General features: G+C 40.7%; 4 protein-coding genes and 2 pseudogenes across 12 annotated transcripts; 3 read left to right on the top strand and 3 right to left on the bottom strand.

The window, feature by feature from the left end:
* Positions 1-73,993: 73,993 nt before the first annotated feature.
* On the top strand, positions 73,994-114,426 carry LOC309627851 (RE1-silencing transcription factor-like; the record flags this gene model as incomplete). 4 transcript variants are annotated; one of them, XM_082390120.1, is made up of 5 exons in its annotated part: positions 89,295-89,391; positions 90,227-90,427; positions 95,403-96,306; positions 101,300-101,383; positions 108,791-114,426. In XM_082390120.1, 3 exons carry the CDS (start codon positions 95,412-95,414, stop codon positions 110,776-110,778), a joined length of 2,967 nt encoding a protein of 988 aa, XP_082246246.1. In that variant the 3' UTR covers positions 110,779-114,426. The 4 variants fall into 4 exon arrangements, with proteins under 4 accessions (XP_082246245.1, XP_082246247.1, XP_082246246.1 ...); XM_082390119.1 differs by lacking the exons at positions 89,295-89,391; positions 90,227-90,427 and adding an exon at positions 73,994-74,127; XM_082390121.1 differs by lacking the exon at positions 90,227-90,427 and having other exon boundaries at positions 89,228-89,391.
* A 9,943-nt stretch (positions 114,427-124,369) lies between these two features.
* Positions 124,370-136,141, bottom strand: LOC309627862 (nitric oxide-associated protein 1). Of its 4 annotated transcripts, XM_082390169.1 has the most exons (8): positions 134,418-136,141; positions 133,105-133,269; positions 132,268-132,473; positions 129,408-129,539; positions 128,257-128,373; positions 127,732-127,890; positions 125,131-125,251; positions 124,370-124,685 (listed from the first exon to the last, which is right to left on the bottom strand). In XM_082390169.1, exons 1-8 carry the CDS (start codon positions 135,550-135,552, stop codon positions 124,486-124,488), a joined length of 2,235 nt encoding a protein of 744 aa, XP_082246295.1. In that variant the 5' UTR covers positions 135,553-136,141; the 3' UTR covers positions 124,370-124,485. The 4 variants fall into 4 exon arrangements, with proteins under 4 accessions (XP_082246295.1, XP_082246296.1, XP_082246297.1 ...); XM_082390170.1 differs by lacking the exon at positions 127,732-127,890 and having other exon boundaries at positions 134,418-135,598; XM_082390171.1 differs by lacking the exons at positions 127,732-127,890; positions 128,257-128,373 and having other exon boundaries at positions 134,418-136,137.
* A 54-nt stretch (positions 136,142-136,195) lies between these two features.
* On the top strand, positions 136,196-182,536 carry LOC309627840 (DNA-directed RNA polymerase II subunit RPB2). The gene is made up of 25 exons (XM_082390074.1): positions 136,196-136,547; positions 138,980-139,052; positions 142,320-142,470; positions 147,061-147,173; positions 147,295-147,514; positions 147,897-148,055; positions 151,462-151,626; positions 153,766-153,962; positions 154,126-154,245; positions 155,032-155,218; positions 158,402-158,545; positions 158,810-158,949; positions 159,048-159,159; positions 162,607-162,761; positions 163,648-163,846; positions 164,160-164,328; positions 174,206-174,302; positions 175,423-175,517; positions 176,545-176,795; positions 176,876-176,965; positions 177,552-177,659; positions 178,409-178,522; positions 178,927-179,087; positions 181,565-181,760; positions 182,278-182,536. Exons 1-25 carry the CDS (start codon positions 136,529-136,531, stop codon positions 182,365-182,367), a joined length of 3,525 nt encoding a protein of 1,174 aa, XP_082246200.1. The 5' UTR covers positions 136,196-136,528; the 3' UTR covers positions 182,368-182,536.
* LOC309627921 (coatomer subunit zeta-1 pseudogene) lies at positions 143,917-147,053 on the bottom strand (annotated as a pseudogene). Its single transcript has one exon. The product of its transcript is annotated as a coatomer subunit zeta-1 pseudogene (transcript).
* On the bottom strand, positions 182,449-256,867 carry IGFBP7 (insulin like growth factor binding protein 7). Its single transcript, XM_082390283.1, has 5 exons — positions 256,358-256,867; positions 193,475-193,584; positions 184,551-184,667; positions 183,766-183,892; positions 182,449-182,720 (listed from the first exon to the last, which is right to left on the bottom strand). The coding sequence occupies exons 1-5, from the start codon at positions 256,830-256,832 to the stop codon at positions 182,701-182,703; spliced, it is 849 nt and encodes a 282-aa protein (XP_082246409.1). The 5' UTR covers positions 256,833-256,867; the 3' UTR covers positions 182,449-182,700.
* LOC309627913 (protein FAM3C pseudogene) lies at positions 193,600-229,582 on the top strand (annotated as a pseudogene). The gene has a single exon. The product of its transcript is annotated as a protein FAM3C pseudogene (transcript).
* Positions 256,868-288,358: the final 31,491 nt, after the last annotated feature.

Genomic DNA, 288,358 nt, shown 5'->3' with positions numbered 1-288,358 from the left:
TCAGGGGTTGTTATGGGTTTAATTGTGTCCACCCAGAAAGATATGTTAAAGTCCTAACCCCCAGTACCTCAATGTGACCATATATGGAAATAGGGTCTTTATATAGGTAATCAACTTAAGGTTAGTAGAACTGGCCCTAATCCAATATGACTGGTGTCCTTATAAAAAGGGAAATATGGACAGAGTTACACACAGAGGGAAGATCATGTGAAGACACCAAGAGAATGCCATTAACTAGCCAAGGAATGCCTGAGGCTACCAGATACTAGGCGAGAGGAATAGAACTTCCTCTCTCGGAAGGAAGCAACCCTGTCAACACCTTGAGTTTGGACTTCTAGCCTTGAGAACTGTGAGACAGTGCATTTCCGTTGTGTAAGATATCCAGTTTGTGGCTTTATTACGGCAGCCCTAAGAAACCGATATGGGGTCATGGAACTCAACCCTCAGATTCAATGGAATCGAGGCCAGAGATGTAACATGTCTTATGCATAGCCACTAGTCTCTAGCAGGGCCAGGACTAGAGAAATGGTCACAATGGTCACACTCTGATGTGCAGAGTCCCACTTTAATAACAGGTTAAATATATGGCCTGCTGTATTTCTGTTTGTGTGTGTATGTTTTAGCAGAAACCGTTCCTCACTTCAGAGTAAGTCACCCTGTTTAGCATTCTTAATAAATGAACTACACATTTCTACTGATATCTGGATTTATAAAGAGTTAAGCAGGGCTGGCCATGGGCCAAACTCTAAAGTAAAGAACTTTTTTGACTCTTTCCATCCTCCATTCAGCCCTCTATCTCCATTTAGGAGCCTGATGTGTTCTTGCTGCCCCAGCTTCATTAAGATGTTGCCTTCCAGGGCTTCCACAGGAGAGTAGATGCCCTCTTATCCAATGAGATTGGGACAAGTGGTAATTGCTCACTTAATTGAAAAAGTCAATTAACAGGGAAACAATAACAAAAAATACATTTTCTCTTAAAACATAAAAGAAAACAGATGCCAATCTTTTGATGTAAGACAATGACAAGGCACATGGCCAGCTGTAATGCTGCCTACACTAAGATAACCTCGCTTGCAGCTAGTTATGACCATATGATCAAGGTCAGGCTGATGGGATACGAGTGCAATTATTGTGTAGTAGCTTCTGGGAACCTCCTTTAAAAGAAAGTTGGTACCTGTCCTCTGCTTCCCCCAATTCTTATTCTCCTTTGTCCATTCCTCCATCCTGCTCCTGGGTGCATGTAGTGCTACTTTTTATCTTACAGACCGGGAGGCCAAAGGCCACATCCTAAGATGGCAGCTCTGCGAGCTGTTATTTTGAGTCGTTGTTTCTTGCAGCTGAATCTAATCCTACCTGACATAAGACATAAGACTTTTCCTATGAATGTTTCAACTAATTAGAGTTCTGTGCACTATCACTGCAAAACTCATACACATAATAAATCACCTATGATTTCCTGTTTTGGTTTCTTTAAAAATGGGATTTCTCAACCCCATTCATATTTTGGACCAGATAATTCTTTGTTGTGTGAGGCTGCCCTGTGCATTGTAGGAAGTTTAGTAGCATCTCTGTTCTCTATCCACTAGATGCCATTAACAACTCCCCAGTTAGACAATCAAAATGACAGTCTAAATGTCTTCTGGCGGGTAAAACTACCCATTTTAAATATTGTGAGAATTTAAAGACACTGTTACAACAAGGTAATGTACAATTAAAAAATAATTCCCCAATTATTTACCATTGTTTTACCTACACCTAATTCAAGAGCAATTTTTTTGTTTTTAGCATTTTGTCTTTTAGCAAGTCTTTCAAAAGCATTTGACACAGTTCTCATATAAACGGCTTATCTCTTTACACTCATGTTTATGCTGTCTTTACATTTTTAATTAAAATAAGACTGGAGACTCACATAACAGGCTTGTGAACACACACACTTGAATCTTGGTGAGAATACAACTCCACTGATGGAAATATTCCCCTTTACAAGAGAGTAGTCATACAAGACAGTAGTCTATCTACAACCAGTGAGTGAGTGATCTACTGTGGAAACTGTTCAGAGAGAAAGGAGAGGGTCGTATGTGAGTTGCTTAAATGGAAGATGCCAGAGTGAGTTTTTGCTGTTATTATCCCCATTTTTCTGAAAGAAAATCAAACCCAAGAAAACTGAGTCATCTGAGCAAAAGTATTATTAGGCACCCATTAAGTGCTGAAGATTGGGCACCAAATAACAAGACATCATCCTTGACCACAAAATATACAGTTTACTGGAGGGAGACAGAAAATTACAATTCAGTGCTCTGATGGCTAGTGAAGAGCACTGGATCTGGAGTCAGAATGCCTGGGTTGGAACCACAGTTCCACCATTTCCATGTGACCTTGACCAGGGGGATAATAATGGTACCTACTTTTAGTGCTATAAAGGATTAAGTGAGTTATTCTATACAAAGAATTTAGAACACTGTCTGGTATCTAAGCATTCACTGTTGAAGGAAACCAGGCTATGTCACCCCCAAAATATGGCTCTTTGATATAAAAATTATTTTGAGCTAAAGGCAGTTAAGGTGCAACTCTCTCTCCCTTCCCCTTTTCTGCCTAAAGGCAGGATATAAATTCTCCTTTACTGGAGATGACTCCAGACTCTTATCAGCCCAGAAATGGGACCTGAGGAATCTGCAAACAAACCTTACCCCATTAGTTTCCTCCCATTATTTATCTTCCCACTGTTTGCCGCCCTTGGAAGCCTAAAACCATTTTCCTTTGTCCTGTCATTTATCTACAAACTTACTGCTCTCTGGTAAAGATGCTATATAAGGCAGATTTCTAAGCCATCTCTTTGAATTACTCATCTCTGAGTGCTCCCATGTGTATGCACAATGCACTTGTTAATAAATGTTTGTTTATTTTTCTCTTGTTAACCTGTCCTTTGTTATAGGGGCCCCAGCTGAGAACTTAGAAGGGTAGAGGAAAGATTTTTTTCCTCCCCTACACTAGCATGGTGGTGATGATAATGCAGTGTAGTTTGAATGGAAGCACAGAGAAAGTGCATTTATGTCCGCTTTGGAGGAAGAAAACAGGGTGGGAAAGTTTCCTGGACATCCAGGGAGCCAAACAGTAAGCTCTGTAACAATTGGCCCCAAATGGCCAGGACTTGATTAGGGAAACTGATAGTTTCCTAAATTTTGTCCCTGCTTCCAACTTAGGCCCAGTCAGAGAAAGCCAAATATGTTCTTCTAACAATTCACATAGGATGCCTGCTTCTAGTTACCCACCTACAGCTTCGCCATGCCAATAGCCTCAATCAGGGCATACCTGATGCTTTCCCTTTTTCCCACTTTAAAGCCTTCCCACTCTCTGCCTTTGAGTCTCAGCCAAAACGACGCAAGTGACATGGCTAACTCACTTGCTACATCAAGCTCTGAATAACTAGCTTTTTATTATTATTAACCTTTTTTAAAATTGAAGTATAGTTATTTACAATGTTGTGTTAGTTTCAGGTGTACAGCAAAGTGATTCAGATATATACATATATATATATATTCTTTTTCAGATTCTTTTCCATTATAGGTCACTACAAGACATTGAATATAGTTCCCCATGCTACACAGCAGGTCCTTGTTGTTTATCTATTTTATATATAGTATTGTTCATATATTAATCCCAAACTCCTAATTTTTCCTTCCCTCCCCTTCCCCCGTGGCAACCATAAGTCTGTTCTCTGTCTGAGTCTGTTTCTGTTTCATAGGTAGGTTCATTTGTGTCATATTTTAGATTCCACATTTAAGTGATATATGATATTTGTCTTTCTCTGTCTTACTTACTTCACTTAGTATGATAATCTCTAGGTCCGTCCATGTTGCTGCAAATGGCATTATTTCGTTCTTTTTTATAGCTGAGTAGTAGTATTCCATTGTATATATGTACCACATCTTCTTTATCCATTCGTCTGTCGATGGACACTTAGGTTGCTTCCATGTCTTGGCTACTGTAAATAGTGCTGCCATGAGTACTGGGGTGCATGCTGAATAACTAGCTTTTGCTAGTTATTTGGTTGGCCTTCCTTTACTTCCACAGAATTTAATTTGTTAATATACATAAAATGCCTAATATAAGGTGTAACTATTAGGCTTAGGATCTTCTAAATCATCAAAGGGAACATAGCCCTGAGGTATCCAAGGCCTGAGCTATTTTCAACCAACCTGTACATTGTGATCTGTATCAAAAAGCCTGCCTGAGAATCTGGTTTCTAAAGAAGCAATCCACTGTTTCAAAAGTGGCAGGGCAGACCTGAAAACCAGCCCCCAGCCCAAACTGTTGTCAGCTTCACGTATCAGTAGAAACGATACAAGTGGTTTCTTACTTACTGTTCTATATTCTGAATGTTGACCAAATTGAGCATTCAGAGAGGCTGCAAGAAGAAAACAGACATTTTAAAGGATGTGATTAAGGTCAGTTCTTCTTCATAAGGGGTTTTTTAAATCCAGCTTGTGATTTATACAGGCCACACCTTCTCCTTTTCTTTCCCACGTCCAGCTTTTGAAGAACTCCTAAGAAGTATGTTCAGTTGTGTTCTGGCACCTCTCCTAGCAGGCACACAGAAAACATTTGGTACCAGCTCCGTAACTGACCACCCTAATAAGTTTGCTTGAGAAAGGAATTTGGAGCTACATAACAAAAATGAGAGAAGAGGCCCTGATTCCATCCTCAGATATGTTTGCAGGGTTGGTGATACCCGCCCCGCCCCCGCCCCAGCCGATTCCTGAGGAGCCAGTGGAAGTTCAGGGATCAGAGAGAACTTCCCCGAGCCTCAGCTGGAGAATGCTTACCCAGCCCTTAGAACAACAGCAGAAGAGGCCGTGTCCCAAGGTCCACCTACTGCTCCTTGAGGGGGGCTCCTGAGACAAGCATGATGGAGCTTCAGCTGAGACAGAACTTTGGGCAGCTGCAGTCCCCCCAGAATGGGTCCCTATTATCCAGCAGGACATTCACAGCCAGCGGAAAGTGAACCCACAGCCCCCACTGAGCGACATCTACCTCAGTGATAGGCTTGCCAAGAGATGCAAGCTCCGGGCTGATATACAAAAGCCACTGCAGGAAGACCCTAAGTACGGCACCCCGCACTTCCCTAATGCCCACAGGACCTTTGCTGATGATCCCTACTCTTTGCTCCATGGCCCTCCATCATCGGGACCATTTTGCCCCTCTTCCTTAACAGTATTTAAGAAATAAAAAGTCAGATTTTCCTGGCTAAAAAACCCCAAAAGTCAGAGAAGTAATTCAGTAACTCACGGTATTCTTTTCCTCTGTGGCTCACGGTAATAAACACAAAACTTAACACTAGGGGTTACCATTTTAACTCCATTTTAAATGGGCATCAAGTCTGGCTGGACTAAGGCCCCTTTCTCATGAGCCCGAGTGCCCGGCGCACTTGGCATTCACAATTCCTGATTCCTGTACATCTCCTGCTAAGGTTCTGTAGGGCCCCTGGTTCATAAAAACCCAACTCCCGATCTTGGGCTCCAGGAAATCTGCTTTAAGGGAGAAAGAGCAGACAGCAGGGTCACTAAGAAGATGCTGGGAACGAAGCCCAAACAACAACTAAAGAGGGTTGGTTGCTGGCTTCACAACGCCAGCCCCGCACACCCCCAAGGTCGTGTCCCTAGACAACCGCTGGGCGGGCCTGGAACCGCCAGTAACGGGTGCGCGGAGGGGCGCCAAGGCCACCCGGACCCGGGCAGGGGCAGTCGCCAGCGAGACCCCCTCTCGGTAACTCCTCGGCCGGTCCTCCGCGGAGCAGGCCCACAGGTGAGCGTTACCTGCCGAGTCCCAGCAGACCAGGAGCAACAGCCCCAAGCGCAGTGCCTCGAGCGCCATCCTCCGCGGCCGGCCGTCGGGTCCCTGCGCTCCAGCGCCCGCGCGACACGGAGAGCGCCCTCGGGTCGGACACGCGACGGGGTGGGGTGAAGGAGGGGCGGGTAAGAGGAGGAAGAACGGAGCAGGTAGGAGGAGAGGGGAGGGGCAGGAAAGGGTGCGAGGAGTGGGTATGGAGGAAGTGGGGAGAAAAAGGTAGAGGAGGGTGGTTACTAGCCTCCAACCTCCCTACCCTTGCCCCAGTCCCACCCCTACTCCACTGAGAATGAGAGCATGCAATTAAGGGGACCATGTCCCCTGCAGCAAACAAAAACCTTGTAAGAGCCCTGGATAAGCTGGGGACTCAGTCAACCCCAGTTTATTCAGCATCTTCTCTATCCCAGGAACTGTTTTGGGGATGAACTTAACAAAGGCGTCCCTGATGTCTGGAAGCTTTCCAGTGTAGGTGTTAGGGGAGAGGTAACAGAGGGAACTCCAAAACAAGTGAATACAATAATTTCGAAAATTAGGTGCTAGAGAGTTGGGAGTGGGGAGGAGAAGACTTTGCATTGGGAGGTCAGGAAAGGCCTTTCAGAGGTGGCAGTTAAGCTGAAAGCTGAAGGATGAGAAAGAAGCCTGGTGAAGACCTTGAGGACAGATATTCCAGGCTCAAGGAAAAGCGAGTGCAGAGATCTGGACAAGGCCAAGAACGTGTATGGTAATGTAGGCCATGATAAGGGGTTTGGATTTGTTCCTGTTGCAGTGGGAAGCCAGTGGAGGATTTTAAGCAGGGGCATGCCCTGATATGACTTAGGTCTTAAGAGATTGGATGAAGAATGGAGGAGATAGGTAAGAGTGGAGGCAGGGGGACAAATTAGGTGGCTTTTACAGTAAGGGATGATGGCAGCTGGAATTAATGGATAATAGGGGACTGGTGAGAAATAGATTCAGGATGTCTTTTGGAGGTGGAACCAACTGGAGTGAGGAGAAGAACCAAGGATGCTTCCTGGGATTTTGTCCTGAGCCGGTGGATATGTGGTGATGCCATTTCTGTGATGAAGAACATTTGGAGAGGATGCCTATTAGACCTCCAAGTTGGAATCACAAATTTGGAGCTGGATATATACCTCAATAAAAAAATAAAATATAAAATTATATGCATGTATCATTAAAAATATTTTAATTGAGGTATAGTTGTACAATGTTATATAAGTTTCAGGTATACAGCATAGTGATTCACAATTTTTAAAGGTTATACTCCATTTATAGTTATTATAAAATATTGGCTATATTCCTTGTGTGGTATGATATATCCTTATAGCTTATTCATTTATTAAAAAAATTTTTTTTGGCTGTGTTACGTCTTCGTCGCTGCACGCGGGCTTTCTGTAGTGGTGAGCGGAGGCTACTCTTTGTTGCGGTGAGCGGGCTTCTCATTGCAGTGGCTCCTCTTGTTGCGGAGCACGGGTTCTAGGTGCACAGGCTTCAGTAGTTGTGGCACACAGGCTCAGTAATTGTGGCTCACAGGCTCTAGAGCACAGGCTCAGTAGTTGTGGCACATGGGCTTAGTTGCTCCACGACATATGGGATCTTCCTGGACCAGGGCTCGAACCCGTGTCCCCTGCATTGGCAGGTGGATTCTTAACCACTGCGCTACCAGGGAAGTCCTACTTATTCTTTTTATATGTAGTAGTTTGTACCTCTTAATCCCCTAACCCTATCTTGCCTCTTCCCTCCTCCTTCTCTCCACTGGTAACCACTAGTTTATTCTCCATATCTGTGAGTCTGTTTGTTTTTTGTTATATTTACTAGTTTGTTTTATCTTTTAGATTCCACATTTAAGTGATATCATACAGTATTCATCTTTCTCTGTCTGACTTATATCACTTAGCATAATATCCTATAAGTCCATTCATGTTTTGGCAAATGGCCAATTTTTATTCTTTTTTATGGCTGAGTAGTATTCCATTTTTTATATGTACCACTTCTTCTTTATCTATTCTTCTGTTGATGGACATTTAAGTTGCTTCCATATCTTGGCAATTGCAAATAATGCTGCTATGGGGCTTCCCTGGTGGCGCAGTGGCTAAGAATCCACCTGCCAATGCAGGGGACACAGGTTTGAGCCCTGGTCCGGGAATATCCCATATGCCGCGGAGCAACTAAGCCTGCGCGCCATAACTACTGAGCCTGCGCTCTAGAGCTGCGAGCCACAACTACTGAGCCCACGAGCCACAACTACTGAAGCCCACGCACCTAGAGCCCATGCTCTGCAGCAAGAGAAGCCACCGCAGTGAGAAGCCCGTGCACCGAAATGAAGAGTAGCCCCCGCTCACCGCAACTAGAGAAAGCCCTCGGGCAGCAACAAAGACCCAATGCAGCCAAAAATAAATAAATAAAATAAGTAAATTTAAAAAATAATAATAATGCTGCTATGAACATTGGGGTGCATGTACCTTTTTGAATTAGTGTTTTCATTTTTTTTGGATAAATACCCAGGAGTGGAATTGCTGGATCATATGGTAGTTCTGTTTTTAGTTTTTTGAGAAACCTCCATACTGTTTTCCACAGTGGTTGCACCAATATACATTCCCACCAACAGTGTATGAAGGTTTCCTTTTCTCCACAACCTCCCCAGCATTTGTTATTTGTGGTGTTTTTGATGATAGCCCTTCTGGCATGTATCATTTTTTATTAAAATAATTAAATTTTAAGAAATTTAACAGGGGACTTCCCTGGTGGCACAGTGGATAAGACTCTGCGCTCCCAATGCAGGGCGCCCAGGTTCAATCCCTGGTCAGGGAACTAGATCCCACATGCATGCCACAACTAAGAGTTCACATGCCTTTGGGCTTCCCTGGTGGCGCAGTGGTTGAGACTCTGCCTGCCAATGCAGGGGACACGGGTTCGAGCCCTGGTCTGGGAAGATCCTGCATGCCGCAGAGCAGCTGGGCCCGTGAGCCACAAATACTGAGCCTGCACGTCTGGAGCCTGTGCTCCGCAACAAGAGAGGCCACAATAGTGAGAGGCCCGCGCACCGCGATGAAGAGTGGCCCCTGCTTGCTGCAACTGGGGGAAGCCCTCGCACAGAAACGAAGACCCGACACAGCCAAATAAATAAATAATAATTAAAGGTGCTAATAATTAAAAAAAAAAAAAAGAGTTCACATGCCACAACTAAGGAGCCCGCATGCTGCAACTAAGGAGTCCGCAAGCCGCAGCTAAGGAGCCCACCTGCTGCAACTAAAGAGCCCACGTACTGCAACTAAGGAGCCTGTGAGCCACAACTAAGGAGCCCACGTGCCACAACTAAGACCCAGCACAACCTAATTAATTAATTAATTAAGTTTAAAAAAAAAGAAATTTAACAAATAACGAAAGGTTATTCTGAGACACATACATCAATGCCCTCCAACAGGACCTCATATAGTATTTCAGAATATTTATTTACTGATTTTTTCCCCTTGAGAGGCTCCCACTGACATATTTACTTATTCTGAATACAGATTTTGGTAGTTATTCAGCGAATATTAATAAGAAGTTTAGGGAAGAGAAATAATTTGGCCACAGAGGCACAACAAGTTAGTGCATAGATCTGTTTCTTTTCCAACTCTTATGCATATGTGTCAATGTTGATCTGTGACATACTTCCTGGTTCAGTCAGGGTCTAGTATGGAAAACACAAGCCTCACTAGGTATTTCACCAGAGAGAATTTAATATAAGAAATTGGCCAGGCTAGAATCGGAGAACTGAAAAAAGCAGAAAGGGAACCATGAGGTAACACACGGAGATAGTAACTTCAGAATATGGGCATCATCCCTAAGTCTGGGGGAACAAAAGGAAGAATTTGGGATTTGCAGAACCTAGCAATTTAGAGGGGAGGCCCTGGAAAGCTGGAACTCAGACCTCTGAGTGGGGGTGCTACCTGGCTGGTGCTGGTGGGTGTAAGGGCCATGATGAGACAGTTTGTTTTTTTTGTTTAATTTATTTATTTTTGGCTGCATTGGGCTTTTGTGGCGGCGAGCAGGGGCTACTCTTTGTTGTGGTGCACGGGCTTCTCATTGTGGTGGCTTCTCTTGTTGTAGAGCATGGGCTCTAGGGACGTGGGCTTCAGTAGTTGTGGTGCACGGGCTTAGTTGCTCCACAGCATGTGGGATCTTCCCGGACCAGGGCTTGAACCTGTGTCCCCTGCATTGGCAGGTGGATTCTTAACCACTGCTCCACCAGGGATGTCCGATGAGGCAGTTTTGAGAGTGTGTGACAAAGCTGGAGACTGGAACCAGCTGCTACTGCCAATGGCCATAGCTGGGGCACCACTGAAAGAAACAGTGAGTCCCTCCTCCGTCCCCTTGACTTGCGGTCACCCCCTGACACATCCCTATTGGTAGAAGAAGCCAGCTAGCAAAGCAGATGGGAGGTCTGCAGAATTCTATCATCACAGAGTCTGGAAGGCTGGTTTTAGAGCTGACATGCTACAACCTAATGACTGGCACTGTCACATGCCCTACCCCTTGACTTTAGCAACCTCAGGTACAGGGACAAGAAGACAATGTGCAGTTTTAAACTCTACCTGGAACTGTGCATGGCTAAAGTTCTGGCTAGTGTCCTATTTAGGCCAGAGGGTAAATTTGAAATGAATGTTAATACTTTTCTGAGATACGTAATGTAAGTTCTTTGAACAATGGTCATAAAATGGAGATGACTTATTTTGCTGACTTTCATACAAAAATATTTTCTTAAATTTGTGGGATTTCTATTACCAAATAACATAGACACTTGCTTATAAACACCTTCACATTAGATGTTCAGGAACACAAACTGAAATCTGAGCACAGACTCAGGAACAATGCTTAGAGTTGTGTTAGCAGGAATTTCAGCTTCAAAAAGAAAGCCATTTACCCCTCAAGGTAGATTTCTTATAAATTGATGTGGGTGAACGCTGCTGCCTTTATGTTATTTTGTTCCAAACAGTTGATATCACACCTTAGAAATATTTTATACCAGGGTGCTTTTCACATAGTTGTGTCAGCATTTGTCAGCCAAGAATAAGAGTTGACAAAAAGTTTTCTGTAAAGGGCCTGAGAGTAAGTACTTTAGACTTTCTGGATCATGCAGTCTGTCACAACTCATCACTTCTGCCATTCTAGTGCAAAAGCAGGCAGATTATGTATGAGTCAGCAAATGGACGTGGCTGCATTCCAGCAAAACTTTACAGAAACAGGCATCAGGCCATATTTAGACTGTGGACCATAGTTTACTGACCCCTGGACAAATATGCTGAACAAAAATGGCCAATGCAACCATTGTCATGTTAGTAACACCAAGAGCAAGCTAGGAGATTTGTTCTGCAGTTCTGTGGTTAATGCTTGTTGCTTTGTTTTAGTCCTTCTTTAGGTATTCACTACTGCTTAGGTCTCCACAGCTCCAAATGAATGAACATTTGATAAATTGGCTAGGCAATGTTGGCAAAATAAAAATTTTTTTTCAGCCCTATATATGGTCCCTTCATTCAAAATCATTTTTCTTTTATCCTGAATCATCTGGTCGATTGTGCCTCTAGGAAGTGTGACATTTAACTTTAGTGTCTGTCACTTGCTGCTGTTCTGCCTCTGATTACAGGTGCTGGTGAATCTTCTGAAATTATGCAATCTGAAGGTGCTTTTATTGTTTCTCATGCTACAACCAAACAAGAAATCTTACATACAAACCCCATCATAGGATATCATCCAGTCCATATTTAATTATTGATAGTAGGCTTTTAAAAGGCATCCATAAGCATAAAAAGGAAGTCTTGTTACACTAAAATTAACTCAAAATGGAATGTGGATTTAAATGTAAAGAGTGAAACTTTAAAATTTTAGAGAAGGGCTTCCCTGGTGGTGCAGTGGTTGAGAATCCACCTGCCAATGCAAGGGACATAGGTTCGAGCCCTGGTCCAGGAAGATTCCACATGCCGCGGAGCACCTAAGCCCGTGTGCCACAACTACTGAGCCTGCGTTCTACAGCCCTTGAGCCACAACTACTGAAGCCTGCACGCCTAGATCCCGTGCTCTGCAACAAGAGAAGCCACCGCAATGAGAAACCTGCACACCACAACAAAGAGTAGCCCCCACTCGCCGCAACTAGAGAAAGCCCGTGCGCAGCAACGAAGACCCAACACAGCCAAAAATAAATAAATAAATAAATAAATAAAATTTTAGAGAAAAACATAGGAGAAAAATTTCAGAACCTAGGCAAGGAGTTCTTAGACTTGACACAAAAGCATGGTTCATAAAAAGACAAATTGATAAATTGGACTTCATCAAAATTAAAAACTTTTGTTCTGCAAAAAATACCCTGTAAAGAGAATGAAAAGACAAATTACAGATTGGGAGAAAATATTTGCAAACCACATATCCAACAATGGACTCGTATCTAGAATATGTAAAGAGATCTCAAAACTCCAGAGCAAAAGAACAATCTGATTAGAAAATGGGCAAAAGATATGAACAGACATTTCACTGGAAAGGATATACAGATGGCAAATAAACGCATGAAAAGAGGTTCAACATCATTAATCATTAGGAGAATGCAACTTAAAATCACAATGAGTTATCATTATATATCTATCAGAATAGCTAAAATAAAAAATGTTAGTTACATCAAATGCTGTCAAGGATGTGGAGGAGCCAGATCACTCGCTGGTGGGAAAGTAAAATGGTACAGCTACTCTGAAATATAGTTTGGCAGTTCTTTAAAAAACGAAGCATGCAAGTACCATACAATCTAGCAATAGCGCTCTTTGGCATTTATCCCACAGAAATGAAAACTTATTTTTACACAAAAATCTGTACATGAATGTTTATAGCAGCTTTATTGCTAATAGCCAAAAACTGGAAACAACCTAAATATCCTTCATCAGGTGAATAGTTAAAGAAACTGTGGTACATTCATACCATGGAATACTACTCAACAAAAGGAATTGACAACTGATACAGGTAACAATTTGGATGGATCTCAAGGGCTGTATGCTGAATTTTTAAAATCCAGCTTCAAAAAGTTACTTACTGTAGAATATTATTTACATTTGACCCTTGAACAGCTCAGGGGTGCTGACATCCCATACAGTTGAAGTATAACTTTACCGACCTTTGTATCCATGGTTCTGCATCCATAGATTCAACCAACCACAGATTGTGTAGTACTGTAGTACTTGTTCGAAAAAAATTTGTGTATAAGCGGACCGATGCAGTTCAAACCCATGTTATTAAAGGGTCAGCTATACATAACATTCTTGAAATGGTGAAACTAAAGAGATGATAAACAGATTAGTGGTTGCCAAGAGCTGAGGTTGGGGGTAGGGATAGGAAAAATGGCTGTGGCTCTTTCAAAAGTAGCATGAGATATCCATGTGATGGAATTGTTCTGTAGATTCACTGGGTCACAGGAATCTAAAGATGTTATACAATTGCATAGAATCCAATGCTCACACATGCAAATGGGTATGGATAAAACTGGTGAAATCTGAGTAAAGTTGGTGGATTGTATTAGTGTCAGTTTCAGGTTTTGAAATTGTACCAAAATCATGCAAGATGTTACCACTGGGGCAACCTGCGCAAAAGGTATATGAGAGCTCTCTGTATTATTTTTTACAACTGCATACAAATCTATAATTATCTTAAGTTATAAAGTATAAAAAGAAGTGAAGCTCTAAAAATTGTCTGGAATCTGAATAGTAAAGGAACATCATCATTAGTTAAATTAACCTGAATAATTAATGTTAATCTAGCAAATTGTGGTGGCTTTAACTCTGTGTTGAGGATATGTAATTTTATTATTTTCCATAAGGAAGGGCAGTTTGTTAAGCATAAAGTAATATGATATAATGTTTAATGTGACTTAATAGTTAGACTTTTCTAAGACTTTCAACTAAACAGATTCATAAATGCATATGAAAACAATCTTTTGTCAAAGTGTATCCTGATTATTTTACAGAACACAATCACCACAAACAAAATGACTGTATGACTTAGAAATAAATAATGCTACAATACCTTAACTTTTCCCCCTGCTTTACACAGAGTATTGTGACATTATGTGTTCTGATGTTTTTGAGTTAGTTTCTGGTTAGCTATATACGCTTCTGGTTAGCTGGAAAACAGAGAAATATAGTGGTCAAAACTGAGAATTTATCAAAAACAATTTTGCTAGCTTATTACATACATGGTTCTCAGAATTTTTTAAAAACTAATCATCAGGGACTTCCCTGGTGGCACAGTGGTTAAGAATCTGCCTGCCAATGCAGGGGACACAGTTTCGAGCTCTGGTCCCAAAAGATCCCACATGCCGCAGAGCAACTAAGCCTGTGTGCCACAGCTACTGAGCCCACGTGCCACAACAACTGAAGCCTGTGCGCCTAGAGCCCGTGCTCCCCAACAAGAGACGCCACCGCAATGAGAAGCCCGTGCACCGCGACGAGGAGTAGCCCCTGATCGCCGCAGCTAGAGAAAGCCTGCGTGCGGCAACAAAGACCCAACGCAGCCAAAAAAGAAAAAAACAACAAAAAAACTAATCATCAGTAAAGTTAAATTGTACATCTTTGGAAAGAATTCTCAAATATTTTTGACTTTTACTACAAAGGTACTTTTAGAGTCCCTTCCCCCACTTTTTTAAAAAATAAATTTATTTTATTTTTGGCTGTGTTGGGTCTTCGTTTCTGCGTGCAAGCTTTCTCTAGTTGCGGTGAGCGGGGGCTACTCCTCGTTGTGGTGAGCAGGCTTCTCATTGCAGTGGCTTCTCTTGTTGCAGAGCACGGGCTCTAGGTGCACAGGCTTCAGTAGTTGTGGTGCGTGGGCTCAGTAGTTGTGGCCCGCAGGCTCTGGAGCGCAGGCTCAGTAGTTGTGGTGCAGGGCCTTAGTTGCTCTGCGGCATGTGGGTTCTTCCCGGACCAGGGATTGAACCCGTGTCCCCTGCATTGGCAGGCAGATTCTTAACTACTGCACCACCAGGGAAGCCCCCCCAACTTTTTTTTAAAGTGGGCACTCCGCATGATCACAATTTGCAAATTACAGAAAAAGAATTTTTTTAAGATAAGTAATTACTTTTGAATGAAACCATCCCTACTATCCAGAAGGATAAACGATCCTAGAAACATCACATTCATTTCATGCATTCATCCATTCCACAAATATTTACAAAATATTTATATATGCAGTCCTAAGAATCAGATTTAGCAGTGAATAAAACATACATCAGAATCAAAATCTCTGCCCTCTAGGAGCTTACATTCTAGTGATATTACTGTGATAAAAAACCCAGTTAAAACAACAACAAAAGACTCTTCAAATATAGTCACAATCAATGTATAACCTACTCCTAATTGATTATACAAGAACTATGGATCAGAGAATTTTTTAAAAAATTTAATCAGTGTAGTAAATCAGGCCGTATAAATACCAAAAAATGTATGTTGTCGCTCCTAAGCCCATCTTGGACCAGCATGTTATCAAATCTCATCTAAACAGAAGTTACAGAAGCACCAAATTCACTGTGGAAAACTTTAACTGGCTCCGCTGAATCAAATCCAAACCTTTGCGGGGTTTTGGAATATACAATTACTTTTCACAAAAATTTTGTTACTTATGTTAACAAGGAATGAATTGTTTATTATTATTTTAAATGACTTAATAAATATTTTCTAAATTTCTTAGTTTAAATTTCTAATAGTATTAAATATTGATAGACACAACAGGAAACACTCTTCAGGATCTTCAGTAATTTTTTAAAATATAAAAATTTGATTTTGGAGACCAAAATATTGGCGATCAATTGCCAAATGAAATAAATGCTATCCCCATTTTATAGTTAGAGTAAATAGGCCCAAAAAGATCAGGAAGATGTAAAAGACAAGGCTAATTCAATCTTGTTTTCCTTTCTATTCAGCTCTGTGATGGAGATATTCACTTCATCCTCTGAAACTAACATAAGTAGAATTCTACTATATTAAGTCAGCTTTGGCAACCTGACATGTGTACTTCTATTGCCTCTGTCATCAAATTTAAATTTTTAAGAGAAATTATCCAGCAAAATATTACTATGTGCTTTTGCAAAGTCATACTAGAGCATTGTCTAAGAAGCCTGCAAGGGGATCATGAGATTCTAGGAGCTATGATCTTATATGGCTTATTATTTACTACTGATAGGGTCCAGAGTCTATAAAGTTAGATCTTAATTTGTAGAAGATGTTATAAATGACTTTGTCAGGTAGAAAAGATTATGCCAAAGGTTACTGTTTTATTGATCTGTCAACAAAAAACAGTGTTCCATTTAATTTTCATTCTTATTCCAACATTCTTTTTTCCATAGACTGTATATTTACCAGTCTCCTCTCCTCCTTGAACTGGGTTTACCATCCTGCTGGTTCCCTCACTAATGAGTTAAATAAGAGGAGTAAATAAGAGGCCAGTTTGCCTAGCATATGGGGAAGGGAGTGTTTCCAATTTGGGAAGACCAGCATGTGCAAAAGCTTCATGACTCCTTTAGAGAATTCCAAGAAGTTCAATGTGGCTAAAACTGTGCTTCTCAGACTTTGATATGCGTGTGAATCACTTAGATTCAATAAGCCTGGGGTAAGGCCCAAGAGTCTGTATTTCTACAAGTTCCCAGGTGAAGTTGATGCCATGAACCACACTTTAAGTAACAAGGGGCTAGACCAGAGCATAGGTGTATGTGAGAATGTCCAGAGCTGAAGAGGGAAACTGAGGAAGATGAATGTGGATCTAGAATAGGCTGTCTAATAAAAATAATCATTTTTGACCATCTGCATCAAACAAAAGATTCCTAACTAAGCCCAAGCAGGTAATTCACTCATTTGAAATAATACATCCCTCCAGCCCCATTTCAGTATAATTACAGAAGCAGGACTAGGCCTAGTAAGTAACTGCATGAAAACTGTCCTGGTTTTTTTGTTTTTGTTTTTGCCCCACGGCTTATGGGATCTTAGTTCCCCAACCAGGGATCAAACCTGGGCCCACGGCAGTGAAAGCGTCCTAACCATTGGCCCGCCAAGGAATTCCCTTTAGTCCTGTATTTGTGTTCTCCCTCAGGCTCTTTGCTTAGTTGAGCTCAGCTGTATTTGGTGATGCCTACTGCCATCTAGTGGAAATGAATTGACATTTTAACTAGTGCTTGATTTCTATGGTACTTTAGTTTTCAAAGTGCTGATTTTATCTTAACGGTAACCTGTGAAGTAGACATTGTTTTCTAGTTTGTTTTAACTTTTTAGACCTACTTAATATTAATGAGCTTACTGTGACCCAGGCCCTGTACATGAATGATCTTACTTATGCCCTGTATCAATTTCGTGCGATCCGTGGATATTGCCTGTGTTGCTATTCCATTTACAGATGAGAAAGCTAAGGCAGAGAATTTAAGAAACATGCCCAACTCCAACAGCTAATCAGGATTCAAACCCAGGGGAGGCACACATCACTAACATAAACCTTCTCCTCCTTCTCTTCCTCCCCACCCCTCCTCCTCCCTCATCTTCATCATCTTCATTATCACAAACCATTGTGATTATGTGCCAGGCATTTTCCTAAGCCCTTTACAGGTATTATATAATTTAATTCTCACAACCACTCTTATGAGTTAAGTATAATTATTATTCCCACTTCATAGATGAGGAAATCAAGGCACAGAGGAGTTAAGCAAGTTATCCAAGGTCACCAGCTAGGAAAAGCATAGCCAGAATTGGAACCCAGAGAATCTTGGGTTTTGTTTTAATACTATAAAAAATTTAAATAAAATTAAAATTTGCTTCTCTGAAGTCTATGAAGTGAATCTTTTCTTCCTCATTTCTTGTTTTCCAGATTTATTGCGATATCACTGATGTATAACATTGTGCAAGTTTAAGTATACAATATGATGATTTGATACACATAATGTATGTGAAATGATTACCACAAAAAAGTTAATTAACATATCCATCACCTCACATAATCACAAATTTTATGTGTGCGTGATGAGAACATTTAAAAATCTACTCTCAGCAACTTTCAAATATATAATACAACATTATTAATTCTGTAGTCACCATGCTGTTCCCCAGAACTTGTTCATCTTATAACTGGAAGTTTGTACCCTTTTGCCAACATCTCCCCATTATCACTACCCATACAGCACCTGTAAATCACCATTCTATTCTGTTTCTTTGAGTTTGACTTCTTTTTAGATTCCACATGTAAGTGAGATCATACAGTACTTGTCTTCCTTTGACTGACTTATTTCACTTACCATAATGCCCTCAAGGGAACCCCAGGGAGTATTATTCCAGAGCCCCATACTCTCAACCAGTAATCAACTTAAGAAATAAAGTTAATTTGCTTCTCCTAATTACAAAATTAATACATATTTAGAAAAGCAGAAAGAAAAAAATCAAAGTTCTGTCTCCCAAACACAATCAAAATTAATGTTTGGTGTCTTACTCCTAGACATAATTCTAAGCTACTTTGATTTTAATATAGTTGTGATCATACTATAAAAACCATTTTGTGTTCTGCTTCTTTTATTTAACATCTTAACTTAGGCATTTCCAATATCCCCAAACTCTTCATAATTGTTACCGTGAATAGGTCCTTTATTAACATTATAACTTGTGTAATGCCTTCTATGGGTCAGGTACTGGTGCAAGGAATTTCTGTGTATTTATTCCTTTAATCTTTACAACAAACCCCATAGGATAGAGAGTATTTTTAGCCCTATTTTAGATAAGGAAACAGAGGCACAGCTGGTAAGTGACACAGCTCGGATATGAACCTCCACAGCGTGTATGCCATCATCTTAACTGTGGAAGCAAGGATTTAAATTGTTTATATATATTTTTTTAAATATTTTATTTATTTATTTATTTATTGGGTTGTGCCAGGTCTTAGTTGCAGCTTGCCAGCTCCTTAGTTGTGGCATGCGAACTCTTAGTTGCAGCATGCATGTGGGATCTAGTTCCCTGACCAGGGATCGAACCCAGGCCCCCTGCATTGGGAGCTCAGAGTCTTAACCACTGTGCCACCAGGGAAGTCCCTAAATTGTTTATATTTTTAATCAGTTACTGAAAACCACATGGAGAAGCACTAAGATGGTCTTTAACCATTAAATTATAAGAAAACTTTATGCAAAAAGTACTAATAATGATGGTAATTAATGTGTTGCTTATTAAACAGACAAATTTTGCATATAATTAGATAAAGCCCAGAAAATAGAGGAGAGTACTAATAGTCACCATTTAGCAAGTGAAAGCTGTGTACTTTTACATACTTTAATCTTCACTGCGACCCTGTGAAATAGTTAATATTGTTCCCTGTTCACGTGATGAGGAAAGGAAGCCAGAGAGGGGTAATTTGCTCAAGATCACAAATCTAATACATGCTGAATTGAGGTTCATACAGTGATTCTTTTTCACTTTAAAAAATTTCTTAAGTTCTCACCTGCATGCTAAACTCTAGAGCTGCATTGTCCAATACTGTAGCCACTAGCCATGTAGCTAATAAACACTTGAAATGTGGCTGGTGTGAAGTGAGATATGCTGTAAGGGTAAAATACACACTGAATTTCAAAAATTTACTACAAAAAAGGGAGTGTAAAACATTTCAGTAATTTTTATATGGGTTACACGTTGAAATTATAACACTTTGGCTATACTGAGTTAAATGAATGATATGATGACAATGAATTTCACTTGTTTCTTTTCACTTTTAAAATGTGGCTGCTAGAAATTTCAAATTACACATGTGGTACACATTATATTTCTATTGCTTAGTGCTGCTGTAGACCAGCACCTCTTAAACTTTAGTGTGCAGATGAGTCACTTGGGAATCTGAATTAAAATGCAGATTCTTTTTTAAAAATTTATTTTATTGAAGTATAGTTGATTTACAATGTTGTGTTAATTTCTACTGTACAGCAAAGTGAATCAGTTGTACATATACATACATTCTTTTTCGTATCCTTTTTCATTATGATTTATCACAGGATATTGAATATAGTTCCCTATGCTATACAGTAGGACCTTGTTGTTTATCCATTATATATAATAGTTTGCATCTGGTAATCCCAAACTCCCAATCCATCCCCCCTTGGCAACCACAAGTCTGTTCTCTATGTCTGTGAGTCTGTTTCTGTTTCATAGTTAAGTTCATTTTGTCATATTTTAGATTCCACATATAAGTGATATCATATGGTATTTGTATTTCTCTTTCTGACTTACTTCACTTAGTATGCTAATCTCTAGGTCCGTCCATGTTGCTGCAAATGGCATTATTTTGTTCTTTTTTATGGCTGAGTGGTAGTATTCCATTGTATATATGTACCGCATTTTCTTTATCCATTCATCTGTTGATGGACATTTAGGTTGTTTCCATGTCTTGGCTATTGTAAATAGTGCTGCAATGAAGAGGGTGCATGGATCTTTTCAAATTATGGTTTTCTCCGGATATATGCCCAGGAGTGGGTTTGCAGGATCATATGGCAACTCTGTTTCTAGTTTTTCGTGGAACCTCATACTGTTTTCCATAGTGGCTGAACCAATTTACATTCCCACCAACAGTGTAGGAGGGTTCCCTTTTCTCCACACCCTTTCCAGCATTTGATATCTGCAGACTTTTTAATGATGGCCATTCTGACTGGTATAAGGTGGTACCTCATTGCAGTTTTGATTTGCATTTCTCTAATAATTAGTGATGTTGAGCATCTTTTCATGTGCTTTTTGGCCATCTGTATGTCTTCTTTGGGGAAATGTGTATTTAGGTCTTCTGCCCAAAAAATACAGATTCTGATGCAGGAAGTCCAGGGTAGGACCTAAGATTCTGTGTTTCTAATGCGCTCTGAATGAAACCAACGCTGCTGGTCCAGGTGGAACACGTTGAGGAGCAAGGTTCTAGATGGGAGGGAGGCGGGGGAGATAAGCATTAGAACCCTTAGCAACACCTGTGTTTGGGGGAGTAAAGGGAGGCTCCGACGCGCCGAAGGGAGAGGTGGCCTGAGAAGGTCCTTGCAGAGCCTGGACAGTGTGTTGTTGGGGAGGCCAGGGTGGCAGCATGTCAAGGCGAAATAATCAACAGCAACGCCTGTGAAGAGACTAATCGGGGCCTTGCTGGTTTGTCGACGAAGAGGCTACTGACGAATGCAGCGAGGACAGTTTCCGTGAGTAATGAAAACGGAAAGCAGATGTCAGAATGTTGGGGAATAGGACAAGTGGACCTGGTCGCTCTCTTTTTTCCTAGAACGACAGGGAAAAAACAGTAGCTAAGACTGATGTCAGGGGCAAGTGAGAGAAAGTGGGATGAGGAGCGTAATGGATTATGGGGACACTTGTTTGGTTTGATTTTGCAGGGGGGAGACCTGAGTCTATGACTTATGCAGAAAGGGAAGGGTGTGAGGGAGAAGTTGGCCCAGAGAACATGGGCAACTTCTCTCCTAAGTAAAGGAATGGACTCCCTGAATGTCAGCTGTGAGGCCGTGCCAGGAATAAATATGACACAGCCTCTAGCTTCGAGGATCTCACAGTCTCGAGTACTAAGAGACCTGTGTGCCCCTTCCTTGAAGCCCTGAGAAGGCAGTAAAGCTGGCATGGATTAGTGATGAGCTATCTTTTCTAAATGAAGCCCAATTCAAAAATAATATATGGTCCCCAATTTTCCTTACACTTACATTTAAGCATTTCTTATTTCTCCATCACTGGAGGGTTTCATTTTCAGGCTAAAATTTCACAAACATCACTAGTAGCACCCACTGCAGTGACCTTGGTGACTTGTATTTGTATTGTATTTGGTGACAATATCAAGTCTTTGAAGAAATGTTGAGTGAGGTGACACCATATGGGGTTGGTGAAGAGATTAAGACACAGAGGCAGGGAAGAGATTTGGCAACAGAATACAGTCACAGACCAGGGACAACCACAAAAACTCTGGCCCCTTGGAAAATTGTACACTTGGTGGCAGCTAGAGGAGGCAGGCTGCCCTTTCAGTGGAAGCAGGTGGGTGTTGTGGACTAACGTGGCAATGTGCAGGGCCAGAGTGAGGGGAAGAGAGAGGCCGATGCTGTTGAACAATAATCAATATCAAGGCTTCATAAAGCAAAGAGCTTTATTTGGGGTTTTAGGAATTGCAATTAAGGAGACACAGATTTGGGTAAAACCAAAAGAGTGTTGCAAGGAAGAGAAAGAGTCAGGGGCTTATGAAGTGAAAAAGCACTACGTTTTTAAAGTTGTCTGGCAGAAATTATTATTGACTTTGATGCGTGAAGGAAATATTTGTTCTTAGGGATAGGCTGTCATGCGTTATTTTAGGGTAAGAGTACAATAAGTATCTTGAGTTTCTGGAATATTGGGCAGATGTTCTGGATGCCTGCATTAATATTCCATCTGAGCTGAAATGTGCATAAGTCTTACTTTCTGAATGGTTTCCTGGCTCCATTTTTAATTTTTATTTTTTAAATATTTATTTATTTCTTTATTTGGCTGTACCGGGTCTTTGTTGTGGCATGTGGGATCTTCCTTGCCACGTGCAAATCTTTGTTGCCACGTGTGGGATCTTCGTTGCGGCATGTGGGATCTTTAGTTGTGGCATGTGGGATCTAATTCCCTGACCAGGGATCAAACCTGGGTCCCCTGCATTGGGAGTGTGGAATCTTAGCCACTGGACTACCAGCAAAGTCCCTCCTGGCTCCGTTTTAGAGAACTCTCTTAGCAGTACCCACTCCATTTTTTTTTCCTTTCATATTTCCCCCTTTTGATGAAGATCTTTCTTTTGGAAAGCATCAGTATTCAAACATTTGGTTATTTGGCATCAGCGTCTATTCCTTCTCACTGGGAAGACTCATTCCCAGAGAGTCATGTCCCACAGAGGAGGGAAAGAGGTAGTTGTGTGAGAGGTGTGCTTTTAGAGAGTTTATGGCCACCTTTGAGCAACAGGGGGCCATCTGGGAAGTGAGTCTTAAGCAGTGATCAAAACAGGAGAAATTCACGGACCTTCATTAGGAGGAATCGCATAGGAGTGATTAAATATCTCCAGACATCAAGCTATCATTATTCTTTTTAGTATTACTCCAAGACTGGTGTTGGGTCATTCATAGCATTTGCTTTTTTCATGTAACTTATTAAGTGGGTGACATTAGATGATTTATCTGATATAAAACACAACATTCAGTTTGTATTATAGCACAGGTACTGCCTTGAGAGGCTATAGTAATGTCAAGAATCATCCAGTTTTGTAAGATTGCCTTTCCTATGAAAGATACTTCAGAATTTAAAAGATTGATATCTTGTTGGCTGTCATTTAGGGCTTGTTGGGTAAATTTGGTTAAAGCTTCTATATCAGTAATGACATCTTCAAGTCTCAGTGAGGGAACAAAACTAGCTGCCACATGATCATACCAGTGAAAGACTGACCTAGCCCATCTTGCTTTTAATAAGGAGTAGTTTGCAGGGGCCGTGTTGAGGGTTATGCAAATATGCCCTTGAGTCCAAGGAAACTCTAAAGTACAATGTCCACTTGGGAGGGAGCCAAGGCCAGGGTTTAGGTAGTTCCACAAAGCCATTGGGTTCCATTTGGGGCTACCCAATAAATACTGGACAGTCTATTCCAATCAGTTCCAATACCAATCACTAGCTTTTTAAGTGATAGTCGCGGTACAAGAATCATGTGGTGCCCATCATAGATGCTGGGTATTATTAGGTAAGTTCATCTTTGTATGGTTAAGCTATTCCCCACATAAAGGGGCTTTGGTACCTAGATGTTCATAATCCTGTGTTAACCATATAAATCTGTCCCATAATTGAGGAACAGTACCCTCTAAAAAATGAAAGGTGACATTCTTCAGTTCTGGTCTAGTTCTTTCCCATGTTTGGGCCTTGGTAGAATTAAGAGAAAACAAATTCCTACGCCTAGAGTCATTTAAGGTTTCGTTGATGGCCATTCATGTGTGTTCCAATTAGTGATATCTGTGGTTTCTAGAGTACTACTGGTGTTTCTGTCTTCTAAAATGAAACTTATTGAGGCCAACGAGTCAGAACCTTGTAGTCAATTAACTAATATTTGCCAATTAACCCGGAAGTGCTGGATGAGGGCAGTTGTCCACAAATCCAACAATTGGATTCACTTTTTTTTTTTAATAGATCTTTATTGGAGTATAATTGCTTCACAATACTGTGTTAGTTCCTGTTGTACACCAAAGTGAATCAGCCATATGCATACATCTGTCCCCATATCCCCTCCTTCTTGAGCCTCCCACCCACCCTCCCTATCCCACCCCTCTAGGTCATCACAAAGCACCGAGCTGATCTCCCTGTGCTATGCGGCTGCTTCCCACAAGCTATCTATTTTACATGCGGTAGTGTATATATGTCGATGCTTCTCTCACTTTGCCCCAGCTTCCCCCCCAACCCCGTGTTCTCAAGTCCATTCTCTATGTCTACATTTTTATTCCTGCCCTGCAACTAGGTTCATCAGTACCATTTTTTTTTTAGATTCCATTTATATGCATTAGAATACGGTATTTGTTTTTCTCTTTCTGACTTATTTCACTCTATATGACAGACTCTAGGTCCATCCATCTCACTACAAATAACTCAATTTCTTTTTATGGCTGAGTAATATTCCATTGTATATATGTGCCACATCTTCTTTATGCATTCATCTGTCGATGGACATTTAGGCTGGTTCCATGTCCTGGCTATTGTAAATAGTGCTGCAGTGAACATTGTGGTACATGACTCTTTTTGAATTATGGTTTTCTCAGGGTATATGCCCAGTAGTGGGATTGCTGGGTCATATGGTAGTTCTATTTTTAGTTTTTTAAGGAACCTCCATACTGTTTTCCATAGTGGTTGTATCAATTTACATTCCCACCAGCAGTGCAGGAGGGTTCCCTTTTCACCACACCCTTTCCAGCATTTATTGTTTCTAGATTTTTTGATAATAGCCATTCTGACTGGCATGAGGAGATAGCTCATTGTAGTTTTGATTTGCATTTTTCTAATAATTAGTGATGTTGAGCATCTTTTCTTGTGCCTCTTGGCCATCTGTATGTCTTCCTTGGTGAACTGTCTATTTAGGTCTTCCGCCCATTTTTTAATTGGATTGTTTGTTTTTTTGATATTGAGCTCCATGAGCTGTTTGTATATTTTGGAGATTAATCCTTTGTCTGTTGTTTCATTTGCAAATATTTTCTCCCATTCTGAGGGTTGTCTTTTTGTCTTGTTTATGGTTTCCTTTGCTGTGCAAAAGCTTTTAAGTTTAATTAAGTCCCATTTGTTTATTTTTGTTTTTATTTCCATTACTCTAGGAGGTGGTCAAAAAAGATCTTGCTGTAGTTTATGTCATAGAGTGTTTTTCCTATGTTTTCCTCTAACAGTTTTATAGTGTCTGGTCTTACATTTAGGTCTTTAATCCATTTGGAGCTCATTTTTGAGTATGGTGTTAGGTAGTGTTCTAATTTCATTCTTTTACATGTAGCTGTTCAGTTTCCCAGCACCACTTATTGAAGAGGCTGTCCTTTCTCCATTGTATGTTCTTGCCTCCCTTGTCATAAATTAGGTGACCACATGTGCATGGGTTTATCTCTGGGCTTTCTATCCTGTACCATTGACCTATATTTCTGTTTTTGAGCCAGTACCATAGTGTCTTGATTACTGTAGCTTTGTGGTATAGCTTGAAGTTGGGGATCCTGATTCCTCCAGCTCTGTTTTTCTTTCTCAAGATTGCTTTGGCTATTCGGGGTCTTTTGTGTTTCCATACGAATTGTAAAATTTTTTGTTTCAATTCTGTGAAAAATACCATTGGTAGTTTGATAGGGATTGCATTGAATCTGTAGATTGCTTTAGGTAGTATAGTCTTTTTCACAATATTGATTCTTCCAATCCAAGATTGTGGTATATTTCTCCACCTGTTTATGTCATCTTTGATTTCTTTCATCAGTGTTTTATAGTTTTCTGAGTACAAGTCTTTTACCTCCTTAGGCAGGTTTATTCCTAGGTATTTTATTCTTTCTGTTGCGATGGTAAATGGGATTGTTTCCTTAATTTCTCTTTCTGATTTTTCATTGTTGGTGTATAGGAATGCCAGAGATTTCTGTGCATTAATTTTGTATCCTGCAACCTTACCAAATTCATTGATTAGTTCTAATAGTTTTCTGGTGACATCTTTAGGATTTTCTGTATATAGTGTCATCTCATCTGCATACAGTGACAGTTTTACTTTTTCTTTTCCAATTTGTATTACTTTTATTTCTTTTTCTTCTCTGATTGCTGTGGCTAGGACTTCCAAAACTATGTTGAATAAGAGTGGCGAGAGTGAACATCCTTGTCTTGTTCCTGATCTTAGTGGAAATGCTTTCAGTTTTTCACCATTGAGTATGATGCTTGCTGTGGCTTTGTCATATATGGCCTTTATTATGTTGAGGTAGGTTCCCTCTATGCCCATTTTCTGGAGAGTTGTTGTCAAAAGCTTTTTTTGCATCGATTGAGATGATCACATGGTTTTTATTCCTTAATTTGTTAAGGTGGTGTATCACATTGATTGATTTGCTTATATTGAAGAATCCTTGCGTACTTGGGATAAATCCTACTTGATCATGGTATATGATCCTTTTAATGTGTTGTTGGATTTTGTTTGCTAGTATTTTGTTCAGGATTTTTGCATATGTGTTCATCAGTGATATTCGTCTATAATTTTGTGTGTGTGTGTGATATCTTTTTCTCGTTTTGGTATCAGGGTGATGGTGGCTTTGTAGAATGAATTTGGGAGTTTTTCTCCCTCTGCAATTTTTGGAAGAGTTTGAGAAAGATCAGTGTTAGCTCTTCTCTAAATGTTTGATAGAATTCACCTGTGAAGCCATCTGGTCCTGGACTTTTGTTTGTTGGAAGATTTTTAATTATGGTTTCAATTTCATTACTTGTGATAGGTCTGTTTATATTTTCTAATTCTTCCTGGTTCGGTCTTGGAAAATTGTACCTTTCCAAGAATTTGTCCATTTCTTCGTGGTTGTCCATTTTATTGGCATACAGTTGTTTGTAGCAGTCTCTTATAATCCTTTGTATTTCTGCAGTGTCAGTTGTGATTTCTCCTTTTTCATTTCTAATTTTATTGATTTGCATCCTCTCCCTTTTTTTCTTGATGAGTATGGCTCAGGGTTTATCAATTTTGTTTATCTTCTCAAAGAACCAGGTTTTAGTTTTATTGATCTTTGCTATTGTTTTCTTTGTTTCTATGTCATTTATTTCTGCTCTGATCTGTATGATTTCTTTCCTTCTACTGACTTTGGGTTTTCTTTGTTCTTCTTTCTCTAGTTGTTTTAAGTGTAGGGTTAGATTGTTTATTTGAGATTTTTCTTGTTTCTTGAGGTGAGATTGAATTGCTCTGAACTTCCCTTTTAGAACTGCTTTTGCTGCATCCCATAGATTTTGCATCATCATGTTTTTGTTGTTATTTGTTTCTATGTATTTTTTAAATTTCTTCTTTGATCTTCAGTGATATCTTGGTTATTTAGTAGTGCACTGTTTAGCCTCCATGTATTTCTGTTTTTTACAGTTTTTTTCCTGTAATTGATTTCCAGTCTCATAGCGTTGTGGTCAGAAAAGATGCTTGGTATGATTTCAATTTTCTTAAATTTTCTGAGGCTTGATTTGTGACCCAAGTTGTGATCTATCCTGGAGAATGTTCCGTGTGCTCTTGAGAAGAAAGTGCATTCTGCCGCTTTTGGGTGGAATGTTCTATAAATATCAATTAAATCTATCTGGTCTATTGTGTCATTTAAAGCTTGTGTTTCCTTATTAATTTTCTGTTTGGATGATCTGTCCATTGGTGTAAGTGGCATGTTAAAGTCACCTACTATTGTTGTGTTACTGTCGATTTCTCCTTTCATGGTTGTTAGCATTTGCCTTATGTATTGAGGTGCTCCTATGTTGGGTGCATAAACACTTATAATTGTTATATCTTCTTCCTGGGTTGATCCTTTGATCATTATGTAGTGTCCTTCTTTGTCTCTTGTAATAGTCTTTATTTTAAAGTCTATTTTATCTGATACGAGTATTGCTACTCCAGCTTTCTTTTGATTTTCATTTGCATGGAATATCTTTTTCCATCCCCTCACTTTCAGTCTGTATGTGTCCCTAGGTCTGAAGTGGGTCTCTGGTAGACAGAATATATATGGGTCTTATTTTTGTATCCATTCAGCCAGCCTGTGTGTTTTGGTTGGGGCATTTAATCCATTTACATTCAAGGTTATTATCGATATGTATGTTCCTATTACCATTTTCTTAATTGTTTTGGCTTTGTTTTTGTGGGTCTTTTTATTTTCTTGTGTTTCCCACCTAGAGAAGTTTCTTTAGCGTTTGTTGTAAAGCTGGTTTGGTGGTGCTGAATTCTCTTAGCTTTTGCGTGTCTGAAAAGCTTTTGATTTCTCTGTTGAATCTGAATGAGATCCTTGCTGGGTAGAGTAGTCTTGGTTGTAGGTTTTTCTCTTTCATCACTTTAAGTATATCCTGCCACTCCCTTCTGGCCTGCAGAGTTTCTGCTGAAAAATCAGCTGATAACCTTATGGGGATTCCTTTATATGTTATTTTTTGTTTTTCCCTTGCTGCTTTTAATATTTTTTCTTTGAATTTAATTTTTGTTAGTTTGATTAATATGTGTCTTGGTGTGTTTTTCCTAAGGTTTATCCTGTATGGGACTCTCTGTGCTTCCTGGACTTGGGTGACTATTTCCTTTCCCATGTTAGGGAAGTTTTCCACTATAATCTCTTCAAATATTTTCTCAGACCCTTTCTTTTTCTCTTCTTCTGGAACCCCTATAATTTGAATGTTGGTGCATTTAGTGTTATTCCAGAGGTCTGTCAGATTGTCTTCATTTCTTTTCATTCTTTTTTCTTTATTCTGCTCCTCAGCAGTTATTTCCACCATTTTGTCTTCCAGCTCACTTATTCGTTCTTCTGCCTCAGTTATTCTGTTATTGATTCCTTCTAGTGTACTTTTCATTTCAGTTATTGTGTTGTTCACCTCTGTTTGTTTGTCTTTAGTTCTTCTAGATCTTTGTTAAACATTTATTTTCTCAGTCCATGCCTCCATTCTATTTCTGAGATTCTGGATCATCTTTACTATCATTACTCTGAATTCTTTTTCAGTTAGGTTGCCTGTTTCCTCTTCATTTATTTGGTCTTGTAGGTTTTTACCTTGCTCCTTCATCTGTGACATATTTTTTTTGCCATCTCTCTTTTTTTTTTTTTTTTTTTATGAGTGGGATTGTGTTCCTGTCTTACTGGTTGTTTGGCCTGAGGCTTCCAACACTGGAGTTTGTAGACTGTTAGGTAGAGCTGGGTCTTGGTGCTGCCACGAGGACCTCCATGAGACCTCACTCTGATGAATATTCCCTGGAGTCTGAGTTTCTCTGTTAGTCCAGTGGTTCTGACACGGAGCTCCCACTGCAGGAGCTTCGGCCTGACACCCGGGTCATGAACCAAGATCCCGCAAGCTGCGTGGGGTGGCAAAAAAAAAAAGAGAGAAAGAGAGAGAACAATGACAAAGTAAAAAATAAAATTAGACTAGGAAGCTAACAGATATGTTAGAAAGAATATAAAAATAAAAATATAGATGAAACAACAACCAGAAGTTACAACAGTACCACCACAGTAAAAAAGAGGAGGAGGGAAAAGAGGGAAAAAAAAAAACAGGGAAAAGCCCTTGGCTGTGGAGGGCGGGGCCTAAGCAAGGGCGAGGTTTGGGAGGTGGGTGGGGCCTATGCTCAGGACACCCAGGGCTGGAAAAGGCCCTGGGGGCTGTGCCAGGTGGGGCTTAGGCTCAAGGAATAGAAGAGGCCCAGGTGTGACCCCCACCCCTGGTCTCAGAGGGCAGGGGACCTCAACCTGGGAGCCCAGCAGGCTTCCTGGGCTCAAGTGGGCAGGGCAAATGCCCTCCTCTCCTCTCCTGCTCCTCCTGTCCCGGAGGGCCCCTCCCATCTGCCTCTCCTGTTCTCCCCTTGGCCTCCTTCCTATGCCCCCAGGGCCATTGTGGCTGGTGGAGTGGGCCTTGGAGGGCAGAGGACTGGCCTGGGTGCTCAGCAGGCTCCCTGGCCTGAGTGGGTGAGCAAACGCCCTCCGCTTCTCCAGGAGGGCCCCTCCCGCCTGCCTCTCCTGATACCCCTGGCCTCCCTCCTATGCCCCCAGGACCCACATGGCCTGGAGGGGTCTTTGGAGGTGGGGTACTGACCTGGGAGCTCAGCAGGCTCCCCGGGCCGAGTAGACCGGGAGATCTCCCTCCGTTCCTCTCTTGCTCCTCCCGGAGGGCCCCTCCTGCCTACCTCTCCTGATCTCCCCGGACTCAGGGGTGCCGATCCTGTCTGGCCTCCACTTCTCCTCCCTCCTTTGTCCCCCCACGTCCCACTGGTTCACTTGGGGGTTCCTCCTGTCTCCTTGGGCATCAGCGTCCCCCACCAGCAGCCGGCAGGCTCCCTAGTTGTGGGGAGACGCTAACTCGGTGTCTTCCCACACTGCCATCTTGACTCCTGGATTCACTTTTTAAATTAGCATAGGATTGTACCCATAGGAGAAAAAATGTTTGAATCAAAAACATTGATATGTAGAAAAAGGCATATAAAAAGGAAGATTATAGAGGCCTGGTCCTGAATCGTGGGAAAGCTGTCCACAACAGATGTCATCTGTTTCATTATCCCTGTCTTTTTCTGGTTAATTTTAGTTTCAGTTCTCTAGCCAGTTAAGTCTAGGTGTCTTCTTTAAATGAGAAACATGAATCCATGAGTCAATGTCCTTAAGTTTAGTGGCACAAAGGTTAGTTAACAATGCCTGGCAAGGTCACTTCCAGTGAGGTTGGAGGGCATCTTTGTGAAGATATCATTTCCAGTAGATATAGTCACTAAGTTGAAGGTCATGATGTTGTAGGTCTTCATCTCCTGGGAATGCACGGTGAAAAGACTGCTCTATGAGCTTTGCATGTATTTCAAGGGCTTTAGTTAATTCTTGGCAGTAGGTGAGAAGGTCTTCTTTAATCAGAGTAGGTTCATATATTCCTTCATCTAGTTGCATGGGCCTGCCAGTAACAATTTCAAATGGTAAAAGTATATTTTTCCTGAGGAAGTGGATATGAGATTAAGCAAAAACAAAGCCAATGCTTTGAGCCAAGGAAGCTTAAATGATTCAACTAATTTTGCTGAGTTCTAATTATTCCAACAGCATGTTCTACCAGTGCAGAAGCCTGAGGATGCTAAGCACAGTGAAAATGTTGCATTACTGGCCAAATATTACAGACAGACTGTAAAATCTGTCCTGAAAGTAGGAGCCTCTGTCACTATGTATTTCAGAAGGAATTCCCCAAGTTGGGCTGCTGTGGCTATAGCTCTGTGACAAGGAAATGCTTCTACCCAGTGAGAAAACATGAAAATCATTACCAGAACATATTTTTACTCTTGAGAGGGAGACAATTGGATGAAGTCCATTTGCCATATCTCAAAGGGTCCCCAGGGGAGAGGAAAATGTCCCAAAGATGCATGAATAGGTTTTCCTGGGTTATGTTTAAGACAGATTTGCCATCTCTGAACTTGGGAGGCCATCAGTAATTCAATGAGTTAATTCTTGTATGTAATTCAAGACTATTCTTGTATTAAAATCTGATTCATTATAATGGAATTGACAAGAAAATTTGGTTATCTCTGTGACACACATCATTTTAAGATCACTAGAATTATGGTGATAACATTATACTAGGACATATATATCTAAATTTTAGGAATTTCATATATTTTCTAATATATTTATATTAATAACATTTACCCATACAATATAACTTTAAAAGGTTTATTATTGCTTATTTGACAGTGCTTCCCATGTAATTTAATTTACCAAATAAGCTTAATTACTTTAATATCTCTCTTTCATAAGGAGAAAAAATAAATCTTTTGAAGTGTTTGAGGGGCCCTCTGGGAACCCCAAAGTTATTTCCAGGGCAATAAGGCTTCATTTAGAATTTGATTTGGGGGAAGTTGGTCAAAAATATCAAAAGTTGTTAAAGCATTTGATCTAATTGGATCATAGGTCATTGTGAAACAGTACTTTAATCAAAGTGACAAAGACTACATAGATGAATACAGAAAGTTAAATAGTTGTAAAAACCCTTAGCTACAAAATATAGAATCTTTGTTTTTGTAGGTAGATTATATTAAAGGTAAAGAAATTTTAACCATTGTTTACAATAATCTAAGAAAATTTTGTCCGTTTAGCAGAGAGATAAACCAAATTTTAATTTTGCACCAGTTTATTTTTGATATTAAAACTCATTTACTTAATTCATTCCAATCTTAGACAGTCCTGACCACAAATAAACTTCCTTTCTAAAGATTCCTTTTTTCACAAACCTTTTACAACTTTCTATGTCCATTCTACTTGTCCCTTGTTTTCTTTCCCATTTAGAAATAACCAACTTTAGAACAAAATCACTTTCTTTTTCCTTAACAAAATGTATGTCCATTCCTTATGCCTTTTTAAAAATTTTCTTGCATACAAAGATGTTTTCCTTATTAATTTTAGTAGTTTTAATTGCATGTATTAATTTGAATTCTTAACCCTGAGAAACCTTAATTTCTAGTGAAAACTAAGAAGTAAGCAATTGTGAACTGTTCGTTATACCAGTATTTTTTTTTTTTTTGGATTGGCAAACTTATGAATACATTTCATAATTTTTAGAAACATACATTTCCTCATAGCATTCTTTTTCTTAATGTGGTACAGACATACTTCTAATAAACCCAAACATCTTTAGTTTTTCTGTAATAAGACAAAACTAGGTAAACTTAGACTTGTTTAGCAATTAATGTTTCAGTATTTTATCTTATTTGGAAATGATTTATACATTCAATGAATTCCCATCATTTAACTTAACTTAGCAAAGCTCTAAAGAATCATGTTAGCAGAAAGATTTAAGAAACTAATTTTAAGTAGACATACCGTAAAACATAATTATTCTTAAAGAGTTTATCTAAAAACTCTTATCTCATTTACATTTAATTTACTTATGAAAATTTCATCCTAATAAGTTATTTTTCTTGCTGAAAAATTTTGTAACAGAGATAAAATAAATTTATTTGGCTTTTAGTAAAGCTAGGTACAATAAAAGTATCATACTTAATGTTGACAACTCTAAAGATGTATCCATATTGATTAAAACAACAAACAAGCTAGCTTTGATACCAAATATTTTCCCAGATCACGTGAACCTGAAATTCTTTGGGTTAGTTTCTGTTATATTTCTGAGACTCTTACATAAGTAGTTGTTTGTTTAAGCCAATTAAATAGAGCTCTTTTACAAATTAATTTTGACAATATCATCCAAAGGTAGAAAAATAGCATTACTATAACATACTTAGATAGACACAGAGAGCTCATAATTTTCACTTTACTTTGGTCATAAATTCACTACAATACAAAACTCACTAGTTTATAAATAAAAGAATAAATTAAATCTACTCACTCAGTTGGCTAAAGTCTTTTATTATTTGTGAAAAAGATTTTTATGATCTGTACTTGCCCTTGACAAGAAATTTTAAGGAAGCTGTTTGGGCAAAATTGTGCTTTTAACAGTTTGTGTTTAAAAGGGCCTCTTTTCTCTTTTCTTTTCTCAGTCTTAGGAATTGGAGATGGTCTAGAGTTCCATTAAGAGTTCTCAGAGAGGTTACAAGCCTTTTGAGATAAATAGGGGAGGTTTGGGGGTTGATGATAAGGAATGGGTGGAATTTGAACTGCCTATAGGACTGCATTTCCAGTTTTGCCAATATTTGTAAGATTTAACTTAAATGATAGGTTGATCCACCCATCCAACTACATTATACCTGGTTTTAAAAGGAGCCGTCATTACAGAGTTGGGGGGGGGTGCAGTATGGCTAGCCATCTGTGGGGCATCAATCTTAATGTTATTAAAAAAAAGTTAAGAGATATAAAGGAAGAGAGCACTGCAGTAGACATTCAGAAGAATGGGAAGGAGCAGAGAGAGCCAGAGGGAGAGAGTTCTCAGAAGACTTGGAAGATATTTCCAACTTGGAAATCCTTTGAGATAATTGTGTTAGTTTCTCTGAGGAAAGCAATTATGGATTTAGTATTATATTTGGAGGCTGAAAACGCCAATCGAAACATGCTTCCTATTCCTATTGTCTTATTCTATAGCTTTTCTCCAATTGAGTGTGCAAATAAACTAATTTAGGACTCTCAAATAAGCCCCTTGTGGGCCAACAGAGTTTCAAGTAGTCGTGGTTGATTTTAGTCCAACACAACAGAAATTTTCAAGAGGAGGGCCCATCAGTTTTAAACACGAGCCGAGGTCCAATGGCAGCTGCCTGTCAGCACTGCCCTTAGAAACCAAACTCCCCATAACTGAATACTCACCAAGATGAAGGATTCCCTTCCTAGATGAAGACAGCAATAGAGGACACACAAATAAAGGCTCAGAACCTCTAGCAAACCGGTAGGTTTGGAACCAAGAGGAGTTACCCCCATGACCCAAGGCCACCAAGGAGAACATCGGAGTACAAGGGAGTCCCATAAACACCTTACTCACCTTCACAGCAGTGCTGGAGGTAGAGGTGAGTCACTTTGGATCCCACTTCTGACACCATGTAATGTCAAACAATAATCAATATCAAGGCTGCAAAGAACAGAGAACTTTATTTGGGGTCTTAGGAATTGTAATTAAGGAGTTACAGATTCGGGGAAAACTGAAAAAGTGATTCAGGGAAGAGAGAGTTGGGAACTTATAAGGCAAAATCCACAAGGTTGTTAAAATTGTCTGTCAAGAATTAGTATTGACTCTGATGCAGGAAAGGAAATATTTGTTCTTAAGGAATAGGCTGTCATGAGTTGTTTTAGGGTAAGGGTTTAATAAGTATCTTGAGATTCTAGAATATTGAGCAGATGTTTTGGATGCCTGCATTAAGATTCCATCCATGCTGAGACATGCATAGGTCACACTTCCTCACTGGCCTCCCAGCTCCATTTCAGAGAACTCCCTTAGAACTCCATTTTTATTTTCCTTTAGTAGTGCGAAAGAGAAACGTCATCCTCCCCTACCCCCTCTCAGCCTAAAAATAGTTAAAAGAGAATACTAATATTCAGGTCTCACCCAGTCTATCTTCTGAATAAGCTCTGTAGTCCATTAAATTGCTGTAGAGATTCCCAGAAGAGTTGAAGGTCAGTCCTCCTCCAATTTTGGTCCAGAATTTACACCAGCCCACCTGGGGTTCTGTGTAAATACTGTCCCATTGTATCTCATTTTTAAGCAAATATTCTGAAGCACAGCAATCAAAGAACCAGCCCCAGGGAGTAAACAAGCTTTAGGCACACAATGAAGATGCTCATCCCCCTTCAGAATTTAAGAGGGCCTACAAGAGCACAGAATCATGGAGCTCTTTGTATATTCACCTCCAGCATCTTGGCTTCCTGGGGGCTCAACTGCCTCCTAGCCCTAGGCCAACCCTTCTCTGCCAGCTCTCTGGGTCCTTCTTCCTCCCCTGGGCAGCCTGAGCCATTTTAAAGCAATCTGGTTCAAATAAAGGAAGAGCCATTGTATTTAGAAGTGTTCCTTTTAACATGTCTCTGGAGAATGATCTTCTACTTCTGAAATAACCTGTCCAGTACACCAAAGAAGCCCAGCCAGTTACGTACCTTCAACAGTTTTCTGACACCTTAATAATTAAGGCCCATGCACCTCACCAAGGTGGTTTTAAAAAACCTTTCTGTTTTCTTGAAACTCTCCTGCTTAAAGCCACTGTCTCACCCTGTTTAAGCTTCCTCCCCTCAGCCTCCTCCCCAGCCTCCTAAGTGCACCTTCATCTCCAAAAACCAGGCTCCAGTTTGCCAGCATGTAAAAGCCCTGCCAAGCCCTGGCCCGTCCATGAAGCGTGTCTGAAATTTCAACATTCTCCAAAAGGCACACCTAGCCCTCATGAATGACTTCTTTCTCTTCACTCCTATGGTTATTTTGTAAAACGTCCACACTCACAGTGGCTAATTCAGAAAATATTTATGAAGGCCTACTGCATGCCTGGAGATTTTTAAGGTGCACTAACAATTCCAAGATGTATAAAGTGGTCAGTCCTATTCCCACGGAGCTTGAAGATCAGTGAGGGAAAATGACATGTAAACATATTACTGTATGGTAGGTGCTGTGTTTGGGATATTCCCCAAGTATAATGAAAAACCATCCCAGGCATCTATGTAGATTTTTATTACCTTATATAAAAAACACGAATAAAAATATTTTGCCCACCTAAAAGCTTACAGGTGAAACAAGATGATTTTTTGATTATGATTGTTGATATATTGAACTCAAGTATCATTTTAGAGTACTTTATTCAAGTATTGGTCTGTTGGAATTCATTCTAGTGCACTCTACTTGTTGAATTTTTCAATCCACTCTTAAAATTTTTTTCCTCTCACCTATACGTAATGTAAGAATCTATATATTTTGAAAATAAGCCAGTGGTTTCCAAATTTATATTTTCAGAGTCTAAACATTTCTTCTGAGCTCAAGGATTACTTATCTATCTGCTTGAGCTCCATACTTAAATATCAAATAAACACCTAAATTAAAAAAAAAAAAAAAAAAACCATCCCAGACTTGGGGGCCCTAAAAAGGCTTTCTGGAAAGGGAATGGGGAAGGGCATCCCAGGCAGGAAGTAGACAGGCAAAGGCCTAGAGAGGGGTCTTAACCTAGCTAAGAACACCATTGGGTCAGCTAGGCTGGAGGGCAAAGTCAGGCAGGGCAAGGGGAGGATGGGATGAGGCTGGAGTGGAACGCAGTGTCCAAAGGGTGAAGGATCTTTTCAGCCACGTTCAGGAGTTTGGTCTTGATCCCTCAGGCATGTGGGCCATTTAAGAAAATTCCTCTGTGGTGGGCTGAATGCATTGGTTGGGGTGAGGGGACTGCAAGAATGAAGGTGCATCACATGGGATCTGACACAAATAGGAACCAGACGAGTATTTCTTCCACGAGGAGGCAGCTAGAAGCCTGTGAGGTTACCCAGATGAGAGATGACTGAGGCCTAAGCTCAACAGATGACTGTCTTCAGAGTATTTGTTTCTTCACTTGTGTATGCGTGTGTGTATGTTTCTCCTTCATTGGAATGGAAGCCCTGAGATGGCATTTCTGTCTTGTTTACTGCTTATTATAAGCCCAGGACTTACAATGGCGCCTCGACCCTAAGAGGCACTCAATAAATAGGTGAATGAAGGAATGAGAGCAGCTGACAGTTGATTTGACAGGTGACTGATTGGGGTGGGGGGAGGGGTGGAGGGAGGCAGGACCGCCTGCAGTCCCTGCCCCAATGCCACGACCCCTGAAATGAGGCCCCCTCAGAGTTGGCGACTATTAGTTTCCTATTGCTACTGTAACAAATGACCACATGCTTAATTAAAACAACACACATTTGTTCTCTTCCACTTCTGGAAGTCAAAGGTCCAAAATCAATTTGACTGAGCCAAACACAAGGTATTAGCAGGTCTGGCTCTTTCTAGGGATGTAGGGGAGAATCTAACTTTTCTAATTTCTGGAGGCTGCCTGCATTCCTTGACTCCTGGCTCCCTCCTCAAATCGATCCAACCCCTTGTTTCCATCCTCAGGTCTCCTACTTGCTATTTTGTACTCAAATCCCCTTCTGCCTGCCTCTTATAGGGACACCTGACTATGTTCAGACCCATCTGGATAATGCAGGATAGTGTCTGCCTTTCAAAGTCTTCTATTTAGTCACATCTGCAAAGTCCCTTTTGCCATATAAGGTGACATTTATAGGTTCTGGACATTAGGACGTGGATATCATTGGGGGCCATTATATCAGCCTATGACAGTGACCAGCACATGAGGTGGTTACTGGGTGCTTGAGTTGAGCCCCCATTGAGGTTGGTAGGACTGAACCTCTTCACCTGCGAGTGTTTAGGAGCACAGCCTGAAGCCAGACTGCCCAAATTCAAAGCTCTGCTACCTTGGGTAAATTACTTGACCTCTCTGTGCCTCCGTTTCCTTATCTGTACAATGGAGATAATAATAGCCACCCCAAAGGGTTTCTGGGATGAGGTAATGCATAAAAAATGTGTGGGTAGACAAGTGCCAGTGACATAATAAGCCCTCAGGAAGTGCTGGCTTCTTGGGATAGCCCACAGGGAAGACCTGGGGATGCCCTGATCCCACTTCTCACCGTGAGGTGTGTCAGCGGCTCAACCCTGAAGAAGCAAACTACTCTGGGCATCTGAAGCCTCTCCTATGCTGGGGAGATTGAATGACTTAGAGGTGGCAAAGCAGGATGTTGCTACTCAGAACCCCTCCATTGAATCTCTGTCTTCAATATCACCATCTCCCCATTTCAGATTATCTTTCTTCAAGTTCGCTAAGGGCAAAGGTGAAAATGAGTCCCCTTTTGCATATACCCCTTTCCCAGTTTTTAATAAGAGTTCCAATGCTGGCAAATTACTTCTCTGGGTCATCGTTTTCTCATGAATAAAATAATAAGTCAACACTAAAATAGCACTTGCTGGATTCTGGTAGAAAATGGCAATGGCAGCTGAGGCCTGGGTTTCTGGGTGGTGCCCATGACTGGGAGGGCTCTCTGAGGTGGGACTGAGCATGTTGACTGTCTTCCTGAAGTCACACCATGGAGATCATGGAAGACCCAAGTTTGTTGCCTACACCCAAGTCCGCATCAGGTCCAAGCCCTTTCCTGGGGGAAATGGAATCCATACTGTATTCCATTACTCTCATGTGAATCCACTTCTGACCCACTATGAAGATGAGTAAAGAGAAACTGGGCCACTTCCCAGTGGGGACCACAGCACTGGTTTGGACCATTATTCTGCATATGGACCAGAAAAGTTTAGAAGACCTTAAGCTCAGCTTAGGCCAGCATGCCTCATCACCCTGGTGGCAGCAGCAGCAGCAGCAGATGGGTTTCAGCCTCCAGATTCTTTTCCAGGCTCCCTGAAGCAGCCCCACTCTACCCCTCAGAGGCCTGAGTCTCAGCTCTGTGGAGCCCTTCCTAGAACACGGCAGATGCTACCTGCAGGCTTTACCTTGGAATTACCTCAGTGTCCCTTTGCTTTTTTCAGTCCTTTAACATCTCTTTAACCAATTTAATTTCCAAATTAAATTCTCTATGTTGAACCACGACTATGGTTTCCATTTTCCTAAGACTAACTACATAGAGGTTTCATTTAACTCTTTCTTTGAAATAACTTCAAACTTACAGAAAAGTTGCAAGAATAGTACAGAGAAATCTTAGATACACTTTTATATCCTTTACTCAATCCATCAGTTTTTTCATTGAGGTGAAATTCACAAAATACAAAATTAACCGTCTTGGGACTGCCCTGGTGGTCCAGTGGCTGAGAATCTGTGCTCCCAATGCAGGAGGCCTGGGTTCGATCCCTGGTCAGAGAGCTACATCCCACATGCCGCAACTAAGACCCGGTACATCCAAATAAATAAACAAAAAAAATATTTTTTAAAAAGTAACCATCTTAATGTGAACAAATCAGTGGCAATCAGTACATTCACAATGAATCCATCAACTTATAACATTTTGCCATATTTGCTTTATAATTCACTATCTATAGCTATACACACATGATTATGCATAATATTTTTATGAACCATTCATAAGTTGCACACACCACACTCTTTTACTATAATTACAGGTACTTCTTTAGAATATATTTCTATATAACCCTTGGTACATTACTTTTATCCAGTCTATAATCCATATACCAATTTTGTGAAATGTCCCAATAATATCCTTTACAATATTATTTTTTCCATTAGTGCAGGACCTGGTCTAGGATGACACATTGAATTTAGTTATGTCTGTTTAGTCTCTTTTAATGTGGAACAGTCCTTAGCTTTTCTTTGTCTTTCATAACATTGCCTTTTTTTTTTTTTTTGGCCGTGCCATGGGGCTTGTGGGATTTTGGTTCCCCAACCAAAGATTGAACCTGGGCCCCTGGCAGTGAAAGCATGGAGTCCTAACCACTGGACCACCAGGGAATTCCCACTTTGACATTTTTTCAAGAATACAGGTCAGTTATTAGCATGTTCTTCAGTTTGGGTTGCCTCATGGTTAGATTCTGGTTTTACATTCCCATAAGTGATCTGTGTATTTTTCATGGTGTCACAAGGTCTGTCTGCCTCTGATTGGTGGTATTAATTTTGACCACGCAGTCAAGGTGTTATCTAGTTTCTCCACTGAATAGTTACACTTTTGCTCTTTGGAATCAAACAAGAAATCTGGGGAGAGTCACTTTGACACCATGTAAATACCTAGAAATTTTATTATATTTATCTTATGTACATTTTGAAGTTTGGGCTTGGATTTTTCTTTGATTCTAAGTTATTGTAAAGAGAGCTTTAAAATGTCCAGGTGTTAAGGTGTGATGTATAACTCCACAATTCTTGTTATTTACTTTTTCTTTAAAGGAAAAAAAAACATACTATTAAAGAAACTATTGGTTATGCTTATTTTGTTATGTGTTTTTTAATTCTCAATCTTTTCTATTAAAAAATTATCCTGTTAAATTGCTAATATAGTTCAAAACTCAAAGGTAAAAGAGCATACAGTGAGAAGTCTCCTCACTAGCTACCAGTTCTCTGAAGTAACTTTTACAAATTTCTCTTTATCTTTCTAGAGATAGTTCCTGCATATAAAGCAAAAACATATATATCCCCCTATCCCCATACAAGTTGACTTTTGTCTATACTTACCACACTGTTCTGCATTTGGCTTTTTTTGTTTAATAATATATCCTGGATCTCATTAAATATCAGCACATTAAATGTTAGTTTCCTTATTCATTCCAGTGACTGCATACTATTCCATTGTATACATGTACTGTGATTTATTTAGTTAGTCCTCTACTGAAACTTAGGTTGTTTCCATTCTTTTGCCTTTATATAAACTATGGTGCAGAATAACCATGTTCATATATCAGTACCTATGCGAGTATTTCTACAATATAAATTCCTGGATGTGAAATTTCTGAGTCAAAAAGTTTGTAATTTTGTATTGTAATTTTGATAAATGTTGTCAATGTATCCTTCACCAAGATTCCACAGAGACTGTACCAATTTACAGGGAATACATTTTAGCACAGTTGTTCCTTTATCTCCTTTGTACTCTATGCAATGGCTGTGAGAAAGGTAATTTGAAAATAGTGTTAACCCAAGTAGATTCGAAAGGTGTGCTTTTGCAAAAATGATACATTCAATATTGCAAAATATAATTCTTAGGGTTCAAAAAACTTACCTTATAGTTGAAGTTGGAATTTTAGTTTAATTCATGTGTTTGTAAAGACTGCTGTTTCTCCCACTGTAAAATCTTGCTATTTGGCTTCATTTTTTACTTTGATGATGCACATATTGCCAGGTCTGCTATAAACAACTGAGTAAAAACCCAGGAAGGTAGCAAATAGTTCATCTGTTTTACAGACATGAGCCTTGGCAGAGGGGAAGAGAAAAAAGGGCTCTCAGCTGGCTTCTCCTGCAGGCTTTTACTGTCCTTGAGGCATTTTCCCTGCCCAAATAAAAAGGAAAATTGTTTTTCAGTCTTGAGTGCCAAAATTATTTTTGGAATTGCTCCCTTAATCTGTCAGTTTCATTTTTTCCCATGGAGGTGTGATCAGGGCAGCCAAACCTTCCCAGTCAGAATCTGGGTTAGAAGTTGATTGCTCCCGCAGACAACTGGTTTGGAAAAACTCCCTGCAAGGTGATTTCAGTGATTGACCAGAAATAGCAGAGAGCTGGTACTAGGATCTGAAGTTCTTACCTTGCATGTGCCTGCAGTCTTTCTACAGAGCTAGTGGCTAACAGAGATACAAAGGAATTAATCACCTCCAGGGATTTCTTAGGAAAGAAAAGACTGAGGAATCAAATTCCAAAGCTCCTTAGTGTTGGTCTCTAGCTCATTTCCCAAGTTCTTCATTTTCATTCTTTTTCCCAGTCTGCTCTAGTCAAGAGTGTGGGCTTTGGTGGCAGATACACCTCAGCTCACATCCAGGCTTTGTCCTTTGCTGGCTTGGGACCACAGGTGAGCTAGTTAGCCTCCCAGAGACAAAGGGTCCTCACCGATAAAACTGGGATCACACTACCTTCCTTGCAGTGTTGATGTGAGGATTAAAGGAAGTCAAGTGTATGGGCACAGTGCCTAGCTCAGTCCTGACAAATTAGCCTCAGTAAATGTTACTTTTTTCCTAGTATCATCTTTCTACCCCTCTCACCAATGGACTAAAACTCATTCTTCTGTAGCTTATAGTCTTAACCAGTATTAAATTAGAAAACAAACATTATGGTAAGACAATCTGAGTGGAAACACCAGGCTTCATCTAGGCCTATCTTAGAATTTGGAAATTTTGAAAAATTCATTCCTTTCTACGCGGTAAGATTTCAGACCCTCAGAAATGCATTTTGCAGTGTTGACAGCCACACTGTTTGGAAATCCACACCTTTGGGGGCAACTCTGGCAGGTTTTGTAATCAAGTCAAAACTACAGCTTTTATGCAGACATTTTATTAGTTGTGTGTCTAGGAGAAGAAGGAAGTGGGTTTGGTAAAATTGCAAAGCAGTTTAAATACAAATGGATTTTTATAAAAATCAAGTTTAAGTTTTTCCTTTCTTTCCTTGGAGAAATAAAAGGCAGCTCACAAGAATAGGGAATGGTTTTGTCATAGATGGAGACTTTGGAAATTCTCTGAAACAAATAGTTTCCAGATTTTATAAACACAAATATACAGGAGTGAATGATTTTACTCTGAACTCTTTATTTATAGATATCTAACAGGGACTGACTTACATAACTACAGTGGCAGAGATTGGCTAGTTGTTTACTAAACCCGCTTTCTTCTCCTCCGAGACACACACCTGAACTATATTTCCACACCTCCCTTACACTTAGGTATGCCAAGTGGCATGTGGTCAAAAGTGATATGTAGCACCTCCAGGCCTGGCCCATTAAAACTTCCTTGCGTTATCCTCTATGCCCTTGAACCCTCCCAGCTGACGGGAAGGGCGATGACTCCCAGGGCAACCTTGGGAGCCACATTTTTCATACAGAAGGAGCCTGGATCCCTGAATCACTACTTGGAAGAAAACTGCCCAAACAGGAGGATTCCTTGAATTTCAGTCATGGGAAGATTTACCATGACTTCTTTTTTAATTTAAAAAATTTTTAATTTTTACTATTTTGATGTTAATTATGTTTTATTGAACAGAATATTTTAAAAGATTTGAATTTTGAATACAATTTATAAACCTTACCCTTGTACTTAATTTTCAGTTGATTGAACTATCCTCATAATAAAAGCAAAAAGGTTAAACATAGCCAAATGATCATACATATATCATCTATTCTTCTCAAAACTTAACATAAATGTCAATAAAGACATGGATTTTATAAAAATTTTGTTATTATTTTTTATTGAAGTATAATTGACCTACAACACTGTAAGTTCCAGTGTACAACATAGTGATTTGATATTTCTGTACACTACAAAATGAATAACATGACAAGTCTGGTTAGCATCTGTCACCATACAAAGTTATTTTAATATTATTGACTATATTCCTCATGCTTTTCATTTCATCCCCATAACTCATTTATTTTGTAATTGGAAGTTTGTACTGCTTAATCTCTCTCACCCATTTCACTGAACCACCTACATACATGCCCCTGGAAACTACTGGTTTGTTCTCTGTATCTATGAATCTGTTTCTGTTTTGTTATTTTTATTCATTTGTTTTGTTTTATAGATTCCAGTATAAGTGATAACATAGAATATGTCTTTGCCTGATTTATTTCACTAAGCATAATACCCTCTAAGTCCATCCACGTTGTTACAAATGGCAGAATTTCATGCCTTTTTATTGTTGAGTAATTTACATTTTATTATATCACATCTTCTTTATCAGTTCATCTTTTTTTTTTTTTTTTTTTTAATTGGCCGCACCACGAGGCTTATGGGATTTTAGTTCCCCGACCAGGGATCGAACCCAGGCCCTTGGCAGTGAGAGCGAGGAGTCCTAACCACTAGATGGCCAGGGAATTCCCCAGTTCATCTATTGATGGAAGCTTAGGTTACTTCCATGTCTTGGCTATTGTAAGTAGTGCTGCAATGACCATAAGGGTGCATATGTCTTTTTGAATTAGTGTTTTTGTTTTACTTGGAAAAATACACAAAAGTAGAATTGCTGGGTCATAGGGTAGATCTATTTTTAATTTTTTTTTTAGGAATTCCCCATACCATTTTCCATAGTGGCTGTACCAATTTACTATCCTACCAGCAGTGGACCAGGGTTCCCTTTCCTCCTCATCCTAGTAAACACTTATGTGTTGTCTTTTTGATAATAGACATTCTGACAGGTATGAGGTGATATCTCATTGTGGTTTTGATGTGCATTTCCCTGACGATTAGTGATGTTGATCATGTTTTCATGTATCTGTTGGCAATCTGTATGTCTTCTTCGGAGAAATATCTATTCAGGTCCTCTGCCAATTTTTAATCAGGTTGTTTGCTATTTTGATGTTGAGTTTTATGGGTTCTTTGTATATTTTGCATATTAACCCCTTATCGGGTATATAGTTTGGAAATATCATCTCCCATTCAGTAGACAGCCTTTCTGTTTTGTTGATAGTTTCCTTTGCTCTGTAAAGCTTTTTAGATGAATGTAGTTCCATTTGTTTGTTTTTGCTTCCCTTGCCTGAGGAGACACAGCAAAAATTATTGCTGAGACCAATGTCAAAGATTGAACTGCCTTTGTTTTCTTCTAGGAGTTTTATGGTTTGGGGTCTTACATTTAAGTCTTTAATCCATTTTGAGTTTATTTTTGTATTTGGTATGAGAAAGTAGTCCACTTTAATTCTTTTGAATGTAGCTGTCTAGTTTTCACAGCACCATTTATTGAGGAGGCTGTCTTTTCCCCATGGTATATTCTTGGCCCCTTTGTCATAGGTTAATTGACCATATAAGTGTCGGTTCATTTCTGGGCTCTCTATTCTGTTCCATTTATCTATTTTTTTGTCTGTTTTCATGATAGTACCATACTTTTTGATTGCTAAGCTTTGTAGTATAGTTTGAATGCAGGGAGTGTATTACTTCCAGCTTTGTTCTTTTTTCTCATTTTCTCAAGATTGTTTTCACTATTTGGGGTCTTTGATATTTCCATACAAATTTTAGAATTAGTTCTATCTAGCTCTGAAAAAATGCCATTAGTATTTTCATAGGGATTGCATTGAATCTGTAGATTGCCTTGGGTAGTATGGTCATTTTAACAATATTAATTCTTCCAATCAATGAGGATGGTATATCTTTTCATTTGTTTGTGTCTTCAGTTTCCTTTTTTTTTTTTTTTTTTTTGAAGGAGAGAAAGGCTTATTGCAGGGCCAAGCAAGGAGAATGGGTGGCTCATGCTCAAAAACCCTGAACTCCCCAATGGTTTTCAGGGAGAAGTTTTTAATAGGTAAAATTTGGGATGAGAGCTGCAGAGTGTGTGACTTTCTTCTGATTGGTTGGTGGTGAGGTAAAAGGGCAGTGTTCCAGGAATCTTGTACTCAGCCTGAAGTTACCATCCTCCACCTGGGTGGGGGCCTTAGTTCGATTTTAGGTGCTATCCCTTCCAAGGTAGTCTCCCAGCCAGGTGTTAGTGCCCAAAAAGTTGTCACAAAGAAATGCTGCAGAAGGTGTCTCCCACAGTGTCAACAATGAGCAGGAGTTGGTCTAGCTTGTTGTTAGTATATAGAAATGCAACAAGTTTCTGTATATTAATTTTGTATCCTGCAACTTTACTGAATTCATTGATGAATTCTGATAGTTTTTTGACAATTAAAATGGTATGTTTACTTTTTTGTATTTAAAAAAAAAAGTGATAATCCTAAAATTTATATCAGACCATAAAAGACCCAGAATTGCCAAAGAAATCCTGAGGAAACAGAAAAAGATGGAGGCATAACCCTCCCAGACTTCAGACAATACTACAAAGCTACAGTAATCAAAACAGCGTGGTATGGGCCCCAAAACAGACATATGGATCAATGGAAGAGAATACAGAGCCCAGAAGTAAACCCACACACCTATGGTCAATTGCTCTTTGACAAAGGAGCAAGCATATACAATGGAGAAAAGATGGTCTTGTCAGCAAGTGGTGTTGGGAAAGCAGAACAGCAGCATGTAAATCAATGAAGTTAGAAGAAATCCTCAAACCATACAAAAAATAAACTCAAAATGGCTTAAACACTTAAATATAAGCCATGACATCATAAGACTCCTAGAAGAGAGTATAGGCAAAACATTCTCTGCAATAAATCGTACCAATGTACGAATGAGAGAGACAAATACCATATGATATCACTTATATGTGGAATCTAAAATATGACACAACTGAAATTATTTACAAAACAGAAACAGAGGGGCTTCCCTGCTGGCGCAGTGGTTGAGAGTCTGCCTGCCAATGCAGGGGACACGGGTTCGAGCCCTGGTCTGGGAAGATCCCACATGCCGCAGAGCAACTAGGCCCGTGAGCCACAATTACTGAGCCTGCGTGTCTGGAGCCTGTGCTCCGCAACAAGAGAAGCCGCGATAGTGAGAGGCCCGCGCACCGCGATGAAGAGTGGCCCCCACTTGCCACAACTAGAGAAAGCCCTTGCACATAAACGAAGACCCAACACAGCCATAAATAAATAAAAATAAATTAAAAACAAAACAAAACAAAACAAAAAAACAACAGAAACAGACTCACAGACATAGAAAACAAACTTATGGTAACCAAAAGGGAAAGGAGGTGGTGGAGGGATAAATGAGCAGTTTGGGATTAGCAGATACAAACTACTATATATAAAACAGATAAACAAGGTCCTACTCTATAGCACAGGGAACTATATTCAATACCCTGTAATAAACCATAATGGAAAAGAATATGAAAAAGAATGTGTATATATGTATGTGTATATATATATATATATATATATATATATATATATATATGTATATGTATATAACTGAATCGCTCTGCTGTACACCAGAAACTAACACAACATTGTAAATCAACTATACTTTAATTTAAAAAAAAATGTTCTGTGATCCTTTTCATGTATTGTTGAATTCAGTTTGCTAATATTTTGTTGAGGAGTTTTGCATTTATATTCATTGGTGATATTAGCCTGTAATTTTCTTTTTTTGTGTTCTCTAGATCCATCCACGTCTCTACAAATGACCCAATTTTGTTCCTTTTTATGGCTGAGTAATATTCCATTGTATATATGTACCACAACTTCTTTATCCATTCTTCTGTTGATGGGCATTTAGGTTGCTTCCATGACCTGGCTATTGTAAATAGTGCTGCAATGAACATTCGGGTGCATGTGTCTTTTTGAATTATGGTTTTCTCTGGGTATATGCCCAGTAGTGGGATTGCTGGGTCATATGGTAATTCTATTTTTAGTTCTTTAAGGAACCTCCATACTGTTCTCCATAGTGGCTGTATCAATTTACATACCCACCAACAGTGCAAGAGGGTTCCCTTTTCTCCACACCCTCTCCAGGATTTGTTGTTTGTAGATTTTCTGATGATGCCCATTCTAACTGGTGTAAGGTGATACCTCATTGTAGTTTTGATTTGCATTTCTCTAATAATTAATGACGTTGAGCAGCTTTTCATGTGCTTCTTGGCCATCTGTATGTCTTCTTTGGAGAAATGTCTATTTAGGTCTTCTGCCCATTTTTGGATTGGGTTGTTTGTTTTTTTAATATTGAGCTGCATGAGCTGTTTATATATTTTGGAGATCAATCCTTTGTCCTATGATTCATTGGAAATATTTTCTCCCATTCTGAGGGTTGTCTTTTCGTCTTGTTTATGGTTTCCGTTGCTGTGCAAAAGCTTTTAAGTTTCATTAGGTCCCATTTGTTTATTTCTGTTTTTATTTCCACTACTCTAGGAGGTGGATCAAAAAAGATCTTGCTGTGATTTATGTCAAAGAGTGTTCTTCCTATGTTTTCCTCTAAGAGTATTATAGTGCCCAGTCTTACATTTAGGTCTCGAATCCATTTTGAGTTTATGTTTGTGTATGGTGTTAGGGAATGTTCTAATTTCATTCTTTTACATATAGCTGTCCAGTTTTCCCAGCACCGCTTATTGAAGAGACTGTCTTTTCTCCATTGTATATCCTTGCCTCCTTTGTCATTGATTAGTTGACCAAAGGTGCATGGGTTTATCTCTGGGCTTTCTATCCTGTTCCATTGGTCTATATTTCTGTTTTTGTGCCAGTACCATATTGTCTTGATTACTGTAGCTTTGTAGTATAGTCTGAAGTCAGGGAGTCTGATTCCTCCAGCTCCATTTTTTTCCCTCAAGACTGCTTTGGCTATTCGGGGTCTTTTGTGTCTCCATACAAATTTTAAGATTTTTTGTTCTAGTTCCGTAAAAAATACCATTGGTAATTTGATGAGGGTTGCACTGAATCTGTAGATTACTTTGGGTAGTAGAGTCATTTTCACAATCTTGATTCTTCCAATCCAAGAACATGGTATATCTCTCCATCTGTTGGTATCATCTTTAATTTCTTTCATCAGTGTCTTATAGTTTTCTGCATACAGGCCTTTTGTCTCCCTAGGTAGCTTTATTCCTAGGTATTTTATTCTTTTTGTTGCAGTGGTAAATGGGAGTGTTTCCTTAATTTCTCGTTCAGATTTTCCATCATTAGTGTATAGGAATGCAAGAGATTTCTATACATTAATTTTGTATCCTGCAACTTTACCAAATTCATTGATTAGCTCTAGCAGTTTTCTGGCGGCATTTTAAGGATTCTCTATGTATAGTATCATGTCATCTGCAAACAGTGACAGTTTTACTTCTTCTTTTCCAATTTGTATTCCTTTTATTCCTTTTTCTTCTCTGATTGCCATGGCTAGGACTTCCAAAACTATGTTGAATAATAGTGGTGAGAGTGGACATCCTTGTCTTGTTCCTGATCTTAAATGGAATGCTTTCAGTTTTTTTGCCATTGAGAATGATGTTTGCTGTGGGTTTGTCGTATATGGCCTTTATTATGTTGAGGTAGGTTCCCTCTATGCCCACTTTCTGGAGAGTTTTTATGATAAATGGGTGTTGGATTTTGTCAAAAGCTTTTTCTGCATGTATTGAGATGATCACATGTTTTTTTTTTCTTCAATTTCTTAATATGGTGTATCACATTGATTGATTTGCGTATATTGAAGAATCCTTGCATATCTGGGATAAATCCCACTTGATCATGTGTATGATCCTTTTAATGTGTTGTTGGATTCTGTTTGCCAGTATTTTGTTGAGGATTTTTGCATCTATATTCATCAGTGATATTGGTCTGTAATTTTCTTTTTTTGTAGTATCTTTGTCTGGTTTTGGTATCAGGGTGATGGTGGCCTCATAGGATGAGTTTGGGAGTGTTCCTTCCTCTGCAATTTTTTGGAAGAGTTTGAGAAGGATGGGTGTTAGCTCTTCTCTAAATGTTTGATAGAATTCACCTGTGAAGTCATCTGGTCCTGGACTTTTGTTTGTTGGAAGATTTTTAATCACAGTTTCAATTTCATTACTTGTGAGTGGTCTGTTCATCTTTTCTATTTCTTCCTGGTTCAGTCTTGTAAGGTTATACCTTTCTAAGAATTTGTCCTTTTCTTCCAGGTTGTCCATTTTATTGGCATAGAGTTGCTTGTCGTAGTCTCTTAGGATGCTTTGTATTTCTGCAGTGTCTGTTGTAACTTCTCCTTTTTCATTTCTAATTTTATTGATTTGAGTCCTCTCCCTCTTTTTCTTGATGAGTCTGGCTAATGGTTTATCAATTTTGTTTATCTTCTCAAAGAACCAGCTTTTAGTTTTATTGATCTTTGCTATTGTTTTCTTTGTTTCTATTTCATTTATTTCTGTTCTGATCTTTATGATTTCTTTCCTTCTGCTAACTTTGGGTTTTGTTTGTTCTTCTTTCTCTAGTTCCTTTAGGTGTAAGGTTAGATTGTTTATTTGAGATGTTTCTTGTTTCTTGAGGTAGGCTTGTATAGCTATAAACTTCCCTCTTAGAACTGCTTTTGCTGCATCCCATAGTTTTGGATTGTCGTGTTTTCATTGTCATTTGTCTCTAGGTATTTTTTGATTTCCTCTTTGATTTCTTCAGTGATCTCTTGGTTATTTAGTAACGTATTGTTTAGCCTCCATGTGTTTGTGTATTTTACGTTTTTTTCCCTGTTATTGATTTCTAATCTCATAGCGTTGTGGTCAGAAATGATGCTTGATATGATTTCAATTTTCTTATATTTACTGAGGCTTGATTTGTGACCCAAGATGTGATCTATCCTGGAGAATGTTCCATGCTCACTTGAGAAGAAAGTGTAATCTGCTGTTTGGGGAATGGAATGTTCTATAAATACCAATTAAATCTATCTGGTCTACTGTGTCATTTGCAGCTTGTGTTTCCTTATTAATTTTCTTTTTGGATGATCTGTCCATTGGTGTAAGTGAGGTGTTAAAGTCCCCCACTATTATTGTGTTACTGTCAATTTCCTCTTTTATAGCCGTTAGCAGTTGCCTTATGTATTGAGGTGCTCCTATGTTGGGTGCATATATATTTATAATTGTTATATCTTCTTCTTGGATTGATCCCTTGATCATTATGTAGTGTCCTTCCTTGTCTCTTGTAACATTCTTTATTTTAAAGTCTATTTTATCTGGTATGAATATTGCTACTCCAGCTTTCTTTTGATTTCCATTTGCATGGAATATCTTTTTCCATCCCCTCACTTTCAGTCTGTATGTGTCCCTAGGTCTGAAATGGGTCTCTTGTAGACAGCATATATATGGGTCTTGTTTTTGTATCCATTCAGCAAGCCTGTGTCTTTTGGTTGGAGCATTTAATCCATTCACGTTTAAGGTAATTATCGATATGTATGTTCCTATGACCATTTTCTTAATCGTTTTGGGTTTGTTTTTGTAGGTCCTTTTCTTCTCTTGTGTTTCCCACTTAGAGAAGTTCCTTTAGCATTTGTTGTAGAGCTGGTTTGGTGATGCTGAATTCCCTTAGCTTTTGCTTGTCTGTAAAACTTTTGTTTTCTCCCTCGAATCTGAATAAGATCCTTGCCAGGTAGAGTAATCTTGGTTGTAGGTTCTTCCCTTTCATCACTTTAAGTATATCATGCCACTTGCTTCTGGCTTGTAGAGTTTCTGCTGAGAAATCAGCTGTTAACCTTATTGGAGTTCCCTTGTATGTTGTCATTTTTTCCTTGTTGCTTTCCATAATTTTTCTTTGTCTTTAATTTTTGCCAATTTGATTACTATGTGTCTCGGCATGTTTCTCCTTGGGTTTATCCTGTATGGGACTCTGCGCTTCCTGGACTTTGGTGGCTATTTCCTTTCACATGTTAGGGAAGTTTTCAACTATAATCTCTTCAAATATTTTCTCGGGTCCTTTCTCTCTCTCTTCTCCTTCTGGGACCCCTATAATGCGAATGATTGTTGCGTTTAATGTTGTCCCAGAGGTCTCTTAGGCTGTCTTCATTTCTTTTCATTCTTTTTTATTTATTCTGTTCTGCAGCAGTGAATTCCACCATTCTGTCTTCCAGGTCACTTATCCGTTCTTCTGCCTCAGTTATTCTGCTATTGAATCCTTCTAGCGTATTTTTTATTTCAGTTATTGTATCATTCATCTCTGTTTGTTCTTTAATTCTTCTAGATCTTTCTTAAACATTTCTTGCATCTTCTCGATCTTTGCCTCCATTCTTTTTCTGAGGTCCTGGATCATCTTCACTGTCATTATTCTGAGTTCTTTTTCTGGAAGGTTGCCTATCTCCATTTCATTTAGTTGTTTTTCTGGGGTTTTATCTTGTTCCTTCATCTGGTACATAGCCCTCTGCCTTTTCATCTTTTCTATCTTTCTGTGAATGTGGTTTTTGTTCCACAGGCTGGAGGATTGTAGTTATTCTTGCTTCTGCTGTCTGACCTCTGGTGGATGAGGCTATCTAAGAGGCCTGTGCCAGTTTCCTGATGGGAGGGACTGGTGGTGGGTAGAGCTGGCTGTTGCTCTGGTGGGCAGAGCTCAGTAAAACTTTAATGTGCTTGTCTGCTGATGGGTGGGGCTGAGTTCCCTCCCTGTTGGTTGTTTGGCCTGAGGCAACCCAACACTGGAGCCTACCCACGCTCTTTGGTGGGGCTAATGGCGGACTCTGGGAGGGCTCACGCCAAGGAGTACTTCCTAGAACTTTTGCTGCCAGTTTCCTTGTCCCTTGGTGAGCCACAGCTGCCCCCCGCCTCTGCAGGAGACCCTCCAACACTAGCAGGTAGGTCTGGTTCAGTCTCCCATGGGGTCACTGCTCCTTCCTCTAGGTCCCGATGTGCACACTACTTTGTGTGTGCCCTCCAAGAGTGGAGTCTCTGTTTCCCCCAGTGCTGCTGAAGTCCTGCAATCAAATCCTGCTAGCCTTCAAAGTCTGATTCTCTAGGAATTCCTCCTCCCATTGCCAGATCCCCAGGTTGGGAAGCCTGACGTGTAGCTCAGAAACTTCACTCCAGTGGGTGGACTTCTGTGGTATAAGTGTTCTCCAGTTTGTGAGTCACCCACCCAGCAGTTATGGGATTTGATTTTATTGTGATAGCGCCCCTCCTACTGTCTCACTGCGGCTTCTCCTTTGTCTTTGGATGTGGGGTATCTTTTTTGGTGAGTTCCAGTGTCTTCCTGTCGATGATTGTTCAGCAGTTAGTTGTGATTCCAGTGTTCTCGAAAGAGAGGGTGAGAACGTGTCCTTCTACTCTGCCATCTTGAACCAATCTTCATGTTTTTTTCTCTTCTTTTGCTCTCTTCTTATGTTTTGATGACTATCTTTAGTGTTATTTTGGATTCGTTTATCTTTTTGTATCTATTATAAATTTTTGGTTTGTGGTAATATTATATTTTAAATATACATATATTTAAAGTTGATGATCTCGGGAATTCCCTGGCAGTCCAGTGGTTAGGACTTGGTGCTCTCACTGCCAGGGCCCTGGGTTTGATCCCTGGTTGGGGACATAAGAAATAAGATCCCGCAAGCTGCATGGTGTGGCAAAAAAAAAAATAAATAAATAAAAATTGATGATCTCTTATGTTCAAATGTATTCTAACAACGCTGCATTTTTACTCCACCCCCCAACACACATTTGATATTTTTGACTTCATATTTTACCTCTTTTTGTTTTGTGTATCCCTTAACTAGTTATTGGGGATATGGATGACTTTACTATTTTTGTCTTTTAACCTTCCTACTATCTTTGTAGGTGGTTGATCTACTACCTTTACTGTGTATTTGCCTTTACCAATGAGATTTTCCCTTTCATAGTTTTAATTTTTATAGCTGTGGTCTTTTCTTTTCCACTTAGAAAAGTCCCTTTAACATTTCTTGTAGAGCCAGTTTAGTGGTGCTGAACTCTTTTAGCTTTTGCTTGTCTATAATTCTTTATTGCTTCTTCAGATCTGAATTATAGCCTTTGTGAGTTGAATCTTCTTGGTTATGGGTTTTTTTCCTTTCATCACTTTGAATATGTATGGCTAGCTGTGAGGTCTTCAAAGCCAGGTATTCTGGGGGCTCATCTTCTGGTATAGGACACTTAGACTGGAGTCCTGTAACACAGGACCTGGGTCTGATCCCCACATTGGGAGCCCAATGTGGGGATCAGACCCTTCACTACCTGCGAAAACTTCTGCAATTATGATTATTATCATGTTTGTGTATATCTTCTGTTTTAAAAAATTTATATATTTTATTTATTTATTTTTGGCTGTCTTGGGTTTTCGTTTCTGCACAGGGCCTTCCTCTAGTTGCAGTGAGCAGGGGCTACTCTTTCTTGTGGTGCACAGGCTTCTCATTGTGGTGTCTTCTCTTGTTGCAGAGCATGGGCTGTAGGCACACGGACTTCAGTAGTTGTTGCACGAGGGCTCTAGAGCTCAGGTTCAGTAGTTGTGGTGCTTGGGCTTAGTTGCTCCGCGGCACATGGGATCTTCCCAGACCAGGGCTCAAACCTGTGTCGCCTGCATTGGCAGGTAGATTCTTAACCACTGCACCACCAGGGAAGCCCCTGTGTATATCTACTTTGGAAAAAAATGTCTATTTAGGTCTTCTGCCCATTTTTGATCAGGATTTTTTTTTAATATTACGTTATATGAGCTGTTTATATATTTTGGATATTAATCTCTTATTGGTCATGTCATTTGCAAATATTTCTCTCATTCAGTAGATTGTCTTTTCATTTTTTCAATGGTTTCTCTTCTACAGTTATTATTTTTTTAAGGGGTTGTTTTGTTTGGTTTTTTTTTTGGCTTCGCAGGGTCTCTGTTGTGGTGCGTGGGCTTCTCTAGTTGCAGTATGTGGGCTCTAGAGCATGTGGGCTCAGTAGTTTCAGTGCGAGGGCTCTCTAGTTGTGGTGTGCAGGCTCAGCTGCAGTATGTGAGATATTAGTTCCCCAACCAGGAATTGAACCTGGGCCCCCTGAATTGGGAGTGTGGAGTCTTAACCACTGGACCACCAGGGACGTCCCTACAGTTATTTTAAAATTGAGTAAACCACAGGTTCAGAAAAGTAAAATAGTACTTATGTCTTTTTTTAAAACTTATTTATTTATTTATTTATTTATTTATTTATTTATTTTTGGCTGCTTTGGGTCTTTGTTTCTGTGCATGGGCTTTCTCTAGTTGCGGCAAGCGAGGGCTTCTCTTGTTGAAGAACATGGGCTCTAGGCATGCAGGATTCATTAGTTGTGGCACGCAGGCTCAGTAGTTGTGGCTCGCAGGCTGTAGAGCACAGGCTCAGTTGTGAGCCTTAGTTGTGGTGCACGGGCTTAGTTGTGCCGCAGCATGTGGGATCTTCCTGCACCAGGGCTTGAACCCGTGTCCCCTGCATTGGCAGGCAGATTCTTAGCCACTGCGCCACCAGGGAAGTCCCAAAATAGTAGTTATATCTTAACATTTAAAGTAAGATATTTTTGTTATTTATTCAATCATTCATTTAACAACAACTGTGAAGTTCCAACTATGTGCCAGGCATTGTTTCAGATATGGAGAACACAGAAAACAAATTCTCTGCATTCCAGAGCTTAAATTATGGTGGGAGAACATGACAATCAATAGAAATAAGGAGAGGATAGATAGGAATATAACAGTAAGTTTAATTTTAGCTAGTGACATGTGATATAAAGAAAAAATACAAATTTTATTGATATGAAAAGATGTTTAGAATATGTTGTTAAATAAAAAATGGGAGTTGCAAAATAATAAGGTGGGGATCTCAGTTTTTGGCATATGTAGGAGTACTACCAAAAAAAGGAAGTTGAGAAGTATATACACTAAAATATAAGCATATAAAATACTAAAAAAGAGACCATTTGAATTTGGGATCTATTTCCCAATATTAAGAGCAAGGAAAATAAGGGGAGCTGAATTATCTGGGGCCTTCAAAACATCAGATCTATCATATTTTATGTGTACCTGGAGAAGAATTTTTCCTAGTGGCCTGGAGCCATTACTGACAAAAATAATTGACAGGGTGATGATTTGTGTAAGATCTCTGGTTTGAATTAATGTGCTCCCCTGCCCACCTCTATCGAATTTTCAAATTACCTTGAAGCAAAGCTTTGCTCGTAGTAGGTACTGCACAACTATTTACTGCAAGCTGGCAGGAAGGAATGTATGAACTTACTGTGGAATGGAAAACAGATGTCAGTACTTTGGAAATATAACCAAACAGCTTTTTAGGTACCAGGAAGGAGTGTATTTGCAAATCAGGAAACACTCAACCCCAGGAAGCAGATGCTAGTATGCTTTTGGTCAAAACTCTGGGGTAACACTTTTACTTTGGTGACTATCAAAATTTTTAATCTATCCAAGGAATTTATTTCCAAAATGACATTCTTAGTGACTGCTTCCATTCACAACAAGCTGGGTTTTGCGATAATTGCCTTTGATGTTTGTTCTGTGGCCTCCCTCCTTCTCCTAACCCCTGCCACTGTCAATTACTCTGGGAGGCTGCCCACAACAATGGAGACTATTGCCTCAGTAAAGGCAGTATCCATGGTGCCAGAGGCTGCAGGCACTGCTGAAGGCTATACTGAGAGCAAAGGGAACTTCCAAGGGTTTGGTTATATAATGTTCCTTTCTAAAATGTATGACCATCGTCACATGGCTTGGGGCGGCATTTTCATCTCAGATCTCCACTGGATTCACAAGCTGCCTCTGCTGTGGGCAAAGTGATTCTTAACACTGCAAGACTGTAGCTGGGGAATTCCAAGGGCAGGTAGAGAAAAGAGGAGATCCTTGCTAGGGTGATAACAGTGCCTTAGGGGCTGTCTTCCATAAACCATTTCTGCCTTCTACACCCAGCAATATTTCTTGAAGGATTAAGACATTTTAGACAGTGCCAGAGAAAGGAACTAACATTTATTGGTTCATGATTATGGGGCACAAGTTGTACAAATCCATCTTAATCCTAGAACATTTAAGAGTCCCAATTTATAGATGAGAAAAAAATGAAGTTCTCTTGGGATCTAAACTCAGTTCTCTAGGCTCTAAAATCATGTTCTTTCTAGTACAAGGAGCTTTGAGAGAATGGGGAAATGGCATTCAAGATTACTGGCTTGTTTGGGGCAGTATGCTCAGTAAATGATACTAGGACAGTGGCATTCACAGGGATGGGCATAAAATAGTCTAATCCAATATATTACTTTAGTTACATTGGAACAAAACGCTCACTTTTAATACATCCTGATTTGGGGGAAATAACTGAAATTTTAAGACTATTGAAAGTACCTAATTATAAACTTTTTAACAGTTTAATAGGTGTCCTGATCCCCAGCCCATCACACCTCAACAATTGGTCAAGGACCAGGGACTTCTTTTTCAGATCCTAACTCTCCAGGTTTCCACTGTTGGCCATTTCCTGTAAGATAAAGAAAGATGCCAGCCATACTGGATAAAGCTGTACTTTGGGCTCCCACTGCCTTCCATAATTCATCACATTTCAAATAGGTCCAAGTAGTGTATGCTATGCTCATCATCATGAACTTATCAATATCTTTTTGCGCCCACTCCTAACTATTTAGAACTGACAAACTGTTTCCGATAAATGATATAAAATGTACATGCAAACCCGATGAATAGAGTTGTAGGTAGATGTGGTTACAAAAAATTCCTTGAGGGCTTCCCTGGTGGCGCAGTGGTTGAGAGTCCGCCTGCCAATGCAGGGGACACGGGTTTGAGCCCTGGTCTGGGAAGATCCCACATGCCGCGGAGCAACTAGGCCCGTGAGCCACAATTACTGAGCCTGCACGTCTGGAGCCTGTGCTCCGCAACAAGAGAGACCGCGATAGTGAGAGGCCCGCGCACCGCGATGAAGAGTGGCACCCGCTTGCCACAACTAGAGAAAGCCCTTGCACAGAAACGAAGACCCAACACAGCCAAAAATAAATAAATAAATAAATAATAAAAATAAAAGGAATTCCTTTAAAAAAAAAAATTCCTTGAAACCAAGAAGTTCACAGAAAGGACATTTAAAAATTATCAAATTCTTGTGTGGAACAATACAAGAACAAATTGGCATAGAGAATGCTAAGTTGTCTACAAGCAGTGAAAGATGAGTTCTTTAGAAATAGGAAAAGAAGATTTTAAAAAGTGGCTACTGGGCTTCCCTGGTGGTGCAGTGGTTGAGAATCTGCCTGCCAATGCAGGGGACACGGGTTCGAGCCCTGGTCTGGGAAGATCCCACATGCCGCGGAGCAACTAGGCCCGTGAGCCACAGCTACTGAGCCTGCGCGTCAGGAGCCTGTGCTCCGCAACAAGAGAGGCCGCGACAGTGAGAGGCCCGCGCGCCGCGATGAAGAGTGGCCCCCACTCGCCGCAACTAGAGAAAGCCCTCGCACAGAAACGAAGACCCAACACAGCCAAAAATAAATATAAAAATAAATTAATTAATTTTAAAAAAAAGTGGCTACCATTGATTCTGGAAGGAAAAAAAGAAAATACGTCAAAATAAACCATTTGACCTCCTCTATCTGACACCTGTTCTTGGAGATGACTTTGTCCCAGGGCTGAGTCTAAAATAAAGAATGTGTCCTTTCCATTGTCATTATTTAAGTCCTACTTATCAGTATGAAAGGTCAGCTCTCTGAAAAAAGTTGAATACTTAAAAAACAGTTTAAATATTCAGCTGTAGCAAGTCACTTTAATGAGTATACAAAATGTCACAAATTTTATTTTGAACTTGTACATCTGATTTTGGAAAACATTTCCATGGTAGATTTAGTTTTAATTTGTCCTACTTCAGTGCAAAAATTCTTGGATCTCTGAAGTCTTCCCAAGTTCCTTTTACCTCTTTTGTAACAGTGACTCTTAAATTTTAATATGCATGGACAGCTTGTCAAAATGCAATTTCTGATTAGTAGATTTGGGTCGGGCCTCAGATTCTGCATTTTTACTAAGCTCTCAGGTGATGACAGTGCTGCTGATTGATGGACTACACTCTGTGAAGCAAGACTTTAGATTACAGAATACTTTTTTTTTTTTCCTTTTGAAGCTACTTTTTAATTTCATCTTCATTCTTTTTTTTTTTTAAGTTTGCTGTTCTTTTTTTATTTATTTATTTATTTATTTATTTATTTATTTATTTATTTATTTATATTTATGGCTGTGTTGGGTCTTCGTTTCTGTGCGAGGGCTTTCTCTAATTGTGGCAAGTGGGGGCCACTCTTCATTGCGGTGTGCGGGCCTCTCACTATCGCGGCCTCTCTTGTTGCGGAGCACAGGCTCCAGACGCACAGGCTCAGTAGTTGTGGCTCACGGGCCTAGTTGCTCCGTGGCATGTGGGATCTTCCCAGACCAGGGCTCGAACCCGTGTCCCCTGCATTGGCAGGCAGATTCTCAACCACTGCGCCACCAGGGAAGCCCCTCATCTTCATTCTTAACTTCTGAAAATGGATTAATAATATATTTTACAAAAGGGATGAAGATCAGCATAAAGTATGCACAGCAGGTTGAGTTTATTACAAAAGGAAAAGAATATTCTTCTTGTATTTCTTCTTTTTTTTTTAAATTCCATAATATTCTTTAATATACAATCTAGATTAAAATTTTTCCAGTTGCTGAAAAATGTCTTCCATAGATATATTTTCTTATTTCTTCCAATTCAGGATCCAATCACTGGTCACATGTTGCATTTAGTTGTAATGGTTGTTTTAGTCTTTTAAATCTAGATAGTCTTCCTGCCATTTTTTTTTTTCCATGACATGGATTTATCTGAAGCGTCCAGACCAGTGGTCTTGTGGAATGCCCCATATTCTGGGTTTGTCTGACTGTGTGCTGAAACATTTTGGACAAGAACGTTTCACATGTGATATTGTGGGTTTCTTATAGAATCATATCAGGATGTAAATAGTTTCTGCGTGTTCTAGTATTCTTTTTTTTTTTTTTATACACATCACTTTATACATGTCAATCCCAATCGCCCAATTCAGCACACCACCATCCCCACCCCACCGCAGTTTTCCCCCCTTGGTGTCCATACGTTTGTTCTCTATATCTGTGTCTCAACTTCTGCCCTGCAACCCGGCTCATCTGTACCATTTTTCTAGGTTCCACATACATGCATTAATATACGATATTTGTTTTTCTCTTTCTGACTTACTTCACTCTGTATGACAGTCTCTAGATCCATCCACGTCTCAACAAATGACTCAATTTCGTTCCTTTTTATGGCTGAGTAATATTCCATTGTATATATGTACCACAACTTCTTTATCCATTCTTCTGTTGATGGGCATTTAGGTTGCTTCCATGACCTGGCTATTGTAAATAGTGCTGCAATGAACATTCAGGTGCATGTGTCTTTTTGAATTACGGTTTTCTCTGGGTATATGCCCAGTAGTGGGATTGCTGGGTCATATGGTAATTCTATTTTTAGTTTTTTAAGGAACCTCCTTATTGTTCTCCATAGTGGCTGTGTCAATTTACATTCCCACCAACAGTGCAAGAGGGTTCCCTTTTCTCCACACCCTCTCCAGCATTTGTTGTTTGTAGATTTTCTGATGATGACCATTCTAACTGGTGTGAGGTGATACCTCATTGTAGTTTTGATTTGCATTTCTCTAATAATTAGTGATGTTGAGCATCTTTTCATGTGCTTTGTGGCCGTCTGTATGTCTTCTTTGGAGAAATGTCTATTTAGGTCTTCTGCCCATTTTTGGATTGGGTGTTTGTTTCTTTAATATTGAGCTGAATGAGCTGTTTATATATTTTGGAGATTAATCCTTTGTCCGTTGATTCGTTTGCAAATATTTTCTCCCATTCTGAGGGTTGTCTTTTCGTCTTGTTTATGGTTTCCTTTGCTGTGCAAAAGCTTTTAAGTTTCATTAGGTCCCATTTGTTTATTTCTGTTTTTATTTCCACTACTCTAGGAGGTGGATCAAAAAAGATCTTGCTGTGATTTATGTCAAAGAGTGTTCTTCCTATGTTTTCCTCTAAGAGTTTTATAGTGTCCAGTCTTACATTTAGGTCTCTAATCCATTTTGAGTTTATTTTTGTGTATGGTGTTAGGGAGTATTCTAATTTCATTCTTTTACATGTAGCTGTCCAGTTTTCCCAGCACCACCTATTGAAGAGACTGTCTTTTCTCCATTGTATATCTTTGCCTCCTTTGTCATAGATTAGTTGACCATAGGTGCGTGGGTTTATCTCTGGGCTTTCTATCTTGTTCCATTGATCTATATTTCTGTTTTTGTGCCAGTACCATATTGTCTTGATTACTGTAGCTTTGTAGTATAGTCTGAAGTCAGGGAGTCTGATTCCTCCAGCTCCATTTTTTTCCTTCAAGACTGCTTTGGCTATTCGGGGTCTTTTGTGTCTCCATACAAATTTTAAGATTTTTTGTTCTAGTTCCGTAAAAAATACCATTGGTAATTTGATAGGGATTGCATTGAATCTGTAGATTGCTTTGGGTAGTAGAGTCATTTTCACAATCTTGATTCTTCCAATCCAAGAACATGGTATATCTCTCCATCTGTTGGTATCATCTTTAATTTCTTTCATCAGTGTCTTATAGTTTTCTACATACAGGTCTTTTGTCTCCCTAGGTAGCTTTATTCCTAGGTATTTTATTCTTTTTGTTGCAGTGGTAAATGGGAGTGTTTCCATAATTTCTCGTTCAGATTTTTCATCATTAGTGTATAGGAATGCAAGAGATTTCTGTGCATTAATTTTGTATCCTGCAACTTTACCAAATTCATTAATTAGCTCTAGCAGTTTTCTGATGGCAGTTTTAGGATTCTCTATGTATAGTATCATGTCATTTGCAAACAGTGACAGTTTTACTTCTTCTTTTCCAATTTGTATTCCTTTTATTTCTTTTTCTTCTGTGATTGCCGTGGCTAGAACTTCCAAAACTATGTTGAATAATAGTGGTGAGAGTGGACATCCTTGTCTTGTTCCTGATCTTAAAGGGAATGCTTTCAGTTTTTTGCCATTGAGAATGATGTTTGCTGTGGGACAGCTTGTCAAAATGCAATTTCTGATTAGTAGATTTGGGTCGGGCCTCAGATTCTGCATTTTTACTAAGCTCTCAGGTGATGACAATGCTGCTGATTGATGGACTACACTCTGTGAAGCAAGACTTTAGATTACAGAATTCTTAAAACTCAGTGGAATGAGATCTCAAAAGCAGGGACTAAATGGATTAATAGAGGAAAACTTTTTATAAGGGAACATTTAAGAATGAAAAGAATATAAATAAAAACTATCTTAAACCAGGACTTGAGGGCTTTACTGTGGAGAAACACTGATAGGTTTAAAACAAGGAGGAAGTTGGTCAGATTGGTTTACTATCACTCCTTTCTTGCTAAGAACAACACACAAGCCACCACTGGGGAAAGTGGCTAGATATCTGCAATAATACCCTAGCCAAGTCTTTTTTTCTTTTCTTTTGGCCATGAGGCATAGGGGATCTTAGTTCTCCAGCCGGCGCCCCCTGAAGTGGAAGCATGGAGTCTTAACCCCCGGACCACCAGGGCCCTAGCCAAGTCTCTATCTCTGTCTCGACCTCCCTCTCTCCCTCATGGCAGTTAAGTGCAAGCTGAGAAATTTCAAGCATAGATGACAGACACAGTCTTTTTTTTTTGGCTGTGTTAGGTCTTAGTTGCGGCACGTGGGATCTTTGTTGCTGCACGCAGGCTCTTCGCTGTAGCATGGGGGCTTCTCTCTAGTTGTGGTGCGGGCTTCTCTCTAGTTGTGACGTGTGGGTTTTCTCACTCTAGTTGTGGTGTGCGGGCTCCAGAGCGTGTGGGCTCTGTAGTTTGCGGCACGCGGGCTCTCTAGTTGTGGTGGGCAAGCTCAGTAGTTGTGGCGTGCGGGCTTAGTTGCCCCGTGGCATGTGGGCTCTTAGTTCCCTGACCAGGGATGAAACCCACATCCCCTGCACTGGAAGACAGATTTTTCTACCACTGGACCACCAGGGAAGTCCCACAGACAGTCTTTATTTGAGATATTATCTCTACAACAGACTTATGAAGCAGGTGCTACTAACTATCCCTATTTTACAGATGAAGAAACTGAGATTCAGAGTTGTAGTAATTGCCCAAGGTCATTGAGCTAGTTAATGAGACAGCTGGGATTTGAGCCCAGGCAGTCAGGGTCTAGAACCCACATTCCACTTCAGTAGAAGCTTCCTCAAGTATTGCTCTCAAGAATTCTATAACATAGCACAGTGTGGTGTGTACCAGGCATCTAATTTTGTTGGATTTCACTTTGGTGAGATCATCAGGATCCTGCTAGGAACGTAATTAATGTTTGTAGAGTCTAAATCTCTTCCAGAAGTCTCAGGTACATCTGTAGTGTAAGTTTTCTACTTGTACTGTCACCACATCTTTTTTTTTTAAATAAATTTATTTATTTTATTTATTTATTTTTGGCTGCATTGGGTCTTTGTTCTGCGCGCAGGCTTTCTCTAGTTGTGGTGAGCGGGGACTACTCTTCGTTGTGGTGCGTGGGCTTCTCATTGTGGTGGCTTCTCTTGTTGCGGAGCACGGGCTCTAGGTGCGTGGGCTTCAGTAGTTGTGGCACGCGGGCTCAGTAGTTGTGGCTCATGGGCTCTAGAGCGCAGGCTCAGTAGTTGTGGCGCACGGGTTTAGTTGCTCTGTGGCATATGGCATCTTCCTGGACCAGGGCTCGCACCTGTGTCCCCTGCATTGGCAGGTGGATTCTTAACCACTGTGCCACCAGGGAAGCCCTTTCTCCACACCTTCAGCTTCCATTTACCCTTCAACCCATTCACATCCAGCCGGGCATCTGTCCTCATCACTCCACACTAAGCGACCTTTTTAAAGTCCTGGCTGTATTCCTTGTTGCCATATCTAGTATATGCATTCTACTCCTTATCTGACACAGCCTCTCAGCAGCATTTGACCCAGCCCTCTGGTTTTTCTGACACTGTACTGTTGTATTCTCTGGTGTCTCTGTTCCCTCTCCAGTCTCCTTTGCTACCGCTTCATCCTCTGTGGGTCTCTAAATACTGTAGTTCCAATTTGGTATTGTATCATGTCAACAATTCTGTGTCAGTCTTTATTTCTTCTCTCATTCTTTTCCCCACTCCTTCATCCCTTTCTGTTTATCCTCATGACTGTAAATACCTTCTTGATGATGCAAATGACTCTCAAACTTACATTGTCGGACTTCCCTGGTGGCGCAGTGGTTAAAAATCCATCTGCCAATGCAGGGGACACGGGTTCGAGCCCTGGTCCAGGAAGATCCCACATGCCGCGGAACAACTAAGCCCGTGTGCCACAACTACTGAGCCTGCTCTCTAGAGGCCACGTGCTGCAACTACTGAGCCCACATGCTGCAACTACTGAGCCCGCGTGCCACAACTACTGAAGCCTGCACGCCTAGAGCCCATGCTCTGCAACAAGAGAAGCCACCGCAATGAGAAGCCGGCACGCAGCATCGAAGACCCAACACAGCCAAAAAAAAAACAAAAAAAAAAACTTACATTGTCAGCCCAGGCCTCTTCCCTGAACTCTAAGTTTAGGACTTCCTTGACGTCTCCGCTGGCATATTTTATGGGCATCTTAAACCTCTCATGTTCAAAACTAAATTTGCTTGTAAGGTATAAGCAGAAAAAATAAGCCCTATAACCTGTGGAGACTGGGCAGATCTTTTGCCAAAGAAAAGGTCTTTTCCCATACAGCACTGAACACAAAGAGGATATTTATTAGTTACTTGTCCAAAGTTAAAATATGGCTCTCAGAAAAATGTGTGTGTGTGTGTGTGTGTGTGTGTGTGTGTGTGTGTGTGTGTGTGTGAAAGATTTGTTTAACTTATCAGTAAGGGAACAGACAGATGGTAAAGCTCACCATTTGAAAAACAGAGACTTATAAAGTCTGCCAGGAAAGACATGCTAAAAACAATTTGCTAGATGAGAGACACAACTAGTTAATGTCCTACAGGGCAATAAAACTATAGCCTTTGGGGATATCTTTTCTGCTGGAGAGAAATCATTTTCCTCTCTATCAGACAAAAATCTACAAGTTAACATTAACTTCACAAAGTCTGTGCCTGATTAATAGTAAATAGCATAGCAAAAGTGGTCATTTCCCTAGAGATTTAAATCATCCTTGAGCAGACCTGTTAAGATAGAACTCAGACATGACATTGAAAAGATACACATGCTTCTTTTTGCCTTATTTCCATGTTTTGGATGATTTTTTTAAAGAAGTATCAGAATCTTTACACACTTTCTTTTCTTTTTTTTTTTTTTAAGTATTTATTTATTTATTTATTTATGGCTGTGTTGGGTCTTCGTTTCTGTGCGAGGGCTTTCTCTAGTTGTGGCAAGCGGGGGCCACTCTTCATCGCGGTGTGCGGGCCTCTCACTATCGCGGCCTCTCTTGTTGTGGAGCTCAGGCTCCAGACGCGCAGGCTCAGTAGTTGTGGCTCACAGGCCCAGCTGCTTCGCGGCATGTGGGATCTTCCCAGACCAGGGCTCGAACCCGTGTCCCCTGCATTGGCAGGCAGATTCTCAACCACTGCACCACCAGGGAAGCCCTACACACTGTTTCTTAAGTACACAGTTTATAATGGACAGAGCTGGAATTTTGATTCTAAAGCTTATATTCCTTCTACCATATTCCTTTGACACATACCTTTTATTTATATGCTATAAAGATTTTCAGATTCTAGGGCTGACAACTGAATATCCATTACCAGAACCAAGTGCTCTCAGAAAGCTGAGCATTGTTTATGGATTTTTTTCAAGCCTACTCTCTTGGGTCCCACTGAGTTTTCTGTTCCCAGAGACCTAGTAAGTATTTCAGGTTTATATCATTCATTTCCCAGGTTACCCAATGTTTCATTTTTTGATATTTATTTCTATGTAAATATCTAGTCTTCTCAAGGAGACTGTAAGCCTCTCAAAAGGAATTTTTCCTTCTAAATACATTGCTGTAGTTACAGCTCCTTGGATATGCTCTACAATGTTCAGTAAGGATTAGCTATAATGAACCCATATATATGTGAAAATGAACGCTAAAGAAGTTGAGTTAAAGGAGACATATTGTAAAGTAAAATAATATGAAAAACATAATGGACAGAAGGAATCTGAATTTCAACTAGAAGAGAGAATGGATTTGTACTGATATACTAAGAAAGATTTGTAATGATATACTAAGAAGGCCATACTTAGCCCTGAGGAGAATTCCTAAGAGTAGGAATTTCCAATGATACCTCCTGGAGGAATGTTGTTTCATGAGCAAATAATTTATTCATTTAGCAATTTATATTGAGTGTCTGCTATGTATTAGCCACTGGGATACAGCTGTGAGTAAGTCAGACATGGCCCAACTTCATGGAGATTATAGTGTACTGGGAAAAACTAATACTAATTTTTCAAAGAGAATTAAATTACCATTAAGAAATTATTCTTAAATAAAAAGTTTCCTTAAAAAAATAACATCCGACAATGTACCTGACCAGTACTCCTCAAACTGTGAAGGTCATCAAAAATAAAGAAAGTCTGGGACTTCCCTGGTGGTCCAGTGGTTAAGACTCCCTGCTTCCAATGCAGGGGGGCTGGGTTCGATCCCTGGTCAGGGAACTAGATCCCACATGCCGCAACTAAGAGCCCACATGCCACAACTAAGACCCGGTGCAGCCAAATAAATAAATAAATAAATATTAAACACACACACACACACACACACACACACACACACACACACAAATAAGGAAAGTCTGAGAAACTGTCATAGCCTATGGAGACATGACAATGAATAAACATAATATGGTATCCTGGATGGGATTCTGGAACAGAAAAAGGACATTAGGTAAAAACTAAGGAAATCTGAATAACTATGGACTTTAGTTAATACTAATAATGTGTTGAAAGAAATGAACACATACTGGTTCATTAACTATAACAAACGTGCCGTTTTAAAAATAAGATAATAGGGCAAACTATGTTGGGAATGAAAGTGTATGGGAATTCTGTACTATCTGCTGTATTCTTCTATAAATCTAAAACTATTCTAAAAAGATAAAGTCTAGAAATTTTCAAAATGCTTTTTCTATAAATAAAAAGAAAAATTATTTATGATAAACACTAAGAAGGCAAAAAACTGGGTGTTTGTTGTTAGAGTCTCTAAAGGTGGCAAGAAAAGGCTTCCTGAGAAATCACATAAAAGCTGAAACTTGAAGTTTGAAAAGGAGTTGGACAAGAAAAGAGGACATTAAGATCCTTCTAGGCAGGGAATTCTAAGACTGAGAAAGTTAAAGCAAGTGCAGTGTGACCACAGCAAGAGCCCTGGGCAAAGATGATAAGATGAGGCTGTGACTGCCCCAGATAGGCCTTGGATACCAGGTTAAGAATTTTTTAATTTATCCTAAAATGAAAGAAGCATTTACTCAATAACCAGTATTATCAGCGTGCCTATGTGAAGCTCTGCTAAGCACTGGCCCTATAGCAGTGAACAAAACAATAAAACCCCTGCCCTAGGAAGCTCCTTGCTTGGTCAGGCCATTCAAGATGGCTGTTCTCTTGCTCTCTGTACATACCCTGCTCGACCAGTGCCTGCTTCACCTGTACCCTACTCACATGACTGACCTTCCTACCTACTTGCCCCAGGCTCAAGCTAGTGATTGGGTGAGGGGCGGGCCCCTCTGCGAGTTTCCCTGGTAATCCATGAACCAACATGATGTCAATTCCCCCTATAACTGGCAATATTCCCCTCCCCCCAGGAGAAAAGACTGCTCCCACATCCCACCCGCTGTCTGCAGCAAACAACAGGGTGTCGCTTCAGGACATTGCTTCAGACATGTTAAATTCACCCCCGTCCATTAAACCATTGATGTCTCTGTTGCTGACTCCAGGCTCTTTCTTATGTCTTGAAGCTGGGCAAGTATAGGCTTTGTAGGCCTGCTGGGTGCAGCCCAACACCCCCAAAATTGGTGGCGGGTGCTGGAGAGATTGAGCACTGAAGGGCCTTTGGTTTTACTATGAGATGAAGGCTTTTGAGCCAAGGAATGACTTAAACTTTGTGCGTTATTTATAAAACCTCAGTCAGGCTGCTACTTTCCCCTATAATCCATTCCTCACATTAGCCAAAGTGACCTTTTGCAAACAGACCTGGTCATTCTCCTCCCCTGTTGTTTTCTCCTTGCAGAGAGACAAGAATCCAAACTCCTAAAATACTTAAAGAAACTAAACTCTAAAAAAATTTCAGCAAAATATGTCAATCTGAAAAGAAAATCTGATTATTTTCTAACAGGTTTTTACAGTATTCAATACTATTCTATAGTATTTAAAGCAGGGGTCGGTGGGTAGAGTTCCTCTCCAGACTAAACCAATTCCAGAGGAATGTTGGAGGTCACTCTGAAGTGATCTGCATATGCAAACCAATGTCCTTTACTTTATCTATTCTATCAAAACCTTGTCTTCAGTTAAAGACCTCACTCCTGTAAATGGGAAAATAATTTTCTTTGTATTCCTGAAACTGTATGTCACAAATGCACCAAATAAACATGTATGTGAAGCATCCTCTTTATTTCTTCTATACTGACTTTATCTATCCTCCTTCAACTCTACTTTGGGGAGATTCCTCCAAGAAATTCAATTTGATCTTTTTATATATAACTGGATTTGGTGGGTTTCAGGTCTGAGCACACTTTACTGCAATATTTCTAGGAGACACCCAGTAAAAACGATGAATAAATGAATTTCATTTGTGTAACATAAAGAAAATTTCAGTTTACAAATATTTAATTTTGGTTTTGGAATGCTTTAAAATTTTAATAAATGGGATTCTGGGAATTTATTAAAAAGAACTAGACAAATCTGCGTATAATGACAGGTTCAAGGTATATTATTAAAGGAAAAAAGTTCAGGACAGTATGTAATAATTTTAGTTTGAAAATGTATTTTATATATGTATGTCATATATGGTTAGAAAAAAGCCTTAACCATGTAACTATTGACACTACTTATTCTTGAGTACGAGTGATATATAAAATTTTAGTTTTCAAATCGTACACTTCTGGAATGTTTGATATTTTTTACAAGTTTGTTTCCAATTAGTTGTGAATCACAAAAAATTCCAGAATCTAATACTTATAAAGTATATAATACTTTAGTGTTTAAATTCATATTTATAGAAACTAATAAAATAGAACTAAATTATGACTATTGTAAAATAATGATAGTCAATGATTGGACTAAAACTTCTCTCTAGGTGTAAATGACCCATTTTATTTGGACTTCCAGATTAAGATGATCTATACTTGCTGGCAAATTATCACTGATTATTCTAAAAAAAAAAAAAAAAGTTATGCTTCAATTTTTCATCTTAAATTAAGGAAAAGTCTACCTCCTTATTATAATTCCCACTTCCATCTTTAAAAAAAAAAGGGGGGGGCTTACCCATTTCCTGCTGATTTACTAACCCAGCCCATCTTGGTACTGACCAATAGTTGCTCTGCTCACTGTGAATGGGAAAAGATGGATGGTACCTGACCACAGGCTAAGTTAGTTTGGCAGAATATCAAGCAGGAATGTCAGTAACTGAATATTCCTAAAAGATCACTGAAAGAGTTCCCCTTCCTCAGTGAACCACTTACCACATATAAGACTATTGGAGCCTTGTTGGATGGATTTCCTCCACAAAGTTGTTACCCGAAAACTGGGTTTGCTTCTTGGTGGGTGTCAGGGCAAAAGATAAAACCAAGCCAAAGATTGGAAGAAGTAATGATTTGTGAAATAAAAGTCATATTTTTATGGCAAGACAAGAGAAGTTTAAACAAAAAATCTTCTCAGCCCTTTGGACTCCTCTCTCCCCACACTGTGCATTGTATATCTGCATTATGCATCACCAACCTTCCCCTGGGAGGGGGAGGAATACCTGCTCAACCTTAAAGAGGGACTTCTAGCATCAACAAGACAACTCCTTAAAAGATAGCATTACTTCTTGATCTTGTAAGAGGTCACATGACCTACCACAATGACTCATTTGATGTCCAGCCCTCTGTCTCAAAAAAGCTTATATAACTGTGCCTTGACTTCTAAAGGGTGGAACAGTTCTCAGAGCTTTCTGACATGCTCTTCCTGGGTTATAATCCTCAAATTTGGTTCGAATAAAATTTTCCATTTCTTTCTTAGATCGACTGATTAATTTTTCATCAACAGATTTATTACTTGCAGCAAGTAAGGAGAACACCAGAGATCTTTCCCGAAGCAGTGTCTCTCCAAACAGCAAAATGTGGAAGTTTTAACCTAAGGATACATGCATATTCATGAAGGGGCTTGGGTGGTATATGCATATTCATGAAGGGGCTTGAGCAAGGGAGAATTCAGGCTAGAATTGGTGCAAAAGTCGACAGAGTCCAAGCTTTAGTTGATGGAAGTCAGAAAAGGTCAACATCATCATTCAATCCTCCACCGGGGGTGGGTGGGGGGCCCTCAGTTCCTGCAGAACTCAGAATATGTATCAGATTGTGATGTATACCCCTTGAGGGGGAACTAGGACTCTTTTTTATTGCTGAACTATTGTTTCCTGACTGCCTTTCTTTTGTTCCTCCATTCCCTCACTTCCCTTAAGATCATTAATTACTGAGACCCATTCAAGGGCAATCATTGTGGCCAGGCTTAGATCACAAAATGGCTTAGGCCAAAAATGGCTTCTCTTAATGTCAAGAAAGCCATGCCTGGTTCTCTTTCTCTGGGAACCCCCTACCCTACCTGCTTACAAAGTCAGTGTCTCCTCCAGTAAGCCTGTCCTGGCCCAGACTGGGTTAGGTGCATCGATTGGCTGCCATGCATAACTAAATAAATAGTGTTTAGGGCCACGACATCCAAGTACCAGGTACTAACAGAGCACATAGAGGCTTAGCAGGACTTGATGTAGTTCAGGTGGAGGCTTCCTGGAAGATGTGACATCTAAGCAGATTCCTGAAATGAGAACAAGCTGCCCAAACAGAGTGGGTCTGTGTTGCAATGGGGTAAGTGCTGAGGCCCAGAAGAACCATTTAGGTGGTTGGAACAGCACGTGGAGATAGTCTGAGACTGGAAATGGCCAATGTGGTGGAGCTGGTGAAAGGAGAGGTAGCAGCCCAGGTCAGGCAGCTTCTTATTGGACTTGTTAAGCAGCTCAAACGTTGCCCTAAAAGAAATGTGAAGGCACTGAGGGGATTTTATCCCTGGAATGATGTGATCAGATGATCTGATTTGCATTTTTAAAAGTTGACTTTTTAAGGCCTCTAGATGAAGAATGGAATGTAGAGGAGCAGGAATGAGCAAAGGGACATTAATTAAGGCAAGAGATAATGGTGGCTTAATGCTTGTAGATAGAGTGAATGACAGAACTTTTGAATAAAAGTATAGGATATAAGGTCTGGAAAGTCCCCACAAATCCCTTCCAGGTTCCAGGTTTTATGTCTCAGTTAACAAGGCACCATGAATTATTCAATGCTACATAGCTTATTCATAGTAGAGATAGGACTACAAACCAACTGTGCATTTTTCTCTCGCTACCTTTTTTTATGGACCTCCTCATATGACTCAGCAAGTTTTTGAATTTTAAGAAAAACGGTGCTTTACTAAATGATGGATATATGAACTTCATTACACTAGTCTCTCTACTTTGATATGTTTGAAAATGTTATAATAAACAGTTCTATATAAAGCAGTGCTTTAAACTGTTGGGGCATAGGTACAAATTCAAGGCCTTTGAGTCAGTTTAGCAATGGAAACAATTCCAGAGTTTCCTGGGGCTCCCATACTCACATGGTACCCTCTGGGCCCCAGACTGCTAGACTCAGCTGGGTAGTATTTGGACTGATTGCCATAGTCATAGATAATGCCAGATTGCTGGACTCCATGGCACTTCCCTGGGGCAAGACATGGAACCTCTCTTTGAATCTTCTGTAAAATGGGAGTCCATACTATCAAATGACAAAGATAATACAATTCAGTAACACGTTCCATGAACTGTATTGAATGGAAAACCATCCATGAATTGGGGGTGCTGCTCACAGAGAATGGAGCCCTCTTCCTGAGGGATTTTAGGCCAGATTGAGTTTTATAGCACTTAGAAGAGGCAACAGGAAACAGAACAAGATTGCCTAGGAGGTCAGCAATTTCTTTATAAGCCTAGAGGGTCCTATTTTCCAGGGTAAGGTGAGCTAGCTAAAGCTCAGCTAGAGGACTGGGATCTGTGTGTGTTAGGTTTCCTTGAGAGTGCGGCGTTTCCTGGAAGTGAAGGCTGACTTAGGTTTAGATTTGTGACCTGGGCCGGGCTGCTGGGGCGGCCTCCATTTTCTGGGTCCCCATACATGAATTATCTTTATCAATACTTTTTATACAGGGGATATTGTGAGAACAAAGTGAGTCTGTGTTGGTCCCATATTCCCTGATCACTGAACGTTATTTTTTCTTAACTGTTCCTTGACATTGAGTAATCAATGTCACCACAGCTGTCTGCATAAACCACCAAGAGTGACCACATAGTTGTCTATTTATGAGTTATATTACATGTTAAAAATAAACTTGAAGAAGTTCCGGGTTTGTTTTATTTAAGCTGGGGACTGTTACTCATTTAATAGCTTCCGAATATAGAAAGCAAAGATAACAGTTTATATTCACTAAAACAATTATATGGAAGGTGAGTGAGTGGTGAGGTAATTCTATTGACTTTCAGTCTGAAATCTCTGGATCTTGGAGGGTGGTGGTTGACAGTTAAAGGAATTAGCTTTAGCTATTAATTTCTTTTCCAAAGTGGCTGGTGTGGCAGGTGTTCCTTAGGATTGTGATCAAGGAACTCTTCAAATAGCACCCTCTATTTTTTTTTTTAATTTAAAAAAAATTTATTTATTTGTTTGTTTTTGGCTGCATTGGGTCTTCGTTGCTGCTCATAGGTTTTCTCTAGTTGCGGCGAGCAGGGGCCACCCCTCGTTGCGGTGCGTGGGCTTCTCACCGCGGTGGCCTCTCTTGTTGCGGAGCATGGGCTGTAGGCACGCGGGCTCCAGAGCACAGGCTCAGCAGTTGTGGCACAAGGGCCCAGTTGCTCCACGGCATGTGAGATCCTCCCAGACCAGGGCCTGAACCCATGTCCCCTGCATTGGCAGGTGGATTCCTAACCACTGCATCACCAGGGAAGCCCCAGCACCCTCTATTTTATCTTCTACCCAGTCTTTCTGCACCATGTAGATTCCTTGGTACCCAGAAAACATTCAATTAGTCATCTCCTTATTTGCATTGGTGAGGGAAGATTCAAAAGAGTAAACCTGACACATTCTAAGTACTGAATGATTGTTGAATGAATGAAGCAATTTATAAGCAAATTTGAGGCCTATAATTTAAATATAACATTATAAGCTGCATAATATAGAAATGCATATTGTAGAAAGTGAAAGTACCCTCCCATAAGCCCATTCCACAAAATAAACCTGGTTAATATTTTAACCACTAGTTTTATTGAAAACACTGGACTGAGTATACTTGTATATCTATATACACTAGGAGATTTTGTTGGGTCAAAAGCCTTGTGTGTTTATGTGTGTGTGTGTGTGTGTGTGTGTGTGTGTGTGTGTGTGTGTGTGTGTATGTGTTTATTTTGGCAGTGCCAACTTATTCTCCAAAAAAGTTGTAACATTTTTCACTCCCCCAAACATACTCTTATAAGATGTTCCAAGATTATTTTATTTTACTTTAAAAATTATTATTTTCTATGTTATAAAAGTACACATCCTTTTGAGAAGAGTTAGAACAATTTGGGAGCATACAAATTAGAAAATTATAGTATTTCCTACCCTCTATCCAATTCTGGGGGTTATTTTAGAATGAGACGATGATATGGTCAATATATTAACCTCTCAAAATCAATTTTAGTTTATTATTTTTTTCTTTTTCCCCCCAGCATATGTAAACAACCTATGTCACTCCTAAGAAATTCTGGGAGAGATCTGCTTAGGCCTCCGAGACCTCAGGCACTCTTGCTTTTCAAGGCCCTACCTTACATCCTACCAATCAACTTCAAATGCAGCCACATCAAATACTATATATATATATATATATATATATATATATACCCATACAAAATGGTAATAATTTAATATTTTTCTCTTAAAAATACTTGGGTGTAAGTAACTTATTTAATTTATCAGTTATGATTTCTCAATAACTGTTCTGCATACTCAGGATTTCTTGAGAAGTGAGAAAATGTAGTCTGTAAGTTTTTTAAAATATATGACATTTAGTAAATGCTAAATTTATGAATTAAGTTGACATAATGTATTTGTAATCTTTCATTAAACCTTTGTCAACTTGTCTTACAATTCCTTTTTCAAAGCTTAGAGCATAAACCTTGTAGAGGTAGCTGATCTAGCTTAGAAAGAATCATACCAGAGCAGAAGGACAGGATTTATACTTTCTACACAAAACTATCTGGCCCAGCAATTCTTCAGAAAAATACTGTGGAGCTTGGTCTGAATGAGGGAATTTTCTGGAGGATACTATTGATTGTTTGGTGGCAGACAGTGCAAGAGATGTAACAGGAAAATGACTTGGCTTTTTGCAGGCTTCCAATCAGCCTACAGCCCATGGCTGTATCATGGTGCAGAGAGGGACAAAGAAGCGGAGTTTTCTGTACCAAGATTGCTCTTGAGAAAAGTCAAGGCAACAAAGCAGTGTAACACCTAAGGCCAGTGGGTCTCAACCAGAACAACTAGTGCCCCAGGTAGGTTGCCAGATTTATCAAATAAAATTATAGGATGCAACATAGAAATATTACATGTGACAACCTTATAAAAATTATTTGCTATTTATATGAAATTCAAATTTAACTGGGTTGCTATGTAAGGCAACCATGTCACTAGGAGACATTTCCAGTGTCTGGAGTCACAACTGGGCAGGAAGGTGTGCTACTAGCACCCAGAATGTAGAGGCCAGAATGCTGGTAACATCCTAGACTGCAAAGACAGTGACCCTAAATGAAGAATTATCCAGCCCAAGATGTCAGTGCTGAAGTTGAGAAACTCTGACCTAGGCTAACTGATACATAAGGCAATTGCTGGATTGACCATATATTTACATTTCAGTTTTTGAAAGAATAATTCTTGTTATAATAAAAAATTCAAATAGCAAGAAAATGATTATTTGAAAGCAGAAATCTCCTGTTATCCTACTTCCCAAATCACCACAAATAGTTTGAAACATTATTCCAGATATTTTTTCAAACCAATATATACCCTTTTTATTTTTATTTATTTTTATTTTTTATTTTTTGGCCACGCCGTGCAGCTTGCAGGATCCTAGTTCCCTGACTAGGGATTGAACCCAGGCCCATGGCAGTGAAAGTGCAGAGTCCTAACCACTGGACTGCCAGGGAATTCCCATATACTCTTTTTAAAAAATTAAAAACTGGTTCATACTATATGATCTGTTCTGAAATCTGCTTCTTAAAAATTGTACAATGTGACTTACATATCTTTTTATACCAATATACAGTACCATTTTCCCCTTTTTTCCCTCTATTTAAGCCGTATTTATCTATATGAAACATTTATTTAAAAAAAAATTTTTATTGGAGTATAGTTGATTTACAGTGTTGTGTTACTTTCTGCTGTACAGTGCAGTGAATCAGTTATACATATACATATATCCATTCTTTTTAAAATTCATTTACCATATAGGTTATTACAGAGTATTGAGTAGAGTTCTCTGTGCTATACAGTAGGTTCTTATTAGTTATCTATTTTATATATAGTGGTGTGTATATGTCAATCCCAATCTCCCAATTTATCCCTCCCCCCATTTTTTCCCTTTTAGAAACTATATGTGTATGATTACATCCAAAACCAATTCCTATTGATGAACATTTGGACTGTTTCCAGTTTTTTGTGATTGCAAATAGTGCTGCAATAACCATCTCTCTCTCTCTCTCTCTCTCTCTGTATGTGTGTGTGTGTGTGTGTGTGTGTGTGTGTGTATATATATATATATATATATACACATACACACATATATATGTAGATATATGCATATATTTTTTTTTTCCCCCAAATATTTCTGTAGAGTAAATTCTTAGAAATGGAGTTGCTAGGACAAAGTGTATGCACAATGAAGTCTTCAAGAGTCTACCCTCCCAAGCCGAATTACCCTCCCAAGAGGTGATACCAATTTACATGGCAACTTAACCATGTATGAGACTGCTTAGAGATTTCTTTATGAGGATTACTAATTTATTTACTTTACATTTTTACCCCACTGGAACTGAAAAAGCAAGGTAAACACCAGCAAATAAATATGTTATTTATTTTAAAATTATTCATTTATTTATTTATTTTTGGCTGCACTGGGTCTTCATTGCTGTGCGTGGGCTTTCTCTAGTTGTAGCAAGCAGGGGCTACTCTTCGTTAACGTGCATGGGCTTCTCCTTGCAGTGGCTTCTTTTGTCGCGGACCACGGGCTCTAGGCGTGTGGGCTTCAGTAGTTGTGGCATGCGGGCTCAGTAGTTGTGGCTTGCAGGCTCCAGAGCGCGGGCTCAGTGGCTGTGGTGCACGGGCTTAGTTGCTCCACAGCATGTGGGATCCTTCCGGACCAGGGATCGAAACTCTGTCTCCTGTATCGGCAGGCGGATTCTTAACCACTGGAACACCAGGGAAGTGGACTTATCAAAATTAACAACTTGCTCATTAATACTTGTTTCAAGACCCTCACCTTGCTATGCTCACCAATGCTAAACTATTGTATTATAAACTCTGCCCATTCCCGACCAGTTCCCTGCCTTACCAGACCAGCTTGAAGTCATCTGACCTGGGCCTGAAACCCTATAAATATCCTCCTCTTATTATTAAGAGTCTGTCAAGGTGCTGTTCCTTCTTTCTGCAGTATTAAAATAAACTTAGCTTTGCTTAGTCAACAAGTTTTTTGGTGGTTTTATGGGAGGTTAATGATTGACAGCAATAATCTACATCACAGGATTGTCATGAGCAGTGAATGAAATCAAGTCCTGAAAGCATCTCTAAACAGTAATGTACTTTCCAATGCACAGCAGACAGTGCCTAAGATGGTGCCCAATTATCACTTCCCTCCTCTTCCTCTTTCCTGAACTGCCCAGGCCTAATGTGGCCTGAGAAACTTAGAAGAGAATGGCAAAGAACTGACATTTACTGAGCACTTGAGACAACACTATGCCAGGCACTCTGCTGGGAGTTCTCCATTTATGACCTCAATTTGTTCTCACATTAGACTTGGCAAGATGGCATTATTATTCTGATTTTCCAGACTAAGAGATGGAGACTGAGAGAGGTTAAAGGATTTGCCTGAGGTCTAAGTAGCAAAGCCAGGATTCCATCCAGGTCTCTCTGACTCAGCTTGTACTTTCCCTCCTATTACTACTTTACTTCCCAGGCTTGTAGAGTTTTCATTGCAATTGTGGAAGGTCAGGCTGAGATTTCAGGGCAGGAGGCCACTCAGCTCCTTACATAAGAACCCCAAAGGAGAAACTCACATTCTAGGGCAGCACTGATCAAATTGAAATATAATGCAAGCCACATATGTAATTGAAAATTATGACTAGCAGTCATAACTGAAAATAATGAAAAGAAACAAGTGAAATTAATTCTTTAAATTTTTCAATTTAGAGTAATTACAGAGTCACAGAAATTGCAAAAATAGTACAGAGGGATTCGATGTCCTCCTTTGTCCACTTTCCTCCAGTTATAACATCTTATATGATTATGGTATAATATCAAAACAGGAAAATTGATATAGGTACAATCCACAGACCCTATTCGGATTTATCACATTTACATGCATATAGAGCTATTCCATCACCACAACAGTCTCCTTTGTGGTGTCCCTGTATAATCAATCACAAGCCACCACCCCATCCCCCCAACCCCACAAACACACCCCCCTCTCCATTCTTAATATCTGGTCACATCTAATCTATTCTCCATATCTATAATTTTGTCAGTTTTAGAACACTACATAGATGGTATCATGCACTGTATTAGTTTCCTAGGGCTGCTGTAACAAATTGCCACAAACTGGGGGTTTAAAAAGAGAAATTTATTCTCTCACAGTTCTGGAGGCTGGAAGTCCAAAATCAAGGTCAGCAGAGCCATGCTGCCTCTGAATGGCCTCTAGGGGAGGATCCATTCCATGCCTCTTCTAAATTCTGGTGGTTGCCAGCTTCCTTGGCTTGTGGCCACATCACTCCAATCTCTGCTTCAGCCTTCACACTGCCTTCTCTGTTTTCTCCTCTGTGTATCTCTTATAAGGACACCTGTCTTTGGATTTAGGACACACCCAGATAATCCGGGATGATCTCCTTATTTCAAGATCCTTCATTTAAGTACATGTGCAAAGGTTTTATGACAGCACTATGCTAGGCATGTGTGGCTGGAGCCCAGTGAGTGAGAGTGAAAAAAAGGAAAGAAATATAGTAGGAGATGTTAGGTGGAGAATAGAAGGAGGAGATGCAAAAATTAGAATACTAGTTGTTAAATGACGTAATTGTTGCTTGAAATCAAAGTATGGATGGTATATGTTATTAGCTATTAAGTGACTTTGTGAGCATGGACTTAATGTCAGGAGAGATAATCTTCACATCTGTTCTGAGCCAAAAAATCCAAGTGAACTATGCTTGTCCTAAACCTAGATTATGCATCTCTGTCAGATTCAGTGTCTCAGTGCTCTGCGGACAGTGTTAGGTAAACAGTGCCAATATTTCCCCCTTCATTTTCCTCTTTTCTAGATTACATGCAGACTAGCTTCTTATGGAAACATTCTATCTTCTGAGCACAACATCAGAATTTAGATTTCATTTTCATCCAAATCAATACACTTGATTCAGTTAAGGTTTCACTGTGTTGATGCCGAAAGCTTGGCCTCTGTGCACTGGTGCTGAATTGAATCTTGGAGACAGAGTTTTGGGTGAAGTAGAAAAGAAGAGCTTTATTGCTTTGCCAGGCAAAGGGGGACACAGCAGGATTCTGCCCTTGAAAACTATGTGTCCCCTGGGCTTCCCTGGTGGCACAGTGTTTAAGAATCCGCCTGCCAATGCAGGGGACATGGGTTTGAGCCCTGCTCTGGGAAGATCCCACATGCCGTGGAGCAACTAAGCCTGTGGGCCACAACTACTGAAGCCCGCATGCCTAGAGCTCATGCTCTGCAACAAGAGAAACCATCGCAATGAGAAGCCCACGCACTGCAATGAAGAGTAGCCCCCACTCACTGCAACTAGAGAAAGCCCATGCACAGCAACGAAGACCCAATGCAGTCAAAATAAATAAATAATAAATATATTTTTTAAAAAAAGAAAACTGTGTCCCAACCCAGGAGGATTTAGTGAGAAGTTTTATAGCAGTAGTTCAAGGGTGGAGTTGCTGACAAAATTAGGGTGTGTGCGGGGCCTGCACTCCTCTAATCGGGTCTCAGGTAATCTTTTTTAAAAAAATTAATTAATTAATTAATTAAAAAAAATTATTTATTTTTATTTATTTATTATTTTTGGCTGTGTTGGGTCTTCGTTGCTGCACGCCGGCTTTCTCTTAGTTGTGGCGTGCGGGCTTCTCATTGCAGTGGCTTTTCCTGTTGCAGAGCATGGGCTCTAGGCACGTGGGCTTCAATAGTTGTGGCACGCGGGCTCAGCAGTTATGGCTCGCGGGCTCTAGAGTGCAGGTTCAGTAGTTGTGGTGCACGGGCTTAGTTGCTCCACGGCATGTGGGATCTTCCCAAACCAGGGCTCGAACCTGTGTCCCCTGCATTGGCAGGTGGATTCTTAACCACTGCACCACCAGGGAAGCCCTAATTTATTTATTTAATTTATTTATTTTTGGCTGCATTGGGTCTTTGTTGCTGTGCGCAGGCTTTCTCTAGTTGGGGCAAGCAGGGGCTACTCTTTGTTTTGGTGCGCTGGCTTCTCACCGTGGTGCCTTCTCTTGTTGCGGAGCACGGGCTCTAGGAGCGTGGGCTTCAGTAGTTGTGGCTCACGGGCTGTAGAGCGCAGGCTCAGTTGTTGTGGCACATGGGCTTAGTTGCTCCACAGCATGTGGGATCTTCCCGGACCAGGGCTTGAACTCATGTCCCCTAGCATTGGCAGGTAGATTCTTTACCACTGTGCCACCAGGGAAGCCCCTCAGGTAATCCTGATGAGCCTCTTTGCTTCCTTTAATCTGGCCTCAGGTAATCTTCTCTGATATGAGGAATGCTGACATAATCCATTTTGGGGGTTTTAATTCTATAAAGAGCTTAAAGACATTGTTAAGCGTATTCCTTGAGGGGGAACCAGGACCCTGCTCCAAGGCTGCACTACTGTTTCTTGGTGGCTCCTCCTTTGTCTCTGCATCCCCTCCCTTCCCTGATTAGCAACTGTTTGAACCTGCCCTTTGGAACTCAGCGAAAGTCATGGAGGCTGAAACCTATTCCCTACAAACAAGAATCGAGGGATACGGAAAGGCTTCCGTGCCCAGAAGCCCCACAGGGTCCTGCTTGGTTTCACTATTGAAAGGGTCAGTAATACCCACTCACTGTGGCATAAAAATTATTTTTATCAGAAGGCATTTGAGTTTGTGAACTCTCTTATCTTCCTAAAAACAGAACTAACATGAACTCAAATCCCCTACCCTAGAGGCCATCCCTGGGATCCACCAGGGATGATTGACTCATATCAAGAGCCATGAGAAGTCTCCACACCACATGTAAACAGACATTGTCACAAAACTATCCTATCTCCCATCTGTTCTCCTGAGGCCCATTTATCTTTCCAGAACGTCATTTGTTTCCCCATGAATGCCCTTTCTCCCTCCCTTTCCCTTATTGAGAACTCATTTGTTTCCCCATAAGTGTTTCTCTCCCTCCCCTTCCCCATTAAGATGGTATATAATAAGCCCTAAATTCTAACTGCCCCTTGAGTCACATTTTTCTGCGCACCCTCTACATACCTTAACGAAAATATGGTGATTGAATGTTATCTTTTGTTAATCTGTCTTTTGTCAGTTGAATTCAAAAGACCTGAATCAAGGGCTTCCCTGGTGGCGCAGTGGTTAAGAATCTGCCTGCCAATGCAGGGGACACGGGTTCGAGCCCTGGTCTGGGAAGATCCCACATGCCACGGAGCAACTAAGCCCGTGAGCCACAACTACTGAGCCTGCGCATCTGGAGCCTCTGCTCCGCAACAAGAGAGGCCACGATAGTGAGAGGCCCGCGCACCGCGATGAAGAGTGGCCCCCGCTCACCACAACTGGAGAAAGCCCTCTCACAGAAACGAAGACCCAACACAGCCATAAATAAATAAATAAATAAAAACAAAAACAGAGGCTGTTTAAAAAAAAAAGACCTGAATCAAGAAAGAATGAGTACAGGAAAAGTTTTTGTTGTTGGTGTTCTTTTTTTTTTTTTAATTAAAGTATAGTTGATATACAATGTTGTGTTAATTTTTGTTGTACAGCAAAATGATTCACTTATACATATATATACATTCTTTTTTTAATATTCTTTTCCATTATGGTTTATCTTAGGATATTGAATAAAGTTCCCTGTGCTATACAGTAGAAATTTGTTGTCTATCAATTCTATATATAATAACTTATATCTGCTAACTCCAACCTCCCACTCCCATCCCTCCCCCAACCCCCGCCCACCCTTGGCAACCACAAGTCTGTTCTCTACATCCATGAGTCTGTTACTGTTTCTTAAATAGGTTCATTTGTGTCATATTTTATTTTATTTTTTTTAAGAAATTTATTTATTTATTTATTTTGGGCTGTGTTGGGTCTTCATTGCTGCGTGCGGGCTTTCTCTGGTTGCAGCGAGTGGGGGCTACTCTTCATTTTGGTGTGCGGGCTTCTCATTGTGGAGCACGGGCTCTAGGTGCGTGGACTTCAGTAGTTGTGGCTCGCGGGCTCTAGAGCGCAGGCTCAGTAGTTGTGGCGCATGGGCTTAGTTGCTCTGTGGCATGTGGGATCTTCCTGGACCAGGGATCAAACCCATGTCCCCTGCATTGGCAGGCAGATTCTTAACCACTGCACCACCAGGAAAGTCCCTGTGTCATATTTTAGATTCCACATATAAGTGATATAATATGGTATTTTTCTTTCTGATTTACTTCATTTACTATGATAATCTCTATCTCCATCCAAATTGCTGCAATGGCATTATTTCATTCTTTTTTAGGGCTGAGTGGTATTCCATTGTATATATGTACCATATCTTCTTTATCCATTCATCTGTCGATGGACATTTAGGTTGCTTCCCTGTCTTGGCTATTGTGAATAATGCTGCTATGAACATAGGGGTGCATGTATCTTTTTGAGTTATAGTTTTGTTGGTATATATGCCCAGGAGTGGGATTGCTGGATCATATGATAATTTTATTCTTAGTTTTCTGAGGAACCTCTATACTGTTTTCCATAGTGGCTGCACCAACTAACATTCTCACCAATAGCGTAGGAGAGTTCTATGGGAAAAGTTTTAACTCCTAGACACTTTTGTATGAGTGTATTAAAATTTGTTTATTAATTCACCAGCTGGGCTTTAGGATTGTTTCAGTTCTTGGACACTAATCTATAGGGTTTTTTGCATGGCATAAGTTTTCAATTCTCCTCAGTTGATACCTGGAATGGCATATCTAGATTGTATTCTACGTGTCTCTATAAGAAACTTTAAGACTATTTTCCAGAATGGTTGTTTTGGGGGATGTTGAGCCAAAAGACAGAAGCAAGCCAAAGATTGGGAGAAGTGAGGATTTATTACTTGCAGCAAATAAGGAGAACACTTGGGATGTCTCCCAAAGCAGTGTCTCCCAAACAGCAGAATTGGGGAACTTTTTAGCTAAAGGTACATACATATTCTTGAAGGAGCTAGAGCAGAGAATTCAACACAGAACTGGGACATAGGTTGACAGAGTCCAAGCTTTAGGTGATAGAAGTCAGAAAAGGTCAATATCATCATTGCATCCTCCACCTGGGTAGGGGCCTTGGTTCCTGCAGAACTCAAAGATATGTAACAGATTGTTATTTATATCCCTTGAGGAGGAACTAAACTCGTCTTATCTCTGAACTATTGTTTCCTGACTGTTTTTCCTTTGTTCCTTTCTTTCCTAATTTCCCTTAAGATCATTAATTACTGAGGCAAGTGTTGTGCCAGGCTTAGATGCAGAAAGCTTAGGCCAAATTAGTTTCTCTTATGTCGGGAAAGCCATGCCTGGTTCTCTTTCTCTGGGGACCCCCTACCCTATCAGTTGTACCAGTTTTCATTTCCATTATCAATAGATGAGAGCTCTAGTTGCTCAGCTTCCTCATCAGCACCTTACATGGTTAGCTATGTTACTTTTAGCCATTCTGGTAGGTTAAGTGATTATTTGAAGACAAATAAGGAAATGTCCATTGAAGAAACATTTATTTATAAAACCAGCACCTGGTTTTAGCTTTGGCTGGGTTGATATAAATACTTTGTTTGATTTTATTGACTGTGTCAGAAATAAGATCATGTGGAGAACACACAACACAATTCTTTATCTCTTCAGGTCCTCATGGTCAGGTCAGAAAGGATAGAAAAAGTATGTACAATAGTATACCTCTCATGGTACTCTGGAAGATTTTGCCTCTTTTTGGGAGGAAGGGAAAGACTGCCAGAAGTCATCTTTTGAATCAAGTCCCATTTCCCCTAAATTGACAATGAGCTTTGTAGGTTACAATGTCAATGCTGGGGCATGAGTATTTTAAAAGCAATGGAGGACAATAGGGGTTTCCCTTGCCAGAAGGTAATCTTAACCTTAAAATAGGCTTAAGAGTTAAGGAAATGTGGATCTGAAGAGATTTCTTACCTTAGATATACACTATCTGTATAGCCATTGAACAAAGTAATTCATCAGGCCCAAAAGAGTAAAAGACGTTTTAGGTAAGGGCAGACTGCTGCCAGTGAAGAGAATTTAAGGCACGTGGGAAGGGCACTGGACCGGTTGGGAATCTGTGTCCCTGGATCCAAGTTCCGGCCGTGGCCTGACTAGTGCAAATCTGGACAAGCCAAATGCTTGCAGGCCTGTCTCTTTTCATCTATAAAACAAGAGCTTGGACCTCTAAGATCTCTTCCAGTTGCGACATTTTGTGGTCAGCATATGACATGGAGGGAGGATTCTGGGAAGAAGGACAATAGGGAAGGCCAGAACAAAGAGATGGAATGCAGGGGAGGGGCAGGGCTGTGCAGGGACAGGGGTGTGGCTTGTATTTAAACAGGGGCAGGGAATTCCCTGGCAGTCCAGTGGTTGAGACTTCTTGCTTTCATGGCCGAGGGCCTGGGTTCAATCCCTGGTCTGGGAACTGAGGTCCCAAAAGCCGCGTAGTAGTGGTGGCGTGGCCAAAAAACAAAAGACAAGGGGCTTCCCTGGCGGTCCAGTGAGTAGGACTCTGCCCTTTCCCTGTAGGGGTCACGGGTTCGATCCCTGGTCAGGGAAAGTCCCACATGCCATGTGGTATGGCCAAAAAAAATAGAGGCAAAAAACAAAAAAACAGGGGCAAATGGAGGCCCAAACGGACTCTTAAATTCTACCAAGGAAAATCCAAGGAAAGACTGGTGTGTGGAACTAGGAGTGTGTTAGGAATACAATATGCAGAAGAGCAGGAAGGGAGATTTTCGACAGGAAGGCAGCGCACAGGGACCGGTGATCTGAGAGCGTTTATTTGTCCATTCAACAAATAGCTATTGAAAAGGAGATATTTTAGGGGCCATTCAAAGAGGCAGGCCAGCATTTAGCATGCGAAAAGTCTGTGATGGATATTGAACTGGGGGTACCAATGGGGGTATGAGGGGCCCCATTTTGAGACTGTGACACCAAGCTAGGATCCTGTAAAGTTAACAAACACATGTTGAGCAACTACCATGTTATAGGCACTGGAGATAAAGACTAATTTCTCTGCTCTTCTGCACCTTGGTTCTAGTAAGGAAAGATAAACAATAAAATGGTAAATAAAATGAATAAATAAAATACATGGCATGTTTGTTAGTGATAAATGCTAATAAGAAAAACAAAGCAGGGAAGGACAGTAGGATTGGGTGTAAAGGGAATAGGGCTGTAATTCTAAAGAGTGTGGCCACTGAGAAGATAACATCGGACCCAGGAGGGGAGGGAGTGAGCGGGATGGACAGAGAGGTCCTGGATAGTCTTTCAGAAAAAGAACAGCAAGTTGGGAGAGTAGCCAGGGTTCAAGGAGGCCAGTGAAGGGAAGAGGAGCGAGGGGAGAGTAGTTCCAAATGTGGTCTGGGCTCCATGAGGAGGCAAGAAGGATCCCGTCTCATTGTAGAGCTCCCTTGCTCACCTCCTTCCCGTCCCTCAGCATTTAGGGAACACCTCTGTGGCTCAAGCTGCAGATACTGTCATGGATAAGACACTGTGTTCCAGTTGCCAGAACCAGAACAAAAGGTCGGGGCCCAGCTGGCAGCGAGGGTAGATGAAGCTGCCATCAACAGCACTAGACCAGGCCTTAAATCCCTGTCTTCAGACACCGTCAGTCTTGAAGCCAGTATGGCTCAAGGCCTACTGGTGGGTCTCCCCACAGAGGTCAGAAGAAGCTACAAAGAAGAAACTAGGGCTGCCAGGTATATTGAACTAATATATATAATATATATTATATATAATATGTATAGTATATATATATTATGTATATGTTCTAGGAAATACCTGCACAAGATTCATTTTTTTTTTTAAATAAATTCATTTATTTATTTATGGCTGCGTTGGGTCTTTGTTGCTGCGTGCGGGCTTTCTCTAGCTGTGGCGAGCGGGGCTACTTTTCCTTGCGGTGCGCTGGCTTCTCATTGCGGTGGCTTCTGTTGTTGCGGAGCACGGGCTCTAGGCGAGCAGGCTTCAGTAGTTGTGGCTCGCAGGCTCTAGAGCACAGGCGCAGTAGTTGTGGTGCACGGGCTTAGTTGCTCCACGGCATGTGGGATCTTCCTGGACCAGGGCTCGAACCCGTGTCCCCTGCATTGGCAGGCGGATTCTTAACCACTGCGCCACGAGGGAAGCCCAAGATTCAAATTTTAACAGAATAAAAAGCACCTTATTGCTGTACAGCAGAAACTAACACAACATTGTAAATCAACTATATTCCAATAAAAACTAATTGAAAAAAAAATCACCTTAGACTTCTAAGCTGCTGAGAATTTTAGCCATCAATAGTGCAACCTCTTCATTTTACAGAAGAAAGTCAAGAGCAGTGATTTCTCAAAGCAACATAGGGAAGGAGAAACCGTTCTCTAGCCTATCTGGCCAGTGCACTGTCTAATCTGTTGCCGGAAAAATGGGGCAGGAGAGGATGGTCATGTCCCAGGTCCCCGGTGAGTTCCTGGGACGGGTGCCAAGTGAGGGTCCTTGGCTTCTCGAAGGAAAGAATTCAAGAGCGAGTAAAGTGAAAGCAAATTTGTTTAGAGAGATACACATTCCATAGATGGAGTGGGGGCTGTCTCAGAAGGCTAGAGGCCCTGGGGTGTGCAGGTGTTTACTTTTTATGGACTGGGTAATTTCAAAGGCTAACAAGTGGGAGGAATATTCTATCTATCTTGGAAAAGGGGCAGGGATTTCCAGGAATCGGGACACCACCCACTTTTTGGCCTTTATGGTCAGCCTTGGAACTGTGATGGCACCTGTGTGTGTTTCATTTAGCATGCTAATGTATTACAATGAACATATAATGAGGCTCAAAGTCTACTGGAAATCTAATCTTCTGCCATCTTTGGCCTAGTAGGTTCTAACCCGTTTCTGCCATATCCTGATCTTCTTAATGGTTATATCATTCTTTTAATTGTTGTGCCCTGCCCCCTTCCTTTTCTGTCTCAAATCCATCACAACTTTTGTTACCGTCACCAAAAGTTTCAGAATAAGATTGTAGAGAGCACAAAGCAATATTTTAAGTTACTGTAAGTTATTGTTAAGTTATTGTAAGTTATTGTTAAGTTATTGTAAGTCACTGTGAACTAAATGAGAAATGGAAATTGTGCTGACTCAGAGAACACAAATTTCAGAGCCAGATTTTAATCCCTACAGGATCAGTTATATCTGGAGGAGACTCCTGGAGGTGCAAGCTGGAAATGTAGGGAAGAATGGGAGAAAGGTCCCAGGTATTCGTCCAATGTTACCTCTTTGGCTGGTGATAGTGATAGTGGAACCATAACGTTTCAACATCAGGATGGAGATGTTGTACCCTAATTTTTAATCAACACAAACCTTGAGTAAGATGTAACATTTAAAGTGGATTATTGAACTTCTGTGTAACATTAAAAAGAGCTCAGTCAAATTGAGCTCTTCCTAAAGAAAAAGCAAATCATGGTCAGGAATAAAAAGCATAGAAGCTCAAAACAATATTTAACCAAACTTATGAAGTGACTCTCTAGAGAAAAATATTACTAAGAACATATGATAATTAAAAAATTTTAAATGATGAATTAAATTTCTGGGAAAGAATCCATGGGCTCAGATTTTAAAAACCAGAAATCAGTGACAGTTTAAAGTCTTTATTTTGCAGAAGATCTTAAATTTTGGATGCAGCAAAGTAATAGAGAGCTTCTTGAAAACAATTAATAATTAGTTTATAGAACCAGCTTCTCCATGGAAAGTTTCTATTGATTTGTAACTTGGCTTTGAATTTGACCTGTGGCCTTCATGTCATGATAATTTGGGTCACTCTGAATATGCCATCTCTTGAACAAGGGCCTCCGCTAATTTTAAATGAATGCAGCCGCTGATGTGCCATTCATCTATTTGCATCACAATATGTGGGAATAAATTCCCAATTAATAAAACATTTCCAGTAAGCAGTCAGACTGAGGAATGAAGGACATTTATCTAGTAAGTTTAAAAAGAGATGTTGCCTTTTTGGACATGAAAAAGGGAAAGAATGTTAACATTTTTGAGGGCTTTGATAGAGGACAGAATTGTTCCCTGGGCTACAGCATCTAAAAAACCCATGCATCCTCAAATTAGATTTTAGTTTAAAAAATTTTTTTTAAAGTGAATAAATGTAGAAACGTTTGAGGAATTCCGTGGTGGTGCAGTGTTTAGGACCTGGTGTTTTCACTGCCAGGGGCCCGGGTTCCATCCCTGGTCAGGGAACTCTGATTCCTGCAAGCCATGTGGTGTGGCCAAAAAAAAAAAAAGTTTATTACCAGGCCTACAAATGTTTTCTTCCTTCTTTCCTTTCTTCCTTCCTTTCATTCTTTCTACACTCCCCCCACTCCCCATTCTCTGTCTTTTTTTTTACCGGTCCCTTCTGCATTTTTCTTTTTCTTTTGGGATCAATGAAGGTGAATACTTCTTGATTCATGGGGAGAGTTTGCATTTGATATTAAGTATCAAAACCTTTGGTGGTTAAGCACCATAGGACCTTCATTCCATTTTGCATCTGACATTGCATTAATTAATAACATTGTCAACAGTTATGAAAAGAGGTCTACTGAGGAGTAGACCAGAGAGTCTGGAAGCTCTCTCCTAAGAGAAGAAAGTGAAGGAACTTTAAAGAGAAGGAACTGGGGGAGCCTGAGAAGGAGGTAGGGAAGTCTCAGGTAGGTTTTTGAGCTTGCTGTTTTCACTGTGTATAATGTTCCTTCCCTTATTTTCTACCTGTTGAAATTCTCCCAGTTCTCAAGGCCAGATCAGATAATCATCTACTGTGACGTTTCTAGATCCTCTTAGTTAGAAACTATCTCCCTCCTCTAAACCCCCAAAGCACTTGCTGCTACCTACCTCTTTTATAAAACTGCTGATAGTCCAACTTATCTAGATCTGGGTAGTCAGGACCTCGAATGCCACACTAAGGGGTTTAAGGGAGCCATTCAGTTTCTGAGGACAGCTGCTATTTAAGACATCTAAGGCATTTCTGGTACAAAAAGAAGGGAAGGGGGCATGAAACTACTCTCTCTCTCTCTCTCTCTAGCATATTACTATGTACCAGGTAGCATGCATGGGTTACCCCACTTTATAAACGTGGAAGCAGGTTACTCTCCAAAACTTGCTCAGGAAGCAGCCTCCACGTCCTCACCACCCTCTATACCCTCTGTAATCTGAGGGTAATTGCTAGCTACACTGAAATAGTGCTTTGAAGGCTCAGCAATGACCTTCCACGTCTAGGGACTTGTCCCCTCTGTCCTCATTCTCACAATTTTGAATCCACGACCTTCCTGAAATATTTTCTTTTCACAACTCACTAACTGCGTTTTTTTGGCTTACAGTTTAAAATTTGGAAGGCATTTTTTACGTAGAAGCTTAAAACGAAGCTTAATTAGTTAAGGGTGGCGACTTGAAGAGATTCTGAAAGGTATTTTCAAGCACTTTAGACTTGAAAGGGAGGATGACAAAGCTTATACATTTTTCTTTTAACAGTGCTGTTCTCATGCATGCACGCCAGGGCTGGGAGTTAACTTTTCTGATGTTTATGATGGAAATCAAGAAAGGGAGGCGGGCTCGCTTCTCTTTAGACCTAAGGGTCAGAGTTGGGGGTCTGGGGAGGTTAGGGTCTGCTATCCGTGGGCGCGGCCCCAGCACTGCCGGGGCCCAGAGCAACCTCCTTCATCCAGGGGCGGGGCGCGCCAGGCGGCCACGCGCGGGGGCGGTGGAGGGGGCGTGTCCCGCGGGCGCGCGCGGGCGGTGGAGGGGGCGTGTCCCGGGAGTGGCGGCGGCGGCGGCGGCGGCGGCGCGGGCCGGGTGCGCGGCGCAGCCTCCTGTGTTGGAATGTGCGGCTCCCGAGAGCTCACGGCGCAGGAGCAGAGCAAGCGCCGCCGAGGCCCGGGGCCCCAGGCGGCGGCGGCGGCCGGGACGGCAGGGCGAGAGCCGGAGGCCTGAACACTCTCTGCAGCCCCTCTCCTGGGTCTTCGTGGGCCTCGACTGCCCCAGCGTCCAACTTTTCCGCCCTCTCCCTCCCCTCCCCCGAAACTCCAGCAACAAAGAAAAGTAGTCCGAGAAGGAGCGGCGACGCGGGTCGTCGCCCCTCCTCGCCCAGGAAGGCCGGTAAGCGTGGCGCGGCCTGGGAGACGGTCGGGTGGGGGCGGCGGGCCGGCCGGGCGGTCGTGGCGGCGGTGGCCGCGGGAGGGGGAGGGCGCGGAAGGACGCGGAGCGAGGCGCTGTCCAGGGCTGATTTGCAGATACTGTGGCTCCAGCGGTGGCGGCCGCGTCGGGCGGGGACTGGCGTCTGAGCGGGATCGGGTTACACCGTCGCGGTCCGGGGGCTGGGCCGGGGTCGTTGGTGGGGAGCGGCGCGGCGCCGGGACCCCCTCCCCAGTTGAGGCCGGGCCGCCGCCTCCGCGCGGGCCCGGGCGTCCCTGGGAGTCTTGTCGGGAGGCCAGGAGCGGAGCTGCTTGGGGCCCTAGTTCTGAAACTTCCTCTCGTGCTCCTCCTGCTCCAGGTCTCGCCGCAGCTCCTGGCCTGCCGGCGGTCCTCCCGCCCCCTCCCTCTGCGGCCTCTCCCTTTCGCCGGAAGGCGCCGTTGAGTGCGGCCGGGAGGGTTGAGTCAGCTTGGGGCTCGGGCGGTTCTGCCAATGGGGCTGGACAGCGATTTCTGCGCTCGGGCCGCCCCGCCGCCGGGGCCCTCTGCGCGGGGCCACCTAGCCGCCGCCGTCGGCGGGGCCGGGGCGCGCGTCCCGCGGGGCGCCGTGGGGGAGTGAACCCGCAAACTTCCGGGGCGCGGGGGGGGCCCCCTCCGGCGCTCGGGGCCCGGCGCCTCGGGAGGGCGCTCGCGGCGGCTCCTCGGCCCCCTGCGGAGGGCGAGCCTGGGGCCGGCGAGCAGCCGGGACGGCGGCGACGCGGTAACTTTCCTCCCTCTTCCCGGACTCGGGCGCGCGGGCCAGGAGGCGGCAGCCTGGACTGGGGAAGACTTGGTTTGGCCCAGCGGCACCCCGAGTTTGCCCGTCTTGCAGTCTTTAGTTGGGGAGCCCAGGGAAAGGTTCAGGACGAGTGTGGCGGCAACTGGTGTGTCAGTGGTGCAGTGAGCGGGCCGAGCCGAGAGGAAGCGAGAGCTCCCGAGTTTGCAAAGAGCTGCTTTGTGTTTGGTACGTATTTTGAGAAAATGGCCGAATGCCTATTTCAGTTAGGAATGCCGCCGCCGAGGCAGGCGCTGGTGGCAGCAGCACGTAGGAATTCGCGCAGCACGTTGGGCTTTCGGACTGTGCTTGGACAGTCTTCCCGACCAACGTTAAAATCCCTTTGGGGATGGTAGTTAGGGTTTGGGAAGAATTAGAAATTAGCGAGTAGTCTGGGCTGTTACGTTAAACCCTTGGACAGCGTTTGCTTTGTGTGATGGCATTTGATTCCAACTTTTGTTGGTACCTATGACTCAACCGGTTTGTGTTTATGCACTTGGGTGAGACGGATTACTTTTTGCATTTTGGGTTTAACATTTTTTTTTTTAGCCTTTGCCACCTATTTTGCTTTTTCTAATTTGCAGGAGAACACCTAATTTGAGAATTACACCTTTTAGATTGGAAAGTAGCGTGGTTAAGACAGTTTATAAAAAAACCCCAACACGTTTTGAAGGTGATCTTGTTATGGCTCCGCCAGACAAGTGGGCCAAGTCAAGCGCAATGCAAGAAAGTTACTGATTTGGAGATGAGTTGTCCAATTATTTTATTAGGGGATTTGAAAGTTTCTGTATTTTCATTTGTGTATTTTTGAATACACCAAATTTCCCTTTTCACAGGAAGAAAGGTCCATAACTTTTGTTTACTTTGAAATAGGTCATCATCAAAAAAAGAAACTAAGTGGTACTTTAATGGTACTAAGTACGTTTTCAGAGTACATTGGACCCTTGAACAACAGGAATTTGAACTGTGTGGGTCCACTTATATGTGGATTTTTTTTTCAAGAAATATACTGGAGGGCTTCCCTGGTGGCGCAGTGGTTGAGAGTCTGCCTGCCAATGCAGGGGACACGGGTTCGAGCCCTGGTCTGGGAAGATCCCACATGCCGCGGAGCAACTAGGCCCGTGAGCCACAACTACTGAGCCTGCGCGTCTGGAGCCTGTGCTCCGCAACAAGAGAGGCCGCGACAGTGAGAGGCCCGCGCACCACGACGAAGAGTGGACCCCGCTCGCCGCAACTAGAGGAAGCCCTCGCATAAAAAACAAAGACCCAACACAGCCATAAATAAATAAATAAATAAATAAATAAATAAATAAATAAACTGGAAAGTTTCTTAGAGATTTGCAACATTTTGAAAAAATTTACAGATGATACACATAACCTAGAAATATCGAAAAAATTTAGAAAAAGTTACCTCATGAGTGCATAAAGTATATGTAGATAATAGTGTATTTTATCATTTGCTACCATAAAATATATATAAATCTAATAAAAAGTTAAAATTTATCAAAAATTACACGAACACAGACCACACATGGCACCATTCTGGTCCAGAGAAATGTATACAAATGTAAAGATGCAGCAGTAACTCATAACTGCATAATATTAACTGTAGTCCATACTGTAGTACTGTAATAATTTCATAGCTGCCTCTTTTTGCTATTTTGGTGAGTGCAAGTGTTGCAGGTATTCCACTCAAAACGTCTTGTGAGTCTAATCATTTCTGGGTGAGCAGTTGGTCTCTCCAGTAAATTGTGTTTGCAGTAAAAAAAAAAAAAAAAAAGGTCACCTCTCGCAGTTCCTGAGTGTTTTTCATCGTGTTTAGTGTGATACCAGAAACCTTTAATAACACCGTGGGACCCATATGAAGTGCTCTAGTGATGCTGGAAATGCTCCCAAGAAGTAAAGTCATGACATTAGAAGAAAAAGTTGAATTGCTTGATATGTACCATAAACTGAGTTCTGTAGTTTCTGTTACCCGCCATTTCAAGATCAATGAGTCCAGTGTAAGGATTGTTGTAAAAAAAGAAAAGGAAATTTGGAAACTGTCTCTGCATTTTTGCCAGCAGACATGAAAGACTTGCACTTTTTCGAAATGCCTTTCTATCTCATATTGAAAATGCATCTTTTACGTGGGTATAGTATTACTATAAGAAAGGCATACCTATAGAGTCTAATATGATTAGAGAAAAAGAGAAGTTATATGACAACTTAAAGCAAAAGGAATGTGAAGTTTCTAAATCTGGAGAATTTAATGCCAGCAGAGGATAGTTTGGTAATTTTAGAAAAAAATATCAAGATACCAGAACCGGCTTTGAGTTCCCAGATGCCATGAACACAATTATTAAAGAGAAAGGCTGTATGCCTAAACCAGGTTTTGAACACAGAGAAATGTGCCCTACTCTGGAAAAAATTGCCAAAAAGGTCATCCATTAGTAAGAAAGAGAAGCGAGCATCAGGATTTAAGGCTGATTGAAGACTAACATGTTTTGTGCAAATTGATTTTTTGATCAGGACTTCTCTTATCTATAAAGCTGCTAAGCCCACTATCCTTTTTTTTTTTTTTTGGCCACGCCATACGGTTTGCGTGATCTCAGTTCCCCGACTAGGGATTGAACCTGCTCCTCGGCAAAAGCCTGGAATCCTAACCACTAGGCCTCCAGGGAACTCCTGAAGCCCACTATCCTTAAAGGGAAAAAAGATAAACACCAGTTGCCATTATTTTGATTGTACAACAAGAAGGCCTGGGCAATGAGAACACTTTTCTGGATTGGTTCCATCAGTGCTTTGTCCCTGATCATGAAGTACCTTGCAGTAAGGGACTGCATTTTAAAGTTCTTTGGTATTGGACAATGCCCCTGGCCACCTAGAACCATGAGTTCAACATTGAAGGTGTCAAAGTGGTATACTTGTCCCCCAACACAACGTCTTTGAATGAAGCCTGTGTCGAGGTGTTGTAAGGACCTTGAAGGCTCATTACATGTGGTACTCTATGAAAGGATTGTCAATGCTATGAAAGACAACCCTGATAGAACATCATGAAAGTCTGGAAGGATCACATCATTGTGATAGAAAAAGCTGTGAAAGCCATCAAGCCTAAAACAATAAATTCTTGCTGGAGAAAACTGTCCAGATGTTGTGCATGACTTCACAGGATTTACGACAGCCAATCAAGGAAGTCATGAAAGAGATTGTGGGTATGGCAAAAAGATGGGGGGGGGGGGCGGTGAAGGGCTTCAAGATACAGATCTTGGGAATATTCAAGAGCTAATAGACACCATACCAGAGGAATTAATGGAAGTCAATTTGGAGATAAGTGCTTCTGAGCCGGTGCCAGCTGATGAGGAAAAAGACATGGAAGAAGCAGTGCCAGAAAACAAATTGACATTAGACAGTCTGACAGCAGGGTTCCTTTTGTTGAAGACTACTTTTGACTTCTTTTATGACTTGGACCCTTGTGTGATACAGACACTAAAACTAAAGCCAGTGGTTGAAGAAGGATTGGTACCCTATAGAAACATTTTTAGAGAAGTGGAAAAGCAAAAAAGTCAGACAGAAATTAAGATGTATTTCCCTCAGGTTACACAGAGTGCCGGCCTCTTTCCACTTCCTCCACCTCTTCTGCCTCTGCACCTCTTTCTGCCTTCCCTTCCACTTCCTCTACCTCTTTCCACTCTGCCACTCCTGACTCAGCAAGACCAACCCCTCCTCTTCCCCGCCCTCCTCACCCTACTCAACTGAAGACAGAAGGATGAAGACCTTTATGATGATCCACTTCCACTTAATGAATAGTAAATAATCATGCCATTCAGTTAATAAACTTATCTGTTGGGTATGTGTGTGAGTGTCTTGTGAAAATCTAGTACTCGTATAGCAAGAGCTGGGAGACATTGTGTCATCATCGTCATTACCTAAGTATTCATTGTGTGCAAAACTTGTACAAAGGTATAAGGTCATATTTAATATGAAGTTAATAATGTATTAGTTTTTCTACTGCTGTATAACTTTGCTTTTAAATACTTACATTAAAATACAGTATGCCTCTTATAATTTGAGAGCGTATCAGCCTATCATCACATGTATGCAGTTTTTTAAAACAAAACAGTATTTCCAATACTATATTATGAATATGCCTTATACTGTATGCTTAAAAATTTTGTGATTCATTCATTTGCATATAGGCTAGGCTACTGTGAAGCAGTCCTATTGATTACAATAGACTACCATAAAGCAATCATATTGCTGCTGCTTCTTTATCAGTGCATTAATCGTTATACCTGTAAATAAGTATGAATTTCTTTTTCACATTATCTTTTCTCTTTTGATACCTAGTGTTAGTAATACGTATAACATCTACAGTATTTTGCATCATATAATACAATATTGATAAAGATACTGATAAGCGCAATTCATCTTGTACACTATTATATAATGCACATAACATACAAAATATATGTTAACTGATTGTTAATGTTATCCATAAGGCCTCTGGTCAACAGTAGGCTATTGGTAGTCTAGTTTTTATGGAGCCCAAAGTTACATGCAGATTTTTAAATGCACTGGGGGTTGGTGCCCCTAACCCTCTTGTTCAAAGGTCAACTGTAGTTTATTCTTTTGGAGTTAGTTGAGTTCATATGAATTTCAATTCACTAACTATAGGCTTCTGCTTTTCAGGCTGTTTGTACTTAATAAATGCACAGGTAGCTTTTGGATTTTTTCCCCTTTCTGATTCAGACCAGTAAACTTTTGAAGGGGGATTTGAGAGGACAGCAGTTTACTGTTCATATACGGAATTTAAAATAAAATTTTAATTAGCACTAAAAATGAAGGTTACTTATATTTTTCCACTAGAAAAAGTAAAAGTGCTTGAGCGAAGGCAAGCCAGTGGTAGACCTAGTAGATGGATGAGTTGTGTCAAACACTTGATAGAATTTTTTGTAGGGGGTCATAGAAATTTTTTTGATGACTGCAGTAAAGAGAATTTGGAATTACAAAATATTGTAAAGGCTTATTTTCAGTAGTTAATGAGGCTGATTGAGTTTAAAGATTATATGGGAAAATGTATTTTTTTAAGTTACGAAGAATTACAGTGATATTGTGGTTTTAGAACAGTAAAAGTTGTGTTTAAACTGGTGCTTTCATGTTATTTGTTTTGTTTTGAATGCAGAACACCGTTATGGCCACCCAGGTAATGGGGCAGTCTTCCGGAGGAGGAGGTCTGTTCACCGGCAGTGGCACCATGGGCATGGCCTTGCCTAACGACATGTATGACTTGCCTGATCTGTCCAGAGCTGAACTGGCTGCGCCTCAGCTCATCATGTTGGCAAATGTGGCCTTAACTGGGGAAGTAAACGGCGGCTGCTGTGATTACCTGGTTGGCGAAGAAAGACAGATGGCAGAATTGATGCCTGTTGGGGATAACAACTTTTCAGATAGTGATGGAGAAGGACTCGAGGAGTCTCCTGAGGTAAAAGGCGAGCCCAGTGGGCTGGAAAACATGGAACTGGAGAGTTTGGAACTCAGTGTTGTCCAACCACGGCCTGTGTTTGAGGTGTCAGCTGCCTCAGAACCGTACAGCGCAAATAAAGATCTTCCTCGGGAAACACCTGTAGCAGAGGACAAATGCAAGAACTTGAAGACCAAGCCCTTTCGCTGTAAACCATGCCAGTATGAAGCAGAATCTGAAGAACAGTTTGTGCATCACATCCGAGTTCATAGTGCCAAGAAATTTTTTGTGGAAGAAAGTGCAGAGAAGCAAGCCAAAGCCAGGGAATGTGGCTCTTCCACTGGGGAAGAGGGAGATTTCTCCAAGGGCCCCATTCGCTGTGACCGCTGTGGCTACAATACCAATCGCTATGATCACTATACTGCTCACCTGAAACACCACACCCGAGCCGGGGACAATGAGCGAGTCTACAAGTGCATCATTTGCACGTACACCACAGTAAGCGAATATCACTGGAGGAAACACTTGAGAAACCATTTTCCAAGGAAAGTATACACATGTGGAAAATGCAACTATTTTTCAGACAGAAAAAACAATTATGTTCAGCATGTTCGAACTCATACAGGTAAGAGGACCTATCTCGTTTATAAGTGTACTCTACCCCCCAAATGAAACACTTTAAAAATGTGAAAAATTTCAAACATTTCAGAAGTAAAGAGAATGCCCTGCTGCACCCATGGGTCCCCATCCCCTATACTCAACAGTTATTAATATTTTGTCATATTTGGCAATTCATTTTTTTCAATAACAGCTTTATTGAGATGTACTCCACTCCCACACAATTCATCCATTGAAAGTTAGAATGCATTGGTTTTAGTGTGTTCACAGACTTGTGCAGCCAACACCACAGTCAATTTTAGGACATCTTCACCCCAAAAGGAAACCCCTCTCAGTGGTTGCTCCCCATTTCTCCCCAACACCCCTTAATTATTCACTTTTAAATTGACTTTCATTAAGGGGTCTCATTTTTTTTTTTTTAATTAATTAATTTATTTATTTATGGCTGTGTTGGGTCTTCGTTTCTGTGCGAGGGCTTTCTTCTAGTTGTGGCAAGCCAGGGCCACTCTTCATCACAGTGCACAGGCCTCTCACTATCACGGCCTCTCTTGTTGCGGAGCACAGGCTCCAGACGCGCAGGCTCAGTAGTTGTGGCTCACGGGCTTATTTGCTCCGTGGCATGTGGGATCTTCCCAGACCAGGGCTTGAACCCATGTCCCCTGCATTGGCAGGCAGATTCTGAACCACTGCACCACCAGGGAAGCCCTAAGGAATTTTTAGAATTTAAAAAAAAAAGGAAAATGGAGAGAACTGGGAAAATTTCAGTTTTGTTGTATATTTCCAATTTTTTATGTATACTTTTTTTTTTAAATAGGATCTCTACTTTTTGCCATTTCTTAATTTTTTTTCTTATAGTGGTTTCGTTTCACTTAATTACAGTCTAGGTGACTAATTTTAATGGCTGTATTTTATATACTTCATCATTCATTACTGAACTTTTTCTCCACATTAAAGTTGCTATTTCCACAATAAGGTTATGACTTACATAGCTAACATTGGTTGTACATATCTCATTTCATTTTAGTGTTAAACTTATTTGGTCTTAATACATTTTTTATTTAAAAAATTTTTTTATTTATGTGTTTTTTAAATTAATTAAAAAATTTTTTGGCTGCATTGGGTGTTGGTTGCTGCACATGGGCTTTCTTTAGTCGTGGTAAGCGGGGGCTACTCTTCACTGTGGTGCGCGGGCTTCTCATTGCGGTGGCTTCTCGTGTTGCAGAGCAGATGCTCTAGGTGCGCGGACTTCAGTAGTTGCAGCACGCAGGCATAGTAGTTGTGGCTCGCGGGCTCTAGAGTGCAGACTCAGTATTTGTGGTGCACAGGCTTAGTTGCTCCATGGCACGTGGGATCTTCCTGGACCAGGGATCGAACCTGTATCCCCTGCATTGGCAGCCGGATTCTTAACCACTGCACCACCAGGGAAGTCCTGGCCTTAATACATTAAAAAAAAAAAAATTTTTATTTATTTGTTTATTTTATTTTTGGCTGTGTTGGGTGTTAGTTGTGGCATGTGGGATCTTTCATTGCAGTGTGTGGGCTTCTCTCTAGTTGTGGTGCAGGGGCTCCAGAGCGCGTGGGCTCTGCAGTTGTGGTACACGGGCTCATTAGTTGGTGGAGCTCAGGCTCAGTTGCCCTGTGGTATGTGGGATCTTAGTTCCCGGACCAGGGATTGAACCCACGTCCCTGCATTGGAAGGTGGATTCTTAACCACTGCACCAGGAGGGAAGTCCCTGTCTTAATACTTTTAAAAAGCTTTTTCCCCCAGTATTACCTAATTTGTGGTTTTTTAAAAGAAAAAAATTTCAAAACAATTTGTTGGTGTATAAATAGAAGGATAGTATTTTGATTATGTAAATTCTGAGAGTATCAGTGGTATTAAACGCATGGTTCTGAAAATTGTATTTATGGAAAAATTAATACATCTAGTGCTGAAGAGCAGAGGAGATAAGAAGTGATCATCAGCAGGAATCGCTTGTTTCTTATTTCTCACTTAGGTAGCCTACTTTTCAGGTTCACTTAGTGGGTGTCTTATGTTCCTGTATTGAGTGCTCAGTGTTAGGTGCTTTCTTCTACTCTCTGCTAATCTTCAGAACAATTTACTGAGGAAAACTGGGTGTTTACTGAGGGAGAACTTCAGGCTTGATAGCCTAAAGTGATGTGCCCATGGTCACATACAACCAAGATTCAAACTTCTGAGTCGCTTTTTATAGGTAATCATCACGGTAGGGGGCTGAGGATTTCCATTTGAGTCTTCAATCAAAAGAGTTTTCATTTTGTGGTTTTGATATCTAACCAGTTCACAAATTTTACTTTAGTGCATTCATTTTTTGTTTTTTAAACGTATTTATTTATTTATATTTTGGCTGCATTGGGTCTTCGTTGCTGCGTGTGGGCTTTCTCTAGTTGCAACGAGCGGGGGCTACCCTTTGTTGTGGTGTGTGGGCTTCTCATTGTGGTGGCTTCTCTTGTTGTGGAGCACGGGCTCTAGGCACACGGGCTTCAGTAGTTGTGGCGTGCAGGCTCAGTAGTTGTGGCTCTCGGGCTCCAGAGCGCAGGCTCAGCAGTTGTGGTGCATGGGCTTAGTTGCTCTGCTGCATGTGGGATTTTCCTGGACCAGGGCTCAAACCCGTGTCCCCTGCATTGGCAGGTGGATTCTTAACCACTGCGCCACCAGGGAAGTCCTCACAAATTCTACTTTAAAAGATGACGTTTTTGCCCATATGTGTGACTGATAAATTACTAGCGCTTCTAGAGTATTTATGCCTATTTTGGTGAGTTGCACAGGCAGAAGCAATTTGTTTCATTACGAAGAATTTAAAGGTAAATTATCCTTAGTTGATCCTTCATGTTAATCTGTAAGGGTATCAAATTTTTTTTCCGTTAACTTCTTTTGGTAACAGCTTGACTGATACACAATTGATGTACCATACAATTCACTGTAGATTGGCCTGTTCTGAACATTTCATATCAATGGAATCATCTAATATGTGGCCCTCAGTGGCTACCTACTTCCACTTAGTATAATGTCTTCAAGGTTCATCCATGTCCTATGTACAGTACTTGTTTTCCTTTTACTGCCAAGTAATACTCTCTTGTATGGGTAAGCAACATTTTGTTTATCTATTCATCAGTTAATGGATTTTTGGATTATTTCCACTTTTTGGATATTATGAGTAATGCTGCTGTGACCATTCATATACAAGTTTTTGTGTAGACATATGTTTTTATTTCTCTTGGGTAAATATACACCTAGAAGTGGAATTGCTAGGCCATATGGTAATTATGTTTAATCATTTGAGGGACTGGCAAACTGTTTTCCAGAGTGGCTGCACTGTTGTACAGTCCCACAAGCACTGTATCAGGGTTCCAAATTCTCCACAACCTAACAAATAAATGTTAACATCTGTTATTTTGATTATAGCCATCTTGGTGGGTGTGAAATCTTCATCTCACTGTGGTTTTGATTTAGTTTCTCTCGTGGCTAATGATACTGTGCATCTTTTCATGTGCTTATTGGCCAATTATGTATCTTTTTTTACAAAAATACATTCAACATTTTTTAAGCTATCTTAGAATTCATCCAGGCTAAAGTAGGCATTCTGTTACCATGAGCTATTTATGTCTAATCTATAGTACCAACTAATAACAGCTGAACAGTTATTAGGAACACATTTCACACTTATCACCACATTCTTTTTTTTTTTTCACTCTGTCTATTCCTTTCCTTGTCCCATGTTATTAAATACATCTATTACTGTAATGTATAATATAGAGAAAATAATAACTGGTGTTTATTGAGGGCTTTACGTGCCAGGCACGGGTTGAATGCTCTACATGTATTATCTTAAATTCTCACAATTCTAGAAAATGAAGGTAGTGTTACTGTTATAGATGAGGAGGCTTGCCTGAAGTCATACTTATTATCTTGTGGCCAAAAAATAGACAAAAACAGATTGTCAAGGTGTTTTTTTCAGTATATTTTGTGGTCGACAACCCATGTCCAAAAAACCCACATTTTCTGCCTTTGAGTCTTAAATTCTTTAGTAGTAAATCACTGGTCTCTTATTGTCAGCTGGTCGCCGTCCCTGTGGCTTTATGAGTATAATTTAAAACTGATCTGAGTCTGGGACTTCCCTGGTGGCACAGTGGTTAAGAATCCACCTGTCAATATAGGGGACATGGGTATGAGCCCTGGTCCGGGAAGATCCCACATGCCGCAGAGCAACTAAGCCCGTGAGCCACAACTACTGAGCCTGTGTGCTAGAGCCCGTGAGCCACAACTACTGAAGCCTGCATGCCTAGAGCCAGTGCTCCGCAACAAGAGAAGCCACCGTAATGAGAAGCCTGTGCACCACAACAAAGAGTAGCTCCTGCTCGCCGCAACTAGAGAAAGCCCGCACGCAGCAACGAAGACCCAACGCAGCCAAAAAATACATAAATTTAAAAAAGAAAAAAAAAAAATTGACCTGAGTCTTCTATAAAACTTCTATTTACCACTTGAAATTTTTAGCTTAAAACAATAGCCTCCCCACTCAAAAATGTTATTGCTTTAAGCTAACAATTTAAAATGGTAGATTTATCATTTACAAGGATCCAAAAAATTACCCAAGCCATAGCATCAGAAAATTTGGGTACATGTTTTTTTTTAAGGATAATTCTGATTTTAAAAAGTTGCTTGATACCTGATCAAGATAATTTTTCAGTTCTTAATATTTGCTATTACACATGTAGCATTACTGTGAAAATTAAAAGGGCTGTGAGAATTCAGAAAGCCAATGATACTTTTTCTTCAGCAAAGCAGAAATAATGTAGTTATGTGTATTCTGAATTAAATCATTTACTGTTCCAATAAATGATAGAAATTGGCCATTTTGCCAGGAATAGGGAGAAAAAATTCTTGTTAAAAAATGCTTAGTATTGAATAATGTATGTATTGTTAGTGAGAATTGTATTTGCCTTATTTTATTATTTGAACATTAATCATTATATTTTTGTAGGAGAACGTCCGTATAAATGTGAGCTTTGTCCTTATTCAAGTTCTCAGAAAACTCATCTAACCAGACATATGCGTACTCATTCAGGTTGGTAAGAAATCGGAATTTTTCTATCATTTTTAGTAAACTACCATTATAAAGAAGTTCTTCTAGACCTGGAACTGGGTCATTATTTATGATTTATTTTTAATATAATTTGGATATTTATATACTTTTAATAATTTCAGTGTGTGGTTGCTGGGTTCCAGGGATTCCTACTTAGCTGCTTCCCTGAAATTTGGGTTTGTTCTCTTGAGAGTTGATAAGGTTTCTGAGGATTGATTAACAAAAGCCAAACTTTAAGGAATGATTGATAATCCAGGATCCCAATTTATTAACCTATAATAAATAAAATACAGGACTATAACAAGTGAGAGATTTATCCACTCTAGAACTGAAATAATCATGGTCACCATCCAGAATTGGTCCCCATTATGAAGGTATATAGATGACAAAGTTAAAAAGTCAATATTAGCATACGTGCTCTTGAATGGATAATTATTTCATTTTGGCCACACTGACCCTTGGGTGGTCCTAGAGATATTGACCTGATCCACAACTCTTCCTTCCCTTTTCTCAGTAGATATGTTACCATTTCATCTTGGATGAAATATTTCATACTGGAGGAAATACATCCAGTTTGTATTTGCCTTGTAATATTTTTGTAGGTATCACACTGGATAGTTCCCGCATCCTGCTAACGTAGGAATTCATTTCCCATTGTGAGCACAGTGAATGTTTGTTAAAGGGAATTGACATCTTACTAAGTTTTTTCACAGACTGCTCTTTTTTTTTAACATCTTTATTGGAGTATAATTGCTCTACAACAGTGTGTTAGTTTCTGCTTTATAACAAAGTGAGTCAGCCGTACATATACATATATCCCCATATCTCCTCTGTCTTGTGTCTCCCTCCCACCCTCCCTATCCTACCCCTCTAGGTGGTCACAAAGCACCGAGCTGATTTCCCTATGCTATGTGGCTGCCTCCCACTAGCTATTGATTTTACATTTGGTAGTCTATATATGTCCATGCCACTCTCTCACTTCGTCCCAATTTACCCTTCCCCTTCCCTGTGTCCTCAAGTCCATTCTCTACGTCTGCGTCTTTATTCCTGTCCTGCCGCTAGGTTCTTCAGAACCTTTTTTTTTTTTTTTTTTAGATTCTATATATATATGTTAGCATATGGTATTTGTTATTCTCTTTCTGACATTTCACTCTGTATGACAGACTCTAGGTCCATCCACCTTACTACAAATAACTCAATTTCATTTCTTTCTATGGCTGAATAATATTCCATTGTATGTATGTGCCACATCTTCTCTATCCATTCATCTGTCGATAGACACTTAGGTTGCTTCCATGTCCTGTCTGTTGTAAATAGAGCTGCAATGAACATTGTGGTACATGACTCTTTTTGAATTATGGTTTTCTCAGGGTATATTCCCAGTAGTGGGATTGCTGGGTCGTATGGTAGTTCTATTTTTAGTTTTTTTTCCTTTAACTTTTTATTTATTTATTTTATTTATTTCTTTTTGGCTGCATTGGGTCTTTGTTGCTGCACGCGAGCTTTCTCTAGTTGCGGTGAGCGGGGGTTACTCTTCGTTGCGGTGAGCAGGCTTCTCATTGCGGTGGCTTCTCTTGTTGCGGAGCATGGGCTCTAGGCACACGGGCTTCAGTAGTTGTGGCTTGCGGGCTTTAGAGCGCAGGCTCAGTAGTTCTGGAGCACAGACTTAGTTCCTCTGCGGCATGTGAGATCTTCCTGGACCAGGACTCAAACCCATGTCCCCTGCATTGGCAGGCGGATTCTTAACCACTGCACCACCAGGGAAGCCCTATTTTTAGTTTTTTAAGGAATCTCCATACTGTTCTCCATAGTGGCTGTATCAATTTACATTCCCAGCAGCAGTGCAAGAGGGTTCCCTTTTCTCCACACCCTCTCCAGCATTTATTGTTTGTAGATTTTTTGATGATGGCCATTCTGTGAGGTGATACTTCATTGTAGTTTTGATTTGCATTTGTCTAATGATTAGTGATGTTGAGCATCCTTTCATGTGTTTGTTGGTGATCTGTATATCTTCTTTGGAGAAATGTCTATTTAGGTCTTCTGTCCATTTTTGGTTTGGGGTGTTTGTTTTTTTGATGTTGAGCTGCATGAGCTGCTTGTAAATTTTGGAGAATAATCCTTTGTCAGTTGCTTTGTTTGCAAATATTTTCTCCCATTCTGAGGGTTGTCTTTTTGTCTTGTTTATGGTTTCCTTTGCTGTGTAAAAGCTTTTAAGTTTCATTAGGTCCCATTTGTTTATTTTTGTTTTTATTTCCATTTCTCTAGGAGGTGGGTCAAAAAGGATCTTGCTGTGATTTATGTCATAGGGCGTTCTGCCTATGTTTTCCTCTAAGAGTTTTATAGTGTCTGGTCTTACATTTAGGTCTTTAATCCATTTTGAGTTTATTTTTGTGTATGGTATTAGGGAGTGTTCTAATTTCATTCTTTTACATGTAGCTGTCAGTTTTCCCAGCACCTCTTATTGAAGAGGCTGTCTTTTCTCCATTGTATATTCTTGCCTCCTTTATCAAAAATAAGGTGACCATATGTGCTTGGGTTTATCTCTGGGCTTTCTATCCTGTTCCATTGATCTATATTTCTGTTTTTGTGCCAGTACCATACTGTCTTGATTACTGTAGCTTTGTAGTATAGTCTGAAGTCAGAAAGCCTGATTCCTCCAGCTCCGTTTTTCTTTCTCAAGATTGCTTTGGCTATTCAGGGTCTTTTGTGTTTCCATACAAATTGTGAAATTTTTGTTCTAGTTCTGTGAAAAATGCCATTGGTAGTTTGATAGGGATTGCATTGAATCTGTAGATTGCTTTGGGTAGTAGAGTCATTTTCACAATGCTGATTCTTCCAATCCAAGAACATTGTATATCTCTCCATCTGTTTGTATCCTCTTTAATTTCTTTCATCAGTGTCTTATAGTTTTCTGCATACAGGTCTTTTGTCGCCTTAGGTAGGTTTATTCCTAGGTATTATATTTTTTTTGTTGCAGTGGTAAATGGGAGTGTTTCCTTAATTTCTCTTTCAGATTTTTCATCATTAGTGTATAGGAATGCAAGAGATTTCTGTGCATTAATTTTGTATCCTGCTACTTTACCAAATTCATTGATTAGCTCTAGTAGTTTTCTGGTAGCATCTTTAGGATTCTCTATGTATAGTATCATGTCATCTGCAAACAGTGACAGCTTTACTTCTTATTTTCCAATTTGGATTCCTTTTATTTCTTTTTCTTCTCTGATTGCTGTGGCTAAAACTTCCAAAACTGTTGAATAATACTGGTGAGAGTGGAGAACCTTGTCTTGTTCCTGATGTTAGAGGAAATGGTTTTATTTTTTCACCATTGAGAATGATGTTGGCTGGGGGTTTGTCATATATAGCCTTTATTATGTTGAGGTAAGTTCCCTCTGTGCCTACTTTCTGGAGGGTTTTTATCATAAATTGGTGTTGAATTTTGTTGAAAGCTTTTTCTGCATCTATTGAGATGATCATATGGTTTTTCTCCTTCAGTTTGTTAATATGGTGTATCACATTGATTGATTTGGGTATATTGAAGAATCCTTGCATTCCTGGGATAAACCCCACTTGATCATGGTGTATGATCCTTTTAACATGCTGTTGGATTCTGTTTGCTAGTATTTTGTTGAGGATTTTTGTAACTCTGTTCATCAGTGATATTGGCCTGTAGTTTTCTTTCTTTGTGACATCTTTGGTTTTGGTATCAGGGTGATGGTGGCCTCGTAGAATGAGTTTGGTGGTGTTCCTCCCTCTGCTGTATTTTAGAAGGGTTTGAGAAGGATAGGTGTTAGCTCTTCTCTAAATGTTTGACAGAATTTGCCTGTGAAGCCATCTGGTCCTGGGCTTTTGTTTGTTGGAAGATTTTTAATCCCAGTCTCAATTTCAGTGCTTGTGATTGGTCTGTTTATATTTTTTATTTCTTCCTGGTTCAGTCTCGGAAGGTTGTGCTTTTCTAAGAATTTGTCCATTTCTTCCAGGTGGTCCATTTTATTGGCATATAGTTGCTTGTAGTCATCTCTCATGATCCTTTGTATTTCTGCAGTGTCAGTTGTTACTTCTCCTTTTTCATTTCTAATTCTATTGATTTGATTCTTTTCCCTTTTTAAAAACAATTATTTATTTATTTATTTATTTATTTATTTTTGGCTGTGTTGGGTCTTTGTTTTTTATGCAAGGGCTTCCTCTAGTTGCGGCGAGCGGGGGCCACTCTTCATCGTGGTGCGCGGGCCTCTCACTGTCGCGGCCTCTCTTGTGGCGGAGCACAAGCTCCAGATGCACAGGCTCAGTAGCTGTGGCTCATGGGCCTAGTTGCTCCACGGCATGTGGGATCCTCCCAGACCAGGGCTCGAACCCGTGTACCCTACACCGGCAGGCAGACTCTCAACCACTGCGCCACCAGGGAAGCCTGATTCTTTTCCCTTTTTTTCTTGATGAGTCTGGCTAATGGTTTATCAGTTTTGTTTATCTTCTCAGGATAACTCTTTTTAAGATGAAAAAAATACTTTCTTCAGCAAAAATTATTTTCCTCTCACCGAATACTTGATGGTTACTATGGAGGCACTTTTTTTTTTTGGCTGCGCAGCTTTCAGGATCTTAGTTCCCCAACCAGGGATTGAACATGTACCCCCTGCAGTGGAAGTGCAGAGTCCTAACTGCTGGACCAGCAGGGAATTCCGTGGAGGCACTATTTAATAGCTGTGTCATTTGACACATTTTATGGTTTGAGAGTCTTTTTATGAATTTTAGATTTTTTTTTTTTTGGCCACGCCAGGCAGCATGTAAGATCTTAGTTCCCCCGACCAGTGATCGAACCCGTGCCCCTTGCATTGGGAGCTCAGAGTCTTAACCACTGGACTGCCAGGGAAGTCCCTAGAATAATTTTTTAATAATTTTTATTAAGGTTTAATTTACACATACAAAAATGCACGCATCTTAGGTATATGGGGCAGTGACTTTATGTATGTTTTCTCTTGTTTGACTACCATCTAGGTGGAGACATGAAATGTTTTACCACCTTCAGAAAAGTTCCCTCCTTACCCTTTCTAGTCAGTACTCCCATAGTCCCCCCTCAACTAATACTCTGACTTATGTTAAAAAATGTAACATCTTTCTGTAAAATATTTTTGAGATTGATTTCATGCTGCATTTTCAGAACTCCATATTTATTGCTGAGTAGTATGCCCCTGTTACTCACTAATTAAAATTTCCCTTGTTACTCTTTCTGGGCTCTTCTTGATAAGAATGTGTAAAGCTTATAAAACTCCCTTTTTGAATTTGCCTTACATCTATAAATTAATTTGGGAAGAATTAAACAGACATCTGACATTTATAAAGATGAAAAGCAGGTAAATTTTACTAGAACTGGAAAAGGGAATTAAGTTAAAACTGTTGGTACAGGGCAAAAGAATTTTCATTCAGCTAGGTATTAATAAGCTAAACTTGATGAATTGATTTTCCAATACAAGAAAGATTTGATGGCAATAAAGCAAAAATGGGGGTGGGGTGAATGAATCAAATAAATCATGTCACAGTTTTATTCAGAGTCCTAGGAACTCCCATTCTCTGACCGTTTCACAGGTGGAGGCTTGCATCTTGTTTGATGCTGGCTGTGAAAATACTCTCATTCATTAGGGCTTATAAAATGATGACATTTTCTTTATAATTCTTTTAAGAGCACAAATATTTTCCTGAGGAGATCAACTCCATTTATCAGCTGTTTGTTTACTCAAAAGTAGGGTTTATGTACTAAGGCAGGATAAGCACATGAAATCTTCCCTTTTGTTTACCTATTCTAAAACTTACCAGTTCATTCCAAAAGTGATGACTTACAGGTAATGTGTATTGACTGCTTGGCTATCTGTGCTTTGCTAAGAGCTCTATGTGGATTAGATTATTTGTAGCTCACAACACTTAAGAATACTTTACAGATGAGGAAATTGAGCCTTAGAGAGTTTTCAGTACCTTGCTCAAGACTTCACAGTAAGTTGCAGAGCCCATATTTGATCTCCCCACGTATTTTTACTGTAGAACAAGTTCTTAACCGTTATGTCACATATCTTTTCCTCATTCTGTATCTATATATGTTAAATAAACGTTTGTCTCCATTAAAGTCATTCAATGGAGAGGACAAGATAGGGCGAAGTATAGAGTAATTTAGCATGTTGTTAGAAGCCTCTATTTATGAATCTGTTAGTGGACTAATGTGGGGAAGAGTTGTCCAGTTAGCTGCGTTTACAATCTGACATACGTGGATAAGTTTTTGTTTTTGTGATCGAGTATTCTATCATCGGACATTTTTTAATCATGTAAAGCTTACCATCTACATGGTTTTACTTCATGTCTGAGTAGTTTTGCTTTATGAAAAAATTAAATAAGATTTGATGTAAATTTGAGAATGTTTGAGAGATGAATTTTCATAAATGTCAATTTCCATTTTTCTGCTATGCATTCCATTGGACCAGTGGGGTATGGATACCATTTGGTAATATTTGCTAGAGTGTGATCTAGATGGGTATGTATTCAGGAAGAATGAGTTAATCTTAATGCCTTTAATTTGGGGGTTGGGGGTGGGCTTCTGGTCTTGTATGTACCTGTGATTATTACTTTCTTTGCTAGTTTTATATACCATATATATTTGTATGCCCCTTTTCATTTACCTAGTTTCTTTGCCCATTCTTTAGAAGAAGGTGGGAGAAAATGAAGAAAAGATTTCTGACTTGTTATATTTTTGCTGTAGACTAGAAACTCCAGCAGTGAAAAAGTTTGCTAAGAGAAACTTGACTCGGCTGTTGCCACGATGCACAAAAGGGTTAAATTTAAAGAAAAATCCTTTTGCTCCCTGAAGCCAAAGCATTCTTTTAAGACTTTCACACGGAAGGTCTGGGAGTGTAGCCTAGAGTGTATAATATTTCTTTTGAAGCCTCAAGGTTTATCTGAAATGTATGGGATTTTTATGTTCTACTCCATTATACATTTGTTTTAACTAAACATAAAAACTTTAAAATTATCTTATCTCTTTGAGTGCCCTTGCCCCAAAATTAACATCAAGAGCCCAAGTCACTTTTCCAGTAATTGTGTATTTCTTGATGAATCTGTGTCCTTTATTAGTGCTTGAGAGCCCTAGCTTGATGAACTTTTTAGAAGATGGTGATTAACTGAGATAATTATTCTCCCATTTGCTATGAGAATCAGTGTCAAGGGATAGAGGAAGGATATACAAATAAATATGGTAAATGTAATTTGCATGATAAAGTCTTCAAGAAATAGTTTTGGTGGTTTTTTGTTTGTTTGTTTTTTTACATGTATCCAGTTCCTTAGAAGTATGCTTGAGTAAATCTTGAATTCATTTCTTAATGTATGCCTTCTGCAACATCTCTTGTTTACCTTCAGGTGAGAAGCCATTTAAGTGTGACCAGTGCAGTTATGTGGCCTCTAATCAACATGAAGTAACCCGTCACGCAAGACAGGTTCACAATGGGCCTAAACCTCTTAACTGCCCACACTGTGACTACAAAACAGCAGATAGAAGTAACTTCAAAAAACACGTGGAGCTACATGTTAATCCACGGCAGTTCAACTGCCCTGTATGCGACTACGCAGCTTCCAAGAAGTGTAATCTGCAGTATCATTTCAAATCTAAGCATCCTACTTGTCCTAATAAGACCATGGATGTCTCAAAAGTGAAACTAAAGAAAACCAAAAAGCGAGAGGCTGACTTGCCTGATAACAAAATCACCAATGAGAAAACAGAAACAGAGCAGACAAAAATGAAGGGGGATGTGACTGGGAAGAAAAACGAGAGGTCTGTCAAAGTGGAGAAAAAAGATAATGTTTCAAAAGAGAAAAAGCCTTGTAGTAATGCCTCAAGCCAAGTGACTACCAGAACTCGCAAATCGGCAATGGAAGCTAAAGAAATGGATGTGCACCCAGGAAATAATTCAGAAAAAAGCTGTAAAAGCAAGAAAAGCAAAAGGAAGACAGAAGCTGAAGCCCGTTCCTTACAAGAACCTGTTAATGATGAGGAACCTGTGACAAAAAAGAAAAAGAAGGCAGAAAGCAAATCCAGAAATAGTCAGGAAGTGCCAAAGGGTGACAGCAAAGTAGAGGAGAATAAAAAGCAAAGTATTTGCATGAAAAACAGTGCAAAGAAGAAAACTCTGAGAAGTAAACCATGTAAAAAAAGCAGCAAGCCTGCTCAGAGGAGGCCCGCTCAGATAGAGCCTCCTCCTCCCGTGGAGTCCGCTGAGGTGGGACCTGTTCAGGCGGAGCCGCCTCCCGCTGCCCCCCCATCTCCTCCTCCTCCTCCTCCTCCTCCTCCTCCTCTTCCTCTCCCCCCCGTGGGGCATGCTGAGGTCGAGGTTGCTCAGACGGAGCTGCTGCCGCCCCCTCCTCCTCCTCCTCCTCCCCCATCCCCTCCTCCTCCTCCTCCTCTCCCCGCTGTGGGGCATGCTGAGGTCGAGGTTGTTCAGAAGGGGCCTGTTCATGCGGAGCCTCCTCCCCCCGTGGAGCCGATGCCCAAAAGGTCTCCTCAGAAAGATAATGGGAAGGAAGAGCCCAACATGCAGAGTGAAATGGCGCAGAAGGAGCAAGTCCTTATTGAAGTTGGCTTAGTGCCTGTTAAAGACAGGCAGCTTCTAAAGGAAAGTGCCGGTGCACAGGATCTCTTACCACCATCACCACCTCTGCCAAAGGAAAACCTAAAAGAGGAAGAGTCAGAAGACCAAAAATTAGTCCCTGCAGGCGAAGGACATAAAGAAGCTCCTCTTCAAAAAGTGGAAGCAGAAGAGGCAGATCAGAGTCTAGCTGGTCTTGCTGCTGTTACCAAGGCATCTGCCAATATTTCATCCTCTGAACAAAACTTGAATATGCCAGAGGGTGAAACTTTAGATGGTAAACATCAGGCTGACACTATGCTTTGTGAAATGAAGAGGGACACTGATGAGAAGAAAACAGAGAATCCCCCCGGCAGAGACTCGGCAGTTGAAGAGCCAACTTCACCACCACTTCTTCCTCTACCGCTAGAAAAATGTGAAGCAGTGTCCACAGCTACTGTGGTATCACCTCCTGTCACCGTGGCAGTAAATGAGTCTCAGGAAATGGATGAAGATGAAGGCATCCACAGTCATGATGGAAGTGACCTAAGTGACAACATGTCAGAGGATAGTGATGATTCTGGATTGAATGGGGCTCGGCCAGTTCCACAAGAGACTAGTAGAAAAAATGGAAAGGAAGCCTTGGCAGTCAAAGTGGCCGAGGGAGATTTTGTTTGTATCTTCTGTGATCGTTCTTTTAGAAAGGAAAAAGATTACAGCAAACACCTCAATCGCCATTTGGTTAATGTATACTTCCTTGAAGAGGCAGCTCAAGGGCAGGAGTAATTAAACTTTGGGCAAGGCTTCAGTTCTTAGTTTGTAAGGTCTCTGACATTTTGTATTCGTTTGTAGTAGTAGACAAACTTTTGTTTTTAAAATTGCTTTAATTAGTATCCAATCTTGATTTTTAAGTGGCATTCTTTTCCTTAGGAATCCGTGTACCTATTGATGTACACATTTTAGCAAATCCAAGGGAGTTAGTGTAATAAACCAGCAGACATCTAAATCTATTAGCTTTTGCTTTTAATTGAACCCAGAATGCCAAGATGGTATTAGAGCATTCTATCGATTTGTTCAGCTATAATTTATGAGTTTTTTCCTCATGTCTATCTTCCTGTTTCACTTTAGTTTATTCTTAGTTCCTTGTTTAGCTCTGTAAAAATTAGCATACTTAAATAGCAAATTACTTGAAGAATTTGCCTGCTTTATATAAAGTTAGCACTTTAAAATTGTTTTAGAGATGAGAAGAGACATTTAAATTGAAGAGAAATTCTCCCAACAATGGACGTTATATCAGTCCAAGTATTTACTTCCTGAGTTTTGATCAGTATATGTGTTTTGTGTATGTCAATCGTCATAAAAAGTGATTTTGGTGGGTTGTTTTTTTTTTCGGTGCTTTAATGCCTTAAGATGTTGCACATTGTTGTTTTTAACCTATGCAGTTAAATTTTTTCTAGAAATAGCATTTGTGTTGTAACACTTTATATCTATATATGCATGTTTATTTTGACCTCTTTGGAGGGATGCTTAAGTCTTGTTTGCAAAAGAGCAGTTTTCTTTTCCCCTGCTGCAATTGTCTTTTTTGCAGAATATTAGTCTGTTCAAATTTGTGAGCAAATGAAAGATGCAGGTTCAGTCCATTGATTTTGATTTTAACATCTTATATCTATGCCAGAATCTGTATTTCATATAAGTTATTTATTTTAAATTGATGTGGTGAATCACAGCTCTCAGTTTGAACTTTACAATAAATAAACCACTAGGCTCTATACTGAATGGATTTTTATCTCAAGTACCAACCGTAAGTAAACTTTTGGTCTGTTTTAGTAGATTTACTTCCTAAATGTACGGTGTTAAATCGTATCTTAGAGGAAAACCTCTTCTCATAGATGGTTGGTGTTTATATGGCTACTCCGCTGAATAAAGAACTGTAATTTTTATTTGGAAGCTGCCAATCTGGAATTAGGAGGCATAATTACTCCTTCAAGTTATACAGGATATCAGTTTGTGAGATTCCAAAGCCATAGCGATTATACAGAAAACCTAGGATGAGAAAGGTAGTATGAGTGCTGGTAGACCAGCTGCTACTTCCTGTGAATTCAATGAAAAAGGCCTGGTGAAAGTTAAGTTCAGTCCAGATTAAAAAATCATACTTTCTCAGGGATGTCCTGGCTTTCCCGGGACAGCCTTTTTCTACAGGTGAGGCCTCAAATGAATAGAAGCTATTCTGGTGTTCCTACAGGACCGCTTTGTATGGAAAAGGGTATGTACCCCATATTTGTTAGTAGGTTCTTTGGCCAGTCACCAAAGAATATGAAAGACTCTAACATAGGTTTTTTTCCTTGCTGATAAGTTATTCATTACAGTAAAATAAAATATGATCCCAGTAGGGAACTTTGATTCTGATCCTCGCATGTTCTATTCTGAAGTAACCACTTTATATTTCATTTATTTTCTTTTGTCTGGTGATCTCTGAGGCAGGTTTCAGAGTTTGGCAATGCAACATGTGAAAGATTAGGAAAAGTATTAAAGTGTGGGTAGAAAACTTATTAACCTGAGAGTGAAATTTAAGGTAAAAGACATTTGAACCTTGGAATTGGCTGGGAGGCCAAAGATTTAAAGAAGCAGAAGATTTTCTCAAGACATGAGTAAGTTGTTTGTTACTGGTGTGTGTTTTGTGTGCATGATGAGGATTTGTAAATGATGTTGAATTCTAGGTGAATTCTCAGCTCTGACAATCATTGTCAAACAGATCAATCTGCAAATATTTATGTTTTAAAACTTAAATTATAAAGCTAGTTAAACCTTTCTAACAACTAGATTTAATATTCATGTATACATTTTATGTTAAAAAGTTACCTTTTACAGTACATATGAAAATATTCGTGTTAAGTTCAAATTGGAGATTGGGAATCAGTTTGGGCAAGAGGTTTTGTGGATTCTTTGACACTTCAAAAGAAAAAAATATGACTTCTGGGGAATTGGACTAATTTTCTTATTTAGATTTAAAACTAGAATTCCAAAAACAAAAATGTGAATGAAATTAAAACCTCTTATTATTAAAGTGATCTGTGAAAACATTGTTACTGGAAATTGAATGAACTTGAGGCCTTTCCTCCAGAAAACAAGGACTTGATTGTCAGGCCTATATTAGGTTCTGAACCTTAATGCCATGTATTTGTTCTTATTAAAAATTGTTTCATTGAAAAGTATATTAGTAATATGAACTTCTGGTCTAGTTGGGAGTTCTTCCATTTGAAAAATGTGCTATTTGCATGAGACTGAATCTTTTTGTTTTCTCAGTTTCCCCTCCACTGGATAGGATTGAAGCTAGACTTTTCCCTTTTTATAACAGAATAAAAAGTGAACATCTTGTTTATAAATTGATGTTTAGTATTAGAGTGAAAGTTGAAATACTTAGAATACATTATAAGCCTAATCCTAGGTAGCCTTGTAAAAATAGATCTCTTTTAACTATCTTCTGCACCTATATTCACATTGCTTTTCAAGATATTTTAAGTTATATTTTTTTCCTCTTTTCAGAGCTGCTTCTTTGGGGCTCTTTTTTTTTCGATTGAGGTGTAATTCACAAAGGGCTACATTTTTTTGATAAGACTTCTTATAACTATTGCTAGATGTTTTGCTCTAGTCTTCCAGGAAGGACCATTTTATTTTTTAGAGTCACTTCTAAAGTCGTGTGGTCCTTAACTTTGGGGACTCTTGCATCTGAGTGCTAATTCAGATTTAAGCCTAAGTAACCTCATTGCCTCTCACCCCATGAATGTTGACAATGGATGAAATACTTTGCTGTAGTTCTGGACTAAAATGCTGGGGAAGAAACTTAATTTTCTTTTTTGCACAAATCAGGAAAACAGCTACTGTGCAGAGTTTCCTTTTGACCTCAGCAGATGAACTGGACTGATAGTGTTAATTCAGATTTAAGAAATTATCTGAATCTTGGTTTGAGTTGATTCGGGATCTACATGCAATATTAACTAGATGGGATACCTTTTATATTTTCACATGTATACATAGGCTCTCCTCACCCTCATCAACATCCATTAGTTATTGAACTTTGTGAACTGGCATTGAAACATTACAACAATGTTTTGTTGCACCAGTTTTGTAAAGTTTTACAGTGCAATACCTGTTACTTTTCAGAGACAAACCAAAGGTTAATTTCTCAAGGATCTTGCTGTTTGCTTTAGCAGCATTTGATGGAGTATCTTTTTTATATATATATACATTTGTAATAGATGAAAAATAAACCAGATTGCAAATCCTTGTTTTTTTTTTTTTTTTTTTTTTTGGAAGCAAACCATGTACCAGGTTTTTGGTCCAAATTGTGTAGGATAAGTTAAATTGCATTCTATTAACCCATATGAGTGTATTTCTGTATGCATAGTTAATGTTGAAATAAAGTTTTAAAAAGCATTTTATGCCTTTGTTTATTTTTGGTACATCAAATGTCAAGGAAGCCAAATTTATTTGGCCGGAACTGCAAGTGTATTAATAATTCTCAAAATATTTTCCCCCTGATAACCTAGGTAAGGAGAAAGGTTGTGGAAGTCTTTATTTGGGGTAAACAATCCAGTGGGTAGTAGTCCAAATCCTCTCTTCCTATAATCTGCATTCTGGGAATGTGGATGTGGAGGTAGGGGAGAAACAACCTGAAGACAATTTTATAGGAAGTTTTATGTGGTAATTTTTTCCAAACCACAGGTCCTCTTAACAGTTATAATATACATGTCCATTCTCAGTAGCAGGCCTGGTATCAGTAAATTTTCACGCATAATTGGAAAAAGATGCATTGAAGGGAAAGTAAGATTAAGTTACATTGAATGGTCACTGAATGCTAGGGCAGTATTTTAAGGATTTTACTCTACTAATGGAAGTCTGAGATGAAAATGAAATCCAAGGGAAAGTGATAAGCCATATTGTAGTAAGGTTTTGCTTCCTTTGTTAATGGAAATAAACAGTTGTGCTAAGGCTTAGATATTTGTGGACTTGAGAGAAAAGGGAGAGTGAGTTGGAGAAACATCAGAACAACTGGATTGCATTCTGTCCTGATGCAGCAAGTGACCTAGAAGATCGTGAGTCAGGAAAGAATGCATATTTCTTGTTTAACTGATGAGTGATTCACCCTCTTTCCCCTCCTGCAAGACTCTTTTATCAGCGAAAAGCAAAATGAATTTCCAAGCATTTATTTTATCGGCATGGTGGAATCGATAACAAGAAGTATGAAAATTTCTGCCTGACTAAGGATATATGGGGAATTTATCACGAATATATGTTATTGATGTGTGACTTGGTTTGTTACCTTCAAGTTACAAGTGTGTTTGGTTACAAGTGTGTTTCTCCAGTCCTTTGCTACTCCTTTCTCAGTCATCCATTTTACGTTTACCCTTTGGCCATGCTTGTAGTCTGCTCATAGTCTCACTAAGGGCTTGACCCTAGTTTGTAGGCAGAGTTAACGGTACGGTAGTATGAGCTCCCCTCCAAGAGTACTTCAGAGGTCTCATCCTCAGCTCCATAAGGGCAGGTTGGTGAAGATGCTAAGGATAATGTACTGATCTCTGGTAATCGGGAAGTTTCAGTGTCACAAAATGCCTTTTTAAATGATTTTGATGCTTGCTGTACTAAGCGCTTGGTTGGCCTTGCAATTAGAGCTGGTTCACGATGGGCCTCTTACTACTGTAATTGGGCAAATCATTTTTAACTTTACTGAACCTGTTTCTTCATCCAGAAAATGGGGGCATATGGTATTTCTATCCATAGAGTGGCTTTTGAGTGTTAAATGCTTTTGTTGGTTTTTTAAATATTTTTTTTGGCTGTGCTGCATGGCTTATGGGATCTTAGTTCCCCGATCAGGGATTGAACCTGGGCAATGGCATTGGAAGCACCGAGTGCGAACCACTGGACCGCCAGGGAATTCCCGAGTGTTAAGTGCTTATTAAGCACTTAGCCTAGTGCTTGGCATGTAGTTTTAGTATTAAGACCTTTTCCACTAGATAACAAAGCAAGTAAGTATCCTTAAATATATAAAGTGCTTCCTCTATTTGGCATTGATTAAGTTGTATAAGCCACCTGCTTCTCTTCCATGTCTTGCAAAATAGCTTTTAATGTTAAAGTAGTATGTGGGCTTTTGTGTCAGATGATATTGTAATCTCCACTAGAGTCAGAATGCTTTTGTATTCACTGCTTTACTCAAGTATCTAAAACAATATCTGGCCCTTAGAAGGGCAAATAGTTGACTGCCCAGGCCAAGGATTGTGTGTGTGGTGTTTTTCTGTGTGTGTGCTTCTCCTTGATTTCAACTAATTAATATACAATGGTCATTTTACTGTAATTTAAAAATTCTGGTAATACTGAAATCTCGGTTCTTCGTTATTGTCTGGATGCATTAACAAGGCAAGGAGGAGAGTTCACTCAAGTAGCAGGAAATAGCAAGTCTTGAGAAAGCGACTTTAAGAAACAGAAATGTTTAAACTTACAAAGAAGTTGGAGGAATGGTACCCTGCAATCTTGTGTACCCCTTACTTGGATCTACCACTCACATTTGCCTTCTGTATATTATGTGTGTCTTATGTGGTGGACCCCCAGAAATTAAGTTGTAGGCATACCCCTTCATCTCTGAATACTTCAATTTGTATCTCCTAAGGATAAGGGCATTCTCTTGTACAATCATACTGTAAAAATCAAATTCAGGACTTTAAAGATTGGTGTAGTTCAGATTGTGCCAAATCGCTTAATACTAATCTTTAACAATCTCCCTGTTCCTAATCCCTCATTGTATTTAGTTGTCACATCTCTTCAGTTTCCTTTAATTTGGAATAACTCCTTAGCGTTCGTCCTTCACAACATGAAGAGTTGGAAGCTGTTTAAAGAATGCTCCTTAATTTAGATTATTCTAATTGCTTCTTCATGCCTCAATTCAGGTTATGCATCTTGGCAGGAATAGTAAGTACTGGTGCATTACATCAGAAGGCAGATGATGCCATTATTGGTTGTGTTAATTTTTAGTGTTTGGTTAATGTGTTGTCTACCAGATTTCTCCACTAAGTTATTATTTATTTCCCTTTGTAATATTCTGTGGGATGATATAGCGAAATTATCTTATCCTTCAACAAACCCAGTGATTTTAGCGTATATTGATTTTTTGCTTGAGTCAATTATATCTTTTATGGTAACTGATATTCTCTATCAAAAAGAGCTTTCTTTCCCCTTTCCCCATAGACCCAGGTTCTTGTTTCTGTGTTATCTCACAGTCATTTGTTTACCCCCATTCATCCTGTGGGGTTGGGGGAGGGTGCCCTTTCAGGCTCCCTAAATGAGACTCTCGTGAGACTATTACACTGAACGACTGAAACTCAGATTTATCACATTTCTCTCTGCTTATCTCGTAACAGTGCTATAAAATTTATGAAAGCTTGATGGAATGCCTTAAGGATTAAGTTGTGGAAATTTACCAGTGGTCAAGATTATACCACCAGAAGGGGCAATTTTAGAGAACAGAATCCTAATTCTTATATTGCTTTTGAAATACCACACCTTTCATTTCTTTTTTTTTGTGCTCTAATTACTTTTTAAAGATCACATAATGCACGTACAACTGCATACTTATAAAACTCAAACACGTTAAAATCTATCTTGACCAGCTCTCTTCCTACTAGTCTTCTTACTCTCATTTGTTTCTTCAGAATTAACTACTATTAATGGTTAACATTAACACTTTACCTCCATATGTGTATGCATGTTAAATGCTTGATTTCTATGCATTTTACATAACTGAGATTACTGATACTCTGCAATGAGTAGAATTTTGAGATCTTTAGTCAGTATTTAGGACTGTTGTCATTCTTTACAACTATCGTATCATGTTTTATTGTATGGATATATCTGGTTTTATCACTTTAATTATTGCCAAAATTGGTTGACCCTCTGGAAGTACTTTGAGAGTGGACGCCATGTGAAGTGAGTTGATTCAGGGAACCCATAATATCTTACAGCCTTACAAGTTATGCTTGTGTTCTTAAGATAGAACTTCTTTCAGGGCTTCCCTGGTGGCGCAGTGGTTAAGAATCCGCCTGCCAATGAAGGGGACACGGGTTCAAGCCCTGGTCCGGGAAGATCCCACATGCCGCGGAACAACTAAGCCCGTGCGCCACAACTACTGAGCCTGCGTTCTAGAGCCCGTGAGCCACAACTACTGAAGCCCACACGCCTAGAGCCCATGCTCCGCAACAAGAGAAGCCACTGCAATGAGAGGCCTGCGCACTACAACGAAGAATAACGCCCACTCGCTGCAACTAAAAAGCCTGCATGCAGCAACGAAGAACCAACGCAGACAAAAATAAATTTAAAAAAAAAGGTAGAACTTCTTTCAGATTTGCTAATAGTAATCATGTCTTGCACTCTTTATGTTCAAGTATTTTTTTGTTTGTTTTAACACAAGATGTATATATTCGGGATGTTTAATTTAGTGTTGCTTATAATAACAAAATGATGGATAACGTGTTCATTTAACATTCAGCATTGATGTGGTAAGGGAGTGGAGATAGCCTAGATTTGCATCTGAATGGAATTTTTGGTCATCTTAAATTTAGGAAAGTAATACACCCACAGTTAAAAAAAAAAAACTATTCCTAAAAGATTTATGATGAAGTCAAAATCCTACAGCCTTGTGTTCCCTCCTTCTCTCAGTCACGTAGCTGCTCTATGTATCTGACTCCTGAGGTAAATTTAAGTTAGCATCAAATTTCTTATTTGATAAGTTTACAGTGGATTCTCTTCACATAGGTCAGAATATATAGCATGTTATACTGCATTTTCCTCAAGGTGATGAACATGCTGAAACCTTGTGGTAGATGAAAGTGGCCACAGATTCTTTGCAGCCCTTCCAATCAGCTTGAGTCTGTGCTGCCATTGTGACTTGCTTTGACCAATAGAATGCAGCAGAGTGACATTGCGTGATTTCTGAGCTTCAGCCTCCAGAGGCCTTGCAGCTTCTACTCTCATGCTTTTTCTGAACACGATGACCTTGTGAACAAGCCTGAACTGGCCTACTTTAGGATGATATTCTAGGTAGAGAGAGGGACCCATGGAAAAAGGTCCAGGTTTCTCACCTATTACAGCCATCCCAGCTGAAGCTTCTGACATGGAGTGAGGTCTGCAAATGCATATCCCCACAGAGTGGGAGAACCACTGAGCTGAGCCCAGATTAAACTGCCCAACTAAAGAGCAAATAGAAGCTTGTTTCAAGTCACTAAGTTTTGGGGTGGTTAGCTGCTCAGCAACAGATGTGGATACAAACCTAATTATGCCCTCAATCTAGTTAAAAAAGAAGCATTTCCAATTGACAAATGAGTAATTGTACCTAGAAGTTACTGAAGCCACGCTGAATGGTAGAGTTTGTGGGTTAGTGGGACTGCTAAGCATTGTTTTCTTTTATTGAACAGTCTTAGTCAAGTCCCTGTGTTGCAAATCTTCAACACATTCCTCAGAATTACTTTATGTAATAGCCTTAGTTGTCCAGTGAAAAACACATTTTCTTTAGCTAGTGTTTCAATAAAATACATCTTTTATCTGATATTTTAGGGCACAGTAGTCCCCATTTTTCTCATTTTCCTTCCTGTTGAATATTTAACCATAGTTTAAAGTCAAAGACAGGAAATAAATCTTTTTAAGCCAGATGTTAAATGCTTAGGAAAACTGGAGATTAATAAAAAGCCTTTAAGTGGGCAACCAGGATCCCCTTTTAGTGAAAGTAAGATGTGAAAAGGAACAGGAAACAGGATGAGTGCTACACAAGTACAAAAGACAAGGCCACTTAAACAAGTTCAGGGCCAAATTTTGTTTTTGAAGCTATTGGTTTTGTGAATAAATAGGGACCACCAGTTCTCCTATGTCACTAATAGGATCAGGATTTTAAATAGGTTTCTATTTTAGGATAGTTTAGTGATCTAATTCTTTGGATGTTTGCATTCCAAATTTCCTGTGTATGTAATTTCCTATTTTCTTAATCAGGATTATGGGTTGGGATCTCCACTCATGCTGTGATCTGTCCGTGGTACTTGGCAAAGCTCACTAGCAATGTGAAAAGATTCCCAGCCAGCTATGAAAGCACTTTCGTTTTAAAGCTGCCTGAGATGGTAAGACAGCATGGAAATCACAGTGGGACACTTGTTTAGGTTTAGGCAGCGTTGCTGAAGTAAGACAGCAAGGGTGCAGCACACACACACACACACACACACACACATACACACCAGCTCTGAGGCATTTTTTTTTTTTTTTAGAAATATTCTTCTCAGGCTGGAATTGTATATGGGAGGATTCAAAGGAAATTAGGAAGTGTCAGTAACAGAGTTTACAAGAAAATTGTGTCATTACCTTCTTTGGAGGTTTGCTTTTCTTTTCTAAGATAACACATTTCCCTCCTAAGGTTGAAAAGTTCTCGCCTTTAGATTTGTAATGGATTCTAGTAAATACAGGAAGTATTGTTGGGTGGTTAAAAACCTGGGTGCTGTTGGAACTTTTCTGTCCTGATTATGATGGTTGTTAAATGAACCTATACGTATATTAAAAATCCATAGAACTGTACATTGAAAGGGGAAAAAAAAAGTCATTTTTACTATATAATTAAACAAACCCACAGGGTACTGGAGCTTGTGTTTGTTTGAATCACAGCTCTGTCACTCATCAGTTGTGTGACCCTGGGCAATTACTTTTACCTCAGCTTCATCTCTAAATACAGGTAATAATAGTATATACTTCCTACATGGGGTTGTTCTAAGGATACAGTTAACATATATAAAATGCTTAAAACAGTGCTTGGCTCATTGTATGTGCTAAATAAGGGCTAGCCACTAGTATTATTATAAGAATGTAAGGAATTAAAAGAAGCTATGTGGGCTATCATGTGATCATAGCAGCTAGGAATAGTCTTAAATACAACTATCTTAAGGTACTGCATTTAGGCAGGACGGGAAGAAACCCTAGAAAAGTGTCAGTGCTACTAAGCAAATTTAAGTCTGCTCTATTGCTATTTTTCAGGGAAGGCAAAAAATAACACCCCAAATAGAAAAGTCCTCTCGTTCTCCTAATTCATTCATTCCTGCACTGAATGCTGGCTATTTTCCAGGGACTTACGGAAAAGTTAGAAAGGATCTTGGCAGTCTCTCATGTCCAAAATTACCTGATGATGTGTTCTCTAGCACATGTGTCTGTGTGTGTGGCCTCAGTTTTCTCAGATTTACCAATGCTCCTGGCCAGAGGTACTGACTGTCTGTGATTAAGCATCATACCTGTTGCACCCACCAGTGAGAATATTATGACCAAATTCTTCCACTAGGTTGATTAGCCAGAAGGTAAATTCTGAGAATTGTTTGAGAAGCAAAAGGAAACTTCTGCAAAAAAGGAACCTGGGGCTCCAAGCCATGGGTATATTAAGTATGCTCTTAGGTATATTCAGATCATGAAACTCCTGTACTAAATGAGAGGATATCGATGGTCTTTGACATGAAGTGGAAAAGTGAGGCATCATTCCTATAGGATGTTAAAATGTTAATCTTTAGCCATTCCCACCCACTACAGGGCATCAGTGGGGCAGACAACATGACAGAGACATTAAGAGCAGGCAGAGGTGCTATCTATTGGATTCACATGAGTCTGAAGTTTTGTTTTTATTGTTTAAGCACTACTCTTTGACAGTTGAGAGAAAACAATCCTCCGGGGAGGAGGAGAGCAGCCAAGAGAAAATGGAACATTCTGAGAAAGAATGGAAATGATTCTACTGCTCCATAAGACAGAGCCAAGTGGGAGGGAAGCCAGGGTAAATGATCAGAGGCCATCTACAAAACAGCTCGCCTCAGCTTCATTGCTGGGTGCCTACTCGGTGAATAACAGCTCTGCCATGTCTGGCACAGCTGGAGCTCCAAGTTAGTCATCTGCAGGAAACTAGCCTTGATTTCCATTTTGCAAAAAGCGTCTGAGTGATCAAGAAACACAAGCACACAGGATTGCATCTGTGCTCCACTTCTCCTTGGTTGTCATGGGAAGTGTCCCAAGTATCATAAACACGTTTAGACTCTGGGGAACTACACAGTAAAGCCCTGATGATTGGTAGGGCTTGCTGTTTATGGTAATTAAAAATACAAAATGTGTTAAGCTTCACTTTGTAACTTTGAAGAAAATGCTGCTGTTTTAAAGGTGATGGCAGGGGTGGTGGGGAGAGAGATGGGGGTACTTCAACCTCTGTCCTGTGGACAGGAGGGGGCTGTCCTGACACCTTGCCATTAATTTCTACTCTTTACTAGTTCCTGCATGCTGCCACAGTGTAAATGATTAGTGATGGGAGGGCAGTCTTCACACTTAGATCAATGGATTAAGAAGTATCAGTAAGCTGACTTAGAAACCAACACAGTAAGAGAACTTTCTTATAGCAAATCCACTGTGGATCAGTTGGATAGACCGGCAGTGATCCTGGGCTGCATTAGGTTGGCAGAATGTAAATTAATAGCAGATTCTAGCAGCAGTTCTCCACTGTCTTATGCTCGGAGGGCCTTTTTTTTTTTTGTCTGAGCTATTATAACCACCCTTTCCTGGCTTTCCTGCCTGTTTTTGCTGAGAATCATAAAAGGTTAGGACTGAAAAATATATAGTGTAATTCCCTCATTTTATAGATGAGAAAATGATGACCCAAAGAGACTAATATAACCAGGGAAACTGAAACTTACTTAGTAAATTGCACTGTTTGAAACTGCTAGCAAGGTACATTGGAACATTTTTAGATATGCCTCGGTCAAAACATAACCATTGAATTTTAGAGGTAAGAGAAACCTGAGAATATAAGTTATGAACATTTAAAAATGGAATGTTTGCTAGTAGGTGTAAAAGCCTAGAGAGAAGATAAGGAGGGAGAAATGTTCTGCTCTCTAAAATACATTAGAAGTTTTCAGGGTAAATACAGCATCAGTTTTGGGGTTCTGTATTTTTCCACAAATGCCAAGTTTACCATATTTTCTTCATTTAATCTAAAGATTCAGGCCTAAGCTCCAAACTATGAACAGTACATAGAAATATAATGGTCACAACTTTAACCTGTAAAATTAACAGTATTTCATTCTCTCCAAAATCAACTAGAAATCGACTACCAATCATTTTCTCAACTTGGGAAGCTACCGCCCTCTAGAGGTTGGGTCTGGAAACGTCAGGGGTACTTCTCAACTATCACGATGAGGGATGGGGCTGGGAAGTTGTTCCTGGCCCTTCATATCTGGGGATGAAGGATGCACATAAAGAACTACCTTCCCCAGGATGTCAATAGTATTCACTTGGAAACCCAAAGAAAGTGAGATCTACAGAGTTTTGACAAGTTGCATTTTAAAACACTGACCGTTTATCCTACAATGACTTACTTAGTGAGAAGGGAGCTAGAGTGTACACATTGACAGAGAACATGGGACTATTGAGAAGTTCATGCTAAACCTGAGTCTATAGGAAACTCATGGATCTGCGTTTCAGGCCAGCTTACTCCACGAGCTTTTATCTCAACATTGGGATCTGGGACTTGACTGGCCAGTTCATTGTCCACAGCTGTAGTGCCACTTACTCAATTAGGAATACATAAAGGTAAAGACTTCTGACTGATGTAATGTTATACAGTGTTTACAGGCAAATGTTGATAAAATGGTTAAAGTGCTCTGATCCTTGCAGAAGAAACTGAATGCCAGAAAGACATAACATGAATTCTTTTCTAAGATTTTCAGGCCCTTTTAGGTTATGTAAGGGAAACTTCTTGTTTTCCAGCTTCTATTCTCCCCTTCTTCCCTTAAGTAATACAAGTCTGAAATCCCCATTTCCCTCTGCATCCTCCAGCTTCCCCATGGGGGGTGTGGCCGTGTAACTGTTGAGCAATGGACGCTGTGAGTGGGCAACTTCCAGCACTTCCCCCTTCTTTTCAGTAGGGGAGCCGCATGCTCTTCACTCTCTTCTCTTTTTCCCATTGCGAAAGGATGACGACTTGAGCAACCACCTTAGACCCAGAGATGGAAGCTGCGGCACGTTCCCCCAGTCGGGTCCTTGGATGACTACGTGGAGCAAAGCCACATACTCACTTCTATCTCATTTAAGCCAATGTATTTTGGAGAAATTGATTTTCTGCCATTTTTTCACATGGCAACTGCTAAGCTGCTCTCTCAACTAGACTCCAAATTAGAAATGCCATCTGGTTTCAAAAAAATAGTAGTGGGAGAAACCTGAATGTAGCAGAACCCCATTTTAGGTATATTTGAACCATAGATACACACATATACATACCCTACCAAAAAATAACTTGTGTTTACAAACTCAATTCATTAAAAAGAGGCACGGTCCTTGGTAGCTTAAAAAGGGTGGCGGAAGGCTTTATTATAGCAATATTTAATGCAATGCAATGTACACAGTATGTTCTATATCATTAATGTTCAATGTGAACAGGTCAGCTTCATATATTTATTATTTTTTCTTTTTCCGCAGATTGTACACAAGGGCAGGAGGCTTTTTGGTTTTATAGGCCACGCTTCTCCGGATGCGCTCTCCTTTGATGTTAACTACATGTGGCAAGAGTGGGCGCCGGACCGTCAGAACTGTTCCTTGAGGTGTGTAGCCTCGGAGGTGCAGTTTGTCCTTGAACTGCGGCGTTACTGCTACCCAGCCTATGCAAGAACACGGCAGAACACAAATGGTGTTAGCAACTTCTTATTAAAAACACCAAACACAGCTCAAAATGGAAACCCAAGGGAGGCTACTGCTGTCTTTCACTCTATTTTTTAAAAGCATACAATGCATTTGTGAAAAGGTACAGATTTATTTTCAGAGTAGTTTACATCTTATGAATAATCTAGTATGTATTTCTTAAAATATTCAGCTTATGTCAGTTAAGGCACATCTGTATAAAAATATACTAAAAGTCAGTAAGGCTACTTTATTCACCTTTTAAAAAGTGCTTGGTGTAGGGACCTCCCTGGCGGTCCAGTTGATAAGACTCCGTGCTTCTATTACAGGGGGTGCGGGTTTGATCCCTGGTCAGGGGGTTAAGATCCCACGTGCCGTGCGGTGTGGCCAAATTAAAAAATAAAGAAGTGCTTGGTGTACAATTACCTGCAGAGGAGAACTTGATGTCAGCCACTGCTTCAGATTCCCCAAGTCCTTCATCTAATGTGATGTCTTCAGCAACAAGAGGAGGAAATCCTGCCATTCTTTCTTCTCCACCCATTGGAACCTTCCATTGGGAGGAGATGAAGATATGTGGAAGTTCAAATTAAACCCCTGATAACTCTAATATTAAGTAAGGCACTGATAAGATATTACTGTACAGGTATCAAGAATAAAATCCTTTTAAACATTCAACTGTTAAAAAAACCCAAATCACACTTCTAGGTCAAATGAAAAGCCCAGGAGCTTTGTGATGGATGAAGCCTAAGATCCCAGTGACAAGGGCCCCATGCAGGCATCCATCTGGTGGTAACCTCCAGACAGCAGAATCTTGCTTTATTAGCTTACAGTTTTTACAGTCCTCCATAAAGCTTTAGACACAATAATTTTGGGCAATTAAAGCAACATCCTTCCAAATACCTTAGTTCTTACAGGCCTGGCTGGACACAGAGATTAATCCCTGCCTCATTACCTCTCAAGGGTACATGGATAATGGGTAAGATTCAGCTTCTATGTTTACAGGTGTTTCCATGAATTGGAATTAACTGGATAATAATTTACCTGTTTATTAACAGATCTCTCTGTGTTTAGCACTAAGGACACAAAGATAGCTATTACAATATGTTCTATATGGTCCCTACCCCCGAGGAGATCAGAAGGTGGAAACAGCAAGTAAATAAATTACAAGGTAAGAAACGTGATGAGAGGCATCTACTAAGTACTGTGATTGTGAAGGAAGTAATGAACGTGGTTTGGTCAAGGAAAACATTAATGAAGAGCAGAATTTGAAAAATAGATTAAAGTTACTCAGTGGAAAGGTATCCTGGGTTAGTATCATGTACAGACACAGAAATTGGAAAAAGGATAATGAGTTCAGAGAACTGTGCAGAGTATGTTATGTGTGTGTGTGCATTAGTGATGAGGCTATCAGTTTAGAGTTCTCTCAGTAATGTGGAACTACCAAGGAATTATAAGCAGGAAAGAGAAAAGAATCAAAAAGGAATACTGCGGCCTGCTTTGTATTTTGGAAAAATCTGCGTAGTGCAGGGTTTCTCAACCTCAGCACTATTGACCTTTTGGGCCAAATAATTCTTTGTCCCGGGAGGCTGTCCTGTGCATTGCACAAGTTTTAGCAGCCTCTACTCAGCATCCACCAAGTTGTGAAAACCAAAAACGCCTCCAGTCTTTGTCAAATGTTCCCTTGAGGTAAGAGTCAACCCTGGTTGAGAACTACAGCTGTGGTGGAATGAGGGTGGGCAGAAGGCAGTGAAACTGGGAGCTGGGAAAATACCTAAGGATCTCAAAACAGCCTAAAGAAAGTAGATTACAGTTTGGACTATGAGGCTGGTCTCAGTGATCATCAGGAGGCAGGATTGACTTTGACTTGGGAGGTGAGTAAGAAAACCAGAAGGCAAGGATGAGCCACAGAGCAGCCCAAGAAACCATTTGTATTACACCGGGAGAGAAGCCTCAGTGTTGCTTTGAGAAGTATCAGTGAGTCCACTCTGAAGACTACACAGACGCATGGGGGTGGAGCCCTACCCTGCAAATCCTACATGTCTCTGGAGTATTAACTTTAGGGCAGTTATTTCGATGGAGTTTTAATTTCACTCTGGCTTTCTTAGGAAATCCAGAGAGAAAGAAGCATTTACTTCCCAAGTCAGGTTGGTTTTATCCTTGTTGAAGGGCAGGTGTGTATTTTGTGTTTTGACTTATTTTCAGTTGTGTGAGCATTAATTAATGTTAAATCACCTCTTCATTGGATGTACCCACTATTTTTCCAGTAGGTATGCCCCATAATCTTCATCACCACAAATACTTACATAGCAGTGACAACAGTCCCCTTGCACTTGATCTTCTCCACAACCTCGTGGTGTAGGTGCAACAGAGAGAGGTAAAGGAAACTTACCTAAAGTCACACAGCTTCGTTAAGTGGTGGAGCAGAGCAGGATTTGGACCCAGCCTGGCTCCAGAGATCTTAACTATCATACACTACACACTAGCCAACAGTGTGTACCCATGTCTGGTTAAAGATCTGTAAACAGGCCCCATTCAGTCTCTGGTGAACTTGGAACAATTTCAGTGGCATAGAAAGGGCACAACGGGGACTGCAGAGGATGGGACGTGAGAAGCAGGAGTAAACTTGATTGTAAAGAGGAGGAATGAGTGGGACACTGAGTTTTGTTTTGTTTTTTAAAGATTAGAGAGGGACTTCCCTGGTGGTCCAATGGTTAAGACTCTGTGCTCCCAATGCAGGGGGCCCAAGTTTGATCCCCGGTCAGGGAACTAGATCCCACACACATGCCGCAATGAAGATCCCAAGTGCCACAACTAAGACCTGGCGCAGCCAAATTAATTAATTAATAAATAAATATTTTTAAAAAAATAAAGATCAGAGAAATTTTAACACACTGCTTAACAGGTCAAAGGAAGGAGCAAGTAAAGCAGGAGAGAGGAGGTACGATAACCTGTATGTGCCTGGGATTAAGAACCTGGGAAGAGAGCTTTTCCACTCATACAAGGGCTTCTCAACTCAGCACTACGCACCTTTTGGACCTGATAATTCTGTGTTGTGAGGTGCTGTCTTGTGTATCGCATTATGTTTAGCGTCATCTCTGGCTTCCACCCACTAGATGCCAGTAGCGTCACCCAGTTGTGAGAAAACTTCTGTAACTTCTCTTCACTCACAGTATACAGCACAACTTTCTGCAATGATGTGACCGCTGGGCAGTTGAAAAGTGGCTAGTGCAAGTGAAGAACTAAATTTTAAAGTTTATTTCATTTTAATTAACTTATTTAAATAGGCACATGGGCCTACCGTATTGGACAGTATGACCTAGAGAAAACCCAGCTCTGTTACTATTCTAGGATCAGTCCAATCCAACATCCCTTTTCTATAGGAGCCCACCTCACGTTATAGTCAAAATCCTCAAGGTGAACAGGGTCAGGGGAGAGCTAGCTGAGAGTGTAACAAAGATGGTTCTGTCCAACAAAGGCTTTTTTAGCAGGGCCGTGGGACTATCACAGGGTGTGTTAACCTAACTATGCCACCATCAAAGCGTGTTGCCTCACCTTGAGTAACGTATGACCCCTGTGCCTCTGATATATAGTGTCCGCCTTGTCCAACGAAGTAATGTGAACGGGAAGGAAGTTGGAAGCCACAACTGTAAACCAAGCTGACTGATTTCCCTTAAGAAAGGAAGAAGGAACTTATTTTATATAACGAAAAACTTGCAAAACCAGCACATTACAAGGTATGATTAAAAAAAAAAAAGTTGGGGGAGTTCCCTGGTGGTCCAGTGGTTAGGGCTCTGCACTTCTACTGCAGGGGGCGTGGGTTCGATCCCTGGTTGGGGAACTAAGATCCTGCAGGCCGTGCAGTGCAGCCAAAAAAAAAACAAGGTGGGGGGGGGGTGCAAAACATGGCAGAAGCACTGCATTTCACCCATTTATATAAAACTATGATTTCTTCCATAGGTTTGTTGATACTTAAAAAAACCAAACAAACGTCTATTATAAAAAACAAAAGAAAATACTGTCTGCTTTAAGTGTCCCTGTGTAAAGTTTGGTTTAAAATGTTAACATTCTATGGTCTCTATGGAAATACATGAGGTTTTAAGTGTGTATGCCTAAATTTCCAACAAATTATGAACAAACACAAAACCAAGAAGTGTGCTAAGGCAATGGCTTGCAGGTTGCATTCAGTGTTGTTGGACATATCCATGTTTCATTTTCCATTTTTCTCCTCACTTTGGTAAAAACAGGGATCAATTCTATAGATGCTCTAAAATCTCTGAGTGATGCTATGTAAATGAATACCAAACCCAAAAACACATCTATAAAAGTATACACATCATGGAATATAAAGAGCGTGGAATTTATTTAATGCATATTAACCCTGCACTTAAAGGTATGACCTCTGATTTCCACATAAGACAATACCACAGGAGAGGGAAAGTATCTTTGCTTAATGCCAAGCTGTATGGGGCACTCGACTGCCTACTGAAGATATAGTTTTTTAAGACTTATTACTTTTCTTCCCCCCATTTCATTATCCCAGGTTTTTATTATAGACATTTTCAAACACACACAAAAGAATAGTATACCAACCCCCACAGTCATGACCTAGTTATCAACATTTTGCTAGTCTTGATCGTATATCTGCTTCCTTAAAGTAAATCCCAATACTAAAGTCACTTTTCAATGGTACGGACTTTCCTTACCTTCAGAAAATCTATGCGGCCTATGGCACCCAAAAATAGAACCATTCCTGGTTTAAGCACGAAAGTTCTTGGAACAATGGAATGTGTTGGCAAAACAGTATTTACTTCTTTTTCTGTTAGAAGACTTAAAATCTGTAAAGCAGAGGGCAGATTTTTTAGAGAATTACTTTCAATGAATGTCTGATATATTGTGCTTTACCTGTAAGATAAAAAGTTATTATATATTCCAGGCTTCACAATAAATCAAAGTATGTATTTTAGAATTTGCTGCACATAAAATTCACATATTCTTTCTAAATGAATCAATTTATAAATGGCTTTACTCTTGTTTCACAGCTTAATCTTGAGTAATGGCAAAATAACCTTACAGGAATACGAAACAGCAGCATCCTCCGAATTCTGTCAGATTTGCTGTGAACTGAAGACACTGATGATTCAATCCCAGGAGAGAAAATATGTTCTCTCGTCAAGCCTTCTAGGGAGCAGTAGTTTTCAGATAAAGGTAAGGTAACGTGCTATATTCTGTCCTAGTGGCAGCTATGCATGCATTAAATGAAAATGATCACCCCATTCTTAGAGCAGGTAAAGAGCTAGAAGAAGCTTTTCTAAATTCCAGTCTTTGGTTTCCTTATTTCCTCCAAATACTCAGCAAAAAAAATGAGAGAAAGTTATGAATCCTGTGGCTTCTAAGGATGAAGAGTTCCTAAATAGACTAGAGAAAATGGAAAAGAAAAGCCAGGCGGTACAAGATTCTGGTAAGACTTAGGGAATCAAAATCTGATTTAAAAAATTTTGAGAAAGTAAAAAAATGGCTAAAAATCTTTTGTGAACTTGCTTCTTAAGAAAAATAACAAGAAGATAACAAAATATGTGATATCTAGGGAGACTCACAAGAGAATACCTAAGGGGGCTGTGAGTAGTTTTCTTCAGTATTTGTGCTTGAAAAGCACATTAAAAGCCACGTGCAGTAAAGAAATATTTTAACCCTTTTAGCAGAGACGTTAATACTTCACAATAGAGTTCCTTGGTTCAGTTTGGGAAACACTGGTTCAAGGCGTTAAATAAATATATCAATAAACTGACAGAAAATCAAACTGCCTGAGAGAACTCTTATATCTAAAAACTTGAAGGTCTCACTGCAAATTAACAAATCTGAATTTGCGAGTTAGCAAAGTCTTGCCTTTCTGACTAACTGACAAGAGGATATACATGACTGAAGTAACTGCTATCCCTGACCTAACTGAGCCTAAAACTGAAGAATGAGTTGGTGAAGTTAAGGTCATAGAACATTACTAGGAAGCAGTACAGTTACTCTGAAGTTCTGGATTGCTAAGGAAGTAAAGACTGGACACAATTATTCTAGGAGAGAAAAAAAAAAAGTTAAAAGATCTATATAGGTACATCAAATTCTGAGAATGAAACTATAAGTGATTCTGATGAGGCAAAGGAAGGAAAAGTATCTAAGAATCTAATGTTGTTTCACAGGGATATACAGAGATAACTAGGTGAATTAGAACCTGGTCACTAACCAGATTCAAAGGAAGCTGATTAGTGGATCTGTTGAAAGGCAGTATCCTGGATACACACTTGATTCAGTCAATGACTTGGATAATGATCAAAACTGCAAATGAGGGCTTCCCTGGTGGCACAGTGGTTAAGAATCCGCCTGCCAACGCAGGGGACACGGGTTCAAGCCCTGGTCCGGGAAGATCCCACATGCTGCGGAGCAACTAAGCCCATGTGCCACAACTACTGAGCCCGTGTGCCACAACTACTGAAGCCCGCATGCCTAGAGCCTATGCTCCGCAGCAAGAGAAGCCACCGCAACGAGAAGCCCACACGCCGCAACGAAGAGTAGCCCCCACTCGCCGCAACTAGAGAAAGCCCACACGCAGCAATGAAGACCCAACCCAGCCAAAAATAAATAAATTAAATAAATAAATTAAAAAAAAACTGCAAATGAATAAAAGGTTCTGAGATATAACAAATATGTAGGATAGAGGCTGAATTTAAGATAAAATCAAAGTTGCCCGGGAGATCCTGCAACTGGACTGAAAAGATATACAAGGGCAAGATAGGTAGAGTTGATCCTATTCTAAATTAGGTTCATCTGAGGGCACTTACATAAGAAAGTTAGTTCTTTGTGTCATACTTTCAGGAACAAAAACAAATTAGAATTCATTCTGGAAAGGGTCCTTTGTTCATAGCCTATTCTCAGAATGGCTATAGGAAATGAAGACAAACCGTCTAGATTATGTCAGCACAGTAAGTGCTCCATGTCTGTTGGATGAACTAATGAAAGAGAAGAAAAGGGTAGAGTGAGGAAGAGAGAGGATATTATACTCTAAAACATTTCAATGTCTGGCAAAGGGAACTAGACATTATATTTGTTCCATACACCTTTGGGGAACAATAGGTACAAATTACAGGGACACTGCTCGGCTCAATATAAAGAGCAGGGTGACCTTGGGAGGTGAGGTGACACTGCTTCAGCTGATGGTGAGTCACTCCTTACTTCAAGGTGGATGCACCTCCTGGTGAATATGTTATAGAGGGAACTCAAGCATGGAACAGGTGGCTGGACTGCAGTGATATTTATGACTTCTTCCAACCTCAAAATCTAGGATTCTGTAAATGTCTCCCTAACTAAGGTAACAACCACAAGGATAGAAGTAGGTTGTTAGCAGTGACGTCTACCAAATGGCATACAGTACTTGATGGCATATAGATTCATCCCTGAAACGCTTCTATGCATGAATCAGAACTGAGTCTAAAATGAAAGGATACCTCTTTTTCTGCCAATTAAGACAGTACTCTTGCAATTGAAAGTTAATGTTTCTAAAATACATTAAATACCTACACAATTTTCTTTTGTAATTCCAGGGGTGTCATAAAACCAGTGGGCATCTTTCACATCTTGTGGGGTCAATTCTACTCGTTTGGTGGATTTATCTGCAACCATAACAGGTTCATTTCCCATGTCAAAGGCAAGTGAATCGGCATCAAACTCAAAGGCAGCTTTATCCTTCTGTTCTTCTGAATACAAGAATGTTCTTCCAACTCTTCCTAGAACAAGTTATACTGAAGTTAGTAGTCACTCCTTTAAAGCTTTTGACTCGAGACAGGTAGTTCTTATGTTTGCCTCGAAGAAGTTACTAGGACTAACAGTGGTGTTTGGAAGGAAGTGAGACCACAATGATACTTTTGCTTTATTTCTAAATGCAGTGGGAGTCAGACTCTTGCAATGATCAAGTATGTGTGGCTGGCTGTGCACACTGGGCGAAGGGGGAGAGTGCTGGGACTCAAACTGTTTTTAGTAAAGACAGGTTATAAAGAGATACCAAGGAAAGGGGGAGAATCCAATTTAAACCTGCTACAGGTCAACAACTTGTACTGGTGTGTAAGGAGGGGGCTGGTATCTTAGTGAAAATGCTTCTGTTGCTGACAGTGGCCAGATAGGCAGTTATTTGCATTTCCTTTCCTGGATTTCTCCAAGTATCTACTGTCTCAATTTTCCCAACACAATGAATTCTGGGTTTCCAAACAGTAGCCTTGCCTCTAAAAGGCCTCTATGTTCCAGAAAGAGGAAGTGTCTCCCCACAAAAACTGGCTAGCCCCAGAGAGCTCTATTTCAGGTTGTTCTACAGAAAATTTTAGCATAGACCTAAGGAAGAGTTTTCCTATAGAAGATGCTTACCTACTACATAACCATGCTTTTTCAAGAGATTAAGTTTATTTTGTTCTTGCTGACTGAGATCTTCTTCTGCTTCAGTTGCACCTCTTTTAAGCCTTTTTTGCCTTTGAAACATTCTGTAAGGAGTTGGGTTACAAATAGGAAACTTCAGAAGGTTTAATGTAGTACCTGAAATACCAAAGAATACATACGTTGTTATAAACGTTGTACAAGAAAATGGAATAAAACATTTATGAGGATCTACAGTGTCTTGGATACTGTGATTATTTCTCTTAACTTTCATGACAACCCTCCACAAAATTATTCTTACTTTACAGATGAGGCAATAGGTTCAGAGATCGGCCCACAAGCTCAACCAGAATTTGAATGCCAAATCTATAGGCCTGATCTTTTTCCATCTTCTGCATACTCCTAGCCGGTATAAAAGCACTTCTGTGTATAAGTCAACCAATGTCCCTGACAGAGAAGTACAGCTTATCAAGCAAAGTTCAATGCTGGTTTCAAAGGATCAAATGAAGTAGTTCGTTTTGCCAACTGTTAGATACAAACAGGTCACAGAAGGACCCATTTTGCAATTACTACAGACGTTTCTTGAAGTCACAAAGTTGAAATTTCTTTGCAACAAAGCCACATATCATATTGCATTAGTGAATTATTCAAATGTTAAATCTGTATAGTACTCTCCTGACTAAACTCAAGATATGAAGAGTGAGACTGAAGGGTGGAGGGAGGTTTAGAAAGTAAAAGGACTTTCTGGAGAAACATACAAAGAACTAAAGTTACGAGGGAAACCTCCAAGAGAGCAGACACTGCTTTGTCCCCTGGTTCATCTACAGTGCCTAGAACAGTGACTGGTACCTAGAAGTACTCTAATTATTTCTATTGGAAAGTTACTAAAACATATATTGAATTTCCAAGCATTAAACTGACACAAAAGAGAAATGTGACCGAAGTAGGTAGAGAATTTTTAAAGGAAGCCCCCAGCCAGCCCCTGGTGTACATTAAGGAAGGATATAGGACTAGGTGCCTGAACTACGATCAGACTTCCAGCTTCTCAGAAAACGAAGGAGGGTACTTCCCTGGTGGTGCAGTGGGTAAGACTCCACGCTCCCAATGCAGGAGGCCTGGGTTTGATCCCTGGTCAGGGAACTAGATCCCACATGCCTGCCACAATTAAGAAGCCAGCCTGCCGCAACTAAGGACCCCAAGTGCTGCAACTAAGGAGCCTGCCTGCCTCAATTAAGACCAGGCACAACCAAATAACTAAATAAATATGAAAAAAAAAATACAAAGGTGACGGGCGTCCTAAGGCTCACCAGGCCAAGAGGAGATGGTGGCTCTGTCGATAGCCTCAGCGCCCTTGGCGATGCAGTAATCGGACTCCAGGAGCGTGTTGAAGAGAGTGGACTTGCCAGCGTTGGTGGCGCCAACCAGGTAGACGTCGCCGCGGTAGCGCCAGGAACGCTGGAGCGCGGAGATCAACTCTTCGACTCCATAGCCAGTCTTGGCGCTGATGAGCCGCACGTCTCTGAGCACCGTGCGGGACCTGGGCGAAAGATTCGCATTCTCCTCCCCGTCCCGTGGCCGGTCCCCGCTGGGGTGTTGTGGCCTTCGGTAGCCAGGGGGCGGCAGGAGCCCGGCGCGGGCACAGTCGTCCCACAGTCGCTCCCGGAGCCGCTGTCGGTAGCCGGGAGTATCCTGGGGCAGCAGGTCCACCTTGTTTCCCAGCACGATCAGCTGCTTGGGGCCCACCAGCGCGGGCAGGTGGGGCAGCAGGGCGTCGGGCAGATCAAGCAGGTCCACCATGTAGAGCACCAGGGCAGGCTCGGGCCGCCGCAGCGCGGCGGTCACCAGCTCCAGGTACTGCTCGCGACTCACCTGCAGGTGCAGGGCGCGGCGGTGATGCACCAGCAGCCAGCAGCGCTGGCACACGGTCTGCGCCAGCCCGCCGTCCTCCTGCGCCGCCGCGCTTAGGAACTTCTCGCTGGGCAAGTAACCGGGCACTCCCGGGTCCTGGCAGTGTAGCTCCGCCCCGCAACCCGAACAGTTCAGGCCGCTGGGCGGCACCGTCGGGTCCGGGTGCCCCCGCCAGCCGGTGCGTAGTTTCTGCTGCCGCCGCTCCTCCCGTCGCTGCAGCACCCGTCGCTCCTCCTCCTCCTGCCGCTGCTGCAGCTCCCGCAGCTGGTCCTGGAGGGTCACTGCGGGCTCCGGATCCGGGACGTACTCGGGGAACAGAAAACTCTCCTCCATGTCAGCCCTTCCTTGGTTATCCCCAGTCGCTGTCGCGCCACGGGGAAGCCCACATCCCAGGCCGGATGGGTGCTGGGAGGTGGCGTTGGCCGCACCTCTCCTCTCGAGGAGCTTCTCCCGGAGGCCATGGCGCCCTATCGTGGGAGTGGATCCCCGCAGAAGGCTGCACAGCAGCCTACAAGTGAGGCGCGCGGGCAGCATGAGAAACGCGGGCGTGGGCAAAGGGGCTGAGTCACCTTTTCACGCGTGCTCTGTGGCCCCAGACGTGCGTAAAACAGTAGCGACAGCCCGGGACTACCTGAGAGCTGTCATTTTTCAGCGTCGCACTTCAGCTCCTCCTCCCGCGTCTAATCTCGTGAGTTCTCGCGATGAAGGCTCTGTGGTCAGAGAGCCCATTTAAAGCGGAGATAAAGGCTCCGGGCACCTAAACTGGGGTGGGTTGGCCGAATAGGCTAGTGAGTGAGGGTTTATCCACTTTCAGACTTCTTAAACGCGCCGCTGGCACTACCTGCCGTTAAGAAATCACATTTTTTAAAGCTTCGTGTTGTTTTGTCTTTCGGACTGGAAAATAGAAAATCTAATGCCTCAGACTTATGGCCACAATTAAAACCTTTTATTAATACATCTTCTTGGCTTTATTTTTTTTTTTGGGTGTCATTATTTGTGCAACATTAAAAGTAATATTTCTTAAACATTTTTTTAAAAATTTGACTATGGTTTATGTACACAGAAATCATTTTTTAAAGCTTCGTGTTTTTAAGTCTTTGGAACCGAAAAAAATAAAGCATGGCTACAACGAAACTCTTTATTATTAAATCTTCTTGACTTTTTTTTTTTAGGTGCCATTATTTATTTGTGCAACAACACTGAAAAACAAAGTTTCATTGGCTGGATCCGACTCAAACTGCAAGGAACGGTCCTCATTGTCAGGCACGGGAAACTTCAGCCCACAAATCGCGCATGCACAATACTAAACCTTAACGCAGCTTAACCTACCCTTCGCGCAGGCGCAGACCTTAATTGGCGTCTTTGTGGGCGGAGCTTCGTGTGGGACGCAGAGTATTCTGGGAACGCCGGAGACGGAAATTACTTCGCCTCACGCTGCGGACGTCGGAGCAGCTGCGCGCCTTTCCGTGTGTGATTTCCTGAGTTAGGCGTTCGGGAACCGTTTGCCAATATGTATGACGCGGACGAGGGTAGGTGACCACTCAGTACACTCCGTGGCCACCCATCTAAGGGGGGAAACGTGGGTAGCTGGATGAATTGAGGATTTGCGGCCTCCTACCCGGCCCGCCGCACCATGGCCCCAGTCGTTTCCCCACACTCCCGAGGCCGCGAACGAATCCGGGATTTTGAGAGGTGGAGGGTGCAGGGAACGTAGCCTTTATCATCTTGGTCAGGGTGACTGTTGTTCTCTCCTCTGCCTGCTCCTGTGTGAATCTGACACTCCCTTCCCGGGTTGAAAATAGCGCGCAGAACCATGCGACAGGTTCCGTTGTTCCGACTTTGAAGCAAAGGAATCCTTTCTTGATTTCCCTTAAGGCCAGATTTAATGAATTTATGAATAGTTGGATTTTTGAGCGTCAGCCTGTGCCAGGCATTGTGTTAGGCTCTGGAAGAACTCCGGGGACAAGGAATATAGTTTGTGTGTGTGTGTGCGGCGCGGGGGCAGGGTTTGGTTTAGTTTGGCGTTCCTTCATGCTGTCATATGCCTAAGTAAATTATCTTAAAAGATGACCTTTACATTTTCCGCGAGATGACACAGTTCTAGATGGTATGTATTTTAACGAACAGGGACAGTATGTCTTTGTTTTCTTTTTACATGTAGAGTTCGTAGTCATGTGTAGTGTATTTTCATTGTATATTTTTAATGCTCCCTCTTCCGTTCTCTAAAGCTGCTATTTCAAATTTCGTTTTCTTCTAGCTCCCAATCTCCTGGCCACCGCTTACATTTCTCTTTATTCCCTCAGCTACTTCATGGAGAAAATAGAAGCAAAAACTTAAACTCTACTGTTTAAACTTCTGTCTCATTTTTATTTTGCGTCTAGAAATTTATTAGCATCATTGTATTCTTTTTCCTAACTCCTGAGGAAAAAATTCAAAAAAATTTTTTTCAGTTTAATTTTTTGAGTAGGTAATATAGTCTCATTTCTCAGAGGCTAGAAAACATAAAAATGTTAAAAAGGATAAATGATCTACAAGTATAACTAAAACTGGCTTCATTATTACCTCTCTTTTTCCAACCTTCCTACTTCTCCTGGGTGGCTGTGATAATAACATCTAGTGTGCCATCAAAGCTAGAAATCTCCAAGCCATTTTAGATACCTTTGTCTATTTTACCTTTCCCCCCATGTGTAGGAGTCAGTAATTCCAGACCATTCAAGAAGCACTTATTAATAATTTATTTTGGATATGTATCAAATTTTGAATCAAGGTTAAGTTTTACAGACTATGTATATTGGTCAGTATATAGAAAAACAAAAATACAGCACATTTATTCTTTTGCATAAGAAGATGAGACTAATATTAGCACCAGTGCACACTGATTTTTCAAATGCCCCATTTTATAAATTACTGTTGCTGCACAAACTCCCCAAAGTTTTGCTGCTTAAAAATTATTTAATATGTTCATGGATTAAATAAATGAGTCAGGAATTTGGACAGGCATAGTAGGAATGGCTTGTCTGTTGCCTGATGTCTGGAAGACACAAAGGCTGAGTGTTGACTGCTGGGGGCTGGGTGATCTGGAGTGTTTACTCATGTGTCTGGCATCTAGCCTAGGAAAACTCAAGGACTAGGATTGCTGATTGCAGCATCTCGTAAGTGGGCCCTCTGTTTAGATTTTCTCACCTAAGTAGTAGGAGTTCTTAATGGCAGCTCAGGGCTCCAGAAGTAAGTGTTTCAGCAAACAAGGTGGAATTGCATTGTTTTTCCTGACCTAGCTTCTAAAATCGTGTAGCATTGCTTTAGCTGTATTCTCTTAGTTATGGGAGAGTCAAAAACCCACCCAGATTCAAGGGGAGGAAGCATAGACCCCCTATATCTTGATGGTAGGAGTGTCAAGATCACTTTATAAAAGAGCATGTGAAATGGAAGATAGTTGTGGCCATCTTTGGAAAATACAGCCTGTCATCCCTGTCCATGTGTGAAATGTTGCTGTAATAGACAGCCCACCTTAAGGTATTGCCCAGCTATTGGAGTCCTTTGCTGACTCCTCCCTCTTAACCTGATCTCTGACTCCAGTCTCTGAGGAGCCTATTGATCAGAGGATTATGAGCTTGCTCCTAGTTATCATTATAGTTAGTTAGTAATGAGAATTATGTGGGCTTCTTGGAGATGATGGAACAGTTACAAATTCACACGACTTGCACTGAACCTTTCTCATGAGCCCTCTTTGTGTATTGGGAGAATACCTATGTGACGTAGACCTATGTATGTGTACATATATACCTATGTATGTTGTTTCATTACAGTTCAAGTAATGTGATGACTGAAATTCTAAAGAAGTGGGATAAAGTGATTGTTTTTTATTTAGTAAAGAGTAAATGTGTTTTTGCTACTTCACATCATAGTAAGATGTGAGCTAGTAGTATTTATTGCAAGTGAGAATGATTTTTTTTTTTTGCAGATATGCAATATGATGAGGATGATGATGAAATCACACCAGATTTGTGGCAAGAGGCATGCTGGATTGTAATTAGGTAACTTTTTAGACCAAACTGAAGAAGTTTTAAAAGGCACTGTAAATTGTACAGGGATTTCCTGCTTATTCTGTGTTTGAAAATTAGATGTTCTATGTGAATATGCTGCATGAGAGCTGGTTTGTCATTTTATTTATTTAACTTTTAAAGTATTTTGATATACAGAAAAGTTACACAAAGAATTCATGTACACTTCACCCAGATTCCCTAAATGTTAACCTTATGCTGTGTTTTCTTTGCCTTATTCTTTCTCTATCTACGTATTTTTTTTTCTGAAATATTTGAGAGTCAGTTGTTTACCTAGGAATATTCTTTTACATAATCATAATCTTATTAAAATAAGGAAATTAATTGATACAGTAATCTTATTTAATCTAGAGACCTTACGCAGATTTTACCAGTGTCCTAGTAATGTTCATAGCATAATAAAAATTTTCTTATCCTGGATCCAACATAAGATTATATATTACATCTTGTTTTCATGACTTATTCTTTTGTCTCCTATAATCTAGAACAGTTCCTCAATCTTCCTCTTTCCTATTTTTGTTTTGGTTCTCAAACTCACCATCTCTCCACAGCTTCCCATGGCCTCACTTTTTTTTTTTTTGACCTTGACATTTTTGAAGAATATAGGCAAATTATGTTTTAGACTGACCCTCAGTTTGGGTTTGTCTGATGTTTCCTCATGATTAGGTTCAGATGATTACTTTTAGCAACAGTGATGTTCTGCTCTCAGTGCTTTGTATCAGGAGGCACATGATGCCTATTTGTTACATTACTGGTGCTGTTAATTTGATTCCTCTTGGTTTTCTCCTTGTTTTAAATGGATAAAGTTATAACAGGTGGTATTTCGACCCACATTCCCATCCAATTCTAAGTGTAATTAAACTCTAATAAAACTCAGCAGGAAGCCTTACATATAGGTAAGAGAAGTAACTTTTAAGTAATAAAGTAACATCCTGCTATGTTAGGATATAAAATGCTACAAGTCTCCTCACTTACCAAACTGACAGGTGCTTTGTATATAGTAACATTTTGATGCCTGTTTGAGCCCCACCGTCTCCAAGATGCACATCCTCTCAGTTGACACTCTCCCTTTTCAAAGAGCACAAGCTTCTGAGCTTCTGACATTTTACCAGTTGTATATGGAATAAAACTGAACCTTTGCTGAATGTTGTTTTGTTAAAACTATGAGTTTTGGGGATGTAAGTATGTATTTATTTTTCCTATTAAACATGGGCTATAAACACTTTGTATTGAGACATTTGTATCTTCTATGATTTTGAGTATTAAACACGAAGAGACATTTTACTAGGAAACAATAACTAGCCAGATATTTGGAGTATGCCTATATTCTGTGGTTGCCAGGGAGAAAGAATATTTTGATCTTAGCCAAAAAAAAAATTGTTTTCAACTTATGTGACAAATTGCTCAAGGATTATATATGCTATTTGACAAGTCCTTGCATTTAACATTTGTTACAGAATAAAATGCCGTTTGATTTTTATATTTTAATTGATTATAGGTGCTTTAGTTATTTGTGATATGACATTTTGTTTTTTCACTATTTAATATCAAGTGATCTTTCCCAAGCACTGTAAATGTGATATTACTTAATATATAGTGACTTCAGTAAGATGTCTCTTGGACAATCGTCATGGTAGTAGATACCATAAATAAGAACTATTCAAATAGTTTAGGTGTTTAAGGGATGGCATTCTAATGAAGTACTGTCCTAATGATTTTGGGGAGAGTAACTATGGTTCAGCTTCCTGGGAGGATGAAACTTGTCCATAGTTTTTTAAAGATTTTTCATTGTAAATTGTCCATAAAAACCATTGCTGTTTACCTTACAGATTGTGCTTTCCATGTGCTTATGTACCAGTGGCTGACCCAAATGGTTGTGAGAAATTTCTTTCCTGTCAGCTCACAGTCTCTACTGAAGGAAGTTGCCTCCACTCTTCTTGAGTCTGTGCCTTATACAGGGATGAATGTGTACTGTGTTCTCTGCCATAGAGAGCTTCTAATATTGGTGGCCATGGTTGATTGAATCAGGGCAGAACCTTGACCCAAAGCCAGCCAATCTGTAGGCTGGCCAGTGACGTGTGAGGTGATCTGATGATGCCAAAATGGGAGACTGATGATTAGTTGGGCTACACATGTTGTCTCAGAAAATTGATGTGAGGATGGGGGGAGTTAGTTACTAGGCAGAGAGGGCAAGGAGCTAAGTCCAGCTATGCAGCTCTTCCTGTGTGGTGGTGAGGGGAGAGATTCCTCTTGCAAACAGTGTGTCTACTCTTTTAGAGTCTCTGTCCTTCTTTAGGGCTTCAGTATTTGATTTCTGTGTCTATACTAATAGCTTTGATCTCTTACCCTTGCTCCATTTTTAATCAGTCATTTGCTGAGTATTTTCACTTGAATGACTTAGTCTCATCTTACCTTTAACATATTCAAAGTAGAATAATCTTTAACCTAAAACCGAAGTTCTTACACATGCTATATTTTAGTCATTGATATCATTTTCTTCCCTCTTATTCAAATTAAAGTTCTTATTTTTATCTTTTTTTCCATGCTTTTTTTTGTTTTATAAGTTTTAGGTGGACAGCGTTATAGTTCAACATCTGAATACACTACAGAGGGATCACCACCACAGTCTAGTTACCATCCGTCACCATACATTTGACCCCCTTCACCCATTTCACCCACACACTAACCCCCTCCTCTCTGGTAACCACTAATCTGTTCTCTGTGTTTGTGAGCTTTTGTTTTCTTTTGTTTGTCGGTTGGTTTTGGTTTGGGTTTTTTTTTTTTTAAGATTCCACGTATGAGTGAAATCGCGTGGTATTTGTTTTTCTCTGACTTTTTTCACTTAGCATAATATTCTCTTGGTCTGTCCATGTTGTCATTTATTTTTCTCTTTGACTATGCATTTCATTAGTTTTGAGAAATGTTTCAAGAGGTTGGATGAAATTTATCTATAAAGGACATTTATAAATTAGGGCTTCCTTATAGTTCTTATGTTGTGCTTTAATAATTTTACCCACAAGTATGTCTCATTTCCCCAAACTTAACAATAAGTTCTACAAAGAAAGTGTTCCTAGTCTCACCTCTTTTTTGTATACCTCATAGTATTTTATGTAGTGATGGGTGCAGAGTGTTGGTATTTAATGATTAGTATTTGTCAAATTTGATGATAATGAAAATGGGGAAATATGCTAGAAAACATCACTGAGTTGTAACTGATTATGAACTCAAATATTTTCCCAGTTCCTATTTTGATGAGAAAGGCTTGGTGAGACAACAGCTGGATTCTTTTGATGAGTTTATTCAGATGTCTGTTCAAAGAATTGTGGAAGATGCTCCACCTATAGACCTACAAGCCGAAGCTCAGCATGCTAGTGGAGAAGTTGAAGAACCGGTAAGATGGTTCAATAAAATAACATAAATAAGGGTATTGATTTGAAATTTCGGTCCTTCTCTCACCTGGCTTAAAGGTTACAAAAAAAAAAGTTAGGAGGTGTTTTTATTAGTGTACTTAGAATGTTTCAGTCAGCTCCTGATTTATTCTTACTAATGGAGAGATGCATTTTTGCAAGTAATGTAAAATCCTAATTCTTATTCAGATAGTATGTGTTTAATAGCCAGGAAGAGGAAACTCAGAGGTATGATGAACTACAAAGAGAAGCAAACCAGAAATAGTCATATTGCCTCAGAAAATCCCACTTTTTTCTTTCACAGAGTAAGGAATCAGAAGAAAAATAGGTGAAGGACCTTTTTCCCTTGATTATTTGTTGCATGAAATACATTATTATATCAATATAAGAGATAATAAGGGAAAATCACCCAAATATATTAGCTCTTTTAATTTTTCTAAGTTCATTGTAGTCTTTTTTTTTTTACACATATGCGTGTTTTCAGCATTGTTAAATCATAGCAAGGCTATCATTTTAGAATCTAGTTTTACATGAGTGATTGTAAATAAGTGTGTAGTCCAAAAAATGACTGTCCCTAGTTTTTTTTTTTTTTTTTTAACATTATTTATTTATTTATTGGCCGCGCCGCCTGGCTTGCAGGACCTCAGTTCCCTGATCAGGGATTGAACCTGGACCACGGCAGTGAAAGCCCAGAATCCTAACCACTAGGCCACCAGGGAACTCCCATGTTCTTAGTTTTTGAGTAGAGAGGCAGCATGATGGGCCTTGAGGGACAGAGAAAGCTAAAAAAAAAATGAGGTAGAGAAGAAGTAGAATTAGACAGAGGGAGAGATTATTATTTCCTGCCAGTTCAGTCCCTCTTTTCTGTAGCTTATCTTGTAAGGGCTGATGTATTATTCTCATTCTGGTTGGAGGTGCTGCACAGACTTTTGCTGTTAAGAACAAAAATAATTGGCTCTTCTGGCACTGTGTTGGAAAAATGGGTGTAAAATGCCTTTCCTATACTTAACGGCGTTTTCTCTTCATGGTCTTTTCAGAACAAGAGAGATAACAATATAACATAGCAGCTTCATAGTGCCGGAATAAGTACTACCAAAGGAAAAGATCTCTCAAGCTTGGCTATCAGAGCTTAGTGGAAAAGATGGGAGGGACTTAAGCTGACTGTGAAGGGTGTTTGTCTTAGTAGGGAAAAGATATTTAATCATTTCAGCGAAAATACTTTGTGTTTTTGGCTTGTGGCTGGAATAGAGGGACCACAGTAGTCAGTATATTGTTTTTGGTTTGATCTGTTTTTGTTAGGTGTTCGTGGAAGATAAGATGGAACCAGATTGTCACATGCTTTGGATGTCATTGGATGTCATGGGGCATTGTGGAAGAATTGTCAAAGAATGTACATGAAGCGTTATTTTTAAAAGGTTACTTTGGAAAAAAAAAGGTTACTTTGGAAATGGTGTTTACTTGGAGTGGGAAGAGGCCAGAGTCAGATTAAAATCTTGGAATAGCTGAAGTTTCAGATAATAATGTCCTAGATTAGGGTAATAGTGGAAATGAGTAGTTGGATGGCTGAATTCCTTTTGGTTCATTATCACCACTAGTTCTCTTTGCTCGTTACCTACTCCAGTTTGGGAAACTTGGGTATTAATAATTTTCCTTTAGTGGTCTGCTTAGTCCCATCTTTTCCTTTTCTGATATATTTGATTTAGAGAGAAATCCACTATCCATTTAGCTCTGGAAAGTTCGCATGGATCTTGTTTTATTGGGTAGCAGATAGATATTTAATTGAAAACTTTTCTTTCTCCTTTCTTCCTTTCTTTCTTTCTTAACTATGGACTGAGCTAAAGTCAGCCAGGGTTGGAAATTCTCATTCCTTTATGTAGAATAGTAATTAGGATTTTCTGTGTGTTTTTTAATTCCTCTTTGCACAGAGCAGTATATGAAGGTGGCTGTCATCCTGACTCTATACATCTCTTACACAAAAATGCCCCCCCCCAAGGATGCCCAGTTATCCACCCCACTTCAGTTTTGGAGAATTGGCAGGTGGGGCAAAACGCTAAGTCTCAGGAAGGTTTCTTGAGACATTTTTTTTTTTTTTTTTTTTCTGGCTGTGTCGGGTCTTCGTTTCTGTGCGAGGGCTTTCTCTAGTTGCGGCAAGCGGGGGCCACTCTTCATTGCAGTGCGCGGGCCTCTCACTGTCGCGGCCTCTCTTGTTGCAGAGCACAGGCTCCAGACGCGCAGGCTCAGTAGTTGTGGCTCACGGGCCCAGTTGCTCCGCGGCATGTGGGATCTTCCCAGACCAGGGCTCGAACCCGTGTCCCCTGCATTGGCAGGCGGATTCTCAACCACTGCACCACCAGGGAAGCCCTCTTGAGACATTTTTGTGGGAAGTTTTGGGTCAAGGGGAGAGATGAGACCCAACAGTGGGTGTTCCATCCTCGCCTCCCTGGGGAAATCCAAATCCCAAAAGTTTTCTGAAGAGAGGCACCTCTCTCAGTGAACTAGGGAGGGGAGGTGACCAGATGACCAGACCTACTGCCTGGATGTAAGGCTGAGGCAGAGAGAGGACAGGGTTAAGCAGATATCTCAGACCCAAGACAGAAGAATGAAATGCATGAGGTGGGGAGAAGGGGACTGAGAGATCCCAGAGGCCCAAGTCATAAATTCCACCCTGTCTCCAGTTCTGAGCAGAAACTCTTCTTCCCAAGACTAGAATGGGGTTTTAGTTCAGGGACTGGCTTTGCTCCAGGGCACAGAGAGGACAAGCTAGGCAGAGATCCCACAGGTAGTGAAAGTGGAGAGTTAAGGTATCGGACAAAAAGATGGACACTCCCACAATGAGTACGCACAGACCACAGCAGTTTTGAAACTATAAGCCAGGATCAGGGTAAAACGTGCAGCTGTGGCTGAAATACAGAATGTTATAGGCCCTCTCCAATAAAATTTAAATCACTGCTTATTCCACTCTGTCCCCTGCCTATGAGTGTTCCCAAGCTTTTTTCCAAGTCTGGAGTCCTGGACAGTAAGAAGGAATGGGGGAAAATACTGAGGCCAGCATGCAGGGCTGCGACTGAGACATGATATGCCTCTCCCCACCCCCACTCATTCTGTAGAAAAGAATTCACTCTCCCTCCCCTTCATGGGCTGTTGGGATGAAGGCAGGGTAAAGACAAAGGGAGGAAAACACTCAGCACATTCTTTCTCCTGCTTTGATCTGAAGTGTAGCTGCAGCCAAAGAGCACAGAAGTGGGGGAGAAAATATGGGGGATAGGAGAGCATGGGAGCATCATCCAGTTGAGAAAGGAAGAGGGTTCTTCCACTGCCCTGTGTCCAAAAGTCTGCTGAGAGCTTTAGTCCCAGAACTGCAAAAAAGAGTGCGAAGGAATGGGAAGTGTATACAGGTTTGTGGGGGAGGCAGCCACAGACAGGATGGAGATCTAAGGATCCCTGTGATCCCCGAGATGACCCTGAGAGCATTAGTTGCGGGACTGGATGAGAAGTCATAGCAGACATGTGGATTTTTTGAGGGGGTAAGGAGCCAGGAACAGTGAGGTCTTCACCGAAGGAGTGACCACTTGATCTGTTCTTTGGCTGACTGCAGCACCTGAGACTTGGTCTGCTCTGTAAGGGGGACATCTCCCCTTAGTGCCACCCACTGTACCCATTGCTGGGGATTGCTCTCTAGGATCACCCCCCAATCTACGATTTCATCCACAACCAAGAAGAACCCCTCCATGTTCTCCAGCAGAGCTCGCTTTTCTACATTTTTCCTCAACATCTGGCTCAGTGAGTCGAAGAAGAGGCAGTTCAGAATAGCCATGAGCATCATCTCATTTTCGTATGAGCTGCCAATCGTATAGAAATAGAGATCGATACTGCTTTTGCATACCACTGTCAGGCCTCCCAAGAGGGCAGTTTCAGTGTCAGTCTGACAGGTCTTGTTGAAAGTGTTCTTCTCAAAGGCCTTTTGCTCCTTGACACCGGGGTAGCAGTTGTCACAGTACTTGGCAAAAAATCTATCTCCACCATTGTCCAGAGTCAGAATGGCTTTGACAGTGTACAAGGAGGGGTCCAAAATCAGCTCATCCATCTTGCCCCATAGCTAGTACCGATGTCTTCTGTACGTTTAATTGAAGAGTTAGGTTTACTTTTTTTCTATCTTCTGTTGATTAGTTTAGAACACGCTTCTAATTATATGAATTTATCTTTTCTTTGTTTTCTGATAACTTTGTTAACCTGACCTAAACTAAGGAGAGGGCACATGAAACAGCTATACAGATCATTAATGCAAATCCATTTCAGTTGTTTGATATGAACTCAGAGCTTAGTCTTTATTTACTTGTGATATATTAAATCTCCTTTTGTCTTCCACCTTAAGAAAGTGATGAAGTATATAACTTGACATCTGTGGAATATGGATGTTGCCTTGGGAGAGTCACCATTTTAGTAAAGTGGATTAATTTTGGCATTTTCTAGAGCTGTTTCTACTCAAAATGTTAATGTTGATTAAAATGGAATCATTAAATTGTTTATGGAAAAAAATTATTTACCCTTTTCCATTGTTTTTGTTTTCATTTTAGCCAAGATACTTGCTGAAGTTCGAACAGATTTACCTCTCCAAGCCTACCCATTGGGAAAGAGATGGTGCTCCTTCACCGATGATGCCAAACGAGGCCAGATTAAGAAATCTCACGTAAGAAAGATATTTTCCAACAGCTGATACTGAAATAAGATTCAGAAAATAAAATTTTAGCTAGTTGAGAGTTTTAGTAATCACCTTACTGTTCACTTGTGATCTACTTTTATTTTCAAAGGTACTCTGCTCCACTTTATGTTGATATAACAAAAACAGTCATTAAAGAAGGCGAAGAACAACTTCAGACACAGCATCAGAAAACTTTTATAGGAAAAATTCCAATTATGTTGCGTTCAACTTACTGCCTATTGAATGGCTTAACAGATCGTGACCTTTGTGAGTTAAATGAATGCCCCTTGGATCCTGGTGGCTACTTCATTATTAATGGATCCGAAAAGGTATAGTAGCATTATTTTTTTTTAATTACCAAATGATGATTAAGATTTAAATCATGAAAGTTGAAATCAAAAAGTAAGCTTTTGTATAATCTGGAAGTAGCAGTTGAATTATTAAGGAGGTGACAGCCGAATTTATATTAAACCAAAACTTTGTGTAGCTGTATATATTGGGTTGGTCAACCCAATAATATACACTAGAAATTTGGTCAGTTTGAGCTTATATGTTTTGGTGAAGCATTTATGCAAAATGGAGTTTGTAACGTTCAAGAATTGATGTTTCAGTGAGCCTATACAGTCAGACTAATAAAGATGCAGCTTTCACTGTTCTTTCTAATTCAAAGACCTTGTCGGTTTTATGGCTGTAATTTTATTGTCCCTATAGGTTCTGATTGCTCAAGAGAAAATGGCAACAAACACAGTCTATGTGTTTGCCAAAAAGGATTCTAAATATGCCTACACAGGAGAGTGTAGATCATGTCTGGAGAATTCTTCTCGACCCACCAGTACTATCTGGGTTAGCATGCTGGCAAGAGGAGGACAGGTATGGACTATTATATGCTATTTGGGTTTATTCCTTTTGGTCTAGTTTTGTAAGTTACCAGGCTGCATGTTTAGTCAAAAAGTTTTTCTGGAGCATATTATCAGTGTTGTATGGTAGGCATTTTATTATTTACTTACTACTGTGTAAGTAGTAGTAAGTAAATCCTATCATTTTTGCCATGTTCTTTTTGTTAGATACAAATCAGTACATCTAGTCTATACTCAAGGGGGGACTACACAAGGCAGTAGTAGTAGGCAGGGATCATTAGGCACCATCTTAGAAGCCACCTACCATAGGCATGTTACTTACAATAATGTAATCTAATAGCATTTCTTGACTGTTTGCTATGTGCCAATTATGTTACTCAGATTGCTTGATATAATTTTGCAACTATACTGGAAATTTGTTGTAATTAACCATTTAATTTCATGTACATTTTTACTTGTAAAAATTTTTAAAATAAGTCATATATACACATTAAATAGTTCAAAAAAGTACAAAAAAGCGTACACTATAAAAATTAGTCTTCCTTTGACCCCCCAGATCTCTTCTCTAAGAAGCAGCTTGTTTTGATAATTTCTCATGAATCCATCCAGAAATAGTCTTAATTAAAAAATGCAAATGGGGGCTTCCCTGGTGGCGCAGTGGTTAAGAATCCGCCTGCCAGTGCAGGGGACACGGGTTCGATCCCTGGTCTGGGAAGATCCCACATGCTGCAGAGCAACTAAGCCCATGCGCCACAACTACTGAGCCCACACGCCGCAACTACTGAACCTGCGTGCTGCAACTGCTGAACCCTGCATGCCTAGAGCCCGTGCTCTGCAACAAGAGAAGCCACCGCAATGAGAAGCCCGTGCACCACAATGAAGAGTAGCCCCCGCTCGCCACAACTAGAGAAAGCCCACTCGAAGCAATAAAGACCCAATGCAGCCAAAAATAAATTTAAAAATTAAAAAAAAAAAACCAAATGGGAGCATACTATACACACTGTTTGAACATTGATGATATCTTTTAAAAACAGGTTTAGATCAGCAGTTGATCATTGTTTCTAAGCTGTGATATTCCATGCATAGATATAGCATAATTTATTGAGCCATTTCCCTTGTGATGGATGTTTAGGTTTCCAGTTTTGTGCTCTTATAAACAGTTCTGCAGAGTCTAATGTCACTTTAATAAGTTTTATAAAGAAGAAGAACTTGAACATTAGAGAGGTTTAAGTGCCTGAAGTTAAAATCCTGTGTGCAATAGGTGTTCTAAAGAATTAAAATGGTTTTTACTTGTGAATGGGGGTAGAATGGGGCCCAAGTACAAGTGTTTGGAAAAGATCCCCAGGTGATTGTGATGTGCATTCTTTGTTGATAAGCATTGGCCTGGATTATGGAGGGCAAAAGAAAGGAAAATCATCTGGATTTAGTGATAAGTTTGACAGGATGAATCAGTTAAGATTCTTTGGTTCTTTCCAGAATTTTCATTTAATCAATTTAGGAATCGGGCCTGGGTGCCCATGTTGCTGTTGTTTTTAATTCCCCAGAGTACTCTAATGCAAAGCCAGAGTTGAAAATCACTGAGCAAAAACACAAGGTCTTTGTCTTACAATCATGGGAAATAAAATTAAAAGGATAACATTTTAAAGGAAATGAAGTGAACAGTCAAGGTGTATGGTCTTTATTTTGTTGAAATTCAGTATACATGTATATTTCTGTGTAGGTTTTTTGTTTGTTTTTTTGTTTTGACCTTGCCACTCGGCTTGCGGGAACTCAGTTCCACGACCAGGGATTGAACCCAGGCCTCAGCAGTGAAAGTGTTGAGTCCTAACCACTGTACCACCAGGGAACTCCCTCTGTGTAGTCTTTTTAATTTTTTTTAATTCACAGACAATTGTTCATAGTGATTCTGTCGACTTGGACATTGTGGCTAAAAGATGTAGCCAACAGCCCATTCCCATACTCTGTGTGCTTTCGGGGTGCTTTGTAGTCAACCCTGGCTAAGTATGGGACAGTTGGTATCTCACAACTCCTTATATCCACCAGGCTTTGTGTAATCTTTGCCAAGGGCTTCATTATCATGCCCATTAGTGCCCACAGTAGCTATTTTAAAACAATCTGAAACCTTCCCTCACCTTTCCAACTTTACAAATTACTTGCCTTGGGCCTTGAGGCTTGCTGGCAACGGAGTGAAATTAGGATTCTCGGCCACTGAATTTCCTGTATTTTATTAGGCTCCTAAAGTGTGTGCACCCAAAAAGATGACTAGTCTGCCTGAGCTGCCAACACTGTGATTATAAGTATCAGCAGCACGTGGGCAGCCGTGAAAAAAAAAAAATTCTATCATTCTATCCTGAGGTTCTAGATAAAATAGAGAACGTCCAAGAATTGATTTTTAGGAAGAACCTAGTGAGTTCATTTTTAGACAAAAGGTTTGGAGGGGGCGTGGTGTATGGTGTAGGCATTCTTTTTTAATGTTTTGTGTATTCTGAAAAAGTTCTATGATGAAACAAATGGAATAATTGAAAATTAAGTTGAAACAACCAAATGGCAGTTGGGATGGGAGGGTTGAGAGTACAGGAAAAAGGTCAAGATGAAGATTCGCCTGTCCTTTATGTAAAGTTGTTACTGAACATCCGTGAGATGGGTTAAGGTTTCTAAGGAAGGAGGCCTGAAGTAGGAGGAGGAAGACAACAGAAACTGTTATTAGATGGACCATGATAATGTAGGGTTATGAGGCCAAGAGAAAATAGAATTTGATATTGAAGGAAAGAAATTTGATTAAAATTGAGAAACCAGGTGTTTGTATGGCAGTGTAGTAACTTTTATTTCACTTCTGTCTGTGTTGCAATTAAAGAGGGAGAAATTGGAAAAGAGAATCTTATGTGAGAGAGCTATTTGTTAATTTTGAAATATTATTCATATTTGGAGATATGTCACAGACCAACTCTGAGTTAGTATTTATTTTTCATTCTGTGCTTAGCTTTTTTCCACATTTGTCTAGCTATATTCTCTCTTACTTTCCCCTCATCTATTTCTTTCTTCCAAAATATTTAATTGTTTTGTTTGGGGGAATTGTTTTGTTTATTTGTTTTAATTGTTTTGAGGGGGGGTGGTCTGTGTTCATACCTGCAGCCAAAGATCATTTCCAAATACAGTTGGGGGCAGTTCTAGAGGATCTTGGCAGACAGAGAGTAGAGAATGTAAGTTCTCTCAGGTTCAGATGACCAGTCTATCCATCAAATAAGTAAACCTCTTGCAGTGGTTTTTGAAAAGCAGCCATAGGACGTTCCTTAGAATATGAGAGGCATGCCTCTTTTGAAATACCTACAATGAACATGTATATAAAATGGTTCTTGTGATGTTTATATATGGCTATAACCTCTGTATTCTCATATTCTAATGATTTTTTATTTTTCTAGGGTGCAAAAAAGAGTGCTATTGGTCAGCGCATTGTGGCAACCCTACCATATATCAAGCAAGAAGTTCCCATCATTATTGTGTTCAGAGCATTAGGTTTTGTGTCTGACAGAGATATTTTAGAGCATATTATTTATGATTTTGAAGATCCAGAGATGATGGAAATGGTAATGTGCAAGCAAAATGTATTCATAGTATTTTTCAAGAGGTTTAAAGTTACTGACTGTTGCTAATCCTAGAACATAGTAGAAAGCTGCTCTGAAGATCAGTTTAGCTGTTGCAAACCCCATGCTGTTTACTGTGTAGTGAAAGCCTTCAGCCCTACCTTGGCTTCTTTCTTTTTTTTTTTTTTTAAAGGCATATAAATACCAGAATTTAATGAATTAATTTTCTGTTTTACCTTTTTGTTTTTTTTCTTTTTTTTTAACATCTTTATTTGAGTATAATTGCTTTACAATGGTGTGTTAGTTTCTGCTTTATAACAAAGTGAATCAGTTATACATATACATACATCCCCGTATCTCTTCCCTCTTGCGTCTCCCTCCCTCCGACTCTCCCTATCCCACCCCTCTAGGTGGTCACGAAGCACCGAGCTGATCTCCCTGTGCTATGCGGCTGCTTCCCACTAGCTCTCTATTTTACATGTGGTAGTGTATATATGTCCATTTGGCTTCTTTCTTGACAATTCTCTGTAAAATCTACATGAAAACTAGAGGCAGTCAGAGTTCATTGACAGCAGCAAGAAGAAACAGTAGTAAGGAAAATCGTAAAAGCATACTAGTCTGATGCAGTTTAGTAAAAAGGGAAAATGTAGTTGATATCTTCTTTTTTTAAAAAAACTTTTTATTTTGAAATCATTTCAAACTTATAGAAAAGTTGCAAATAACTCCTGTATACTCTACACCTATTTTCAGCAGTTGTTACCTTTGCTGCATTTGCTTTAGGATTCTCTTTATCTATATATACACATTGTTTATTTCTGGATCATTTGAGAGTAAGTTTTAGGCATCATGCCCTTTTACTCCTAAATACTTCAGTGTATATTTCCTAAGAATCAGAATATCTACTCACATAATCATAGTACTACAATTTTTAAAATTGGTACTTCAGTGCAGTACATACTGTTAACTTGGAGATCTTATTTAGGTTTATGTCAGTGGTTCTGATCATGTCCTAATGGCATTTCTTTTTTTTCCTGGTTCAAAATCCAATCCAGGATAATGTATTGCATGTTGTTTTTATGTCTCTTTAGTCTCTTTTAATCTTCCCTTGTCTTTTTCCTTAGTGTTTCATAACACTGAAGTTTTTGGAGAGGATAGGCCATTTATTTTGTAGAATATCCTTCAATTTGGGTTTTTCTGATATTTCCTCATGATTAGATTCAATTTATGCATTTTCTGGCAGGAGAAATACAGAGGTCATATTGTGTGCTTTCCAGGGCATCACATCAGGAGTCACATGATTTTATTTTGTCCCATTATTGGTAATGTTAATTTCACAGTGCCGTCTGTTAGGTTCCGCCACTGTAAAGTTATTATTTTTGTGGGAAGGATTGTTGAGTCTAGATAAATATGCATTTCCTTATCAATCTTTTCCATTGATGATCCTTGGCTAAGGAGTAGTTGATATTCTTAAAATTGTCCTGAATCATCCAGAGTCTTTAAGACTACAGAGAAATAAGGTAAAATACAGGCTAAACATCGGTCACAAAGAAAGTGGAGTATATTTTAGTTATTAGAGTATTTATTGATATGGTTACATGACAAAAATGGATTCTGGTTAGATTTTTACTTTAAGTTTTTGGCAATAGTCATATGCTTTTAAAAAAAAAAAACTTAAAGGTAATAAGTATTTAGATACTTAAAAGAAAAGATAACCTTTTAAACCAAGGCTGAAAACAGTATGACACATTTATTCATTTGAGACTTAGTAAATTTTAATTTGAGTGTTAAACTTCTCTAAATTGATTTTAGATATTTGAAAGGAACTTTTTAAAGCTACTGTTCATGAAAATATAAAAAACAAACAAAACATCCCCAAGACTCACTGTGCTCTGTTATAATGGAATTATTTGTATTTTTCTGGAAAGTATAATTGTCTGTGCTGATGAGTGGATTTTTTTCAGAGGTCCCTAGATCTCCAAGGTGTCTTCAAGTTCTAAGATTTTGTGATTCCTTGAATTTCTAAAAATATTTGCATATTCAGTTAGGTTCATAGGGATATTTAACATAAATTAAGTGACAGTTACCTTATTTTAAAGTAAAGATATGAATTTGAAAATAATTTTTATTTAAATTAACTGTTAGGTTAAACCTTCTCTCGATGAAGCGTTTGTCATCCAAGAACAGAATGTCGCACTAAATTTCATTGGTTCAAGAGGGGCAAAGCCTGGTGTCACCAAAGAGAAAAGAATTAAATATGCAAAGGAAGTATTACAGAAAGAAATGCTCCCTCATGTTGGCGTCAGTGATTTTTGTGAGACCAAGAAAGCTTATTTCTTGGGGTATGTCAGATTTCATTGTTTTAAGTTCTTTGCCAAGCTGTGGTGGAGATAAAATTTTTCTTAAAGCTAAAAATGTCAAAATTGATGTTTTTAATGTATAAGTTTTAAAAAAATGCCAAACCATGTGCTTTCTTTTTTACTTCTTTCTTTTCTTTTTTTAAAGGTACATGGTTCATAGGTTGCTGCTAGCAGCTTTGGGTAGAAGAGAATTAGATGACAGAGATCACTATGGAAACAAAAGATTGGACCTTGCTGGACCACTACTTGCATTCTTATTTAGAGGGTAAGGAATTACAGAGTGATATTGTTAAAAGTAGAGAGGTTTCACTTTAAATTGGTTATTGCACTTGAGATGCTGAACTATCTTGGCATCCATGTTGGGTGCACATGAAGTTAGCTACATTCTTTGCCACTTGCCCAGTTTAGTTCTATTGATACTTCATATTTGACAATTTCAATTGTGAGGAAGTTTATAACTTGTTTACGTTTTCTCTACCTTTACAAAGCATTTGAGAAAGCTGAATTATTGCCTTGATTTTCTAAGTGCTGATACTGGAATTTTTATTAGTTCTGCTTTGCAGTTTATAAAAACACAAAAGCTGGAAGGAAGTCTATCAAGATATTAGCAGTGGTTGTGTCAGTATTGGGGTTATCTGTGATTTTTGTCTTATTCTTGATATGTTTTTATATTTTCCATATTTTCTATAATGAACATATAATACTTCTATAATTAGAAAAACTTATTTGTAAAAATAATGTAGGCAATTTAATACAGAAATAATATTAGCAATGTTTTGTACGTGTTCTGTTATTTATTATGTTGTATATTAGTGTTTTTCAACCTCGTTTTGTTATCGCCCCACTAAGGGGCCTCTTTTGACTATTTTTCTCTAATTGCTTTGCTTGTATATGTTTATGTACCATATGTACGTCTGTGCTTTTTATATAAAAAGTAATAACACTTCCCTCCCTCTACCTCAACCACTTTTCGCCCCCTTGTGGGCAATATTGTCCTTGTTAAGGATGCATATTGTAGACCTTTACATGTTTAAAACATTTTATTGGGCAGAATGTTTAAGAATTTGCTTAAAGAAGTACGGATCTATGCCCAGAAGTTCATTGATCGAGGAAAGGATTTTAACTTGGAGTTGGCAATTAAAACAAGGATTATATCTGATGGCCTAAAATATTCTTTAGCCACTGGGAACTGGGGTGACCAAAAGAAAGCTCATCAAGCCAGAGCTGGAGTATCTCAGGTAAGGATGTTAACTGTGACTACAGATTTGATAAGAAAATGTTATGGGACTAATAGATTCTTTCATTCACTGAATGTAAATTGTTTTGCCTTTTTTGTTTTCTTGGTCAGATATAAAAGTATTTGGGGGCTTTTGAATTATGAAAGTGAATTTTTTCTTAAATTAGCTGTTAGCATTACTAAGAGAGATTTAAAAGTTTTGACATGCATCAAGATATTTAATGAATTCAAGTAGCTTCTTGGGAGGTGAGACAGTCCATGTTTGTGAAATTTTTCTTTTTTTTTTAATACCTTAAATATTCTTTTTTAATTAATTGATTAATTTATTTTTGGCTATGTTGGGTCTTCGTTGCTGTGCACGGGCTTTTCTCTTTAGTTGCTGTGAGCGGGGGCTACTCTTCGTGGGGTGTGTGGGCTTCTCGTTGCAGTGGCTTCTCTTGTTGCGGAGCACAGACTCTTGGTGCGTGGGCTTCAGTAGTTGTGGCACGCAGGCTCAGTAGTTGTGGCTCACAAGCTCTAGAGCGCAGGCTCAGTAGTTGTGGTGCACGGGCTTAGTTGCTCCGTGGCACGTGGGATCCTCCTGGACTAGAGATTGAACCCGTGTCCCCTGCATTGGCAGGTGGACTCCCAACCACTGCGCCACCAGGGAAGTCCCAGTTTTTCTGTCTTAAAAGCTCTGTATTAGAAGCTGATACCCAGAGAATAAATGGGCATCTGCTTCCTTTTTTGCAAAATGTAATACTTCTAACAGTGATTTCTCTATGTTGGCCTGTTGTTATGTACAGTGATTGCAATAGCTACTCTCAGGAGGAGTAATGGGGGAAACCTTTTACAAAAATGTCTCACTAGGTATTTTTATTTATTTTTTGTATTTTCATATAAGATTGAAAACTTACAGTGTATATGTCTAGCTTTATGGAGGGGATCTCCCCCTCTTTTTTTTTTTAAACTAGCTTATACCAGCATCACCTGATTAATTTGGCATTCAGACACCAACTTTAAGCTCCTGATTCCTAGAAACCTAGATGCCTTAAGAAATTCTGGAAGGATGCTTATAGCCCAGTTAAATTTCTAGTTCCTTTTAGTTTAGTAAGGATATGTTGAGTCTACTTGGTGTTTGTGATGCTGGGTTCACAGGGTTGAATGAGATGCTCTTCCAGCCCTCGAGCTTACCATCTATTAGAGGAAACATTCGTCCATGTACAGCTCATTCTGCCTTGAGCTGAATTATGATAAATGCCATCCTGCCAATTCAGTTCAGTGTGTGTACTGGGACTTAAGATGTGCCAGGCACTCTGTCACACGTTGGAGATACAAAAATGAATAAAACATGATCCTTGATCTTCAGTAGTTCACAGTCTATACTCATAGATGTAAACAGATATTACAACATGATACAGTGAGTATTAAATGAGAGCTGTGCACACCTGCTCTGTGGGAATGCTGGAGAAAGGCATTTAGCACTGGCTGAAAGGGTGAAAAGAAGTGTTTTCTTTAGGAGGTGACACTTGAGCTGAATCTTGAAGGGTAGTTGGGAAATAGCCCAAGTCTTGGAGGAGGGTAGAACCAGTTGCTCACAGGAAAACTGGAGAAAACTTAATATCCTGAACAAAGGGACAGGGAGGAAAGAGCATGTGTATGTAGAAGGAGCTAGAGCATTCTTGGGTTTTCAAATCAAAGCGGGAGAGTTAGGAAGATGGGATTGGAGTGGAGAGCTGGAACACCTCATAGAGGGGAGTGACGTTCATTTTTGCTTTTCCGGTAGCTTCACAGTAATTGGCAGTGTGCAGAAAGATTTGAGAAGGTCAGAGTTGGTGGCAGAAAGATTGTTGCAACAGCCTTAGTGAGAAATAATTAGGGCCTGCACTAGAGCAGTTTCGTAGAGGTGGAGAGTGGAGTCAAATTTGAGAAATATTTAGGAAGTGAGTTTTGTAAGACTTTGTGATTGATTAGTTGAATGATGGAAAACTCCACAGAGTAGAGAGAAGAGAACAGTTCTTCCTGGAGGTGGGTCGTATGTCATCTATGGAAGTGGTAACATTTCACCAGGCAGAGCAGAATGGGGAAGTGCATTCCATTCTGTGGCGGTAGCGTGGTCAGAGTTGTGGAGGTGAGAGGGTGTTTGGCAGTGTGGATGGAGTACAGGAGTTCTGGAGACTACTGTTAGGGGAAGGTCATCTGGGGCTTCATTGAGAAGAGCTTCAGTGTCATGCTGCTCTAGTTGGCAGGGAACTGTTTAATATTTTTTAATTCAGTGAGTGATGTGAACTTATCTATATCTGTGTTTTAATAATTCTGGTAACTGAGGAGAGTAGATTGGAGAGGACATTACAGGAACTTATGAGCTGATGGCAGTAGTATAGGTAAGAGGTAGGGGGCTGGTTTATTGCTGTGACATTGGAAATGGTTTTTTGAGAAAGTTTGAAAATAGAGTTGACAGGATATGTCTATTGTTTATTATATGTGAAAGGAGGAAGTCAGAGACAAAAATGTCTTGAGATTTCTAGATTGGGAGATAAAGGGAAGGGTGATGCCATTAACAATGATAGGAGACTTAGGAAGAAGAAGGAGGATGGGTTGTTGTAGGGCTGGGGAATGTGGTGATTTTGTTATTAGGTACATTGAGCTTGTGTTGCTTGCTTTATAACCCTCTAAATATTACCTTACTTACAAGTATTACCTTGCTTAGTGTTCTGTAAGTATTAAATCTCTGTGTTGGATTCAGAGGCCTCAGCCTGGGAAAAGTTCTGGGATGGATTAGTGATGTCTGCTGTGGTCAAAGGAATGTGAGTTGGTAGCGTATAAGACTTACTGAGTGCTTAATGTATGCCAAGTACTGTTCTAGGTACAGGGATACAACAGAGAACGAAACAAACAAATAAAAATCCCCCCCCCCTTGTGGAACTAACATCCTAGTGGTTGGAGATAGACCGTAAACAAAACATTTATGTGGTATGTTAGAACTGTATGTCATATTTGCCATCCCTGCTGTAAGGGTCAGTTAAGTTACAGCGGTGAATAAGATTATCCAGGGCAGGATGGAGAAAGGAGGGATGGGGGCAGTTGGACACTGAGTGGATTATATGTAAAAATATGACTTTGCCTCATTCTAGTATTTGCCAAAAATGTGATAGTGTGAGTAACAGAAATGCCCAAACTTTAAAGATTTGCTATTGTTTTCTAGGTATTAAACCGCCTGACTTTTGCATCTACTCTTTCTCACCTGCGTCGTTTAAATTCTCCCATTGGTAGAGATGGCAAGCTAGCAAAACCAAGACAGTTGCATAATACGTTGTGGGGAATGGTGTGTCCTGCTGAGACTCCAGAGGTAATGCATTAGAATTTATGTTCAAGACAGAAAGTCCAACAGTAATCATGTAGGGTATAATACTTTTATAAGTAATTTTTTGTTACTTATAATTACTTATAATTTTATTTAATTATGTAGTATAGTTTAGAACTAAGATATTATAATTTTGTTCTTAGGAAGTAAGTACATTCTGAAATCAAATTGGAGGAAAATGTTTGTGGAAAAGAATTTGGATAGGCATGTTAAATCATAATGAGTAATATGTACTTTATTTATTCCAAGGGCCATGCTGTAGGACTTGTGAAGAATTTAGCTCTGATGGCTTATATTTCAGTTGGATCTCAACCTTCTCCAATTCTGGAATTTTTAGAAGAATGGAGTATGGAAAATTTAGAAGAAATTTCTCCTGCAGCTATTGCTGAGTGTGTATAAATACAATTTTAAAAAAAACTTGCTAATCTTTGGTTATAGCTTATTAGAGGGTTACTAAGTGCAGAATGCTTTTGGTTTTGCATTTTAGTGCAACCAAGATTTTTGTTAATGGCTGCTGGGTTGGAATACATAAAGATCCTGAACAACTTATGAACACTCTACGGAAATTGAGGCGTCAGATGGACATCATTGTGTCTGAAGTAAGAGTCTTTAATTAATTAAGAGGACATGATCTCTGGGATTTCCAAACGAGGCATAAAGACTAGTGAAAGTTATCTTTGCGTTGGTATCTTTCTTGAACTGGTTTCCTTTGAATTGTAAAGTACATTTTCAAAAGTCTAGATGATGTTTTGAGCTAGATTTAATTATAAGGTATTGTTTGCTTTAATGCCTTAGATATATGCATCTAAAATTTTGACATGTAATTTGTTATTAAATTATATTTTGGAATTCAAATTACATTTTGAAATAAAAAATTCTTTTGAGAATCTTTTTGTAAAGCTGACTACAGTGCTTTTAAAAAGCGAGTGAATATCTCTGATTTCTCCTTTGTCGGAATCCAGAGATTCATTCATGAAATGTGATACACCTCTATTAGATTCCTTTATGTTTAGGTGGACGTTGAAGTGCTCTGGGATTAGGATGGAGTTTTTAATTTTTTTTTTAGTCATCAAAATACTGTATGAGTTTTATTCCTCCCCAAAATAGGGCTTTTGCTTTTAGTGTACTGTATTGAGGGCTGGGCTCAGGCTTTTGATTTCCCCAAATCTACACCTTTGGGTCTGTCTCGGTGAAAGTGCGTTTGGAGAGAAACTGTAACACACTTAAGCTGACCTCCTGTCTATGTAGCAAAGCAGAGAATCGAGATTTGGCTGCTCCAGGCCTTCCTCTAGCAGGCAAACCCTGGATTTTGACCCAGGCATATTCATGGCTTGAAGAAGTCAGGAACAGCCTGCTTCACTTGAGTGTGGTGGGCGAGGCTAAGAGAAAGCTTAAGAACCAAAATTGGTTGTGTTTTTTGTGATTGAGAACTTTGTTAATGCCATGTGTTTCTGCTGAGAGCTACCTTTAGGTTTTCTGTCTTCTCTAGGATAAAATTAAATTCTTCCTGCTGTTTTAGGCCTCTTTACCTTTCCATGGGCCCATTCCCTCAACCTGGAATGCTTGTGCTCTTTGTCACCCATGCCTCCTCAAAAATGGGTAATAGGGAGAAGGGTGCTTGTTAACTTTTTTTTAGGTAAATCTCACCAATTCTGCAAAACTCTGGTGTTAACTTTCGTCTCCTTCAGGATATTTCACCTGACCCCCCCGTTTGATTTAGTTCAGAGGTTGGCAAACATTTTCTTTAAAGGACCAGATATTAAATATTTTAGTCTTCGTTTACCTTACAGTGTCTGTTGTGTATTCAGCGCTGCTGTTGTAGTAAAAAGTAGCCATAGACAATACATAAATCAGTAAAACTTTATTTAAAAAAAATAGATGGCAGGTGAGGGCAGATTTGGCCTGCAGGCTCTTCACTGAGCCCCTGATTTAGATCTATCTCTGTGACTATATGTGGCATATTTTCCTTAAATAACTTCTGACAGAATGCTTATGCCAGATAGTAACTGTTGATTTATTTGCCTACCTCACTTACTAAACTATTAACTTCTCAGAGGCAGGGAACATGTCTTAATATGACTTTGTAATTTTAGTTCTGAGCATGGTGCCTGACATGTAGTGTCTGACACTGAGTGAGTGTTTGTTGAAACTATAAACGGACCCTGTGTCCTTGGACTAGGCTCTTTAATCTCCTATTGGAGAGTGTTGTTGGGAGCTTCTTAGTGGGACAATTGTGTATATTTTTCAGGAGTCTAGTACTTTTTCTTTTCCTTCATATTTTCTGATAATCAGAGGTCCTCATTTTACCCATTTCTAATTTTACCCTTGTGTTGGACCTGTTAGGCTTTCCTGTCAATAGTCCTCTCAAGAACACCTATTTCCTTTGGAACACAAGATACTGTTTGGCCTTTGAGGAGACGCAGCTCTGTTTATGTCTTCCTGTTAAGATAAAAGCTATATTCTATTAACTGTATTGTAATATTCTATATTCTATTAGGAGTTCTCTTAAGGATTCAAGGTAAGCATTTGAGAATGCCACTCATGGTGTTTTTGCTCATAAACACAGTGTTTCATCTCAGATTGTTTTCTAAGGACAGGAAGTGGGCTAGGAATGTGGGACTTATCTTTTTCTTGGCTTTTGACTCTTTACTTTGGGAGAACTTGGTGTTTTTGATCAAGCTTTTATGATTTACTATCATTTTAAAACTGAGTAATCCAAACCTTTCCGTTCTTAAATAAACCCAATCTTTTCTTTCTTTCTTTTTTTTGGCTGCATCGAGTTGCTTGCGTGGTTTTTGTTCCCCCACCATGGATTGAACCTGGGCCCCGGCAGTGAAAGCGCGGAGTCCTAACCACTGGACCACCAAGGAATTCCCCACCCATTCTTTTCTTTAATAAAAGTATCCAGATGTGATTTCACTTTTTAAAAGTACTTTTGTGTAGAAATACCAATCTGTTTTTCCATTTCCCAACTCATTGGCAATTCATTTCTTAGTTGACTTTTAAGATTATATATTAGATCTAGATAATTTACTGAAGATTCTTATTTGTTTACTTCTTGACTTATTTCTTTTTATATTGGCACTTCAGATTCTGTAGTGCTTTTAATATTATGTTCTTTATTGTAAGTTTTCCCAAAATATTTTTGATGTTTTCCAGGAATATATTTTCTAGCACTATCCAGTAGAAATATAATGCAAGTTACATATGCAATTTATGTTTTTCTAGTAGTCATGTTAAAAAAGTAAAAAAAAGGGAATTCCCTGGCGGTCCAGTGGTTAGGACTCTGCGCTTTCACTGCCGAGGATGCAGGTTCAATTCCTCGTCGGGGAACTAAGGTTCCGTGAGCCATGCGGTATGGCCCCCGCAAAAAAAGAAATAGATGAAAATAATTTAAATATATTTTATTTGACCTGCTACATCAAAAATATTACAATTTCAACATATAATCAATGGAAAATTATTAATGATAAATTTTATTTTATTTTTTTGTACTATCTTTGAAATCCAGTGAGTAGTTTATACTTACAGCATATCTCCTTTCAGAATGGCCACATTTCAAGTGCTCAGTGGTGACATGTGGCTAGTGACTGCTGTATTAGAGAGCTAGACTGTAAACCATTTGTCTTATAGGTGATTGTGAGAAGTCAGGCTTATTACTGGGAAAGCCTTGATCAAGGCAGAGTGATATAGGGCTGGATATTGAAAGGTCACACACGTGAAGTACATGTAAATACCAAAGAGGGAAAACAAGAAAATAAGAAATATACTAGTATTTGTGATACCAAACATATATTTTCTTCATTTTAATTTATTTTGCATGACATTATTACCAGATGTTGTTCAGCTTTATAATTACCAAGGTTAGATATTTATCCTATATAAAATTTTAAATTATACCTAGGTTTTTAGTATATTGAACAATGATAAACTAAGATCTATTAATTTTATTTGATAATTTATTAATCCTATTGTATTTTTAGCTAAGCCTTAATGATACAGAGAAAATAAAAGTTCATGAGACTGTTATGTCTTTTTATGTATAGGTTTCTATGATCAGAGATATTCGAGAGAGGGAGATTCGGATCTATACAGATGCAGGCCGTATTTGTAGACCACTTCTGATTGTGGAAAAACAAAAGCTACTTTTGAAGAAGAGACACATTGATCAATTGAAAGAGAGAGAATATAACAATTACAGGTAAGAACATGCAGTTAGAAAAAAAGTTAGATATAATTCACATGCCCTAAAATTAAGCATTTTAAACTATGTAGTTCAGTGGTTTTTAGTATAGTCACAAGATTGTGCAACCATTACCACTGTCTAATTCCAGAATATTTTCATTGACCCGGAAAGAAACTCTGTACTCATTAGCAGTCACATTTGCTTTTTCTTAATTTCTGTTATCAAGTAAGAGACTTTTAGAGTTTTATTTAAGCGTAAAAGTCTTTGTGACATGGTAAAGACTACCTCTACTACTAATAAGAAATAACCTCTGTGCTTTCACTGCATGGGGCATGGGTTCCATCCCTGGTTGGGGAGTTAGGATCCTGCATGCTGCGTGGTGCGGCCAAAAGAAAGAAAAAGAAATAACCGATGTGATATAAATAATGTATAACATAATATGAACACTATAATAATAAATTTAATAAAAAGAATCTTTTACAATTTATTATTAGTGATATATGAATGTATATATTTTTTATTGTTAAAAATTCAAAAAATAGGTGTAATAAAAATATATAAGAGCCCCCAGTTCACACTCTCCTTTTCAAAAGTAAATACTGTTACCAGTTGGGGTATTTGTTCTTCCAGACCTTATTTTTTGTTTTTATATACTCACCCTAGCCCCACAAGTAGGTTCTTTAGATCAGAGCAGAGCAAAACAAACTAACAGTAGTTACAGAGCCATACTTTATGTGTATTGTTCAGTAACTTGTTTCTTTCACTGTTAACAATAATATACTTATTTTGGGACTCTTTCTATGTGAATGCATACAGATATAGGAATACTCCTTATTAAGTAGGAAGCCTAGTTAATTAAAATAGTTCAGGAAGTAAGGAAATTAAATGAATTCTTTTTTAGTTGGCAGGATCTTGTGGCCAGTGGGGTAGTAGAATATATTGATACTCTAGAAGAAGAAACAGTGATGCTCGCAATGACCCCAGATGATTTACAGGAGAAAGAAGTAGCTTATTGTTCCACATATACGCACTGTGAGATTCATCCATCAATGATTCTTGGTGTCTGTGCATCTATTATTCCTTTTCCTGATCATAACCAGGTTGGTAGCAGTTTTTGACTATGCTTTGTGAGGAATTGGGGGAAGCAGAATAAAAATTAGAGATTAGTCTGTAGTTTTTTCTGAAATAAAAGCCTTTTAGTGTAAAGATGATGAACTACAGCACTTAATATGCTTATTCTTGTGTTTGACTCTTAAGAGCCATAATTGATTATTCCAAATGGTTGTCACTTATCTTTCAGAAAGAATAGGAACTTTACCAACCATATTTCTGATTTATGAAGTACCCTGTAAAGTCTGTTTATTTAGAAGTAATTAAATTTTCACCGATTCTGCTTTTCATTTCTACCTTTAGTCCCCTAGAAACACATACCAGTCTGCTATGGGTAAGCAGGCTATGGGGGTTTATATTACCAACTTTCATGTTCGTATGGATACATTGGCCCATGTTCTCTACTATCCTCAAAAACCACTTGTGACTACACGGTCAATGGAATACCTACGATTTAGAGAGCTGCCAGCAGGTATGTTCAGTTTTGTTCTACATTTTTTAAGATCCTGCCATGCTTAAGACACTTTTGTGGGTTCTTTGGAGGGTTAATAAAATGCATATGACACAGTCTCTATTCTCTTAGAATTTATAATGTGGTGGGAAAACATGAGCACAATTCAATAAAAAGGTAGATATGTGTAAAGTGTTATGATGGAGGTATAGATTCCTTTGGAAGCACAGAGTGAAAGAAATGATTGATTCCTGTTGGAGTCTAGAGCCAATTTCATGGGGGAGGTAGCATTTTGGACTAGAGTAAAGTTGATGAAAGGGTATTTGAATTTGAGAGATGGTTTGAACAAGGTCCTGGGTGCATGAAGGCAACTGTCAGTATTTATGTCAGTTTAGTATGGCCTGAGTGGAAATGCATGGGAGTGTTACTTGGTCTCATAGTGTGGAGACAGCAGGTTGAATTTTATTTGGAGAATGAAGAACTATCCAGCCTTTTTGAACAAGGAAGTAATACAGTTACAAATTTATTTTACAGTATAATTCTGGCAGTCACGTAAAGGATAGATTAGAGTCAGATACGGTATTAAGTAGGGAGGTAACTTAGAGGTTCTTGCAGTGGTCCAAGTGAGAAACAGTAAGGTCCTTATTAAGAAATGAAAAAGCGTAAGGGCGTGAGACACCTGTTGGAATACACTTATTAAGATTAACACTTGATTACTTATTGGATGTAGAATGATGAAGAGAGGGGAGAAAGGGATTGGAAATATCGTTGGTGTTCCTGGCTTGGGTGATCAAGAGAGAGATAACTATTAATATTGGGAGCATGTTAGAAGAAAGAAGAGGTTTTATTTATTTATTTTTTTAAATCAATTTTTATTGGAGTACAGTTGGTTTATAATGTTGTGTTAGTTTCTGCTGTACAGCAAAGTGAGTCAGTTATACATATATCCACTCTTTTTTAGATTGAAAGAAGAGGTTTTAGACGTAAGATAATAAGTTCAGTTTTCAACATGCTGATTTTGAGTTGCTGCCAAAACATCTCAGGAATGATCCTCCAACAGTGAGTTGCAAATGTGGTTAGAAAGAAGGTCAAATCAAGAGCTGTGAAGTTTTTGATATATTAATGATAATTATAGATTACTGTGAAATTGCTGAGGGAAAATTCAGAGTGAGAATAAAGCCAGAGACCGTCAGAACTTCAGGCACCAGGCAAAGAAATCCAGAGAGGAGATTTGAGATGTAGCTGATAAGGAGAAGAATCAGGAAGTTGCAGGAAGAGATTCTCAATGAGACTGGACAACGGGTAAAATGGTGCAGAGAAGTCTGAAGGGTATTAGTGTTGAATATAAAGGAGACAGCATAGTTCTTTGGCAGAGTTGTTGTCTTACCGTATTATTAGCGGAATTTTGGCTTTGACCGTGGATAACATTATTTAGTAAAGTTTGCCTTGTAAATAGTGGCTTTAAATTATTTACTATAATAGGGGATCTAACATTTTGATAGCAAATTCTCGCAGGTTAGAATGATTTATTTTCAAAGTCTTCCACAAGGGGTTACTATTGTCTAGAAAAACAAAATCTGTTACGTTGTCTACAATGTGCTGGTATCTTTGGGCTATACTTGCAGTGCTGTGTTTTCTTCAACATTTAGATAATAATTTCTTTATGGCTAGAGAAGAAAAGAAACAGGTGAAGGATTGATTTGAAATAGAATGTTCCTTTGGCACTGATACGAAGTGGTGAGGGCATGGCTGGTAGGGACTACAAGCTTTTCAGTTCTGTTATTGCTTCATGCCTTAATCTTGTTATCTATCTATATTTTAAAAAACTTTATTTTGAGATAATCTCAAGCTTACAGAAAAGTTGTAAGACTGTTACAAAGAACTCCTATATACTATTCATCCAGATTTCCTAGTTCACATTTTACCACATTTGCCTTATTCTTTCCCTTTCTCTTTCTTCTTGAAGCATTTAAAAGTTAAGTTACAGATCTGAAGCCACATCACTCTTTAATTTATTTATTTATTTATTTATTTTTGGCTGCGTTGGGTCTTTGTTACTGTGCGTGGGCTTTCTCTAGTTTTGGTGCACGGGCTTCTCATTGCAGTGGCTTCCCTTGTTGTGGAGCACGGGCCCTTCGCCATGCAGGCTTCAGTAGTTGTGGCACGTGGGCTCAGTAGTTGTGGCACGCGGGCTCTAGAGCGCAGGCTCAGTAATTGTGGCGCACGGGATTAGCTGCTCCGTGGCATGTGGTATCTTCCCGGACCAGGGCTTGAACCCATGTCCCCTGCATTGGCAGGTGGATTCTTAACCACTGCACCACCAGGGAAATCCCACATCACTCTTTAATTCTTCAGTGTATGTTTCCTAAAAAAGACATTCTCCACAGTACAACCATCAACATCAGGGGGTTAACATTGATACCCATCTAGTCAGCAGTCCCCAATTCAGATTTTGCCAGTTGTCCTCATAATGTCCGTTATGGGTCTAGGATCTAATCCAGGATAGTGCATGTGTCTTTAGTCTCTTTAATCTGGAACAGTTCTTTAGTTTTTCCTTGTCTCTATGACCTCCACATTTTTGCAGAGTCCAGTCAAGTTACTTTATACATTGTCTCTCAGTTTGGGTTTGACTATTGTTTCCCCAAGATTTATATTCAGGTTATGAATTTTTTGGCAGTACTAGCATAGAAGCAGTGCTGTATTCTTAGGGCATGATATCAGGGAGCACATGCTGTCTCTGTCCCATTATTAGTGATTTTAACTTTTATCATGTAATTAAGATGGTGTTTGTCAGGTTTCTCCACTTTTTATTAATTATAATTATTTTGTACTTATTAGGTAAGTAATAAGTCTTTGTGAGAAGATACTTTGAGATGATGTGAATAGCTATTCCTTGTCACACTTTCAGTCATTAGTTTAGCAGGTGATTATTGCCAAATGGTGATTTTCTAATTTTATCATTCCTCCCTGTTTGATGCTGAAGTTGTCCCAGATTTTCCAGTGGGAGTATCTTCAAGATGACTCCTGATAGGTCCTCATTGTTCTTCAAGCACTTTCTTACATTTTGCCTCATCTTGTGCTTTTCTTCCCCTAAACTTGGACTTGGCCATTTCTCCTTTTAGGATAAAAGAATAGTGTGTAGAAACCAAAATCTGGGTGCTAGGTGTGCTCCTTGCTATTATAATGTCATCATTTCTAGGTCCTCTCGGCTGTTGGAACTAGGAAAATACATGTATGCATATACCCGTCCCCACCTTTATCTATTTTTATATCTCTATATACTAAAGAACCATGAGTTCATATCAATACCATATCTCCCATCCCAGTACAACACCATAGTGTTTATTTTAGAATTCCATTCTCTGACAGTGAGAAACCTGGCTCCCATTGTCCTCAGTATATTTAGTTATTTGCTCAATCTATTGATGTAACCAATCTCCTGACCATCGTGGCTGAATTATTAGCTCTGGCCCTGCCTAACCTGCCAGCTGCATTGGCCAAATTCTGAGCCCTAAGGGGAAGGGGCTAATAAGGTTATCTTAAGGAATGTCTTTGGATTAGTATCATTCCTATTTCTATAGAGTACTGTTTCTTTGGTTGACATCTTCTGGGAGCAAAGATCCTTGTGACAAAAGTTCACCTTGACTTAAAGTGGGTCAAGATACTTAGGGGCTTCCCTGGTGGCGCAGTGGTTGAGAATCTGCCTGCCAATGCAGGGGACACGGGTTTGAGCCCTGGTCTGGGAAGATCCCACATGCCACGGAGCAACTGGGCCCATGAGCCACAACTACTGAGCCTGCGCGTCTGGAGCCTGTGCTCCGCAACAAGAGAGGCCGCGATAGTGAGAGGCCCGCGCACTGCGATGAAGAGTGGCCCCCACTCGCCGCAACTGGAGAAAGCCCTTGCACAGAAACGAAGACCCAACTCAGCCATAGATAAATAAATAAATAAAATAAATTAAAAAAAAAAAAGTTACTTAGAGCCTCCTTACTGCTGAGCTGAGGTTTGAAGTAGGTGGGGACAGAATGGCTGAAAGGGTTTGAGCCTGGCTGACAGGTGGGTTGTAATCCTAGATTTCACATGTTTATAGTCTTTGAGATAACAGATACTTTTTTGAAGTTACTAATATTTATTGAGCAGTTTGTGTGAACCACCACCCAAGGCACCTTACACATTATTTCTAAGCATGATAAAAGCTTTGTGATGTTTTTTCACCTACAAAATGAGAATAATAATAGTACCTGCCTCATAAAGCTTTTGTGATGATTAAATGGTTAAATCCACTTAAAACTCATGGCTTAGTGCCTAGCAGTTAATAAGGGAGAAATAAATGTTAGCTGATTAGTGATAGTGGTGGTTGTATCATCTCTGTTTTACAGATGTGGAGACAGGATCAGAAAGGTTATTTGCCCAAAGTTATACAACTTAATTTGCAAATCCAGAATGTAAACTCTGGTCCTTTTTTTTCCCTTTTAGACCAGATGTACGCCTTCCCCCCATTTCACTTTCTTGTGCTGTTTCCTCTTCACTACATTGTTTCTTGATTTGGGGCTTTTAAGCTAAGAAGAAAATATTAGACATATAATTCAGAAGTTTACTGTTTTTAGCTAAATTTAGCTGATCTTTCAGACTTGCCCAGATACCTTGGATAAAGGTTGTAGGATGGAGGGGGTTGCCTCCTGGGCTGTAGTTGATATAGCAAGTGTGGGCGATCCAGGGATTGTCACATGAGAGGAGGAAAGCCCCACAAGGGCCAAGACAGTTGAGCACCTATAGGCTGTCACCTGGAGAAGAGGGAGGGCATAGGTAGCACTGCACAGAAACATGAGGACATGCTAGGGAAGTCTTGCCCATTCCATGTATCACAGATGTCACATATGTCCTGCTCCTGGCTCCCTAGTAGTAGGATCATATCAAATCTCCCAAGACCCTGGATTTCTGCAAATTCCCGACTCTTTTCAGATCCCTCCCTGCCGTCAGGATCCTGCATCTTTATGCACTTTTTCTGCGCTATGCAGCTTGACTGTGTGAAAATTAAAATTCTTCTAGTTTTCTCAGACAATCCACACAAAAGAGTGGTGACTAGTGTGGATATTACTAAAGATTTCTTAGAGGAAATCATTTAGATTTCAGGAGTTTTCATTGCACACCTGAGGAGAGACTATTTGACTTTTCTGATCTCTGAAAACTCTTCTTGGCTCCCTGCTATTGGGTGCTTTATCTCTGGTCCTTTCCAGGAAGGACTCAGCTTCCTTGACACTGCCTTTCCCTTGGAGGATTTCTTACTCCCCTTCCTCTCCCAGCAGAGCATTTTAGTTTTTCCTGCTCCAAATACAGATACACAAACCCATCAGGGTGCCCAGAACAACAGGTGCCCTCTTGTTACTATGATCCTTCTTTAGAGAGCATTCAAGGTTATATTTAGCACAAAGTGTTTCGTGTTATCTGTTCAACAGAGCTTGCAGTCTCAGATTCCTACAGGCTTAGGCAAGATTGGTGAGTAGGTGGAGTTGAAGAGAGGTTTGCCTTTTTGCTGGGGTTAGCCCTATTCAGCATCAGCTGTGGTTGTGATGTGTACGTGCAGACTCAGTGATGCCAGATCTGATTTTTCAAGAAAAGCTTGAAATCTAAGCTTTAGTGTGAATTTATTTTTTAAAATGTTATGGTCAGTGCATTTAAAATAGCTAGTGGAAAGCTTTCTATGGCACAGCGGGCCATAGAAATGTACTTGTTAAGGAGGAGCAAATGTGGTAGTTAGGGAGGAGGGCCTGCTTTTTGTGTGTATCTCTTTCTACAAATCCATTCCTACCTTGGGTTGGGAATTACTGAGAATCAGAGACTTGGAGGAGTGTGTCTTTAGTGACCCAGACCCAGACCAGCAGTGCTGCCACCCCTTACCTGCACTCCACTTATGAAAACTTTTGCATCCCTGCTGTACACATAAAAGTGTAAATGAATGGTGTGTCTCCTCTTGAAGGGTGGGTTGTGTTTTGAAAGTTGAATTTAGCTTTAAGGAAGCAAATATAAACAGTTTATTCAGAACTTAGATAACCAAAACATTCAGTCATCCAGATTTTGGTTCCTTTGTATTCTGTAGTCATAGTTTTTACTCCACATTTGAAATACTTAGATCAAGATATTATGTTACTGTAGCTTTAGAGTTGAGTGTTTCAATTTTTGGAAAATCTGATGAGTCACGTATATATGAATCGTTCATTGAAACCCCACTCGGACTTCCCTGGTGGTCCAGTGGTAAAGAAACCGCCCTACAGTGCAGGGGACTCAGGGTCGATCCCTGGTCAGGGAACTAAGATCCCACATGCCGCGGGGCAACTAAGCCTGCGTGCCATGTCTACTGAGCTCGCACGCCTCAACTAGAGCCCATGTGCTGCAAAACTACAGAGCCCACGCGTTCTGGAGCCCGTGCGCCACAACTACAGAGCCCGTGCGCCCCAACTACAGAGCCCGTGCGCCCTGGAGCCTGTGCACCACAACTAGAGAAGAGAAAACCTGCACACCACAACTAGAGAAGCCCGCGTGCCTTAACGGAAGATCCCGCATGTTGCAACTAAGACCTGATGCAGCCAAAAATAAAATAAAATAAAAAAATAATAAATAAATCTTAAAAAAAAAGAAACCCCACTCACATTCAATGATCATTTCTTATATTGCAATCCACTAGTTTATAGAGTTTTCAACTTTTTTCTTCTTTAATACTTGTTACTTTATTTAAATATAATTTTAATTTTATATTGTAGTTGATTTACAATATTGTGTTTCAGGGGTACAGCAAAGTGATTCAGTTATACGTATATACATATCTGTTCTTTTTTAGATTCTTTTCCCATATAGGTTATTACAGAATATTGAGTAGAGTTCCCTGTGCTATACAGTAGATCCTTGTTGATCCCAAACTCCTAATTTATCCCTCCCCCCCAACCCTTCCCCTTTGGTAACCATAAGTTTGTTTTTGAAGTCTGTGAATCTGTTTCTGATTTGTAAAAAAGTTCATTTGTATCATTTTTTTAGATTCCACATATATTCCAAATATCATATGATACGTGTCTTCCTCTTTCTTACTTCACTTAGTATGATAATCTCTAGGTCCATCCATGTTGCTGCAAATGGCATTATTTCATTCTTTTTTATGGCCGAGTAATATTACATTGTATATATGTACCACATCTTCTTTATCCATTCCTCTGTCAATGGACATTTAGGTTGCATCCATGCCTGGCTATTGTAAATAGTGCTGCAATGAACGTTGGGGTGCATGTGTCTTTTCGAATTATGGTTTTCTCTGGGTATATGCCCAGTAGTGGGGTTGCTGGGTCATATGGTAGTTCTGTTTTTCATTTTTTAAGGAATCTCCATACTGTTCTCCACAGTGGCTGTATCAATTTACATTCCCACCAACAATGCATGAGGGTTCCCTTTCCTCCATGCCCTCTTCAGCATTTGTTGTTTGTAGATTTTTTGATGATGGCCATTCTGATCAGTGTGAGGTGATACCTCATTGTAGTTTTAATTTGCATTTCTCTGATAATAAGTGATGTTGAGCATCTTTTCATGTGTTTTTTGGCCATCTGTATGTCCTCTTTGGAGAAATGTCTGTTTAGATCTTCTGCCCATTTTTTGATTGGGTTGTTTTTTTTTTTGATGTTGAGCTGCATGAGTTGTTTGTATATTTTGGAAATTTATCCCTTGTCAGTCACTTGGTTTGCAAACATTTTCTCTCATTCTGTGGATTGTCTTTTCATTTTGCTTATGGTTTCCTTTTCTGTGCAAAAGCTTTAAAGTTTAATTAGATCCCATTTATTTATTTTTATTTCCATTACTCTAGGAGGTGGATCCAAAAAGATATTGCTTCAATTTATGTCAGAGTGTTCTGCCTATGTTTTCCTCTAAGAGTTTTGTAGTGTCTGGCCTTACATTTAGGTCTTTAATCCATTCTGAGTTTATTTTTGTGTATGGTGTTAGAGAATGTTCTAATTTCATTGTTTTACATATAGCTGTCCAGTTTTCCCAGCACCACTTATTGAAGAGACTGTCTTTTCTCCACTGTATATTCTTGCCTCCTTCGTAGATTAATTGACCATAGGTGCATGGGTTTATTTCTGGGCTTTCTATCCTGTTCCATTAATCTATATTTCTGTTTTTGTGCCAGTACCATATTGTCTTGATTACTGTAGCTTTGTAGTGTAGTCTGAAGCCAGGGAGCCTGATTCCTCCAGCTCTGTTTTTCTTTCTCAGGATTGCTTTGGGGTCTTTTGAATTTCCATTACAAATTTAAAAATTTTTCGTTCTAGTTCTGTGAAAAATGCCATTGGTAATTTGATAGGGATTGCATTGAATCTGTAGATTGCCTTGGGTGGTATAGTCATTTTGACAATATTGATTCTTCCAGTCCAAGAACATGGTATATCTTTCCATCTGTTTGTGTCACTTTTGATTTCTTTCATCAGTGTCATATAGTTTTCAGACTACAGGTCTTTTGCCTCCTTAGGTAGGTTTATTCCTAGGTATCATATTCTTTTTGATGTGATGGTTATTGGGGTTGTTTCCTTAATTTCTCTTTCTGATCTTTTGTTGTTAGTGTATAGAAAAGAGATTTCTGTGTATTGATTTTGTATCCTGCAACTAACTATACTGAATTCATTCATGAGCTGTAGTAGTTTTCTGGTAGCATCTTCAGGATTTTCTGTGTACAGTATCATGTCATCTGCAAACAGTGACAGCTTTACTTCTTTTCCGATTTGGATTCCTTTTCTTTCTTTTTCTTTTCTGATTGCCAATGGCTAGGACTTCCAGAACTATGTTGAATAAAAGTGGTGAGAGTGGACATCCTTGTCTTGTTCCTGATCTTAGAGGAAATGCTTTCAGCTTTTTACTGTTGAGTACGATGTGAGCTGTGGTTTTGTCATATATGACCTTTATTATGTTGAGGTAGGTTCTCTCTATGCCCACTTTCTGGAGATTTTTTGTCATAAATGGGTGTTGAATTTTGTCAGAAGCTTTTTCTGCATCTATCGAGTTGACCATATGGTTTTTATTCTTCAGTTTGTTAATGTGGTGTATCACACTGATTGATTTGCGGATATTGAAAAATCCTTGCATCCCTGGGATAAATACCATTTGATCATGGTGTGTGATCCTTTTTTTGTGGTATCTTTGTCTGGTTTTGGTATCAGGGTGATAGTGGCCTCATAGAATGAGTTTAGGAATGTTCTTTCCTCTGCAATTTTTTGAATAGTTTCAGAAGGATAGGTGTTAATTCTCTCAATGTTTGATAGAATTTGCCCGTGAAGCCATCTGGTCCTGGACTTTTGTTCGAAGTTTTTAAATCACAGTTTCAATTTCAGTACTTGTGATTGGTCTGTTCATATTTTCTGTTCCTTCCTGGTTCAGTCTTGGGAGATTGTACTTTTCCAAGAATTTGTCCATTTCTTCTAGGTTGTCCATTTTATTGGCATATAGTTGTTTGTAGTAGTCTCTTATGATCCTTTGTATTTCTGTGGTGTCAGTTGTAACTTCTGTTTCATTTCTGATTTTGTTGATTTGAGCCCTCTCCCTTTTTTTCTTGATGAGTGTAGCTAAAGGTTTATCAGTTTTGTTTATCAGTACTTGATACTCTAAATCTTTATGGTTTCATCAAAAATAGTTTTGGCAGCAGCAACTAAATAAGATTGTTTACATTAAAAACTTGCTTATATCAAACATTTAGCCATCAGAGTAGTTGTCTCACAGATTGCTATTCCAGGAGGAGTAGACTTTGACAGTTACCATGGTGAAAACATTTGAGGCAGATATGATTAAATAAAATTGATTTAAAAGAAAGGGGTAATTTTTCTTTGTTTCTCATATGGTGCTTTAATGTTTTCTCTTAAATGCACTGCAGGTATCAACTCAATTGTGGCTATTGCATCATACACTGGATATAATCAAGAAGACTCTGTCATCATGAATCGTTCAGCTGTAGACCGAGGCTTTTTCAGGTCAGCTGTTTATAAAAGTTGTCAAAATACACATATGGTGGAAATATTAATATTTTATTTTTTAAAAGTTCTTTAAAAATAGGTGCGAATTGTGTGTTTCCAAACTTTTGGGGGTTTTGAATGTCAGTCCGGAAGAAATTTTGATCTGACAGCAGAGAAATTTTTCTGTTAGGTTATTTAATCTTCTGCCTCCATTCATGAAACTTTGTGGATATCTGCCAGGCACATGTTGTTGTATGGTTTCCTATATAGGGGTTAGTGTGGTAAAATCAGTGCCCTACTCCAGAAAGCAGAAGGCCTGCGTGATGGTCACAAACAACTGAAGACACTGCTTCTTGTATCTGAGGATTTTCAGTTGCTAATATTTTGAGCCCCCCTTTATTTGTAAGCAAATAAATGTTTGTGTTTAGATAATATAGAAATGTCTAAAGTAAAAATAAACCTAGAGTTTTAGGACCCATGAATATTGGGTTGGCTAAAAAGTTCGTTTGGGTTTTTCTGTAAGATGTTATGGAAAAACCCGAATGAACTTTTTGGCCAACCCAATAACTGCTGTTAAAATTATAGTATATTTTCTTTTTCAATCTTATTTTCTATTATTCTTCAGTTTGATTATTTTATTGTCAAACATTAATCTCAAATCCATGTTATGTGAAAGTTGGTTAAAAACCTGGGAGTTAAGAAGAGAGGATGGATTTTTTTTTCTGTATAGTTTTCAGAGGATAGGCACTAAGACCAGAGGTGTACGTTATAGCTTAGTATCATAAACTTCTCACTAGAAATATTGGGACAGATCCTGGGTGACCATCTCTGAGGGTTATTATGGGAGGGATTCTTATTTTGGGTAGGAGGTTGGACTCAGTGACATTAGTCCTTCCTGGTCTCACATATAATTCCAGCTGTGTTAAGGTTATGGGTCAAATGCTACATGTGTGGCCTGTGTAATAGCTCTTTAAGACTTAACTTTGACCCTTAATACAGTTAACTCTTGTCCCAGATTCATGGTTTAAATTACCATGGTTTAAATTACCACATGTCAATTAAGTAAAATTTATTGGTATGTTCTAAGCCCTATTATTAAAGGAAAATAGAAGTTAACTTTAGAACCATGTGTTTTTAGGTCTGTTTTCTATCGATCATACAAAGAACAGGAGTCTAAAAAAGGGTTTGATCAAGAAGAAGTTTTTGAGAAGCCTACACGTGAAACTTGCCAGGGTAAGCAATACTGACATTGAAATTATGGAATTCAAAGTTAGCTTACCATGGTTTTCCTGATTAATTTTTTGGGGTTTGCCCGCCCCCCTTTCTTTTTGCCATGTGGGAGTATGTTTTCTTATTATTCTTAGAGCTTCTATTAAGGAAATAGGTATATTTGCCAGAAGTCTTTGCACCTAGGAGTGGGCTTGCTGTAGTCCTTCCATTCTGCTAGGTCTTGCATTGAGGAGGGGATTTAGAAAATCAGAGAGGTCATGTAATTTCATGGGACACACCTCAGCCCCGTTCTCACTTGTACTGTGTCCTGTCCCTCAGTTTATCTATTTGCATGGGAACTTCCTCTCCTTTTCACATTGTGGTGTGACCATAGTGTTTGTCTAGCCACAATATTTGTATGTATTTAACAAATAACTAATGAGAGGATACCTAGAACTTTCTGTTTCTTCTGGAAAACTCAAAATTTATTTTCTAGTTCTTATTTTTACAGACACTTAAAAGCTGTATAAAGTGGGATGGATGGGATATCTCAGGGAAAAGGGTTCTCTCTCCTACAGTTTTGGCTTTTAATAGTATTGCATGAAGTAAAATTTTTTTTTTCCTTAGGTATCTTCCTATTACTCCATTTCCTGTGGGTGGTTCTCTGTGGTAGTTAATTGATGTTCAGTGGAGTTAAGATTATAGAAGATTAAATTCAAACTTTCTGTTGGAGATTGTACATAGAGGACATAGATACTCTTCCTTATGCAATATAGAGATCAGAAGATGGCAACACACTTATCCAAAGTCACTTAGCAAATGGAGAATCTGAATCAGTCCAATGCTTTTTTACCGAGTTCAGAATAGTTTGTAGTATTTGGAATAAGGGCACATTACTACACGTGTTAGAGATTCCTGTGAACTTCTCTCTGACTTGAAACTGATTTATATATTTGGTTTTTAATCTTTTTGGGAGGGGGATTATGGGACATTTTAAATACTTTTCTTTATGGTATTACCATTTCAGAAAATTCTGTCTCTTTCTTCTCAGGTATGAGGCATGCTATTTATGACAAGCTGGATGATGATGGTTTGATAGCTCCTGGGGTTCGTGTATCAGGAGATGATGTTATTATAGGCAAAACAGTCACGTTGCCTGAAAATGAAGATGAATTGGAGGGCACTAATAGACGCTATACTAAGAGAGACTGTAGCACTTTTCTCAGGACTAGTGAGACAGGCATTGTGGATCAGGTTATGGTAACTCTCAACCAAGAAGGATATAAATTTTGTAAAATAAGGGTGAGTATAGCTTTGTCATATTGCTATTTATAGAAAGTAAACCAGAATGACTTAACTAACCTATTTTTGTGTGAATTCAGGTACGCTCTGTTAGAATTCCACAGATTGGAGACAAATTTGCTAGTCGACATGGTCAAAAGGGTACTTGTGGTATTCAGTATAGACAAGAGGTAGGTATCTTTTATCACCTCTAACCCAAAGTTTTGTTGAACATTTTATTAAATCAAAATGTTCTTTCACTTAAGAGCCCAGAGGCAGTAAAGGCTTGACTTTTAATTTTAGTGGGTTTTTTTAAGATTTTATTTATTTATTTATTTATTTATTTATGGCTGCATTGGGTCTTCGTTGCTGTGTGCGGGCTTTCTCTAGTTGTGGTGAGCAGGGGCTGCTCTTCGTTGTGGTGCATGGGCTCTAGGCACGCAGGCTTCAGTAGTTGTGGCCCGTGGGCTCAGTAGTTGTGGCTCATGGGCTCTAGAGTGCAGGCTCAGTAGTTGTGGTGCATGGGCTTAGTTGCTCCACGGCATGTGGGATCTTCCCAGACCAGGGCTCGAACCCTTGTCCCCTGCGTTGGCAGGCGGATTCTTAACCACTGCGCCATCAGGGAAGCCCTAATTTTAGTGTTGAATAAGTAGGTGAACACACTACGTTGAACAGAATTTAGGACATAGAAAAGTTTAGATGAGTGGGAGTTAGTTCTAGTTCTCTAGCTAAGAGATTTTAGTTTTTTTAAGTGTCTTTAAAAAAATTCCTTTATAGGATATGCCTTTCACCTGCGAAGGTATCACCCCCGATATCATCATAAATCCCCATGCCATTCCCTCTCGTATGACTATTGGTCACTTGATTGAATGTCTTCAAGGGAAGGTAAGAGATTTTCTTTAAAAATATAGGTTCCAAGTTGATGTTTCTTCCAAAACGTTAGGTCATTTCTTTCATTTGAGCCAGGGTACTTTGGAAAAAGCCAATATGACACTTAACTTTCCTGCTTTTAAATTGGTTTGATTATGTCTTTTTTTGCCAAACTTTGCAAAGTTATGACTGAGAAGTTTTGCAAAATTTATTACTACATCCAGTCTTTACTTGTATATATGGTTATTCTTTTGACTGGTTCTTTTCTATAAATGGTGGTTAGTTCAGTGTGAACCTAATGGTTTTATAGCTATACTATTAGCTATGCATGCATCTTTCAGTGGAGGTTTTTCTATTTTTAAGTATCTTATTAAGGTAGAGTAGCTACAGCTTAACACATGGGATGGCTTGGTTTTAGGGCATTAAAATGTCATTTTCCTTGAGTCGTAGGAAGTACTTGGGAGTCTCATTCTTTTTGTATCTGGTCTCACAGAGAGTTTCCTACTTGAAGGCTTATAATTGAGTTGTTTTTATTTTTTAGGTAAATTAGTTTGTTATATTTTATGTAAGATGCTAATAAAATGAACCTTACTATATTACAGCTTTCCATTACATAGATATGTGTTAATCCTTAATCTTAAGTTCGAAATCTTCCTTTCCAGAAAGGATTTTTATTTTTTTTATTGAATATATTTGTATTGATATAGACTTCTAAAGGGAGAGAGAAGGAAGCAGCCTTTTAGAGATGACTTTTCTTTTTAAAGGTATCAGCTAACAAGGGTGAAATTGGTGATGCCACTCCATTCAATGATGCTGTTAATGTACAGAAGATTTCTAATCTTTTATCTGATTATGGCTACCATCTCAGAGGAAATGAGGTATGTTTGCTCTTACATTGGTAATTTGTTATGAGTATTCTTTTTTGTTATGTAATTTCATTTTTTAAAAAATTAAATTTTTCATTAAAGTATACCACATACTTCAAATTACATGCAAAACCGTAAATGTACATACAGGTTGATGAATTTTCACAAAGTGAACACAGCTGTGTGACTGGCACCCAGGTCTTGAAAATTACCAGAACCCTTTTATGCCTAGATGCCCCCCTTGTGTCCCCTTCCAGTCACTACCATCATACCCCCACCCCAAGGTGACTACTCTCTTTACACTATAGTTTTCTCTGTTTTGATTTTTATAGAAATGGAATTATATAGTATATGCACATATATTCTTTGAACTTGTTTAATACTTTTAAGTCTGTGCTTCAAAATCTCTGTTTCAGGTCCTATACAATGGATTCACTGGTCGAAAAATCACATCACAAATTTTTATTGGCCCCACTTACTACCAGCGTTTGAAGCACATGGTGGATGATAAGATTCATTCTCGTGCTCGGGGACCTATTCAGATCCTTAATAGACAGCCCATGGAGGGTAGATCTCGGTAAGAGAGCTGCATCATCGTCACTGTTATATAAAGCAGTGGTTCTCAAATTTCTTGATTCCAGGACCCCAAAGGCTTTTGTCTGGGAGTTGTATCTTTTTTTTGTTGTTGCACTGGGTCTTAGTTGCAGTAGGCAGGCTCCTTAGTTGTGGCACGTGGGCTCCTTAGTTGTGGGATCTAGTTCTCTGGCCAGGGATTGGACCTGGGCCCCCTGCATTGGGAGCACAGAGTCTTAACCACTGCGCCACCAGGGAAGTCCCTGTATCTTTTGATATTTATCCCGTTAGAAATTAAAACAGAGAAAGAAAAAAAAAAAAAAAAAAGAGAAAGGTTTGAAATATTTATTACTTTATTTAAAAAATAACAGTAACAAATCCATTACACATTAACATAAGTAACCTTTTAAGTGAAAAATATTTTCCAAATAAATTTAGTGATGAGTGACATTGGTTTACCTTTTTGCAAATCTTTTTTAATGAACTGGTTTGTGAGAAGACAGCTGGATTATTGTGTCTGCTTCTGCATTCATCCCATTGCAGGATTTTATTTTTTATAATTAAGTATTGCTATATGAGGAAAATCTGACCTCACACATATTTGTGGTTGGAAAGGGAAGAATATTTTAATAATTTTCAGGTGATTGTGAATTTTTTTTCTTTTGATGCTACACCAAAACAAGTTGTCTTTTTTCTTTTTAAATAAATTTATTTATTTTTGGCTGCGTTGGGTCTTCGTTGCTGCGTGTGGGCTTTCTCTAGTTGCTCCGAGCGGGGGCTACTCTTTGTTGTGGTGTGCGGGCTTCTCATTGTGGTGGCTTATTGCATAGCACGGGCTCTAGGCAAGTGGGCTCAGTAGTTGTGGTGCACAGGTTTAGTTGGTCCGCGGCATGTGGGATCTTCTCAGACCAGGGCTCGAACTCGTGTCCCCTGCATTGGTGGATTCTTAACTACTGTGCCACCAGGGAAGTCCAAGTTGTCCTTTCCTTTTTTTAAAAAAAATTTTTATTTATTTATTTATGGCTGTGTTGGGTCTTCGTTTCTGTGCGAGAGCTTTCTCTAGTTGCGGCAAGTGGGGGACACTCTTCATCGCGGTGCGTGGGCCTCTCACTATCGTGGCCTCTCTTGTTGCGGAGCACAGGCTCCAGACGTGCAGGCTCAGTAATTGTGGCTCACGGGCCTAGTTTGCTCCGCGGCATGTGGGATCTTCCCAGACCAGGGCTCGAACCCGTGTCTCCTGCATTGGCAGGCAGATTCTCAACCACTGTGCCACCAGGGAAGCTCCAAGTTGTCCTTTCTTAAAGGTTACTTGTGATGTAGAATTTGAAACCACTTAAGTGAATCTTTTATTATATTAAAATCCATTGGCCTTACACTTTGAATGTATCTTTTATACTTATGTAATTTTATAGTATCATATTTGGTCATTTGGAAAATATTTTCACTTAGCAGTGAAAGCGCTGAGTCCTAACCACTGGACTGCCAAGGAATTCTCTCAGTCTGGATTTTTGTTGATTGCATTCCTGGGCTCTGTGTTTCTATTTTTCTTGTAAATGGCTAATCAGATCTAGAGCCTTGATGAGGTGAAGGGTTTGTGTTCTTTCATAGTAATACTTCAAAGGCAGTGCTGTATACTTTCAATATCTGGTTGTCTCTTTTATGACTTTAGCAGCTATTAATGATCATTATGTAAAACCTTTAATTATTTAAAGGTTTGCAAACTCATGAGATTCTAATTTATCATTCCTTCATTTATTAGCTGGAATACTTTCATAGAGAGAAACTTTGTTTCCTCAGCTGCTAACCTGCTGACATGGTTCATATACTAAAAGGCAAAATAAATGCTTAATTCTTTCCTTTTATTTACCAATTTTCAAAGTGACATGTTGGTTGCCTAGAATCCTCCAAAGCTGACCAAATGTTTTGTTTTTGGTAACATCATTAGAAGCTCATTGATCTTATGTATTTAAGAACGTTAAGGAAGCCATCACCATCCACTTGCCTGGCCATCAAAACAATGCATTTCACTTACATGCTGGGGAAACCTGTGACTAGTCACCTGTTCTTTGCATCACTTTTGCCAACATGCATTTATCATTTCAGGTTTGATTGCCTGGGAGTCTCATTCATGGAGAAGCTGCTTTATTTAGATTGACTTTTTTATTATTTTTTAGTATAGAGGTGAATTCTAGTAAGTTAAATGATAGTCTGATGAGATTTTATTTTGTACTTCATTGTATTTTATTTGGAAAAGTATATGCTATACTTGAGAATCTTATGTGTTTACTCTGGGGACCTTCTAATGCACACCAAATAGTTGGTAGACTTCTCAACCTCCCCACCATGTAGAGAGAATGCAAGAGTAGAAAAATTGGAGTCTAGTTCTCTTTCTTTCTAATATTCTTTATTCTTGCCATTAGTCAAAGTGGTGTTGATAACAGAAAATCAGTACAAAATAGTCTGTTGTTTTTTCCATGACAGTGATGGTGGCCTGCGTTTTGGAGAAATGGAACGAGATTGTCAGATTGCCCACGGAGCAGCGCAGTTTTTAAGGGAAAGATTGTTTGAGGCATCAGATCCATATCAGGTTCATGTTTGCAATCTTTGTGGAATAATGGCGATTGCTAACACCAGGACCCATACATATGAATGCAGGGGCTGCCGAAATAAAACCCAGGTATGTACAGACCTTACTGACAGTTGATATCTGTTCAGGATATAACCATGTTGGCCTAATCATCCAGGCAGATTTAGTGTGGTGGAACAGATTGGCATTTTCACAATTTTGATAGCATGCTTCTTTAAGATTCCTAGTTTTAAATGAGGAAAAAGGTAACAATTCTGTTTTTCTAAAAACTAGTTTAATTAAGTTTTAGTGTGGTAATTTCTCTAAGCTAAGCTGTTAATCTTTTGGAAATAATAATAAGGCCTTGTACAAAGAATTTTAAACAATGAGTTTTGTTAAACCTTTTAATTGAGAAGGGTGAATATAAATTATATCTGGCAGAAAGGGCAGAATACCAAAGCCTTTTAGAAGAGCCACCAAAGGCCAAGGTAGGATGAGTGTTATCAGCCTCATTTGTTCATCACCTCCAGTACCAAGTCTTTAGCTTTTTCTGGGGTAGGGAAGTGGGGTCGCTTTGATACAGCTTTGCTAATTACCTTTTTTTTTCTCTCTCTCCTCTCTCCCCCAGATCTCTTTGGTGCGAATGCCGTATGCCTGCAAACTGTTGTTTCAGGAACTCATGTCTATGAGTATTGCACCTCGAATGATGAGTGTTTAGCTCTTTTAAAAATCTTTCTTTGTGTCTTGTTTCTAGTTTCTATGATATAGCTTTTAAAAAAATTTTAAAACAACAAAAATGTACTTGCACTATGAGAAAAAGCATTTTATTTGTTTTGTTTGATATGCATGCTTTTCTTCTGTAAATAGACAAATTTTTGTAGACAGTCTTGATGTGTTATCTTTATTTTGTATTTCATGGTGTAAAACCAGTGAATATAACTAAAGTGTTTGTTAGTGGACTGGATGAAAAGAAACTGGTTATTAGGCAAGAACAGGGGTTGTAGTTACCCATGACTACTTTTAGCTATGTAGATTAATATATTCTGCAGGTTTACAGCTCAGCACCTTCACCTGTTTAAAAAGAAAAGATAAAAATTAGTTACATATATGGACATGGTTGACTTTCTAATTTTGAGGTAGTTTAGTGTTTCCAAATAAATGAAGATGTTAAATTAAAATGTGGGGATAAAGGATGTGTGAGTAACTATAAATGATATGGTGGGAGTGCTTTTTGGAATTTGAGCCATATGATTTTAGATGTGGAAGGTGATCTTGTTGTACTTGTCTATCTGTAAGTGACAGACCTTACTATAGAACTGGGAGAAGCATGTTTCAGGTGAGATCCAGAGAGGCCAAGGAACTTTCCTTTGTCATCCAGTTCTCATTCAGAATTTAAAGTGGAATAATTAGTGGCAGAGCTGAGACTCAAACACATGACTCTTAGCTACTGCTGTTTGTTTCATCACTTGACTTTACACATCTTGGCTGAAGAGAATCTGACCAAACACATCTTTACTTGATATTTCTTCCTTTCGTACCACAGCTGAGTGATCCACACAGTGGAATGGTTTTGACAAATGCTGACAGTAAATTTCGTTATTTTTGGCTTAAGGAAAAACCAATTCAGACGTCAGTCTAATAGAACTATATAAATGTAAAGTAGCATTACTCTCATACCGCCAGGGTGGATGCTTAAGAGGAAGCTTTTGACAGTGAAGTGGATAGAGGCAGAACAGAATTGAGTACTTGACAATATACTCTTTCTGGTTTTTTCTTATATTTACTATAATAGTCACAACACCAAGGAAAATGCTGTGAAGATAGAAAGTTATGGGAAATATAAACCATTCCAATCAGGTTTGACTCTTACGTGTAAGATAAAGTGAAAGCATCTGAGTCATAATAATAGCATCATAATAATAGCATTCCATCAACCACTGAATGCTCTTTTGGAGCCAGGCACTCTGCATTTTGATTACATACTTAATGCCCTTCCCTTGTGGATTCCTAACATCACAGAATTTCATTAAGAGTTATGTCTGATACTTTCATACTTGGTTCTGTCCTTTATTAAACAAAAGCACTAGTCATTTTAAATGGTTATGAGATTACCTACCTTTTTTCACTGGTATTTCATGTAAGGCATCAACCACTGTAATTTTTGCTGATGCCGAAGCCTGTCCTTGGGAATTGGATGCGTGGCACTCATATTCTCCGGCATCTTCCTTACTAAGAGGAGACACCTGTGAAAGAAAAAGGATCTTTAGTTTCTCTATGGCAGTGAACTTTTTTCCTGTGGCTTCAATTAGGTCATTATTTCTTAAGTTTCCTAACATGACCAGGGGTTTCATAGCAAAGTATTTCTACTGCTAGAAACAGTGCAAGTCTTGTGTTAGGAGTAATTATATAGCTATCATATTTGGTCTGCCAGGAGGATTCCTACTATGAGGTAAAGTTGTCATGGACAACTTTAGGTCACAGTGCATAGGTTAAAAACAGGATAGGTGCACATATCCTTGTTTGAGGGAGACCTTGGTGTAGGGTATGTGATCTAAGTACTATCCATGCGTGTCCATGGCTATCAGAGGTCAAGTAAAATAATCAATAATTGATTAAAATAATGCTTGGGTCATTAGTTCCCTTTGAGGATTTTGCTTTGAACTCTTAGGGGAAAAAAAGTTGGTTCTCACTTACTTTTTGGTGGTTTCCAAAACATCCTAATAAACCCCAGCTGTTTGTTTTTTTTTAGTTTCCTTTGAAAGAGAAACAGCTCGTGGTAAGGCTGTTCTAAAGAGATGTGGAATGGCAGGCGAATACTTTGAGCCTGGCAGTACATCAGGCACCTTTGGTTTGCTGTGTCTGTTCCTAAGAGTGAAATCCTTACTAGCTCTTGGTACTCACCAGCACCCAGCCAGTTACTTCATGCTTTTCTGGGCCACCCCGGGTCTGAATGGCCAGGTTGTCTCGGTCACCAGGCAAGAGTTCTGTTCTTTGAACTCCATAGTGACCCCTTTTAACCTGCAAAAAAAAAGGCGGGTGGGGGGGATATAGTCTGAGTTCTCTGCACTGAATCATCAACTTGGAAGTGGTCAACATTCCTAGAATTGCACAGGGTATATACATCAGACTTTCTAACTGGATTAAACCCAGCAATTTCCATATTACCCTTTCCTGAATACTTACGTAAAATATACATTCTTTTTTTTTACTTCTTCCTGTCAGTTTCCCTCTAAGCATGTATATTTTGAATTAATGTATTTTTCTGCATTTTTGGGGAATACAGACTGTCACACTTTCCTGCCACTGGCTACCATCATTAACGCATGCCCTTGTAAATTCTGCTTCTCAGTGTTGGTTGGGTCTTGTTTGCCATATGCCATTTTGATAAACTGTCACCGAGTCCTAGGTTTGATACTTGGGACCTTGTGTAAGCGCTCAACTCTTGGGACTCTTCCTGCAACAGCCTCATCAATGGAAAATAACAGGTTGAGTCCAAAGCCAATAATACCATTACTTTGTTCTGAGGGCTAAGGGTTCATCAAATGATTTACTAAAGACCTGAGAGCAAAAACGCCTGTCAAGTACAAGCTGCTGTCGTTGTTCTCTTATGACAAAACTTGCTATCCCTGTGCATGTCATGATGAGATTCAGAAAGATGAAGTAAGAAGAAACTCGGTTTCTTTGGCTTGAGGCCACTAGAGAATACTGTCCTACTTCCCCCCTCATTTAAAAAGGTAAACTGTGTTCATTATATAAACTTTGGAAAATGTATAAAAATTCACAGAACAAAATTTACCTGTAACCCCTCCATACATATACATTTAGCATAAATTTCTAGAAGTGGAACTGCTGAGTCACAGTATAAATATTTTAAGGCTTGTGATAATGATGGGTTTAAAAATATATATCAAAGAATACATGAAGCAATGTTTGTTTATTCCATCCCAGCCTTCAAGAGTTAGGTTGATGTTTATTGATATTACCTTTGTAATTAGAAAAAAGGATTTACAGTCTCAAATAGGTAGTTTTCATTTTCTTTTATAATTAAGCAAATCTTGAGTTAGATCATAGTATCTAATTTTTTTTTTTTTTTTGACACTTTACATCAGAGTTGCTTCTCCTACTTGTGAGCCCACTGCCACCACATGCTGTTACTAAGCTGTTGTCTCAGCATCAAACCCACCCTTTATTTTTCTGCTTCATGACACCAGGATTGGCACTCTGCAAACCATGTGGAATCTAGGCCAAACTCCTACTCTGTAAAAAATACCTAGCATTACTGATTTGGAATGCCTGGCTTTCGCCTGTTTGCTTTTCTTTTTTTCCCTGAGATTTCCCCATATTGCCACTATTAGTGAGAGAAAACCAGGTATCTCAGTGTTTTTCTCATATGAATGTTATAAAGACAAAACAGATAAACTCAATAGGCATCTTTTTCCTTCAGTTCCCAAGTTCCAAGCTGGAAGAAATGGTTTATACTAGTGCAGATCTTGAAACAGTTATTTAAAAATGATTTTAAATAATGGTTTTGGTATTCCTCTTTTTTTTAAATAATGGTTTTAAGTATTAATTTGATTCATTGGCTAAAGTAATATGTCTCTGGTCTTTATATATTGAATTTCAGAATTCTTTAAAGGTTTTGTATGTGACCAAAGCAGAAAAACACTACCACGTTGAAATAGTGAATCTTAGCAACTGAGCTGTTGTTCCTCAGCTCATGTAGCTCTCAGTAAAGAGCATTCTGTGCCAATTAACCTGACCCGCTGTGTGCCAAGAAACTGTTGTTAAGTATTTGATTGGAAAATGAATGTTTATATTCAACAGAACTCATATTTTAATTAACATATTGTAAAAAGTTTTATATCATGTAGGAAACATACAGAAGTGCAAAGAATTTTTACGTGGCAAATTTTTATACAAGCAAACTACTGCCTCACTTATGTAAGGGGAGTTTGTTGATAAATACATTTTTGGTTTGAGAAAAAAAGATGCAGGCAGAGCTGAGGAAAGTGATTTCTAATACAATTCTACAGATCTGCAATGGGCTAGAAGTTTGTAGGGTGGAAAAAACTGCCTAGAAGTCACTGCTCACCATAGAGCCTCAACTAGGTGAAGAATCAGAGGGAGACCCAGGAATTCATCTCAGCCCTCTCTGGTTGTGTTTTAGCTGCAACAAGCAATAACTAAGAAAAAGGTGCCAATGACTACAGAAACAGGATGCATTAGTCTGATTGCTACAGGTTGATAAACCTCAAGCATTCACTGAATTGCAGGGATCATTTATGCAGCTTAGAACATATTTGCTGTGCCTTTTTGGTGAAGTTTCAGAATTTTATGATGAAATAGAATACACAACTGTTAAAATTTTAAGCTCCTCAGCCACTGTAAACAAATAAAAGAATTGGTTGGATAGGAAAAAATATTTGTAATACATGATAAAGGGTCAGTATCTCTAATGTACAAAAAGCCACAAACTGATAATAAGAATCAACCCAATAGAAAAATGACTAAGGCTACGAACAGATAATTCATATAAAAGAAAATTCAAATATAAAAATATTCTCAATGTAGTCAAGGAAACAAAGCAATAATGAGATGATACTTCTACCCATCATTAACAAAAACTAAAAAGAGTGGTAATATTCGGTGCTGGTGAGGATGCAGGGAAATGACATCCAAACATTCATTGCTGGGGAGAGTGTGAACTGCTACAATCTCTTTAGAAAAAGATCTGACACCACAGCAATCAGACAAGAAAAAGAAATAAAAGGTATCCAAATTGAAAGGGAAGAGATAAAATTGTCATTATACTCAGATGACATGATTCTGTATATAGAAAACCCTAACTGTCCACACAAAAACTACTAGAACTGATAAAAGAATTCAGCAAGATAGCAGGGTACAAGAATACCATACAGAAGTCGGTTGCATTTCTTTATACTAACAATGAAGTATCAGAAAGCGAATGTAAAAAAAAATACCTTTCAAAATTGCACCCCCAAAAATAAGATATTTAGACATAAACCTGACCAGGAAGGTGGAAGACATATGCTGAGAACTATAAACCATTAATAAAGGAAACTGAAGATGATTCAAAGAAATGGAAAGATATCCCATGCTCTTGGATTGGAAGAATATTGTTAAAATGGCCATATGACCCAAAGCAATCTACAGATTTAATGTGATCCCTATCAAATTACCCATGACATTTTTCACAGAACTAGAAAAAATAATCCTCAAGTCTATATGGAACCATAAAAGACCCAGAATTGCCAAAGCAATCCTGAAGAAAAAGAACAAAGCAGGAGGCATAACCCTCCCAGACTTCAGACAATACTGCAAAGCTATAGTAATCAAAACAGCATGGTACTGGCATGAAAAGAGACATATGGATCAGTGGAACAGAATAGAGAGCCCAGAAATAGACCCAAACACCTATGGTCAATTAATCTTCGACAAAGGCAAGAATATACAATGGGGAAAAGACAGTCTCTTCAGCAAGTGGTGTTCGGAAAATTGGACAGCCGCATGTAAATCAATGAAGTTAGAACACACCCTCTCACCATACACGAAAATAAACTCAAAATGGCTTAAAGACTTAAGCATAAAACAAACCATAAAACTCCTAGAAGAGATCATAGGCAAAACATTCTCTGACATAAATCATACCAATGTTTTCTTAGGTCAGTCTCCCAAGGCAATAGAAATAAAAATAAACAAATGGGACCTAATCAAACTTACAAGCCTTTGCACAGCAAGGGAAACTATAAAAAACCTGAAAAGACACCCTACAGAATGGGAGAAAATATTTGCAAACAATGTGACCCACAAGGGCTTAATTTCCAAAATATACAAACAGCTCATACAACCCAACAACAAAAAAAACGACTCAATCGAAAAATGGTCAGAAGACCTAAATAAACATTTCTCTGAAGAAGACATACAAATGGCCAATAGGCACATGAAAAGATGCTCAACACTGCTAATTATTAGAGAAATGCAAATCAAAACTACAATGAGGTACCACCTCACACCAGTCAGAATGGCCATCATTAAAAAGTCTACAAATAACATGCTGGAGAGGGTGTGGAGAAAAGGGAACCCTCCTACACTGTTGGTGGGAATGTAAATTGATACAGCCACTATGGAAAACAGTATGGAGATTCCTTAAAAAACTAAAAATAGAATTACCATATGATCCAGCAATCCCACTACTGGGCATATACCCAGACAAGACTGTAATTCAAAAAGATACATGCACCCCTGTGTTCATAGCAGCACTATTCACAATAGCCAAGACATGGAAACAACCTAAATGTCCATCAACAGATGAATGGATAAAGCAGATCTGGTTCATATATACAATGGAATACTACTCAAGCCATAAAAAGAACAAAACAATGCCATTTGCAGCAACACGGATGGATCTAGAGATTATCATACTATGTGAAGTAAGAAAGAGAAAGACAAATACCATATAATATCACTTATATGTGGAATCTAAAATATGACACAAATGAACCTATCTACAAAACAGAAACAGACTCACGGACATAGAGGACAGACTTGTGGTTGCCAAGGGGGAGGGGGTTGGTGGAGGGATGATGGAGTGGGAGGTTGGGATTAGCAGATGTAGGCTATACTCAGATATATAACAATCACTTTGCTGCACAGCAGAAATTAATACAACATTATAAATCAACTATAGTTCAATTTAAAAAGAAAAGAAACCAGACAGAATTCCTTGAAAACAGGAACAAATGAGATTAGCAGAGTGCATAACACAGTGTAGATAAGAAATAGATGTTTACTGTATTGAGGGTACTAAGGAGTGCTCTAAGAGGTACACTGCCTCCAACTTGTCAGATTTTTTAACATTTTCATAATTATTAAATGAGGTGGTAAAGATTTTTTTTAAAAAAGAAGAAAGTAATCTGACAATGTCTATTAAGACTAAAATGAAATAAATCTTTTGACTTAGTCATGCATCTTTTGGGGGAATCTATCCTATAGGGGAAAAAAAGGTGGTTGCATGTAGGATATGTATACTCAGATATTTAAGGCAGCATTATCTAAGGTGATGAAAAGTTGGAAACACAGAAGCTGTGTTTATTATGGTACATCCACACTTGGAATATTATGTAGTTCTTGAGAAGCAGACCTGGAGGGATGCCCATGAAATATTTCTTGAGAAAAGCAATTTCAGAGTAATTGCACACTACATCCCCACCTCACCCTGCACACTGGGAATATGTGTTTGTATACATTTGGGCATGAATAAGGGTATAGAAAGATAAAAACCTGGGAAGTTCACATTGGTTATTTCAAGGAGTGGAAGGAGGTGGGAGGCTATTATGAACTCTTTATACATCTTTGGATAGTTTCTCCTTTTTACCACAATCACACACACACACACACACACACACACACATATATTTTTTTTTACTAAAGAATATTCTTAGAGGTCATGAAAGCCCTAATCTGAAGAAATGTTCAGGTAGGAAAAGAATAGAAAGCCTCAATCTCAGGAACATCTAAATGTTTGGAAGGAATTCTGGTGTTTCACCTTCCCTGTAAGCATCCCTCTGACTTACCAGGGTTAAGGTAAATTCAGCTATTTCAGTTCATTGCCCCATTTCAAAATACTTCCCTTGGAATCTTTATAGGCTAGGGATTTTCTGAAAAAAACCTTGGAACTTGTTAAGGTCACATGGTAAGTCCTGGTCAGGATAGCACGGACCACTCACCAGGCTGGGCCTGCCATAGAACTGTCGCTGTAGCCTGAAGTGTCTCGGAGAGAAGGCTCATCCTGTCAGTTCTGCTGTTGCTAAGAATCCTTGAGCAAGAAAGACATGCTACCTTCTTTGAACCTTGGTTTAACAAGTGAGGATTCTAAGATTCATTTATGTCCAAAAAGCAGTTCTGTGCTTAAATTGGCTTAGACAGGTGATCTTAAGTATAAATCTGTATCCTTAACAGTTTGGGGGGCTTCCCTGGTGGCGCAGTGGTTGAGAGTCTGCCTGCCAGTGCGGGGGACACGGGTTCGAGCCCTGGTCTGGGAGGATCCCACATGCCGCGGAGCAGCTAGGCCCGTGAGCCACAACTACTGAGCCTGTGCGTCTGGAGCTTGTGCTCCGCAATAAGAGAGGTCGCGATAGTGAGAGGCCCACGCACCGCGATGAAGAGTGGCCCCCGCTTGCCGCAACTAGAGAAAGCCCTTGCACAGAAACGAAGACCCAACACAGCCAAAAATAAATAAATAAACAGTTTGGTTACAAGGAGAGTGGGGCAGAAAACAAATGGCCTGTTTTAATTCTTTAGGTCAGTGACTCTCAAAGTGCTTTGACATGGTCCATAGTAAGAAATATATTTTGCATTGCGATCTGGAATATACAAAGGAAAAGTTTTAGGAAATACCTTTACTAAATGTATCTTTACCTAAGACATTTTATGTTCTATTTTTTATTTTTTAAGAAAATGCTTGTTGTGATCCCTACATTAAATTCAATACTCACTGATGGGTCATGGTCTGCAGTTTGAAAAATACTGCTTTAGGTCATGCATGTGGCAAAGGACATTATGAAGGTGGAAGAAAATCAGCAGAGCCTGGCAGTTGGGTTTTTGTTTGTTTTGGCAAGTCTGTAGACTTTTTTTTTTCTGTTTCTTCCTCCCCACTCCCACTCCATCCATTCCCACCCTCCCCCCGAACTCCCCCAGTTGACAAGCCCTCAGGGAGGCCCATGGAATCTGTCCCCATAGGATCCTCAAGTTTAAAGGAAAAGATTCCTGAGGCTAATTTATTCCCTGGTATGTGCGTACGTTAGCTGGAGGGATAGGCAGAGCAAGGACTGAAGAAATTACTCTCTGTCAAGATCGGTCCTGAAGGTCACATGCCCTGGGACGCTTGGGTCACCCCGGCTTCTCATTGTGTATCCCTAGAGAACTGCACAGAGCTTTTTATGGATATCCTTTGGAAAAGTTGTTCCTCACCTCTCCACCCCCTGGATCAAACCAGCAACCTCCAAATAAGCAATGAGGAGCATAAGCAGCTTTTGCTGAAGGCCAGGAGGAACATACCCACCAGTTGCATTTTTGCTTTTCACTGCTCCTACCTCCCCTTTACAAAAAATAGTTTACTGAGGTAAAATTTCACCCCTCCCTTGAACAGACGTTCTGGCTGTAAAGGACAGTAATAGCACAGCTGGTGTCATCTCTGCCCACCATCCCCCCCCCAACCCCGCCCCAGGGAGGATTCAGAGTCACCCTGACACCACTCCTGCCAGACGGCCACATGGGGGACCCAGAGGTTAGCAGGTGACCCAGCCTGGGTCAGAGCCCTTCAGTGGGAATTCTACAAAGCAGCAGGGAGAGGAGGCACTTTCCTTCCTCTGGGGTCTTTAAACATTATAATGTGACCTTGGAGCTGCCAGTGACACTGTGGCCTATAGCATGGAGGAATCTTTCTGAAGTAGAAGGAAAAAATGATACCCTTACATTGAGATCAAAGAGCCAAGAGTTAGAGTTCTGACCCCACTGTGTACCTGGATCCAGCTGCCCTTGAGGCTAGAAGCTTCCCCCCCTCCCTTTTTTTTTTTCTCTTTTGCCTAAACTAGTGTGAAGTGAGTTTCTACAACTTGCAACAGAAAGAGTTCTGACAATGGGAGCCAAAATCCCTCCTGGAGTTCTAGAAGTTGCTCCTCTGGTCAGACACCAAGCACACAAGATAATCAGGAGAGACCATCATCCACCTTAGAGCTTGCTGGAGAAGAAAAGCAGCTGAAAAGGGGCTTCTTGTTATGCCTTTTAACTGAAACTAGATTTCCCTTTTGTTAGCATGAGTTTGATGATATTTACCCCACAGACTGTTGTGAGACTTAAGTCAAAAGGTATAAGGGCAATAATGTAAAATAATGTACAGTATGACTGTGAAGTATTACCTGATCTGGCAAACGAGTGTTTTCTCTTCCCTTCTACAGACACACTAAGAATGTGTTGTCTTTCAAATATGAAGATAGCTATACAAGATAACCGCTCCTCAAAGGGAAACATGTTCAGGAACAATAGCTAACATCTCCTGAGTGCTAATTATGTACCTGACAACGGGCCAAGTGATTTAGCTGCATTACTTGTAATCTTTACAAGAATTCTATGCCCTGTTCATCATGTGGAGGAAAAACTGACACTTAGAGCACTGTTTTTCAATCTAGGGTGGCTTTTCCCTCAGGGAACATCTGATAATGTCTGCAGGCATTTTTAACTGTCACAGTGTGTGTGTGTGTGTGTGTGTGTGTGCACATGTGCACCTGCTGCTGGCATCAGGTGGGTAGAAGCCAGGGACGCTGCAAAACTACTCACTGTGCACAGGGCAGCTGCCACAGCAAAGAACCATCTGGATCAAAATGTCAACAGTGCTGACGCTGAGAAATCCTGGCTTAGAGACAACCCAGCCAACCCGCCCAAGGAACTCACAATCTTAACTTGTAACAATGTTACACTGCGACACACATGCACACACACACACACGCTCACACTCACATATGCACACCCACACTCAGAGGGTGGGATGCGTGTTTAGCATCATAGTTCTTCCAGCTCCTAAGGCTCCCTGCTCAGGGACTGCTAACAAAAGCAGGGCAGGGACTATTCTGGAGGTCAGTAAAATTGTTTGATAGATCCAGGACAGGTGTCTGGAAGACTGTCGGAAGGCCCTGAGTTTAAGGAACAGCAGGCACTGGACTGGCCGAGGACTTTAGGCTGTTACTACCCTGTGCAGCATAAGAGGAGCCGGTCAATCGAGGGTATCTTCTGAAATCTGGGCCACTGACCTTGTTCCAGATGAGGACAGGGGTTGGGATTCCGATGACCTCGCAGCTCAAGTACACCTGGGCGCCAGTGACATTCCAGATATCCCTGGGGGGCGTCACGATGGAGGGACCTATAAGAGAGGGCACAAAGTCAAACCATCCTTTTAAGCAGTCTTTAACATCCGTCAGCGTGCTAGTAACCTGTAAGTATTACTAGGAAGCAAATACCTCATTATATTTAGGAGGCTATCCCCTCTGTTGATTACCTGAAGCCAATTGCAAAGACCAGACCTAGCTTACCCCAGCCACCAGCAGGAGTTTAAGCTATTCTTTGGTGATGCATACATCTTGACAGTCAAAAAACAATTAGGAAGAAAAGCATATTGCTTAACAAAATTTTCTTCTCCCACGAATCATGCTTAAATGAGTTTTAATTTACCAGCTGTTTTGCTTATCTGCAACTTTCCAATTAATATAGTGAAATTTTACTCCCCAAATAGTTAATGTTTTTCTTTTTTATATACCAGTATTTCTGTTTGGGGGGGAGGGGCAACAAACAACCACTCCTTGGTTAATGTGCTGGACACTCGTCCCATCCACTGCTAATTCACAGTGCCTGGTTTCAGGCGCCAGGGGCCTTCAGAGAGTCCGCGTCAGAGGGAAGGAGAGCCAGGAGCCTGGGGTGACAGCGCACTACTTCCAGAACCGAACCTGGCCTGAACCCAAAGCTCGACGCCATTTCTTCAAAGAATGAGTTAATTATTCCCTGTGAATTTCAGCTCTCCACTGCCTTGGGTCTTCCAGCTGAATAAAATATCTAACTTTAGGGTCATCTTGCATCACAGTCCTGGGAAAGGGACAACCTCCCCTTGGGGCCTGGAACGTTTTCTGGCATAAGCAGCATTCAAAGGGCATGAAGTCTCCCCTTTTGCAACAGGCTATTTCCAGCCCACGATTAACTTCTTGAAACAGAAAGGAAATGATAACAGCATGTAAGATTTTTCCCACTCATCTAAAGTATTGGAAGCTGATTTTTTAAAAAATCCCTCAGGGTAGTTTTATTTTTCCCCTTTGTAAGAATGTGCAAAACAAAGTTTGGAAAGCTCTAAATATATTTCGTGTTTCCTTCCCTCTAAACCCTAGGTCTGAAAGGAAGCATCTATCTTGGCCAGGGGTCTTGGCTTTTCTGTGGCAAACATGGACGTGGTAAGCACAGTGGTGCTGTGTTTATGTGTGTTGCTGGCTCTGTCTCCGATGCTTCCTCGTCTGTCCTCACCAACACAAGGCCCCACAAAGGGCAGGGCAGGGCAGGGCAGGGCTGGGCCCCACTGCATCCCGGGCTTCCTCCAGGGCCCTGGGACCCCAAGAGCTTGGACACCACAGAACCGGATCTGGCTCACCTCTGAGGGCCCCGAGAGGCTGTCCTCCTTCCCACACACGGACTTGGTGGGATGACCTCAAAGCTCGGGGGGTCTCAAGGGAGTGTTCTGAGAAAAATACACCAGTGTTCAGAGATTGGAGGGGCTCGGGAACAAAGCTGCCTCTCACGTAGCAAAACCACATGAGGAATGCAAGATTCCTGTGAGATCTGTGCCTCAGCCTTGTGACAAACCACTTACTTCAACTCGCAGCCATCTCTCTACAGGCGGAGCAGGGAGCAGAGTTATCCGTCTTTGCCAGGGGCAGATTCTGGAGAGCACACGGAAGAACTCCAGCCTAATTTTCCGTCACACATCTTGAAGACATGCTATGGATTCCTCTGACAGCCTAATTTTAAAACTAAGATATTCTTTTTTAAAAAAAAATTTTATTTATTTATTTATTTAGCTGCAACGGGTCTTAGTTGCGGCACACGGGATCTTTTGTTGCGGCATACGGGCTTCTCTCTAGATGTGGTGCAGGGGCTCCAGAGCATGCGGGCTTAGTTGCCCCACGGCACGTGGGATCTTAGTTCCCCGACCAGGGATCGAACTGGCATCCCCTGCACTGGAAGATGGATTCTTAACCACTGGACCACCAAGGAAATCCCAAACTAAGATATTCTTTATTTTACTTATTTATTTATTTTTGGCCACACTGCGTGGCTTGCAGGATCTTCCCTGACCAGGGATTGAACCTGGGCCACCACAGTGAAAGGCTGGAATCCTAACCACTAGGCCACCAGGGAAGTCCAAAACTAAGATATTCATAGTTTTAATATAGTCTGATTTATCAAAATTTTCTTTTATGATTAGTGCTTTTTGTGTCCTGTTAAATTTTTTAAGCGTAGCCCATGGCCCTAAAGATCTCCTGTTTTCTTCTACAAGCTTTATGGTTTTACCTTTCACATTTAGGTTTGTGGTCCATCTTGAATTAATTTTTGTGTATGCTATGATGTAGAGGTCAAAGTTCATCACTCTCTCCCCAAAGGACAACCAATTGTTTTGGCATCATTTGTTGAAAAGCCCATCCTTTTCCTACTGAAAGTGGTGCCTTTGTGGTAAATCCATTGATCATATATGTGTGAGTCTTTTTCTGGATTCTCTATTCTGTTCCATTGGTCTATGTGTCTATCCTTGTACCAACAAACATGGTATGATTTAGAATTAAATGTAGTAAAACTGAAGCACTGAATGGAGAACGGATCTGTTTTATCTCCCTGCAATCCTCTCCTTATTCCATGAAGCAGAACATTTCAGAAGGAGCAAAAATTCTCTAAAAACATCTGAACCTACCCAGGACTACTCTGGATGAGAGCCATCACCAGGGCATTCAAGATTAGGATGAATCACGCTGTGAGTTCCTCTTTCTCTCTCCCAACTCTTGAAATACATATTACACCTTGGGTGGATGGGCTGAGTCAATATTTGGACCATCCCGAGAACATAAATAATTTTGTCAATTCTGCTACCAGGCAATGCCTAGAATTCAACAAGATTTGCATACCACAAAAATCTGTATTACTCACTGACCCCTGTTGAGTTGATGGGGTGGAGAGGCAAAGGAAGGGCCATCAGGACCAGTTTGCTGCACATTTACAAAAACCCTTGCTACTTCAGATGTCCTTGAACAAATGTTGACCCACAGAGACACCAAGTGGACACGTTCTGTATGGAAGTGAAGGATGGTGAAAATATGTGGGGCTGATACGATGGCAGATCCAACAGCACTGCACCCCGTCCCCACCCTAAAGAACCACCATCCCGCATACTCCATTGACAAGCAATTTCACTGCCAAAATCACCTCAAATTGCATGTGTATCATGCAATTCAATTCCTGAAGGTTCTGTTCTATCTCAGGAGAGCAGCTGACAAAATGACTCTTTACCAAAATAATTTCTAAATATTTCCACGTTGCCTTTTTTCCAAGAAGGCCAAAGCAGATCCAGAATTATTTCTGTTTTTAAGGATAAAATAACTTTTTAGTTCATTCTGAGCTCATTTTTGGGCAGAAAGCTCAAAATCAGCCCTTGAGGCCAAGCCAAGGGTAACAACATTGCCATCTAAATCATACACAGTGTTTGGATTCCACTTAAAACAAGTCACCGAATATTTAAATGTATAGGGACAAACACCAGAATAGGTTCAATTATTTATTTATCCTTGCCTTTGTTCCAGTAAGGACTTCAGGCTGCACAAACATGTGTCTAGCAGACATCCTGTACAGATTAACTGCCCACTGCCTCTCTCCTCCCCTTCCCCACTGTGGACAACCCCAGGCAGCAACCAAGCTGTCACAGTGATGCCTGGTGGCTGAGGTGGGGAGAGTCCATCCCAAGACTTTCCCCACCTCCAACTCACCCTATCTTTCTGTCTCAGATGAATGTCCCCAAACCAGGCTACTCCATGTTCCATTCTTACCTTTCTCAACTCAGTTCTCATTCGATTTCATTCGATCTTTCTCAGCTCTCTAAGTTTGTTTTCTTGCTCCCTTATTTTTTATAAGTCTTGCCTGGTAAACTTAGGTGGTCTCTTCCTTTTAATCAATCCTTGAAGAGAAAGAGGAAGAAAAAGAAGGGAGGGAGGGAGGGAGGAGGTAAAGGAGAAGGAGAAGAAAGAGAAAGTGAAATAAAGAGAGCCAGGTCCTGAATGAAACTGTGTAAGGAAGAAGAAAGTTTTAAGTTTGCAAGAAAACTAGAATTCAATTTAAGGAACCAGTGTCACCTTAAAACTACCTGGAAGGAGTCAGGTTCTGCTATGGAATGCCCACCTAAGTCTACATCCTCCCCCTCAGACACTCTTAATTAAATTCTAGACAAATGACCCACAGACCACAGATTGCTTATTCAATTATAACCTAAAATTAGCTATGGTCTGAAAAATCACTAAAGATATAGAAAAGGAAGAACTGTCGATGGATTTAAATTTGGAATATTTCAATTTGATTCTGAAGAGGTAAAGAAGGGCAGTTCTCACAAAACATGCAAATGTCATGAGAAAAAGACCCTGAAATAGAATTAATTTTGAACTTGATGAGAAATTGATTCAAACTGATCTTACATAAAACTGTAGGAGAGGACAGAGTTAAAATCTGTTATCCTATAAAAAGCATGGGAATAATATAAAAGAAACATGTGAACAATTTCCTAGTCTCTTACAGAGCACAAAACACTCCCCAGACATGACCTGAGATGCCCTCACCATGTTACCATTAAAACAAACAAACAAAAATACCCAAAGCACTTTTGGGAAGAGAACACTTGGCTCTGGATCCTTGTCTACTGCTTATAGCCAAGAGACCTTGGACAAGTCACTTACCCATTTATACAGAAGAAACCAGGGCAGGTCTAAGAATGTTCTTTTTGGGTTGGAAGTGAATGTACCCATCATGAATGTGTCCTAGAGCACAGTCATATGGCATCTTTGACATCCATGAAGTTTTGAGGCTCCACTGCCTGGTTCTGGGAGCTCTCATTCCCTACAAGTCAGTCCAATGCACCACCTCATCTACCTAAATGCACTGTACATGACTCATAACAAAGTTCATTCTCCCAGTGATGAAAAAAACAGAGCTTGATTATAAAGGTATCAGTGGCTACCTAGTTAGCCAATTTTTTAATCTGGAAAAGCTGCACAGAAGATGTTAGGAGAGGTCATGTTTTGGAGCTAAATATACATACTCCATTGAACCTGGGAAATGGTCAAAAGTCAAATTCTCCTTAACAGTCAATTTTTGTTCAATTTTGTTGATATCCTATTCAACCACATTTGTTTTCATTGCTGCTTTCCCATGATCTCTCCCATGTTTACCCTACAAATTCACTCTTCTTTCTTATTTCTACCAAAACTCATTCTCTGCTCCTAGCATTCACGCTCACTCTCTCATTACATGCTTATTACCACTTCTAGAACCTTTGCTTATGCTGATGCACTTGCCTACTTGGGATGTCCTCCTTCCTCTCATCTATTATCTATGCCCTACCCTTTATTTGGAGCTCTAAGGCTGAAGTTTCATCTCCTTTTTGACTTTTTTTTTTTTTTTTTTACAGCTCCAGTTTGCACTTATTTCTTCTCTGAAATCTTGTTGAGTTCAGAGTTAGTGCCACACAGCTTAGTGCATCATTATTCTCTAGTGCTTTCCTTAGCAGGGCTAACTGAAGATGCCAGTATCCTGATAGAGTCATAACTGAGCTAGAAACTCTGGAATCAGATGTGCTTCGTGTTCATTGGGAGAAGGGACAGACCAGATTGTATGTAGTGGAAAAAGGGCAGCAGTCAATTCAGAACATAACATGACTACTCATACGGAACTAAGAAGATAGCCACTATCTTGAAAATATACCAGTGTACACATTTGCCAAGGTACCTAACCAAAGTGGTGCTATAGTCACTTCTTATTTATCAACTGGAAGATTATTCACTGTGACTTTCTTTAATCTTCCACTTGACTTCCTCTTGCCATAAACAAGGTTTCTTGGCTACTGCCCACTCAACAACCAATTTGTATACAATCACGGGTGTAAAATAATTTAAATATATATTAGCCAAGAAAGTTCCAATGAGAAGGGTAGATCTGTTATGGGGAAACGATCATCAATCAACCTCACATCAAAAACAGGGTGTCTGCAATATGCTGGGTTTATATTATTCACATTATAGCTCTCACTGAGTACTTATTAACATAGCTAGGAGAGTCGAGTATAAAGACTTCTGCAAGTTATGGTAGATTTGCAAACCACACTCATCTTGTCTCTTAATGATGCTGGGTCCTAAAATAGCTCACAGAGAGTATGTGCATTCATACCAAAAAAGGAGGGTTTAGGAACGAAGTGAGACACCACATATGGAGATAGAGTTCAGACAACTTGGCAAAAATCCCCAGATTGGATTCCGATAACACATTGAAGGGAAAAGCACCAAACAAAAGTACAAAATGGGAAAAGAATAGTAGGAAGGCACTATGGCCAAGAGGGGGAAGGGGATGAAATATGTGGAAACTTCCTGATATTAACTAAGGGGAAGCAGGAGCTGTATGGCTAATTAAAGGGCAGAGCCATCTGCCAAGGAAAGTCATTTCGGGAACTTCTAGAGGTGCGGTGATACAGCAGCTGACCCTAGGTATGAGAATCTGACACACGGTCTCATGGGTATCAGCTGAGAACAGTAAGGGCAGGAGAAAAAAGTACTAAATCTTAAGCACCATAGGCCAGATTTAACTTCAGGGTTTTTGTTTAAGGCAAAGTCATCTCGTTATGGTTGCTACTGTTGGTCATTTACATTTTAGTGTGAGTGAAGACCCAAAAGTTTATAATGATGGGGTTCTCCCAAACACTGCTGGGGGTAAAAGTATGTAAGAAATGCTTCTTCTTTTTCGGATACAATATATTGAGGTGGGATGGGGAGGCTTAACACATATAGACTGAGATTAAAATGCTAGGAAGATAATAGACTGCTCTACCACTTCTGAGTTATGTGACACTGAACAAGTTATTTAACTTTTCTCAGTTTATTCATCTGTGAAATGGGATAATACCTAAGTCATTAGATTTTCAGAAAGATCAAACAAGATACAGCAATTAGCACAGTACCTGGCATGGGGTAAACACTCAGTAAGTATTAATTACTGCTTTTATTTCAAAGTAAATCCTTATGACTGGAGCTAATACAAATTGCTTCTTCAGAGAATGGAGATGACACATCGTTTGGAGCTGGGGTGGCTGGCAAAAGGAGCTGGTATCTGAGCAGGCCCTGAAGTTCTGAAGTAAAACTTTCTCTCAAGGAAGGTTTTCAACTTCAGAGACCTGCCTGAGCAGAGGTGTGGAGGCAGGAAAACACCAGCTGGCTGGTGGAACAGCAAGCACCCCAGTCCGCTCGGGGAGAGCATAGCTGAGATTCGGGTGTGGACCACACTGGAAGGAGGCGGGGGGGACACTTTGTGGTCCATTGCATCTCTAAATGTTGGAGAGATGTGATTCAAGTGGCATTTCAGGAGATGACTTTGGAGGCCTTTGCAGCAGGACTGGGACAGGGTGGGGATTAGAAGCCTAAATCAAGGTGGTAGCAACGGGAACAGAACGGAAAGAGGCAGAATCGAGAGATTATTCAGGAAGAACCAACACTACCCGGGAACTGACTGGATATGGGGAAGAGGGAATGAGTCAAAAGCTGTGGGCTGGGTAAGAGGAGGCGGCGACACCACGGACAGAAGCCAGGGTGTCTGTCTGAGGAAGGCCTTGGATTGGAGAAGGGGGAAAGGATGAGTTTGGGCTTAGATTTGCGGATTTGGGCAATGAGGAGGTGCCGAACCCCACAGAGAGAAAGGAAACAGACTGGGGGACCAGTGGTACCAAGGTAAACACTGTCAAGTTTACACTTTAGCCCTGGCAGGCTGGGTGGGTTCCTGCATATGGAAGGAAGACAGCTTTGGCTCGCTCTCCCATGGACAGCTTCTCTGGAGGGAATTCCATCAGCTCGCTGCTGACACCCAGCCCATTCTCACCCCACCCCATCCCAGGTAAAGCGGGGGAGTAGACAGCTAAGACACTGCTTAGCAACCAGCCACTTATCTGCAGGGGCAGTTCATCTGAAAGCAGACTGTCCAGTATGATGCAACCCTGGTAACGGCATATACAGATCCTGTGAATTACATTTCCTGGCTGACAGCTAGTTATCTCTGGGTTAATGAGACACCCCATTTTGGCTCCAATCTTTGATACTGAGAATCTTCTTAGAGTGTATTAATCTTTTTTTTTTTCCTGTAGTAGATATCATAGTATTCAGATGTGTTTCTAAGATTGTGACTCTTGCAATGTCTCAGAATTATCCTAAGTTTGAACTGACCATGGAACATAAAAAGAAAGTTGCTGTTTCTTATAATTTGTTGCTTGCAAACCCAATCTCTTATTTGATGATGTCTTCTTATTCTTTTCCCCTAACAAGTATGGACCCAGCACAAAATGATAGAATAATAACCAAGGGTCTGACTCCAGGCTGAGGTTCCCACCCACAGGTGATTCTGGTACGTTGTGGTCTGGGGTCATCCTTGGAGCAACGCTGCACTAGGTAAAATAAATCCATGAAGGATTTAAAGCCAAGTTCAGATGTGTAAGGTGGAGAGATCACTCTGGTGGCCCTGTGGTGGCTGAGCTAACCTGGGGCTGTGTCAGTAACATCGCCAAGGGAGGAGCTCACGGATCCGGCAAAGCTCCCACGGCGCTGGAATAGCTAAACTGCCATCACAACACCGGCATGGCTGACGTCCACACAGGTTACGTTAGCGGGCTACATTTTTATGTGGTTTGAGCATATGGAAGAACTGACTTCCTACAGAGTACCTTTATGAAGGGAAACTCCCTAGTTATGTGGGTGTATCTTGTTCATGCTAATGAAGCCTTGGAAATACTTTTTTTCCCCACATTTCATGGGCCTGTCCTATCTGGGCTATGACTCACCTTAAATCCAACATGTTAAAATTTGGGGTCACTTTTTCCTATTCTGCAAGCACAGAACTGGGTGGGGAAGTTTCCACAGGAGGGCACTTATTGCCACCTGATTCTGAGCTTCCTAGAAACCCAGAGAGCAAGTTCCCCCAGGACACTTCATCTTTGAGTCCCTGCCTTCCCTACACACCCCCAGTGCCTGGCATCGTCAGGCACCAGAAGTGTTTCCTGAACCGAGCTGTGAGCTGTAAGGGGAAGTCGTCCAGAACCTGGAGGCTCACCCACCCTCAAAGCTTAGTCTCTGTCCATAGGCCCCGAGCTGACTAACAAGGGATGTAGTCCAAAGAAAGAGATGCTCCTGAACCCTGCCCCTAGGGGGAAGGATATGAGGGACCGCCAAGTGGCCTTCAACTTCAGGAGGGCTGGACTTGCTAAGCCTAGTGCCTGGAACATTTTGGAAAGCTGAAGAGGGCTGAGGCCTGAGCTCCCAGGAGGCCCTGGGAAGATGCTACCATGGGGCCACTCCTGTTCCCCATCTACTAGACAGCCCGGGCTCCAGGAAGCCTTCCCACCTGGGGTCTTTAGTAGAAGACTAAAGTTCTTCGGCTCCCTGAGAACTAGATAAGCCCTCAACTCCACTTCGTCCAAGGAAGAGATTTACATTGTAGGAGGCCCAGTAAATCCCTCAGGCCAGGCTGACCACCCTGGAAGCAGACGGTGGGGACTGACAGTGCAGTACCGGGCCACCCTTTTAGATTAGGAATTATCAAAAAGAGGAGATTTGTTCAGTCTCTGGAAGGTTATGCAGGTTGGAAGAGATCTCGCAGAGGGGCATCTGCAGGAATAACAGGCACCAGACAACAGGGCAAGCCCCAGCCACCCGAGACCCGGCCTCTAAGAAGGATGCTGTCTTACAGAGGCTGCCAATCCTGGCTGCACGCTGGGCTCCTCTGGGAGCGGTTAACTAGTACGCGGGCCTGGGCTGCATTCCCAGAGCTTCGCGTTGGTCTGGGCGTTGGTCTGGGTGTGGGGTCTGGCACTGGAATTAATTTTCTTCAACTCCCCGGGTAGAACCACTCAATTAAAACACGGCTTCAGAGCAGGAGATGCTCAGATGACAAAGACAACACAACGGTGGAAAGTAAGAGAGGAGAAGAGGAGGACAGATTTGGAGAAACATTGCTCCCAAGGCTTTTCAGGGGGAGGCCAAGGACACTGGGAGGTGCAAGCATTTAAGGAGAAGAGAGGAAAGTTCCAGGAGCTGGAGTGAAGGGTACAGATACCTGATAACCTTCTTACTGTTACTATTATCGCTCTAGCTCCATGGGGGGGGACAGTGGGCCATGTCTGATCTCCCCCCCTTTGTCACAAGCTTTGAGTTGCCTGCTCTCAGAGTCTCAGTAGTTCTCCTTCTGTGCCGTTTTCCATTTTCCTAAAATAAAGCTTTTAGTTCACATCCCCAGCCCCGCCCCTGCCCCTCTCCTGCCCTCGGAATTTCTACCCTTGATGGCAGTGCCAGAGATGGGGCTCTGCGTCCGTCTGGAGTCTGTGGGTCTCATTTAAGAGCCCACTAAATCCGGACCCTTTGCCTTTGCTCATTTAGAGTCAGATCGGCTCTCTGCTAAGACGCGTTCAGCTCGGCTTTGCGAGGGTCTGGAGCCGCATTAAACACAAGGGATCTGTGTGAGGCACGGCCCCCTCCGCCCCCCCCACCATGAACACAGTGCGGGGCATGCCGTGCCTGTGCCTGGCTGGCATTTTTACCCGGTGATGTCTTCGCCCGTCAGGCCCCAGTCTCTAGAGCTCTCATGGTTACGGTTGCTTCCTTGGCCCAAAACCCCAGACATTAATCAGCCGCGCATAACGGCTCCCCCTGTTCTTTCTCAGTGTTTTCCCCTCCTTCACTTGTGCCCTCTGGTTATTTTCTGTACTCCTCTGTGATCTCCACAGACTTGAAAGCTCTCAGCTATTTACCCCCAGTCTCATCCTTTGTTTATCTCTGCTTTGCTGAGTGTTCTCAGATTTCCTCCCCACTTCCTAGTAGGATTTAGGTTCCTTCTCCCATGTTCTGCACTTTTCTAGCACTGCCCTCCAGGCTCAAACTGGAACAGAACGTTCCTCTTACCCGTGGGCTAATCCTTCTCGCGTGCGTCCTGAGTACTTACTACATTTGCTACTGTGTACTTGCTTTGTGGACATACTGTGTGTTCCCAGTATAACAAGACATTCTTTCTGAGTACTGAGAGGAAGTTCACATTACAGAAGGTGCTAGATGTGGGTGCAGTGGACCATCTGAGCTTGGAAGAGCTGGATTGTTCAAAGAGGCTCAGAAGTGCCAAGTAACACTGCTCTGAAAATCAGGGAAATGGGCAGGTCTCTGATCACGGGGGAGGAAGACCTCTCTAAGAGGAACTGGGGGACTTTGAATAAGAGTTTTGTATTTTTCATTAGTGAGGCAAGTCTTGCTTGCTCTTGTTGGGTGGAGGTTGACCTGGAGCCCACCCTGCTGGGTGTGAGCTATGAAAAGTGGGAACCAGACTTCCCTGGTGGCACAGTGGTTAAGAATTCACCTGCCAATGCAGGGAACACAGGTTTGAGCCCTGGTCTGGGAAGATCCCACGTGCCATGGAGCAACTAAGCCCCTGCGCCACAACTACTGAGCCTGCGCTCTAGAGCCGGCGAGCCACAACTACTGAAGCCTGTGCGCCTAGAGCCCGAGCTCCGCAACAAGAGAAGCCACTACAATGAGAAGCCCTCGCACTGCAACGAAGAGTAGCCCCCGCTCACAGTAACCAGAGAAAGCCTGCGCGCAGCAACAAAGACCCAATGCAGCCAAAAATAAATAAATAAATAAAAAATAAATCAATTAAAAACAAAAAAAAAGAAAGGTGGGAACCAGGTAAAGGAAAGCTATGCTCCCTCATAGGCGAGTAGTTACCCCAGAAGGAGGGTCTCTGGGGGCATAAAAATGCTCTTTGCTGCTCTTACTGGTATTTATTATAGGACCAGACAGCTTTACTTTGGCATCTTGATTATTTTCAGACAGTGATTATTTTTCTATAATTAGTGGTTCTTTTTCTTTTCTTCTTTTTTTTGAGATTTGTTTTCCTTGAGTTGTTAATTCCTTTCACAATGCAGGAAAAAAAGGGGCTCTCATGGTTTCAATAGTAAACTGGGTTTTAAAGGTTAAGATACCGCATCTCTACAAGGACTGGGAGCAACTGCACGTGAAGCGTGCTATGCGGCCTGTCACAGAAACGTCCTTTCCCTCTGCAGGTGTTTCTTCTAGGGCAGCCGCCAGCTCCAGCCTTGGAGATTCTATTCTTCTGTTGAAGTAAAGGAAAGTAATTTCCTTCCAGAGCAGTAGCTGGGATTTCAGACTGGGCACCTCTTTAGAGCAGCCGTATGCATAAAAGCAGGAAACTCGTTCTTTACAAACTTGGGGAAGAAAATGTCTAGGATTTTCCCGAAATTGACGTAGAAGCTGCGCTTTATGCCTCCTTAGTCCTTGCCTTTTGGGTACATTCTCAGGGGATCTCTCTAGCAAACGTGTGACCCCTTTAGCAAGCTGGGGGCTTCAAAGATGAGGCTGGTTCACAAGGGGGTGATGCCTGCTCTGCCTGTGAACAAGGGGTGGAAGGCAGCCCAGACTTATCTAGTCCATGGGAAAGGATTATGGTCTCTGAGCCTGTAAATCAGTTAAACTGACACTTGAAGAGAAGAAAGTAGACTCAAATAGATAAACTGAGACAAGACTCCCGGGACAAGCATGACGCTGGTAATCATGAAACCTGCTTCCGCCCACATATCCACGGGAGCTTGGCCTCTGTAAAAACAGTCATGATCTCTGCAGCTGAGAGAGCTTAACCTCACTCACAGACAGTTCTGAATAATGCTTTGGAAAATAAGCAAGCAGCATTTTAACCTACACAGCAATAATGAGGAATAACAGATCCACAAATACTCCAGTGTCAGCACTAGATAGCTTTCCCAACGTCATAACATGCTCAGACAATTAAAGAACAGATATTTTTGGAACATACTGATCAACAGATGTAAAACTGGGTTGGCCAGGGACTTCCCTGGTGGTCCAGTGGTTAAGACTCTGCGCTCGCTCCCAATGCGGGGGCCCCGGGTTCCATCCCTGGTCAGGGAACTAGATCCCGCACGCCACAACTAAGAGCCCACATGCCGCAACTAAAGATCCCACATGCCACAACTAAGACCCAGCACAGCCAAACAAACGAATAAATAAATAAATTAAAAAAAACAAAACAAAAACTGGACTGGCCAGTGGTTTAATTCCTATTAGTTAGGGGTTATCAAAAGAAAAATGTCATCCATTCATCATTAATATTCATTTCCTGCAATGAGAGCACTAACTTCTACTGTTGCCTAGATGAAGTTACTCCTTAAGGGAAAATCCCTATGGAAAAAGGTATAAAAGTTGAGAAAGACTCACAATGAAACTAACTAAATCGAATTTCAGCATTGTATGGCACTAAGCAGGTAAAAACAAGGAGTGGATTAATTCATTCAGGTCCTCCACAAACTAAGTGCTGTGCTGGGCAACAGGAGGAACGGAAGGATGACGGGGTTGGACTCCTATCTGATACGGATTTAGAATCCACAAAGTGTAGACTAGAATACAAGTACAGAATCAATTATAATATGGAAGGAGTATGACTGGTCCTATGATATAAATATAAAGAGCATTCTGACTGAGTAGGTCAGAACTGAATTCATGGAAGAGGAAAAGGGCTTTCAAAGTTAAAGGCAGTGGGTGGGGTTGGTAAGGAAATTCCAAGCGAGGGGGTCAGCCCACTCGAAGAGGTGAGATGTCGCTGTATACTGGCGTTAGGGTTTACAGCCCACAGAGAGTTTTTATATCTATTACTTCATTTTGACTTTCCCAACAATCAGCTAAGCAAGTCATTTTACAGATAAAGATATTGAGGTTCACTAACGTTGAGTGTCTTGTGCAAAGTCCCCAAGCCTGGGAGTGGTGTGTCCAGGACATGAATCTACGTTTTCTGAGTCCAAACCTAGAGCTTTCCCTAGGCTCCTGTGGTGCCTCTCTACACAACCCAGTATTGCTGAAGTGTCCCTTCTTGCTTTGTTTTGTTGGAGGGTGAGGGGTTTGGAGAGAAGGAAAAGAAATCTTGAGAACTGGAGGGCAGACTAGATTGCAGCGGTTTTCAGTGTCAAGGCAAGGAGATTAGGTATGTCTACAAGTTATCATGAAGAAAAGAAAAACAAGATAATGAAAACATTAATGTCTTTTGGAGAAAAGATTACACAATTGTGAGAATCCTAAACAGAGGTCATGGCTCACCATTCACACTCCGGCCTGAAATGTTTCAGGGGTATTTTCTGGGGGGTTCTGGGTAAGCAGTTTGGACTTGTAACCCCAAACAGGTCAGAATTATCCTGCTCATACTGAATGCTCAGCAGATGTTAACTCTACCGCGACCACATAGAGTCCTACCCACATCTTAGAATAAAACAGTCTGAGAACGCCAGGCCTTTTCGTTAGATTTGAATGGTTTCAATGAATGTTTAATGTGAAAATCAGTATTTGAAAATATGCTTCATGTTTTGTTTTGCAAATCATTAAGAAGATGCCATCTTCTTAGAAAGTACCTTATATAGGCAGGAATCCTATGAAAACTTTATATTTTATTTTTATAAATGTATTTATTGATTTTTGGCTGTGTTGGGTCTTTGTTGCTGCACGCGGGCTTTCTCTAGTTGCGGCAAGCGGGGGCTACTCTTCGTTGTGGTGCGCAGGCTTCTCATTGTGGTGGCTTCTCTTGTTGCAGAGCACGGGCTCTAGGCGTGCAGGCTTCAGCAGTTGTGGTGTGTGGGCTCAGTAGTTGTGGCTTGCGGGCTCTAGAGTGCAGGCTCAGTAGTTGTGGTGCACGGGCTTATTTGTTCCACAGCATGGGGGAATCTTCCCGGACCAGGGCTCGAACCTGTGTCCCCTGCAGTGGCAGGCGGATTCTTAACCACTGCGCAACCACAGAAGCCCTTTTTTTTTTTTTTTTTTTTTTTTTTTTTTTTTTTAATAGAAAACTTTAAAAGTCAATGTTAACAGTTAGTAAACATTCATGGGCAGAGCCAAGCAATCCTTCTATTAGTGAAAATGTCTCCTCTTTGGGCTTAGATATGTTTCAGATTTACATCTTCATCTTGAGAAAAAATTTAACTGCCAGAAAGGGGAGAAGGGTTCGAAATGACTACATTTATTTAAACTATAAAATCCAGAATAAATAAGATCTGGCCCTGAGTATGTTCCCAGCCTCCTTTCTTGCCTCGTCCCTCCTGAACTCTGAGCTCCAGCCATAATGAACTTCAGTGTTCCTCAAATGTGTCCTGCTCTCCCTGGCCCCTAGCCTTTGGGCATGTCATTCCTTTTCCTGGAACATTCTCCCCATTTCCCATTTCTCCCCATCTTTGCCTGGTTAACCCCTAGATATCCTTTAGATCTCAGTTATCTTTTTGTTTGACAAACCTCCCTTGATGTCTTTCCTCATCCCCCTCCCCCTTATTTAGAATGGGGGCCTCGTCAAGAATATACAATGGGGAGGACAGTCTCTTCAGCAAGTGGTGTTGGGTAATTTGTACAGCCACATGTAAATCAATGAAGTTATAAGAAACCCTCACACCATACACAAAAATAAACTCAAAATGGCTTAAAGAGTTAAACATAAGACATGATACCATAAAACTCCTAAAAGAGAACATAGGCGAAACATTCTCTGATCTAAATCGTACCAATGTTTTCTTACGTCAGTATCTCAAGGCAATAGAAATAAAAGCAAAAGTAAACAAATGGGACCTAATCAAACTTATAAGCTTTTGCACAGCAAAGGAAATCATAAACAAAACAAAAAGACAACCTATGAACTGGGAGAAAATATTTGCAAATGATGCAACCAACAAGGGCTTAATTTCCAAAATATATGAACAGCTCATACAACTCAATAAAAAAAAAACAAATAACCCAACTGAAAAATGGGCAGAAGACCTAAATAGACATTTCTCCAAAGAAGACATACAAATGGCCAAAAGGCACATGAAAAGATGTTCAACATTGCTAATTATTAGAGAAATGCAAGTCAAAACTACAATAAGGTACCACCTCACACTGGTCAGAAGGGCCATCATTTAAAAAAGTCTATAAATAACAAATGCTGGAGAGGGTGTGGAGAAAAGGGAACCCTCCCTACACTGCTGGTGGGAATGTAAATTGGTGCAGCCACTATGGAGAACAGTATGGAGGTTCCGCAAAAGACTAAAAATAGAGTTGCCATATGATCCAGCAATCCCACTGCTGGGCATATATCTGGAGAAAACTATAATTCGAAAAGATAGATGCACCCCAGTGTTCACTGCAGCACTATTTACAACAGCCAAGACATGGAAACAATCTAAATGTCCATCGACATATGAATGGATAAAGAAGATATGGTGTATAAATATATACATATACACACACACACAATGGAATATTACTCATCCATAAAAGAGAATGAAATAATGCCATCTGCAGCTACATGAATGGACCTAGAGATTATCATGCTAAGCAAAGTAAGTCAGAAAGAGAAAGACAAATACCATATGATACCACCTATATGTGGAATCTAAAATATGACACAAATGAACCTATCTATGAAACAGACTCACAGACATAGAGAACAGACTTGTGGTTGCCAAGGTTGGGGGAGGGGAGGGATGGACCGGGAGCTTGGGGTTAGTTGATGCAAACTATTACATACAGAATGGATAAACAACAAGGTCCTACTGTATAGCACAGGGAACAATATTCAGTATCCTGAGATAAACCATAACAGAAAAGAATATAAAAAAGAATGTATATATATGTATAACTGAGTCACTTTGCTGTACAGCAGAAATTGACCAACATTGTAAATCAACTATATTTCAATAAGTAGAACGAGGGCCTCCTTCCTCGTTCTTGTATGGCTCTATTTACCCTCATCACAGCAATTTCTCAGGGCTTTAACTGTGTCTTCGCACCCCATGAGACTGTGGGCTCAATGCTGGTAAGGACAGGCCAACTTCTCTCAAGCTCTATTCTGTATCCCAGTGCCTGGCACCGAGTAGATGATCAACAAACCTGAGTAGCTGAGTGTACTGATGCTGTTACCAAAATATACACCAGGTTTTGTGCTTTCATGTAAAAGTTTAAGTAGCAAGACTTTAGGAACCATTCCAAGAGACTGGCTTCCTTTGTTGTTATTTAAAAGATTTTGGGGGGCTAGCTAGTTATAACTACTTTTATTCCAGAGTTTGTACAAGGGCATGTTTTACCATTTGGGTAGAAATTTTGATTACTGTGGCTATTTAAAAATTGGTCTTCAGCTGTTTATAGGTACAAACAGGCCAATGTTTAGGGATACTCTGTTGATGTTCCTGACCCAGCTACTCAACTAGAGCAATAAAATGGCCAGAGTTGCTGATGCTGTATTCTTATGCTTACATTAACATAGATCATATGTTAAAAATCTATACAAAAGTAGCAATTTCGTTAAAAAATTTAGATAAAACCCAGGAGACAAAAGATAAAGGCTGATTCTATAGCAAAATGCTGCCTTATTAGTCAGTTTATAAGATTTAAAAATTGGGGTTCACGGGTCAGACTTTTAGTGGGAGAAACCAGAGTGAAGTTTGGGGCAACTATTTAAAAGTGCAAAAGGGCAAGTCTATATTGACAAGCAATAATGTTATATTGGAAAAGATGGATTTAAAAGAAACAATCAGCAAAGCATAAACCCCAGTTCCCTAAACATGTTAAACACATTTATGTGAGGTTTTAAGTGAAAAAGGTCCACTTTAAAGTCTGTTTCCAAGCGTGAAAGAAGAATTGCTGATTCCACGTGCAGAGGAAAAGCACCAGCTGACAGGCCGTTTCCGGTGGGATGGTTGACAGGAGACAGTACTGAGATTCTCCTCTTGTGGTAAATAAATCCTACCCTATTAATACTTCCATGTTCTTAAATTATCATATAGCCAGTGACCTTTAGATGTAGAAGGACCCTAAGATCCATCTTGTCCAAATTCTCATGGGGGCGCTGGTTCAACATTTGCCTACACTCATTCCAGGATGCTGGCAGAAGTGGAACCAGAACTGTATGAATTCACCTCCTTGTACTTTATTAATAATCAGAAAAAACATTATCTGTTCTCAATCAGCTGGCTGCCATTTAAACAGTGTGAAGCTGAGAGATTAGAAAGGCGCTGAGCAAAAGCATTAAGCATGAACAGCTGCATTTCCCAGGCAGAAGGGCGGCACACAGTTTAGTTGTGGGAGTATTTCCAATTTGCATGAATGGAACATGGACAAGTAAGATAAAGCTGGCTCCAGAAAAGTAATTCCCCCAATTTCCATGAGCCTGGGATTTGGGAAACTGCAGTCTGCTCTGGAATTCGGAGACATGACAAACGATACTGGGAGGAACTCCCTATGTGACCTCAACCCACGCACACACAGAGGCTTGTCAAGGTCCCAGGTGCTGGGCTCGCCCACGGGTTGTGGCTGAGACAGAAAAACAAAGAAAAAATAAAATGCTCCCCAAACACGCACATAAGCAGAAACTATCTTCCTGTGTTCTCTGCCAAGAGAACTGGAGCCAAAGAGGGTGAGTTCAAGAATCTGATTCATCCATCAAGACAAATCAACTCAGTCTAAGGAGGCTAGAAGGGCAATTTAGGAGGTAAACAAAAGTTGTCTCAGAAAGAGGCTTTGGAGAAAACACAGAGGCCATCCCTGGAATCAAACTCCATAGTGAAAACAGAAAAGGGCTCACTCTTAAGGCATGGAGTTCTGAACATGCCAACAGGTGGACATGTTCAAAGGGGCAGCTCCAGAGGCAAACAGCACCAAGATGTTAGCCCTCCTCCCATGTGGAGTCTGGGTTCTGAGCCAGCTCCTTGCTGAGCTGAAGAAGCATCTCTAGTGAAGAAGGCCTGATAGCACTGTTCAAGTTCAGCAACAGCAAAGGAAAGCCATTTTGGGCAAAAGTACTTCCCCCTCCAGGAGTGCCAAGCTCCTGGGCTGGCCTGGAGCATCCACCCTTGCTCATGGTCAAAGCCACTACTCTTACCTGTATCACTTCTCTGGTTTGGCTGGCCAGTTGTTCCCCCAGTTCCCTCCCCCACTACTAGCCCCCATGCCAGCCACAGATTGGAGTTTGTGTCCACATTCTCTTTCTCTTTGTCTCCAGGTATCACTAGAGTATCTGGTCCAGATCCTGTTCATCCCTTCTGCTTCATGGGTCTCCCATCCCCTTATCAAATCCTCTCTTTTTAGGTGGAGCCGAATTCTGCTCCCCTTGAATGTGGGCTAGACTTAGTGACTCCATTCTAATGAAAAGAATGTGGTGGAAGTGACAATATGTGAATTCTGAGACTAGGTCGTTAAAGGCATTGCAGCTTCTTTCCTGCTTTTTCTTAGATCACCTGGTCTGGGAGAAGCCAGTTGCCATGTTGTTAGGATGCTCAAGCAGTGCAATGCTTGATGAGGAACTAAGTCCTCATGACAATAGGCATGTGAGTGAGCCAATTTGGAAACAGATTCTCCAACCTCAAACTTTCAGATGACTAGTCCCCACTGACATCTTGACTGCAAGCTCATGAAAGACCCCCAAGCCAAAGACTATCTAGATAAGCCAGTCCCCAATTTTTGACCCATGGAAACTGTATGAGATAATAGATATTCATTGTTGTTTTATTTAGGCTGCAAATTTTGGACTAATTTATTGTGTAGCAGTAAATAACTAATACAACATCTTTGAGCTTTCTCTACCGTCAACTAGAGTTGTCCCTTAATTAATCATAATCTCTTTTTGGAGAAGGAGGGTTTGTTTTTGTCATACAGTTCTTTCCTCAAGGGTTATGGCAAAACCCCCCACATTTGTACAGTCCTCATGGATGGACATTTATTGATTTGGGGTCATTATGGCTAAATCTCAAGGAGATAACGGCAATAATGATAATATGCATTTTCAAGGACTGTTCTTTGTACATGCTCTCCTAGAATTTTTATGTTACTTCATCACTATATAAAAAAGAATTGGACCTTATATCCCCGCAGGATCCCCCAAACATAAGCCTTAACTGTGAGCATTTGTAACCTTAAACAGCCCATAGAAACTATAAAAGACTTTTTTTTTTTCCTTAAGGGTCTTATAGTCACACTTTAGGAAATAGTGAGTGAGATTAGTCTGCCATATACTACAACACGGATGACACTTGAGGACACTAACCTAAGTGAAATAAGCCAGTCACAGAAAAACAAATGTTGCATGATTTCACTCACATGAAGGATCTAAAGTTGTCAAACCCATAAAAGCAGAAAGTAGAATGGTGGTTGCCAGGGGCTAGATGTAGGGGGGATGCAGAGTTGCTGTTCAATGTTCCTGCAAGATGAGAAAGTTCTAGAAATTTGCTGTATACCAATGTGCATATATTTAATAATACTGTATGTACACTTAATTTGTTAACAGGGTAGATTTCATGTTATGCATTTTCTACCTCAATTTAAAAAAAAAAGGAAATAGTGAGTGAGATTAAAATGACCTTATTCCAAGATTCACAGCAGTGATTCCTTTTTTGCAACGCCTTTTCCAATACACCACTAAGTGTCATGTCATCCCCAAACCCCCTCAAAACTAAAAAATTTTTTACTTGTTTTTACATTAAAAAACAAAAATGTTGCTCTCTTCTTCCTGGAGGATTGATAGGGTGAAAAGGGAGGTAGGATCTCATACAAACCAAACGTAAGGATAGGTTGTTACAATTCCCAGAAGTTTGGGAATCATTGATCTGGAGATATGTTGAGGTTTCAGAAGAAGCATGCTTGAAAAAACATCTGACATGCGCCTAGAGCCCGTGCTCCGCAGCAAGAGAAGCCACCGCAATGAGAAGCCTGTGCACCACAATGAAGAGTAGCCCCCGTTCGCCACAACTAGAGAAAGCCCGCACACAGCAACGAAGACTCAATGCAGCCAAAAATAAATAAATTTATTTAAAAAAAAAAACTGTCAGGCAAAGAATCAGAAAAATGTTAGCCATGAAAAAAAGTACAAATAAGTAATAATAAAAAAAAAATCTGAGCATCTGAAAAAGCTAAGCTCCAAAGGACTGCTGTCGCCAGTTTACTATCTAATTCTCCATAGAGACAAGACCTATAGACATCATACCCAAGAGATCAAGGCAAAACAGAAGCCAGTGAAGACTCAGATAAGCAATGAGCTAATGCCCAGATAAAAGGAGCCTAGTAATGCATCAGCAATGGCAGAGAAAAATAAGAAGACTGAAATACTTTCTATCCGTTAATACATGATTGGGGTCAAAAGTGAAGAACAGGGCTTCCCTGGTGGCGCAGTGGTTAGGAATCTGCCTGCCAATGCAGGGGACGTGGGTTCGAGCCCTGGTCTGGAAAGATCCTACATGCCACGGAGCAACTAAGCCTGTGAGCCACAACTACTGAGCCCACACGCCACAACTACTGAAGCCCACGCGCCTACAGCCTGTGCTCCGCAACAAGAGAAGCCACCGCAAGGAGAAGCCCGTGCACCGGGGAGGAGCCGGAGGAGAGAGTGGGAGGCGGCAGTGGTTCCTGTCGGCCTCCTGCAAGGCTGACCGCGGGGAGGCCAGAAAGGGGGCGCACGAGGTGGAGAGACAGGCGGGAGGCCAGAGCTTATTTAATGAAAAGTGCCACAGACTGAAAAACCAAACATGAAGGTAGCAAGTGCTGCAAAGTTGGTGGTAGCTGTGGCAGTATTTTTTACTGACATTCTATGTTATTTCTCAAGCATTTGAAATAAAAATGCATGCGAGTTTAGGAAACCTATTTGCAAGGTCAGCATTGGACGCAGTTGCATGTTCCACAAAACCTCCCAGATATAAGTGTGGGATCTCAAAAGCTTGCCCTGAGAAGCATTTTGCTTTTAAAATGGCAAGTGGAGCAGCCAATGTGGTAGGACCCAAAATCTGCCTGGAGGATAATGTTTTAATGAGTGGTGTTAAGAATAATGTTGGAAGAGGAATCAATGTTGCCTAGGTAAATGGAAAAACAGGAGATCTAATAGAAACCAGATATTCTGACATGTGGGGAGGAAATGTGGCCTCATTTATTGAGTTTCTGAAGGCCATACAAGATGGAACAATAGTCTTAATGGGAACATATGATGATGGAGCAACCAAACTCAATGATGAGGCCCGGCAGCTCATTGCTGAATTGGGGAGTACATCTATTACTCATCTTGGTTTTACAGACAACTGGGTCTTCTGTGGTGGAAAAGGCATTAAGACAAAAAGCCCTTTTGAACAGCACATAAAGAACAATAAGGACACAAACAAATATGAAGGATGGCCCGAAGTTGTAGAAATGGAAGGATGCATTCCCCAGAAGCAAGACTGATGTGGAGAAAATTGAAGGGAGCGCACTTTCACTTGCTAATGGGAAAGCCCTAATGGAAAAACTACATGTAAATATTTTAAGAGCATGCAGCCATCTCGGTGTGTGCATGACCATTATCTCTTTTGGTATCAGGATTATTTATTGCTAAGGTAAATAGACATCTTTGTAAATAGTCATCATAATGAGCAAATCACTGAACCATTTCTAAGCACATCTCCCTAATGGTACAATGTTCAGACTGTGATGATAATGGCATCTTTTAATTCTAAAACCATTACCCAATGGATAACTGAACAGATTTGAAAAATATATCGATATATATACTAGTCACTGTGAAAATCTGTCATGGAATAATATGGATTTTAGGGAGGAGACTTATTTATATATATATATATATATATATAAATATATATAAATATATATAACCTTTTGATGATAGTATCTTTTAAATTAAAAAGATATTGGGCTAGTTGTGTGTGTAATGTTACTTTACAGCCTGACTCCCCTGTTTTATTTCTTTTCTTAGTCTTTCTCTTCCCTTCCCAAGAAACCTAGAAATAGAATATGAAGACTGATATCTAATATGTGAAAAGCACAACAGAATTCTTTGTTTAATATACGCAGTAAAAAGTAAATATATAGGGCTTCCCTGGTGGCGCAGTGGTTGAGAATCTGCCTGCTAATGCAGGGGACACGGGTTCGAGCCCTGGTCTGGGAAGATCCCACATGCCGCGGAGCAACTAGGCCCGTGAGCCACAACTACTGAGCCTGCGCGTCTGGAGCCTGTGCTCCGCAACAAGAGAGGCCGCGATAGTGAGAGGCCCGTGCACCGCGATGAAGAGTGGCCCCCGCTTGCCACAGCTAGAGAAAGCCCACGCACAGAAATGAAGACCCAACACAGCCATAAATAATAAATAAATAAATAAATAAAAAATTTAAAAAAAAAAAAGTAAATATATAAATGTAGGTGGCATCAGGGCTGTAGCTTGCTGGATTTTGTGTTAACAGTGTGCATAAGTTGATTTTGTATAAGCTATTTAGAGTAAGACAGGAGGGGGCAACTTCACAGAGCTGAGGAACCAGGCCAGGTCCCTTCCCCAGCCTTGGTAGGTCATTCAGGACAGCATGTCAGTATAGTTAGAGCAATACTGGCCTAAGTTTTCCTTATTTAAGTGTCATCAGCATTGACCAAATGGTTCGGAAAGAGGCATGCTTTAATGTCACAATAATTTTGGATTGTAAACCAAGAAATTCTGTATTTACTTTCATCTAACTTCATAATAGTAATTTTTGCCTGAAAAGATGACAACATATTTAGAAAAGTCCTAATTACTGATTGGGACTGATAACATTTAAAAATAATTTTATTTGACACACAATGACTTTATACCCAACTCTACATAAAAATATAAGAGATCTAACTTCAGATGTTCACAAAATGACTCAAGTTTTTAAAATATTTTTAGGGCATTAAATATCTGTTGTGTGTGAAGTGTCTTAAACTGGAACATAAAAAATGTAACGATCAAACTGCTATTCACAGTAAAAGGCAGCACTTCAATTTTGGATCTAAATTTTAGATGACTTATATAAGAAAAATTAAAAGCGGTATTTTTTATTTTGTTATAAACCAAGGTGAAAGTTATTCAGCTATTTCTTAAATATCAGTGCGTTTGGGGGTACCGTTTCTTCCCTCAAACTGAATATAATTCATGTATGCACCTTGCACATCTAAACAATTTTTGTAGACTTTTCAGATTTTTGGTGCTGATACACTAAATCACATTCAGCATGTGTGTTCTGACATTTAAAATACTTTCCTCAATTCTGTAAATTAAAAGAATGGCTATTATTTTACAGGTCCAGGGATTGTGAAATAAGTGTTGCTTTTTTTTTTTTTTAAATAATGAGAATAACTACTCTTGGTTTTGCATTGTGAATTTTTTTGTATTATCTGGCAAAGTAATATGCCTATAGAACTTCACACTGAGATTTGTCAAGCGTGTATTGTACTGCTTTAACATGCAAAATTAAAGTCATTCCTATGGGTAAACACACTAATATCCTCAGGCTATATCTTAACATGGATAGAATTTAAGTATCTAGATGGCAGGACATCCCTTTCAAGATACGGACTATAACGTGATAGCCTTGTAGAGCTGTATAAAATGCCAAAAGAAGGGATAAAGATGGGTTATGTAACTGTTTTCATGCAGTTTGCTATTGTTTCAATTCTGCTGTGTATAGATTATATCAACATAACTTTGGGAAGCAATAATTTTACTATATTTTATTTTCAGATAGCTTTTAAAAATCAGCATTGTAAATGCAGCAATGCTCATTTAATGTTCAGAATTTTCATTAAAATCAGAAATTTGGCATTGACACTTTGGTTTGTTTAAATGGTGTTTAAGGACTTATGGATGTGTATTTTTTTATTTGTAATCATAGAGGCTGTCCCGGACTGTTAAAATTCAGCAAAGACAGTAGGAAAATAAGTGATATGTGGGAAATTAAAGAAAAATTGAGGAAGAATCTTTATATTCCTGACTTTAACTTGATTAAAGTTTATCAAAAAAAGAAGCCCGCGCACCACAACGAAGAGTAGCCCCCGCTCACCACAACTAGAGAAAGCCTGCATGCAGCAACGAAGACCCAACGCAGCCAAAAATAAATAAATAATAAATAATTTTTTTTTTTAAAGTGAAGAACGTACAGATGGCAAGTTTCTGTTATATCATTTTCCACAAAAAAGGAAAGAAAATATCGAAAGAGAAGAAATGGCACATGAAGGGTTAAATTTTCAGGATGCATATACATAATTATCATCGCCATGTATTAAACCAGGAATGGGGCTAGTGGAAGGCAGGGAGGCAAGTGAAAGGAAACTTTGGGTGTTATATGGATAAGGAGAAAGGGACAAATTATGTTTAAATTTAGAACATCCACTAATGCTCTCAAAGTTGTCTGACAGCTGGAGTGTGCTTTCTCTTCAGTCATCCCTCAACTTGCTTTTTTTGTTTGTTTTTAACATTAAAAGCTAATTCTGTGAAGCTTTTCAACTGCCATTCTGGTGTGCAGAATCCATCTGAAGGACATGAGAGAAAAGCCAAAGCTCTAAGGAAGCCTTTCTAGCCAAGACTAGGGAAATGTTCTGAGCCTCTTGCCCAGACATACAGTAGGGTCCAGGGCGGGGGGCTTCCTCCAGGCCACCACTCTCAGGCTTTCCTCCAGGTGTGCTCCCAGGAGTGACAGAGACTGTTATATCCTCTCCTTGTATGGTTTCAGGACAGAATATTACCATGAGACACACTGACTTGCCCAGGAGGGAAACTCAAATTGGTGTAGAAGCCTGAAGGCCCCTCTGAGTCTCTTGGATCATCTGTGGGGCTGGACGGAGCAGAAAAGAAGAATAAAGATGGAATGAGCAGAAGCTGGGCAGGAAGCAGAGGCCAGGCCACGGGGGAACTTCCAGTTACTGGGATCTCTCTCTCTCTCTCTCTCTCTCTCTCTGGGTTGTTTACGGTCCCTCACCACAAAACACAGATGGGAGGCCCGCCACCAGGAGTTCTCTTTAGATCTCCTGCAGGAATCTTAGGTGAGTCTTTCTTTCTTCTAGAAGTCCTTCCACAGTAAGATGTTTTCTCTTCAAAACGCTGATCAGACTCACTGTAAAATGTTGTCTTATTAAATAAATTTTATAAAGAGGAGGCTGGTTTAAACAAAAATGAAAATCAAGTAGATACTCATTTCATGTTTGTTTTTTTTTTTTAACATCTTTATTGGAGGTTAATTGCTTTACAATGTTGTGTTAGTTTCTGCTGTATAACAGAGTGAATCAGCTATACATATACATATGTCCCCACATCTCCTCCCTCTTGCATCTCCCTCCAACCCTCCCTATCCCACCCCTCTAGGTGGTCACAAAACAACGAGTTGATCTCCCTGTGCTATGCAGCTGCTTCCTACTATCTATCTATTTTACATTTGGTAGTGTATATATGTCAGTGCCACTCTCTCACTTCGTCCCAGCTCACCCTTCCCCTTCCCCGTGTCCTCAAGTCCATTCTCTAAGTCTGCGTCTTTATTCCTTGTCCTGCCCCTCATTTCATGTTTGACAGAGCTTCTTCTATCTTTGTTTCCCCTATCCTGTCCCCCACTCCCAAATCTGACTATATTCACACAGATTCTGTTTATCTATGCATTTCCATTATGGCTAACAAATAAAAAAAGCACACTTCCCGCTGAAAATCACATTTAACAAATCCCTTTGGGGGACAGAAAGAAGTGCATACCATTGAAAAAGATTAGTTTGTAGGAGGCAGAAGTCAGGCCCCAATCACTCCTTTCCATTAAGCTCTAGTTAAAATGAGGTGGGCGCCACAGGCCACATTTATAATGATGGAAGTTTCTCAATCTCTGACTGTGGGCCTGAACCTCTATGAGACCATAATCGGTCTCAAAGATATGCAAAATGAATCACCAAAAGTTTAAATAAGAATGCTTCTCTTCTGAATGCCTAAGACGACTTGAGCCAGCTCACAAATTTGGGGGAGGAGTAATGAGCAACGAACACAGGGGGGCCTCAGTGCATTTTTCTATTTGGTTAAGATTGATTCCTCCTGAAAAACAAATGTGATCGATCTTGAAGATCAATGCTGAACAGTACAACACAATGTATTAAAGAATGTATTGAAACAAAACTGCTAATTAAAAAGGCCAATTTTTCTGCAGATGGGCTCTCCCTGCACGTGTTCGTTTTTCACTACGTGCTATTTCTTCTGCTCTAAACACACCAGGCTCACCTGGTTAAGGAAGCCCCTCGGTCCTTGTGCATGTGGCAGTGGTGAAACCTAGCTGGAGGAAGTGTGTGAATCAGTACAAGGTGCAGCAGGAGTATATCTTGGAGTATATCAGTGATGCTGATCGATGCACAGCTCTAGGTCCTACTGAAGGCACCATTTCTTATATCTCTGGGGTATGAAACACTAGCTTGGAACTTACAAAGAATGTTCCTCTTTCTTGCTCTAGCCTTTGGAAAGCCTCTTCTAGTCAAACACTATGTTCCATGCTGCTACTGAGTACATATATGTCTCATCAAATCAGGCGAGTTCTGCGTGGGTAAGGAGAGAAGGACCAGTCAGTAGGAGGCCTACTGGAGCTGTTACATTTAGCAGGCCTATTTCCTTCCTCCATCTGTGCTGACAAACAAATGTTCGCTTTCAGTCTGGCACTGTCCCCGGTTCTTGATCATTCAGGCTTAGACTAAGCAACCCCAGATTCCAACACTGGCGGGTTCCAACACACACAAGGTAAGACAGCTTCCCTTGGTTTTTCCTGGGTGGTCACTCAGTGGGCAGGATCCTCTAACAGCACACACTGGGCCATCACCCGGTCCCACAGTCCTGGCTCCCAGCCCAGCATAGGGGGCTGGGCTGGGTCAATATCATGACAGGTCTAAGGGAGCCACACTGGTGCTGCGCTTACTGCCCTCCCTCAGTATCTGCAGGGGTTTGGATCCAGGAGTACTCACGGATACCACAATCCACAGATGCTCAAGCTCCTTACATAGAATGGTGCAGTGCGATGAATACAGTCGGCTCTCGGTATACTGAGGATGCAAAACCCATGGATTCGGAGGGCCGACTGTACTTGGCGTGGGGGGATATCTGGGGACTCAGGAAGGCAGGTCCACAGTGGCCTTCAAAACTTTGAGCCTGCTTAAGAAGTCTTGTCTTGAACAGCTTTTCTCTGCGGATTGTGAACCCTTGCTGCGGGAAGGGAGGTGGTTATAAAGCAAGCCAGAACTGCCTGAGAACTAGGGTCTCTGGACCCGAAGGGGCAATAAGATGGGCCTTCTGAGTAGCCCCATGAGCTTGCACGGCCGCGAAGGAACTGGCCAGGCTTGGAGTCAGTCAGGATGTGACATCACAGTCATATCACCACCTCCAGCTTGCCCCACCATCACTGCCCATTTGTGGAGAGCTTTCTGAAGTGTGTTATCTTACCTGATCCACAGCACAGAGCTGTGGAGTTGGCTGAGAGCCTCTGTGACCCTTTAATGCCCAGAGATGAGGAAACACAGTGTGTGTGTGCGGGTACTTAGTAACCTGCCGGAGGCCAGCAACTCACACAGCGGGTCCTGGTCTGAGCACGCAGATCTCCAAACTGCATCTTCTTTGGAAAATGCACCTCTAACCCAGAACTAAACCATTTATTGTTTCTGCCCGTCCCTCCCTCTCTCCTACCTGCCTTGGAAGGTATTAAAAGGTGAAAGTGAGCCATCATTGGCAGCTGGGTTCTGCTTGTCAATCAGGCAAGCCGAAAAGCACTACATGCTTCTTTCATTTATGTCTGTCACTATGCAGGGATGCTCCAGTTTCTTCAGCGGCTCAATGTCACTCTTGCCAAAATGCTCCATTCCCTTCCCTTTATCTCTTGATAAAGGAGGAGGCCCTCCTTTCATACGACCATTTGCTTGCTGCCCTATTTATATCATTCTAATAACTGAGCCCTCTTTTCTTTTTTTTAAACACCTTTTCAGACAGCTTGCTTCAAGTCTTTCAATTAAAAGAAAAAAGATACAGCTCCTTAAAAAAAAAAAAAAAAAAAAAAAGTCACCAGCACCCAAGTATTGCCGTGCTTCAGGAACTTGTACTTCATTTGGTATAATCTGTGTTGAAACTATATAGCATTATCTACTTTAAACGCACTAGAAGCCCTCGGGGTAGCTTTTTTGTATGAGAGATATTAAATCTGGTTGGAACTCAACAAGAAACAGTGTCATGTGGGAAATCCATGCCTGTTGGACCCTTGACTGATCACACTTCAAAGCCCAGTGCTTTGCTAAAGGGCATCTTTCTTTAAAAATAAAGCAATCCTATTAGTCAGATCCTTCTCTGCACACCATAGCTTTGAAGGAATTTGATAGTTTGCAAATTCAAAGTTGAAAATTAAAAACCCACGAATACGACTTGAATCCATTTATTCATGGTAAAATGAATATAGCTTTGAAAAGTCTACCCTCATTAGGATCATTTCAATGTGATCTGTGATCTGGAGTGAGTCTGTTTAACTAGGCTCTTGCCACGGAAAGAGACTCATTTTCTAAAATAAGTCCTGTCTTCAAAGGACTCAGGAGACACCACAGAATAATATTAAATGAAGTGCAATTCTTTTTCAAGAATGTTTCACTGTTTTCTTAATCAGTGTTATTTTTATTTTGCCAGATTTAGAGTACCTCTTCCCCTTCCCCCTCAAATGCATTAAAATAAACCCTGGCCCCTGCTGGAGTGATCAAAGCTTCCCAATTCACAGAGGAATGTCCGTTCCTCCAAGCCTGGGGAGGTTTCCTAACTAATGAACTAGAACACTGTCAGATGTCTGGTTGCCAAGTAATATATTAAAGTGCTTTTCTAATGAGATTTCTGCAAGGTAACTATAAAACCATAAAAAGCACATTAACCTTCAGTAAAGCAAAAACATTTAAAAAAATAACCAAATGCCTTTAAGGAAAAGAAGAGTTCACCACAGCAGTTAAAAAGCTGAAGAGAATTTGACAAGTGGAAAAATAAAGCCCAACAATTTCACATCTGAGAAAAAGGGTGGACACAAAGCAGAGCAATGTAGGGGTTAGATCAAAAGGAGCCACCTGATGATAATATGTGACCTTAAACATCTCCCTTTCCATGCACCCTTGTCTATTTGTAACATGGATCTGTGATAAACATAGCTACAAATGCCCCCTCTTATGAAAAGAAGGAACAGCTTTTCATTTTTAGAACTTGTGCCTGAGAATTTAGGAACAGTTCACACAAATCTTGAATATCAAGGACCTTTTTGTTAGAACCAACATGAGGAACTCTCACTTGAAATATAAACAACAGCAATGACACGGAGCCTCTACCATGGACCACTCTGAAACAGTTTGGGGAAATCCTTCTGTTGGCTCCTGCTTATCACCCTGCCTTTATTATTTAACCATGGAGTTTACCATGACATCAGTGAGGCTAGGAGGCTGGAGGCCATCTGTCTGGGTCTGCATTTGTGTGACCCTGTGGCTGCAGTATGTTCTGTATTGATCCGGTCAGTCCTGCAGCCCTGGATCTTGTTCAAACTCTTAAGGGTGGAAACCACCCATCAAAGACTGGTGTGGGGTCTGAAAACTAACATAGAAGGTGATGTGGGTGTTTAGCTTAAAGAAGAGATGCCTGGGGTGGGGGACTATCTGTTAAGTATCTTCTAACATCTGAAGGGATGCCATGTCAGGGAGTGAGAAGTCTTGATTTTACTTACTCCCAAAGGAAGCACTAAGATCAAAGACACATCGCATATTTAAAGTCAAGGTAACAAAGTGTTCGTCAGCACTTAAAGATCTCTAACAATTTAAAATGCATTCATGCATGGATGAGCAATGGCTGAGAGTTGTCAGGGATGAATTCTTCATTTTATTCACAATTTCAATCAAATCCAATCAAACGATGGATTGATTTCCAAAGGAAAATTTTTTGTTACTTAATATTATCATTTCTTTTAAATAGCTAACCAAGAACTGGGAAATGATTTACTCAAGATTAATAGAATTAAAGTATTTTTCAAAATATGGTGCCTGGATTTATGTAGAACAAAACAAAATAAGGCATGTATTCATGGGTATTAAATATTTGCTTCAAGGGGACCATAGAACACAATACATAAGTCCTCTCTTTGCAGAGGTTCTCCAGGGAAAGCACACTTTAAAAAGTCAAATAGGGACTTCCCTGGTGGCGCAGTGGTTAAGAATCTGCCTGCCAATGCAGGGGATATGGGTTCGAGCCCTGGTCCAGGAAGATCCCACATGCTGCGGAGCAACTAAGCCCGTGCACCACAACTACTGAGCCTGTGCTCTACAGCCCACAAGCCACAACTACTGAGCCTGTGTGCCACAACTACTGAAGACTGCGTGCCCTAGAGCCGAGGATCCACAACAAGAGAAACCACTGCAATGAGAAGTCCGCGCACTGCAACAAAGAGTAGCCCCCGCTCGCCGCAACTAGAGAAAGCCAGCGTGCAGCAACGAAGACCCAATGCAACCAAAAATAAATATAAAGTAATAAATTTATTAAAAAAAAAAAAAAAGTCAAATAATTGACAGAACAATGACCCTGGCACTCCAGGTCCAATGCACGTGCTGGGATGCAGCCTTCAGTTGAAATCTGTCCTGAAGCTTTAGTCTTCAGGAATGTGATAGAAAATGGAAAGCAAAGGGAACAGAGCTCCTGTGTTGTGAACATAATCTCTGGATTCAGACAGACCTAGGTGATGTTGGGTAAGTTACCTAACATTTTGAGCCTCAGTTTTCTCATTGATAAACATGGGGTAATAATAAGTACCAGTGCCCCATGGGATTGTTAGGATGCATGCACAGGGCTCCCCATGCTGTCTGGCACACAGTGAGTACTCAATAAACGGTCACTGTTATTTATGATTTCAAATCAATTATTTTAAAGTGGAATAGGATTTGTTTTCCTGGTTAAGGAGGAAGCTGGACCCAATGACTTTCATAGTTTCTAACCACCATATACTCTGTTATCCTATTTCATGTTAACTGTTTCCCCTCTCAACTCAGTCCTGCCCCTCACCTCCCCACCAATGGCCATTCACAACAGCTAGGCCTATTCAATGACTGCTCACCATGGGCATTCAGGTGTGTAACTAATTTAACCCTCTCAACCACTCTGTGAGGTTGGGGTTGCCTCTCATTTCACAAGAGGAGACACCTGAGGCACAGGAAAGTTGAGTGATTTGCCTAAAGTCGCGAGGCTTATAAATGGTAGAGCTGGGATTCAAAACCAGGCAATTTGGTTCTAGAACCCAGGCTCCTAACCACTGTCCCATATTACCTTCCAGGTAACCTAAAATTCTGCCTCGACATATCAGCTAACCAATGTGTAGTCAACTACTTGCTGCAGTAGTTGAAAAAGTGGTACAAGATCCAGTGTTTGCCTTCAGTCTCCTCTTCTCGGTCTTCGCCACAGATCTTCTAGCTTTACATTCCAGAGCTTCATTCCTAATCACCAATTTCTCTCCCTCCCTTCGCACAAAACACCCTGACCCTTGATGGGCCAGTGATATAAATATGCATTTCCATTCACTTGTGGGTTTAGGGTTTTTTTTTCAAAAAATGGCTCTACCAAGTTCCTCTGATCTTTGCTAGTGATGCAGACCAGGTCCCTGGAGGGCTGGCTAATCCTGAGCTTACAGAGCCCTGAGCACAGTCAGGCACTTCAGAAATGCACTTGGATGATGACGAGGTGGTTTCTCTAACAACAGAAAGTTCCCAAAAAAGCTGTTAGGACTTGAGAGGACCAGCTCCACCACCCACGCCTGCTGGCCTGGGAGCTGCCACCTGGGTGGAGCTGGCTCCCGCCCACAGGATCCCCAATCCTCCTGGGCTCAACTCAGGCCTCCTGCTGCAGTTGCTTGTTCCTTCTTGTTCCACATGTTTCCTCTAGCACCGATGGTTAATGCCCTCTCTTTAGGGTGAGAAAAATGAACTTGCTGTCCATGCAAGTAGGGACCACTCATTCCATCTACAAGAGATGCACACAGCTACTTGGTTCAACTCAAGAGTATCCTCTCTGCTGTCTTCTTGTCACTTTTTCAAGCAAGGTATTACATTGCCTTGTAATTTCCTTTTTTTTCTTAAAACCAGAACAAATTGCAGGTGATTCCTTGCATTTCATGTTGCAAAAATTCACATTCTGCTGTACTTCATTAGTAAAAGCTCTTTGGTCTCCACCTTTCAACACTGCTCTATGAGATGCAAATAGAACCATTTCAGTTTTCCAGTTGAACGGCCAGGAAAAAGAGACAAGAAATAAAAAGGAGCAGCACCCTGCTTATCTCCATGTTACACATTAACATGGTCCTCCTTTGCAGAGGTTCTTCAAGGTAAGCACACTTTAAAAAGTCAAATAATTGACAGAATAATTACCTTAAGCACTCTAAGGTCAATGCAAATGCTGGGATGTAGCCTCCAGCTGAATTCTGCACCAAAGCTTCGGTCTTCAGGAACGTAATAGAAAATGCAATGCAAAGGGAAAGGAATTTCCAAATTTCTCCACTAAGATGTCATTGAAAAAAATAATAGAGCTCAAGGGAAAGAAAGCCCACAAGTCATCTCCTGTCCAGCAATCTCTCGCCTGCTGAAACCTATCACTTTTGCTTTGCTCTCTCACTCTTGTGCTATTGGTCTCATTAATAATAGTAATCGCTAATAATAGAAATTACTACTATCCTTACCATAACCTCTAATACTGCCTCTACCACCACGTACTGAGCTTATTATATTCCAGGCACGGCGCGGGTTCTCTCATGTTATTTCAGATAACTCTCACAGGAATCCAGTGAGGTGTTTATGCTTATTAGCCCCATTTTCAGGTGAGAAATCAGAGGCTCTGAGAGGTTAAATACCTTGCACAGAGCGTATCCGTAGCAGGGCCAGGATTCTATGGTACGTTTAACTCCAGAACTTTCATGCTGACCATGATTCCCAGTTTTCTGAGTAATGGCCCATAGACATGGCCCATTCCATCCCCCCAGAGCCCACCATAGGGCTTGGAGAGCACTTGAATGTATGAATGAATGAATGACTACATGAAGAAACAAATCAACAAACAAGTGGATGTGCTTTCTGAAGACTAGCTTTTTAAAGTAAAGTTATCTCTCATGTCTAAAATGGAGTATGGGAATATTCCATGACTCCATACTCATGACTTCAAAATGAGATCTTTTCTCCACCTGCTTAAAACTCAACAGTGAGTAATTGACACAATTGCATTCTACCTACATTGGTCCTCAGTGCTCCCGGCCACAGAGGTAATGGCTGAAATAACTGAAGCTGACGTATTCAAAAGAACTTTGATTTCAGATACATGAAGGGTTTCGCTAAAGTTGACGTCAACGTCTCTTCTTCCAATACTGAACCCCCCTCCTCCCATTTAGAGGGATCTTGCTGAGTGACATTTAATCTTCTTGCTTTTTATTTAGTACTGGGGAGACAGAATGCCAGTCTTCACCCACATCTCCTTCCCTCAACACACACACATCCAGGAAATGTAAGGAGACAAACCAAACAGCCCATGGGCAGGGAAGTGCTCAAGACATTGTATCCGCACTACCAGTGAAAGAGCTTTGGGTCACAGAAACTATGCTGCTTTCTTTTCCCCTGTGAAGGGGACATCTATGCTGGCTCTCTGCTCTTCAAGCTCTCCTCCCTGTCCTGGGCCAACGCCCCAGAATTCCTCGGGTGGGCTGAGGATGCTGAGAAGTGCCACCTGGTCCAACTCACCTTCCCTCCCCCAGAAGTCAACGCCCATTTCCTCTACAGAGCTTCCCCCTTTTGTCAGCATAGGAAGGGAGCATCCCAACCGGGTACTTACATTGTGCCTTGAGGGCATACGTTTTGGAGCACTCGTGGCCTGAGGGTGGGAAACAGGGAAACCGGCCCTAATTGCCCTGCTTAGCTCTAAACTTGCTTGGTAATCACTTTGGAATGGCTGGATCTTCACCTTTTCCATCTCTCTTCTCTTTTGGCAAGCACCCAGCTATGGGTTCTAAGTATGAAAGCCTGTCAGAGTATTAAAAATGGCTGCTGCTAAAATGCTTAAGAATTATGGAAGGAGGAAGCTGATGTTTAGATTTATTCCCCTCTGCTCCCTCCCACTCACACCACAGACTGCATAGTTTCCCCTCAGAAAGGAAAACATTCTTGACCTCTGTTTAAATGTTTATCAGAAGTTGTCTGGACTTGCAGAGTCTGAAGTCACATTCAGTGTTAGTCACATCCTTCTCTGTGTGTGGTGTAACCCTCCTATCAGGCCAGGAGGAATGCTTGGACTTTGTACAGAAACCATTTGGTGCTAGAAGCATCCACTACCACCCGGGGATTTTCACTTAGCCCAAACACAAGCAGAAGCTGAGCAAAGAACTTGAGCTTCCTGATGGCTGCAGGGCTTCAGTTTTGAATAGGTACGAAAAAAATAAAAATCCTCTTAGTTCTGTGGGTCCTGTGGGGTCTTGATTTTAAAACAAAGCTCTAGCATGGAGCCTGGAACCAATGGAGGTTCTAGGTCCTCAGAACAAAATGAGGGTCATTCAGAGTTTTATCCTTGCTCCGAAACACTCCTACTTTGGAGTAGGAAGGCAAATCACTTTGCCTTCTTGGGCCTTTGATATTGATAAATTAGTTTATGTTTCAGAAGTTCTGTAAGTAGTACGTATCTAACAGACCTTGTATCAATGCGTGAAAGGCACTGTATGTAGAATCGACTAGGGGATGCTGGTGTGTGTCTGAGAGGAAGGTATGACTAAGGCAATAGAAAGTGTGTGGTCTGGCAGGTAGGATAAGTGGGTTTTGGGACCACTCTCACCACAGGCATGTTACACATTCCACTCGTCCTCAGCTTTTTCATCTTTAAAATGGGAAGTTTGGGGGCTTCCCTGGTGGCGCAGTGGTTGAGAGTCTGCCTGCCAATGCAGGGGACACGGGTTCAAGCCCTGGTCTGGGAAGATCCCACAAGCCGCGGAGCAACTAGGCCCGTGAGCCACAACTACTGAGCCTGCGCGTCTGGAGCCTGTGCTCCGCAACAAGAGGGGCCGCGACAGTGAGAGGCCCGCGCACCGCGATGAAGAGTGGCCCCCGCTTGCCGCAACTAGAGAAAGCCCTCGCACAGAAACGAAGACCCAACACAGCCAAAAATAAATAAATAAATAAATAATAATAATAAAGGAATTCCTTTAAAAAAAAAAAAAGTAAAATAAATATCCTTTAAAAAAAAATGGGAAGTTTGAAGCAATCATCTAGGAAGTCCTTTGGGGGCTAAGAATAATTTCTGATATTTTTGTCTCTAATATCTGAAGCTGAGGAAATAGGCATAAGCTTCAGCCCAAAGGACATGAGTCACAATAAGAAAGACTTTCCTGAGAGTAACCCTGAGTTTGCAAAGGACACTCTGGAATTTTCCCTTCTAGACCAGTGTGGGTTTTAAACTGTGGTCCAAGAAAACTCTTCCAGGACTGGTGTTTTGGAGCTAACAAGTTTGAAATCTCATAGACTGGGATGATACAGGATGTGGGCATTGTGTGGTTATGGTGAACTAAAATATCACTTGAGAATCATTCTAGATCTATGAGTCTACACTTGAAATCTAATTAAGTTTTTTGGTAATTAAAAGAAAGGAAAGAAAATTTCCCTTCACAAATTTAGCAGCTTTTATCATGTTACACAGGGATCACCAATGCTGTAATGGTACAGTATTTTTTTTTTTAATTTTGTTGGTATTTAAAAAAAATACAAAAGTGCATGCTCATCAACATCATTTATGATAAAAACTCTCAACAAAGTGGGTATAGAGGGAACATACCTCAACATAATAAAGGCCATATATGATAAGCCCACCGCTAACATACTCAACAGTGAAAAGCCGAAAGCTTTTCCTCTAAGATGATAAACCAGATGCAAATGCCCACTCTTGCCACTTTTACTCAACATAGTATTCGTAGTCCTAGTCAGAGCAATTAGGCAAGCATCCAAATCAGAAAGGAGGAAGTAAAGTTGTCATTATTTGCAGATGACATAATGTTATATATAGAAAACCTAAAGACTCCACCAAAAAACTGTTAGAACTAATAGACAAATTCAGTAAAGTTGCAGGATACAAAATAAATATACAAAAATCAGTTGCATTTCTATATACCAACAGTGAACTATCAGAAAGAGAAACTAAGGAAAGCAGCCCCGTTTACAACAGCATCGAAAAGAACAAAATTCTTAGCAATATATTTAACCAAGGAGGTGAAAGATCTGTACACTAAAAACTATAAGACACTGATGAAAGGAACTGAAGAAAATACAAATAAATAGAAAGATATCCCTTGCTCATGGACTGGAAGAATTAATATTGTTAAAATGTCCATACTACCCAAAACAATGTACAGATTCAATGTAATCCCTATCAAAATGGTGTTTTTCATAGAAATAGAGAAAACAATCCTAAAAGTTGTATGGAACCACAAAAGAGCCTGAATAGCCAAAGCAATCTTGACAAAGAAGAAGAAAGCTGGAGGCATAATGTGTCCTGATTTCAAACTATATTACAAAGCTGTAGTAATCCAAACGGGATGGTTTTAGCATAAAAACAGACACATAGATCAATGGAACAGAATAGAGAGCCCAGAAATAAACTCACACATTAATGACCAATTAATTTACAACAAAGGAGCCAAGAACATACAATGGGAAAAGAATAGTTGCTTCAACAGCTGTGTTTGGAAAACTGGACAGCCACGAGCAAAAGAATGAATCTGGACCACCATCTTACACCAAACACAAAAATTAACTCAAAATGAATTAAAGACTTGAATGTAAGACCTGAAACCATAAAACTCCTAGAACAAAACATAGGGGTAAGCTCCTTGACATTGGTCTTGGCAATAATTTTTCAAATCTGACACCAAAATGAAAAATAAACAAGTGGAACCACCTCCAATTAAAAAGCTTCTGCACAGCAAAGGAAACCATCAACAAAATGAAAAGGTAACCAACCAGTGGGAGAAAATATTTGCACATCATATTATCTGATAAGGGGCTAATATCCAAAACATATAAAGAATTCATACAATTCAACAGCCAAAAACCAAACAATCTGATTGAAAAATAGGCAGAGGATCTGGATAGACACTTTTTCCAGAGAAGACATACTGATGGCCAACAGGTACATGAAAAGGTGCTCAATGTCACTAATCATCAGGGAAGTGCAAATCAAAACTGCAATAACACTTCACATCTGTTAGAATGACTACTATGAAAAAAGAAGAAATAACAAGTGATGGGGAGGATGTGGAGAAAAGGGAATGCTTGTGCACTGATGGTGGGAATGTATATTGGTGCAGCCACTATGGAAAAAAGTATGAAGGCTCCTCAAAAAATTAAAAATAGAACTACCATTATGATTCAGCAATTCCACTTCTGGGTATTTACCTGAAGGAAACAAAAACACTAACCCGAAAATATATGCAACCCTATGTTCACTGCAGCATTATTTTCACTAACCAAGACATGGAAGCAACCTAAGTGTCCACTGATGGATGAATAAAGAAGATGTGCTGTATATATACACAATGGAATAATATTCAGCCATAAAAAAGGAAATCTTGTCATTTGCAACAACATGGATGGACCTTGAAGGGATTATGAAAAGTGAAATAAGTCAGACAAAGAAAGACAAATACCATTATGATCTCGTATGTAGAATCTAAAACAAACCAACAATGGAACTCACAGATACAGAGAACTATACTTATAGATACTATGGTTGCCAGAGGTAGGGGGTTGGCAAAGGGGGCAAAAGGTACAAATTTCTAGTTATAAAATAAGTCATAGGGATGTAATGTACAGCATGGTGACTACAGTTAATAATACTATATTTGAAAGTTGCTAAGAGAGTATGCCTTAAAAGTTCTCATCACAAGAAAAAATTATAACTATGTGTGATGATGAATGTTAACTAGACTTATTGTGGTAGCCATTTCACAATAAAGTATACAAATATTGAATCATTATGTTGCACACCTGAAACTAATATAATGTTGTATGTCCATTATATTTCAATGAAAAAAACCTTTAATAAAAAATGATCACAAGTCTCACTGTATAACATTAAGCTATTATAAAACTATTGGGGTTGGAAAGAATGTTAAGAGTCATCTAGTCCAACCCTCAAACTGGATACAAAAGTCTGCTCTCCAACAGCTTATGGTTCTCTGCCTGAATACTTCCAGAGACCCTCACCCAAGGTTCCCAAATCCATTGCTGAATCACTGTTGTTGTTATAAGGTTCTTCCTTTAGGTGAACTAAAATCAGCCTTCCTGCAACTTCCACCTTTGATGACAGTTCCACCCTCCAAAACATCATTGAATAAGTTAAATTGTTTTTCAAGATGATTAAAAAAAAAGTACATGCTCATTGTAACAATTAAAACAATATACAAGTATATAGAGACAGTAAATTGTCTACTTTAATCTCATGATAATCCTAACCTCCCAATAACCTGTTAACAGTTTATACATCCATATACTTTTTCATTTTATTTTTTAAATTAAAAATTTTATACCTATCACCCTACAAATTGCCTGTTATCAGTGATCAATATATCATATATTGATTTATTAGGTCAATACACATAAATCAACTTCATTCTTTTCAATAACAGCAAAATGTTCCATAACACGGGTGTACCTCTTTAAGAATATTCAGGATGTTTCAACTTTTTTCTATATGCAAACTATGATACAATAAATATTCTTACACATATGTCCTTATGTATTAGTGCTTTTGTTTCTGTGGGATAGGTTCCAAGAAATGTGCTTTCTGGGTCAAAGGGTATGAGAATGCGTAATTTTAATAGACGTTCTTAGATCACTTTCAAAAATTTGTTAGGAATTCTTGCACTTAGTGATAGTGTATGAGGGTGCTCATTTCCTCACACATTTCCCAGCAATGCAAGTTAGGAATTTTAAAAAATTAGCCCCAGTTGAAGGGGGAAACACCGTTATGTCATTGTTGTTCTAATTGCATTTTCAGGACTGCTTGTGTGGTTGAGCAACTTTTCAGAGCAACTCTTCACATGTTTATTGGCCATTAGCATTTGTTCTCACTTTAATTCACTATAATTTCTGTTTATTTGCCTTTGGGTCATTTATCAATTCATATGAGCTCTTGTTTATTACAGATATTTACTCTTCATATTTTGCAAATAATTTCTCCATGCTATGACTGTCTTTCAAGTTTTTGTTTGTTTGTTTTTGTTTTTGTTTTACAGACATTTATTTGTGGTACTGGTTGCCATATAGCATGTAAGCTCTTTGAGAGCAGCGATGCTGGCTCTTTAGCACACTGCTGTATCTTCAGCATCAAGAACAGTGCCTGGCACATAGTTTGCTCCCAATAAAAATAATGACTGACTAACTGAATACATAAGCTTAAAACTTGTATGTAGCTGAGTCTGTCAATCTTTTCCTTTATGATTTCTGGGTTATCAGAATAGCTCTATTTTATTACTTTTACTTTTCTGCATTTAATCCTTTAATCCATCTTGAATTTTTTGTTAAAAAAATTTTTTTTTTCCTATTTGGAGTGCTAATCCATCTTGAATTTGTTTTGCATGCAGTAGGAAGCAGGGTAAGCTGTTTGACCCTGCTATGGCCACTACTTTGTATAAAAAGCATTACATTAAAATAAATTCTAAAAAGAACTTGCATTTTATGTGTTCTATACATTAAAATAGAAGTACACCCTACCAACCATTTTATGTGCTATTAAAATATCTAAAATTAATTATTCAAAAATAAAGATGGTAACTTGCTTTTTGTGATTTCCTTGTTCTGTTTCCCTCCCCAGTTTTTTGTTATTTTTTACCTCCCCACTGGAAAATTTTTAAAATTTTTATGTAATTGGTGCTGAGCTGCTCCCTAGGAGAATTACCTGATAAGAGACCCAGGTGCTTCTTGAGACTTATTCTGCTTAGACAATAAAATTATGTCACAGGCTTGAATGTGGTTGATTATACTTTATATTATAGTCTAGGAACCTTAAAGATAGAAATCATACCTTATTCATTCTACATCCTGCCATAATTCAAAGATTATTTTGATATATTAGGTAGTCAATAATACTTATTTAAATTAATACTGTGGTAGGAGAGCATGTATTTAACTTACCCAAGAGAACTGAGGATATTTTGAAAAGAGGCTCAAACAACTGTCACCCTTGAAGACTCATTTTGCATGTGTGATAACATATCTATCAACTGCAATTAACAGAAGAATTCCCATAGACTTAGTGTGACTGCACTATTTGAAGATCAGAGGCCACAACATAATTGGGCATGATGGCAAGATAGCAAATTGTTGCAAATACTGTTGATTATATACCCAGTAGGCAGCCCCCTTCTTCCTTGATGGCAAACCAGGCTTTTGTTTGGGTCTTCAGTCTCTCATGCGACAGAAGAAGGTTAATTCTTAAGTGGTGAATTACGACTGGTGTCAGCCCCTCATGGTGTCTCATTCCCCTTGGCAGTGATTGGTTCAGGCATGGGTGTGTGCTCCAATTCTGGCTGATGAGACTCACGAATAAATCTACTGGAGCATTTCTTGGAAAGGTTTTCTCTGATAACAAGGTGGAATGCATGAGAAGATAGGATCCTCTTCCTTTTCTCCGGTTGTTGTTGAGCCTTCTCGCAATCACAAGGACCTAAATCCCTCCCCAACTGCCTTTGTCTTTCCTTCATCTCTGTTGTCTCTTTCCTGCTCAATTTTGATTCTACTTCTAGAAGCTTCTCCTTGGTGAAGGACCCTGTCCTGGAAGGGAGTCCTAGCTAGTCAGTTGTGAGAATTCACGGGGCTCAGGATGCTCCAGCTCCATGGACCCTCCCATGGGTGCTTGCACTCACCCACTAATGGACTGGGTGCATCACACTTTCCAGTGAGTGAACACCTGTTGGCTATGTTGGAATTTTCCTATTATCAGGTCTGTCTTCACCTCATTACTTCCCTCTGCTTCCTTCCACAGAGCTGCTGACATCATGCAGGCCTCCCAGCACAGGGGGCTTGTTTAAACCCACTTATATTTTGGGATTCACAGGGCTAGCTTGTCACTTTTGTGTGGTAAATGTTGTCCATGGGGTTTTGATTTTGGTATCTAGTGGCTTTATTTTTTACTTTTTAAAAATTGTAGTAAAATATGCAACATAAAATTTACCATCTTAGCAATTTTTAAGTGTATAGTTCAGTAGTGTTAGGCATATTCACATTGCTGGGCAACAGAGCTCCAGAACTCTTTCCATCTTGCAAAACTGAAACTCTATAGCCATTCAAAAACTCCCTACTCTTCCTTTCCCCCAGCTCCTGGCAACCATCCTTCCAGTGGCTCTGTTTTTATGAGGGGATTGAATTCAGGGAGATCAACAAACTCTGCTGCTGCCACTGTCCCATTATTAAACTGTAACTCCTGGAGACTGGAGCCTGTTCCATGCCCACAGTGCCAGTGTAGCACCTGACACATAGAAAACATGCAGCTAGTTAACTGACGAAGGAGTCATTCTTAATTCCTGTTCCTTTTGGCGGGGTGATAGGATGCTTTCTTGTACTCATGAAAGTGATTGATGGTTAACATAAAAGTTGCCATCGTTACCTGGACTAATACCTTTCCAGGTCAATATGCAACACGAGCTTCTAGATGGGAGAGCACTGCCAACTCTTGATTACCCAACAAACGGAGGGCAGGAGAAGAAGAGACTAGCTCAAACGGATGCTGATTTTAAACTACTTTATATTTTTGCTGTGTATGAATTTGTTGGGGCAGATTTCCTTACTAATTATGTTTGGTTCAGGCTAAAATGTTAGCATAAGCAGTTCCTGGGCACTATTTGCTGGTAGTGATTTGAAGGGAAGGCGTACATGGGGTGGCCTATTAAAAAGTAAACATTTGACAGAGGTGTACATGAGGTAGTTAACTAATTGGGCATATTTGAGAGTTGTTGCTATAGCAACGGGTGAAATCAAAGGGAATAAAATCTTGCATTCATACAGGGCTTTACAGTTACAAAGAGCCTCCAAATCCATTACCTCATTTCTTTCCCATAACCCTAACCCTTTAATACAGGTCTTGGCAGCTCCATTTTACAGGTGAGGAAATGGACAGGACTGGGAGATTAAGTAATGTGCTCACAATCACACATTTGGTCAATGTATAATCAGGACTCTGACTCTTCTAAGATTAGTGGTTTTAAAATTTTTGTATAATTTTACAAAATTTTATTGTATTTATAGGTTATACTCACCCTTTTCATTCCTAATACCATATTGTTCATACCCTTTATATTAATTTTTAATTTTTATTTTATTATTATTTTTAACTGCAGTCTAATTGACCTACAACACTATGTTAATACCAGGTACACAACATAGTGATTTGATACAAGATTAGTATTTTTAGAACACTATTGTTATACCTGAAGAGTGTGATGATATAGACTACCTCATATTCCATTTTGGAAGAAGGCAGGGTACAAATTATAAATATATAAAGACAAAGAGGTTCTGGACTAGTTTGCGCAAGAATAGCCTTCATTTTCTCCATACAATCCCCCCAAATTACTCCTACCATTCAGTTGCTGCCTCCATCCTTGATTACCACATCTCTAGGCATCCTTGCAGAAAAAGGCAGAAAAAGACAGAAAAAGAGGGAAGAAGAAGGGTAAAAGTACCACGATGAGATTTGGGGGCTGTTCCAGAAGCACTGGCACTACAACTAACGATGAGGGTAATGACCAGACTGTGAGCCCCTACTGTGTGTGCTGAGCACCACGCTTGAAGCCAACCATGAAGAGTAGGCAATATCGTCCCCACTTTACAGATGACAAAACTGAGGCTCAGAGAAGTTAAGTAACTTGCCCAAGATCATGCATTTAGTAAGTGGGGGAGTGGGAATTTGAACCTCATGCTCTCAAACATTAATCTCTGCAATACGTATGATTTAAATAAGCATAAAAACATTACAGCAATTAGAAATTCACCATACTTAGACCTGAGGATGAACTGAAGTTCAACTTTATACAATTTATGAAAAATCAAAGTATGTTTGTTTTCTAAGCATTTTTACAGCTCTTACCCACAAACAATTAAAAACCCCACTTTCCCTGTTTGAGTTAATTTCAAATGATCCCTTTCCACGTATTTAAAGCAAATAAGGCATGAACTCTCAAATCTGTTAGCCATCATTTCTGTTAAGGAAACTGTTAAGGAGTGAAATATCATCTCTTTCAAAATGGTCTCTATGAAGATCTTCGGCACCTTTTAGATAGGATTTCTTCCCTCTTCCCACTGAATTCTGGGAATGACATATTTTTCTAGAAAGTTCTTTTTTTTTCCCCCCAGCCATGATCTATTTTATCATCTGCTTCTCAAAAGTAACTGATTACTGTTCAGTGAAATCTGAGGGGGTCTGTGGACTCTCAAACACCGAGCTTCCAGTCATCCTTTAAATTTGCCTCCAGCAACTGTTTCTGAAGTGTAAAACTAATAACTGCTGCCCAGCTATAGCAGACACTTTAGGTAGGCAGACTCTGCCTTAATCTCCACCCTCCTTCTCAGTCTTTCTTGCAGCTAGAGGTAGCCAAGTGACCCATTTTTGGCCAATGAGATAGACGTTTGCTGAGAGTGTACGGGAAACTTTTGCTCACCTGATAAAATGGGACATACGACAGGCACTGCCCTTTTCCCTGTTCCTTCTAATTGCCTTGAATTAGGATTTAATGATCGGAAGTACTGCAGCCTCCTTGTGACCATTAGGCATGAAGTCAAAAGCCAACACACAAAGGACGGCAGAGCACAAAGAACAAACCTGGGTCCTCCAAGCTGTTATTGTTGAACTGTTAAACCAACACCAATAGCTGTCTACACCTGGACTCTGTTCTGCAAGCAACTAACCCCCTTCTAAGGGAGCCACTGTACCAGGTTTTCTATTACTTGCAGTTCAACATGTTCCTTACTGATAGACCAGCTGTTGCCCTTTTGGGTGATCATTCTTCTTTTCCCCTTCTTCAAATCTAAACATCCTCTTCTATGTTGAAGGAACTGGTATAAGAATGGCAGTTTCACATCAGGTACAAGCTCACATAACCTAAAAAGTATTCGCAAACTAAAATATAATGCACGCTAAATTACATGACTGATTCAGAAAATTGCTGAGAAATGTTCCTTCACCTCTGACTAAGAATTTCTTCAGTCTGAGATAAATGTCACGCTTTCATGAGAAACCTACTATTTCCTGCTTTCTTTGGCAGTATCTGAGGTCAAGGCCTTCTAGTTCTGATGATACACTCTGTTGGCTTTAAGGACCTCTCAGTGGGTCACATTCTCATTCCACACAGATGAAGCACACACACATGAATTCATGTGACACAAGGAAAAAAAAAACCCGAAATCTCCCTGAGACTCAATTTTATTCAAATTGATTAAAAATTTAATTTGTTCTTCACAAAGTTCTCCTTAGGCTCTTCAATGACATAGGTTTTATTTTTTAGAAAACAAGTGAAAGCAGCGACTTATCTCATTACCTTTTCTAACTTATTTTGCACTTCCCTCAGAACACTGAACAGCACACTGGTTATTTCACTGAGCAAAGCTTACAGATCCTGGCAGTGTGCTTGCTTTGGGAGTTGGACTACCTTAATTAACCAAGTTAATCACAAGCACTTGGGGAATAATTATTTCATGCTATATTAGACAACTGCCACTGCCAAAACCTTGAATTTAGGTTATTTGCTGAAACAACAGCTTTGGATTCTCTGGACATCTTTCTTCAAAAACACATACATGGTTTAACAAAACAAGCACCAAGTATATGCATTTCCATACTTTAGTAATAATCAGAGTAACTTAACAATACAGGCGGGACTTCCCTGGTGGCGCAGTGGTTAAGAATCCGCCTGCCAATGCAGGGAACACAGGTTCGAGCCCTGGTCCAGGAAGATCCCACGTGCCGCAGAGTAACTAAGCCCGCGCGCCACAACTACTCAGCCTGCGCTCCAGAGCCCGTAAGCCACAACTACTGAAGCCCACGCACCACAACTACTGAAGCCCGCATGCCTAGAGCCTGTGCTCTGCAAGAGAAGCCACCACACTGCAACGAAGAGCAGCCCGCGCTCGCCACAACTAGAGAAAGACTGCGCGCAGCAACCAAGACCCAACGCAGCCCCCTCCAAAAAGCAAAACAAAACACAATACAGGCAATTTAATGGAGACACAAGTTTAGGAATGGCAACTGAAATCCACAGATCAAGAACTGGAATGAAGCATTTATGTTTAACTGGCTCTGAAACTCAATTTTAGCTTCCTGTGGCTTTAAATGTGGGCACACAGGTATGTCTGTGTGCGCCCATCTACACAGCAGCTCACCCAAAATCCTTGCTCCAGCTTCACTGGATTCCCCCTTAATTAGGGCTCTGTTTGGGCACTCAAACTGAATCATGGTTGCCTAATTTATAATGTGGGAATAACACACCACAGGGTTCTGGTGGGGATTTAAAAGGTGATATATGTGTGCATGTATGTGAAAATGCTTATAAACTGTACTGTGCTACGTTGATTTAAGGTCTTGTTAGTATCCCTCTCTCCCAGTCAAATATGGGAAAAATTCCACCAGAACAATCACATACAGAGTCTCCATTTTATAAATATATTCTCGGCACTGTTTAGTTACTGTCTTAGCTGGAATAACTGCCTTACAAAAGACTTTTGTTGCTGAATGTGCTGGAGATTAAAGGACTTAAGGAAAAAAGAAACAAGGCTTTGCCAGTCTCTTTAAGGACCCAAGGAAAGCTCCAAGGACACGTGCAGTAAAATGTTGTAAGTAGATTCTTTTCCAGTTTTATGAAGTGGAGCAGGCCACAGGCTCTCACTGAAAGGTGGAGAGTAACAGTGCATCTCACAAACTGAGATGAAACAGGGGTCAAACCATGGGCTCGGTATTTTGCACACAACTCGTATTAAAAGAGATGCCGAGAATCAATTGTACGTATATTTGGCTGTAGTCAAATAAAGTTGTGAAGGCTATTTTTTTTCTTCTGTGAAAAAAATACTCAAGACAAACCTTCCAAATTTCACAAAGGTTTTACTGTTTACGTCTCATATAGGTGGTTGCCGCTGCAACAGACATTTTCAAGCTACTCTAGCAGGGATGCCCGTGCTTTGTATAAACCCCAATTCAATGATGTAAGCAGAGTTCTAGCTGATCTGAACTATTCCCGATGCCTGGCAGTCTTGGATGCAAACTGGATGACTGGCAGGGCCCTTGGTTTTTTGGCCAGTCATTACAAAGTTCATAAATGGGAACTGGGCTGAAGGAGCAACTCTCAATGGTCTCTATGCCATCAGAGAGGGACAGTCACAAGTATAACCCAAGTCTGAAGATAATTAAAAAGTAATTCCAATGGCATATTGAAATGCTTTGCTTTTGGCCTTTTGTTTAAATTATTTTGGAGAGGCTAATTTTTAAACTGGAATCTACCAATGTCAACATGTATCAAAAAATGTTTAAATGTTCACACCTTTGAATCAGTAATTCTAATTTGCAATCTATTCTAAAGAAATAATGCAGAAGAAAGAAGATCTATATGTCCAAAGCTGTGAATTTAAACCTTGTTTTTGACAGAGGAAAACTGGAGTAAATTATGGCTCATTCAAATGCTTATGCAACATCGTGAATATTTATAAAACATTTTAAACACATGGAAAATAGTTATAAATGAAAAACAAGATGTAAAAAATATATGGATAGCACTATCAGAAATGGTTGTATAATACATGCCTAGAAAAACACTAGAATAAAATATAATATGAACTGGGTAGAATAAAAATATGATTGATTTCAATGAATTCTACAGATTTCTTTAACATTTTTCTTCAATAACAAAGATCTTTATTGAGAATGAAATTAATTCTGGGAATTAACATTCCCAGAACACACAGCTGAAATTAAATGAACAAGGATATGTAAGTCTAGCATTTAAAACCCACTGTGGTTTGTCCCAAAAGCTAAACATCTTGATGGATGTTTAGCAACCGCAAAATATATCCTCCTGGTCTCAGTAGGTCATTGCCCCTGTTTAAAATTTTGCTTTTACACATTGCCAGGGAATTAGGTAGAGCAAAGTGAATTTACTGAGTATTTTTTTTTCTTAGTGTTACCAAAGTATTTAAACACAATCTTAAAGATTCTTTTGGATCAATATTCTATCCTTAGTTCAATTCTGAGCAAACAAAAACAAAATTCACTCGTCTCCTCTCCAGAATGGCACTTTGGGCAAAGTAATAGGTAATTCATTTATATACTACATACCTAGCCATAGTTACATTATGTATAAGCTCGTAAGTCTCTAATTAAATTATGATGTATTCATAGGCCACAAACATGAATGTACTTTTGTTCATCTTTTCCCTTCCAGTATAAATTGCACAGAAAATATATGCTTCCAATGATAAAGAGTTGAGGTGAGTACATATGTGTGTGTGTATTCTTTGCTCCTATGCATTCTTATTAACCTGACTTACAAAGGGCTCTTTTATTTTAGTCTAACTGCCACTTCTGCCTTCCCACACTTTACAAACCACCGGATGGACCACAGGTTTGTAGGCTTCTTAGAGAAGGGGCGTTATCTTCCTCACCACTGCAAATTTCCTCATTATGGCACCTTGCACAGCATTTAGAAAAAGCAGGCACTTGACTGACAGGGAAATCATTATAATTTTCCACTTCTAATGACAGTGAGGATCAGGTAACCACTGTTTCCCGAGTTAAGTGATGCGAGAACTCACAGGAGCCAGGACAGAGCCTAACTGCTAAGCGTAAACCTGGAGAGGGATGAGAGGCCCGGCTGCAGGCAAGGTGAGGGATGGCACCATGAGCCTGGCTCTGCGTGAGGGAAGGAAGGGCACCCAGGAGACCAGCTGGTGGTAAGGCTGGAGAGAGAAACAGGAGGACCTTCCTGCCGCCCTACAAAGACTTAGTAAAATCTACACTTCTCATGAACGCCTTTGGGATGGGAGTCCTGCTTGCAGGTGGGTGCCGTGCAAAAATAAAGACTGATCACGGGGACAGTCAACACAGGGATAGCACGTGTGTTTGTTAAACTGGGTCAAGAGTCCAAGAATAATCTCTAAGCACCTGCTTAGCAAGCACCTCCAAGCACCAGAACTATGCAAAGGAGGCATAACCCATACGTGTGCTCTGCTTTCAGAAACCCTGGTAGTTCCCTATTGCTCGTCACTGATCTGACCCTTTCTAACAGTGTTGATCATCATTATTTGTGGGTTCCGTATTTGCGAATCCACCTACTTGCTAAAATTTATTTGTAACCCCCAAATCAAATCATCCTTGGACATGCACAGAGTGGCAAAAAATGTGAGGCCCAGCTGAGGTCGAACAAGGCGACACCCCCCTTCTTGTTCCTGGTCTCACACTGTAACCTTGCAGTCTATTTAGTGCCACTGAGAATTCAACAGTGAACAAAAAGGATAAAAAGCACTGGGCTCTGCGCGTCTGGAGCCTGTGCTCCCAACAAGAGAGGCCGCGACAGTGAGAGGCCCGCGCACCGCGATGAAGAGTGGCCCCCGCTCGCCGCAACTAGAGAAAGCCCTCGCACAGAAACGAAGACCCAACACCGCTAAAAATAAAATAATAAATTAAAGGGCTTTCCTTTAAAAAAAAAAAAAGCACTGGGCTCATGGAACTTATGTTATAGTGACGCAATGGAAAGGTTGGATTGTGTGGATTTAGGTGAATACTTTTCTTAAAGTACTGTGGTACTCAAACTTTTATTTAATACCAACAAGACCGATGGATGTAGAAATATTTTCATTCCGTCTGATTCAGATTACAGCATTGAAATAATCAAGGAGACAGGAAGCAGCCAAGCCACCACACTGCTTGCGTTGTATCGAGTGATCATGTTTCCTAGGGCTTCTGCTTCCTATGGTGTACTAGATAGCCTGAGAAGTCATCCTGCTGTAAAACACTAGAAGCTGGATAAACTGAGCAAAACTTGGCCCCTCATTATTATAATCATCCCGAGGAAATGATGCACCCCCTAGGTCACATGAAGTCTTTTAAGAACAATGGTTCTGAACCTCGCCTGGACATTAAATCATCTGCGGAGCTTTTAAAAGTCCTGCTGCCCAGATCACAAGCAAACCAATTAAACCAGAATCTTAGGGGCTTCCCTGGCTTCCCTGGTGGCGCAGTGGTTGAGAATCTGCCTGCCAATGCAGGGGACACGGGTTCGAGCCCCGGTCTGGGAAGATCCCACATGCCGCGGGAGCGACTAGGCCCGTGAGCCACAACTACTGAGCCTGCGCGTCTGGAGCCTGTGCTCCGCAACAAGAGAGGCCGCGATAGTGCGAGGCCCACGCACCGCGATCAAGAATGGCCCCCGCTCGCCGCAACTAGAGAAAGCCCTCGCACAGAAACGAAGACCCAACACAGCCATAAATAAATAAATAAATAAATAAATACTCTAAAAAAAAAAAAAAAAAAAACCAGATCTTTGAGTGGCACTCAGGCATCAGCATTTTATAAAACTCCCTAGGTGATCTGGTGTCCAGCCAAGGTCAAGAACTACTGCTTTAGAAGGTGATAGCGTATATAGTGCATGGAGAGGCAGTAGTCCCAATGTTCTGTCAACTTCACTCAAAATTACTGATGCTGGGGAATCTGAAAAGTTATCCAGCTTCTTAAATCTCTTCTCCACACCCTCATTTCTTCTGCTTTCCCCCCTACACTGGGAAGTGGATGCTATCACTTTTCAGATGGATGCAAAGAACCAACCTAAGTGGGTACCTTCCTGAGTCTAAATATGCCCATTTATAGTTAAACATTTGATTTTTTAAAATGAGTTCCTGCTAAGCTAAGGCTACATATGAAAGCCAAAGGAGAGACACATGAATTGCAAACAAAAGACTTTATTATTTCCAACAATAAGTCCCTAAAAGTCAAGGATAATACCCAATATGTACTTAATGGATACTAATCATACTCTTCCTCTGCCAATCTCTGTGTTTTTGGTTCACATTCCTCTTTGGAGACAATATCTCCACTTTTTTTTTTTTTTTTTAAATGAACCAACCAGCAAAACCCCACAACATTTCCTATAGATGTAGGGAAGAAATAGACCAGTAATTACTGAATTTGAGTGTCCTGAAAATCCAAAATGTCCTCTATACATAAAAGGTGTTATTAGGAAATATTGTGTGTGTGACCTGTGCTCGAAGATGGAAATATTCCATGCTGTAAAAGCAAAGTGAACCCTCTGGCAGGTATCCTGGGGGGTTCCCATGTGACTGTGTGCATTTGGACTCTGGGATCTCTCCCAGATGGAGTAGGACTCCCTGTCCTGGAATCCTTGAAGGGCAAGAACAAGAGCTAGATGGAAGTTTCCAGGGATTTGTTTATAAGAACATTATATTGCTATTTTGTTTGCATAGATCTAAACACAGGTTTCAGATCTAACCTGGAGATAGTTTGGATTCGTCAAAGTTAAGACATCAACACGTCACAGTCAAGGCACTTATAAACTAACTCATACCAGGGTTTATGATGCTAATAACAATAAAAATTTAAATGAAAACAGCATTTAATGAGACTTTACTATATGCCAGGTACCAGTGCTTTTCATGTATCTCATTTAAGCTCCCAACAACCCTAAGTGGCAGACATTATTATTATACTTGATTTGCACGTAAGAAAACTATGAATCAAGGAGGTTAGAGTCACACAAACAGTTAAGTGGCGGAGAGGAATTTGACTCAGGTGGTCCGAGTCCAAAGTTCACATACTCACCCCTCTGCTGTATTTCCCCACGCATACCAGCCACGTTTTGGTTTCTGGTGACCAGCATAGTCACAAGAGTTGAAGACAAGGGTCAGGCCTGGGGACCTGTTAAGCCCATGGTCACCATGGGATGTGGCCATCTCCCCCACCCTCTGGACTGGATCTGAGAGGGGTCACAGGGTTTGGGGCTGATAACACGGAATGGATTAGGCTCCTAAGACATCTGAAAAACTGCATCCCAAAGGAGTATCAAGAAGAGAAGGGACAGCCAACTCCTGGCTGATGTGGACCGAGCTGGCTGCCTTATAGGGGTGGCACACCAAGAGTCTGCGTCTTCACTATCTTATGGGGGAAGCCAGGAGATGGCTCATGAGGCTGGGGATGGAGGTGAGGGAGCAGATGGAGCAGAGCTCACCATTTATAAAGTTGCTGGCCAGGCTCTGTAGCTAAGAAAGGGGTGGGAGGTGGAGAAAGAACACCACATTTCTTTGCACTCAGTCAGACAGGAAAAAGGGGCAGCGCGTAATGACAGGCCAGGCAGAGCAGGTGCAAAGAAAGAGGCTTCAGATGAGGCGGGGCTGACAACCTGCCCGCATCACGACTGGGTCCTGAACAGGCCTGCCCTGGCCCTGACAGTTAATCTTCTAGTGAATCAAAGGCTCGGTGGTGTAGAAAGAGCCAAGCTGGATCAGCTTCTGTCTTCTGCTCTGCAGCTCTGATCTGAGACACACCTGAGCAGAGAGCAGCCTCTGGCTCCACAGTCCCGACCTGTCAAAACTCAGGCAGCATCTTCATCTCTGCCCCAGCCTGCCCTCTCCAGCCGGGCTGAGCATCTCTAATAAGCGGCCTCGCCGCACGGATCCGTGGCTTCACCTCCTCTAACTCGGAGCTGCGCTGCCGCCTGAGCACTTCATTCTGGATCACGCGCTCTACGGCTTCCTGAGGGGTGTCCTCTGGAAGCCAGGGCTGCGGTGTAATTGCTGCAGCTGCTATTGAAATTCGCTTTTGGATTTCTGTTCCCTGAGCAGAAAGTTCTGAAAGCTCCCAGGGAGAAGGAGCAGGCTTTGCATCCTGCAGGCTGGGGCTATCCTGACAAATTCCTAAAGCCTCATTTCTGTGCGGTCTCTTTCAAAACCTTCTGAAGGTTCCAGGAGATCTGTTTCTTGATAACTTTTCCTCCCTTGCTTGAGGTCGGGCCAGAAGAGAGCTGAACAGATGTTAGATCTGAAGCTTTCCCAATTCAACCACTTGACTGCCGGCCTGCTAATCTGCCCTAATGTAAATGAAATGTCTTTGAGCTTTTCTCACTCAGAGAAAAAGACAAGATTCAAAAAAAGCTGGAGACACCCCTTCTTCAAGAAAAACAACATGAAAGAACAGGGTGATTGGAGTCAGCTGCACTTCCGCCTGTTAGAATGTTAAAGTGCGCTTTTTTTTTTCCCTCTTTCTCAGAAAGTCACAATGGATTATCTTGAGTTCTCAAACTCCTACGTGGATTTTTCCTTCTTCTGCAAGTTGTCACTTGACTGACAAAAAACACGCTTCAGTCCCTAAAAATGCAAATTCCCTGCAGAGAGTACTGACCTACAATGAACTACAGCTCAGATGTGGAGTAAATATTATTATCCCAACTAGGAATATTGATGGCTCCATGCTGGGGGCAGGCCTCAGTCAGCACTCAGGGCTAAAACCTCAGGTGAAAGCACACACTTGAGTGTGTTGACAGTTATCTTAGTGATTTTCTCCTACATCCTGCTTGGAGTTACCAGAAAGGCCTGGCCAGTGATCAAACACCACACACAAACGTTATACCCCAAGAGCTCCTGCTTGGGAAAATATCCAGGCCAGCTGCCCCCAGCATACTGGATCTTTAATAGCCTCTTGGTTGCAATTAAAGACACTGGCTCTCCGATTTCCAGTCTGGCCCTGGAGGGGCTGACTCTACACGGGGCTCAGGGATCTGTACAAAGGCGCCTCGGAGACACTCATTCATTGAAGACATACCATCTTTTGCTGAATATATTATGACATTTATTACAAGGTGTACCACATTACCACAAAAAGCCAATTAAACTATGATATCAACTCTGTTATCATATAGAATTTCTCTTTTATGCTATTGAAAGAGCTCTTTTAGAGCAGTTTAGACGGGAATGTATCACATATCCCCCTTGTCAATTCATCAAAAGGCAAACAGAAGCAAGATAAATTCATTAAGCTCTTCCTAATGCTTTTTCACACCCAAGAGTTTGACTTTGTGAATCACTTTTGTTTTAAGCTGTTAATTTTGAAATAATTTTAGGTTTACACAAGAGAAAGACAGTATGTACACAGAGCCGATGCCGCGGGTCTACATGCCACACTGTGAACAGCAAGGCTGTAGCAGAATTCCTAGATTTATGTACCAGAACTGCTAGTTACTGGCTGTGTGATGGCTGACCTTCAGTTCCTTATTTGGAAACTGGGATAATAAATTCCCCTTATCTTCCAAGGCTGTTGTGAGGTTTTGGAGGAAACATCCACAGAAACCCTAAGTACTGCACAAACATCAGTTATCATTAACACACCCTACAAGGCACTGTGTAGAGTTCTGGCCCCAAAGGAGTTTACCGTCTAGTCAATAATGGTTCTTTACATTTATTTGGTGCTGCACAGTTTTACACAGTGACTTCATATCCATTCTGTAATCTGACCTTCGCAATGATCCTGTGAAGCAGGTAGACTACACTGTGCCTTCATTTATTATATATGTTATCCTGAGGTTTTGGAGGGGGTTCCTTTTTCATAGTGGTAAACTCTACTTTGAGCATGTTGGCTCGTCCTTGGCCTTGCCAACACTCTTTTTTTTTTTTTTTTTTTTAATGGCTGTGTTGGGTCTTTGTTTCTGTGTGAGGGCTTTCTCTAGTTGTGGCAAGCAGGGGCCACTCTTCATCGCGGTACGCGGGCCTCTCACTATCGCGGCCTCTCTTATTGCGGAGCACAGGCTCCAGATGCGCAGGCTCAGTAATTGTGGCTCACGGGCTTAGTTGCTCCGCGGCATGTGGGATCTTCCCAGACCAGGGCTCGAACCCGTGTCCCCTGCATTGGCAGGCAGACTCTCAACCAATGCGCCATCAGGGAAGCCCGCCAACACTCTTAACTGTAAGTAACTTCAGACCATGTGAACGGGGCTTTGTCAACACTGGGTTACTCGGTCTGTCTTACCTGGTCTGAACCTTTCTTACTTTTCAGACACCAAACTTTGCAACCTGGACCTGCTTTTGGGCCCAGGCAATTTCATGGACGCCTCCTCTCTCTGGGAACCCACTGCTTGGTGGAGGTCCTGAGGGGGTGGGGGTGGGGTTCTTGCTAGCTCCAGCCATTTCTAATTAACCTCACCCTGCTTTCCTCCTAGAATGGTTAAGTCAATTCAACAGATTAGCATTTTCAAAGGCACCAGATCATTTGCCATTAAACCAGCTTGGGATAAAACAGAATTCAACCATTTTACACATTAATTTTAAGTCAAAAATAAAACACCCCTCCCTCCATTATCAACCTGTTTTTTTTTTTTTTCCTCCTGACCTCCTCACTTTCTCTTGAAGACTTCATGGGGGCAGTGGGATACTGGTGGGGTGATGGTCTATGATCAACCTGAAAAATCCACACAAATCAGGTTTGGCAAAGCTTTCCTCAGATATTTCTATAGTCCCTCCCACTCTCCTACCCCCCTCATAAAGAGTAAAGGACTCACTGGGAAATCTTTAAAATTTCCTCAAGTAAGTAGACTCAATAAAGTAGCAGACTCATATTCCTAAGTCTGCTTCCATCTCAAAGCTTTTTAACAGTGCCACTCCTGGATCTAAACTACAACAAACGTTACACTCATATGTTCCCTGGCTCAAAAGTTCTTTTGACAATAATTCAGGGTTTGTTTTTTTTAAACAGTTGCTAAAAACAAGATGTTATTTATCGTACAATTAAAAACACAGATGAGGTGAGATCATTTGTGGGGTAGCTTGAGGTAAAGGAAGCACCATAATCGTATCCACTGTGGGGAGGAATTTAGAATGCGGGAAGGCTGGCTGGCCTTGGACCGGATCCAAGGGAGTTCTGTCACTAAACTACCCAAAAGAGAGCCTTATAAGGCAGTTTCTTCCAGAAGGCAACTCTGTAATAAACCCTGAGGGCAGGCTCTAGAGAAAGATGGAAATCGTATCTAAGGGCATCAAATAAATGCCTTCTCAGCTCAATCACTCTGACGCGTAGGTCTAGAGTGTAAAAGATCTTAAAAGTTATAACATCCTCTCCCAGACACTTCCCCTCCTCCCTTATGGAGCTGAGAGATAACCTAAAAGAGAATCTTCGAAACAGAATTCTCCCGACTCCCACATAGCACTTACAGTATCCAACAGCTTTTATTGCAAGTTCTTCCTGGTGTGCAATTTAAATGTGCCTTGTGGCTATTTAATTCCAGCCTGTTAATTCCTCTCCTGAAGAGCTGTAGAACAGTAGGTCAGGCACATTCCATTTAATTCCCAAACCATGAAGAAACATTAACTTGTTCTTTCGATTACATTCCTTTAAAAGAATCTTGTGTGTGTGTGTGTGTTTGAAACTCTTGTATTTTATTTTATTTATTATTTTTAACATCTTTATTGGAGTATAATTGCTTCACAATGGTGTGTTAATTTCTGCTCCACAACAAAGTGAATCAGCTATACATATACATATGTCCCCATATCTCTTCCCTCTTGCATCTCCCTCCCTCCCACCCTCCCCATCTCACCCCTCTAGGTGGTCACAAAGCACGGAGCTGATCTCCCTGTGCTATGCGGCTGCTTCCCGCTATCTATTTTACGTTTGGTAGTGTATATATGTCCATGCCACTCTCTCACTTTGTCCCAGCTTACCCTTCCCCCTCCCGGTATCCTCAAGTCCATTCTCTAGACCTTTAAAAGAATCTTAAGGCAACCTACGGAATGGGAGAAAATATTTGCAAATGATGCAACCAACAAGGGCTTAATTTCCAAAATATACAAACAGCACACACAACTCAAACAAAAATAACAAACAACTCAGTCGAAAAATGGGCAGAAGACCTAAATAGACATTTCTCCAAAGAAGACATACAGATGGCCAAGAGGCACATGAAAAGACGCTTAACATCGCTAATTATTAGAGAAATGCAAATCAAAACTACAATGAGGTACCACCTCACACCAGTCAGAATGGCCATCGTTAAAAAGTCTATAAATAAAAAATGCTGGAGAGGGTGTGGAGAAAAGGGAACCCTCTTGCACTGTTGGTGGGAATGTAAATTGATACAGCCACTATGGAGAACAGTACAGAGGTTCCTCAGAAAACTAAAAATAGAATTACCATATGACCCAGCAATCCCACTCCTGGCCATTCATCCAGACAAAACTCTAATTCAAAAAGATACAAGCACCACTATGTTCATAGCAGCACCATTCACAATAGCCAAGACATGGAAACAACCTAAATGTCCATCAACAGATGAATGGATGAAGAAGATGTGATACATATATACAATGGAATACTACTTGGCCATAAAAAAGAACGAAATAATGCCATTTGCAGCAACATGGATGCAACTAGAGATTATCATACTAAGTGAAGTCAGGAAGAGAAAGACAAATACCCTATGATATCCACTTATATGTGGAATCTAAAATATGACACAAATGAACCTATCTATGAAACAGACTCACAGACATAGAGAACAGACTTGTGGTTGCCAAAGTGGGGGGGAGGGGAGGGATGGACCGGGAGTTTGGGGTTAGTTGATGCAAACTATTCCGTATAGAATGGATAAACAACAAGGTCCTACTGCATAGCACAGGGAACTATATTCAACATCCTGAGATAAACCATAATGGAAAAGAATATAAAAAAGAATGTATATATATGTATGAGTCACTTTGCTGTACAGCAGAAATTAACACATTGTAAATCAACTATACTTCAACAAAAAAATAAAGAATCTTAAGTCGTTTAAGACCTTCTTCAAGGCTGCCTCTTTTCTTTTCTAAAGCTACTTCAGGTTTTCAATTCTTTCCTAAGATGCAGTGATTAAAACTGGGTAAAGGGATAAGAATGAACCAACAACTCACTCAACTTTCTGGAACTTTCTGTCTGCAAAAGAGCAACTGAAGCCAGAAAAATATTTTAAAGCATTTCTATTGGGCTGGGGTAGACTCTTTGAGATGCAACTTTTTCTGATTCTGATCTAAAAGCAAGGTGAGTCAATGTCAGATGTACTCCCTGGTCTACACATCAGACAGGCAGAAGATGCAAGGAGAAAAGAGGGCAGACATGCAGCAGAGTCCATTGCCTGCATTTCCAATGAGAAGGCACTTTCTTAAGAGGATTCCTGTATTTAATCAACAAATATTTAGGAAGTGTCCAACCATTAGCCAGCCACTGTGTTTATGAAGAATAATCAAGATGGAGTCCCTCTTCGAGGATGCTCCCAGTCTAGTGAGGAAGACAGACATTCAAAGAGCTCTTTGGAGTCAGTGGAAGATGCTATATTAACTAGGAGAGTTCTTTCTCTCCTCAGGAGCTCTGTTCCCTTTGCTGAAATCCTCACTAGGGTCCTCGGCATGGCTTGGCCCACCTCACTTAATACTGCTCATCCATCCCTAGTCTCTATCCTATTGCCATGGTGTACATTCTTTACAGCACATACTACTACATGAAAATATCTGTTTATTGTTTCTGTCTAAAGCTTATGGTAAACACCACAAGAAAGGGATCTTGTCTATTTTATTCAAGTCTGCTTACCCCGAGAATAGAAGAGTGCCAGGCAAATTCATATATTCATTCATTCATTCAACATATATTCAAAGCGTCTACTAGTGCCAGGCACTGATCTTGGCCCTTGAGGATAGAACAGGGAGCAAAAATTCCCTTCCCTCATGAAGCTTACTTTCAAGTTGAATAATGACAACAGTGAACATTCATTGAGTGCTTTCCATGGATTATCTTATTGAATCCTCACGACAATTCTATGAGATAGGTATGATTATAATCGTTATATTATAGGTGAGGAACCAAGGCCCAGAGAGGTCAAGGAACATGCTCAAAGCTCAGTAAGTGGCAGGGTTAAGGTTTACACCCAGGGAGTCTGGTTCTAGAGTTCTGCATCTTAACTATTCTGCTAGAATGCCTCTTGCTCACATATACATACATAGTACATGTGCAATAAATATTGTTTAAAAAATTGCTAGAGGGCAGAGGAGCTGAATAGGTATTTTTCCAAAGAAGACATACAGATGGCCAATAGGCACATGAAAAGATGTTCAACATCACTAATTATTAGGGAAATGCAAATCAAAACCACAATAAGATAACACCTCACACCTGTGTCAGAATGGCTATTATCAGAAAGGCAAGAAATAACAAGTGTTGGTGAGGATGTGGAGAAAAGGGAACCTTTGTACACTGTTGGTCGGAATGTATATTGGTGCAACCACCATGGAAAACAGTATGAAGATTCCTCAAAATATTAAGAATAGAACTACCATATGATCCCACTATCCCACTTCTGGCTATTTACCTAAAGAATAAGAAAACACTAATTTGAAAAGAAATACACACCTTACGTTCTTCACAGCATTATTTATGACAGCCAAGATATGGAAACAATGTTAAGTGCCCATCCATGCATGAATGGATAAAGATGTGGTACATGTACACAATGGAATACCACTCAGCCATAAAAAAGGTGAAATCTTGTCATTGGCAACAACATGGATGGACCTTGAGGGTATTGTGCTAAGTGAAGTAAGTCAGACGGAGAAGGATAAATATTGTATGATTTCACTCATATGTGGAATCTAAAAAAAATAAAACCCCAAAATAAATAAACAAACCAAACAAAAATAAACATGTAGATATAAAGAACACAGTAGTGGTTACCAGAGGGGGTTAGGGTTAGGGTAGATGGCAAAATGGGTAAAGGGGGTCAACTGTATGGTGACAGATGGAAAAGAAATTTTGGGTGGTGAGCACCCTGCCGGGTATACAGAAGCAGAAACATAACATTGTATGCGTGAAACTTATCTAATGTTATAAACCAAGGTTACCCCAATAAAAAATTTTAAAAAGTAACACCCTCCACTCCCCACAAAATGTATAAACAGAATCAGAACATAAAAAAAAAAGTCTGGAAGCCTACACAGAGCTGCAAAAGGACAAGGACATCATTATGGGGGGTGGGGAGGGGAAAGACAAGGGGATTCACAAAGAAAGTGACACCAGCTGATCCTTGAAAGCTAAGAGTTCAAAGGGTGGAAAGATAAGTGAGGGTGTGATTATAAACAACAGCAAAGAGCAAACAATTATGGTGGCCAGACCACAAAGGGGGTTGGACAGAAGAGACCAAAATAAGAGGTACTGTGAAGTGCTAGGTAGTTTTAACTTGCTACTAAAGGTACTAGCAAGGAAGACCCTTAAGAATGAATTCTGATTCCACAAATAAAAATTAATTCTGAGGAAGAAGAGGGGATGGGACCCAAAGGGAACAAGGGATTGCCAAGGAGCTCAGATATAACGGACCATGAACAAAAGGAGTAACCAAGAACCGGAATAAAGGAGCACCATGTCCTCTTCTGACTGTGAGATTTTATTACACATCGTGGTGTCTCTATTAACTTTTTATTAAACTGAATTTCCAAATCTCCTCTTCCAGTTTCGCATGAGTTCAGGGACCTCAATAAGATCTAATGGCACTAAATTAATGATAACAGTTTTAGATGTGAGATTATTACATCACTACCTTTTAGATAGATTTTTTTTTTAGAAAGATGGCTTTGCCTCTTATCACAGAGGCACAGAAAACAAGCAGACCAAGGTCTCTCCACAGAAGGTGGGTAAGTGGTGACCTCAGAAAAGAAGGGACTGGGAAAAGATTCAGAATGTCTCCAGGGCTCCAGGGCAAGCACTGTGGGAGGTAGGTTTGTAACTTGCATGGATACTTTGTTAATCAACAAGACCAGACCTGTTTCGTGCATCCTCAGCTGTACAGCATCTTAGCACAGTGCTGACACCTGACAGGTGCTCAATAAATGCAGGTTAAATGAGACCAATCACCAGAAGGAATGATGCCCCCTCCCTCTCAATACTTGAGGAAGCATAACTTAAGTTTCTTCTGAGGGTAGAAGAAGAACCCTTTCTAGGCTGGAAGAACCTAGAAAATGCATTTCCTATTCTTTGCAAAGCCCCAATACTAAATGGCACAGAAGTTAATGGCACCCTGATGGGTTTGCTTCTATAATTGTTAAAACACTTCCAGGAGTCAGGAGAAATATATTAGGAGATCTGGCTTTAGCCCCATTTATCTCTGCTGTGGAAAAGTACTCTGGTGGACCTCACATTCTTTTCTGCTCTCCCTGGCATTCTTCTATAAATGGTCCCAGGCACTAGACCCCTTATCTCTAAATTTAGGTTGGGAAGAAAGGTTAATTTATGACAAGGTTTCCAGTTTTAGATGCTATTTCTCTTAACATTTTCCCCAAACATAAAGAAAAACTAGGTCTGTACCCTCCTGAGGTTTGCAGTCTGGAGACATGCTGAGGATCTGGGTTTCATGATAATGAGGTTATACGACTAGTTCTATATGACTATCAGTCTCAATATTTTATAATTGCACTGTGTGAGGGTTTAGAGATGCAAATAGCATGAGAGAAGATGGATAAAACTAGCTACAGGCTAGAATTGACGATAATACTTAAATCATCACCAAGCTGTTCTTCTGCTCTGATAAGGCAAGTTCCAGTGATTTGGAAAGACTGTGGGGGAAAATTCCCCTTGGAATGTGTAAGAAAAATGTCAATATTTGGAATGAATTCTTAAGCTATGCCCATTTCTCTTTTCATGGTATGACTGATAAGTTAGACCCAAAGGGCTGTTTCTGTTGGGAAAGTGTGTAATTATTTTGGATTGTGATTTAAGTTTAAGGTGATGATAATATAAATAGTTAACAGTAAGTTGGTTACACTATTTAAGGCTTTTAATAGTGAACTCTGAAAGCAGTGGCAGATGACCTATTAGCCATGTGGACTTCTGGGAAAAACTCTAAAAAAAAGAATTACTTGGAAAGCTTGGAGAAAGTCTCAGCTGTGTTAAAGAAGCAGCTGCTTCTGTTATTTCAGGAGAACTGCCTCTTCTCTCCCTTTTTCCTACCTTGGCTGGGACCAGGAGAGGGACTGCCAAGGTTGGATTTCTAACCTTCCCTTGAAACTACTGCCTAAGCAGACATTAGAATTAAAAGCTCTTTTTTTTTTTTTCTTTTTTGCGAGTCCAGACTCTATTTTCCCCTTTCATTTATGGCAAGCTTGGACTTGTTTGGAATAAAATAAACGATCAAACATAACCTCAAAGGCATTCCTGCTGAACAGTGCATCCTGGGGACAAATTACACAAGAATGGAAAAAGAAAAACAAAGTGGTCATAAGGTTAACAACATAAACGACATCATAAAAACATCCTTCAAAGAGTTTGTATTTTTTCGCCCACAAATAATTAGCTAGTTAGATTACTGTTTGAGAATCTGTAACTTCCAGTAAGTGAATTATTTTCCTTAATATTAAGAAACCATGAAATCCAATTTTTAAAATTCTTGCAATCTAGCCAATCAAACATGGGACAAACAACTTCTCTCTGAAAGTCCTTATACTGTATTTCATCGTCAAACGCCTTTCTCCTATCTCTTGACTTCATCTCTATACACTCAAGCCAAGAAAGAATGAAGAGAACATGACATTTTGGGGTTCCCAAAAGAGTGGGGGCAGCTTTTGCGAATCGACTTGCCGGCTGTTAGCATGAGCTGGGTGAGCTTTGGGGACGGGAGAATCTGTGGTATCTGGAAATCTTTTCTATACATACACTCGCCCTGCAAGTCCTCGCTTTCTTGGCGCACGCACCAAACTCTCAAAACCACCAAAAAAAGAGAAAGGGAGGCGTCGCCCATCCCTCCCGGAATCCCGCCGCTGCCAACTCCCCCCTCCCCGAGTCAGCCCGGATGCCCACGGGAGGAGCCGCGGGAACCAGCCAGGTGCTCCGGCCGCGGACGCCCTGTCGGCTCTGCCCCGCAAGGGGGCGCCTGGTTCTCCCCGCCCGGCGGGGCGGGGTCGGAGTCGGAGGGGAAAGCGCACATGCCCACCTTGCTCGCAGGTGCCCTTGCTGACCTGGGTGATGGCCTTCTCCCCGCGGCTCTCGGCCTTCAGGCTGGCGGCGCGCAGCTGGCAGCCGCTGGGGTAGGTGATGCCGTCGCTCCCGCACACCGGGTAGCGGCTCTTGCACACGCACACGCCGCTCACCTCCGGGCCGCCGGCTGCTGCCCCGGCTTTACCCTTCCGCCTCTTGCGGCTCTTCACGCACTCCATGCCCGGCGCGCAGTGCCCCCTGCCGGCGCCGCTGCCCCCGCACGGCTCGCCCTCGCCGCGGGCGCACACCGGGCAGCAGCCGCACGCGTCGCGGGTCTCGCCCAGCTGGCAGCCCCGCGGGGGCAAGGGCGGGCAGGCGGCCGGCTCGCAGGGGCCGCAGGCGTCCGAAGAGGAGGAAGAGGAGAGGGGCAGGAGCAGGAGCAGCAGCCCGGCTGCGCCGAGGAGCAGGGCGGACAGCGGCGGCCGCTCCATGGCGGGGAGCGTTGGCGGCGGCGGCGGGAGCGCGAGTGAGCCGCGTCTCGCTGGCCCGCGCTTTAAACCCGGCGCCCCGCCCGGCCGGGCCGCGGGAACCACACCCCCCGGGCGGCGAGAGCTTGGCCGCCTCGCCTGCACCGCCCCTCCCGGGACCGCGGGGCTCGAGCGCGCCCCTGCTGGCGGGGCATCCGCTGGGCCCGGGGCCGCTCCGTCTCACGGCTCTTCGCTTTTGGTTTTGGCTCTGAGCGCACCCCGCCGGCGGCTGCTCAGCCCCCTGCTCCCGAGGGCTGCACCCCGTCCTTTGGGGCTCTCCCGCAGTGAAGACAGTTCCCTCCCCTCTGGTCCCTCGACTCTCGCAGTCCGGGTATTCATACTTATTAACAACAGCTTTGAGATGACCCCATGTGTAATCCATTATATTCTCCGTGAGTCTGGGAGACCTGAGTGTTGATTGCTCTGCGGTTTGGGAAGCTCTTTTAAGAACAATTAGTTTTGCAAACCCCGCTTGGGGATTTTGTGTCCCCGTTGGCCACAGGCCCGGTGTGGTCGTGGGTGCCAAGCTAAAAGGACAAACCATTGCCAACCACTCCTGTTCTCAGCACCTCATAACTGCTTCCATATGCCAAGTTTTAAGTGTGAGTACTGGAACCCATGCGAGAACAGGTCATGTCTTCCGTTTATAATATGTGGTGCTGGACCTCCATCAAACCTCTCCGGAGAACCGAGCAGAGCTGGGGGTGCCACTGAGGCCCCTAAAGCACCCCAGTTTTCACCAGTCATTCCGTGAGGTTTTTGATGTAAACGACTGACAATTCCTCCTCAGTCTTTCTGAAAAGTACTCTGCAAACTCAACTTCAAAGCTTTTTTTCCAAGAAAAAGGGCTCTTCAAATCCCTCTTACCCAGAATTTTGTTTCCATGTTTATTAAATATACAACACTGCAGTGTGTGTCATTCTGCACGTCGCATCTGAGTTCTTTTTTCTTAGCACAAATCCAAGGATTTATAGGATTGCTAACTCAAAGTGTGCGGTTCACTCTGCCACCAGCAATGTATAGATGTCACTCTCACCAGTCTTCCTGGGATAATCACTGTAAACTTTTCTGAAAATTAAATAGTCACAAAACTCAGAGAATAAAAAACCAAGCACCCTCCTAACCAGAAAACCTAGCACCTATTCTTTGGCCTCTCCTTAGCATATTATAGAAAAGTGGCACTTTTTTTTTTAAAGGTCATGTGTTGGCATGACAATTGTTTATAAAACAATGAAAAGTCTTTGGAGCAGACTTTTTCTAAGTATTCTTGCCCTTGTCCCTCAGTAATAGAGTTTACATGACCCAGTCTTCTACAGTCCCAAACTGAAACAAATGCAGAGAGTGCACTCTGATATTGCCTGTTCTATCTCAATTTTATTAATTCCCTGGTCAATGTCCACTAAGTTGGTTTCATGACCTGTTAAAACTGTGGTAGTTTTAGGATCTCCAGAACCTGAGACAAGGATTCTAGTGCAAGTAGTTTACCTGAGAGGCCATGTCAGGACATACCAACTGGGGGGGGCAGAGGCGGTAGGGAGTGAGCCGGAGGGGAAGACAGCCAATAAAGATGCTTATCAAGTCAGCTCTGGGCAGGGTGGGCTCTGTAGCCAGATGAAACCTCCTCAGGCTCTGCAAAGTTTTGTGTATGGGAGAGTTGGGGGAGTAGGGGGCAGGCACTGCACCACTAAGGGCTGTACACCACAGTGTTTTTCAAACCCTGCATTGGAGCCAGCAGTAAGAAGGCAAATACGAGGCACAGTAGAATCCCTTTGGCGGCGTGGGGAGACCCTTATTGCCCAGCAAGCAGAAGAGTAAGTAGGGTTTTTAATCACTGAAGGGGGTGCCTGGGCTTTGTGTGATGACACCAATCTGGAGGACTTGAAAATAAGAAGAGATGTGGTTATTCACAAGAAGGAGAAAAGGCAGGAAAATGGGGCCTTTACAAAGAAACTTGACAACCCCTGCCTTCCAAGAAAGAAGATATTGTCACCCATTCAGCTTCAGTTCTGGTGAGACGAAGAGCCTAGATGTGGAGACAGGATATGTTATCTGCAAACAGAGAGCATTTTACTTCTTCCTGTTTAAGCTAGGTGACCTATATTTCTTTTTCTTGCCTAATTGCCCTGGTTAGAACCTCTAGTATAATGTGGAATAGAGCGGTGAGAGTGAGCTTCCTTGCCTTATTACTGACCTTAGAGGGAAAGCTTTCAGTCTTTCACCATTAAGATGTTAGCTGTGGGTTTTTCATAGATGGTCTTATTACACTGAGGAAATTGCTTTCTATTTCCAGTTTGTTGAGTGCTTTTATCATGAACAGGTATTGCATTTTGTCAAATGTCTTTTTTGCATCTACTGAGATGATCAATAAAGTTGTATTTTATTTTATTGATTTTTGAATGTTAAACCAAGCTAGCATTCCTGGATTAAATCCCACTTGTTATATAGTGATGTATAATCCTTTTAAATATGTTTCTGGATGTGATTTGCTAATATTTTGCTGAGGATTTTTGCATCTATATTCATAAGAGATATTGGATTGTAATTTTCTTGTGATGTCTTTGATTTTGTTATCAGAGTAATAGTGGGTTCATAGGATGAGTTAGAAGTGTTTCCTTATCTTCTGCTTTTTTGGGAAGAGTTTGTGAAGAATTGGTATAATTCTTCTTTAAATGTTTAGTAAAATTCAGTGAAGCCATCTGGAGCTGGGTTTTTCTTCATGGGAAGTGTTTGGCTATTAACTCAATCTCTTTACTTATTATAGGTCTGTATTAGTTTGCTAGGGCTACCATAACAAAATACCACAGACTGTGCGGCTTAAACAACAGAAATTTATTTTCTCACAGTTCTGGACACTGGAAGTCCAAGATCAAGGTGCCAGCAGGGTTGTTTTCCTCTGAGAGTCATAAGGGCAAGATCCTCCCCACAAGGTGCCACCCACAAAATACCAAGAACCCTCCTCCCTTCACTAAATAAGACTGCTGCTTTACCAGTTATAGCTTTACATTGCTCAAGTCTGCCTTTCTTATAGATAAGATTTATTGAGATACTCAATCACAGAATTCTCCCCATCTAGAGCAAGCTCCTGCTTCCTTAGACCTTTCCCAAAATTACTCAACCAAAGCCCAAAGCCCATAATAATTTCATAACTTCCTCTTACTGAGACCCCCAACAGTTCCATATGGAGTCCATTCTCTCTTGCTAAGATGGGTAATAAACCCAACTTATTTGACTACAGGTATGTTCCTGGAGGTCTTTAGATGAAGGGCAATGACACATGAGCCTTTCAGCTCCTTCTCTTCTATCCTACTTCAGCTCAAAATTCTCCTGCCCAAACCCATAGTACACTCCAGTACCCTTCACTGATGGGTCCTAGTACCTGGCAAGCATCCTTCTTGGCGGGGCATCTTCAAGACTTCTCTGGCCAGCAAACTTCAGTGGCGTTTGTAGGAAACCCATGGTGTCATGCAGCCTACACTGCTGTGTCCCTCTGTGCCCATCCTTCCCAGCAGTTAGATGTCTAACTGGAAAATGGAGTGTTTGTCTCCCTTTATTGCAATCGTCACAAATATGTTGGCTTCTCCCTCTTTACTTGGCTTCTTTGGCCGGGGGGACAGGCACGGAAGGGGAGGAGAAACCCCATGCATCCTCCACTAGGCTCTTAGCCCCAACCTCCTTATATAGAGAGGGGGTTAGTGTGCCTGGTGGGGATGGTTGAGGTAGGGCCATTTAGGAAAATTTGAGGAACATCCTGCTCCAGTTCTTGGTGGCTCTTTTTCAGAATGTAGGGACACATAGCCCCTGTAGTTTTGGGTTATGGATGCTAGTGCCATTTTCAGGCAAGGGAAAAGTTGTTCTATTCAATAGTCTGTTACAGTAATTATCTATCATCTTTATCATCATCTCATTTTTTCCCCTCTCCTTCCTCCTTCATCATCACCAGTAGGTAGACTGTCAGGTGGTGGGATGGGATGTGGATGACCGTCCTAGCCTAGATGAACAGCATGTAAAAAGGAATGAAGCCAGTGGAAACCATTTTGGCACATTCCAGCAACCGGAAAAAGTCCAGCACAGCTGAAGCAAGGTGTGTATGGGGAGAAATGGGGGGAAATGAGTCTGGAGAGAGGGCAGATGTCAGATGACCAAGGGCTTTGCAGATCATGCCCAGGACTTTGGACTGGAACTTACAGATGACAGTGAGCTGTTGAAGGATGCAAGGGAGAGGCAAGATCAGGTTTGCAATGTAGAAAGGTCAATACAGAGGAGAGAAATGCATTCATATGGAAATGGACTTGAAGAAGTAATGTAATTTTCACAGTGCAGAGGCGACCTGAAGCCTATGCGGTGCCTTCATATGAATTAGAATAAAAGCACTGTAGGCAGGAGTGGCACTGAGGGTACAAGATTTGGCAAGCAGCTGGCGCCTTTGTGCCAAGAAAAAGGAACCTCTTGCTCCTGAGAAGAGGACTTGCACCCCACCGAGGTGCATGGCTTGGCAGGTGGAGGGAGGGCTGAACTTTGGCCTCACTTGCTCCCTGGGCTGGGCACCCTTGCACAGTGTGCAAACTGCACAGCCTTACAGGGAAACCCAATCTGGTGCCAACACTGTGTGTGGTTCAGAATTAGCACTCAATTAAAAAGTTTGAAAGGTAGATGGATGAAAGGGAAGATCAGCTGGGCAGCTACTACCACCCACTACTGTCAACTACCACTACCATCCAGGCAGGAATCAATGAGAGCTTGGAGTAAGTCGTGGCCACGGGGCCGGAGGGAATGGACTGTATCATTTCTGGTCCTTCCTGGATACGTTTGTGAGCAAAAGGGGGCACTGTTCATAATTACACTGGACAATAGGCATAAATCAAGATTGCCTTGGACAACAGGGACATATGGTCACCCTAAATAGAGGGGAAGGGATGGTTGAGAGATCTTTAAGGGGTAGAATGTATCAGGCCTCAGGAAGCAACTGACTGTGCGAGGAAGTCAAGAAAAACCTTGACATTTCTTGCATGGGAGACGGGGTGAAAGCTGCTGCAGGTTTGTGTTGGGGGAAGGAAACCAGCTTGATTTTGGACATGCTGATTCTTTACAAAACCAGGTCTATCCTTTTTGGACAGTTCTAGAAAGGGAAACAGGGGAAACTATCTAGTAATCACATGACATTGCTGTAGAGACAGTGCAGGGCTCTGACTTAGAGTAAGCCCTTGATGTTTGTTCTCTCTATATGTGAAGTTCCTCAGTGATTAAATCTTATTGTTTAATAAAGGACAGAAACTGATTTCTTATCAGCATTCTGTATCTGATCTCTTAAGAGAGCTACGGCTATGCAGGGAAATAGCTAATGATATAATTGAAAAGGCATTAATAGCCTATAAAATTCAATATTAGAGACAGAACTTGAAGGACTCTCTAGAGGTCATTTAAAGCTAGCTGACACTGGAGTGTGCCATTAGCCCTGATTGTAAGTCATCAGGGGCACAGAGATAACTGAGAACTCTTAGAGATCATCGAGGAAGATGGTCTTGTTTGTATTCCGCTCTATTATTTGACAGTCTTTCAAGATTTCAGAAAGTCACTGAATAATTAGCCAACTTCCAAATATATACAGTTGCAAAGAAAATGTAGGTTTAAGCTCTAATCCTTACTATAGCAGATATGTCATGTGAGGCTTTTAAACCTCTAGGAGCTTCATTTCCTGGCTTAAAATTCATTATTTTATACCTTAACTTTGAATTAACATAGACTTTTACATTTACCTTCCTCTATAAAATAAATAAGAGAGCATTGCTTCTTATGGCAAAAAGTAGGAAGAAATCTCTTTGGGTCATTCCATAATTAGGCTTCATCCTTTTTTGTTATGGGGGAAATGATATGATCATTTGGTGGTAAATGATGCAGTGCCCCTATATTAATCTTCCAGTTGCCTGATTCCGTAATTCACCTTGGCAAAGTAGAAAAATAAAAAAATTAAAAATGGCTCCTCATTGTAAGAAGCCTGGGAGAACATCAAACCAGAAGGGAAAAAAATATTTTCAGGGAATAAGCAGTTCAGTCACAAACTTAACTGTGAGTGAAACTTTGTGCTCATGAAGGGGTTACATGGGTGTCGTTGATCAGCGGTCCCCAACCTTCTTGGCACCAGGGACCGGTTTCGTGGAAGACAGTTTTTCCTCTGACGGGGGCGGGGTGGGGGAATAGTCCTGGCATTAATGCGAGCCATGGGGAACAGCAGATGACACTTCGCTCACTCGCCCGCCGCTCACCTCCTAATGGGCAGCCCGGTTCCTAACAGACCACGGACTACTAAGGGGGTTGGGGACCGCTGTCTTTGATAGTTTGTGAGGATGTCTATCCATCCTGAGAGCTTCGATTCCTTCCCTTCTGAACAGATGATCAGCTACAATGTTAAGAAGTTGAGGAACAAATTTTCTGTCACTGGTGCTGTTTATTTATTTATTTATTTTAAGCTTGTTAAGGGATTAGAACAACACTAATAATAATGTTATTAGAGTAACATTCCTTTCAATGCTGCTAAATATTCACTTTTTTTAAAAGCTGATACCCGAAGGACATGACTGTTCCTTTATTCCTGCAATGGAGCTACCTAGCTGGGATGTCAGCCTCTTAGGGGAATAACAAGCTAATTCCAGTATTGTCAAAAGCCATATCTATCAAGCTTCAAATTCAAATCCCTTCAGGCCAAGCCACTTCCCTCATTAGTGCCTCCTCATATCATTCATGTTTAATAAAAAAATGCTTGCTTTTTAAGAGAAATGGTGATGTGCCAGAACAGAGGGAATACCGGAAAAGTGTAAGTCCCTCTTCTTTTTAATTCTTGCTGAGTGGAATTCTCTCAGGTCATTTGAGTATATTCCTATGCCTTCTTGAGAAGTAACATTTTTAGGTTTTCCCCAAGGTTCAAAGGTGAAAATTTTGTCCTCAAAAATGTCCTGAAAGCCCATGAGATGCACTGGTTGTTGGCTTGAAAGTCAAGGCCTTCAGGGGCAGGGGAGGTTCCCCAGTGACTTTCTCACTGCAGAAAAAGTGATTTGGGGATGAGGTAGTCAAGAAAAGGGAGAGAGGATACAACTTTAAGAGAAAGGAACTAATCCCTCCTTGGTCCTGTGCAGTCCCAGGTCTCAGGAATCCACGGGGCAGGTTAACACACAACAGGGGACTCTAGCGGAGGCTTGAACAGCCTTCAGGGTGGGAAGCAGACCCACTGAGTTGTCCTGGTAGGTGCGCAGTGAGTGGCAGGAGGGGCTTTGTGGGGGCAATGGCGCAGGTGTGGAAAAACCTTCCACCTCTTTAGCCATGGAAGTCAGGTGATGCACATTCCAGAGCCCAGGAAATTCGCTTACTGTGGGAAAGTGACACATTACAGCTTCATGTGCCTCTCAGAAACCATCTTGCTAAATCTTTTTGGGTCACATTCTTAGTGTAATGGTCTACCACTAGCATTCACAAGAAGAGCTCACTGGGGACCAAATTAGAGCTATTCTCAGGTATAACTGCATCAAACCATTCAGAACATATAAAATTCTTCATCTGGGCCTCTCGAGGCAGCTCTGGTCAGTCGAGGGTTTATATTCAAATAAATACTGTTGATTTATCTGCCCCCCCAGTTGATAAGAAGAATGCCATACTTCTTACAATTTTCTTTTTCTTTCTTTTTTCTTTTCCCAGCCAGGGATTGAAACTGCACCCTTTGCAGTGGAAGCATGGAGTCCTAACCACTGGACCTCCAGGGAAGTCCCTTATAGTTTTCTTTATAAGGCACTTTAAAACCTGTCCTCCAGCTGCATCGCTCCACCCTTTTCCTTTGACCTCTCTGATCCACCAAACTGAAAGGCTTCCGGTTTCCTGGATGTGCCATCTTCTCTCGACTTCTCATGTGCTGTTTCTGCTTTCTGGAATTCCCTGGAGAAACTGAGCATTCATCTTCTTCCCAAGACCCAGTTTTGTCTGTGATGGAGCCCTGCCTCCTTTGCTTGTTTCCCTTCTGGGAGTTGTGCTTCTGAACCCCAGCCACGTCTGGACTCCCGCAGTTTGTTGCCAGGTCTGTCTGATGCCCATCTGCCCATGTAGACCTCTGTGTCGCCTGCTCCAGAAGTTCAGTTCCTTCTTGCTGGGCTGTCCTGGGCGGGTGCTTACCTGGACTACCTTGGCTCTGCATATGTCGTATCGTCCACGTACACATCCACACTCCAGGCTGCGTTCCCCCACGGCGTCTGTAGCTGGGCTTGCCCACCAGGGGTTCCTTCCTTTCAGTAAGCACATCATGTCCCAGCTTCCAGCCTTTCCCAACACATCCATCCTGCCTTTACCAAGCCCCGTCTCTTTCCCTGGGGGCTTTTAGGGTAGGAGGAAAAATAAACTCTGACTGAAGTCGTTTGGGATTTGGCTGTCAGAATCTTCTCTTCTTTGGGGTCTATTTTTAAAACATTCAGGGCTCAGGAGGATTGAAAACTTTTCCCCAGGACTAAGGCATTCTGCTCTGACCCCCAGAGCATCCTGGCTCCTCCTTCAAGTCTCGACTCAGACACTGATCTCCATGGGAAGAACATTCTCTAACCCTCAGGTGTGGCGGAGGGGCCCCTCCTGGGCACGTTCTCCCTCTTAGCTTCATTGCACTGTATCCAACCAACAGACTGTGCAATCTCAAGGATGATGACTGGCTTTAAAAACTGATTTACTACTAATGTTGTATCTCTAGCACTCAGCCCAGTAGGAGCATGCATGCCTGAAAGAATGCATGAATGAATGTCTTCTCTCTATATCTTCCACGAGTTAGCTCTCTGTTGTCTAAGACATCTCAGTTACCATACATTCTTCAGACTCTTTTTTTGCAGGGAGGTCCCTTTCTTCTCTTATTCCAGTTTCCAGCAGTTTCTAGCTGTGTGACCTTGAGTAAGTAACTTAACCTCTCTGTGCCTCAGTTTTCTCATCTATAATGTGAGGAAAAGAGTAGTACCTACCTCACAATGTTGTAGGAGCATCAGATGAGCTAATACACATTGAGCACTTAGAACAGTGCTTGGGACCTAATTAACCCTCAATAAATGTTATTTTTCTATCATTTCCTGTGCATTCTTTGCTGTTTTCACAGGATTACTAAACCAACGATTTTGTCAAAATTGATAGAATAAAATATTGTTGGACATTTTCCTCTCACTAGGTTGGCAGGAATTATGTAACATAGCTTTATTTTCCCTTCACTTTGCTTCTGCATTTGACTCCTCCTGTCTTTTTTGGAGGGACTCAGGGTACTGAGGGGGGTGGGTGGGTAGCTCTGTTGGTGGCCCTTGGGACTAAATGACTTTGCAGGCCACACTTAGGATATTAGTGATACCTAAGGTTTGAGACTTAAGTTTGAAGGTGTTTCAACAGTTTTACAAGGACATCTGTATTTAAAAAAAAAAAAGCCCTATGTGAACACTGATAAAGTTAAAATGGTGCCTGGGACAAAATGAAAACTTGTTTGTGTAGGGCTAGTCTTTCTAGCCTAACTTGCAAGACTTACAAGCTGGATGTCTGAGCCATGTGCTGATGGGAAGGTCTCTAGGAGAACAGTCCATACTTCTTGAAAAGCACCGCCTCCTCTGCACCCGTGGAGTTCTTCAATCTCATGGCTGTTGCCTTAGGACCTACAGAAGTGTGTGGATTCTCCTTCCTCATTCTTTTCAAATAAGCAATAAGACAGAGGTTCCAAGGCATCAAAGGGTTTTCCTATTGCTCTTTAATTCTCTATGTCAAAGAATTGGAAATGACATTTAAATATTCCCCACACTTATTTCAGCCCCCTGCTGGTCAGATACATTTTTTTCAGAAGGCTAAATATTTCTAGTCCTTCACTTTTAAGGGCAAAGTGGACACAGAGGGTTCTGCTCACAAACAGGGGCTGATTCAGAGGGGTTGGGGTAGGGCTGTTTTTATCTCTTTTTATTACCTCCCATGTAGCAGAAATGATGATCAGTGTCAATATCCAATCTGAATTTAATCACCCCATTTGAAGCAGGTTCATAGTTAAGTCCACCTCTGCTCTGTAGTAGCAGCATTGAACAGTGAACTGGCACAACTTTTGTGGACAGGTGTCTCCCAGGAATTGCACAAGCATTACATGTTCCACCTGTGGCAGTATTTGTCTTTTTGGAAAAGGTGTTTGCAGATCTCCGTGTAACTTATTTAATATTCATAGATTCTCAATTCCATCCTCTTTTCCAGAGAGAGGAAATATTATTAATTTCATGGTGAGTGTTGGGGGGTGGTGTCTTACATATTTGATGAAGCAGAGCCTCAATAAGAAAAGCCAGTAGATGCTTTGGAAATGTCCTGTCATTCTGGCCTGAATAATGGAGGGGGTGGTGGTTGTACTAGTTTTCTATTGCTGCTTAACAAATTAACACAAGTTTAGCAGCTTGTAGGACTGACTGGGTCCTCTGTCTAGGCTGAAATGAAAGTGTGCATTGGTTTGGGTTCGTATGGAATCCATAAGAGGGTCTGGGGGAAGAATCCACTTCCAAGATCATTCAGGTTGTTGGCAGAATCCAGTTCCTGTGGTTGTAGGACTGAAGTCCCCACTTTCTTGCTGGTTGTTGGCTGGTCAGCTCTCTGGTCCTTGCCTGTGGCCCTCTCCATCTTCAAAGCCAGTAATAGCATAGTCAGATCCTTCTAGTGATTCAAGTCTCTCTGACTTCCTCTTCTGCCACAGAACACTCTCTGCCTTTAAAGGGCTCATGTGATTGGACTAGGCTCATCTGGACAACCTCCCTTTTGATTAACTCAAAGTCAATTGATCAGTAATAATTTAATTATATTTTCAAAATCTCTTTTGCCAGGTAATATAACGTAATCAGGGCCATGATATCTCATCATATTTACAGTCCTGGAGATTAGGGTGGGAAATCTTGGATGGTCAATTTGGAATTCTGTCTATCACAGTTGTCAAGTATTGTTTTCTGAAATTAGCTCTTCACTGAAGCCAAGCATCTGTGACTTTCTTTTCTTGCTTTTATGTGCCTGTGAACCTTGCAGTTTGTTGCCTGTGCCCTGTCTTATCGATGTGGTTCAAAGAGGGTGCCAACCTCCCAGGGCAGTGATTCCTGGGGCTCTCTGTTGGTTTTGGACTTTGAGGTTTGGTGTTCCAAGCACCCATCTTTGCTTGGACCACCCAAGGAGAGCTATGAGAAGCAGATAGCAGTCGACAGAACCAGAGCCAGCCTCCAAACCTGTGTGTTTTTAGTTTTACAAGGAAATAAGAAATTGCTGCTGTATTCACAGACCAACAATTATCTCATTAAATAACTTCTCAGACCTTGATTTAGCCATTATGAAAGATGTTTTGGTAAAGAACATCTGGTGTTGTTTTCAATTAAATATTGCACCACTAAACTTTGATTAAAAACTGGTTTAAAATTTTAATAGCCCCTTCTTTAGAAGATGGCTAAATGCAAAAAAGAAAAATGTCACTTATTTAAATTGTTCCCTCCCCCGCCCTTTGTTGCTCTATTTTATCCAGATTCCTATTAATGACTGTTTAAAACCCACGCAATGTTGGATGCAGTAAATCTAGATGCATAAATAAGATTACCATACCAATACTGCTGTTCTCACTCTTTTACTATTGGTACCTCATTTTATTTTTATGCTTTAATTAAACTGAGTATATTTTATGTTTCAGTTTGCTTTGAAACAACTGCAGTGCCTATAATTGACACTATTTCATCCTTGTTAGAAAGTGCTGAGTTGAATTAAACACATCAGTTCCATTTCCTTTTACATTTAATCTGTGGAAAAACCAAGACAGAAATAATATGAACTGTATTTCTTTTCCAAGTTGCACTGATAGGTGAAAATAACTTACGGCTTAGTAATTACTAATAAAGACTGAAATGAAATCTTTGCTGTTAGCATACTCTTACCTATGTAAAAATATTTAGTGGTATAAGGTAATTTTACTTAGTAATTTTTCCCAGATGATATGTAACAAACAACAAATACATTATTGCTCTTCCATGTACTCCATATAAAGCATAAATCTTCAAGCACATATTTTAATATATTTTTACTTAAGATATCATGTCTAGCCTAAGTATTTCTGGTGGGGAAATGACATTACGCCACGTTTCTGAAGAGCAGCTTTGGCAAGCTTTTTTTTGGTTAAGGGCCACATAGGAAATATTTTCAACTTTACGGGCAATATGATCTCGAAACTATATAACTCTGCTGTAGTAGCATGAAAGCAGCCAGAGATGATAGGTAAACAAATGAATGTGGCTGTGTTCCAATAAAACTTTATTGACTAAAACAGGTGGTGGGCCCCGGGTTTGACCCGTGGGCTATTGTTTGCTGACCCTGACTATCGAGAATAATGACCAAGCATTGGCTAATGTAAACAGCTGAGAGTAATCAATAGGTCAATTCATGGATTAGGGTCCTGATTAGGGTCCAAATTTTTGTTATCATAGATTTTTTTTGCTTGTCTTGCAATAGTTTGTCTTAATTTAATCTGTTGATTCCCACGTTGGAATTTCCTCCCCCCCCCCCCACATCTTGTATTTAAAGTGGGAACCTAGGCTCATCGACATTTCCACAAGTCTAAATTAAGTCAATGAATAATTATCCTGATTAAAAATTTCTCTTATCTGTTGGTTCAGACTATAATGACAGCATACTTATCTTACACACAAACTTGGCTTAAGTCAGGCCAGACTTTGCAAGTCTCAGTTCATATGATTGTATTTTAGATTTAGTGCCAGTTTTGGGTGGGAAGAGGGTCAAGCAGAGAGAAGAAGCCAGGAAGCATTTCTTGAATGGAATTTGGGAACTGGATACTGTGATTTTGCTAATAACAAACAGGAAAGATATTTCTCCTTGCCTCTTGTTTGTGATGATGGATTTCCCCTCACATACAAATGTGCCTGTAAAATGTGATAGGTGCCTGGCCCACACTCATGGGATGTTCCCATAGTGCTTTTGCTGCCCGTTGCTTTCTGTGGGCACAGCATTCTTATTCAAGAGCAGCTACTGACTTCTATGATGTCAGTTGCTTTGTGGCACAATAGCTGCCTCCTGGTCTGTAGTTGCTGACACAAATGTTATTTAATAAGGGCGTACTGCCTCAATGAAAAGTCAGATTCTGGATGATGTTAATTTTCAGAGAAGCATGCATCTGGCCTGACAAACAACTTTCCTGTATGGCTGGACTTAGGTGGCCTACACAGAAACAAAGCAACCCGTAAAGCACTAATATTTTTTCATGCAGGTAACATTGCCTTACATGTTTAAACCATACAGTGTTAAATATCAATCTGCAACAGGTTGGGGGAAGGCATTAATAATACTTATACCTACCATTTCACTGAGGGTCCACTATGCTCTAGGAATTGTGAATATGTTTTCTCTAATCCTTACAATCATCATATGAGGTAGGAATTATTAGCACCATCTCACCTGCATGGAGGCTCAGAGATTTTAAGTGACTCATGGAAGATGGCAAAGCTGGTAAATGGTGGAGTTGGAATTCATGCTCAGCCTGCTTTGGAACCAAAGCCCTTGTCTTTCTCTTATGATAGGTGTTTTGATACAGCTTCAGGCCAGTAGTTTTCCATGACCACACCCTACCTCAGAGCAGTTAAGTCACAATCTCTACATTGGGGTCTGGACTTCGGTAGTTTTCAGAAGTACTCCAGGTGATGTTAATCATTGGTCCAGGGATGCAATCTAGAGACACCTGTATTTGGGTAAAGGCTGGGCTTATCCTGGTTGTTAAATGGGCACAATGTTATCCCTGGCTGCCTCTTTCCATATCAGTTTGTTCTGCCACAGCATTCTCCAGTGGCCTCCTTCAGGAATCTGTGCCCTCTACAAGAACGCACTCATGTACCATCCCCTTGCACTTGTCATGGATGTCATGCTTTATCTCCATCTTACTGTGAATAAGTCTTTGGGTTACCACTGCTTGGGGTCTTTGTGTGGCATTTTATTACCTGATTCTTGCCTTTCTCTTAGAAAGAAGCCTGGAGTAAGTTCCTAATAGAAGTTAAAACAAGGTGGCCCCTTAGGAGAAAGGAGTGACTAATTTAGAATTGCAGAATCTGGAAAAGGAGTAAAGTCTGAGTTGAATTCTGAAGTGAGGCTATAACATCTATAGACTGGTAGTGGGGCTGGGCTAGTTGGGGCAGGCTTTTCTGGCAGAGAGGGAACAGCTTGAGGCAAGATCTGGAAGCAGGGGATACAGGGTGACCTAACAAAAATTTTGGAGTGCCTAATTTGAGCCAGGTGTCTGCATGGTGAGTGGCCCATGTGAATGGGATAGAGAATGGGTTGCACACACACTTGTTCACATATGTGGGTAATGAGAGGTAACTCTGCAAAGTGACCAGCTCCCTCTGAGACAGGTTTCAGTATCTTCTTCATCCATAGAGCCCTCTAGAGACCCAGCTCCTCCCATGCTCTTGGAAAGGGCTGTCTATGACTCCTCCCTTGTGACCTGGCTGATCAGACCAAGGACAGATGCCATAACTAAAGGCACAAGTCCATTAGTTGGCCAGAGCACCAACCGGATGATCTCTCTTGGGAATTTGAACCAATGATCACAGAGATTTTCACAGCAGAGGGCACTGGGTGTGAATGATCATGCATTTACAGAGTGTTACCCGCCTCATGCTGTTTTAGGGCCTAAGACAACAGTGATGTACATGAGAAAGTCCTATTCTCATCGAGCTTATGTCAAAGTGGGGAAACGGTCGAAGGAAATTTTAGTGTTCATTGTCCTAGTCAGTTTGGGCTGCTATAAAAAAGTACCATAGATTGAGTGGCTTATAAACAACAGAAATTTATTTTTCTCAGTTCTAGAGGTTGGGAGTCTGAGAGTAGAGTGCCAGAGTGGTCATGTTCTGGTGAGGACCTGCTTCTTGGTTTGCAGACTGCTGTCTTTTAGTTGTATCCTCACATGGTGGAAAGAGGGCTAGGTAGCTCTTTGGCCTCTTCTTATAAGGGCACTAATCCCACTCATGAGGGCTCCACCCTCATGGCCTAATCACCTACCAAAGGCCCCACTTCTAAATAACATCACACGGGGGGTTCAGTTTCAACATACAAATTGTGAGGGCGACACAAACATTTGATACATTGCAGTGATAAAGGCAATGGAATGATAAAACAGAGTCATCTGATAGAGTATAACTGTGTGAGACAGATAGCACCATATAGGGGGGTCAAGGAAGGCCTTTCCAAGAAGGTGACAATGCTGTTGGGCCAGGAGGCCATGGCCACAAACAGGAAAATAGTTGACAGGTGGAGGAGTCCGTGAGGGAACCAGAGATGGGAGGGGCTATGAGGTCCCTGAGGGATTTAGGGAGGCCACAGATAATTCCTGGTGGACCCCTGGTTGTTTTGAGCCTCTTTGCATTCCTTCAATAATATCTATACACACACACACACACACACACACACACACACACACACACCCTCTTTTGCGCTAGCTTGAATGGGTCTCCCGTCTTGCAAGCCAAAGTGCTTCAACTAAGAACGGGATAAATGGAGGAAGATTCTGAGTGGCCGTCTGCAGTTTTGGACTTTGTCTCTGAAAGGGCTTTTGAGCAGTGGAGAGCGTTGTCTTCATGCTCTGGTGTCAGGGAAAACATTCCTTTTTCAAGAGTGAAAAGCTTCTGATTATACTGAAGCATGCATTCCTCTGCCAACTGCTGGAACAAGAAAAACCACCACCACCGTCCTGACTGCCAGCAGTCTGCCCAGCCAACACATGTTCTCAATGTCTGTGTGTCGTGTTTAGCTTAGCTAGGCAGCTCCAACAGCACCTGGGGTGCAAAAACATCCTGAATTTCTCCAAACACCACAGTGGGGCTGCTTAAACAGCACGATATTCAGGAAATAGTCATTATCTCCACACCTCCTGATTCCAGTGGGTGGATTGTTGGATGAGCTTCAGAGGGCAGCTCCAATGCGTGCCAAGTCCTACCCACCTATATCTCCCATCCACGTGGATGTGCTGCCAGCGGGGAGGTGGGCACGAGGGAACCAGGCTGCTCCTCTGGATGTTGGAGAAGAATTTGGGCTTGATTCTTTCCTCCTGTGTGGGGTCCTCTCTGCACATCAAATGAACTGACTGCATCAGCACAAAAAATGGGTGCAGATTTGCGAGGGAAGGGGAAGAGACTGTTGTTTTTGCACATCTTTTCCACAGGGGCTACTCTGGCCAATTACAAGTGGGGAAAGGTGGAGGTAGGCGGAAGAGTCTCGTTTCTCTTCACTTCCTCGGAAAAGAAAGAGGATACACTGTCAGCCATCACCTGGTGTCGTCTTCCCTTCATTTCCTCTTTCCTTTCCCTATCTGGCAGCTATCAAAGCTGACCTCAGAGGGAAAGCAATTGTTATGAGTTTGGGCTGGATGAGGTTCTCATCAGGGAAACGTAGGTTGGTAGTCAATAACTATGTGAGACTTTAAAAATACTCTTCATTTTACCACTATGTATTGTCACTCTCTGGTGTACCCTGATGTGCACACCTATGCTTTTGTGGTTTTTAAACTTTACTTAAAAGTCAAACCCTTTACTCATGTGAATTTTATAAAGCTGGATTAGGAAGCAGGTCAGCTGAGCTACTTCCTAGGGCGGCAACTATAAGGGATTCTGGAATAAATCAGAAATATGGTACTTTTAAACTCAGGTTTCCACCTACTATTATCTTCAAAAGCGTCAAAATGTACATTGTTCCTAATCCTAGTGAAGCAGAAGCCTTCATGTGGAAACAAAAACAAAAACACGAAACACTCTTTGAAGGTGGCGGCCAATTTTGTCTGAATGTTTTTGTGACTCCGTGAAGTTCAGCTGGCCCCAATCAAGCCTAGCCAGCCAGCCAGCAACCAGCCAAAATTCTGAAACCCAACAGCACTCACTTCGTCCCACTTACTGAGAACAAATGATTTATTTTATCACATAAATCTTAAGCCCTTTAATGTCTCCTAAAATATATCTGGGTTGGCTACACCCAGATTTACAGCCTAAATAAGATCAAACATTTCAGAAAACAGAACGTTTTGTTAACAAGAACAACAAAACAAAGCAGGATAAAAGCACATTGAAAAAGCCACGTAGGCTCCTTCTATCCCAGTGAGTCTGAAGAGCGGGGTATGAGTGCACAGTGCTTAACAGTTAAGAATAATGCAAAATCAGGGCTTCCCTGGTGGCGCAGTGGTTGAGAATCTGCCTGCCAATGCAGGGGACACAGGTTCGAGCCCTGGTCTGGGAAGATCCCACATGCCGCGGAGCAACTAGGCCCGTGAGCCACAATTGCTGAGCCTGCGCGTCTGGAGCCTGTGCTCTGCAACAAGAGAGGCCGCGATAGTGAGAGGCCCGCGCACCGCGATGAAGAGTGTCCCCCACTTGCCGCAACTAGAGAAAGCCCTCGCATAGAAACGAAGACCCAACACAGACATAAATAAATAAATAAATAAAAATTTAAAAAAAAGAGTCACTGAAAAACAAATGTTTCAGCAAAAAAAAAAAAAAAAAGAATAATGCAAAATCAGTGAAATGAAAGACAATTGCAAATAAGTTAAAGTATTATGTTAATGATAAGTATATGGAATCGCCTGTTGTTCTGAACATAAAAACGTATATAATTTTTGTCAACAGAAGTCAGTTCATTTCTTTCTCTTCTCACCATGTAGGCTCATTCGATATTTAAAGAATTGGCACTAACCATTAGCCAGGCCAGAGAACCCATATGCACCTGACTAGCCTGATTAGGTGGAATCCTAATATATGTTGAATGAGGGTAAGACCTCTCTGGTTGAAGTGGGAGCCAGGAGACCCACAGCCGACCTTCTCCTCCTTCCCTGCAGCTACTCTGTTCAATCATTGTCTGATGGTTCCTAATCTTCATCTCTTTCTCTACATTCACTAGTCCATACTGACTCCATTCTTGTATTTTCCGCCACCTCTCAGCTGGTAGTCCCCAGATGCCAGTGCTCAGAGCAGCCCTGGCCCCTGACAAAGCTCATACTATACACGGCGAGTGTTGAAAGAAAACATAAGCACCCTGTAGGGAGTTTTTGCAAAGCCAAGTTAATCAATATAAAACATTTTCTTTCATCATGGGATAATATCTACCATACCTGTATGGTTGTTAAAAAGTTCTTTCTTTTATGAAATAATGAGGATAGCAGATTAAATAATCATTTGGGAGGTTAAATATAAAATTATTGGACTTCCCTGATGGCACAGTGGTTAAGAATCCACCTGCCAATGCAGGCAACAGGGGTTCGAGCCCTGGTCCAGGAAGATCCCACATGCTGCGGAGCAACTAAGCCCGTGCACCACAGCTACTGAGCCTGCGCTCTAGAGCCCGCAAGCCACAACTACTGAGCCCACGTGCCACAACTACTGAAGCCTGTGAGCCTAGGGCCCATGCTCCACAACAAGAGAAGCCACCACAATGAGAAGCCCACGCACCGCAACGAAGAGTAGCCCCCGCTCACTGCAAGTAGAGGAAACCTGTGCACAGCAACGAAGACCCAACGCAGCCAAAATAAAATAAATAAATAAATAAATACATGTATTTAAATAAATAAATAAAATTATTAACCCTGTGTTAGTTCTCAGAATTTTTATTAAAATTGTACTTGTCTGTAAAATTCTAAAATCTGGGCACCACTGTCTTAAGGTGCATTTTAAAGATGCTTTATGTGTTATTGGAAAAAAAGGAAATAGGGCTTTCTTTCTGATTATAGTGTTGCACATGTTTATTAGAAAATTTAGAAAATAAAGATATGATAGAACCGGTGACACAAAAAGTATTAACGGGTAAGTAATCACAGCTTTCCCCACTCCTTCCTTTTCTGAGAAGGCTCGGCTCTAACATCTTGCTGTGCTAATTGAGGAAATATGAGGCTGCAGAACTGGAAAGAAGAGAGAGACTAGACTGATTTTTAGTGGCCAGAGCTACTGGGAGAGCAGAAAGGGTCTCAGAGCAAGTGGCTGCGGTGGGAGCAAGAAGAAGAAGGATGGAGTTTTGCGTGGAGCTGCCAAGGAGAAACATTAAAAAAAAGACAAAGACATTTTCCCAAGTGTCATGCCATCTAATACCCCTTTCCCACTCTCTTCAAAAGAATTTCATAAAAATTTTAATTGCTTTTCAATGTGCTTTTTGTTTTTTTTCTTTTGGATTTTGGATTCTTTTTCATGCAACACTGTGTTGAAGCTAACCACGGAATACCCAGTTTTATCTGGGTTACAAAGGGAAAAACAAGTAAGAACATTTTAAAAATGCATAATTCCACTTTCAGCATCCATCAGATTTTTTAAAACATGGTAAAGATAGCATTTCACATTTATTATCTTTCATTCCTCTGAGGAGAGCAAGCACATCGAAAATAAGTCATGCTGTTTTCAAGTAGGTAGAAATGTACTAGCCACTGTCTTCTTTTGATAATGGGACGCTAGTGTCATCATTAACTTGGTCTCTGCTATAATGTTTCTTTCTGTTAAAGGCCTTTTGGCTGCTGGAACTTGTGACCGATGCTTTAGGGGCAATCCAGGGATTTCTTGGCACTTCTGAAAACCTTCCGTTCCCTCTCCCCTCCCCCCCACCATTTCTCTATGGTGTCTGATATTTAACACCTTTAATACCATCTTCAGTTATCTCTGCTGCATGCTAGTTCAACAAACATCTAATAAACGGCTTCTATCTGCCAGGCGTGCCTCTTGGGGCTGGAGATAGAGACCGAAGATCACTGAGATCGTGGTCCTTGCCCTTGGTGGTGGGAGAGGGAAAACCTCCACATTGATCTCTATGCACAATCCCCACCATTACATAGATGTGATGGCAAGTGGGAGAGCTGGGAAGGACACCTATATCTGCCTGACCCTAAAGATCTGTCTGATAGAAAACAAACTTATGATTACTAAAGGGGAAGGGGTGGGGAAAGGATAAATTAGCAGTTTGGGATTAGCAGATACAACATAATATAAATAATATAGATAAACAACAAGGTCCTACTGTATAGCACAGGGAACTATATTCAATATCCTGTAATAAACTATAATGGAAAAGAATATGAAAACGAATACATATATTGTATACATCTGAATCACTTTGCTGTACAGCAGAAATTAACACAGCGTTGTAAATCAGCAACTATACTTCAATAAAAATAAAGATCTGTCTGTGCTCTTTCCACTATGCCGCACCACCCTGGGCTTGACTGGAAGGCTGAGGGGCAAATCCACAGTTGGGGGAAAGGGAACCACATTTGAGTATCCACGATGTGACTGGCACTTTAGAAATATAGTTTAAAGGACATAAAGTTTAGTCATTGAACATGAAGTCTAGTCTTTGCACTTCCTCCATGGAGAGAGGATTGAGATGTCTTTGAATTGGAGGAGATAGGTGCATATTTAGAGGCTGGGAGTGAGAAGGTGGAGAGATGGGAGCATGTGTGATGAGGTGCTGGATGGGGTAGAAATGAATATTTCAAGATACAGCAGGAGGCAAAAATGGGCAAAACTAAGAGAAAGTTGAGGTGTTTTTTTGGGAAGGGAAGTGCATTTATCCTGGGATGAGTTTGAAGGAGGCACGGTGGATTATAAGCACATTCAAAGGTTGAGAGGAGAGAGTTTGGAGGATTTATCCCCAGGCAGGTTTTCTCAGAGGCCAGTGAGTCCTATGATGAAGGTTGCATTGGATAATCTCAGACGGGTCTAGTTGTCCTAAAACAGAGGAGGTAAACTGTTTCAATTAGTAATAGAAACTGGAGAAGTAAAATAGATACACATGAAGTAGGTGGGATGGGAGTGCCTGTGTAGGAACCACCTCTATCTATTTATAATGGTCACATAAAACAAGCCAGAAAAGAAACTTAGTGAATTTGGGAGCTCAGGGCAATTATAGGATCCATTTTTATTTTGTTTTGTTTTTAAATTTTTTTGGATCCATTTAGAGTAGAAGAGTTTCAGTCAGTAGAGACCTTGCTGAAAAGAGATGGTAAAGAGGCCTTGAGTACGCACACGGTCTAAGTCTCAATTGAGTGGGGGGAACCGAATTTGTTCTTACTTGGGGAAAAGAGAAAGATGATTAAGTCAGAGAGAGAAAGAAGATTAAGGCAGAGGGAGAAACATGATTAAGTCATTAGTTAGACAAATCAAGAGCTGACAACGATAATAAAGCATTGATATAGCTAAAGAGATTTTTTTGTGAAGCTCTAACAGAAATATTTTACACTTTTAAAAAAGCAGGTGGGGACTTCCCTGGTGGCGCAGAGGTTGGGAATCCACCTGCCAATGCGGGGTTCACGGGTTCGAGCCCTGGTCTGGGAGGATCCCACGTGCCGCGAAGCAACTAAGCCCGTTCGCCGCAACTGCTGGGCCTGCGCTCTGGAGCCTGTGAGCCACGACTGCTGAGCCCATGTGCCACAACTACTGAAGCCCACACGCCTGGAGCCCGTGCTCTGCAACGGAAGAGGCCACTGCAATGAGAGGCCCGCACACCGCAGCGAAGAGTGGCCCCTGCTCGCCACAACCAGAGAAAAGCTCACGTGCAGCAATGAAGACCCAACACAGCCAAAAATAAATAAATAAATAAAAAAGAAGGTGAAGTCAACTAATCTGTCTTGCTGACTATATAAAGCATTAAAAGCTTTTTTACTGACACTCGATGATATTGAATGGTATGTTTCTCCTCTTCACATCCTCCATGCCTCAAGTCTGTCTGCCCCCTGGTCCTGTTTCCCTCATTAGACACCTGGAAACAACCAATGAAATGAGTTACAGAGCTGGAAAGGCATGAAAAACCTCTTCTGGGACTTAACTGAGTTTCCAGGAACGTCCTGTGGAATTTTACTTCTGTCCGTAGAGCATCTCACTGGGACCGATTTCTCTTATAAATTGGATTGGTATTTTACTTGAGCTGATCCTGGGCTAAATTGGAAAGTAGGTATCTGTGGTGTCTTTTTTCATTTCCTTTCTGTGACTCTCTCCCTGTTCCTCCTGTCTCTCTCCCATCAGGATGCTTCAAATTGTCATAAAACCTTGTGCTCAGTGCCTGCCAATTTAGAGGACATCTCTGCTAAGGTGGAGATAATATTTAGACCTCTCAGTGGTACTAGAATTTCACAGGGACCACTAAGAGACCCTCAGTTTGACTGAACTCTAATGAAACATATTTTTAATGGTGAAATTTTAGGTATAATAGGCTCCCGGCGAAGGGCTTGGGGTTAGGGAAAACCTTAGGAGCCCTTGAATTCTATTCTGGGAGAAACTTCATACTTAAAATTCCTGAGCTCACTGGACTCTGATGTCCTGGGGTTGTGAATAGCACGAGGTTGATGCTCAGAGAGACTGTTCTCTTCCTCTGTCGGCCAACAATGACCAACCAACTACCTTCTGCAGGTTTTAATAGTGTTCTGGTAGCCAAATTAGCCAGTAATTCTTAATTCATCAGAAAGTGATAAAAACAATGATTGGTGCATTTGAGCAGCAAGGATGAAGTTTGGTCTGGCCTGGGGGGAGGTGATGACACCCGGTATATGTGCTGGTTTCCATTTGGTCCCATTCTCAGTCAAGCAGAAAGTGTTTACAAACTACAGTAGGTCAGGCCATCAGAGATTTAAGTTGTTAAATGGTGGCCGGGCCTGAAAATATGGGGTGACTTCTGAGGAATTCAGTTTTGCAGAAGTTTAAAGAATATGGGGGTGCCTTCATCTTAGTCAAATGCAGGCAATCAATCTGCCCTTTACATGCAATAAACCAGGAACTTAGAACGGAAGATCAAACAATTCAGGGTGGAAAATTGGCTGGAGAGCGTCCAGCCTGACCTGGATGTAGACATTTCTCCTGCCTTGTCTCCTGCTGCAAATCATCCTGCAAGGAATAGGCAACAACAACTTCAATCCACACACACTTGAAGGATGGTGACTTCCACATTATCCATGGTGAAATACACAGCCAACAATCATTATGTATTTTCAGGCAAAGAACCATCATTCATTTCTGTTATTGGACAATCTCAGGTAGAAATCATATCTTTTGTGACTTGAATGCACAGCATTTTCAACCGCTTTTATTACTGTGACTGAGAATAGAGCTTTGCTCTGACTGGCATTTAGTTGCCGCAGTTTTCTGAACTGCCATTTGTATTAGGTTGTCCAGGATAAGTGTGAGTTTTCGGGGAAAAGAAGGGGAAGAAAGGGAAAGAAAAAGTTGTCCTTAGGGAAAAAGCTATTTTTGTTAGCTTGAAGCAGCTTAATTTGTTATCATTGACACTGAGTGTAATGTTGATTTAACTTTTGCATTTAGGGGTATTGAATTTATGGTGAAAAGCCAGACACCTGCCATTGTCTAACAATGAGCATCACGACTAGAACTTCAGACCCAGCATGACATAGAGGATGAATGGCTGCCTGAAAATAAAGGATCTCGTCCTGGCTCTTTGAAGAATTAGCTTGAGTGACACTAGCCAAGTCACTTTACCTCTGTGGGCTTCAGATTTTGCATCTATCAGGAGACAGATGTGGAATGCTTTACTTAAGATGCCTTCTAGCTCTTCTAGCTCTGAGAGTCCTTGACCCTATAATTGGGGATATGTTTTACTCTTCATTAACATCATAAATGCCTAAAATGAGGCAGGTTTCTAGTGAATGACAGTAGGTTGTTTCCAACTCTTTGCAGTGACAATCAATGCTTCAATGAACTTCATGATTGTACATATACATATTTCCATACTTGTGAGAGCATTTCTGAAGATTATTTTTCTGGAAGTAGAATTGCTAGGACAAGAGTTATCGCACATGAAAAAAATTTTTTTATAGATATTGACAAGTTGCCTAACAAAAGTTGAAATGATTTATACTCTGTACCCATTAAAATGGTTTTGGTGTCAGGTGATAGAAAAGTCAACCCAAAGTGGAGAATGGAACATTTAATGGACCTTCTACCAAACCACTTTGAGGCATGGTTCAATACAGGCTTGGAAATGATGTCATCTGGCTCCAGTTTCTGTCTCCTGGCCTCTCAGCCCCTCTTCCTCTTTGGTGGCTCCATCTCAGACAAGTTTCCCTTCATGCAATTAAAACAGCTATGGAGTTCTAGGCTTCATCATTTCAGATTCCAGTCTAGTAAGAAATTTCACATGTTTATATCCCAGAAGCTTTAATCAATGTCTCTTTGGCCTTGATGGGTCATGTGCCCATCTCTGAATCAGTTAGAGTACCCAGGGTCATGAAGGCCTTTATTGGCCAAACCTGGAGCTGGATGTGGGCTCAGCTGCACCAGAACTTCCTGGTCTGAGAGTGGGGCAGGGTGGCTCAACAATTAGAGCAGGCAGCTATTTCTGGAAGTAGGGTCAATGGATAGAGTGTGAAATCAATAAAGGTGTATGGAGTCCTACTGTGGAGACAGACACTTTCATCTGGATTTAGGAGTTTAGATTGTGTTCCATCCTATGAGTTGGCTTTTAAAAGAGTTGGCATAGAGGATCAATTCAGTGGTATGATTTAAATGACATTCTTTGCACTGCTGGTTGGGACTGTAATTATGTACTACTGAAATGTTTTTAAGAGTTATCCTTAGATAAGACTGGCTTTATAACTGAAAAAGGAACACAAGTCTCTTTAAAAGAAAGGAGCGGATGTATTAACGAACAAAAGCATTTTAATGGTTTTGAAAAGGTTGCTATGGAAACGACTGAATGTAAATTTTAAGTCCCTTGAAGTTAGTTATCTGAAGAGAGGAGAGAAGTTTGGAGCAGGTGTTGGTTTTTTTGTTTGTTTTTTGTTTTGTTTTGTTCTTTGAGAGAGAGAGAGAGAGAGAGATCCTAAGGTTGGGGCAAAAAGAGTTTGAGATTTTTATTTATTTATTTATCCCCCCATTTATTTATTTATTTAAACATCCAAATTTTTTTAATTTTTATTTTTTTATACAGTTTTTAAAGGTTACTTTTCATTTACAGTTATTACAAAATATTGGTTATATTCTCCATGTTGTACACTACAACCTCGAGTCTATCTTGTGCCCAATAGTTTGTACCTCCCACTCCCCAACCCCTATATTGCCCCTTCCCCGCCAACACTGGTAACCCCTAGTTTGTTCTCTGTATCTGTGAGTCAGCTCCGTTTTTGTTATATTCACTAGTTTGTTGTATTTTTTAGATTCCACATATAAGTGATATCATACAATATTTGTCTTTCTCTGTCTGACTTGAGTTTGAGGTTTTTAATCTGAAAGAGACCTATGAGATTATTTGGACCAGTGGTTCTTAAATTTGGGGGAGAATCACCTGGAAATTTTGTGAAAACAGATTTATTGGCTGCGTCCCTGAGATTCTGATTTAGTAGTTCTGGGCAAGGCCCATGTATTTGCATTTCTAATAAATTCCCCAGTGATGCTGGTGCTGACGCTGTTGGATGGGAGGACCACACCTTGAGAAGCACTCATCAAGGCAACTTCCCTTTCTCTCAGTTTATAGATGGGGAAATTAAAACGTGGAGAGGTGAGGGGCTGGCTCAAGGTGACTCTGAGAATAAGCAGAAAAGCTGGGGTTAGAATCAACTCCCTCTTCTCTCTCCCCCACTTCCCCTCTGTAAGGAAACTGAGCCCCAGATTGGTTACTGCCAAGGTCATAGAGCAAAGTTAGGAAAGAACCCAGACCTCGTGACTTTTAGTTTGCCCTTTCTCCCTGTGTCTCAAAGGTTTCCACTCCTAGAGAAGTGATGCACCAGGGGATTATGGGTTTGCCCTTTCAGTAGCCAGATTATTCAGAAAGTGTTTCCCTTCAAAGTAGAGAACAAGGAGCGCCTGCCTTGTTTGGTAGAATGAAGCCTGAGCCCCATGACAGGGAAACTCAATAGCAATCGAAAGCCTCTCTGGCTTGGAATAAAAGACTGTATATGGTGTTGGGGAGGAAAAACTTTCTTCTACCCTGTTAAGTTCAGTATCTGGGGGCATGCGAATTAAACAAACAAAAGACAGACTGGCAAGAGAAAAAAGTACAATTTTATCAATATTTTATTTGCACAGAAGTTCACAGAAACTAAGTGAAACTCAAAGAAGTGGTGCGACTAGGGGGCTTATATACCATTTTAACAAAGGAAAGCGAGTTTTGGCTTCAAGGGGTATAAATCATGGGGAAGTGACTAGGAAACATATGGGGGAACTAATACGGAAGATACAGGTTACTTAGTAAGGTATGTTTATGCAAACCCTTCTCAGTGTGATAAGAATGCTCCTCTCTTCCTGGTATGGAATGGGAAGGTGAATACTTCACAAAGGGAGATATATGCCCTGCTTGTAGGCAGATAAGAGGAAGGGCAGAGAATTGCCTGCATATGTTGACTCTCAATTACCTTTAGCTAGAAATAATCTTTATACCAAAGTGGCTTATTTGTGGGGTGGCATATTCTGGATGCCTTCACTGGATTCAGAGACTTGCCAACATCGGGGCTGGTGAAACTCAGATGTCTGCAAGAGCAGTGTCACAGTGTTATAGGGTGAGACACGGTTATAGTCATCCAGCCCGAGGGAAGCTATGCTTAGATTAAGATTTCAAATGATTTTATTTATTTTTACTAAAAAAGCTACCCTTAATTGTGTGTTATATTTTAGAGACTCGTATTTAATGATGTTGCTTAATGAAGAATTCTATCTTGACTTTTAGAAAATATCTATGTTAACCATTCCTGTGTAAATTATAGCGATTTTTACCACCAGACATTTACTAAAGGACCATTATCTACCTTATCTCAATTACGGGCAACATAACTAGAAAGAAATAAACAGCTGTGGGAGTGTTGGACTTGCAAATGCAAATCCATTAAGTGACAGCAAATGTCATGATCCTCCTGCTTTAAAATATCTTCCCAACCTGGAATCCCTGTGCTTGGATTAAACATTTACTACTTCCTGAGTTATCTTGCAAAATGTACATGTGTTGTTTGCATGTCATTCTGAAGGAGTTAGTTTATCAGATCACTTTCTTGATGATAGGATAGGATAGGAACAGGAGGCAAAGCAGAGGCTGATAGAAAGGAGCACAGAAAGGGGTGCCTGGGGGCCTGCGGACCTAACCCTACAAATACATTAAGTGAATTCGATACTCCTCTCAGGATTATGTATTAATTTTTCTTCCAATTTTGGGACTGTAGTCAGCCCCAAAATTGGTCAGGTGGGAGGAGTATTTTGGGTGCAGGGGACCTTCCGAGAAACCTTGAAATCTCATCAAATGGTGAGTCTGCAGTTTTTCTCCCACCTCTGCTCTTCCCTTAAAGGGGCTCACTCATTCCAGAATTTCTGGTGCACTTTAGGTCATCAGCAATTTATTTGGAGGGTCTTCTAATGAGCAAGCTCCTGGTGGTAGCATACACTGGTGCTGGACTGGCTGAGTTCAACCCCAGTTCTGCCACCCTGTGACCCAAGGGCAAGTTACTAAACCTCCTAGAGCCTTGGTGTCCTCTGTTGTAAAAGGGAAATTCTATATCTATATCTATCTATCTATATCATCTGTATCTATATCTATGTCTATAACATCTGTATCCATATCTATATCATCTATATCTATATCATCTATATCTATATCATCTATATCTATATCATCTGTATCTATATCTATATATCATCTGCATCTGTATCTGTATCTATATCATCTATATCTACATCTATATCATCTATATCTATATCTATCTATATCCAACTCGTAATAGTGCAGATGAAGAGGGGCAACATGTTATGAAATCTAGGCCACTGCAGGCTGGGTTTTTCAGAAGCAGGTGCTGAGATGGAGTTTGGGGTGCAAGACCTTTTCTAGGGACCTGCCCCTGTGAGTAGCAAGGGGAGGAGGCATGCCTGGGCAGAGGGGGAGCTGGGCTGCAGTGAAGGCCCCCAGAGCCCTGGAGTGAGTACTGCCCATCGGCATCGTCCCGCGAGGGGCTGAGATGCCGGCCCTCTCCGTCCCTGCCTCACTCAGTCACCAGATGTGGCCGCCTCGGAGAAAGGCGTACTCTTTGGTTAGGCAGCTCCTGCATCAGAGGCAAACCCTGAGCTGACATCGGGAGGCTGCCTGCTGGCCACAGGCCTGCAGCAAAGCAGCAAGGCCGTCCCTGGAGACTGGGTCGGCCGGTTTATCTTCACGTCTACCAGGTAGGAATGCAACAAACATGCCTCCTCCCGGCCACCAGAGCCATCCTCTTTTTTTAACTTTCCTCCATCTTCTTTCCGTTCTCCATCTGTCTGCTTCTCTTGCACCTGCTCCTTCAGGAGCTCCCATCCTTCCCATAGTCCTGAGAGCTTGCGGCTCCCCTGCAGGGGGCCTAGAAGTGTGCGCGCTTCAGCTGTCTTCTGTATAGTTCTATGAAAGCAGGAAGTTTCTTAAGAATTTGTTGTCTCATTCAGATAATTTGTCAGTTACTCATGACTCCTCTTTTACTTTGGTAGAGAGAAAAACAGCCAGGCTTTATTCTGCTGGATAGAACAACACAGATGCTGGTGAATGCACTGTCGGTCCACGGCCTGCCAGCTGGTGCTAACAATAGGGGAGAAGGCTTGGAGGCCTTGCTAACAGATTTCCAAGAACGCCATGGGCAGCCAAAAAAGCCATGTGGGCTGGTTTCTTTTCCCTCTGTTACCTTTCTAAAAGATAAAGAGGCTGACAGATCCTGAATGGGAACATGGATTTGATAACATTTGGTAGGAGGTTAATGTCAAGGGTGCCGGGAAGCCAATGTACAAAACAGAAAAATAGGAGAAGATGGTACATTTCTAATGCCTTTGACATTCAGAAGCTGCTCTTGGGGGAAATTTGAAGGTGCGTGGGCCATGGGAAACCAGATCATGGGCAGAGGGTTGGAAACAGCTGTGAGGGCCCCCAGTGGGTTTGTGATTGCCTTCCTAATATGACTGATCCTGGCATCACTCCCTGGAGATGCTGGCGTCTATAGGTGTCCTGGTCCACAGCTCTCTGAGCGCCTGGGATAGTTCCAAAAATGGCAGAGAGAGTGAGAGCATGTGCATCATTTGGCCACATTACAGAGAGGGCCACTAATTCTGTGTTCTGGCCGTTGATTCGCTCTATGTGAAATCTCCTACGTCTGGGCTAGAAGCCCACGTCAGGGGCTGGAAGAGATCACCAGCTCCCTCCATGGACGGCAACCATGAAATCCACCCTACGGGGGCCCCTCATGCACTAGCTTCCTTCAGGAGTCCCACAAAGGGGGCTAGGGGAGTCCTAGGAAAATGGAAACTCCCTTTCAGACACTACTTCAGGCCTCAGCCATTCTTTTTTTTTTTTAACTTTACTTTGCTAAAAATACTTAACATGAGACCTCTCTCCTTAACAAATTTGAAGTGCACATATTATTGCTGACTAAGGTACAGTGTTGTTCAGCAGGTCTCTAGAGCTTACGCATCTTATTGGGCTGGCCAAAAAGTTCGTTCGGGTTTTTCCGCAAGATGTTGTGGAAAAACCTGAATGAACTTTTTGGCTAAGCCAATATTTAACTGAAGCTTTATGTCAGTTGATTAATAACTCTCCATCCATCCCTGCCCCCCTGCCCCTGGCAACCATCGTTCCAGTCTTGGAGTTTATGAACGTGACTATTTTGGATACCTCGTATAAGTGGAAACATGCCATGCTTGCCTTTCTGTGTCTGGGCTTATGTCACTTAGCATAATGTCCTCAAGGTCTATGCATACTGTCACTTATTGCAGAATTTTCTTCTTTTTTAAGTCAAGCCTCAGATATTCCATGGGAGAGGCCAATAGCAGGACCCCAGTTTAGTTCCATGTTTGGGGAGGTAAGCCTGGAATCCTGGAGTGCCTTGTGCAGAAAAAGAGAAGTATCAGGTTTGGTGGTGTTGAAACTTGATTGTCACAGCAATGCTCCATTTCATTTGTGAGCACACTGGCACCCGGAGAGGCTGAGTGACTTGCTCCAGGTCTCACTGATTGTGAACAGTGGGGCAGGTCCCAAGTTCTGGCCCCATCTGGCTCCATGGACTTCAGGTCCGTGGTGACCCTGCTTCTGATTTTTCTCAAATCAGAGAAGACATGGGGACATAGACATTTAATCCCGTGGACACTCAAATCAGGCTGACTAAATAACCAGGGCTTCAGAGGATGCTATCACCCTCATTTATAAGTAGTCAGACATCTTCTGCCAGCCCCTGGACTGTGCTGGCCACCAGCACAGGAGGCGGCTGAGCCCTTGAAATGTGGCTCATCCAAATTGAGATGTGCTGTGTGAATTTTAAAAGCTTAGTATCAAAGAAGAAGGTAAACTACCTCATTCATAATTACTAGATGGATTACATGCTGAAATGATATTTTGGATATATTGGGTGCAATAATTACATTTAAAAATTATACTTTGTATTGATAAGAATATAAAATATATTATTACAATTAATTTCACTTGCTTCTTCTTACTTTTTAAAATTGTGGCTACTAGAAAATTTAAAATACCCAAGTGGTTCACATAACATTTCTATTGATTACTCTATATTCACCCACATCCCTGAATACCTTTACTGTATTTTTAGCTTCTGCTTCTTCATTTGACATCCCTGTTACTAGTGGAGACCAAGTAGGTCTTCTGCTTTGGACCTTGAAACTTAAGAGGTAGTTCACAGCATGGTGTTATTTTATACTCAGGTATGAGTTATAACTGGGTGTTCATCAGGGTCTTGGTAGTTTAATATCAGTGAAGAAGCCTCCTGGGGTCATTTACTCAACAAATATTTATGTAACATCTTCGTGATGATGAACTCTTATGCCAGGTTCTGGGACTATGTCTGAGAACAAGAAAAAATAGTCACTGGGCTCAGGGAGCTTACAGTCTGGTAGGGGCAATGGACATTATGATGGTTAATTTTCTGTGTCACCTTGACTGGTCCATGGGATGCCCAGATATTTAGTCTAACTTTATTCTGGGTATTTTAGGATGAGATTAACATTCTAATCGGTAGGCTGAGTAAAGCAGATTGCCCTCCCCAATGTGGGTGGGCCTCATCCAGTCAGTGGAAGACCTGAATAGAACAAGAAGGCTGAGTAAGAAGGAACTTCAGAGGCAACCCCTTGAGGTGGACAGCAGTCTGTTCTGCCTTTGGTAGCAGCTCTCCTGGGTCTTCAGCTTGCTGACTGCAGATATTGAGATTCTTCAGCTTCCATAGTCACATGAGCCAACTCCTTATAATAAATTTCTTTGTCTCTCTCTCTCTCTCTCTGGAGAATCCTGACTAATACAGACATTAAACAAACAATTTACATGCTAAATAATTATATAACCGCTTGGGGATGTGGCATGTGGTGAGCTGATATGGAAATATCTAGGGGCTGAATGTATTCTACCATCTTCAAGGTTATCCTAGGCTCTGGCCTTTTTCCAAAGCACCCTGGTCCACTGGCTCACCTCCCACAATTTGACCACCTCCTTGCACCCACAGGGCAGGACATGACCAGCCAGGTCTCTACCTTAAGTCTGGTCCAGAG

This window comes from Balaenoptera borealis (genome assembly GCF_965194805.1).
Source record: "Balaenoptera borealis genome assembly, chromosome: 4".
In the NCBI taxonomy this organism is placed as follows: domain Eukaryota; kingdom Metazoa; phylum Chordata; class Mammalia; order Artiodactyla; family Balaenopteridae; genus Balaenoptera; species Balaenoptera borealis.
Note: the sequence above shows the minus strand (reverse complement) of the source record. Positions and strands in the feature narration are given on the sequence as shown.

Coding starts and splice junctions, on each gene's coding strand:
- LOC309627862 (XM_082390169.1), bottom strand. CDS start 135,552: ATGCTGCCCGCGCGCCTCACTTGTAGGCTGCTGTGCAGCCTTCTGCGG. Junction 127,891..128,256: donor GGGGTCATACGTTACTCAAG/GTGAGGCAACAC, acceptor ACATCATTGCAG/AAAGTTGTGCTGTATACTGT. Junction 124,686..125,130: donor CATCAAGTTCTCCTCTGCAG/GTAATTGTACAC, acceptor GTTCTTGCATAG/GCTGGGTAGCAGTAACGCCG.
- IGFBP7 (XM_082390283.1), bottom strand. CDS start 256,832: ATGGAGCGGCCGCCGCTGTCCGCCCTGCTCCTCGGCGCAGCCGGGCTG. Junction 184,668..193,474: donor CTGTCCTCATCTGGAACAAG/GTCAGTGGCCCA, acceptor TTTTTTTTGCAG/GTTAAAAGGGGTCACTATGG. Junction 182,721..183,765: donor TGAAATACCAGTGAAAAAAG/GTAGGTAATCTC, acceptor CTTTTTAAACAG/GTGAAGGTGCTGAGCTGTAA.
- LOC309627840 (XM_082390074.1), top strand. Junction 154,246..155,031: donor CTTGCATTCTTATTTAGAGG/GTAAGGAATTAC, acceptor TTTATTGGGCAG/AATGTTTAAGAATTTGCTTA. Junction 164,329..174,205: donor ATTTAGAGAGCTGCCAGCAG/GTATGTTCAGTT, acceptor AATGCACTGCAG/GTATCAACTCAATTGTGGCT.